The sequence below is a fragment of the Thermobia domestica genome, chromosome 8 (genome assembly GCF_964235325.1).
Source record: "Thermobia domestica chromosome 8, izTheDome1.hap1.1, whole genome shotgun sequence".
In the NCBI taxonomy this organism is placed as follows: domain Eukaryota; kingdom Metazoa; phylum Arthropoda; class Insecta; order Zygentoma; family Lepismatidae; genus Thermobia; species Thermobia domestica.
The window spans coordinates 191,883,789-192,172,146 of NC_137461.1; the positions used below are offsets into that span (position 1 = coordinate 191,883,789).

Here is a 288,358-nt window from a genome sequence, read left to right on the forward strand (position 1 = left end):
CCACCGTGTCCCCTTTGGTGGCAATTATTCACAAACAAATGAAGGATATATTTCCAAATTCATACAGGTCACTACTTTTGGATCAAGAGAGGTTAAATTAATTATTATAATAATGTCTTTTACGAGAGATTAGCACAGAGCTCCTTAAGGTTATATGGCTAACGCACGCACATTTGGTACGGGAGACTCAGGTTCGTTCCTTGGTGGGAGATCATGTGATCTGGATCCCACGGTAGCTCATATAGCCTCGCTACTGAAAGGGACGCTAAACTCAAATCCAACCAATGAGAGAACAATACAAACAATAAAATTTGTTTCAATGTCTTTTTTTTTTAATTTTTTATTTATTTATTTTCAAAATGTTCTCTAATTATAAACTACTTAATAACTGAGAGGGACAATTGTTCCAATCTCGGGTCGCAACCTACGGCAACGTCCCTTTTCATAGCCTGTATATCTGGACTTCCGGCAACGCACGTGCGGAACTCGCTCTTTTTCTTTTCCTCTTCTATGGCTATTGACTAGGTAATCCCTGGCCTTGGGACTCGCTGAAAGGTGGAAGCCCTCTTGAACAGGTGTTGAAGGCGTACCGTTATCTCATGAATTCTCCAACCCCGTGAAGGTCGTCCGCATTTTCATTCGATTTAATGGATTCTCCTCTCTTCGTACATTGCCTTCACTTTATCTTCAAGTAGCAAAGCATGAAAACACAAGCTTAATACCATTGCCCTATTGCAGATAACTTTTAAATGTTAATTTAACTTTCCGACCATATATGTATATCTGTTTCGAGTATATCATTTTCCCATTAAAAAGTTTCAAACGGCACAATTTTAAAACATCACTAGCAAGTAACATAAAAATTCCTTCCTTAGTCATATCCGTAAATTTGAGTTGCTTGCTGCAATAAGTTACGGCAGTTGCTTTGATTACATTCTTTGTGACCATTGGTGCATGAGGGCGTACAGATGCGCACGTGCCTATTTAGATTAGGCTTAATACATTACAGCACAAGTTTTCTGTATTGATAAACATTGGGTTTGTACAATTAGGCCTAACACCGTTGACAATTGACGACAAACTTATGTCCATCTATCTGTATATCCATTGTTTGTTGTCAAGGAAAATTGTTAAGATAGGGGATGAGGATGGGCGTTCTTTGACACTGTGGTAGGGGAAGAGGGGTAATGTATCCACTAGCCAATAGCAGTCGTTCTTCGTAGGGACTCGCCTGGTACCTGCCCAAGAAACTAGGTTAATGTTCCGGTTCGCTCACCGCTTTCTTTTTCCACTGGTCCAGTGGCCAACTGATCGCGGTAGCTTCCATGTAGTGCACCACCAGTCAGTTCTCTTGGGAATTCTGTTTTAGAAAGAGGGGTGGAATTATACCCTTAGTGTGTGAATAACCCCTTCAACCTCATCCTCTGTGGAAGGGGAGAAAGTCAATAAGACTGAATCAACACAACAACAACGACATTAAGTTGAATTTATTTCATTACAAATATTATCAAATTTGAAATTATACCCTAAACTGTGATGTGCCTCTTGCCAATACTTCAGTGCAGTGTAAAAAGTTTGAATAGTGCACGTATATGTTGGTGACCTGTTGTGTCTCTGCTTTTGGTTATGTCTTCCTTTGATTCTGCTGGATCGCTTAATGAACTGGTAATTAAAAGGAAATATAGTTTTCAGTGGCCATCATTTTTAGTTTTAGCGACTTGACAGTGTATTATTATTGTTGTTGGTTCATATATAACATTGTTTACAAGTGATGCAGAAAGTTAACAGTGTGAAGTTGCGATATAACAATTGAAAAGCATATCAGCTTGATTCAGTTTGGAATTTTAACGTGGTTCTTCTTGGAATTGTTTTGGTGAAGTGAAATAGTGAGGAACTGAAGGAAGTTGAACAGAACTTGAATTAAACTTGTTCTCCAGTGCAGTGCAAGTGTATATGTGTGGTGTTTATGTGTTCTCATAGTCTAGGATTCTTATTACAGTTTCAACAGCTATCTTGGATGCATTTGTCTTCAACAATAAGGATATTTTAAAAGAAGCAGGAGCCATAAAGCCAAACTGTGAGTTTTTAAAATTATTTCATTTCTTTGTCGCCCTCTCTTCCCCAATAAGACACGACTAAGTAAATAATTAAACCAAGAAGTTCAACAATGGGTGGGAAAGTGGGATGGGTTCACAGAATGTCATCTCTAAATTCGGACATCGGCAGTGGCATCCAGGTAAACAAGTTAGCGCTGTTTTCTGACAACTTAAAAAAAAAAAAGTCATATTTTGACTTCTTACAACAAAAATCGAGCTTCTCTACTCTATCCATTTCGAAAACACAAGACACCTTGTATTTATATATACAATCATATCTGAATTAACCATTTCGACTTTATGAAACTCTCTGCATGACTATATATTATGATCTATAATCCAGAAGAAAGATTCTAATACTTGATTTCTATTCTTCTTGTAGCCTTGCACCTGGCAAATCTGTAATTATTTGTCGTGATTTCAAGTCTTGGTGTTGTGTTAGAATCGATTCAAATATTGTTATGACACTTATACTGCATACGGATACAAGATTCCAGAGTGTAAATAAATCTAACCATTATCTCACTTATATTCAGATGTAGTTTTGCTACTTGGCTTCTTATCAGAAATGACGAAGAAAATGTTTGTTGAATTGTTCCGGAATATCTCTCTGTTCATACTCTACGATCTTATGATTTTCATAGAATATGAACGAAAGCGTCACAAGTGTAATTATTTGGGGCAAGTAGAGTATATTGAAATTATGCTTCTAATGCTTTGTGTTGATTTGTCTCGAGAGTCGCTCATAAGGCCTTAACAGGTGGAAATTTTATTTCAATGCTGTAGGATTGAGAAAACGACTGTCTTCCATGAGATAAGATTCATGGAAGATTTCTTCCATGGATAGTAATCGGTGAAAAAGAAAATAATAATAACGTGTATGGAAATATCCATGCCCAAATAAGTATCACCAGATACATTTATTTGTGAAGGGGGAGATTTCGAAAATGAAATGAAATCTTTGAGTTTTACGTTCCACGGGTATGCAGGTTAGACTAAAGGAGACGGTGATGGTGAAATAATGAATGAAATGGTGGAATGAAAAAGTGGGAGGAAACGGGAGAACCCCGAGGAAAACCACGCACACGGTGTTTGTCCAACATAAGGTTCACTTGGCGGGAGCTGGGATTGAATCCGAGACCCCAAGCACCAGAGGTGAACGCTCTACCATTGAGCCACCGCGAAGGATTTCGAATTTCTTAATGTAACCCTTATCCGGGCAAGCGGGGCCTGTCAGGCCCAGTAGCTTCATATTTTTTTTTTCGAATTTCGCAATAACCATAAATATTTCGATGACATAAAATTCCGAATTATTCTGTCTTTAGTCGAAGTTAAAGTCATGAACATATCGAGTTGGTAAGGCCCCACTTGCCGTCTACGTTACAAAAATAGCTTGTCCGGACAAGGGTTAAAATATACATGAGACTTTGTTCTACCTAGGCTAGGCAACACTTCTGTACGACGCTATCCTAACTATGTATAAATCTGTAATAAAATCAAATTATAAGATGACATTTTGCGCGTAAACGTCTCAGTACGTTGTCAATGTTGGGTAGGTTAATGGTAGGAAGATCACTTTTTGGAGCGACAGTTCATGTATTCGAAAAATGGGTGGCCCTCCACGATGGTTTAGTGGCCAGCGCTTTTTCGTGCACGGGCTCTCAGGTTCGATTCCCTGTGAGAGAGCCTTGAGAAATTTGAACGCATTACGGTGGCTCGGGTTCCACCTTAAACTATATCGGCGTTGAAAGCGACCCAAAACTTGAATCCAACCAATCAACCAATGGAAAATTGAGTGTGCAGGGTGAGCATTTTTGTGGGTGAACTTTGTGTTCTTATTGGAGCCGCGGTGGCTCAGTGGTAGAGCGTTCACCTCTGGTGCATGGGGTCTCAGGTTCAAACCCTGCTCCCACCAAGTGAACTTTGTGGTGGACAAACACCGTGTGCGTGGGTTTCCTCGGGGTTCTCCCGTTTCCTCCCACTTTCTTCATTTCACTCATCACCGTCTCCTTTAGCCTAGCCGGCATAGCCGTGCGACGTAAAACTCAAAGATTTCATTTCATTTTCTGTGTTCTTATTATCTTAGTGTTTTTTTTCTTCCTTTTCTATATCGGTTCATAGTCTCCTTCAGTCTATAAGGCAGCAATTTTATACTTGTTAGTTGAGTTTAGATGCTATGAGGCTATTCGGCTTTGGTCAGGCACGTACACAGGGATTTATTTGGCGGCAGTGGCGTATTTAGGATTTTGTTTCGGGGGGGGGGGCTATGCACAACACGTGAATAAGTACTTATATTTTTCCTTTTGGGTCCCGACAAATTTTAATGAAGTTGGGCATAACAAATTTATTTGAATCCGATAGCCACCCCCTAAATACGCCACTGTTTAGGAGTGTCCAAATTCAATGTGACGATGTATTATATAAAATTTTGTAAAATCATCTCTAAAATTATACTAAGTTTACAGAAGTTCACTAAGTCGTGATTTCGGGGAGGAAGGGTCCGGGCCCACATGACTCGCCCCCTGGGTACGTCCCTGGCTCTGGTAATATTCACAATAGAAACTGGAAAGAATGCTTTTTAAAGGGGTAAAGTAATTCGAATATATAGTCTTGTATTTAGCGGTATATACCATCATTCGTCTTGAAATGATGTATTCTATTCTTTTCCTAAATAGAAAAAAAAAAAAAAAAAAGTTTTCCGGGTGCGGAATTGTTACGTAGGGGCTACCGACTTATTCATATACACCATCATGTAGATGCAGCGCAATCTTAAGATTTCATTTAATACATACCCCTCTTACAATAGTTGAACAAGATGCTTGAATTTCAACACGGGAAGAATAAGTGTATATCCGAATATTGAGTGATAACCATGGGAATACAACAACGAAGTTTATGAGTTTAGAAGTTATAATCAAGCATTTTCATGATTCTATTGGAGGTATAAATTAGAATACTGTCAATTTGTCTTTCCTAACTGCAATCATGGGTCCAAAAAGAAATTTTGAGAGAGGGGAACGCATTCATAGATACAAATATTTACGGCTCTCTAGTTTGTAATTTTATATTCCTCGATATTTGACAGATAAGGTGTATCTGACTCAATTGTCTGTTGAAGCTTAGCTCCTTTTTTCAGTACTGAGACTATATGAGACGTGAATCTACAGTTCAAGGCAGAATCCAATTCACTGTAATGCATTCGCTCTCCTGCCCGAGAATCTAATCCGGGATTCCGTGCAACTAAAGCACTCGCGTAAGCCACTAGACCAGGCCGGAGAACTGCTATCATGATTTGTTTAGGTTCTTAGTTTTTGTTTGGCTCGAAGCTTTCTTGCTCTACATACGAAGAGATAAATTAAAGTTTATCTGAAGGAAAAGCAGGAAATACGGTTTTGTCATACGAAGTAAAGTGCTTCTAAAGGGCAATATATATATATATATATATATATATATATATATATATATATATATATATTCCCCTTTAGAAGCACTGTCCCCGTAGCAAGTTATGATCCCCATAGTCCTTGCTGGGTCGGCTTTAAATGCAAACTAATAAATATTGTATCTTGGATTTTCATAAATGTATCTTTCGATTGAACCAATTTTCTTCATTCGGATTTCTCTCCATACTACTGACACTTGTAGTTGAGCCATTCAAATCACTTATTCTGTTTTTTGAAGTGAGTATGCCTTCAGCTGCGATAACGGTTTTTTTTTTTTTTTTAAGTAATGCTTGCTATCAGCGTGTCCGTTGGGAAGCTAGCTGTGTCTCTGTGTCTTTTCGTTCAATAACCTGTAAGCAATTTATGACTAAATTTTTCACTGAAATCAGGTTCATGAGCATTAAATTTTCGGATTTATCCAAGTCCAATCACAACTGTGATTACCTTTTTTTTTTTTTTTTTTTTTTGTAGTAGGTAAATCTAGATATTTTATTGATTATATCCCCTTATGTTCTCTTTCACAAGACTATATAGGACGTGTATATAGAAGGATTTGAGCCACTGTAAAGCGTTCGATGCTTTCTCACCTAGGTCGAATTCGGGATCTTGTGCACCAAACACACGTGTTTTAGAGATGACGAGGAATTACGATATACTGATGACTAAATTTTCCGCTGAATACTTACCTGACTTACGAAACACGAAAGAAAAAGGAAAACTGCCATCTAAAACAAATTTTTGTTAGGAGCTACGTCTGATTCTCACGCAACTTCCGTAATATAGTCTACTTTCGTTCTTGCTTTAACTAGTAGGCACTATAACTTTTAATTCTTTGCACTTATATTCAGCTTACCAAACAATTTGACTTAAGAATAAAGTATAGGGTCCACAGAAAATCAACAAATCCTAATTCAATATTTGATAGTTGCGGAAACTGTAAGATGCAACTCGAATATTGTTGTTGTTTGTTGAATATTAGTATTCCTTTTTAGCACTGACGCTGTCTGAGATTTAGATCTAAATATAACGTGAAATCCAAACCGTTAGCCGTTCAATTCTCTCCCACTGGGAATCGAACCCGACAGCAACGTACACCAAAACGCACTAGGCCAATGTTAAGGGCTATAGCAGGAAAATAAGTTAAAAGGAAATTAGCATCTAGTGGAACTCAACCTGGATGTTTGTCCAGAACAAAGATTTTGCTTCATTGATTTCTCAAGATAATGGTTTTCTAGTGCTTTGATCGGGCTGAGGTAAATTGTAAATTGAATGGAAATACCAGCGCTGAGGCTTCAACTTTTTTTTTTTTTTTTTTTTTGTCTATCAATTTCTTGTTTTATTTCCTCTTGCGAATGACTGAGACTTCTTGCAATCTTGATTCGCATGAAACGAACTTAATTTAGACACAAGGACATCGGCCTTTCATGAATCTCGCAACATCAACGGAGGTCATTGCACTTTTCTCTTCTGGAAGATGCTATTGTTTCTTAGACAAGCTTCAAAATATCTTATCAAAATCTACGATCTCTAACACCTACTTTACATTCCAAGCATTGGAATTTTAGTGTCCTATTCAATTTGAGGAAAACCCTTGCCCCATACATTTTCCACATTGAATTTAGTGCAATGCAAATATGTTCGTCTGCTTCAGTTCTGATGTTACCGAAACTGACATGGATTTTTGTTAAGTTTATTATTAATGTTTATCAAGTTTCTAACTCTCCAACGATCTAGATATTAGTGAAGGAAACTGTGATTTCTAGAATTAGAAGAATATATAGTGGAATGTAAGTCGAAATGTGGTTAATTCAGATATGACTATAAACAAAATTTTCTTCCAAAGCTACAATACCACTGCCTTTCATGGTCATTTCACTTCCTTGGAACTGTGTCCATATAATGAAATCATGGTTGATACAGTAGTTTGGATATTAAATCTTTTCTACTGTTGTATTTACTTATATGACGGTATGATAAGGGGTGGGGTGAATGCCTATGTAGCACAATTACAGAAATATGTATCAAGATACGTAACATTGCAAAGAAGGTTTTGTATTGCATATTTTTAAGGTGTGAAATATATCATTTTGCGTGTAAAAGTGGAAGTTATGGGTAACAAATATCTTGACACTCTGTCTGTGTATTAATGATAAGATATTTTCATGGTTCTCTCTTCCAGTACGAAGTATTCACTCGTATTAGCTATTTATAGAGAAATGAGACCAAACTACAAATCCTAATCCACATTACCTTCGATGATAAAAGGAATTGATTTAGCGGATACCTTATCTAGTAATAGAACTTGTAAAATAATTATGTACCATAAGTATGTCACGCATAAAATATTTAATACGAAATGAATATCCAATATTAATAAATTTAACATGTGTGAAAAAGAAAAGGATGCATAAGATCATTTGAGATTATTGCCTTGCACGTGATTAAAGTTTATCGCTATATTGTTTATATCGATGTTCATTTAAAAACAAAATCGTGCATTCGTTTCAATATTACTGTTTTCAGGTGGAATATTTCCAGAAGATATGACTTTAGGAATATGCTTAGAACATACATATAATGAAACCAATGACTGGAACAGTGAATCATGGAAATCCTTTTGGCTTTATAAAGCATTAAAATAATTTTATAAGGCATGTCCTATTAACCTTATACTTCCATGGAATATATCTAAAATGCTTCATCTTCATTGCACTGGCATTTCTGAAAGAACTACTTTACTATTTCTATCTTCTTCTTAATTCTATCTAGTGAAATTAACTTGTAAATAGAATGAACGCACTTTTTGTACATACACAAAACAGCAAGACCGAGGGAGCATGTTATATGCTTAAAAATGTTTCTAAATTCTAAAAGGTAGCATATACCCTGTGATTAATACAAGCATTTAAGAAATATATATATAATCTTTCATTTAAGAGAATGCATGTGAATAGGTATCTAGTCTTAAAACTGATGTGTATATATATATATATATATATATATATATATATATATATATATATATATATATATAATCTTATATTTAGTATGTTTTCTGCTTGTTAGGCAATTCCAATATTGCTTCTTGCCTTCTTTAAATATCGTTAATTTACGTGTATTAAATTTTATTACAGCATTGCTTTTATTTTATTTTGTTATTATTTTTTAACGTAAGTTCGGTTTCAGTGCATCATATCTAATCTGCCAGTTGGTGTAACTAGAATATTTTTTAATGATCGAATCTCGTTCTTCTGAACTGTACTGCCCTAATTACAAAATAAGATGCATAATTACATCCACAACTAGCTTGATTTGAAGCAAAAACCTGCGAAAAAGGCCTTCAAAGAGCCTAGGTTTACTACAAGCTATTCTACATATAAGGAGATGTAGCTTTTAATTGTTTTTTCAACTTTTCATATGAAGGCTCCAATTACATGTTAGTACAGTGAGAACCAGAAACTATTTTCGTATTGTGCTTTTTTTTTTTTTTCTTTAATTACTATTAACTAAAATGTGGAAGAGTAAAACTTGATACTTGTGCAATGTAAATTGTGGTAACTAAGCTCCAAAATGTTACAAACATAAACCACCTGAGCGGACTTGTTTAGGTTAGGGTCCTTTAGCAGTCCTTTTTCCAGTCTCCAACTGCCAAGTTAGGAAGTTTAAAGTTGTTAAGCTACCCGCAAGAGCAAGAATATTATTTGCGTGCTCCACACCCAATATAAAATCAAATATTCTAGAAATTGTACTGATATTTTACAGGAAACTAGCTGAACTTGCGCTCTTTACAAAGCACATCATTCACATATGAGCATGAATCTCCTTGTTATTCCTCACATCTGTACATGTCCCTTTGCAGACACAAGTGAAACAAGTCTTGGTAAAAATCGGCAAGAGATACCGTAAAGGGGAAATCTTTTTCGATTACTTTTTCAATATCTCGTACCGTTTGCAAGATTTGAGCCTACTTCCGGTTGCAGTTTTTAATTCATGTATGATCTATGTTTCCTTTCTTGTTGCATGTAGTATGTAATAAGCAAATACATAAACTAAGTAACTCTATGGCCTATGGAACCCGGAGGTTCAATGCCGCGTTCACAAAAGCTCTCCACTGATTTCTATCCTTAGCCAATTGGATCCAGTTTCTACTTTGTTTTTCTATTTCTGCGAAATTTATCTTAATATTGTTTACTCCCATCTGCACCTAGGTCTTCCTAATGGTCGTTTTACAACTGGTCTTCCAGTTAAGATTTTGAAAGCGTTCGTTCTTTCTTCCATCCTGGCTACATGACCTGCCCACCTAAGCCTGCTAGATTTGATGACCCTAACAATGTTGGATAAACCGTATAAATTATGTAGTTCCTCGTTATGAAGATTCCGCCATTCCCTATTCCCGTTTCTCTTGCGTCCGAATATTCGTCAGGATCTTGTTCTCAAATACTTTCAATCTATGTTTTTCGTTCCGAGTAAGAGACCATATTTCGGAACCATACCGAACAACAGGCATGATTATCGTTTTATACATTTTAAAATAAGCTAATACCTTACACATACAATCAATTGTAAGGTCAGTGATATATGGTGTTCATTGGGCAAAACACTCCAAACAATAAAGATTCAAGTTAGGTGGGCCCTGTTCCCGCCAAGTGAACTTTGTGGTAGACAAACACCGTGTGTGTGGGTTTTCTCAGGGTTTTCCTGTTTCCTCCCACTTTCTTCATTCCACCATTTTATTCATCTCTCATCATCACCGTCTCCTTTAGCCTAACCGGCATACCCATGGGACGTAAAACTCAAAAATTTCATTTCATTTCAACTTAGGTGGAGAAATGGTTATCCTTCGTTTTTCATTATAATTTGGCTATGAAACAAACACCTGAGTGATATGCAGCTCCTATATACAATTATATGGTGTTGGAATGTATAATAGGTAGGATATGATGCTTAAAAAAAAAAAAAAAATCAACACTTCCAGTGTACCCATAAAAATGTAATAAAGAAATAATTGCCATGTTTTTTTTAAATATTGAGTTAGAACTGGACAATCTACGCAAAATTTGCAATCGATCAGTGAATACTTCATCTTTCTAGAGCCTGTAGTTTCCGAGATCTCACAGTTGAAATGATTTGCGACAAACATATAAACGTCCACAAACGTATAGTTTAAAAAACTCCAGAGAGGGCAGCACAATTCATTTGAATTTATTTCGGAGAAGGCTTATTAAAATGCAAAGGTTTTGAACAATAATTTAAAAGGATAAACTTTGTGAAAAAGATCTCTTTAAGTAATTTATTTAATGCACACCGTTTTAAAAATATTTGTCTTTGTTATAAACGTGAAATCACAAATAACCGTAAATCAAAGTTTTGAAACCTAAAGTTATAGGTTGGAGCTTGGTCGCTCTTAATTGATATTGTAGCATTTTAATAGATAGATATTTCATATAAAAGTTTGAGCCCGAACTGATGAATAGAGAAATGAAATGCTGTATTTTGTAACGATATATACATACATACAAATAATTTCTTCTAAGATGTAGGAGGATGTTGATCGAATAGGATACACGAGTGTTATATTGGCAAGTGTATGTGTAGGCCGAGATAAAGGCGTAAGGATTATGTATGAAAGTGGGTAACAAGATCCTAATTGGATTGTTTTGGTATAGGATAGACTGCTGCTTATGTTTCTGTGCGGATTAACGTTCTATTTTATTTTTTTTTTCTGGGCTGTCCGTCCATGCAAATTATACAGCTACAAGGGAGCTAACCAGAGCAATAATGTTTCTAACAAAAACAATGCTTCATATTTTATGAAAATGAGTGGAGTATTTAATAAAATGGCATAGCTATATTTTTGGTGCTCAACCATATATATACTTATGTGTGATCTATATATTTTCGCATAGGTTCTAATTTCGATGCTATAACAAATTGTAAATGAATGTGAATTTAGTGTGGTGCATCCGTATTCTAAATTCCTACAATTAGTTTTCTCTGATATCGCAGAGAGATGCATTCGCACATCTTGGATCATAGTAAAGTGTCACTTTGATCCACGATGTGCGGATACATTACCTCAACTTGCCATAGTTCAAGAAAAAGTCGTTTAAAACTAAATGTTTTTAAATTAACGAACATAACAGTATTTTCGAATGAGTAATTGTAAAATAATTGAAGATTATTTATTAACGCAGTTTATATATATATATATGACAAAGCGTGCTTAGGTCAATATTAGCGTTCTCTTTGCGTAATCGAGAGGTCCCTAATTTTGAATCCCACGTTGATTTATGACTTTTTTATCATATATATATATATATATATATATATATATATATATATATATATATATATGATAAAAAAGTCATAAATCAACGTGGGATTCAAAATTAGGGACCTCTCGATTACGCAAAGAGAACGCTAATATTGACCTAAGCACGCTTTGTATTCAAGCTCGATTTCAACAATATTGACCCCAATGATGATGGGAAATCGCCGCCCTTGTAATACCTACACAGCACTACATTAATAGCATATACAAAGGAGATCAATAGAATGTTTGTGTCTCGGTAATATTGATGGCCCATCTATTGAACTACAAGGAACCCTTGAGTACTTGTGCATGGATTATTCGTTTTCTGATGTATCGATTTCTTTAAATAAAATTAAAAAAAAAAATCTGAAGATACTTAAAATTGAATATGTGAAGTACAATTTGCAGTAGTACGTCTAATGTCCCGTTTTAATTGCATTAACAATAATACATATCATTAACTATGTATAATGCATTGTTTTATCAATGATAAAATCAAATGTATTTTACATTGATACCCTATAATTCCAATTAAAGTTTATTTTTGGATTTTTTCCTGTTTTCTCATTATGAGCGCTATTCTCACCGGTCATTAGCCACAAGCTTGGAATATACTTATATCGAAATCTGAGTAATTAATTTCTGAGTGAATTGAACGTATGGATAAAGCAGTAACCTGTCTTTCACATCTTATAACAATTTAATTTATTATTACATGTTTATCACGAAGTTTGATTTCTTCAGTTCCTCTTGAACTGTCTATCTGCAGCTGACTTTCCTGTTCATTGCTCCCTTCTCACAGTACGTGATCGTTCATGATAGACTCGCTAGGATCTGGATCTTTGTAGAATGTAGATACTTACCTACCACAACAGGTGAGGAAGAGCGTGTCGACACTTGGCGCCCTTGAAAAACGTCACAAAACAGGCAGTGACGTAGTACGGGACTACCAAGGTTGTATACTATTGGTCTGGGCAGTATTTAGGATTTTCTGCTTTTGACATGATGTGAAGCAAGATCATGAAGTAATCAACTTCTGGACTGCTCGGAAGTAAAGTAAATCTCTACGTACTCTATTCAAGTTGCTCCATTAACAATTTCCAAATGTTTTTGGACTGAAATAGATTACTAGTGTTACGTCTTGGGGAACGGTGGATCAGTGGTAGAACATTCAACTCTGGTGCGAGGAGTCTCTGGTTCGATCCCAGACCAAGGATTGTTTGTAGGTTTTCTCGAGGTTCTCCTGTTTCCTCCCACTTTTTATTCCACCAGTTCTTTGATAATCATTCACTTCCATTAATTATCCGTAAAAGCATAACAGTGGGATGTGAAAGTATGGATTTGTTTTATTTTATTACTATGTCCGTGAATGGTTCAGTTGTAGAAGAATGCTTAGCTCTTGATGTATGGATGTTCAGCGATTCTACTTCTCGTTATTTGATATTCGTGATGCACAAACCCAGTAGATAGCTGCCAGCTAAAATAAGTGTACCGAGTACTATAACCTCGAAACGAATCGACCAATAGAGATTTTCTTTAATGCACCTAGAACATAATTGTCTCTATAGCACTGAAGTCGTATATACAGTAGTATGCCAGTTAGTAATTTTGTTCGAAGTTACTGACAAAAGAACAGGTAGGGTGTATGTACCTGTTTCACCTGATGACTGTAAAGGCTTTATCTCATAGTAATCTTAATTCTATAGACAGAACATCTATTTGATTTCATTCTGGACACTTAGCTCTCTCGTGGGTAAGCGGTTAGCGTAAGCGCCTTTGGCGTGGGAGACCCGGGTTTGATTCCCGGCGGGAGCTCATGTGGTTCGGATTCCACGCTAATCAGTAGGTCCACGTCTCATATAGCTTTGCTGGTGAACGGGACGCTAAACTAAAACTCAAATCAAATCAATCATTCTGGAGTCTTCTGAATTACCTTACATGTGAACAAAATTACTGCAACTGAATATTTCGTAAGCTGGCATTGTTTTTACTGTTCGGCAAACAACTTGCTTGACGTAAAACAAATTAGTATGTTTTTTACGGTCGATAATAAACCGTTAACGTCGAACGATTATGCCCGTTAGGCTAAGGGAGACAATGATTTAAGCAAGTGAATCAATGAAAGATTGGTGGAATGAGATAATGGAAGGATACAAGAGTACCCCGAGAAAACTCACGAATACAATGTTGTCCATCATAAGTTTACTTAACCTGAGATCAAACCGGGGATCCCACGCACCAGACGTAAGCACTTTACCATTGAGCCACCGTGCTTCCCTAGATGTTAAAGAAAATAGCAACAAATAAAAGAAAGTGAACGATATTAGAAGAAATGTTAGAATTAAAAAATAGGAAGAAACTGCACTAATGGGGGGGGGGAGGAGAGGAGACGATCCAGGTCAGTCTCCTGTCCACACCATTGATAGCTATGAACACCAACAAAGTTCAACTATTGAAGGACGTTCAACGTTAAGTCTCGATCAAGTGATGGATGAACTAAGTTTAACGTTGAACGACTGAATAATATTAAACACAAGAGCTTCCTTGTGACTATATTGTTAGTATACGCGTCTTTGGCCCGAAGGACCCGAGTTCGATTCCCGGTGGCAGTTTATGTGGTTCGGATCCTCCGTTAAGTTGTAAGTCCATGTCTCATATGGCCTTGGTAATGAAAGGGACGCTAAATCTCCAATTCAACTAACCAAAATCGCTATCGAACACTAGGGCTTTTGTTTCGACTCCAGGCTATATGAGCTTATGGTATATCATCTGTCAATCAGTTTTCTGGAAATTTTCCCACTGTCTCCATTCTATCAATTCCAACTTATCGTTCGTTTGTTGTCTCTCGTGGGACGCTAAATTAAAGACTTTTGCGTCATTCCATTTTCATGGTCTTTGTGGTGTACAAACACCGTGTGCGTGGGTTTTCTCGGGGTTCTCCCGTTTCCTCCCACTTTTTTCATTCCACCATTTCATTCATCACTCATCATTACCGTCTCCTTTAGCCTAACCGGCATAACCGTGGGACGTAAAACTCAAAGATTTCATTTCATTTTTTCCATTTTCATGGTGGTTAACTGAGGGCAAAGCAAGTAGCAAGCATGATTTACTTTTAACAGACTCTATTCTTAACATAAAAATAGTTATGTTAAAAATGCAAGAATTCGTTTCTAGAAGCGATATTGTGCAGCGTTTATATGTAAATATTCATTATCCAATGTGAGATGCACATTTGTGATGTTATAAATAAAATGTGTAAAGCATGACCTATTTAATAATTGTGGTACAATCGATCCACATTTCACATCTAATTCTGCCCGAAGGAAGGATCTAACCAGCTTAAGAAATGAAGCTAAGAGAAGGCTCTATTCCAACAGACATGAGATGGGTAGACAGTTATTTTACCCTGTGATTCCGTAGTTCATAGAGAATCCCAAATTAATGAAGACTGAGAACTACGACTAGGGATACCACAATGTGAAAACTAATTAATTATACGTTAATTCCATTACAGTTAACAGACGACAGACAATATTCCCTGACTCATACTAAAAAAGGATATATATATATGATGTTCTGTCTATAGCCTACAAATGCTCAATATTTAGTGCTATAGTAAACAGAAGAATACGTAATCATGATCATGCAATTTATTAAGCCACAAAACGTATTGAGGCTTCGGGCACAAAGAGTAATGTTATGTATTCAACAATTGTCAGTTGTGTTTCCCTTACGTAAAACAACGTAAAGTTCGGAAACAAGTTCTCAATGCAAGATCAATTGGATGTATAAAAGTTCATGCAACCTCCTTTGCCATTACATAAGCTTGGTACGCCAAGGTAACGTGGTTGGTTACTTAATAATTGAACATTTGTTGTACCTTTAAGTTGTAGCAAGCAGCTTATGAGATCATGCGAAACGAAAGAACATTGACATGATACAAGCGAATTAAGCTTATTTCCTTATCCATGATAAAATTAGTACAGTGTGTCTTCCTTTTTTACTTAGAACCACAATTACTCTTCAATTCCATGAGATGATGTACCGGTACTAGATTGGCTCCCAAAAGTTTAAATTCGGTTCCAGGAAACAAAAATGATTGGGGACACTATGTTCATTTAATTGCAATTTATCTTAGCTCCTGGGGAAGGAGACAGTTGGCCAACTCCGGGGGCCTGGGACAAATACTGCATTCTACTAAGTGTACCGAAGTTTATAATCTCTCGACCATTTTTAGCTTGCTTCTACACTTTTTTAGGTTAAAGACATTAAAATCTAATAATTCCTCGTAGACATATATAAAGCATGTTGATTAGGACTTTCCTCTTTCGATTATTTTAATGGTGAGTTTTCCTTCCTTATCGTCGAGTAGAAATTTCTACCACTTGTATGGTGAAGTATAAGATAGGTTTGTTGTTTTGTTTGCCAACATTCATACAAAATTCATTGTTATCCATACTAGATTCAGATGCTGTACCACATTGGTAAGGATGACCCGGACTGTTATCTGAAACTCTGAGTGGCCATATGATTTCGTCAAACAGAATCAACCAATCTCTTCCATTTTCATTAGCAGGAAAGGAATATGCAATGTTAATCAATAAGCATAATGGGCGGTACTAAAGTAACACACTATACCTAATCAGCGAAATATACTGGGAATAAAATAACTAATCATAAAGTGTGAGGACGGTGATTGCAATTGATTTGTTTACTATAATCTCAGTCCTGATAGGTACAGTCAAACAGTCAGCGCAAGTTCTTTCCGTTTGATGAAATTAGTTTCGTAAATAACTTCAGAATGGAAGGACAGTGTGAATCGAGTTTTCAATAAATTAAGAAATATGTAATGGCTGTACGTTATTCCGAAACCCACCGTTATTCCCAAAACAAATTTTACCAAATGGAAAGAACTGTTGTCGCTGACTGTACAAGAAGAGCAGAGACAATCTAAAAGTAAGGATCACAAAAGCCATTCCTCAAACCACTCCTGCTTTCAGAGAAACCTACGTACAGTATACCTAGAGCAACTGAGATATTGAATAGAGGCTTGCATTTGAGCAAGTACCGGTAGTGACCATGAGTATGTCATGTAAATATCACTCCTCGAGCGATACTATTTTCCAGCCTGACTTTCGCTTCACTTATCACTGTATACAGTTAATTTTGCACTTGATTCATATATCGATCTGTCCTGTTACGATAATATTTCATTGTGAGCTTCTCTCTGCCCTATTTTTGTATTTGTTTATTTCTGTGAATGTGCTATTGCAAATACTGCTCAAATCACTTTAAAAAAAGAAAAAAAAAAAATACGATGTTGCACCTTTATTTTATTTTCTATACCTATAGTATATTATGCTATATACAAGGTGTAATTTGATTGATGTAAAAACGTGAGGTGATTTCTGACACCGAGATAAGCAAAACAGATCCTATTTACATGTAGCATATTGGACACATTTTCAAAGTTAGCAAGGGCCAAAAGCGTGGAAACAGTAAGTTTGAAGGGGTAGATATCGAAAACCAATGAACTTAGAAATGGCAGTCTAGAAAGTGTGGAGGTGGCGCTGGTGTTATGTAGTTGCTCGGTTCACACACACAGGTAGCGCTTGTGTTCAAGACGCTACACTACAGAAATGCTGTAATTGTGCTACGTATATTGAATAGGACAAGTGGCAGTGCTCGACTGAAACATGGTGCGTTATTTAAACTAGGCCTGTTCCGATAATCGAGTAATCGATAACAATTCGATAAAATTTCAAAACCGTTTCGTCAATAATGAATTTTAATTTTAACGAATTATCGAACTTTCGAGACTCGAAATGTTTGAGATACTCGAAGTATTCGAAGCTCTCGAAATGTTCGAGACTCTTAATGTTCGAGACACTCGAAATGTTCGAGACTCTCGAAATGTTTGAAAGCAGCAAATACTGAAAGATCTCAGCATGATCGCAATTTATCGAGTTGTTTGAGTATTTTGAAAAGTTCAAAAAGTTCAGAAGAAACAATGCAATCGAGGTTATCAAAGGTGTACATGTACTACATACATGCAGGGTGTTCATTTTAAAAGTTGCCTCTCTTGAAATGAAGTGACAAAAGTTTCTTCCCATAAGTCTTAGATACTCGGAACTTCGATAATATTCGAACTTGCGATAATACCCGAAACTTCGATAGTACTTGAACTTTCGATAATACCGGAAACTTCGATAGTACTCGAAATTACGATAATACCCGAAACTTCGATAATTTCAAATACTTGAACGCTTTCGACTAACCGATGACAATTCGATAAATTTTCACTCCCGAAGTTCGATAGGTCCTCAGCCTTATCGAACACCCCTAATTTAAAGCGCGAACAGATTGACATGTTATTCATATACACGTGCAGATGGCAGTGGGCGTGAAACAGCACAATTCTATCAGGAGCGTTTTTCTAACAGATGCCAAGTATCATACAGTTTGCAGCAATTTATCACCGTGTGTGTGAAATGTGGACCGTACTACCTGCCCATGTGGATGCTGGTCGACCCCGTCGTGTACGAACACCTATTACGGACAAACACGTGTTAGAAGCTATGGACAATGAACCATGTACGAGTACGAGGAAACTTAGCCGTGATATGCATATTAGTCACTAAATGGAACAAGAATGCAGGATACACTGCCCGAATTACTAGAAAATGTTTCCCTAGTGATTCATCGCAACATGCGGTACACGGATGATGGCACTTCCACGCACTTAAGTATGAACGTCCACCGGTGATTGAACAAGTTCCCACTATATTGGATCGGGCGTGGCAGTCCAGTTCATTGGACTGCCCGGTCTCCTGACCTGAGTCCTGGATTTTTTTTTCTGTGGGAACACATGAAAAGTGTGGTGTATGCTACTTCTGTCAACGACTTGGAACAGGTTATACAGAACGCCTTGCAACTGTTAATCATGACCCAGGTATCTTAGAACGGGTTCGCTAGTCCATGATCCGGTGTTGTCATATATGCATTGTTGTTCATGGCAGACACTTTGAACTCTCTTGTGATGCGCCCGACAACGTACGTTTTTCTCTCTCTCTCTCTGCACGTCGTTATCTACTGCTTGGAACTTTGTGTTTCCACGTAGGAATGCGCACGAGACAAAATTTGTGACTGTCTCGTCTCGAAAATGTGCTGTATAAGTGATGTCTCGACTCGAAAAATGTATATTTCTCTATTGGAAAAGCCGTGTCTCGACTCGAATTTTGTCAGGAAAATGCTGTCTCGACTCGTCTCGTGCGCATCCCTATTTCCACGTTTTCCACCCTCGCTAACTCTGAAAATATACCTAATATGCTATATGTTCATAGGATCTCTTTTGTGTATCTCGGTGTCAGGAATTACCTCTCGACTTTCGTTATGTTGATTAAGTTGCACCCTATGTAGCAATCCTCAGAATTGTAAGTTATCTTTCAGTGGCTAATAGTACACACACACACACAAATCAAAGCTTATATTACGTATTAAAGGTTCAACCAAGTCCAGTTTTTCTTTCTTTTTGTTTAATTCATGAAACAGTTGCAATATGAATAGTATTGTGTTTATACAGGGTGTCTCAAAAGTCCCCATACATAGGGTAACTATTATCAGAGTTACAGCAAAATGAAGAGGAAAGATAGTCTCCAAATATGATGTTTTCAATCTAAAGTAAAGGATGATTTAAAAAAAAAAAATCGGACGAGCCGTTTGGGCTGTACACTCTTTATGCGCCCAATGTTAAATGAAGATGCAACGTTGCCATTCACTTGGACCCGCAACATAGGTGAATGAAGTTATTGTTTGAAATGGGGGCTTGCCATTGACACGTTAGCGTAAAAGACAGTAACTTCATTCACATAGTTGTGGGTTTAGAATGGCAACGTTGCATTTTCATTTAACATCGGGCTCATAAAGAGTGTACAGCCCAAACGGCTCGTCCGATTAAAAAAAAAATCCTTCACTTTAGATTGAAAAAATCATATTTGGAGACTGTTTCCCCTCACATTTTGTTATAACTCTGATAATATCATAATTACTTTATGTCAGGGGACTTTTGAGACACACTAATAGTAGTAGAGAAAACCAACGTTCTTATGGATTAACGGGTGCAAAGTATTGAAACAAATGCTGTAAGGTTATCAATCTGAACCAGGATTACATTAATCAAAAGCATGAAAATCAATGAGAGAGCGTAGGTTGGCCAATTTACAAAACGGATAGGAATGCCTTGTGTTAAGAAAATATGATTACGATAAAGAAGCTAACATTCTAGAATAGCTTAAAAGTTAACAAAAAAAGTATTGATTCGTTGATTGATTTTAAGTTTAGCGTCCTTTTCAGCAGCTAGATTATATGAGACGTGGACCTATTGATTAACGGGGAATCCGAACCACATGAGCTTCCGCCGGGAATCGAACCCGGGTCTCCCACGCTAGAAGCGCATACGAGATAGGATATATTCTTAGGACCCGTAATTGATTATAGAAGACCTTTCTCTATATATATTACTGTTTATACTTTATAGCGATAACGTTAAAACCGAAAGTGGTTGATTTCTGATACTACCGGTTTGAATAGAGGGTACCTATTCTTAGAACGCTAAATATATTTAAAATCCGCTTCTCACTCTTATCGTTTATGCCAAGGATGTTACGCTCTATTTTATAACACTCTTGGTTTTTGCGCTATGTAGATCAATATTTAAATCGGAAGTTTTAAAGGATTTCTCTCACTTCCGGTGTTAGTGAAGATTTAAGATTAGAGATAAAATGTATTCTTGAGACGTTTAATCGATTACATGAAATTACTTCTCGCTATCTATTTTCACGTTTACTCGATACTGATCAACATAAAAACAAGAGATCGTTGATTTCTACCACTTCCACTGATTCTCCTCCTCCAACGATTTTAATTCCTCACTTTTGAGCCTCCACATCCTGCCCAAAATTCATCCTAATGATTCATCGAGTAGTTACTGAGATTTTTGTCTTCCGAGCGGACGAACAGAGTAAATATATGAAGTTTTGTTAATCAAACTCTTTAACTATTAGATCAATAACAAATACTGGAATGTGTGATCATAATTACACTCATAATCGTATATGATATTGTTTTATACATATCTACTACACACACAGTTTTTCTTTTGAACATTTTCTCTTACATATTTGTAACTTTATAAAGTCGTTGCATTGGTACAATCACCAGTATAAGCTGCTCCTCCTCCTGCATGTTCTTTTATCAATATCTTCGAAGGAATGGGTGGAGCTGAGTACAGCTTCTTTCAGCGTAGATAACGCAACTTACAGGAAACTTTATGCTTGTTTATTGAAGTTTAGCTTCCCTTTTCAGCGCTGAGGCTATATGACATGTGGATTTAAGGTAAATCCAAACTACCGTTCAAATTGGAGTGCCCTTCCACCGTGATTGCGCCCAGGATCACGTATACCAAAAGCGCATGCGTGGTCGGTGATGCTCTCGCCTTTAGTGCAAATGGTCAAGGGTTCTATTTCCAGTGGGGACATTTGGTCAGAAGAATGTAAAACCCTTTCCAGGTCAGTAGTTCTGAGTCAGGTTTTCCGAATTTTCACTAGGTCTCTTTCCCACCAGGCAAAGCCGGGATGGTACCTAAAGTAAAGGTGGCAGGCCGCTTTCTTCCTTCCTCATTTCCCCGGATAGTGTTTTGACAGGGAAACGAGCTTACAGAGAAATTTCCAAAAATCCTTCCTTAGAGAGATCATACATCTTAAACCTTTTGCTCTGTCGAAATTTCAAGTTTATAGTTTAAGTGGTTTGGCCACTCATGACTTATTCTTTTACATATAAAGATTTACAAAAACTTAATAAGTAATAATTAAGTACTGGAAACGGTAGTTTACAACTTGTAAAGATTTGTAGAGGCTTTCAACTAAGGAAAAGCGTAATTTTGGTGGCAGATCTAATGAAAAGAGAATCTATGATCTAACATAAATTAGTTACAACCTTCAACTTGTGTTTCTGAACACTTCACTGGTGTCGAAGAAAGAAATGGAATGAAATGAAATCTTTGTTTCACGTCCCACTATTATGCCAGCTAGGCTAAAGGAGACAGTGATGATGAGAAATGAGATGAAATGGTGGAATGAAGAAAGTGCGAGGAAACGGGAGAACCCCAAGAACCCACGCATACGGTGTTTGTCCACCACAAAGCTCACTTGGAGCGAACTGGAATCGAACCAAGAACCCCATGTACCAGAGGTGAACGCTCTATCACTGAGCGACCGCGGCCTCTCATCTCGAAGAAAGTTATTCAGTAAATAGAATGTTGATGTCAATAGTTCACAACGTTACAGTTTTATATACAGGAGTAAAATATTTACCTTATTTATATCAATAACAGAAATTAGCAAACCTTCTAAAATGAATTTATTTACGTGAAATCAGAGACGAAGTTGCAGCCGTCGACTAGACTGTTACAGAGCTAATTATCTTGGGATTTCAGATACATAGAACTAATTCAATATGCATATCGCTTATCATTAAAAAACACAAACTCCTTCTAAAACAATATATAGATACGATAGATACTAATATATGAATGGACTTTATATGTGTATTCATCCTAATTTGTTGTTAAAAAAAAAAAAAAGGATTTGTTAGAAAAAAGTGATAAACTTAATGTGATAAATATTGAATTAGCTCTGTGGATCTGAGATCCCAAGGTAATTAGCTCGTGTCAGAGTCGTGTCGATGGCTGCAGCTTTGATACTTTACGTAAGTAAATTAATTTTACTAGAGTTTGTAATTTCTATGCTATTGACATAAAGAAAATATTTTATTGTACCGTCATTGTACAATACAGCAATACAATACTTGTGACTATACGTTCAAATACAGCCGTCCTTGTGCATACATTTACTCCACACAAGCATTCGGCTAAGTGGGCTTACTTTCGAATTACTGTATTATTTAAGCAAGGCGAATTACTGTATTACTTTCAAGTCGGTAGAATTTTGTAATGTCGCAACGAAAGTGTTTTAAACTTTTTTTTTTTCAGTTGAAGAGACAGCAGATAAGAAAATGTCACATTATCACTTTTTTTATTTTTTACGAGGTCGATAAGCATGAGTTATTTATTGAAATGAATTATATATGTATTATCAGAACATTTTTAGACTTGGTTTGTTAATGTGGTCACTTGGACATTTGTTGTTTCGCATCGCGCTTTTAGGGGTCGCAACGGAAGGGGCTTTGGGAAGTAGGAAGCACAGGGGAAGAGGGGGAACGCGGAGAGCACGTGACGTGTGATTTCGATGTGCTGACCGCAATCTCAGTCTGTGAAGCTTCGATGTAGGCCAACGTAGTTCCGCCTTCGAGGGGCTCTCCTGGCCATCTGCCAAGTGGTTGGACTACTTTGCTTCCTTCCCCCGCCAGCGCCATCACAAAACACGGAATATCAATACTTGCTTATGTCCGGTTTACAGCGCGGGTGATATCACGTTCTGAAAATGCTCTTGTTTGTTATCTGCTCTGTTCTATGTAAAGGAAGTATTGCTGGTTCCCATGACTTGATAAATAGCTGTCCTCAAATTTCTTGCTCTCTTGTTATTGAAGCTACTGCGTCTTTTGATCATCGCAAGAGAGAAGGAGGGCATTGATATTTTAAGGAGTCTATTGAGTAGTGCATTAAAAAAACGTTACTTGTTTAATTTCTAAAATTGGAATGTCAGAATGTGTTTAGTCTTATTAATATATTCACAGTTTCAGGTTTCTTTTCATTTCCACACAGAAGAGTTAAAAGTGAAATCTGTAATCTTATTTTATTTTATTTTTTTAAAGAAAAAAGAAACCTAGGAAAAAAGTTTTAGTATATTCAGTATGAGCTCAAGTATTATAAAGGTCCAAGGAGTCCGCTATCTTGCACCAATTAATGTTATAAGGGGAGTAGCAGCTTCCTCACCAAACAATCAATAACAGGCTGGTCGCACACTGAGGAGGTAATTAGTGCGACAACTAGGAAAAGAACCAGGATCTGTAAAAACAAATGAACAATTAGATCAAATTATCTTGGTTTATTCAAAGTAGAAATCCCTTCTATCCATACACAGCTTTGATCAATTCAATAAATCATTGAATGGCTTCTGCTGGAAGTCCTGAGTTTTAATGGTGATCAAGGCTATCATTTCTTTCTGGATGGGAGAAACATCGTCAAAAAAGGCTACCTTTCAGTGTTGCAATTAATTTGGGAAAATAAAATATGTGGCGAGTATGTGAGGTGTGTCAAAACAACACAGTTTTGGGGTTACTGTTACGCTGTAACACTATTACTTCGTTATGTGCTAGAGCATTGCCATGCAATAGCGTCTAGTGAAGGCTACTCCGATTTTTCGCCGCACAGTGTTCGCAGCAAACGTTTCAGATCTTCCACTGAAAAACTCAGTGACAGTTTAGCCTCTGGGTGCAAATTCCTGCCCAACAACTTCTTTACTGTTAAAAAAATCAGAAGTATCTTATTTTTAAAAATTTTGATTGGCGAATCTTTTTTGGTTTCGGTGTATCTGGACCCTTCCATTCAGCACTTTGCCGTTTGAATTTCGGATCGGTACCAGAAAACCCATGTTTCGTCCTAGATGTTCTGAAGAAAATATGGCTCCCTATCAGTAGCGATCATTAGTTCCAGTTTCAGCTTCTCTGTCAAAAAATGGAGCATGGAACGTGCACACAGTTTCTATTTTTTAAAAATTCTTCATTATTATTTTATTATTTGCCGAACAGTCTATTATAAGAAGACTGGTATTACACTGTCTTCAGAGGTAAAAGTGGATTTGAAAAGGTAGGGGGACGGTGCCTATCTTTGCCCATTGTTATTTCCTTAGGAAGTAGGTGGACACCATAGATTATTTTGGAAGTGAGGTAACGGCGTCCTCCCGCATTCCCCCTGACTGTCTTGCATTTCGAAAATTCAAAATTATATTCAGAACTTTATTAATCATTTTAGATGTTCTGAAAGACCTGCTTGGACCTGAACGCTCATGTTTCACAAACACCTACCAATACTAAACTTAATAAGTAATTCAAAAATACCGCAATGAGAAAAGATAATTTTAGGGGCGAAGTCTCTAGATAGCCGAAAGCTAGTAATGGTATAAACATTTATATAAACAAAGTAAGTATATAAAACATTTTTCAACATCTCAGATGTTTCCGTTGGAGTTTCCCTAGGTGCACACAAAGCTTGATATTTACTCTTTGCTTCATTCTTGAAACGGTAATTAGGTATCACAACACTAGTTAATACTCAGTAGCGTCACGCGCCACGTAGGCAGTCGGCTAAGCTATAAGTTTCTGTATATGTTCCCATGGTCATACACAAGATTCACCATTATGAAATATCTCAATTTCAAAACTAACTTCGCAGAAGAAAGTCTTGTTTCCTAACTGCCGCACTACACGTATATGCAGGGTGGACCATTTGTCTTGATTCGACCTTGTGTCTTTTGAACTAATAGACGAAATTACCATGCAAATATTGACATGGGAACATTGTTTAATGTATAGGTCTACTGCGACACCACCAGATTACAAATTTTGTAACCCAACATAAACATTTGAAATGGCAAGTCTACAATTAAACAAAACTTACAAGAGCGCAGTTTTTATGCAGTGTTGCAAACTAAGTGCGCTACGGTATCACAAACATGAAAACAAACAACCAAATTTTTAAAACTTATATACACAAGTAATAACACATATGAGACGGACGGAGATAGGGTAGGGCATATCAAAAGTATTTAGTGACGAATACTACGGTCATCATATGGTGTATTTCGAACAGTAGAAACGAAGTTACAAGCAATTGAAACTTTGACTTTTTTCAAAGGACTTTATTTCGGAAAAGGACTTTATATTTCGGATTTATTTCTTGTTTTACGGGTGAGAAGACCGGTATCATATTCAAATGTAAAAGTCGAGATCCCGGATAGCACAATTATTGTGCCACTTAGGTATAAAATGTACAATAGTGCAAATAAAGCATAACCTTAGGGATCTCCTTGCGATTGAAAAAAAAAAAAAAAAAAAAAAACGGAGTAAAGTAGGCTGCATTAATAGGGATATAAGAAATTCTATCGTGGAGAAAGTAGTATATGAAGAAAATATAGGCTGTTGGTAATTGAAGAAAAGTAAGTTTACAGATTAATGCCGTGCACTATCGAATGCTATCTCAAGGTCAAATAGTATAAGAAAAAATGGGAATATTTTATTTAATTGATTACTGATTAAGGTATGTTAAGGTCCAAGGAGAGTATGTTAAGGTCCAAATCCTGTTTGGTGTAATGGAAGGAGATCGTGGTCATTGAGGTTAGACCAATCGGATGACGAACTATAACTCTTTCAAACACTGGAGATTTTACTAAATGGGGTGATAAGACTGTGATTTTGTCTAATCGTTATTAGGTTTTGGAAATTTCAGAATAGAGATGAGCGAGAGTTTGCTACATAGAAACAGGAATAGGAGAAAAATGCCGAGGCATTTTTTTTGAGCAACATATAAATATCACTGCCTTCTGTACTACCTTTAGCATTTTTGCTTGGTCCACTGTAATTGTAAAGCCACGTTTATTATTTTTCTTGTTTGAGTTGAAGCATACTATTTCTTAGATTTTAAATACATACAATATTGTGAAGTGGTATAATAAAAATAAAAGAAAATTTCTAATGTTAACGTCCCACGATTATGCCCTTTAGGCTAAAGGAGACGGGTTATTAATAAAAGCGAATAATTTTGAAATAAATGGTGAAATGAGAATGTGGGAAGGAATGAAAGAAACCCGAGAAAACCCACGGACAATATTGTTCACCACAAACTCACGTGGCCGAGGATCGACCCTGCATCAGAGGTAAACATTGTAATATTAACCCACCATGCTTCCAAGCGGCTTAATGATTTATAAATGACTGGCAAATTCTAGAAGTGCGAAATAATAGTGATTGTTCTTGACTCATACCGTAGTGTGTACTTCCAACCAGGCCAAATAATTAGGCAATGATTGAAGTAATTATGATATATATATATATATATATATATATATATATATATATATATATATATATATATATATATATATATATATACTACGAAAAGTACTTGTGTATCTGTGAACAGAAGTTTGTTCTCGGTCCCATAAAATCGTAGGAATTGACGATGAGAGTTCATTAACGTCCACAAGCAAATATTATCAGTGTTTATAGAAATAAAACTGGTTTAAATTTCGATTGTATGCTCAAAATTTACATAACAAAAGTGTTTCATGGAAAAAGGAAAAGCTTTTGTCTATGGATATATAGTCAGAAACAATATTAAGTATAGGTTGGAGATATCATTTCTTATACTTTCAACGTACGCTTACTATCGTTTCTGAATGTACAATGTTACTTTTAAAATACTGGTCACCTACATCACTTTGAAAACCTGAGTGACATGCAAATTATCCATAGTGGGTTCTTAATGAAATGTAGTAATGGCTTTCAAGTATCTGTATGATTAGAACGTTCACTTTGCTATACGTACACTCAAGTTCGATTCACAGTAAGACCAAATTTCTCTTAGCTTCTAGACATAATCATCAATATAAGATTTTTGGTTACTTTTTTCAAGTTCGCACAGCAAAGAAGCATCGTTCTAGAATTTCCTGCAGAATACATTAATAAATTGCTCTTTTCCTCAAAATTTTGTTTATTTGTTAGTTGTTCCTTGACTTTTTAAAAGGCACTAAGACATTTCTCCATTTTAAAAATTAGCAACATATTAAGTGGACAATTGGTCACCTTAATTTCCACCATATAATAACGAAACAAGGTATTACTTCCTTGAGGTTACTGTACCAGGCTGTATCATACTCTGCACTTTCACGAAGATACCACAATTGGACGCAACATATAAGTAGTAAAAACAAAGTAAAGTTGATGTTTTAAGGTGGATGGCAACTGTGTGGAAAGTGAACCAGCCTCAGTTGCTAACAGTTTGTTTATACAGTAAAACATCAACTTGGCTACCTCCCTAAGTTGGCAACTTGCCTAACTTGGTCTCATTTTTGTAAAATCTTGCTTTTTCTTAGAAGATATACGGTACTTATTACTCTGTAAAGTGGCTGCTTGTCTATCTTTAAACTTGGCCACGTTGAAGCGACATTATTTCTGTGTTGTCAATATTGAGTTCACTTTTGTACGTCAGGCACATAACTGAATATTTCACAATACAAATGATCTTCTGCATTTCTTAGAAATCCTTTGAGAACATCTTTTGTGTTCCTATGTTCCGGAAGTCAGTAAATCTAAGTGATGTCGAGTCAAACCTGAAAATCTTGTACCCTCTCGGGAATGGAACCCAAAATTACATGCACGGAAATTCTAATAATTCGTACAATTCAAGTACTACGTAACGTTTTCCTAAAACTGACACGGTCGACTATTGAATCCAAAGACTCGAAAAAAAAATCCTGTGTATCTTGTTCTGTGCTAAGGCAATCCAGCTAGGATTGTTATAGTTTTAAAAAAGAAGAATGTGTAAGTATTATAAATAAATTTCTTATTTTAGAATTCATAAATCGTTACATATAAACATTTTCTCTGTGTTCAAATTTTCGTCGCGTCAGAACATAATGAATGATAATGAGGAGTTTACTTAATTACATAAACTTTCTGAAATTATTAGTGGAGAAAAGCTATATTCAAAATAGAAATTGGCAGGATTGTAGTAAAATATTATTACAAACACGCAGAGAAATGAAGTCCAAAATATAGAAACGGAATTCTGAAAAGATATAAACTGCAAAATTCTTATTAAATTTTAAAGATATTTCATATTTTTAATTTTCCATTCAGAAGCTTTTGATCTGGTTCTATTACATTTGAGGAATTGTTAATATCCTGCATAAAAGAGTTAAACTAAGTTTTTGTTGTCTCTCATGCAGTCTACCTTGGTTATTTTATTTCTGCTAATAGTTAAAAATATTTGAACCTAACAAACAGTTCAGTGATTCCTGCTTCCCAAAGATTCGTTCAATGATTCAGTCACTGTATGATCGTAAACTGAACTATTTTATCATATATCCTAACGAAAGAAAGAAACAATCGATTTTCTTCCAAACCAGATCTTCTATAGGTGCGAATTCTAGAACGCACAAAGAGTGAAAAATTGACTGACTGTACCGAGACTCGAACCCGGAACCTCCGGCATACCGTACAGATGCGTTAACCACTACGCGTTGTGGTAGAATTCGCACCTATAGAGGATCTGGCGTGTAAGAAAATCGGTTGTTTCCTCCTTTCATTAGGATATATGAAATCACAACCGTTATAAGGTGCTCGGTATATGGACACAGGATTGTCCAATCACAGCAGGGGGTTGTAGTACAACCCACATTGTCCAAGATAAGAGCATCGGCCTCGAGAGTGAGTGGGTGTTCTGGGAAGCGGACTGGGTTGCATAGTGGTGAAGGCATCGACACGTTTTGCCGGAGGTCCCGGGTTTGAGTCTCGGTCAAGTCAATCACTTTTTCACTTTTTGTATGTTCTATTTTATCATAGCTAACAAATCTTACCTACGTTGTTAACAGAGGTGATCGCTAAACGGACGAAAATTGAGTTAATCGCAAACTGAAGTATAGCGATTGGTCCTTCCCGCTGGTCTACTTGCAAGCGCGTGCAACTTTGATGCACATTGTCTTGGATTCAATTCCCGGTGGGACAGCATTAAAATCTGAACGCATTACGATGTTTTGAATTCTACCTTAAGGGTCCAAGTCTCTTTCGCTTCGGTGCTGAAAAGAGACAAACAAACGAGGCGTTGATCACTGCTCTCTTTTTAATTTCATCTTCACAAAATGTATAAATTGTAATAAACTAAATAATTAGTTAATTTGATATAATTCCGGTTAATAAATTGTCTAACTTCTGCTTTTCTTTAAAAATTATCTGCAGCTATTACATCAGACGTCTCAGGCAGCAATATAATCGGAATAATGTTGCTTTCTTTGTTCGAGTTGATTGCCTTTCATTGCCGCAGAAGCCAACTGTTTAAGGTTAAGTAGTAGATGGTTTCACAGACTCCTATGATATGCAAATTCAAGATATGCACAAAAGACTGGGGTGCCTCCAAAATTAACAACATATATATATATTTTACGTAACATGGGTACAACTACAACTCACGTTGTCAGCACTAGAAACTGTCCAGGTTTCTCAGGTACTATCGATAGTTTGCTTCTCATGTTTACTGCGAAGGCGCAGGGCTAGCTTCTAAAATGGTTTCGTTGCAAGAGAAGGTTTTTCCGATTTGAGCTGTCCAGATCTGTGAGATGGAACACCAGCGTGATCCTCTAAAAGATCAAAATCTTGTATACGGTGTTCGTGAGAAAATTGAGGACGGTTTTTCCTCACTGAAACATCTGTGACTGATGACTAATTTCTGGTACTCCAACTGAATACCAATTATGACGATTGCATTTTACAACTGGACGAACTTATCCTTTCTCATCTCCATTTTCACAATCATGTTCATTCATAGCGCTGGATCGATATGCTGAGAATGGAGACAACCGTCTCTCTTGCCCATCTCCTTATCCGGATCTTTAAACAATACAATTTCTTTCCTTCAGAGTTCGTTAAAAACAGCGTTTACGTACTATCTTCGCCCATATCCATCCTGGAATCGTGTTTAAGTAACTCATACATTGCAGCTCCATTACTGTGGCCATACTACACCAAGTCAGAAATGAAGTTCCTTACTGTGTGGATATGTGTTGTGTGAACTAGGTTCATATATTGAAGGATTGTAATTAACTCATGAAAATCTTGGACAGTTACCTTTCTGGCGTAAAAACATGTTTGTTGAAACTGCCATTTTTTGTGAAAGCTCCGTATAAGTTTTAAAAAATGACGACTTATGCCTTGAAGTACAGACAGTCAATATCTATAATGAAAGTTTTGTCCATAGTGTCTCACCAGGGAGTGCTTCCCCACTTACTTATCTGTATGTCTTCAGGTTTTATCTTTGTAATCCTACTATGATCTCAGTCCTCGCCGTTTAGTATCCTTTTATACTTCGATCTCCATACGGTTCATTTGGATACGCCAATAGACCTTCTTCTATTGTAGTATGATTTTCTACAGTGTCATTGACAGAAACAACTGAAGGATATTTTTCCAAGTGCTCCAAAGAAAGAATTGATTCTATACGGTATGATGTTTGATGCGTGATATGTAAGATTTTCTAGCAAAGTTACAATGGATCAATGGCATAATTTTTAATAACAATGAAAAAAGTATGTCAAGAGTAAGGTTTGATACTAAAAAAATAAATAAATAAATAAATAAAAATAACGAGCAGTCATTGGTTATCAGTTGTATTTCTCGTACTGTATTCATTGTTATTCAATTACGATGAAATTATAGCAGTTCGTCAATAATTTGTACTATTTTACTAAAATTCTACGGTTTACTTGATGATGTCAAAACTAGCTAGAAACTGCAGCGTTTCAGTAAGAAACCAGGAGCACAAAATAGTAATTCATTCTACAATATTCGTAATAGTAAAATAAATAGAAACATTAACATCAGTAAGAACCCAAGACATGTACATAGAGTTTTGAGCATATTGCAAAATTCAAGGCAGAAACTGAAATTCTATTAGAAAGCAAGTACTATGAGAATCAAGCGAGAAAAGTTGCGACTCAGTGTACTACTTCCTAAAAAAAGAAGAAGAAAAGTATTTGTTCATTTCTTTAGTATTTGTTGTTCATTTCCTTTTGCTGGGTTCCAAAGTGATGGGCTACATATGGAACCTACAATATACTGTATTTTGCATTGTATTAATATTATAATGAACAACAGAATTGCGATTTTTGTTTAAGTTTCTTAAAGAAGGAATTTTAAAGAATAAATAAATCAAAGATGAATAAGGGAGGGAAAGTTATTTTATTTACATGAAAATAAAATGAAATCACACCAACCAAAAATGTGTTTTAGATACGTGCTCATAGGTTGAGAGCGGAAGTGAGAAAATAACTCATCCATTGAGGTGAAATTTGTTTAAATCGCTCGGATCAAGTTTTAGAACACGGACTATTGTTCAAAAGATTGGTGTATTAATATGGTAACTTGATTTTTTTTTTACTATGATATAGATCTTGAAAATTTGTAAGTACTGCCATTACCACAGACTACGTGCTGTGTAGAATACATGTTATCTTCTTTCCTTCGCTGTTTGAGACGACGAAAGGGGAGAGGAAGGAGAATCGTAGCCTCAATTACAGAATGAGCCTCATTAACCTATTTGAGGTAGCAAGTTTCACACAAGAATATTTTTATTACACTTCTCATACGAATCCTCACGTGTACAATATCTGTATACTCGTAGTAGATAATACTACATTTTCATTTCTTCACATACTCAGTAAAAAATAAAAGAAGTTTCTTTTCATCTTACATTCCTAACACAATCTTCTAGGCTCGTTGAAATGTTATTTCTCTCGTAACCAGTTCATATTTTTCTTCCAAGGAAGCTATATTTGAATCCAAAATACTCAGACAACGCACTCTGCAAATTTTAAAAGCAATGTGTAATATGCAGAATGTGATATTGTAGTAATTAAGCAACAGATATTTATTAAATGACTTGTACTCTCATATAGTCGAGTTGGTTAATATATGCCGTCTTCGGTTGTCGGTTGAGGGGGCGCGGTGGCTCAGTTGTAGAGCGTTTATCTCCGGTGCTCGGGCTCCCTGGTTCGATCTCAGCTCGCGCCGTGTAGACTTTGTGGTGGACAAACACCATGTTCGTGGGTTTTCTCGGGGTTCTCCCGTTTCCTCCCACTTTCTTCATTTCATTCATTTCTCATTATTACAGTCTCCTTTAGCCTAACCGGCATAACCTTGGGACGTAAAACTTCATTTCAGATTTCATTTCATTTTCTCTTCTCGGTTGAGGGCATAGAATTTTTGATTTTGACCTAACATCGTAAGACAATTTGAAAGCTACTTGAATTAAGAGCCGATACAATCAGGTCTAGAAAACTAGCGCTTGGAGGCAATTCATACAAAGGTAAAGCAGAACACCCATTATCACCCAATCGGACATTGGTCATTTGCCTGGGTTTTCCCTCTGTGGATCTAGTGTCAATGTATTGTACTTTCATTATCCAGAAGAGGCTAATGTTTACAATATACATACTCTTTTAGAGATTATCCTCGGCATTTTACGTGTGAGTTAATAATAATAATAATCAATTAGTATCTGACAGTTATTTTAACATGGTCAGTCTATATCTTCAGTTTTCATTTGTAAGGTATACAATTGCTAATTGTGAGTGTTGAGAGTGTACAATCAGTATGCAACATACATTTTTTTAAAATTTCATATATTAAATGTTTAATACAATTCTGCTGAACATAACAATGTCGTATCTTGTGAATGTAAAATAAATGTTTTTGACCGCAATAAACCTCTCACATGTTTATAGGACACCCCTTCCACCCTAGTTTATATAGGAAAATCAGTATTCGACTATGTTTAGAATATAAGACAATACAAGTATCAGTCTTAATGTATAGATTTATAAACTGTTTGGTTTCACTATCTTTTATTTATTTATTTATTTATTTATTTTTCACTCCTATATTTTGAAACATAATATCCAGTTCATTATTTTAAAATCATATCAATTTTATTAAAGGATGATTCTACGGCTTTTCAAAATTTATGCCATATGTAGAGTATCTTTTGTATTTTTATCATTACACTTCATTGGAATACGAATCTTAAGAGGAAAGTGGAATGCAGTTGTTTTCCATAAACTTATTCTCCCCGTGCGAAGAACGGGCATTTCAGCTGGTAGTATAAACAAATAAATAGTCGAAAAATGCTGAACAAATAAGATTAAGCTGATCTCCATAATATATTGTACTTTTATGAATAAGTGAAGTTCAAATTATCTTTCATTTCAAATGTTATGTTTTGCCACACTGTACAACAAAATAAGGCACACTTTACAACAACACGAATATATTGACATCAGAAACCATACAGGTTCGAAGGAATATATACATGGTATACAGGTACTTTACATATGCCACTATTATTTCCTTGCAGGCAAAACCTGTCGAATGCCCTTGGTGTCAGTAGCAGGGAGTACCTTCCAGGCATGGCATATTATGGTATTACCATGCTCGGCAGCAGTTTGCTGATGTTGGAACACACGCGCTTGAAGCCACGAACAGTTTGTGGGTGCTTGGGTCATATACACGTATAACATACTCTTCTTTGCATAGAGCCCAAAATTCTTAATCCCTCTGGTTTCTGGCACATTTGGGGCATTGTCCACGAAATCAATGCCTTGACTACTGAGATAATTTGTGACAACACGAGCGTAATGTGCCGTTGCCATATCTGGCCAGAATAAAACGTCACTTGGATCATGATGTTGGCTAATAAAGGCTATCAGGCGACCCATCACACATTAACGTAAATAGGTTTGAGCATTGATGGTACCTTCCGAAATGAAAGGTTCGGAGAGATTCCCATATGCGTCTATGGCTTGCCATACGAGGTATCGCTCTGGAAACTTTATTCCATTTATTCGTTGTCAAATGACACAAAGGCAGTGTCTGCATAGTGATAACACGTCCATCCTGGGTTACCTGAAGAGCCCCTTGGAACATAGGTCTCAAGCACTTTCCGGATACACTTTCTGTAAATTGTAGCAGTAGTAGTTTTTCGAGGGGGCACGGTAGCTTAGTGGTAGAGCGTTCACCTCTGCTGCATGGGAACTCTGGTTCGATCCCAGCTCGCTCCATGCAGACCTTGTGGTGGACGAGCACCGTGTGCGTGGGCTTTCTCAGGGCTCTCATGTTTCCTACCACTTTATTCATTCCACCATTGCATTCATTTCTCATCATCACCGCATCCTTTAGCCTAGGCGACATATCTGTGGGACTTGAAACTAAAGTATTTCATTTCGAGATTGGTGGTAGTTTGCCTTCCTGTGACAGTGTTTATTTGATTGCTACCACTATCATTCGTGTAATATTGCACTACCTTCTTCGCAAAGTTCTCTTTTGATTGACGATTCATGTCCTTGTTTGCACTGCACTGTCACGTTTTCCTCCCTCTCGCTCCCTCACTCCACACTGGTTAATCTTTATTGTAATTGATGAATGTAATCAAAGATCTGTTTCAAAGCGCGCTCTATTTCTCAGACATGCTTTATTCGGACTATACTGAACGTTCTTTATTGATAGAGCGTCTAAAACCATATCTTAACAACGTACCAAAACAGCTATGAATGAAGTAACGTTGTCTTAACGATACGTATTGTAGATTTATTTATTTTCATTTTCTCATTTTCTCATTTTTACATTTTCTCAAATTCTTAGATTTATTTATTTATACATATTTCTGGGCATTACTGGCATCTATGGTCCGTCACACACGAGGGATGACGTCCCGTGGTGAGCATACTTTCCGGGGAAGGAGGAAGGAAAGAAACGACCAGAAACCTGTATATCAGATACCACTCCAGCATTTGTCTGGTGTGAATGAAGGAAATCTCACTCAGGATGACTGGCTTGAAAAAGCTGTTACACTTTTTCGACTGAATGTCCCCACCAATGAAATCCATAGATGCATGGTTTGTTACAAAGATATAAAAATAATATAGCATAAAATACTAGTTATTTCTCCTGCCAACTAGTATCTGTAAAGGACTATTCAATATCTGTGTGCTTCGTGTAATCAGAGATTCAAACCCTACTGAGACCACAGCTCCTCGAATATAAATCCGAGTCGTAGTTCGGTTTATATATTTGATGAATTTTAGCATCCGGTTTGAACACAGAGCCTATATGAGAAGTGGACCTGCTTGTTAAGGTGGAATCCAAAGCACTGCAATGCGTTTAATGTTCTCTCACAGAAGACCAAACACGAGACGACGTGCAGGAAAGGCGTACGCACTATCCACTAGACCAGCGAGCAGTAGGGTTACACACGAGACGGAACAAGATAGAATTTTTGTGACGAAATTCGAGACGAGACTGAGCTCTTTCAATAGAAACAGACACTATTTTCGAGACAAGACATTATTTGCACGACATATTTTCTAGACGAGGCATCCTCAACTTTTGTACACGTTTCTAATGAGTGGGGGCCCAAATCATGTTTCGGTTTTGGAATTCTATTTTAAAATTTAATCCTGTGAGTCGTAACCAATAAGATTACACAAATAAAAGAAAAGAAAGAGAAATATTGAAATAATGTTTTTTTTTTTTTTTTTTTTTTTTTTTAAAGAATGTATACAGGCAAAATATCCGATTACAAAAAAAATGGTTATCTTAGGTTAAAATAACGTTCAACATACGTTTGTACTTTGAAAAATAGTATTCATAGCTTAATGGTAATGGAGCCCTCACTTCCATGTAGGGAGCTGCAGATTCAATTCAATTCCATGTATATGAGCCTATGCATTATTTAATCTGATATTTTCGTTATTACTGGTTGTGTGAGTAGACTTTAAGACAAATCCAGATATAAGAGAGGAAAAACCCAAATTAAGATAGAATTTGAGTTGTTTCCTTTCGAACAGTGAGGTTATATGAGACATGGGTCTATAACTTAACGTTAGGATCCGAAACACATGAGATCCCGCTGGGAATCGAATCCGGATCTTCCACATCAAAGGCACATACGCGAACTGCTTAAACACGAGAGAGCTCAGATTTAAATAGAAAATGCTTATCGGGTGTAATCACGACATAAACTCAAAGTTGTGAAAATTTTATTCCTTTCGTTTAGAAACTTTTGATAGTTCGTAGTAGCATGAGAACAATAATGGCATGTTGAAAATAGAACTGAAGGTTGAAAACCGTTTTGCGAAAGAAAGCCCACAAGGGTAGGTGAAGTGAGTTGATACAAGTGATTTCCATTAGCTTAGAACCGTAACATTGAAACATAAAAAACAAAGTTATATTTCTGCATTAAAATTATTAGTATTTACGTATTTCAATATAGTTTCATGGATAATATTTTTTTTCATTGAATGTTTCAACTGGCAAGAAATGTTAGAAAAATGAATTTTATTTTTACATTTGTCATCATTTATCCGATTATTATTTGTTAGAAATTCTCTATAATTGATCACAAAAAGGAAAATATTTCAAATATGTAAAGAAACCAAAGGATAGTCTTGGCTCAATAAATCTGCTCGTACTGGACTACTCACTCAAGTAATGTCTTGAAATTGTATAATGTGAATAGAAAAAAACTTAATATCGCCATTGCGTTAATACGTTTGGTGACAATAGTCATAAAAAGGATTATATATTGGAGAATATACCTTCAATAACCATGTTTTTCCCTTTCTACATTATATTCATTAACGTTCCGAAACTTAACGAAAGTAAAAGATGCTCTGAAAGAAGTTCTGAAAAGATCACATACAGTCAAATGTTTAATTTAGCACTTTGGGTGTCAGGGGTAACGATGGCTCAGTGGTAGATTGCCTTCCTGTGGTGCGCGGGGTTCCTGGTTCGACCCCGAGCAAATAAGTTTGTGATGGACAGCATCGTGTCTGTGGATTTTCTCGGCTACTCCCGTTTCCTTCCACATTTTCATTCCACCGACTCTTCCATCATAATTCACTTTCCTTAATCATATCGGATGTTAAACTGGGAGATTGTATTTCATTTTTTCCACTTTGGGTGTCCAATATACAGAGGTGAGTTTAACAGCAGCATGCGCCCAAATTCTAAGGTAGGCGTTAACTTGTAGTACTTACGAAATTAAGTCTTGTGGGGAAAATGCTGATCCACAAAAATGAGGCCAAGTTAACAAGCTTGACTGTATTTTAGCTCTGCTCTAAGCTACTTTTTTTTTTTTTTTTTATTAGAAGAACATTCTTTGTATACTGTATATTGTACTTTTTTCAGTTATCTCAAAATGTTGTTGCGTACTTCATTCAATTATTGTACTGTCATTGTCAGGTTCTTCCTGTTGCATATAGCTGTTACACTTTTTGTTTATGGTTTCCTTCAGTTAGCAATTTTCATCATGGTCTTGAAAATTATATTTCTTTCCGATTCACTTCATCGGCATTCCTTAACGCTTGGTTAATTAGTAATGCAGTTTCTGCTTATTTATGTTCCGGATTGTAAATGAATTAGCATTGAGGTATGAGTCAGCGCGTGTATAGTTTTTATATACCTTATGATCTAGTATTTTTCTTTTGTTTCTAGATCGGTACTGTTCTTTTGTTTGCTACTTCTAGAAAAGAAAGTGTTCGTCCTTTCCGATTTCCTTTATATACTATATCCTTGAGTTTACACTGTTCAAATGTTTGAGAAATATCTGTAGTTTCATGTGAGATCATAATGTATCATTCACGAATCTGCACCAATACTATGGATTTTTGTCTTAGAATCTAATGCTAACTATTGAAATTTCAACAGTGAGCTATTTTTAGTCAAACTATTTGTTCATAAATTTGATCATTATAAAAAATAATGTACATGTAAATGTTAACGCATGTTCAGAATGGTAAAAACCTCTTTAAGAAATCATTTTATTTATGTGCTCTAGTAGCACGTACCTCGGGTTAGATTCATCGCGGGGGCACAAAATTTTCTGTGGGACCAGTATTGTGAGGCTCCGGTCTAAAAATAATGGCGACGTGGCTCATGTGCTCACCACACATCATCCAAGTAAAAGATGTCTCACCGACCATAATCCTTCATGGGTTATAATGCCAAGGAACTTAATTCATATAAAATATCCTTGACAGGAACCTGCATAAATAGTAAGAAAATATCACAGTTTATAATCATCAATTTTGTACTGATCCACTCTTGAGTTCTGACGAATTTAAATTATTTTTTCGTAACTTCGTTTTTCTTAATTACACTTCAATAAATTCACATACTTCGCACGTCACATGATAAAGTGTTAATGACATTCGAGATACACTAAAGTGAGTGTTTAAAAATCCTTTTGGAATGTTCCGCAAATCCAAATGTCGTCTTGATTATTTCTTGAGAGTGATGAAAAACTCAAAATCTTGTATTCGAAGATGGTCAGAACAAATGTGGTTGGTTCATGCACATTATAAATACCTTTTTAAAAAGGAAAACAACAAACATTGAATGCATTCAGAGCTGCCACTAAGAGGGACATACGGGACACGCTCTAGGCCCGCGCATAAGGGCATCAAAATATGACATATTATGTATTATAAGCAGGAGAATTACAAAAATGTTAAAAGTAACATATTTATCCATTCATTTCTTTGAACTGCACTATGCATTATTATTATTAACTCTAACTAACTAACTCTATGGCCTATGGAACTCGAAGGTTCAATGCCGCGTTCACAAAAGCTCTCCACTGACTTCTATCCTTAGCCAATTGGATCCAGTTTCTACTTTGTATTCCTATCTCTGCGAGATCCATTTTAATATTGTCCTCCCATCTGCGCCTAGGTCTTCCTAATACATTAGTACTTTTCTGATTGGTCTTCCAGTTAAGACTTTGAAAGTGTTCCTTTTCCGCCATTCCCCATTCCCGTTCCTCTTGGTTCCGAATATTCGTCTCAGGATCTTGTTCTCAAATACTTTCAGTCTATGTTCTTCCCTCAGAGTAAGCGACCATGTTTCGCAACCATACAGAACAACAGGCATAATTATCGTTTTATATATTTTAAGCTTGAAATTCCTCAACAGAATTCACAAAGACAAGAGATTTTGAACTGAATAATAACACGAGTTCCCTGCTTTTAGTCGACATTTAATTTCTTAACGTATCCATAATTTACTGTATTACGGTCCCGACGCACTTCCATGTATTTAGTTTTCTCTGCATTTACTTCTAAACCCTTGTCCCTGCAAGCGTTTAATAAGATCTCTGCATTTCTTTTTATCGTTCTCCTATCATCCCCTATTAAATTTACATAATCAGCATATGCCATAACCTGGTGAATACCGTTCAACTCTAGGCCCTGGTTGCTATTTTTGATTTTCCTTATAGCGTATTCCAGAACAAAGTTAAATAACAATGGCGACAACGCATCTCCTTGTTTCAGGCCATTTTCGACGTGAAAGCTCGTGGACAAAAATTTCCTATCCGGGCTTTACTTTGAGATTCATTTAAACATTTCTTAATAATCTAATTAACTTTCTCTGTATTCCAAGTTCTGTAGGAACGTTGTATAATGTTTCTTTCCTAGCCAAGTCGTACGCCTTCCTAAAATCAATAAATAGTTTATTTACCGGGGTATTGTATTCCCACTTCTTTTCGAGTATTTGTCGAATGGTAAATATTTGGTCGATAGTTGATCGATTTCGTCTAAATCCGCACTGATAATCTCCAATAATTTCATCTGCGTATGGGGTCAATGTTGCTAGTAGAATATTTGAAATAATTTTATAGGATGTTGACAGAAGAGAAATGCCTCGATAATTATTACAGTCAGTTTTGTCGCCTTTCTTGTGAATTGGAACAATGATTGATTCTTTCCACTCTTGTAATTCTTCCTTGTTCCAGATGAGAAGAATGAGTTTGTGTATCTTGTTCCACAATTTTTCGCCTCCAGCTAGAATTAACTCAGCCGGAATTTTATCTACACCCAGAGATTTGTGTTTCTTTAATTTCTTTACAGCGGTTTCTACTTCTATTCGGTTGGGTTCTGGAATATACGGTTCTGCGGTGTGTATCTCCTTTTCTCCACGCACATTAGTTTTTGTCTGCGTGTTAAGCAAATCATCAAAGAAATCTTTCCATCTATTTAAAATGCTATCTGTATCAATGAGAACTGTTCCGTCAGCTTTCTTTAATATATAAGCACGAGGTTGATAACTTTTCCTAAATTCATTGATCCCCTTATACATGTCCCGAATGTTTTTATTTTTACTATTATCTTCAAGTTCCTTAATTTTAGCTTTCAAAATATCGCGTTTCTTTGTTCTAAAAGTATTGGAAGTTTCCCGCCTGATGTCTGCGAAATTTTGTGTAGTTATTTCATTCGGATTTTGTAGTCACCGCAATTTTGCCTGTTTTCTCTTCTCTGCTAGTTTAATGCATTCCTGGTCGAACCATGATTTGTTCCTACGTATTTCTGCGTGTCCCAGTTTTTCTTTTGCTGAAATTTTAATGCTATCTCTAATTTCAATCCAAGTATCCTCAACACTAGTGCACTCCGAATCTTCTAAAACCGAGAATCTATTCAAAACTTCAATCTGGTATTCCTCACTTATCTGGCTCTCTTCTAATTTCTTTAAATTAAATCTCTCCATTTTCGGATATTGAATATTTCCTTTATTCAGCGCTAATCTCTCTCGTATTATCGCTGCTACCAGGTAGTGGCCAGTGTCACAATCAGCCCCTCTAAATGAGCGGACACCAATTATGCTAGATTGCCTTCTTCTATCTACTAAAACGTGATCAATTTGATTATGTGCTTTTCCGTCTGGTGAGGTCCAAGTGTATTTATGAACGATGTGGGAATTTTGTACTCTTCACGATTAGGTTTTTGGATGTTGCAAAGTTCACGAGTCTAACACGGTTGTCATTAGTTTCCTTATGCAGACTTTCGTTCCCTAAAACTGGTTTGAAGATATCCTCTCGTCCTACCTTCGCATTGAAATTCCCTAATAGAATTTTCATATGGTATCGCGGGAGTTGGTCAAATATCCGTTCCACTTCTTCGTAAAGACTGTATTTTATATCGTCATCCTTATCTTCTGTTGGGGCATGTTTATTTAAAACAATAATATCACACCACCGACCCTTCAGAGTAATAAAAGAAAGTCTGTCAGTAACAAATTCAACCGGCTTAATTGCTGGTAATATTCGTTTGTGAACGAAAAATTCTGTTCCTAGCTGGTGGTTTTTATTTCCTTCCCCGTAAAAGAACGTAAAATTTCCCGAATTAACAGATCCATTTCCTTCCCACCTAACTTCCTGAACTACTAGGTCCATCCTGTAGGGTCTATTTCTCTAACTGACTCGTTACAGATTTTAACGCGCCTGCCTTATAAAGACTTCTAATATTCCATGTTCCGAATCTCATTATTATTATTATTATTATTATTATTATTATTATTATTATTATTATTATTATTATTATTATTATTATTATTATTATTATTATTATTATTATTATTATTATTAAAATATTTCTGTGTATTTTTTCAAAATTAAATGTTTCAATTTTATTGAGTGAAAACTAAAATTAAGATAATTTGAAGAAAACTTATTTTGTTCAAATAAAGGACGCGTTTGAAGCAAAATTAACTTCTTTTTTTCAAGGTGAAATTGAGGAATAAAGACAATTTTACATAAAAACTTTTTAAATTCTAAATTAATAGAATTCGTAACGGAAGAAAAATTTCTGTTTGTCATGGTTCAATATTTTAGTTGCGGCCCTGGGTGCTTTGGAAAGAAATCGAGCCAACATGTTATTGTGACTAGAGATCGTTTAAATAAACAAAACTTAAAATTTTAGAAGTTTGTTTTGTTCCAGAAATTTATTTTGACAATCATCTTAGGAAAATATATTCATTGTAAGTCGTTTTATATCTTTACAAAAGACGTCCCTGAATTTAACACTGCCACTTTTGGTATAGGCATTTGACTGTTACTTGATTCAACTTAGTGTTGAGGAACTATACTTCTATATTAATTTGGTAAAGCGTAAGTCTCTCTCTTCACTCTTAAGAATATAAAGTTATACTAAAACTCCTGCGTAGAAAACAAGCTAATCTTCAATCAAGTTAGGGACCGCGGTGGCTCAGTGGTAGGGCGTTCACCTTTGGTGCATGTGGTCCCTGGGTCGATCCCAGTCCGTGCCAAGTGAAATTTGTAGTGGACAAACACCGTGTGCGTGGGTTTTCTCAGGGTTCTCCCGTTTCCTCTTACTTTATTCATTTAACCTTTCATTCATTTCTCATCATCAGTCTCATTTAGCCTAGCCGGCATAATCGTGGGACGTATAATTCAAAGATTTCATTTCATTTCATTTTTCTTCAATCAAGCTAATAGCGATTTAGTCTACATTCAATTAGCACTCACTTTACTGAAGGAAGAAAATTAAAAAAAAAAGTTTTACGTCTGAATGATGAAATGAGAATATGGGAGAAAACGGGAGAATCCCGAGAAAACGATGAACATGATGTTATCCACAGAAACTCTCACGGCTTGGGATTGAATTAGGGACCCTAGCGCAAGAGGTGATCGCTCTACCACTGGTCCACGTAGGAAAAAATGAAATAAAATATAAGATCAACTTCCGAAGAATTATATGTTTATCTCAAAACGGATTATTTATGTGTATACTAGTGATGGAACGGATCACCCTGGGTCACGACTTTTATCCGTGTGATCCGGATCAGGGTCTTCCTTTTCAAACCCGGACTGAGTTGGAAGAGATTCATTTCATGTATATTCAAATCAAAATATTTTATTCGTTTTTCTTTTAATGTTTTGTGTTGTGAAAGACAGCATACCTTCGCTTTAGATTGATTTATCTACACAGATGTGCTGTGAATGCAAAAATGAAGAAGCCTAGAAAACGTCCTCGCTGAATGCTAAATTCAGAATTAAGCAAGAAATAATTTCATAACTACAAGTATTTTTAGGAATTCCCTATGTTTATGAATGTACGTTGTAATGTTAAATATAGTGCAATGAATTGTAAAGAATATGACCTGAAGTAACCTCTGCGGGACTGACTTCACGAATGAGTGAGCATTCTGAAGGGTTGTTGGGTTAGTTCGGACTGACAATGATTCAGGATCTGTCAATTTCTAGCGAAAACGCAACTTAATATCTTGTGAAAAGTTAGAAATGTTATTTATTTTAAATATTTACGATGATTATTATTGAAGCGTTTCAATATCAAACAAATAAATCAGTAAGTTTTAGGTTTCAATGTCGTGTTTTCCTCTTTATCTCAACGATCGTTTCGCTGGCTTAAGCGAAACTACTACAACATAAACTCCTAACATACAGTACAAAATTGTTCATTTCTTAAAATAAACTGTTTATTTTAAATTAAAATATTGTACTGTATTTTAAAGAATGTAAATTACAAAATGATAAACTTAATTGGCTACAGTTTGCTCATTTATATATATTAAATAATATAGGACCGGATTTAGAGGGGTGCAAGAAAACGGAAGGCAGGGGAGAAGGATATTTTTGTCCTACATTCCACTTGACCCTCTTTAAAATACTTTCCTCCGTTTTATGGATCAGCGTTGTCAGGGGTAAAGATATCTATATCTATCTATCTATCTATCTATCTATCTATCTATCTATCTATCTATCTATATATATATATATATATATATATATATATATATATATATATATATATATATATATATATATATATATATATATATATATATATATATATATATATATATCAGACCTTTCATTTGAAACTGCACATAAAATGTGTCACTCACATTTGATCTTTTGTGTTTTTAACAGTATGACGTTTAGCTTCCACCATATTAAATGTTACGTAGATAACGGCATGCTTTATACCCAATGTTACTTTTCATATTATAATGAATATATCGGCACGTTATCGATCACATAGTGTAAAGGTGTTAGGCTCTACTTAGGCACGAAAAGGTCATATGAAAAACATTGCCCTCCTATATAGCAATCAAGTGTAGCATCATATTGCCGTTCAAATGCGTGATTTCAATATTTATTTAAAAAAAAAAAAAAAAAAAAGACGACTTCACATTACATGCATTTTTCTTTTTCTTTGGCTGTAAATCAGGAAAAAATGAAATAAAATGTTTCAGCTGAACGTCCAACGATTATGCCCTTTAGGCTAAGGAAGACAATGATTAAAGCAAGCGAATGATGATGGAAAGTTTGGTGGAATGAGAAAGTGGGTGGGTGGAAATGGGAGCACCCCGAGAAAACACACGGATAGGATATTGTCCACCACAAACTTACTTGGCCGGTGTCGAACCAGGAACCCCACGCACCAGAGGGAAGCGTTCTACCACTGAGGCTGCGTGTTTAAGCCAGGAATTCATGCCTCATTCAACATATATATATTCTTTTGGAAGTTTTACAATCTCATCGTATTTTGTGTTAAATCCTGTCCATATCTACCTTCTGAATTTGGACATTCTGGAAGAACACCAGAAAGACTGGAGAGCCATATGATGGTATAGGTATACAAATGCCGTACAACAGCAGTAGAGAATTTTTATCATGGGAGCTCATGTACTGTAGTACGATTGGACAATATAAAAGTGATACATTAGAAGCTAAATACTAAGAAAAAAAAATATTGAAGTGAAAGTGTCAATAATCCCAATAGGAAAGACGTGTGCCTAGTGAGACTTGATTGATTTAAGTTTGCCGTTTCTTTTCCGCACCGAGCCATGCGAAACGGGACCTATTGCTTAAAGTGGGATATGATGTACTACTCAGGTTTGTATCAAAATTGAATATTCCACTGGGAGTCGAATCCAGGGCCACGAGCAAAGATAGCACCGCGTAAGCCGCCTTTCTTTATTTAGAGACGAGAAAGAAGTATAAATACGTACAAAAGACTGAACCATCTTAAAATTTTAAACTCAATTTAAATAATGGACAACAGGTCTATAATCCGTTAGTTTAATATTGAAACAGAGGTAATTATTGCAAGTAAATAATATTGTTGATTTTAGCACTCAAGCCAACAAGACCAGTGGAACAATTGTACAGCTAGAAATACTTATAGAGACAACGCGAACACCAAATATTAATTTTGAAATGAGTAAATTCAGAATTTTGATTGCTACTTTTCCTTCTAGATTCAGATCGGTATGAATTAATATCCTAGGTATGTATAGTGATTAGTAGAGCGTGCTCCTCTTGTAATGACCAAAAATGGTAATCATGGTATATGAAAGCATTAGTGTAGATGTCTTTCAGTATTAATATTCTTTTTATTATTATTAAACAGGCTATAACAACCATTCTTTGCTAATTTAGATGAAAATAATTGGCATTACATAGAATAGTTGTCATATAGGATAGAGAGTAATTGTTAAAACTTCAAGATGAAAACAAATTTCTGTTCATTAAAAAAATCTATGATCTAGAAAAGAAATTATCATAACTCAAAGTTTTTTAATGAATTGTTATTCATTCAGTTCATTACTCGTCTCAACTATTTTTCAGCCCTTTATCTATAGCAACTAATTTCCACGCTAGTAATTGATAAGTTACGACGTTCAAATCCCAAAGCTGTCAATTGATTCAAGTTTTCGTTCGAATAACCAATAATACTCAAATATCGTCAAATATCGGAATGTCGTTTCAAAGGAAGGCAGTACTATAGTTGATTTATTCATTTATTATTATTCTCGAAGAATACTGTAACGCAAGTGAAGAGAAATAAATTATACAAATTAAATACTGTGGGAATTCGAAACTTTTTCTGTAGTTCAGTTTGTAGTAATTGATGTAAAATGATGCACTTGAATCTATATCGCATGTAAGGAGAATATTCATACGTTGTTCAACATAAAATTTGCTTTTGAAAAATTTTTCTCAACTTGGAAAACAAATCATTTAAGATTTTCGTAGTTTTATTTCCAACATAAAATTCCACATTTACTGCTTCCTCTAGCTCCTCCCAATAAAAGATATAAACTTGTTTTTATTTACATCGTTAAAAATATGAGATGAAATTTTGAAAGTAGTAAATAATATTTTGTATAAAAAGTATAATTTTGAATATAAAATAGGAATAAATTTCATGATATGCAGGAGTTACAAGTATTCAGGAGTTGATGACATAGATGTTACGATGGTGGTCTTTAGAAGAATGGCTTACATCGTGTTTGTAGATTTACGTGAACGAAAGTTTTTGTAGTGAATCTTTGTTACGAGTGAAGAAGTCAAGGTCTATGATTTTTGGGATATACTTAACAGGTTGGCTGATTTCAGGTAGTGTTGCTTCCGCTATGCTGTTGTTCCAGTTGGTGCTACCTGCATCGTTAATAACTCCCCTCTGAAGCTGCTTGTTATGCTCTACTTGGCCATCAAGCATTACCAATTTCTCCGATCCCATTTTCAACATTCCACTTCCGCTTTATATAGAAAATATGTTATCTTTATTTTATCAAAGTAATCACGCAAGAAAGTTCTTCACTACCTTTGTTTGTAATATATAAGACATAATAAAATTTATTACATTTGAGCATTACATATATGTACAATATTGTAATGCAGTCTTCTTTTCTAAATAAAAGTGTACATATACGTAGAGTACATTAAAGAAGCTACCTGCAAGAACATCGTTGAAAGTGAAGTGATGTGAATGCCGTTAAGAGCTACCAACAATTAGCAAATACTTTATTGGGACAGAAATTGATTATATGCCGTTCCTCCTCTTCCTGTTTATATTGGTTGCTTTATTGACATTCACTTCCATTCAATGATCTTAAAATATAAAAGGATGTGGCAGTTCAGTTAAATTAACAGTGAGTTCCCATTTATTAATACAGGTTACAGAATTGGTATGAATACTTGCAAGATTATTATGAGCAAATCTGTTATGTGTAACTTTATATCTTTCACTTCGTTCTTTCAGCCTGCTGAAGAGGATCAAATGAGTAAGATAGTTACTTGATTGTAGTTTGACTTTCCTTTTGAGTACCGAGGTTATACGAGACAAAATTTAATGTTCAAAATGGAGTACGAACCACTACTTGGGCTTGTATCCGAGGCTAGTATCCTCGCCGAGAACTGAACCAGAGAACCAGAAACCCACCGTAGACCGTATTAACTACTCCATGACGAAAGAGTATGAGATGAGAAAAGAAATCTGATTATGATCAAATATTACATGAAATGAAGAAGAAAACGGAATACAGTATATCCAAAAGACACTTATAGGACTTCCAACTACAGGGTGAGCATAAAGTCACTTTAACTAAAACAAATCAGGAAGGAAAGAAAAATAAGCGACCTTTCAGCGATTTTTTTTTGGGGGGAGTACTAGAACTGGCAGTACTGTGCCTTATTGTGGCTGGGACTGGCAGCCACGTAACGTGTTGTTTGCAGAGTGATGTTGTGTTGAATTGTACAGGCGTTGAGATGAATCATATATTAACAATGTAACAACGTGTTTTCGTGCTACAGGCTTGATGAAAACACAACAAAAACACACAAATGTGGTGACAGCAGACTTTAAGAAAAGATTTCCAGGTATGGAACCACTATTACATTAAGCCATGAGAAATCTGAACCAACGATAAAAGCTACATCATCTGTGTGTGATCTCCCGTGAAGCAGATGACCACAAAGTGTGCAAAATGAAGAAAACACTGAACCTGGTCTGAGTTGTGTATCTAGCCCGAAGAAGTTTACCAGAAGGCTCGCACATGACCTGGGAATGACACATACCTCTTTAAGGAACATGTTAAAGGATTTGAAGTTTAAACTTCACCAATAAAAGCACGAATGTGATCCGGACTGGCGCATAGTTCTGTGAATGGTTTCTTGTTCGGAGCGAAGATGACAGAGATTTTTGAAAACGAATTTTGTGAACAGATTAGAGGAAGGGTGGCGTAAACAGGTGCAATTATGTTTATTCAAGTGATAACAATCCACAGGAAATTGTGACAGAAGATTAAATGTCCTTGGTGTCACTGTTTGGGTATTTGGAGTGGTGGTAAAGAGTTCTGAAGTCTGCTGTCACCACATTTGTGATTTTGTTGTGTTTCCACCAAGCTTGTAGCACGAGGAGCATTCTTTTTTGAAGGAACTGTTACCAGTGACACATACCTTCAGATGTTGTCATTCCAGAACTTGAAAATATCCTTCGTTACGAAAACATTCCGTTCACGTTGCAACATGATGGATCACCGCCTCACTTTGGTATTGTTGTGAGGGATTTCTTGGATCATCTGGTACGACAGATTGGCCACCCTGTTCATGTGACCTCATACCATGCGACTTCTTCATGTAGGGTATTCTCAAAGACGAGGTGTTTTCAGGACAATTGCTGGATTTGGATCACTTCAAACAGTTAATCGAACGATCATTCGAGAGATTAGATGCCAATCCTCGGTTGTATCATGACATTTGCAAATTGGTGCTGATGAGACATATCTTACGCATTGAACATGGTGGGAGGTATTTGAACAGTTCAGTAAAGATTGTGAAGTCATCTAGCTTCTTTCATTTTATTTCTTCACATATTGGCGAAAACGACTTTATGTCCATCCTGTGTATCCTCGTACCTTCTTTATTACAGAGTTTCTGTGCTTGTCTGAGGAAGATCTTTTATTTTTGCAGAAGTTTTTCTGCTAATACTGTTAAAATTAGCAGCTCTCTATTTACATTCTTAGAGTTCAACTAAAAGTTGCTTTTTGATTGATTGGTGGTTAATTGGAGTTTATCGTCCTTTTCAACAGCGAGGCTATATGAGACCTGAACCTACAGCTTAAGGTAAGATACTAACCAAATGAGCTCCCACCGAAAATCGAACCAGAATTTCCCGGTCCAAAGACGCGTACATTAGCCATATAGCCACGAGGGAGCTCTAAAAGTTGCTTTTGAAACCTCAAAAATTAAAACCGATGAAAAGCAAAAATTAATCTTACATCTACTATAAATATCTTCATGGAAAAATTATGTTGCTTGTATATAGTTTAAGTTGACTCTTTTATAACAACTTAAATATACCAACATCTGAAACGCTTTTAAAATTCATGTCGAGATAATGGTATTAAAATTACATTTAAACAGTGAGTTGCGTTAACAGATGCACTGAGTAACTAGAATTACTTCCAATCTCCGAAATTAATGCTGTTAACATTATTCGACTCTTTGTTATTCTAGTAATTGCACCAATAATTTTTCTACCATTATTTTAATATTCTTTGTTTGAATTATTATCCAAACATTTAATATGTAAATAATAGTTTTGTTCCAATATTCGAATATGAAATTATTAGAATTTGCAGAGGATAAGGAGAAACAAATCAGCTTAAATCATTCTCGGTGACAGTTTTCGAAAATTTCCAAGTGTTCTTTTCTCGATAAATGAAACTTAACTTATCAAGAGTTGTTTTAATCGAAGTAAACTAATAATAAATAAGTTATTAAAATCATTTTGTCCCTTATATTCTCTCAAAAATAAAATTGTATACCACATTGAACTCATTTTTACTGCTTCATTATGCTATATCGAATTATTATTATTATTATTATTATTATTATTATTATTATTATTATTATTATTATTATTATTATTATTATTATTATTATTATTATTATTATTACGTGGAACACTGGGATATGACCCTCCAACGGAAATGTTAGCTTTATGGTTACTCTGTGTTTGTGTTTCCAGCCAAAGTTATTGGGATCGAACACAGTTGTTGGAAACCTTTATATATCTTAAATTCGATCTGTATCATAAATTAACATAATTCTATTTTGTCTCCTCTGATAACACTAAGCTTCTGGTTTGAAATGATAATATAACTAGCTGAACCTGCACTGTCTACTCAGCGCATCGTTCTATTATGAGCATGAATCTCCTTCCATCTATGCATGTCTCCTTTCTCACACAAGTACAGGCAGACTCACAAAGGGAGTGAATTGCTATGTATAGATGTTTGAGTGTGTTTGTAGCAAATTTGTAGAACACGATATCAAGTGGAATTTTTTTTCTAATAAATCCATATCCGTCCGAGTACGCCTCATTGCGTCTGTTCAGGCCTTTGAAGTTGCCAGCATACGATAGGTTTTGTCATTCAAATTTAACCAAAGTGCCTGCAATGTCCGTCAACCCGCCATACGTAACTTCTCTACTGGTTGCCTAACACCGTAGTTTGGGCTTGCAACAATGTTAATCTTATGGGCTCAAAACGGCCCTTAAAATGTTGAATAGAACAACGACGACACAATTTTTGACAGTTTGAATGAGAACTGGACAATCTACACAAAATTTGGAATCGACGAGTGAAAACGGCACGTTTCTAGGGATTGTGGTTTTCGAGATCTCATAGTCGAAAGGATTGGGGACACATATAAACCTAGCACTTCAATAGATCTACTAGCTGAACCTGCGCTCTCTATACTGCGCATTACTCACATATGAGGATGAATGTCCTTGTATTCCTCACATCTGTATATGTCCCTTTACAGATACAAGTGAAAGACATGTTGATAAAAATTGGCAAGAGATACCATAAAGGGGAGATTTTCTCGATTCTTGTTCAATATCTTGCACCGTTTGCAAGATTTGAGCCTACTTCCGGTTGTCGTTTTTAATTCATGTATGATCAGTATTTTCTTTCTTCTTGCATGCAGTCTTTGTAATAAGCAAATACATTACACACACAATTAATTATAATGTCAATGATATATGGTGTTCATTGGGCAAAACATACCAAACAATAAAGATTAAACTTAGAGTGGAGAAATGGCTATTCACCGATTTTCATTATAATTTGGCCATGAAACACGCCTGAGTGGTATACTACCCCCGGATACAATTATGTGGTTGGAATGTATAATGCGTAGGATATGATGCTTTAGTTTTTTCTTTTTTAATTTCAACACTTCCAGTGTAGCCGTAAAAATGTAATAAAGAAATAATGGCAATGTTTTTTAAATATTCAGCTAGAACTGGACAATCTACACAAAATTTACAATCGATCAGTGAAAACGTCATCTTTCTAGAGCCTGTAGTTTCCGAGATCTCATGTCGAAAGAATTGGCCACAAACATATAAACTTCCACAAACGTAAAGTTTAAAAGAACTCCAAAGATGGCAGCACAATTCATTTGCATTGATTTTGGAAAATGCTTATTAAAATACAAAAGCCTTTTCCAATAATTTAATAAAAATAAGCTTTATGCGAAAATGGTCTACTTAAATAATTCATTTAAAATACACATAGTTTAAAATATTTGTTTTTGTTAAACGTGAAGTTTCAAATAACCGTAAATCAAAGGTTATAGGTTGGAGCTCAGGCGCTTTTGTTGCTATTGTAGCATTTTAATAGATTAATAATAACACTGTGTGTTTAGCATGGTACGGCGCAGAGATAAGATACTTAGGAATTCAGGGCTAGCAAAATCTTTGTAGGAGATCTTTGTAGCAAGAATGAAAATTATACACAGAGAACCAAAATATCTAAATGAAAAAATGTAACGTAATTATAGAGTAATATCTGTAAGGACAATGCGGTTAGTAAATACATTATTCAATTCGTAAAAGGAGAGATAGACCCTACTTTATAAACCAAATCCCTGGCTTGAATTTCGGTGAGGCCAAGTGGGTAATTAAAGGATAAATCGGTGTCCTTTAAAGAGGAGTTTTTCTTTTTCACAATACTTTCAATGCTGCAAGGATCGTACAATCGTTGCATTAGAATACAATTGCTAGAATATTTACTAGAATACTTCAAGTAAATAACATTATAAAGGAGGTAACTAAAATATATTTAAAGATGTTTCTATACTATTTCTGACATCATTATCTTCAGCTTCATCTTCGTCTGTCTCTCCCAACAATTTATTTGCGTCATAAATATGTGTGATGTTCAGTGATAATTTTGCGGAAACAAATAAAACTGAACTCCTACTCCAATATGTCATTTTCTCCAGGAGCCTACTCGTAACTAGTAGACTTGTAATACTAGTGTAAAACTTTTCAAAACAAAACATTTTACTTACAGTCGTATATATCACAAAGTCATAACAAATTAGAGGCATCAGCAGTATTTAGAAATTACTTACTATTACTCTAGTATTTGTGCTGCATGATATTTTATGATCTGTAAAAAACATATTAAAGACTAATAATTTTGAGAAATTTGCCCCAGCTCCCCAACACATCTTCCTACGCGCAATGCAAATTTCTGTGTGTTTTGTTTGTGTATTGAATTTACGTGTGTTCGTAATAATTCTTATCTTCATTGGATTTTTTTTTTTATACCATTATGCCTATTGTCTAGTGGGAATTGATCTCTTGCTGACAGTTGACACAAAAACATAAACAAATGATGTTTGAGAATTTACTAGTTATTTTAATCTATGCAGTACCTCTGTGTTCTTATAGTAATACCATAAATCACTGGCTCCTAACCAATATTTCACAACATACTGACGTGTCAAGCAGTCCCATAGAGTATGTCGCAAAATTTTAGAATTTAAAAATCAAAAAGCATTTAATAATTAGTTAAAAATCAATTTTGAGACAAACTGTACCAGTCAGCATCTCCAGTTGGCGACATAGAGTTGCTACTTCCTAGAAATTTACTGTCTTACATTACTATTATTTATATTATTATTAGGTGGGTTCTAATTTTCTCTTCATGTATAAGCGTTCGCAGAACTAGTTATTCGGAACACGAGAGACCGTGGTACTGGCGCTCTCGAACACCTCCCGTTTCCCAATGAAGCATTCCGTATCCACTGCTTTCAAGGCTTATGTTTTGCCTATTTTGGACCCACCTTGAAATCAGAGTAGGCCTATATCTGAGAATTCTGTTGGGAGCATGTCTGAGAATTTTGCTCTCTAGGGAATCCCTTGGACACCCACTGCACATTGCTGAAGTATGACTTTTTGGATGGAGCATGTGTGACTTTCTTTACGCTATGGAACGCCACTCCACGGTTTCTCGAACTGGAAATAACGGGTGTTGAAATGTAACTTTTCCACGATTTTGAACGGCTTTAGCTCTGAAATTATGCACTTTTTCTTGCAGTTTATATGAAATTTTTCTCTTATTTTCATGTTAAGAATCACATCTTACACTTTGTCGGTATAGTTCATTAATACACTGCATAATTCTCAGTGTGCTCAACCCTAACTCATTAAATATGTTACACAGAAAAATATATTCAAGTTTCTTTGACAGTTACGAGTGTCTATACAATATTACTGATGTATGATTTACTAGGACTTAATCGAAGATCGTATACTGAAATACTTTTCATTTATAAACTTTTGATTAATTAAATAATTAATTAATAAATCATTCATGAAATAAATACCTAGGTAGGTACACACCTAGCAGCAAAACTAGTAATAAAAATAAAAATTATGTTATTTTGTTTGTGCATTATCTCGAGCAGCAAGGTACAGAAGCGATTAGTATTAAATTAGAGTTTCAATCATTAGATTAGTTGGATTTGTATGAAACCACACACAAACCCAACACGATTATCATTTTATTGAAAAATACAAATGCAATTGTATTGAATGAGTCATCTGTTTGCAAAAATGCGCAACATATAACTTATTAAACAGAAAAAAGATTTATTTGAATGAAGTCATTGTTATTCTGCGATAGGAAAAAATTATTTTAGAGTTTAATTACAGTATAATGCAGATAGAGAAATGTTTGTAAAATGCTCATATGAAACACTTATTTGTACGTTTTAGTTCACAAATAAATAAAATTATTTATTTATACAGCATAGCAAGTGGACCATTTTCAGGTCATGGATAAGAAATACTTTCGTTATGTGAAAGAGAATATATATGTTTATTATACTTCTATGAAACCAATCAAATACTCAAGATCCATACAACATAGTAAAGTTAAAAATATGTGCAAAATCGCATTCCAACTGGTAAGGAGACAGCACGCAGAGTGATTTTTTTTTTTTTTTTTTTTTGCACATCTATCCAGGTTTAACTTGATTTTCGTGATAAATGTAGGTACTCTTCTAATAGTTCATTAGGCACCTGTTTCTGATATATTTAAAGTTTCTCTTCATTGTGATATAATAAGTCATGTAGAGATTTCTTAAGTTTGAATTTTGGTGTTCTGCGTCATTATGCGTCTCCAAAATTATGAATAATGGAACATTAATATTAATGTGAGCTGCGATCTGCACTTGAGACCTACGCAGTTGGTAGGTGCACATACCATCATACAAGACCATTCCCCACCACACTATCTCGCTTTCTAGAGAACTGGATTACAGGAGGACACAAGTGGCCACATCCGAATTCTTATATAATTACTTCCATGATAAGAAAACAGCACACCAGATTCTTGACTCCAGGAGGAATCTTATTCAGAGCCCATAATTTTGTTCCATATCATGTGGTATATGGACAACGCTTTCCGTACTTGTAAAATTTTCTCGGGAAGGAGGGGCGGAGGTAAGATTGTTTCCACAATATCATTCCAGCAATTCTTTATCATTCCTTTTGCGTTTAGAATCCGAATTCGCCAACTTAAATGATACAATTGCGGGCATTGAACTAAGATATCGTTTCGTTTTTGGATAAATATATCGTGGATTCCCCGTGAGATTGAAAAATAAAACCTATTGCTCCTTTTGGACACATTATCTATTTAAATTTTTAAATTAAATTTTTAATTTGTATTTGGTTTGACTTTTGAGTTTAGCTTCTCTTCCAGAAGAGAGGCTATATGAGACTTGGACCTACAGCTTAACGTGGGATCCGAGCCATATGAGCTCCCACCAGAAATCGAGCCCAAGTCTCCCACGCCAAAGGAATGTACGCTAAATGCTTAACCACGAGAGAGCTCAAAATTTGTATTTATAAGGTGTTCTTGTCTACAAAATTATGTTATGAAAATATCTTAAAGAAATAGATGTATTAGGTACCCTCCCAAAAAGTTCTATCGGATTCCACGTGGTGGCATTGTACAATCTCTACCCCTTTCTTTCAAAGGAAAAAAAAAATAGGGCAATGTGTAAGTGAGTGTTAACTTTCGTCTGCTGATTCCAGGTGCTATATTCAAACTGGGATGTCAGTGAGAGAAAATCAAACATGAGAGTTCCAAACAACGTTATATTTGTCTGCATATTTTACGAGTTTAAACTGGGAACAAATGATAACTCTACGGGAATAAAATATATCAGGTATTTGGTAGGGATGTGGTAATTTGGCAGACAATACAATGGAAGTTTAACAAATTCACGAACGGTAATGTATCTCTCCAAAACGTACCACACATAGGACATCAAATAATTATGGAGACACTGAAGGAAGCTATTGAAGCCTAAACATCGAATACCAGTATCGATTTAATTCGCCAAGACTTTCATCTGTTTTGGAAAGAATATACAGTGAAACAACGAGTCTCATATGAATTGAGTGCGGTACAGAAGCGATGAAACGAATTGCATATGTTTCTTTGTTGTCTCATCAGGATATGGATCCTTTTGTAGACATAATTCTGAAGTGCAATGAGAAGTGGAATATTTACGATACTCTACGGCGCTACTATTATTGGTGATACCGCAACCAAAACTACCACTGTATTAATAGAAGGTTATGCTCTGTGTTTGGTAAACTGCTCAGGGTATCGTGCGTTGTAAACTGCTATCACTGGCCAAACGATCAATGTAAATGTGTTTTCGTGGAAATTGGAATGTGTGCTCAACGAAACGAAAACCAAATAGCCAATATTTGTGAACCACAGAGAACAGCTCGAGGACATCGCTAGGCCACATGTTGCTAAAGTCACCTACTGTACGCTATGTGATTGGGAAACAATTATGCATTCGTATATGCCCCGAACACTACACTGTCGAATTACTATTTGTTAGATAGTAGTCTGTGAAGGCAAAGGTTCTAAACCCTTAAAAATATGACTCAAAATTTGACTACCCATAACATGGAAACTTAAAGCAGCATAACAATGCTTTACACTTTTCTTTATGGTAGGTCAAGGTCTTAAACATGCCAAGTTTGATCGCGATCGGATGAGATCGGTTGAACTCGTATGATATACAGTGTCCTTGATTTTTAGGGAAGAATCAAATGAAAGACGAAGGCAGATATATTATAAACGAAAGTGATTAGGGTTATAATAAAGAAAAGTAGGTCTCGGCCGACTTTCTATAGTTCCTTTACCATAGTTGTTATTGTTGAGTATTAATTATTCCAGCGTTAATTTGCCTTACAGACGTTATCTGGAAGTTTTAAATAAATAAAATAAATAGTAAGTAGTGTATTACGGAACAAAATTTAAAACTTGCTTCCATGATTGAGTAAGCAGAATTAAATCTCCGTTGTATCAGGATTTTCTTAGTCTTAGACTTTGAAGGACTATAATAACTAATAATAATGTTGATAAATCGATTTCTACACTTCGTGTATTAAGTATATTATTTAGGCTAAGTCCAATATCTAAAAGACACATTTGACAAATTTAATTGTATATATAACAGTTGAGAATTATGAGCTTGTGATGTTAATCAAAGAAACATAGGAAAATAATATATTATGCTTTACCAATTTCTCATATATGGAAATATACTTGGCGATGAACCTTGTTGAACGTACAACAAAAAGAAAACGTACAATGTTCCTTATTTTAATGTATCCATTTCCCAATTAGTATTTGTTTGGGAGGAGGTTGTTGATTTGTTTATATGATTTATTCAGAAGCAGTTAAGTATAAACGTAACTCATGTTAATGAAGGGGGACACCATAGTCTGTCCGCGTGGTGCCGCATTCGATTCCCGGCCGGTGCTTCCCCAATTTTCGGCATCCACCCGGCGTAGTGAAGCAAACTGGGAAGTCACATGAATAAAAGACGTGACTGCCACTTGGTCTAGAAAGCTTCCGATACACCGGTTAGCAATAGCGCAACTCGGCGCTCTGATCTTGTATTCGTCGCTAGGCTGAACGTGATTCAGCAGATCGCTGATAGATGGCGTTGGAGCGGTTCGGGCCTTCAAAGGGCTGTTGTTGGGGTGGTTTGTAACTTATGTTAAGAGTCTTCATCCCGACGAAATTAAAATACCGCTAATTTTACAGTAAGTATGTGATATCTTCAAATAGATAAAATATAATTGAAATATGGAACAAGAGCGCCCTAGACAATATTATTTTGCGTGAGGTACCGTTATCATGAGTCACCTAGCGGCTTTTCGTTTTCAGTTGTTTAGAAACGCGAAAATAAATGCCGATTTTCAAAATGGCTCGAAATCGAAAGCAGATAAGTGAGTCCTGATAACGGTTTCTCATGTGAAATAATATTGTCTAGGGCGCTCTTGTTCCATATTTCAATTATCTTTTATCTATTTGAAGATATCACATAATTACTGTAAAATTAGCGGTATTTTAATTTCGCCGGGATGAAGACTCTTAATGAAATGCGGACGAATGGAAGAGGTGGAAAGTTCATTTAAGAGGTTCGATTCTGAGACGCATAACTTTGGCTTAGCGCTGAGTCCTCATTGTGTGTAGAGTTAAACAAAACATTTTTCTTTCTGTCGCCTTACTTTCCCAATCACTCCATCATTATTTGATCATATATACATTGTATCTTTTATCTTGATACGCCCTTGTGACTATTAAGCTAATAGACAAAAAGCATTGAAATTTCTAACATACAAATATTAGTATGATTCATTGCTTCACATATTCTGCAATACTATTAAGTTAGCCGTGTTGTCAACTTATCATAAAATTGTTTCTTAAAGATGACATTACGATAAGTTATGTAAAACGAAAATTTATAGTATCACAGTTGTTATTCTGTGTTGTAAACTAAGGATGCTCCACTATCACGAACATCCAGTTTAATAGGAACTAACTTGCAGAGGATTCAAAATTTTGCTTTTTCAAAAACATTTATTTCGAAAAACTGATTATGCAGGTACTTCATCCAATCACAAAAAATAGTTTCAATAGATGTAAAGATCATAATATCGTTTACAGTAATTTGATATCTCAAACCATTCTGGAGATATCATAAACATTCGCAAAGTTTTCAACACATAATTCTGAGAACTTGTTTTAATTACACCTGCAAAAAAAAAAAAAAAAAAAAAAAAAAAAAAAAAAAAAACTGTTGATGTGATATTATGGAAGCAAAGGGAAACAACAACTGCTTTTAAAAAGTTCCCACAAATGCGACATTTTAAGCAATATAGTCTCCAGAACAGTTTGAGACATCAAATTGCTGTAAACAATCTCATAATCTTTATTCTTATATAAAACGATCTACGTAATTAGATGTGATATTTGTCTAAGCACTTTTCCGAAATAAAGTCCTTTGAAAAAAATCAAAGTTTCAGTCCCTTGTAACTTTGTTTCTACTTGTTTCAAATGCGTCATATGATGCAAACTAAGGATGTTATAGTATTTGACACAAAATTACTTTGGATATGCATTGTCCCGTCCGTCTCACTTGCAATATTACTGATGCAAAGGTCTCCAAAATTTGGTTCTTTTTCGATGTTTGTGATACTATAGCACCCTTAGTTTGCAACACTATATTACAAGTGTGCTATTGTAAGTTTTTATTTAATATATGGATTTGAAATATATAAATTATTGTCATTAAAAAGTACAACTCTATGTTGGGTTGGCAACTCTGTTAATCTGGCTGTTATTGGAGTGTATGTCAAACAATGTCTTCCTGTCGAGATTTATATGATACGAAATCCCAGCGTTTTGTATCTGTTAGTTCAAAAGTTACTAGGGCATATCAAGACAAATTATCCGCAATATATATATCTATATACGAGGTGTAGTTTTTAAGTAACATTTTAAAATAAAAATAACAATTTTATTGCTGCATAAAAGCCTGTACTTTAGTCGTCTTTTCTACATAGTTTTCACCAATATTAAGGCACTTATCGCATCGTACAACAACCTTTTGAATATGATCCTCATAAACGTCTGCCCCCTGATTTAACAATCACTGCAACATGGTCGTGTTGACCTAATCATCGTCGTCGTGGCACTGACCCCTCAGATACTTTTTCAAATGCAAGAGTGTGATAGTAATCTTGTCAGATAACGACGAAATCGTAAGGCGTCTGTTCTCTTTCACTTTTCGTCAACTTTCCGTACCAAATCTTCGGTGATGACAGAAGGTCACCCATTTCGTTCCACATCATGAACATTCATGTGGAAATCTTTAAACCCATTTCCGTACCATTCCATTGCTCATAATGTTTTCTTCATACACTTAACCCCTTCATGCATGATTTTTTTCTTTTTGGGGAAAAAAATATATGTGGTAGGTTTTGAGGCTACTAGATCATATTGACAAGCAATTTTGAAAAAAGAAGCTTTTTATTCGAAAAAAAGAAGAAAAAATTATGTGGTCTATTTTTGGACATTCATGCAATGATGGTAAAATATAACAACTTATACTAGTAGTATCAAACGCCACACGCAGTACAATTAAACTCTTGCCTTTCATTGGCACACGATCTACATCTTCACATCTTTACTAATGATATATGAAAACGAAAAAAAATTATGTGACTTTATTGATAGACAAATTAACTTCTAACTTCTCACACTTCACAGTTTTGGTCCATATTCGGACATTCATGCGCTGAAAGTATAATATAGTTATTTTTACTACAACTATCAAACTTTACACGAAATACAAATAACGTGTGATCTTTGAATAAAACACGATCTACATCTTCATACCGGCTTTATGTGACAGATTTATACATCCTTTGGCCTTTACATAAATGATTTTCGCACACACAACTGATGTAGGCTTCCCAGTTTTACTTAGGCCTTATGAAAACGATTGAAGCAGTCTCTGGCTTTATTGTTACACAAATGAACTTCGCACTTCTCACATATCACTGCTGATCTCCCCTTGCAGCCAGGAAGTTTGCATCTTTGTCGATCTGCATATGTAGGCAAGTGTCCAACATTGTCTAAACGAATGTCGGCCCCAGGGATAAATCCACAGGGCCCACTTCGTTGCTTCTTGACTACTCCATGCTCGACTTCACTACTGGGGCGTCCTCTACTACGTCTGGGTGGCTTGTTGAGCTTGCAGAGGGCAGATGCAACTTCTATTTTGAAGTGCACTAATGGCGTGGACAAACCTGTCTTACGCCTCCACAATAGCCAAGCATTTACAATGGCCATATCAAGAAGATGTTGAAAGATTCTCATGTACCACTTTTTAGACCGAATCGTTATACGGTAGTAGCCTAACATGGAATCCAGGAGATCGACTCCTCCCATATATTCGTTGTAGACTTTCACAAGATTGGGGCATGGAATCATTTGATACTCCCTCCGGGATCTGACAAAACGTTCTGCTTCCCCAACTGGCTTACTTCCTGCAAACGATGATAGCAAACATACAACTTTGTTGTCGTACCAAGCGACAGCACATAGTTTCACACCTTCAATAACTGTAACTTTCTCAACAAAAGTTCCCCTCCCTTTTTTCTTCATAGCCGCTTCAGTTGGCATATCAACGGCTCCAAGTCTATTTAACCTGACAGTTCCCAGTGCATTTATACCTTCCTTTTTGAGATACACCTGAAGCTGGATGTTGTTGAACCAATTGTCGAACAAAAGTGTGTGGTTTAGGTTTCTTGGAATTGTGCGTGAAAGGCGAATAACAACATTCCCACTAACACCAACATCTGGTTCATTTGCATGTATAATATTATCGGAAGCACCGGTAAATATTTCAAAGTCATAGCTGAAGCCAGATTTGCCACTAAGAACAAACACTTTATAACCCCACTTATGAGGTTTTGAGGGGTTATATTGTTTGAGAGAGCTTCGGCCTTTGAACGGGATGATTTGCTCATCGATGCATAGTTTTTCTTCTTTAGGCACAGTTCCCAAAGTTGAGCGGAGAAATTCTATAATTGGTCTGACCTTATGCAGCTTGTCATGACCATCCTGTCCAGCTGGAATGAACGTGGTGTTGTCATTGAAGTGAAGAAAACGGCGTATTTCTTCCCACCGATTCACTGACATAACTTCATATATTCGCGGATGTCCAAGTAGAGCACTCCAATAATCTCTGCAAGTAGGTAACTGGATCACGGACATATTCACTAATATGCCAAGATATTGTTCAATGACGCTTTTAGTAATATTTCCTGGCTTATTTGGTCTTATTTGTGTCGCATACAGGTTCGTTTGCTGAACTATGTGATTGATTAGCTCATCCGAGAACAGGTATTTGAAAAAGTCGAACGGGCTGTTTAGGTCTTGAATCGATGCAGGCAAAGTTACGTCACCAGTGAATTCAATTTCACGTCTACTAACCGAGAAAACGCCGTTTTTCCACACCACTTTATCTTTCTTGCAACTAGCCTTCTTATTTCTTGGACGAACCACTGACGGCTGGCTGGTTGACGGGGTCGGTTCTTGTTCTTCGTCAGAACTTACAGACGGCGTTTCCGGGATGACGGTGTTATTACGATCCGATGACATAGCTCTCAGGTTGGACAGGAACTCATCCTCGGAATCAGGAGCTAAGATCCTGCACCACTCGTCGTCGTCCGAAAGATCTGAGTCTTCACTTACTGAACCATTCTGTGGGACTGCTGTCACATATGAAGTATGTCCGTAAAATTTCGAAGGGTCCATTTTCCAGACTGAAAAGATAAAAAAAAGTACGAAAAATTACTTAGCAAAGCGAAACCAACTAGGATTATAAACATGTAATAAAGACAGCTTTACATTTGATGGGGCCTTACCAGGGGCGGATCCAGGGGGTGGTCGAGGCGATTGCTCCCCAGAAGAGAAAACTTTCTTATTTTTATATATAAATAAAACCCATCCCAGAGTTACAAGCTCTTAAAAGTAACTCTAAGTAGGAGTATTACAACCTACCGCCCCCCAGAAATCTGTCCTGGATCCGCCCCTGGGCCTTACAGTACATAAGAGTACAACATTGGCGACAATTCAAGCCTCAGTAACCATTTACGAAAGTGTTTATTTGGCACTTGCCCTTTGGCCCAATTAGCTCGAACTATCGAAACTCTACTGTATACCAATAAAGGCCTAAACTGGCAAGAACTGACCCGTGTTACCAAGTTTCTCATCTGATAGTTGAAAAGGAAATAATTTATACGAAATTCTTTCTTTTTTATACGTTCTACACGTAAAGTAACAAATACAAGAGCAGCAGGATAGAAGAACAATGGAGAACAGTGTTGTAGAATTCCTGCATAGATGCCTATATTTAGACCATACGTTTTTTTCTTCCATACAAAAAAATAAAACCATTATTATGAACAGTAATACATTATTCACGTTTTAAACATATCCAATTTTCATGACAAATTTTATTTTTGACTAATTCAAAGTATTTCTTGGGGAAAAAAAGAAAAATATCTTACCTTTGTTCCATAAACCACGTTTTCAGTCGGTTGCTCCCGCCAAACTACACTTCCTTTCTCCAAAGCGCCAGAAGGTGGCAGCATATGTGTAGCGTGAATCACTAGCGGTCTATTTATCAACCAGCATGCATGAAAGGAAAATATAATTTCAAGCTTCTAAGGAAACAGCACCTTGGCGGAATGGTCTAAAAATAGACCGCTATGCATGAAGGGGTTAATTAATCTGGCGATAAATTTCAACCGCTTTCACGCCTTTAGCACGAAGAAAACGAATCACAGCGCGTGTTTCAAGTCAGTAGGATTCTCGATCGGTGAAGACATTTTAACCACACACAAATAAACGTAAACACGGTCGAACGTTTTCGTAATGACGTCTGTGGCTTCCAACAAATGCAGGCATACAGTGCGCATGCGCAGGATCCCGACTGCAGCGGTGCAGCGGCTGAATTTCAAAACGGCACTTACTTAAAAACACGCCTCATATATACTAATTTATAAACTCATATATATGAGAATCAAATTCCTTAAAGTTGGGAATAGATAAATGATACAAATGTTCATAATATGATAAAATATAACCGATATATTGAACATAGGAAGTCCGGGAGAAGAGACTTATGGGACAGTGTAAATAGGAAATATTCCATAGGGTACTGGAGAACTGAAGATTGTCCTGAGATTGTCGAGCAAGAACTCTTACGTTAGAAGAAATTGAATCTGGAACTACACAAACACTGATACGTGTTAGCCAAGTTATCCATGAAAAGACAATACTGGGGTTCAAATTGATGAACTCCATATTATATATACTTAGGTAGCGAATTTCCATTAAAATGACATGTTATATACATAGGTAGCGAATTTCCATTAAAATGATTTTTTAAATTATTATTTTGCGTCCCTAATCAACTTACTAGTATAATTTCTACATTATGTTTAAATTAATAACAAAAATATGACCTATTACTAGAATTACAGAATACAACATAAGGTTATACATTTCATAAGCATATTTAGTTTTGAGATTTTATAAAGAACAACGACCATATTGAATTTCATAGGAAATACTGCATGAAATAAGTATGAAGTCATGTCTTTCCTTAAAATATCATAATTTTTTAAATATATTGAATTGTAATAACTACCTTCTCTTGAATTGACTCATTTGCTTTCAGCATAAACTTTATCACTTTATGCTATTCATTTTATTACCAAGTCTTACAATCTAAATTATGATAAAAATATTTTATGTAAATTTATTATCTCATCTTCTTCACTAAAGTTTTAAATATGTATTGTTATGCTTGGATGGAATAGAAGTGTCAAAAAGAGTAAAACCACTCAATCTTTTTTTCTTCCGGAAAATATACTAGTACTCACTGTGCTCTGTTTTACAGTAACTTCCACACTTTTAACATGTTCTCCGACGTACCCTTATTTCTCATTTCTACAATATTATTAATGCACATAGTGCTAATACAGACATTTGTAGAATATAGAATATACATAATATTAAAAGCTAGCTAGAGAAATCACAGTTTCTTCAAAAATCTTCCAGAAAAGGTATTGATACTGCATACCGCCAGAAAAAAGTCTGTTGATCGTTCCTATGCCACTGCTCTTCTTTTCCATAATGTTAAAGGCTGGTATTGCCTACTCCAAGGTCAAAGGTTTTAAACATTGAAATAATAATAAAAAGTATTTAGTGTTGTTTCGTTTCCCGCAATGTTAAAAAAAATAACAGTAATTTTTATTATCTCCTCCTTCTATTTTTTATTTCCCTTTGTACAATGTGGAAACGCATTTAAAAGCAGTTAGTTTGGCCCAAAAATGGAACACAAGAAGAAGATGATGGTCGTGGAGGGCACTACGTGGAAAATCTCGGCCTCCATCATGTATACTAACTCAATGAATCATTGACACTCTACGACCCTCCGAGCAGCAATTCTGCGAGCGATCAGCTGACTTCTCGCAACCCCAAAGTATGGACACTTGAATTGAATACTTAAAGACACTTAATTGCAAAATAGGAGTTCTGGTATCGCAGCCACAGATTGTGATCAATACAATGCATTTACACACAGAACTCGACTTGTGTTAACTATCAGATTTCACGCTCGTTCTAGTTATTTCAAACATGTTACTAAACGTTTCTTTCACCGACTGACAAGTGAAATATTACATTTTTACTCATTAAACTAAATTTGACTTAAAGAACACAAGCTATGCATCATTGATAGTTCAGAAACTCCAATAATGCATTTTGGTTCTGATATGAATGTGAGCCAAGCATTGATTACATTAACTTACTTGAAAATTAGAATGCGGTTCCATTTTGAACGTTATTGAGTTTCTATAGATTTATAGTTATCAACATTAACTACAACTAAGGTTGATATTTAGATTAATATGTTGATATTTGTCGTTGAGATTTAGCAATTTATAAATGTCAAAATTATCATTTGAACATCAACTAGATATATTGCTTTGATTTGGAATATTTTGAAATTTTTTTCTATGCTTATTACGTCTATTTCAGTACCGGTAATGTGAAAAAAGAAAAGAAAAAGATCGTGTATCAAAACACTCGTTTATTTGCGTTGATAAAAATAAGCAAGAACATGCTTCCTTTTTGTCTTCATTAAAAAATAATAGAACTATTGCAAAGTAGGTGAAAAGTCCATACCTTTTTTCTTTTAATACGTCGTAACTCGTGAAACTGAGGAAAAATGTTTGTTTTACTTCTTTTTTAAAAAGACATAATCTATACTTTTGTTTGTTCATACTTCAGTTTATGAGCATTTCACCCTTTATTCATGTTTGTGATCTTCGTAAAAAATAGTTCATATTTGAACTGACGCATTAAAACTTTCAGATGCCTTTGTTTTAGAATACCTCCATGTCTAAAGGTTTTGATGTTGACCTTCTTTAGCTCATTTGATTACAAATGTACGTAATATTTGGTTAGTATTTGCATCTTGCGTCTCCGTTAATAACTATGTTGTTTGAGATAGTTGACTTCCAGATTTTGTCTAATACCAATTTTCGCTTTCTGCCTGATATAAACTATATAATTCGTTCTTACAACCATTCTAAAATCATAGTTATTAACTCTGAAACAGGAGACAATAAGCTAAGAATTCAAAATAATTAACGCGTTCTTCTAGCATAATTTCTTTGGTATTAAAATTTGGAAATAGGTACAAAATTTTCATTTAACCTATATGTTTTATATTGTATTTACATCTCAACGCAAGATATGCTTAGTTTGGCCATATAAGTCTCTCGTTATTTCACAGTTCACGTTACTTTTTCATACATTCGTTAAACTTACCTTGACAAGAAACAATAATAATATGAAAAAGGTTCCATTATAAATTAATTTTCTTTCTTTTGATTTTCATATACTTAATTTTAATACTACTAAACAAGTATCTAGTGCATCTTTAAGCTCTATGCAACAACGCTTCTCTACTGAAGTATATGTAACAAACAGTTGTTAAAACATTTGCTGCCGATCAAAATTTTATTCTTAGTTCAATAATTCTATAACACAAAGATGGAGCGTAATACCCCTTTATTTTTCAGCAAATTAATATGGGAGCGGAAGTTTGTGAAACTGACTGTGTTTGCTGATAATAATGCAGCTGTCGAGCCATTTTTTTCATTAACATGTTATGGTCACCAGATAGACCAAAATGTTTCAATATTCAGTGAAATCAAGCTTCATAGTACTTTACAAATTCTTGGAATTTTCAGAAAAGTTGCGAAATAGTGGCTTGACACACTTTACAGAATTCATGGTGCGGAGAAGTAGGACCAACAGAACATTAACCGAGTTAATAAATTTACTGTAATAAATGAATAGTGATTTGAATGTATTATTATTGTCTTGGTGTGTGTGCTAATTGGTCCCACTTCTAGAAAGGGCACAAATCCTCTTGGTCTAGCATAAACTTGGAATTTCTGTTCGTTTCTTGAAATATGTACTAATTTCAAAGTAGCTTCAAAGAAAATTGACAGATCCAATAATCTGTTAATTGTATAGAGCAATGTGATATTTACAAACGGACAATCAAGAAAATTTAAATAACTAAATGAGATACAGAGTCATTAATAGTCTGTAGTTGACTTCAATTGCATTTACAACTCTGCTCATTATTATTTTATTTCTAATGTAATATTTTGATTTATTTTTATTCAAATGAAATCAACCTGCAACTACAGTTCACCTTTTAAGTTTCAGAAGGGAGACTCAAAAGCTTTTCACAAAGAACAACAGAAAAATTGAATATGATATTATCAACCATGATTTGACAATGGGAGAACTGCACTCAGCTCTCTATATGGGCGTCCATTGTTTGTAGATGTTTCAAGATAAGATATTCTTCCTAACTGACTTTAAAATTGAAATCCCAAGAGAGTACTATATATATATATAAGCTGCTTAAAGAAACACTCCTTCAGAAATTCAGAGATCCATATATATATGATGATCGGCTAATATGAATTTCTATGTCTGAGGGATCAGGACAACTTCCTTGTTACGGTGCACGAAAATTGATTTCTGGACGCGTGAATTATACAGTTACAAAATGTAAGAGAATGTTACTGAGAGAATAATAGCGAACAAAAGACAAATTCGAAAAAGAATATTGTGATTATATAAAGGTTGGTCTTCTAGTAAGATAAATTTCAATTTTTGCGACACTGTTTCATCAATTACATAATTCACCAAAAATATTCTAAGCAATTTATTTCACAAAGAATATAGACTTCTCCCAATGAAGACTCTAAGAAAACATTTTTGAAGTTTATTCGTCTATTATTTCTTATAGGCCTATCTTTTGATATCAACAGAACGGTCAGATTCAATTTAAGATAAAATTCTAAACTGCGAATGGAAATTTTGCCTATTGCATTTTTTTTACCTAATAAATAACTGAAGATACACTGCGTATGTGTTTATTGTAAATGACCGAAGTAAACTCATTTGTTCTTCCGAATGAAAAGCGTTATGACATGTGAACATTTTGCTCCTTACCAATTGTTACTCAATTTTACCATATTTTTTTAATCTTCAGGTACTATTGAGGAATTATTGGAATAATCGATGCTATATAACATTTCTTTCTAGCTTGCTTACTGGATTTTTGATCTCGTCTTCTTCCATTCATTTTTTTTTTTAAAAAAAGAAACCTTGAAGCCTTGCTTCGTACTCTTCAATTTATCGTTAAAAGTGAATTTGCACAACTATGAGAAGGAAATGGAGCTAAAGAAGTATGGATTTAGAAAACATTAGTTCTCATGTATGAAATAATGTATATGGACAATCTCATTGGTACTGTTCGTATATATTACTTGGCCAAAGTATCGGCTACTGAAATCAAAAGAAATCGAAACAACAAATATTTATAGCATATTCTTTTTTTAGCCATCAGCGAATGGTCAGCCATCGTTCTCATCTCTGAATGTCGTACCAAAGCATGTTCAAGACTTGTTTCTTGGTCTAGCTGCTTGACTAGTGGAGAAGTACCTCCTCTGAGATCTTGCTTCTCCGCCAACGGCACCAGTTGTGTATTTTAGAACAGCGTGGGCTCGCGACATACATTTTCTTGTTCTAAGTGGAACAGTAAGCACGTTGAGATCCGTCGAAAGTGACAGCACAACGTCGCGGAAAACACGAAGATCATGATGACGTCAAACAACTTGTTGAGAAGGAGGTATGGGGGGGGGGAGGCAGTATAAAGCAAATTACGTATTGCATTAGAAGTAAACTTTGTCACTAAAAAATATTTTTCTGACAAAAACATTATAATACGTACAGTCGCTAGCAAAAACTAAATGAATACTTAAATAAATAAAAACTATCCATGCAAAAGCTTCGGTCAATAATTTGACTAAAGCAATTGAATGAGTACATACTTGTTCATTAAAAAAAAAAAAAAAAATCCTGTTTATATACTCTATTCCGATTTTTTAAAAAGAAATTAATTTGTAGTATTCGAAAATTTCATATATCCTAGTCTTTATTGCTAATTCTTCTCAAAGCTTAAGTTTTAAATTGGATACTTACTGTGAAATTATCTGAAAATTCGTCCAATACAATTTACGAGTACAATTAGGCCTATATTGTAGAAAAACGATTAGACAGTGGAAGTACACTAATACCAACGCATTTATTGAGTGTTGCGCTTGTCTCGACACAGAATTTACGTAATTTGAAAATAATAATTAAGGCAAATTGTTTTCATCTGTTTTATTTTTGTAATTTCAAACATATTTTATCATATTTGAGAATATCTTTCGTGTATCTGTGCGCATGTACCTTTTGAGCGTGTCGTTCTGGACTCGATTTTAGTGGAGAGAGAATTTGCAATTCAGACCTATTCTAGTAAATAGATTGAGAACGCATAGTCCAGTTCAGTGCATGTAATATGTTCTTTATGTTAAAAGAAAGGGCACATAAAGGTTCGGTTTGGTTTGATTGGTACCCATATGCGACACATGAATCTACAGTTTAGCATGAAATCTGAACCACATCAGTTCCCATCGGGAATCGGACCCAGCACAAAGGCAAAATCGTTAGCCGTTTACCCAGAGTTCAATTTGATATTTATTAGAACTATTAACTTATGTAAGCAATAGAGCCCACGGTGGTACAGCCTACCAGGTCTCTTTAAGTGCAGATGATATTTAGTGTAGCGATGAATGGTCAGCACATCGTCGTCCATTGCCATTAACTGTGGCTTTGAAAATTTAACTTTCAAACCACCTTACCATCCAACTCGGAGATGATTTCTTGCGTCAATCAGAAATTGTAGTATAAGGGTCAATTAAAATAGTATTTTATTTTTGCAGCGTAAACACGGCACGAAAGTCAATTTCAAGGTCTTATATAAATCAACGATTCACATAGTTCATTAATAGTTTTAGAAAGCGTTCATTATTCGTCTGTATATGTAAATTTTATTAGGTACTTGACTATTTCTAAAGTAGAACTTCCTGCTTGTAAATTTTGTTCTCTATTGTCCTTCAGTTGAACTATCAACTGTAGTGTCAGGAAATGTATCACTGGTTTCTTTGCTGACCAACATTATACAGGCTCTATCTAGATAAGGAGAATATTCCTCTTGCCTTTCTTATAATACACTGCACATTTCACCGCTTTTATTACTAAACGCTAGAAATACAGATCAGTTACGTTAGGAATAGCATTTATTATTTCAAGTAGAATCTTTCCGAACTAAACAATGACATGAAGAACTCCTTTCGTAACGTTTCCTTCTCTTACAGGCATTTTCTGTCAAATATTGGGAAGGAAGAACTATTTCTCATAGGATACTAAAAATTATTTTTGAACATTAAATATTTTCTTTCAGAGTATACAGTACTTTTGGTCCGTTGTAGTAGTTCCGAAGCAAACCGGAACTCTCGGTGGCACGCAGCTGAGCGAATGCGGCCAGGTTCAAGGAGACATTCCTCCAACTGTTTGTTGCTCATTTACATTGTAAGTGACAAAGTAAAGGCCCAGCTGAAAAGATTGTTTTCCAACGTACAACAGAAGGATTGAAACGACAATCTAACTGTTTCTGTACTCGTCGGTGGAAAACGGCTGAGAAGATGGTGGCTGTTGGTTGTGGAGGGAGATGACAAGCAGAGTACAGAGGAAGAATGTGGGTTGTTCCACTTAAACTGAGGCATGAAAGATAAAAAAAGAAGTCTGACTGTGGGGAACAGTAAAAGTGAATTAGGCAGAAGATAGCTCTGGCCCTCAGGCAAGGAGGACAGGCGTGGGCAACCAGATCCCACGTGGTTTCTGTTGCTCACGGAAGTAGGTAACTGGGTTTCCCCCACAAATAACGGTGCATTTAGCCAACTACAAAGACATTTCGTCGTCAGTGTTGCTACTATAGAGTTTTTTCACCTAGAAAACATTCGTTTTCATTGTTTTGATTAAATCAATTATACAACTTCTGTTGAAATTATAGGGATAAACGTAGGTTTAATATTACAATAAAAATGCACAACAGTAACAAACTTCTTCCTACAAAATAGGATGTTTCTAATATCTTCTTTATGGATTAAAGATCTGAAATATATTTATACACTGTTTCAACTAGTTAATAATAAACTTGCATGAACAACAGTTGAAAATTTTTATTATTATAATTTATAATAAAAAGAAAAATCTACTAGAGGCAAAAAAGTACAAAAACGTCTGAATAGTGACTAGGTACAGAATAGAGAGGAGCATGATGTTATTATTTAGTTTCCTTAACCGATTCAAATAGAATCACTTTCTTGAACCGAGTTTATTTAAATTCTATGGTATTTGTTATCTGCTTTAAAGAACAGATCTATGAAATATCTATAGATTTTTTATCGACTCTTCCATATAATCGTAAAATAAACGGGAATTGCTGTAATATTTATTATTCACTTGACAGTTGTGTATAAATGACTTAAATTTAAAAAAATATAAGCTTTAACTTTAAGTATTCCTCTTTCCTCGTACATTCAATGACTATATTCTTTTCTCTGAAATGTTTATAAACACCAATTCAGTTATTTCGCTTTCACTTTTTTTTTAAAGTACCAACTCAGTGACCATAACGAGGAAATGCATTGCTTCTTTTAGTTATACTGTATACTTTAAAAGTGTGAGTATTCAGCTTAAAACTTAATAAGGCTATAGTAAATAAACTGAGAAAATACACAAAAGCAAATATAGTTATAAATTTTAAAATGTATCATCTTTATGAAGATTAAAGGAACTCTAGCTTAATGGTAGCGGATCGACCTCTGGTGCGAAGCGTCCCTGCCTCGATCCCAAACTACGTAAGCTTGTTAAAAAAAAAAAAAAAACTGTATCAAAGTTCTTCCACTCTTCATTTGATTTGTAATTATCATTTGTGCCCTGTAGCCAACAGACATGTTAATAATAATAATAATAATAATAATAATAATAATAAGAGGAGGAGGCGAATAAATATAAATACTTAAGGGTAACGTATGCCCCAATTCGAATAGGCCGATGTGTTGTAATCAATGTTGTCCACAAGACGATACATTTTGAAAACTAATTTGAAAAGGAGACGAGAAGTACATTTTTAAATTCGAGATAAGACGAGACGAGACGAAATTTCTTGAGTCTCGTGGGCAACATTAGTTCACCCAAGTTTTAGATCTCAAACACCATTTTAGTATTACATGAGTCGTAATTTAAGAACTATAAATTGATAAAGTGGTCGTATGAACTTAATCAAGAGCATTTATCAACGTTTACAGATACCACGTCATTGCACAATATACGTCATCATCAGATTTATATGTTACTGTATCATCCCCTACGTGAACTTCTGTAACATGGAAGGATTCTTATAAATTTGCACGAGACGAGATGAGAAACTTTAATTGTCGCCTTGCCTAGTCTCTAGTTGTGAGCGTCAGGCTCAACGCTTTCATGACAGCAAATCGTGGTCAGCAACTTTTTTTTTTTTTTTTTTTTTGAGAGATGAAACCTAAGTCGCATTTAGATGAGAGTAAAGTGCGATAATAAACCCTTCTGCACAGGCTATCGAACCCGGGCCATCTATTTGGTAGATAGAAGTCTTACTGACTACCTCACCACATCTCTAAAAGAGGTAGTTCTAACAAGTAATAATGAGTTCAACGAGAAAATACAAATAAATTAGTGACGAGAAATAGATATTATAAGTAGGGTTTTCTTAATTTTAAAAATCTCATCGTCGAGACTAATATATAAATTTAGGAAGTTACACAATGTACAACTTCACAATAGTTGCAAGCAGTGGTCGAAGTGAGACGATATGCGGTGGTATGCCATACCGCCTCTGGTTATTCAGTAATCAGGACATACCGTCTCTGGTTTTTCAGTGATCAAGACAGTATTTAAATAGCCGGTATGTTGAGTCAAAATCATAATAAAATATACCGCCTCTGCTTTTTTTCCACTTCGAACACTGGTTGCAAGTCAATGAACAATATATTGATAATAAAGTCGAGACTTCCAAGATTAGAAAGATACACTACTCGTATCGTATGCATATGCGAGATACGAGGGGAGAAATGACCACTCTTGCTTGTGAACTCTGGAGATGTAGAGACCTTTGAATAGACCAAGAATATATAAATTGAAGGGATGCATATGTATAAAACTGAGTTGTATTTAGAGGGTTGAGTACCTGGGAGTCTCTCTGTGTGTGCTTATATATATATATATATATATATATATATATATATATATATATATATATATATATATATATATATATATTGATTTTACTGATACCTTCTTATCTAGTTAAATCTCACCTGCTTTATCAAAATGCATTTGTGTTATAAAATTAAGATAAATTACATTTGGTGTATATTTAAACTATATACAACATAATTAAATCTTTACAAAGATGGAATACTTAACGTAAATTTGAGGAAATCAGTAATATCACTAATAACAATAAATCCAGTTAATTTTACAGAAAAGAAAATAATACACTTGAATAATAAATGTACTTCTCCGCGTAAATCAATGGGCTAAAAAAAAAATGGTCCAGGTACTCAACCTTCTTAACGGGATGGGTAATAAGAATTCAGATATAGGCGAGGGTAGTTCGATCCAGAATCTAATGACCAAGTTTTGTTTTTCTGGCGATAAACTTTCTAGTTTCCTAAAACACAGATTTAACTTAACTACTGTAAACTTTGAAAGATACATTAAAATTTCCAACTGAAACGAAAAAATGAAATGAAATTTTTGAGTTTTAATTCCCACGGTTATGCCGGTTAGGCTAAAGGAGACGGTGATGATGAGAGATGAATGAAATGGTGGAATGAAGAAAGTGGGAGGAAACGGGAGAACCCCGAGAAAACCCACGCACACGGTGTTTGTCCACCACAAAGTTCACTTGGCGGGAGCAGGGTTTGAACCCGAGAGCCCGAGCACCAGAGGTGAACGCTCTACCACTGAGCCACCGCGGCCCCCTCCAACTGAAACGAGTAGAGGTAATAAACTCGAAAATATGTACTGAAGAGGGATATGAAACATAGATGTTACCGGATTATGTTCGGTTAGGTCTCAATGTCATTTTATTTTCTACTGAAAATACGAAAATATCATTCTTATTTTATAAACACTTGTAAGAATTCAAAATAAAGCAATACAGGACAAACGTAGACGCAAGACTGAAACCAGAAAACCTTGACAAAACAAGAATTTTTGGAATGACTTTAAAAAAAATGGATGGAAAGATTGCCATCTTGCCCAATAATTAGTTTTTGGATTAGGCGCCACAAAATTTTTGAACAACCCCTAAATCGATTTTTCGTATTTTTTACGGAGTATGCACATCATACTAAGTTAAGTGATAGTTTGGGTTTGGGTACACTATATGTAGTTCTCCAGATATAAAGCGTACAATAAAACTTTTGATTGAAATATGTTGGATCTTTGGATCCAACAATAGATTATCGTTTTAATGAAGCTCCATTTAAAAGCGAATCAAAAACGGCTGATATAATTGTCCAATTCATAGTTTTCGGGATTGTTGAGATGAATAGTAGCCAGCCAATGCCGTTAAGTGGAATTTCAGTCCCCATCGACATGGGAGTTGAGAAAGGGTGAGGGGTGGGGTAGAAAAGGGGTGACATTACGTGTTTTGTCATTACACTTTCAATCAAATGCGTATCATAAGGAGTTTTGAAGGGTTTAAATACTTCTCATAAACCTATATTCGCCATATGAAGAAGGGTATTTCTGCTAGTGTAATATAAACTAAACTTACTGCTGTAGACGAATTGTGAAAAAAAAAAAAATCATCGACTCTTTTGGGGAACAAACGAGTATACTAATTGAAATTCTCATATTACAATTCTACTTTTTATTCCTTTGCCTGTAGTTTCACGCTGCGTAACGAAAACGATTTCATCGTGGTAAACAATTAACTTCCACTTCATACTTAAATAGAAAGAAAATAAGCGTCAAAGCATTAAAGGTTCATAACATGGTGAAGATAATTTAACGCAAGCAAGTATTTATTTGTGCTTGCTTATAAGTGTTTAGCATGCGTACGTTTGCTATGCCAGTTTCCGTGTTTGATTCCTGAAATGGATCATAGAATTTTCCATAACGTTTGAACTTGGGAAGTCGGTTAAGTTAAAAGGAATATTAGCAACTCAGGGTAATGAAATCGGAAGTAGCTAAGGGATAGGATTGGATATACTGAACTAACCGCCTGACTAAAAGCTATTTGGCTGGCCATAATCATAGAATTGAGAGTTTAGTTTAGTAAATAATTATTTACGGTATAAGAAAGTACGCTAATGTGTTAAGAAAATGATAGTTAATCTATACTGTCAATTATCAATTATTGGCACTAAAGTCTATACAATAACTGTAATAGATTCTACGGATTGCAAGAATTCAAGTAGTCTTACAGAATACTCTTCTCGTGCTCAAGTGATTGGTAGGGTGATAGTATTTCGTACGTTATGGGTGAGGTCGCGGTAATTCAATGGTGGAGGGCTCACCTCTGGGGCCTGGAGGTCCATAGTTCTATCTCAACTCCCGCCAAGTGACTTTGGTGGTCAAACACCATAGGCATGTTTTTTCTTTGGGGGTTCTCCCGCTTCCTTCTACTTTCGTCATTCTACCATTACCATCCACTTCATCACACCGTCCCCCTCATCTTTGATGCATAATCGTGAAACGTTAAACTAGAAAGAAAGTTACGGATATTTTTCCATGTCTTTTTCTACGTGAATTGTCTGAAATATTGCATGAGCTTCCGACAGTAATCCCTGCAAATTAAATAATTTAATTTCATTGACGAATAGTAGTAGTTTCATACAAAAAAGCTTACATCGATATTGAAAATTGGAGAACATCATTTCCACTTCGGTACGTAACACTGATCCTGAGTGTTTTAGTACTTTTCTGATAGGTAAGGTACCATGTTTTTTTCTTTTTCCTGATAGTACGCAACGTAGGATATTCCAGCAGTTTTTGAGCGTGATTTGTACTTAGAATATTCTTATTTTATCTTCCTCAAGTCAAGAAAAGATCGAGATCTTAATTCCATGATACTTGAAAGTAATTTATTACAGGAGCCGACAAGTATTGTAAATCTGGACCTTAAAACAGTTTCTTCTTTATCAAATTTTCAGCATATAGTACTGGTACCTGTATTCCATAAACTGCACTAGATATTTTGTATATAGTTCTTATTTTATTACATTTCAGTTTAAAGACTGATCTTCGCTAGGATAATAATTTAAATCTCTATTTGTAAGCTGTTTTAAACTTTATTTCTCCTTTAGATTAATATGGTATAATGCTTAGTCTGCACTCTAATAGAGCCCGATTGTTAGTACATATAATTGATATCACACTTTTGACTAGAATAGATTTAGTGTCAACCGGACTAGATTTATGAATTTTGTCAATTAACGAAATATGTCTTTGAATCTTATAAAGGAGCACCATGTAAATGTATATTGAGGCAAAATTTCAGCTATGAAACTATATTGAGCCAAAATTCCAGCCATGAATCTTGCAATAGGGAAAAGCTGTGATAAGTCAAAGCTTGGTTACAAGAAAAAGAAAAGCTGTTTCGACAAAACAAGCAAAAAGAAAATATCATTCATGAACATAACATATACAGTATGTTATATGTTGATATCTATATATAAAAGAAGCCACTCTGAGTAAGTGATTATCTGACTGATCAACGCCCAGACTATAACTTAAGTAGAAACTTGAAATTTGAATATTGCATAGGATTTGTGACGTAAGGTAATTTCGATAGGAGATAGAATGATTAGATGCATAAGATTTGCAGACGATATGACGCTTGTTGCAGAACCTGAAAAGAAAATCAATAAAATGTTAGAAAAAATGAGGAAGGGCTTTGAAGAATATGGGATGAAAATAAATGTTAGAAAAACAAAAGCCATGGTGATTGGAACGAAGAGGTTTGTGTCAGATATAAAAGTAGGAGGGGGGAAAATAGAACAAGTGAATAGTTTTCGATATCTGGGTACTATTTTTAGTAATGACATAAAGTGCAAACGTGAAATAAAAGCAAGAATAGGAATGGCGAAAGAAGCCTTTAGGAGGAAGAAAAGTCTGTTTTGTGGAACCTTGAATAAAGAGTTGAGAAAAAGACTCATAAAATGCTTCGTGTGGAGTGTTGTACTGTATGGGGCGGAAACGTGGACACTACGTAAAAGTGATGAAAAACGACTGGAAGCCTTCGAAATGTGGGTGTGGAGAAGAATGGAAAGAATTATTTGGGTTGAGCGGAATACCAATGAGAGAGTGTTAGAAATGGTGAGGGAGAAAAGAACACTTTTAGATATTGTTAAGAAGAGGAAGAGAAACTGATTGGGACATTGCCTAAGAAGAAATTGTATTATGAAGAATGTCCTAGAGGGTATGGTGGCGGGCATATAATACAGTAATCTAAAGTGAAACTCTATTTATACATTAACGAAAATACAATTTCAAACAAGCAAAATATGACATACGTATTTCTCCTAATTTTTTTAAAAGTAATAAATACAGGTATTTACTTCATGTAACTGAAAATTGACACCCATCAACAATTGTAAGTAAAAAGGGGGGTCGGAGTTGAAACTAACCAAAACCATAAAATTCATCTCAGTGATATTGGTATACCCGTTCATTAATGGTAAGAATATTGTACTTACCCAACTATAAAAGTCGGGGAGATCTTTAAATAAATAAATGATAATACACTGTAGTTCTATGACTGGTTACAGAACTTTACAAGAAAGCGCTGTGTTGGGGAAAATTGCCTACTAGACGCGATTAGAAGTGCCTTATGGGGTGAGAACTGATGATAAAAAATATCTTCCACCAAGTGAGGGACATTTAAATAGATCTGAAAAAGGAACCCGTAAAATGAAACCATCAAAATCTCAGATCATTTCAAAGAAAACATAAAAATAGCTTTCCACGTAAATCAATGAACTAAAAAGCAAAAATGGCACTGTTAACTGTAGAAATATCAATTAAGAAATAATGCTTGAGAAAGGAAAATTAAAAGGCAAATGGATTAAAAATGTTTACTAAGAGAGATCATTGGATATTACAAAAGATGAAGGGCAATAGTTTTCTTTCTTTTTTATTTTTTAATGCCTGTAAACAGGTTACCAAAGTCTTACATTTTGGCAAGTTTGTTAATACAGAAATTACATACGTGCAACATTTCAAATGAAGAATGCTTTCACATGCTGTTCACATCTGAACAGCAGAAAAAAATCGTATGTCCTAAGAACAATGCAAAACTATTCTGTTCGAAAGATAATGAGTGAATGATCTTCGATGTATGGTCAAATGGACTTAAGTCAAAAAATTACTTTTTCAAGACACCCACAGTTCAAAATATATCTACATAGTTCTTACTTCCAACCAAATGCTATTGCATCCAGACATAAGTCCATAATAATAAACAAAAGATTAAGTTTTCCATGCCATGATGTGTCAAATTGAAAACGACCAAAAAGTAGCTTACAGCCTTTTAACCATGTACCAAAGAAATAATATCTGTAAAAAGACTTGCTTATAAAAACAATTCTTTTATAAAGTGCAAAATTTGTGTGTGTGTGTAATAAACTACAAGATGTTTTCACATTCAATTATATCATTTATTAATCTATTGTAGTTTCGCAATTGGAAGAGTAATTCAGGAACATTTTTTTTTTTTTTTAATTTCGGACAAAATGGAATTCCACTTATTTGCATCCAATAGTAAAGTAGAAGTATGCAGAAAGTTAAAATTGGAAATGGAGGAAAAGAATTTGTCATTCTGTGAAATACGACAGATGATCAACCACAGACGCAGAGTTCTAAATTTTTCATACATATAACTTTATTTGCCGCAGACGTAAAGCAGAATGTCTACGTCAATATTGACAGTTAATTTGAGTTTTGGTGGTGGATGTGAAAAAAAAAAAAGATTTAATATTTTCAGGAGAATGGCCTTAAGTACAGTACACCCATTCCACTGTACAGTACACCCAAACTCATACATGTACGCCACTGGTATTTGAATAATTGTCCAACAGTAATCGAAACTCTGGTACAATGGCTTTATTTATATATAAATGTTATTAAAAATTTGTGATTCAGATTTGGAGGGAGAAATCCGTTCATAATGAAGAGGAGCTGAAACAGGCATTAACTCAATAATGCCCAAAAATTTCTTCATTTTTACTATGCGAAGTTTTCTAGAAGGTCCTAGTAAGAATATATTCGTTGTATTGTCTTGAAGTAATTTTTCATATGTGAGTTTCAATTTTAGCCTCTGTATGCTCATGGTTTTATGCTGCTCTTGCGTTGGAGGTCCTGTCGAAGTTTGAATCCTGAACTGAAGCATCAAAGAGCATCTGTTTCAAGAGGATTTTGTGTACTGAGAACAGCAAGTTACGAACAATATTGATGAAAGAATATCATTTCAATCTAGTAACATTACTCATTATTTATCTCAAATGAAAATGCATTGGTTACCTGGTTTGTATAGGTTACTGCACCCACAATTAACGAGGATCATTTCATAAATACTGCACAAGTGGCGTGATATAGTGGATAATGCAATGGCAATAAACCTTGAGTAATTTGAACTTCAGTTCATGAAGCAGCTCAGTCAAAAGTCAAACAAATAATGATTTTTGCTTATGATTCGTGAGTAATCGTCTACTATCGTCTATCGTGCAAAAACTGTTGCTCAAGGTTGGGTTACTCTTTCTCCACGACATCGCTCCCTCGCATCGGGAATGGCGTAAATGGAAAGCTACGCGAATATTATTGGGAGGTGTTACCTCATCCTCCCTACAGTCCGAACATGAGTCCACCAGACTTCGACCTATTCCCAAAGTTGAAATAACTTGTGTGGACGTATTTCTCATGTTTAAAAGAGTTTTTTTTTTTTTTTTTTTTTGCCTTTACCCGAGCCATTCGATACCTGAACAAAAATGAAATCGTGGATGAGAAGTTGCCTGGACGTTGTGGCTCGGTTATTGAGAAGCAGAGAGACTACATTGAAGGTTTATAGAGAGATACTATTGAAAAATTGAACATAGTAAACAAAAATTAGTGTGTATTATTTATGGAATAACCCTCGTATTGCAATACGTACCCTTCTAATAAGCCAGGAAAAAAAAATCGTGTTCCCGTAGTGAGTACCCAAGACAAAATTTCAGTCTGTTTGGAAGAGATTAATTAGATCATATTCTAACGTGTAGAACTGACCAACAAATAATGTGCGTACTCATTGAAATTCTTTTGCTAATAAGAATGAACTAATTTATAGAATGGTCCTTGTGTTAAAGAATGTAAGTTTTGCGTTGTAGATAAAAAATAGGTTTACTTCCCGAAATTTGTAAATTCGTTTTCTCTAACGGATTTGTTACAAATGGCCGCATCTTGATTGACTGGTTGATTGATGAGGAGGAATTCTTTCGTGACCAAGGGGTATAAATAAGCATGCTGTTTTATGATTTCTTGTTAGTAGTTAATATTCTGTTTATTTTAAAGTAGATTTGTTATTTATATGTTTAATATGAGTAAAAAACACTTTATTAAATTTAGGTACAAACAGTCATTGCTAGAAAGCGAGAGCTTTTAAAGCAGCCATGGAGAAGAAATAAGTAAATTCGGAAATGCAAAATTCTCTTCTGTTACAACGGAAAAAGGCTACTACTGCCAATGATCTAAAAACAAATTTGGTTTTAGTAATGTACAACCTTAAAGGAGACTACAAACCATTTACCCTGATTTTTAGTTTTCGAAAATAATTAAAATGGAACTATAGGTAAACCATAAAATAAACTTATCTCATTGTAGCAGTTTCTCTGACATATATGGTTCCTCAAGAGTATGGTGAATGATTCTGCTAACAACTTCCAAGTGCGTTGGAACAAACTTTTAAATCAGAGATGCAAAAGCTCAACTTACAACTTCCTGTTCGACTACTCTTGATTGTTAATACATACAATAAAACCTGTGAAATTTGTCATTTTTGTAACTTGGCTGGTTACCTGATAATTTTGCCCACAGAATCATTATACCAACATAATTATTAATTCGTAAATAGACCTCTTGTATAGCTTTCGTGGAATCAAGCGCGCCAATTTGGTTCCAGAACTCAGTCCGTGTATTTTGTCCCTGTAGAAATTTCACCCAGAATCTTCTTAAAGATTACTGCGCGTTCTCCAATGTGCTTTTGTGACTTACGAATTTCGTCAGCTTTACTTCGCTCTGTACTTGACTTTTTGTTTGTGGTTTTATTTTAACTCTCAATGAAACTTACCTAAATGCAGTTAGGTTCGTAAACTTAGATGGTTCCAAAAATAGAGATTAGATTACGTCAGGTAATTAAGAAGAAAATCTATCTATTTATTGTGGATGGCGTAAGAAATACTCAATTTCAATTCCGAAGCTATGTTCTTGTTCATACTGGATGTTATTCTCGGTTAATTGCCATGAAAAAGCATGCTATCTTGTACGTACCCTGGAAATTTATACCGGTATAGTATTAGAATTCATTAAATGGTTTACATAAACATCCTGCGATACTAAACTCTAATTACTACTGCTTGACCCGAAAATTAGCCAACAAATCCAGCACAATATAAGCAAAAATATTAAAATTTCAATGTAGTGTATTTGTTTTCAATGCCTATGTCTACACGAGTCTAATTACTTCTGTAAATTTTATTAACTAAGAAAATGAATGGAATCTGCTTCACGTTGTGCATAAGACTATTCGGAGCGGTTGCGGTTGACTAAATATAGTGGAGCTCAAAATAAAGTGACCATTCTCTGGGGTGCTTCCAAAAACACGATTTTCTGATGATTTGCATAACAAATAGAATATTGCCATGTATTGGGTTGTTGAAAAATTGAAGCAATATTTAGGGTATTTTCACTTTAACACTTTACTTTGGCCATAAAACATAATTCTGTATAATATTACATATCTTGCGAAAGCTTATGTTGTGTAGTGTCGGGATATATAAGGCCATAGAAAATATCTTTGTGGTTTTGTCTATTTTCAGGGTGAGAAAATTCGATGCCAATGCACTGTTTTTGCAAAACAACCGCCTATATAGCTCGACACATTAATGAATTGTGAACAATGTGAGCGAAAACACAATGCAAAATTAGTTTTGAAAATTCTTTGTAATGACGTATGTTTAGAAGATAACAAGGTGACTGATGTTGTTCTGCTGTTAGTGACTACGAAGACTATCACCGAAGCAAATCTGCGGAAACAACACGAGAGGTTGCATAGGAACTCAGCGTTGTTTATTCGACCGTAGAACTGCATTTGAAGAAACTATCAATAAGTGGAGAAATATGGATAAATGGGTGCCACGAATTGACAGAGTCAAAAATATAGCAGATATAAATTTTATGTACATTACCCCAGGGCCGCCCACAGGGGGGATGTATGGCGCAAGCTGCGCCATTGAGAAAAATTTTGGGGGGGATTTTACTCTACTTTTGAACTAGCAATTTTACTTTCAGAATAGCATTAAAACACGATTTTGAGAAGCTAATTTTCAAAAATTTTCCGGGGAAAACCCCGTACACCCTGCTTCGATACTCGATGAATGAAGTACCGCGCAAGTAGCCGTATGAAAGGAAAGGTTGGTTCGTTTTAAGAGAGAAGGGCCGCCCACACGACGGATGAATGGCGCAAGTTGTGCCATCGAGAAAAAAAATTGGGGGGGGGGGGAATAAAAAAATTGGGGAAGAATTTTACTCTAATGTCGAATAAGTAATTTTGCTGTCGTCAGAATAACATTGGAACACGATGCGATTTTTTTTAAATCTCGAGAATGAATCCCCCTACCCCCTGCTTAGAAACTCTATGAATGAAGTACCGCGCAAGTTGCTATATGAAAGGATGGCGCCAAGTTCTGGTGAACAACAGTTACAAACACTCAAGGAATGACTTTCAAATTTAGATTTGAAACTTGCCTATGTTGTCTGTTGAAAATTATAAAGTAGTTTGACATAATTGTGAGCTAGTGGTAACCATACAGACAACAGCCAAGTTTCAAATCTAAATTTGAAGTGAGCCAGTGAGTGTTTGTAACTGTTGTCCACCAGAACTTGGCGTCTATTTTTGTGATTTCAATTTTTTTAAGGCCACTCGTACTCGGCTCTTTTACAGGAATGTTTTTTGTTGGATATCACTTCGTTTTGTAGGCTAATTTCGAGGATAACATTTTCTTTTGGTATCAAACTCAATAACTTGTAACTTGCGTCTTACTTTTCGTGTACAAGGCAATTATATCAATATTTTGTAAAGAAAAAATAATACTACTAATTGTAAAAAAAAGAATACCTGTGCCATACACGGTGTGTAGAAGTTTTTATACCCTTCAATATCCTTATAGAACATATTTAGTATTGTACACTACTAAGACTACTAATAAAAGTAATGCCATTTTTATAATTACTACTGCCCCTACTACTAGTACAAGCATTCTATAATACTACTACAGGAAATAAAAACAACAACAAAAATAACAATTACTAGTACTATAAAAACTACTGCTACACTGGACAATTGTTTTTAGAAGACTTGAGTTTTGAGGAGGGAAGAGATTATTAGTTTTGGGGGGGAGTGCGCCATCAGCTTTGGGGGGGATGGGCACCCCTGCATTACCCTGCTGCTGCTTTTGCACTACGAAAACTAATTTTTCACATATTCAAGGGAAAATTAATCTTGTACGGACGACAACCACCGACGTTGCAATCAGAGAAGTTTTTGTGACCGTGAGATGCTTCGTAGCTGCACTCATCAATTACGACTTAGTCAATCTAGGTTAATCCATCACGTCCTAGAATTCAGAATATTGACAAAATGCACCAAAAACTGAAAGGTTTATTTTTGCCAGAAGTCAACAGGAATAGTCGAATCATATTACACCACAACAATGTGAATAAATGACGCTATAGAGGTTACATGCATTGTATGCCCTATCCATAATGCCCGTCTACTGACTTCCACCTTTCGGATATGTTCTTGAATGGACACATCTTCAACAACCAAGAGAGTGCCAAGGATGCCTTCGAAGATTTGAGTCGCTTCAGAATCGCAAATTTTTATATGGCTGGGATTCTTGTAGACTGAAATGAATCGACAATAAGTGCTTTCATTTCGATTAATTCCGTTCACCTTTAGGCAAGTTATGGCAATTTTGGTTTGCGATTGAAGCAAAATCTTGCATTAATTTCATAATAGCCCAATATCTGTCACGATTCCCCAACATTTTTCAGTCTATGCTCACCTCGAACTTCACAGAACCCAGAAGTACAAGGAAAATACTGTTTCGAATATAGACACACACAAAACCAGCAGATATTTTTATACTCACAGAATAAATGACTTATGGGTTTTATAGGGTCTTAATGCAAAAAATGAGTAAAAAAAAAAAAAAAAAAAAAGAGTCTCACTTTCAGTTGAATCCAAGAACTTCTTCAATCTCACCTAATTGCATAACGAAGAGTGACATAAGCTACTCAAAGCTTCATTCGAAATTTAAAAATAATAATAATAATAATAAAAAAAACATTCTTTACACAAACAGAAATTGTTAAACTTAGTTTAGTCTGATAAAATATTTCGTGATCCACTATAATTTCCCTCAGGACTCCAATGGGCCGCGACCCATAGGCTGAGGTTCGCTGCAATATTAGCGATATATACATCATAATTTTATTTTTTTCTATAATACAAGTATTAGAAGAGCAAAGTAATGCAAAGTAATATGCAATGCAAAGTAATATGTCTGTCAACGAACCCGTCAAGCGATTTATTTCACAAAATAATAATAATAAAAAAATGCTAGAATGGATAAATTTATATTTAATGATAATTTTACCAGCAACTGTCTTCTCCTAGTACCTAGAATTAAACTGGTAACACTGTGTTTTCAGCTGAAGTGCGGAAGCAACGCTATCCGAACGCAGAATCGCAAAAGCGGAGCTTCAACTTGATGGTAACCATGGTAACGGCGCTTGTACTTTCCATTCCCAAACTTCGAACAACGTCTGAAAGAAATTAGTGAGCTAAGGAAGGAAGACATCGACTTACCATTGGCAGTCACGCTGTAGGAGAATCAGTGGTGCCACTGGTCAAGATTTTGATATGGAAATGGTTGACTTTAAGTAACAAGTATCTGATGAAAAAAGAATAGCTAAATAGGAAAATATTTCAATTTGTTCATCGGCAGAGTCAATTGCGTGGAGGTAACTGATTTGGAGCCTCAATACTTAAAAGCAAATGCTCCTCTCCTGAGGAATCCTATGTGTTCTCTCAAAAGTCATATTTTATCTTTTACTTGGGGTAGAAATACTGTGCAGTAATTTTCCCTCCTCTTCCAACAATATAGAGAAATATGTTTTATTTTGTGTATGAGAATTCTGCAATATATAGTTTGGAAATACAGGGGTGGACAAAATATCTAAAACGTTTGCAAAAGTGTGAAAATCCTACCTAGTATGGTGTGGGGCCTCCTTTTGCGTCCAAAACAGCTTGGGTCCGACGTGGAATGGACGTATACAGCTCCTGAATCGTGGTGTATGGAATTTTGTACCATTTCCCCCCCAAAATATGCTCCGGTTCCTTAAGGGATGCTGGTGGAGGGTAATGATACCGAACACGCCTTTCTAACTCAGACCACAATGGCTTAATGATGTTCAGATCTGGTGATTGTGGTACCCATGGGAGGTGTGATAGCTCCTGGTCATGCTCCTCAAATCATGATTTCACCGTTTTTGGTGCGTGACAGGGTGCCAAATCATCTTGGTAGATGCCATCACCATCAGGGAACAATATTTGGGCCATGGGTAGAACTTGATCTCCCACAATGGCCTCATACGCCTTAGCATTCATCATTCCATGCAGGTTTATGATGGGACCTGCAGAAAACCACGATATCACTGCCCATACTGTAACAGAACCACTCCCATGCTTTACAGTTGGGAGCAGACAGTCTGTATCATAGGCCTGCAACTGTGTTCTCCATACGTAAACACGACTGGTTGTTGGAAACAAGGTGAAGGTCGATTCATCGGACCACATTACGTGTTCCCACTGCTCATGAGTCCACGCCTTGTGGTCCTTGCACCTCTGGATACGTCTGTTCGCATTTACTGCTGTGACCAGGGGTTTAGTGATAGCGGTCCTGCCATGAATTTTCAGTTTATGAAGTTCCCGTCGCACTGTTTTCGATGAAACCGGGTTCTGTAGGCCGAAATTGAGTTCAGACATAATTTTCATTGCAGTGGTCTTCTTTTCAGCTGCTACAATCCGTTTTAATGCCCTCCGGTCTCTATCTGACAGGATTGTCTTACGACCACTGTCGTGCTTTGCAGACGTCATTTGCTCATGAATTGTGTATGCCCTCGTGACATTGAACACAGTGCCTTTCGATACCCCCCCCCCCCACAATGTTTGCCACTGTTGCCACTGAAGCTCCAACCAGACGGGCACCAACGATCATGCCTCTTTGGAAGTTTGTCAGGTCGCCCATTTTACCGCACCACTTTCACACCACGACACTCACAGGTGAACTGGTTACTGCTGACGGAAGAGGAAGGTCCACATGACACATTGGAAACAAAAAACGATCGGCAACCGCAACACGTGTTGTACAGTGGAGGGCCAAACTTACGTGTCCTGTATGAAGTGTTTTTAGATTTTTTTTGTCTATCCCCTGTATATTTTAATTTGTATATGGCCCATAATAATTAAGACAAACTCCAATTACAAAGCAGATAAAAACACTTATTCTTTAACCATAAAACATTTATTTTAGTCTCAACGATCATATTTTGCTAAGATCATCTATATACAGATTGCAGCAGAGTTTCTTCCAGACGTAACTTTTTTTTTGGGGGGGGGGGGGGCACCGCCCCCTAAAGCTCTAAGGGTGCTCCCGGAGGAGACCAAAATAATACGTCTATAATATAATAATAAATTGAATAGTACCAGCAGTGCCCCCTCGGAATACTGTGTGCCCCCCTGTAACATTGTTTCTGAAAGAAACACTGGATTCCTGTAGTCTGGAAATTACGTTATATTTGGCCTATTCAATGTATACAGTCAAATATAAAACTATAAAAAATATTTTACCTTTATTAGTTAATCAGCACAAATATAAAAGCAATGAACTTTTCTTCTGTGTTTTAAGAGTTTTCTTTCTTTACCTGAAGGTTAACAAGGTTATAAAACAGTTATCGTAAACTTTGACAAAGAGAGAGAGAGAGAGAGAGAGAGAGAGAGAGAGAGAGAGAGAGAGAGAGAGAAAAGATCCAAACTTTCATTGGAAAATTTTTGCATAGGGGTGCAGTAGAGGTCTCAAAATTAAACTAAGAATTTGAGTGTACGTATATAGGTATAATTTAACGGAGCTATGAAATCAATAGTGATATATAAAATATCATATAATGAAAGTTTTTGTTTGATAACTTTTGAAATTAGAAAATTTTGTTGCACATTGATTATATTATGCCTCGGATTACTTTTCGGATTACTCGGAGAACTCACTAAGATTTCCTTTAAATTAAATTAACACATCAATGCTGCTTCTTAACTAAAGAGTGTTCATAGAAAGCGTTTAGGCGTTGTGGTTTCAGCGTGTTCCTTTTCTCCAGCGGGTAAACGTGTTCGTTTGGAACTTACGATCGGTGTAACATATCGTGTTCCATTTGACATCGGTTCACATCAATGACGTACTAAAGATTCCAATCACCACCGACTGTTATCATCTTGAGTTTGCAATGTTTGTATTCGTGAGAAGTTCCAGTGTATCACATTCTGGCATGTATGACCAGAGTACATAACTTTCAGGGGCTATGGGAGAACGATCATTCTACTTCCGGTTCGACGACGTTGCGAATCGTAAGAGTAAGCATATTTCCATCTTTTAATATGTTCTTCCACTTTTGCAAGTTTCAATGCGATACTCGTCGAGGAGTTGGATAGCTTTCCTTGTTAGATCTTTCTCCAATCCGTTTTTCCGTGATTAAGAGATGATTAAGCGGGGAACGAATATAAGACCTGAGAATCGGGTAATATGGCAACCCTATGTTAGTATAGTATGTTCAAGTGGTTCGGATGTCACGTTAACCGATTCACGTCTTACATAACCGCAATACAAAAAAAAAAAAAAAAAAAAAAAATCCAAACAAACAAGAAATGTAGCACGTAGACGGTATGCACAGTTGCCAGTAACTACATACCCATTCCTTCACGTGTTCGTTTATTTGAAATTGCTGCTTTGATTTAAATAGGTTATATTCAGTATTTTTGAAAGTTGAAAAAAAAAAAAAAAAAAGAGTTGAATTTTCTCTAAGTTAGGGAGCCCATTAGTGCATCATAGTTATTAATATATTTAATATTAGTAAAAGTAAGCACATTTACTGACTGTAAGTTTCTGATGATTGGTGCGCGATTATAAATAAAGGTCGTAAGCAGGGCATAGAATAAATACAATAATAGTATTACGAATAATAAAGAAAAAAAATCAGAATTATAATAATCGTTACCCACACGTATGATTTTTATCTTAAGAATCATCTACTCTGAGACTTTTGTAGTAAGGAATTAATTTAGTTAAAAAGAAGCACCTGAAAGGTTGAGGAAGTTAGTTCCGCTCCGCGGGCAATTGTCTGGGCTTCCCTTAGTAACTTTTTGGTCCGCTGTGTGGAAACCCTGCGAATGCGTCATCATCAAGAGTACCACTCCACTCCAATACGTTTTGATTCTCTGTTGTGCCGAATAGAAGTTGTCATGCCTGTTGGTAAATGGGGTAATTGTTTTCTCACAATTGTTGATCCGGGTTATTGCGGTCGCCGTTACGGGGTCACTGAAGTAGATTCATGGATTCTCCTCTACATTAAAAATGTTTTCAAGAGATCTCCATGAGTTATTAACAAAACATACAATATTCTCTGCAGAAGGACTGTGATTCAAGAGGTGATTTTGTTTGCCTTTCATCATCGAGAATATAAAACGGCAATGTACTTGCAGTTGATGTGGGATACAAAATACAGTACGTCTTACTAGTACATGTAGAATACAAAATGCAATTACCCAGCAGAATCGAATTGAGGACTACGCACATAGAGTTAATTTATAGAGTTAAAAACATATACAGTACGTAATACATGAAAGGTACACTAAGATATTGTATGTTAGACGAATATATTCCTGGAGTGTATGGCACTAAGCACGTTTCGTTTAATTATTGACTGGTGAACAATTAGCATTGGGCTTTAAATTGAGAACTGGCCTTCCTAATTTTCCCTCAGTGAAACGAAAGGTTGTTTGAATTGAACCTGTCAACATATACCCTTTCAAAATTAATACATTTCGTTGTACGGTAAATTTTGTCTCTAGTACAAAATGGTTTTACAGCTGTATCTAGATTTTGTCAGTAAATAAAAGAAAAATCTATGCGCGCCTTCGCACGCTGTGACCGAGAGACGTGACTTAATCCCTCATTCGGGGCAAGCTAATATGACCCGCGGGCAATGAAACAATAAAATACCATAACTCAACGACTTCGACATAAGTATTCCGTCCGCCTTTGTCACACACCAGATTTCCCTTAGTACTCACTTGACACAGGCTAGCTGAAGTCCTGAGCTATATTTGGACGAGGCTAGAACGAAATAATATGTTCCGGTCTTTATGGGAATCGAATCTGGGTCGTACGATTAGTAGACAGACGCCTTACTGACTACACCACTCAAGGCCATGGCGCAATGAGCGCGGTTTCGACATATTGTTTAAATCTGGTGAGCTTTTCTCAATCTAAACCCATGTTCCTTATAGATGGCATGGCGGCTCAATGTGATACAGTACTCACTTTTGGTGCGAGGGATCCCTGGTTCGATCCCGAGCTATGCGAATTTGTGGTGGACAACATCGTGATCATGGGTTTTCTTGGGATTCTCCCATTTCCTTCCACACCATCATTCGATATTATTTTCATAATCTTTGATTTTTATTAATCATCCGTCTTCTTCTAGCCTGAAAGATATGCTGATGGGATATTAAATATTTCATGTCGTATTTTTCATCTTTCTTGTGAAAACTTTCCAATCTAATTCAGATATTTCTCCACTTCTAACGTATTTCAACTTGTCATAGATTTAATTTGGATTCTGAGAAATAAGAAAACGTCGTGTAACTACGTGCTCCATCCATTGTAAGGAGGCCTAGGGTTTTGATTTTGTTGTATGTAGCTCGAGTATTCTGTTCAATATACTTATTTTAAGTGTGGCAAAATGTAATGTAAAAGCACAATCTGCAAATGTGTTTCTTTATATAAGAAGCGTATGACTGTAGTTATAGGTGTACACAAATTACAGCTACATATCAAGTGTTATGTCCGCAAACGGTAGGTTCTTGTCACCACGGTATGGCGCGTCCTCAGGTTGCGGATCGAGGAGAAGACTTTTAGATGTAGAGGTTAGCTGCGAATATATAATATTGCAGTCGCGGATAGAGGAGTGGTCCTCCGGCTTGTTGGTTTGACATGAGGCTAACAACCTCACACTATAAAGAAAGACAGTTGTTCAGAAACATTCACAGAAGCCTCCGACCAAAACTTAATAACTTGGCACTACCTCAGCAAACTAAAATGGACATGAGATTTGGAACATGAAATATAAGAAGTCTTTATAGGACTGACGCGTTACAATTAGTAACAGTGGATTAGAGAAATATAGGATGGACCTAGTAGGAGTTCAGGAAGTTTAGGGAGCAGTAAAGTTCGGAAATTTTACCTTCTTTTACGGGGAAGGAAATAAAAATCACCAACCAAGAACAGAGGGTTTTTCGTTTACAAACGAATAATATCAACAATTAAATTTCACTTTCCGGATTCCAAAAAATCCGGAATTCGGAAAAACCGGATTTTTTCCGAATTCCGGAATTTTTCCAACATCGGAATTTTTCCGAAATTTTCCGAATCGGGAATTTTTCCGATTTTACTTTCCGGATTATGGAAAGTAAAAGTTCCGGAATTGGCCATCGCTAATGTATAAGTTGCCTTGACACTCCGTCCTGCACAACAGTTGTCTTGCGTCACTTCTATAAATGACAATTTGTTTGTGAGGAATTGGCACAATTGTATGGGCTATATATGCACACACCGTAGTCCATATTGTTGTAATATAAGTCAACCATAATTAATTGAATTGAAATCGTATCAGTCAAATTATGCATATACGTACATGCAATAGACTTGTATTCATCAGCTTCTTTTGTCTTTTCCCATATTCCAAACAAAAATCACATTCATTTTGAAATAGATGTTGAAAATCCTTCATTTTTTTCATAAGTATTTTTTTTAAAGGAAATGTATAACGTTAGTTCTTATGCAGAAGCTTTGTTTATCAAGACCATATCCTTTTTTAAAAAAATCTTAAGAGGAGGGGAGGGAAGTATTTAAAAACACTTAAAATATAGTTTAATCTAGTACAAAATTTACTTTCCGTGTTTTTGTTCTTCCCTATTCACCTATGTCCTAGATTTGGTATGTATGGAACATTGCAGGAAACAGAAAATATCGGATTTGATAGTTTGGCAGGAAATCCAATTTCAGTCTTTTGTTTACGGATGGAGGTTCTACCACTGAACTAGCACGACATATTTACTTTTCTGTTTTATTTATTATTTGCTTCTTTTATTACAAGCTAGGTGTGATATTATTCCTTTACTTTAGTTGGTTATTTGATTGATATTTAATTTTTCCTTTTCAGAATTGTGGTTATGTGAGATGTTGACCTACAGTTTAACGTAGAATCCGAACCACTATAATGCGTCTAAATGCCAAGGCTCTCCCACCAGAAACCGAACACGGGGCCCCGTGCACCAAGGGTGTGCGCTAGCAACTACATCAACGGGAATAATTAAATGTCATATGCGTTGCACTGTTGGTGTCATTTTCATCCTTCCCTTCATCATTGTACTATTTAATTTACCACTTGTTTCCATTTGTCATAAGGCGTTTAAGTTAAAAACTACATTTTACTTCAAGAGAAATTGTAAGTATAGCTTACAAATATCCTAAATAACATGTTTTAACTATCAAACGTATTATTTATAAATAAACTAAAGGGAAAGTTTGTCCTGAAGCCCGCAAATATCCAGATGGCTCTATCTGGCCAGTACATTTACTTCATCGCGATGTTATTCTTGGCTTATGAGACCAAATCTCATTACATCGCAATTTCTTAATTCAAATAGTCCCTTCGTTGCTCAACAAGGCTGAGTTACAACTTCGAATCGAACACGGAGACACAGTTTTGCACACGGGAATATGTGCATTCGTATACAATAGACTTTGTACTTATTCTCTCCCGGAATGTTTGATGAGGTCAAGAAAATGTAGTCAAAATGTCAGTAACAAGGAATTCCTTGTAGTCTCTTCAGGACTTTGCACACTGTGTTGCAATGATGTTTTATTTATAACTTTTTTAAAAAAGAAAATATAATATGAAAGAAAATCTGGACCTGACTCGGCTAAATCAGGAAGAAGTATTATAAATGTGAGATAATCCTAGCATTTGTATGTTGAATGAATTCTGAAATGTTTGTGGAATAAATAGCTGGCAATACTTGCAGGCCAGCGAAGTAGAAATTTCCTAAGTGTCTCGCAAGATGGCAGCATTATTCAATTTGCCAAGGGTAGGATCTCATTGTCAGTAAAATGAATATTACAAGTTCAGTTTCGGTGTTTGTATTGCTTCAATAATTCAGGTAAACTTGGACAAAAGTTTGCATATTTTTTCTCCCCTTAGAGATCTCCATACATGGAAGTGAAACTGAATATGTGCTGTTTGATGAAAAAAAGAAAAAAAAAAACACCAACCTCTATTTCATTATGGTAAAACTAATCAAATAACTGTATTTTTTTTTTTTTTTTTTTTTTTTTTACTAATTAAGATCTAATTTTCAAGCCAGAGTATTAAAATTTGCAATTGACTGCCAGAATATTACTTTTTGAAGAGAGGTAGGTGGCCTGTTTCCTAAAAGCACAATTCTATATAGGTTGGCTGGAGTTTAGTGTTTTTTTCAGTATCAAGGCTATTCAAGGCGTGGACTGATGTTTAGGGTAGAATCCGAACCACAGCAGTGCGTCCAAATTCAAGATTCTCCTACCTTCATTGAACCCAGAACAGTACATCAAAAATACGTTAATAGATCAGCGGAACACGTCTGTGCAGTTTTGTTCACAAAATATTCTTCTTTTGAATGTCCTGTTCCAGCAACCTACGTGAGAAATATTTAATAGTTTAGGTTTTAAAAAGTGGCTTAAGAAGATTCATATTTGCTGGCAGTTCCGTGGGTGAATGAGAATACAGGACTTTTCGAGGAAAGATGTCTGACCATGTTCTTATGAACATGTCTGTACTACGTACCAGCACGAGTAAGTGTAAAATGCTCCTTTGTCACACCAATAACTTCCAAATGCCTTCATAGTTAATCTAGTGGCTAGAACGCGTCTTTGGTGCACGAGGTCCCAGAGTCGATTTCTCGGTGGCATCGAATGCATTACAGGAATTCATATCCCACTTTAATCTGAAGGTATTGTATTCTGTAGTCTCTGTGCTGACAGAACGAAATTACAAATCAATCAATAACTTTGAAAAGAATTAACCAATTTGAATACAAATTTCAGTACTTAGCAGCATTTAGTTTTCTCTATGCTAAAGAACATCTACATTAACATTTATAAAGTCATTCGAAAGTTACTGGCAAAAGATTATGGAGATCATTTTGTTGTGACTGTATGTGTGTTCCTGTTTACTTAGTTTGTATTATTAGAAAAAGATCAGACTTAGGGAAAATAAAACACTATTAAGCTGGACTGCATTTGGGTTTAGTTTCTGGTAATACCTCCAGTGTCTTTTCTCCTTTCCTTTCCTCTCAAAATTAGCCTTCGGATAGAAAATCGGCTTGTTTCCTCTTATCGTCTAGTTGATTCAAATCAATCAACTTCTATTATACCAATGATAACTAACAATAGGTTACATAGCCATATACAGAGAACAGTATGCACTAATGATTTCTTCTGGATTAATAGTTATATCACAATGCTTGTAATAAAAAAAAAGAAATTCCTGCCAGCTGACATAATCACAGATTTAAGATGTGCAAGGCCTGTTTGTCATATGTTCGAAACCCGTTTACGGTATGGATGCTGTTTCCTTTCGTGATCATCCATTTCTTATCCATTTTTTTTTTAGCCTGAAGGAGTAAATCGTGAAACGTAAAACTCAAAAATAAATAAGAAGCCCGAATGATTTCAGCGTTACAGACAAGTCATTGTATCACTTCCCCAAAATGTTGGATTTCTCTGTATTGACACTGTACCAGATCCTTGCAACTTTCATTTATAGCTGTAAAAAGAAGAAATGTAACATTTGAGTGAGTGTTTCTTCTTATAGCCTGCTGGCTGTAGTCGCTACAGTTAAATGGAGACGTCAATGGAAGCAGATCAAGCATTGAATCCCAAACAGCATTATGCTTTACAACATTAAACTGGGAACAGATCCTAGTGAAACGAGAAGGAAAATGTGTTAGGCGTTCAGCAGGAATGTGGTAGTTAGCGGGTATATTATGGCGATCTAACAAATTTAAAAACGGCGATGAGCCCTTCCAGAACGTACTAAATACAAGGCATCTACACACCATAGATAACGAGGTACTTACTCAACGTGGCTGTCGAAGCCTATAGTAGTCATAACTAGAAACAGTCAACCACAGGGAGTAAATTAAATGTATCATACAACATTTTGTCAAATGCACAACTCTACTACACTACAAATACCTTTTAAAATGTTGAATGTTAATTACTTTTAAAAAGCAAATTATCATACTTGATTTTTTTTTAGTAGAGGATAATAAGACTCATTGTCACTTTTTTTTCTAGATACAAGCATACTATCTCTAAAAAAGTTTGAAACCTGTTAGTCCAACCCCCCCTTTTTTTTTTTTTTTTTTGGTTATGAGTAGAACTCGAAAGTTGAGGAAGAATCCCCTTTTTTACGAGTGCCCGAAGACAAGGCTTAACATATGTTCATTTTGGATCATTGTAGGCCAGAAAATGGTGGATTTTATTTGTCCAATTTTGCCTTTTTTGGAGGTTTTTTTTTTTGTTTGTTTATTGGTCTTTTTTAAGCTTTTCATAAGTCTTAACGTCTTTTTTGCACTTCATCTTTCGACAATAAATTTCCTGGCCGTTAACTCGAATTACCACCACCTCTTAAACATCTTTTCTTTAGTAAAGAAAATTCCAATGATAAAACATTCTTCAACGACTGGACTGATAACACAAGATCTTTTTACGTTCTTTTTTTTTTCCAGTTTTTAGGTCTTTTTCAAGATATTTTTAGGTCTTTTTATAGGTCCTTTTTAGGCAATTTTTAGGTCTTCAACTTCCGAGTCCTAGTTATGAGTCTTCAAACATTGCGATTTTTCAAAAATTAGCTATGGTTGACCAGAAATATTTTGGAAGGTTATATTTTTCACAAAACATTTGTTATTGGGTACCAACAAGTGTTTAAAATTTAACCAGTAAGATTTGATTAGTTTCTGAGTTGCGGTTTAGTTTCATATGGCGAAATTCGGTTTGTTAGGTACTAAAGTACAACTAAACTGATAGTTCATTCTACACTAATATATATATATGTTAGATATTAAAAATACAGTTCAGTTGTCTCCGTTGTTTTATTGTAATAATATTTTACTGGGACAAATATTTTGTAGGAAGGAAGTAATTGTAAATAAAATTTGTTTATAATTATAAGTAATTATAAATCATGTTTTGAAGGAAGTAATCTATATATTAAAATGCTAGGTTAAAATGCTACAGGACCAATTAAGAGCGATTTTTTTTTATTTTTTTTTTTATTTTTTTTAACAAGAGTTTCATTCCCATCCAATGGATGGGCGGGCCGTAGAAGGCAACACCTTCTCTGTGGCCAGAGATATTTTGAACTTTTTGAAGTAGATGACATGGAGAATGATTTCAGGCTATAGAATAATGTGGATTGAAGTAAGGAACTAATAGCAAATCAAGTTGACGAGGATCTGTAAGAGGTGGCTATTGTGTAAAAACGTTTCTTGGGTACATGTGCAGAGTTTATGAGCAATATATATGTGGATTTCGTTGGTAGATACGGCGGTCAGGATTATACTGATCTATGGCTTCGGTGTATTCGTATATTGCTAACAGATGATCCAGTGGTGGGTAGGCATAGCGTGGTACAGCAGGAACTTGGTCTAACAGCTCATGGACAATGGGATGTGCCAATTGGATTCGTGTCGCTATGTAGCGTTGGCGTAGATGGTAGAGGTGTGGCAAAATAGTTGGAAATTGCGCACGACGATATATTTCAGCAGTGGGAGTATCGAAAGCGAGAGAGTAGGCCAGACGTAAGGCATGTCTTTCGAGAACTTTCAGACGTTCATAGTAAGTTGGCGCTGCTGATAACCAGGCAAGATGTCCATACGTGAGAGCTGGGCGTACGAAGACTTTATATGTTAGAAGTAGAAGTTTTGTATTAAGACCCCACGTGGTGCCTTTAAGGTTTCGTAAAAGGTTCAAACGGCGCCGGATATTAGCTTCCAATTGTTTTAGATGAGGCTTGCAAGTAAGATGTTTGTCAAATATTACTCCCAGATATTTGAGACTGTTTTGAAGTGGGATTGGAGAGTCAAAAAGGGTTAAATGTAGACGTTCCGGATTGCGACTGTTACAGTATTTATTGCGTTTGAGCCCAAAGAGAGTCATTTGAGTCTTAGTGGAATTCAGCTTTAGCTTCCATTTCAGGCACCATGTAACTAGTTTGTCCAAAGCTGGTTGTAGGAGTTGATTAATGCGATCCACTGAAGATCCCAATGCGACATAAGCGGTATCATCAGCAAATTGCAAGGCATATAGTGGGGGCTGAGGTTGAGGCATGTCGGCTACATAAAGAATATATAATAGAGGAGATAAAACAGATCCTTGGGGCACACCGGCGCGGAGTTGAAAGATGAGTGACTTTGCACTGTTGATCTGAACGAAAGCCTGGCGCTGATGTAGAAAATTGGCTATTAATCGGACATAGCTGTGAGGAAGCAGACGTTTGAGTTTGTAAATTAACCCCTCATGCCAAACAGTATCAAACGCTCTTTCAATATCAAAGGAGATCAAAACAGATGGTAAACGCTTATTAAAATGGTTGACAAGTAGTGTAGAAAGTTTGAGTAATTGATCAGCAGTGCTATAGAGTGGACGGAAACCAGCTTGAATAGTTGGTAGTTTGTTCGTGATTTGTAGATAGTGATGTAGCCGTTTTACCAGAAGACGTTCTAGGGTCTTGCTAAACACGTTAGTAAGGCTAATGGGTCTGTAAGATGACACAGCAGTTGGATCTTTGCGAGGTTTTAGAAAGACCACAATTTTAGCAAGTTTCCATGTAGTTGGAAAATAGCCTGTAGATAAAATTGTTGTATACAAAGAAGCAAGTAAGACTAGAAACGCCACAGGTGCCTTAAGCAGTTGACGATACGTAATTGAGTCTGCCCCCGGAGCTGTGTTGCGACGGCATTTAAGAACTGCTGTAATATCATCTGATGTTATTGGAGCAGTGAGCTGATTTGTGGGATCAAGGTGGTAGTTGAAATCAGGGTGAAATGATGGCTGCACTAGAGAACCAGCGTGTGAGATATGGGTATCTGTAGGACAAGTGAACAACGGTGTAGTGTGTGGAGTGAAGACTCCCTCAAGATATGTAGCGAAAGCAGTTGCCTTTTCTTCATCCGTCGTTGGTACTTGGTCAGCACATATGATGGGGTATTGTGGGCCCTGTTTCTGAAATGTTAGACGTTTAAAGGTATTCCAGAATTTAGTAGGATTTGTTTCTTGGCGCAAAGCATTACAGGAGGCACGCCAGTCTAGTCGTTTGCGGGCTACTATGTAGCTCTGGACCGTTCGTTGGAATTGACGATGGAGAAGAAGAAATCGGCGGTCATGTGTGCGACGAAACTCTGTTAAATACTCGTGTGAGCGCCGGAGCAGATCGAGGGCGCGTGCTGGTAAACGAGGTCTAGATGATTTGGTGGTACATTTAGGAACTGCGTAATCCGTAGCGTGAGAGACTATGTCAGTCAGAGTATGTGAGAGTGTTTCAATAGATGCAACTGTTGTGAGAGTAGGTGCAGTAGCCGGCAGATTTTCGGTAATATAAGTGCTGTACTGATCCCACCGAGCTTTGCTAAAGTTATATCTGGGTGTGCGTGGTGATGCAGATGCAGTGGATGTCAGACGTGGAGTTATAGAGAGAAGTATTGGGAGATGATCACTACCTATGGAACCAAGGACATCTATAGTAGTAAGTGGTAACAGATTATTGGAAATGATTGCCACGTCGGGACTAGTGTCGCTTTCCGGACGAGTAGGATGCGGCAGCTGCAGTAAAGAACTATGGGTAGTTTGGAGGAAATCATGAAAGCGTTGTTTCTGAGCTGCTGTACGAGAATGGTAGTTGATGTCTGCTAAGAAGATGTATGTTTTAAAGTTGAGATCTAAGTATGTCAGAAAACGATACGGAAGTGGCTGTGTAGATCGAACATAGGTGGTGGCGATGGTAATAGTAGTAGCTGGAAAATAGAGCGTCTGTATGACGTGTTCGGGATATTGCCCGGGAGAAGGTGGTATGATATGGCGCCGTGGAATAGAATGCTTAACGGCTATTGCTGCACCACCACGTGCGATGTTTTGTGGCAGATCAGAGCGTATGAGATGATAACGTGGAAGATAGAAGCGGTCAGATCGTTTTAGAAAGGTTTCATTAAGAAGGATGCTATCTGCATTGTGCTGAGTTGCTAAAGTTTCTAGGAGAACTCGGTTGGTAGGTAGCGAACGAATATTGCAGAATAGTAATGTAATAGTCGTCCTTCTCTGACCTGTACTATTCATGATGGGTGTCTGTATGAAAATGGAAGTAGGTTGAGAGGCCGGAATATGTAGCTGCCATGTGGAGCTGAAATATATCGAAGGCGGCTTTGGTTGCATGATTTAGTATAGCCTCACGCTGGAAGGGAAAGGCATTTTGAAGAACGATAGTGATGAACTTCAAAATACTTTCCACAGTAGGTGGTGGTAAGTAAGATGTTTGTGTGGTCGCTGTGGTACTAGTCGGACGTGATGAGACATGAACGCGTAAAGGTACAACAGTCTCGGGCTTATCTGGAAGTGGTTTAGGTTTGCCCTTACACTTGTAGGAGTAAGTTGGATGTTCCCCGTCACAAGTGTTGCATCTGGAGGGTTCGTTGAGCTTAGGACACTCCTTTATTTTATGATCTCCTTTGCAGTGGGAGCAGACGGAAGGATTTGTGCACTTGTTCGTTGGATGCGCATTATAAGTTAGGCAATTTTCACACCGTAGTGAGAGAGGCGGGGGTGTGCGTGAAGGCTCGACCCGATGGTGGCAACGGTAGATGTAGACACCGTTATTTAGAAGATCGTCTACCAGTGCTGGATCATCTGTTAGTAGTCTGACCATATATGTAGGGCCATTAGCATTTTTAATACGGAGAGCTCTAGTAGGTTGAATCCCATCTTGCTTTAGTTCCTCTAGTATGTCTTGTTCGGTATAGGTAGGATCAACTCCACGGATAACTACAGAGAGTAATGGAGTACGCCGAGGCGGAGGTGGTGTTTTGATATGAGGAGTTTTAAGGAGTTGAATTTTCGTGTTAACGCCAAACATTGCTGGTCCCACTTTATAGATGAGATGCTTATAAAGATCGGGGTTCTTTGTTTTTAGGATGATTCCGTTAGAGGTCTTGTTTAATTGATGGAGGTCCAGTCTAGAACAGTATCGTATTAGTTTTTGGTAAAATTTTTTGATGTCCATGAGCTCAGCAGGAAGATTAGTAAATAGAATTGCAAAAATGAGAGTAGGAACAATGTCCATAGTAGCTTCGGAAGTAGATGGCGTAGATTCAAGTTGGATGCTGGCTGTACTGGTTCTAGGAGGACTGCGCAAAGCATCAGTGTATCTAAGCTTTTTAGGTGAGCGTGAACGGTCTCTGTTTGGTTCGCGAGTTGGTGAGAGGCTAGAGGTAGAAGAGCGAGATGCTGTACGTGCACGCGCCCGTGGGCGGTCTATTGGTGGACCCATAACAGTTGGCGGTAGTTTATGCCTTTCCACTCGACGTTCCGGCGGATCAGAACCCGGCATTAGTGAAACTCCTTAACTACTGCCTTGTCAAAATTTAAGTTAGAAGTTGTAGATAAAGCGATAAACAGCACACAGTTGATTTCCAGTATCTCCGCCTCCGAAGAGGAGAGAATAAATCGAAAAGCCAAAAAAAAAAAAAAAAAAAAAAAAAAAAAAAAAAAATAGCCAAGGTCGTCAACTTAGAATCAATTTCGTTTGTTTACCTCCGTGGAGGCTTATACTCAATTCGACGGTTGTTTCCTTACCCTAAAAAGGCAAGTAATCCAACCGTATATGAGAAGATCGCGACTAAAATAAACCAATAGGGATGGAATACCTAAGGGACTTGATTATTTTTCTCCGCCAGCAACGGATACCCTATTTTTTTACCTGGTTAGAGATTCCAGGTGGCCAGTTCTTAAGAGCGACCGAGCTCTAACCTATAACCTTAGCTTTCAAACCTTTGATTTACGGTTATTTGTGATTTTACGTTTATACTAACGACAAATATTTTTAAAAGAGTGTACTTTAAATAAATTACTTAAAGAAATATTTTTCACAAAATTTATCCTTTTAAATTATTGTTCAAAGGCTTTTGTCTTTAATAAGCCTTCTCCGAAATAAATGCAAATGAATTGTGCTGCCATCTCTGGAGCTCTTTTAAACTACGTTTATATGTTTGTGTCCAATCCTTTCGACAATGAGATCTCGGAAACTACAGGCTCTAGAAAGATGACGTTTTCACTGATCGATTGCAAATTTCATGTAGATTGTCCAGTTCTAATTGAATATTTAAAAAACATGTCCACTATTGCTTTATTACATTTTTACGGGTACATTGGAAGTGTTGAAATTATAAGAAAAAACTAAAGCATCACATCCTAAGCATTATACATTCCAACACCACACCGTTGTATATAGGGGTTGTATATGTCTCAGGCGTTTGTTTCATGGCCAAATAATAATGGAAAAGAAAGGATAACCATTTCTCCAGTCTAAGATGAACCTTTTTTTTTTGGGGGGGGGGAGTGTTTTGCCCAATGAACACCACATATAACTGACATTATAATTAATTGTGTATGTAATGTATTTGCTTATTACATACTGCGTGCAAGAAGAAAGAAAACACTGGTCATACATGAAATAGAAACTTCAACCGGAAGCAGGCTCAAATCTTGCAAACGGTGCGAGATATTGAGAAAAATAATCGAAAAAAGTCTCCCCTTTATGATACCCCTTGGCTTTTTTTAAAAAAATCAATACGTCTTTCACTTGTGTCTGTAAAGGGACATGTACAGATGTAAGTAATGATAAGGAGATTTATGCTCATATGCGAATGATGCGCTGTGTAGAGAGCGCAGGTTCAGCTAGTTATAAATGATAAATGTTGTTTTGTGTTATGTAGTTTTTCAGCTTATGCAATTCTAAAAATAGTCGCTATCACATTATTAATAGTAGATCCTATTTAGCTTACTGTTTAAATAAAATACAAAAGAATAAAAAAAAATCTTTAGGGTTGGCGCTGCTAGTGCTCCCAGTCGGCTGCTTTATATTGACGCCATGACTAGGGTTGCCACTTTTCCAAAGCAAAACGTAGGATGATGCTCTTCAATAATTTTCTATAAATCTATATTCCAATGTTCGCGATACTGCGACGTCAGGAAATACCAAGTAATAAACAGGCCATAATTAAGGACGAGACCAGTGGCGAAGTCTCGTAATCCAGTTCTCTTGGCGATAGTGTGCTGGAAAATGACTTATACTATGAGTTGATTTTTGCGTGACGATCTCTGCGTCCACCATTGCACCAGATTAAAGGCGCTGTCGTGGTTTGGAGCCCACGTTAATAGTTGATCCTATCCTTCATAACCTCTTTGCTAAATAAGAACATAAATCAGAAAAGAAACTAAAGAAAATTAACTGAGGGATGAGACACTAGTAAATGAATTAGATGTTTTTAAAAGTAGGGTGCAGTATGTTTATTGCATTATACATTTATTTCTTCTCTTTTAAAATATACTTTTGAGCACATGACAGACATACCATTAAAAATATAATAGAAACGAATTCCGCTTGGGAAGGTGTGACGGTAGTTTGTTTTTGCGTAAAGTGTAAATTGTTTAACTAAATAAGCTGTATGTACTAATGTATTATTTATTGTTAACACAGCGCGCCACTTGGTATGATTTCACCCTACTAAAACCAAACCTCAAGTCAAAAAACTAGTCAATTCATCTTTAGTGCGTGGGGTCTGTGATTCGACACCAGTTCGTGCCAAGTAGGTTTTGTGGTGGACAAGTACCGTGTGTATGGGATTTCTCAGGGTTCTCCCATTTCCTTTCACTTTCTTCATTCCACCATTTCATTCATTCTCATTATCACCATCCCATTTAGCCTCCATGGTATAACCGTGGGACGTAACAGTTAAATATTTCATTCAATTTTCAAAAACTAACAAAGTTTCAGTGATCAAATTTTAGCCACTTGTTACTACGCAAATATTTTTTTTTGTTAAGATTTGAGGTTTTTCAAATGTCAGACATTTCAGGTTGAACATAACGATTTTGGAAAAATCGGAATGTTTGAAGACTCATAACGGATGAGACTCCCAGGTACCAAACGTTTTTTAAGGAAATAGTATACTGCAAAGCTTGTAAAAAAAAAAAAAAAGATATCTTTTCTCTTAAAATGGTTAATTACAAACATGACAATGTATGTTTTTTTCAAACTGCTACTTTCAATAATTTTTTAAAGGTATTTATAGTGTAGTAGGGTTAAATGTACATTGGACATAGAGTATTGTAGATTCAATTTTCTTTCAAATGGTTTCTGTTTGTAATCAATATCTTTATAAATAACGCAGCTACAGTGTTTACTGCAAAGTGCACAATTTGTTTGTATAGTGCTCAATGGGTTTATGCGCCTATACGAAATAACCCTTCAAAAGGAAACAAGCTGCAAGTACTTGCATTTGTTTCCAAGGCTAGTACTCCTACCGGGAATCGAAGTCGAGACCAAGAATTCAGAAAGCACGCGTATTAATAACTTGATCAGGCAAAAGCATGGAATTTAACATGCTTTTTAAGAGCAGATGCTTTAGGAAAAATCTTTAAATTTTACGTCCCACGATTATGCTGGCTAGTCTAAAGGAGACGATGATAATGAGAAATGAATGAAATGGTGGAATGAAGAAAGTAGGAGGAAACGGGTAAACCCCGAGAAAACCCACGCACACGATGTTTGTCCACCAAAAAGTTCACTTGGCGCTAGCCGAACCAGGGACCCCATGCACCAGAGGTGAATGCTCTACCACTGAGCCAGCGCGACCCCCAGATGCTTTGGGAGATGAGGTGAACTGTTTAAAGAGGAATCTGAACCAGCTCTCAAGCAAATACTAAAATCGGGAATAGAATCCAGGACCATGCGCACTCGGCACAGGACATATTTTGCTCTTCTCCTTAACATCAGCAGGAAGCCGCGGTGGCTCAGTGATAGAGCGTTCACCTCTGCTGCATGGGGTCCTTGATTCGATCTCAGTTCGTGCCAAGTGAGCTTTGTAGTGGACAAACACCGTGTGTGTGGATTTTCTAGGGTATCTCCCGTTTTCTCCCACATTGTCAATTCATTTCTTATTATCACTGTCTCCTTTAGCCTAGCCAGCATAACTGTGAGACGTAAAACTTAAAGATTTAATTTCATTTAATTTTTAACATTAGCAGTAAGTAATCTTTTCACCGTCCAGGATCATATTTGAGGACATATGTAATTTCAAGTATAAATAACTATGACCTGACTTTCCAGATCCAGTTATTCTGGAGATAACAATTTGTATAAGCATTTTTTTTGTTTGTTTTTTCAAGGGTAGGTTTAGGAATCTACGCGAAAGACAAGTAATAAAACTAAAGAGTGATAATCTTCATCATAATGAATTAATCAGATTTCATAATTTTAATTTGTGTTACATGTACGGTTGATATTTCTTGTCATGCAAATTATGTCAGTCAAATGTATATTATAAACCTTACTTTGGCCCAGACATTCTCAATATTTTCCTCTTGTTGCTGAGCTTGTACATGTTTGTCTTTTCAACTAGAATCATATTCAATATGTCTACAGCAAATAATGGAGCACTGCATAATTAATTGAAACTGCTGTTTTGTTTCTGAGCTTTTACTTCTAGTACATATAAAAAGTTAATTTCCATTTGCTCCCAGTGCCATTGAACTGCAGTCTTGAACTTAGCATACAATATGTAGTGATTACAATGATAATATATTCGTTTCTTTTCTTCACAAAATTAAAAGTAGCCTATATGTTTTGTGCAATTTTAATATTATGCTCAATGACCTTCAGAAATTTATTCGAAAAAGCCAACTTTTATATATTTCTTGAAACAACCATCTATGGCTGTTTAAATTGTCGTCTTTGTTAGGATTAAAATTATGCGGAAACTTTCACAGATTTTCTTAAATTTGAAGTTAGTTTTTAGAACTTCAAAGCACTTCATTTTTTTTTGTTTATATTTGAGGTTAGATACTAAAATTTCGCCAATTTCCATATTTCATTATAAAGATTTAATTTATCTAATTTCGTTGTAACTAGAAAAGAAAAGGTGGCATCAGAAAGGGACAAGATAAACTGATTACTTTTGTAAATTCTGATTTGTGTAAACGCTGTTCCATCCCTCTAAATTTGATAGGGATTGTTTGTTAGGTTGTTTCTGTATACGCTAAACAATTAATCTCATATACAATTAATAACTACGTTTCTATACACTTATTCCTATTCTTAACAAATATCTGTTTCTTAATTTAACCTATTGTTAGAATGAACGAGGTTTCCATATTTTTTTTCTAAATTGGAAAATACTTATAAAGATGGTTCTGTATGTATAAGTTTAGATGGAATTTGATATTTGATATTTGACAATACGATATATTTTATATTTGACAGCACCATTAAAGATTAGAGGTACATGCTATTGCACTAAACTGCTTTTAATTTTTAAAATTGCGTTATATAAAGTTACTGTTTATTTTAATGTAATAACTAGCTAAAATGCTCGTTCTTCACACGTAAATAACAAGTTCGTGGAGATTATTTGAACTTCTTTTCCATTAGGATTCGCTATTTGAACTCCTTCCTCCCTTGGGACACGCATTTTAATGAGTGTAATAATAAAAATACGTAATATCAAACCTTCTCACCTCTACTTTTGGTATGTGTCATAACATTGAATTGCATGGAAATCTTGAACTTTCTTTTCTAGTTTATTTGAAGTTAAAAAAAAAAAAAAAAAGGTGACTTATCGTTATCTTCCTCCTCGGACCTCATACTTATAGATACTAGATGAAATGCCTGTTTTTTGCACGGGGAGAATAAGTGTATGGAAAATATTTGAATCCCTTCTCCCTTACAATATGCATTTCAATCAAACTCTAATGGTAAAAATCCATAAGATACTCTACTTTTGGCATAAATTTTGAAATACTCTACCGACATAGAATATAAACTTTAATCGAAGTGACATGATAAAAATGCACCTTGAAGTGAATACTACTTATACTTCAAAAGTTATTTCAAACGGATCAGCCGCTTTACTAATCTCGAAAACTATAGATTCGACACCATTTCTGGGTCAATTTGGATATTTTATTTTTCACCCCTTCTCACCTTCAATGCTGATGGGGCTGAACGTGGACTAAATGACATAGGGAGAGTCAATATTCATGTCAGTAATTCCGAAAGCTATGAAATCGACGCTCATGTAGGTCGTTTTCGATTATTTTTACATGTCACCCGTTTCTACTCCCATCCCTACTAGAGCGAGGGGTCTTACTCCACAGTATTTTTTCTCAGATTGTAATTTATACTTAACAAAGTTTGGTTGAAATTGCTCTAGGTATTTCAGAGTTATGGTGGAACATGCATACATTCACACACATCCATCCATCTTTATGTGCGTGAGTGTACGAGCGTTGGCACTGTCAAAGAATAACGAACTGAATAGAATAACTACAAGCAACACCTTCGGCGTTGTCCATATCAGAAGCAAACAATTGAGTAAAATAAATAACCACGAGCGTTTTCGACATTGCTCTTGTAAATTCCCGAGCTGCTGACATGCCTGTTCTTGCCCAAATTTGGGTTTTAATGTAATCGGGATTTCCACTTAACCACTTAGCAACCTTCAAAACTATGGATCTGACAGTAACTCAGTCATCTTAAACATTTTGGGCATTGTACAGAGTTGTTTCGACGTATGATTAGCGTCATACTAAAGGTCTGACTACTGCAGGAAACGTATATTAGTCGAAGTCTTTAGTATGGCATTAATCACGCGTCAGAATGACTCTGCATAAGGCCCTTTTATTTTAAAAAATTCTTTCTCACCCCTATCCCGATGGGGGCTGAATGTGGACCGTAAGGAAATCGGGCGTGTGACTGTTCATCTCAGCAACTAAGGAATCTATTGATTGGACATTTATATAGGACGTTTTCGATTATTTCTACATGTCGCACCTCCCAGGTGTGCTAATGAGAGTTGAACGTAGAATTAAATGGCATCAGGTTTGTCACTAATCACGTCAGCAACCTGGAAACAGAGGATTCGCCACTTGAATTATGCCATGTTGTTGAAATGTTAATGAATTATCTAATATAAATAAAATAAAGAGTTTGTTAGTGTGTCTGTCTGTGTGCGGTATGGGCACCAGACGAGTGGACCGAGAGTTACCAAGTGTTGGTCCATACTTTTCGCAGTCGCTGAGATAAATGGTGAGACTCCGATCACATTGACTTCTAAATTCACCCTATTCGACTGCGGGCCGGGGGTCACCGTGGGGAGAGGGGGAACCGAAACATGTAAAAATAATCCAAAATGACCGATATTAGTGTCAAATCGATAGTTTTCTTGGTCGCTGAGATCAATGATGACACTTTCATTAGCGATGACTTTCAATTCAGCTATCATTGTATGCGGGACGGGGATCACCTCCGGGGGGGGGGGGTACCGAGACACCGAAAAATAATCCAAAATTACCGATATTAGTATCAAATCCATAGTATTAGAGGTCGCTGAGATTAATGGTGATACTCCCACAGACGTTGACTTCCATTTTAAAAGAATTCGAACCAGGAGGTGTCAGGGGGCATTCACCGGGATATGTAAAAGTAGTAGAAAATGACCGATTTTTTCCTTTCGTTGTTCAGTTTGTTTACATAGATATTTTATCTGATCCATGCGAAGAATGGATATTTCAGCTAGTTTATATATAAAAATGTTAATTAAATCTCTAGATCTATGTGTGAAAAAATCAAAACCAATCACCATCAGTAAACTATCTCATTTGGATTGTCTAAGTAAATTTTAATAAATTTCACTGCTGAATCGTTTCTCAAAAATTGTCCAGGAAGACCCACTGTACGTTTGGACCTTGTTGAAGAAAAGTTACTCAATATTGAAGGGTTATTAACGATATTCTTTTCTATAAAAGGTAAAGAAAATTGACAGAACGGTTTTCGAGAAAAGCTCATTTTTCAGTTTGTACCCTCGAGTAAACGTCTTTATTTTGGGTGGTAACAAAAAAATTACCACTCGAGAAATCTCCTTAAAAAATAATATTTAAAATTTGGTCTCTATATGTTCAATGATATGGCCTCTAGGCCTCTTTATTTACTATTGTAAGATTTTCTTCTCCCCTAAAACATCTTGAACGCTAAAAAGAAATAGATTTAATTCAAACTATGAATCTGGCTCCAGCTAAATGAGATTGAAGTAGGGCAAGATATAGTTGAAACAAAATCCTTGGCCATGATCATGCGGATCCCTATTCAAACTTTCTATACTGAATCTAAATGAAAATAATTTTATTATGCATTGCCTCGGATATACCCACGCCTCTTGGTCCAGTCTTGTTGCATTTAGAGTAATATATATATATATTGTTATTAGAAAAAGAAAGAACGAATATTATCAGAAGAAATTAAATGAAAATTTGTAAATTTCTCGCATATATATATGTACTTGTATTAAGGACAAAATCGAAACTAGACAAAAATCTGTTTCTCCTTTTGAGCGAGAATTTCTGCCTGCACCCTTTTTCGGAATTTGTCAGTCTTCATTATTCATTAGAAATGTATTTTGTTTCTTAACATGAAGCATATTATTTCAATCAAATACAGTGACAATGCTATATTCTTCTGCTTCTTCTTTTTAGTAATTGTCTTCCACACACTGCAATTTACCCCAGGACTTATCTTATCTTCGTGTTTCCGCAGATTGGCGAAGGTATGGATTCGCAAATTCATCAACTGCAGAAGGAGGTGTTTCAAAGATTTTCTCCTCTTGGATGAAAACCCAAGTAGTTGTTTGCACTTAAAATACACGTCTTATATAGCCTGAGTGCTTTAATGGGATGTCTTAGTTACCAATATAAATTTCGATATTTTCATTTGGGGGTGGAAAAGGAGAAATGAGGAATAAAATAAAATTTTGCTTGGCCAGTACTTATATATCGTTATCGCCACTATGGATTGATCATTGAAATCTGCCATGTAATGACTGGTGATTCATCAGATGTTGTTACGGCTTCTAAGTTAAAACTGGCAACGTCGGAAGACGTACGCTTCATTTGTTTTTAGCTTTCTTTCTTTTTTCTTTCTTTCTTTCGAAATATACAGCCATTAGTTACAGATTTCTCCCAAATAAGCATGTATCATGATTATGTAAAACCACCTCTTCATTCGTATCTTTTAGCAATAGATTTCTTCTTTTTTTCTTTATTTTAAATACAGTTTGACTCGGTTATAACGACATCAAAAGAACCTGTCGCTATAAACAAGAATCGTTGTAACCGAGACGTGTAATATCAGTCAGTGTCAGGCATCGAAACTGGATCAAACCTATGCTACAGATGCGAGTTTGAGATCCGTTTTATAAGAGATCAATGCATTCGTGAATGTATAAAATACCATATAAAATCATTTGTCTTCATGAGGAATTTTTGACATAATAGAGAGGTGTCGCAGAAATCGATGTATTTATACCCGAGCCCAAGTATATTTCTAATCCCACAAATCTAGGAATTTTCCCTAATCAACATCACGTCAATATACACTCTCAATCAGCAACCAGAAATGATATAAAAGCCAGAGGTTGAAGTACATAGTCAAAGATTTCTGCAGAAGTAGATGTCGATTCAGATCATAGCCGAGTACTAATAAAATCTTAATTATATCTGACGAAGAAAGCAAGATTTTTAAGACAATACAGAATATATTAGGTTGGTGTCAATGAAATATCTGCTCTATCGTTTGGCGGGAACTCATCTTAGCAACACAACACATGGATGGACTAAGGTCACGCTCTTAACGTCAAAAATTCTGTACATGTCCAGCAAACAGTCTAAGGTACCCACACAGCACACAGTCAAGAAGCAGTGTATTGTTATGCAGTGCAGCATGAACAACACACAAACTGAGACATTCTACACAGCAAGTGAAAAAAAAAAATAGCAGTACATCTAGGCCAGGAATGCCGATTGAATGCACCATTTGCCGCTGGTTTGTCATATTTCGTCTCTGCGTCACAGCATTACAAAATAAGGCCAACCAGCCGACATCATATTTGGGTGAGTTTCCCAGAAAAACCTGGAAACAGATCCTCGGAAAAGTGTTCGTATCGTTGCAGACGAGTTAGGCATACACTGCACCTCGAACGTTCGGCGGCTGCGTGCAATCGGTAAGGCGAAAAAAATGGACTTATGGTGTCATGAGTTGGCATAGGTCAACAAGAATCGCCGTCTAGAGGTGTGAAGTTCTCTTAGTGCAAGGAAGGACAACCGAAAAAGTTTCCTATCAAATTGTCACTTCAAATGAAAAACGGATCTGTTACAACAAACATAAACGACCAAGACAGTGGTCGAATTTTGACCAAAGACCAGGGGACGGTTTCCAAAATTCTCCAGAAGTTGTTTGTGCTTAGAGTTGGATCTATGGTGGAGTTAATCCATCATTTCTTTCTTCATGGAAGCAAAACCTTCACTACGGATAGTTATAGTCCTCAACTCCATGAAACTCACCGCGACATTGCCCACAATCATCCAGAAATGTTCAAAAAACATGGTTTACTCATGTCGTATTAAAATGTACCCGTAAATATCACTCAAAGGACGTTGCAGACTTTCCATGAATTGCAGTATGAAACCTTTTCTCATCCACCATATTTATCTGACGTCTGTCCCACCGACTACCATCTCTTCTTGTATCTCGAGCATTTCTTGAGATGGGAGACCTTCCCTGATGGTTGGAGTTTACTTCAAGCAACGTTAGGTTGAGGATTTCTTCGCGTCGCAGAGTCCAGACTTCCTTCGCTACGGAATCCAGTCATTAAATGAGCGATGGCAATAGTGTTTGGTTGTAAATGGCAACTATTTTGATTGACCAGGTATTGTAGTTTTCATTTTCTTGGGCTTAGGAAATTATGCACTTGGGAGCGGACATTTCATTTACACCAGCCTAATAGAGAAACGAAGGAAATATTAAAAAATCCGGAATGAATATCGGCAACGACGGACGAAGAGATAAGACATAACAAAACATCATTAAATAACTTCAAACAACAATGGGAAAAAATTCTGAAAGATACAGAATCAGCAAATCAGTATATTCACATAGCTAAATAAGGAAAAAAAAAGTTATAAGCTCTGAACAACCGAGGAAAAATTGAAATAAAAGAAGAAGATAACATATATAAAATATTGAAAGAACATGAATTTCAAGTATTAGTAAACAGAGAGGGAATCAGGCCCAACAAACATGGATTGACAATAAATGCAAAGAAGTGAATGAAAATATGAACAAATAAACACAAGTCAGACCTTCATAGAGGTAAGAAAGTTCTTACTAAAAGATAGTAACTGGATGTTACAGAAGAGATAGACTGGTATTTGTGAAAGAACAAAGAACGAAGTATGTATAGAGAGGAATTAGAAAATTTAAGAAAACAACCTAGAGGTGGAATTATCTTCTCTCCAGTTTTAAAGGATGAATATTTAAGAAAGCATTACGATGAATGAAGCAAATGAAAGCTCCGGGAAAAGATCGAATACCAATCAGAACAATAAATTCATTAGGAAGAAATGTAGTGAAAGAAAATTATTAAATAAAATATTTAAGGGAAAAATGCCAACGAACTTTAAGAAGAGCATCATATTGTCAATTCCTAAGAAGATAAAGAGTGCGAAAATGTAAACATTAAAGAATGATGTCTGCAGTCTATCACATGAGTATCAAAAATTCTGTGCAGGGTATCATAGAATATATAATTAGATTTATGGGATTTCAGCATATTTGGCCATGTGAGTCCATCACGTATAAGGAATCACATCTCTCGGCGATCACACTACCTGAAAATTGGGGAGAAAGAAGGGAAGCGGCCTGGGACCATGTTGGCATTTGCTTGGTGAATAAGGAAAACCTCATTCAGGATGGAGGGCCTGAAAAAGCTTCTACACTTTTTCGACCGAGCGTCCTTACGGGCCTCATACAATATATTAAAACTATCATAGAAGAAAATTAGAACAAAATGTATCAGAAAATCGAATTGGGTTCAGAAGAAGTACACTAGAAGCAAAATCAAGTCTGTGATTAAAAGTGAACAACTTATCCGATTTAACAATATTGACAAAGTCAGCGACAATATACACTGAAAGTCGCTGAGAGCACTGAAAAAGTTAAGGATAGATAAGAAAGCTAGAAGAATTATATAAGTGAACTCTACATATAAACTAAATAACAGTTTCCGAAAAATAGAAACAAAAGAAAATGAAAATAGAAAAAAGATACATGTGGACTCCAGCAACGTTTATTTAGTTTGAATGTAAGAAGGAGAATGTGATAAATTTCTTCAAAGTTGTTCAGCGCAATAAGATTTGCAGGTATCACTACATTTCTGAGAGGAAAGGGAAAATATTTGCAACTATTAGTTAGTTCAGTGACGAACTAAAGAAAAAAATGTATGAAAATGAACAAGAAAGAAAAATTCTTAAATGTGCGAATAAGACCGCGAACTGTGTATGAATTTTTCTTGAGAGAAAATTGAAGAAGTTGAAATCATTAAATATCTGAATAGCATCACATTCTCGGATGGAAGAAATAATAATAATAATCCTAACACTGAAGCGGGAACCAAAATAACAGGCAAGGCAATCATTGTGGAATAAATAAATAAATATAAAAAATGATGAAAAATGAAAAATGCATTGGAAGCAGCGAGGAAATAATTCTTTGAGCGTTTTTTGGATGCATTTTATGTAGTATTATCGACTAGTTTAGTTTTACTACTAATTATTTCATTTTCAAAGTTTCTTTGAAGCCATTTTTGTGTTTGTGTTCTCATTAATTCATGATTACTTACATTTGTTAAAATTGGTTTCGCATTTCATTAAAACAACAGACAAGGAGATTGAAATTCATAACCCTTGATTTCGTCTTTTCTTGTAGTATGTGCATATACAGAAAGGTTTGTAATATTCGTACTCGCATTACAACTTCTACATTATCCAAGCTCTGAAGAAAATTGGAAACTTGAAGTTGTAGAGCTTCGAAATTTAGTGGTGGAACTTAAAGGAATAGCAGGAGTGTTTATGAGACAGACAAATCTACTGTACTATCTGATTACAGGATCATAAGAATAACAAAACTACGCAAACAAATTATTCGGATAAATAGCTCAACTGTTCTCTGTTGTTAACAGGAAGTCATGGCATCCAATCCTCAGTCGGATTTTCCAGAATTTTTCTCAGCTTCACAAGATTTTCAAATCTATAAGTGACTGAATGATTTCCTTCCGAGAATTCTTTTACGTTTCCAACTCTCAATATTCTATTCTTTAACACATTGTTCATTATATGAATTTCTCTACTTTATGTAGTGAAAAGTTAATTCATTTCCATATTGAGCTATTTCATATATCGGAACAAAATTGTTAATATTTTCTTTTAAAAAATAATAAAAAATAGGGAAATATAAAAAATTGCCTTATAAGTGTATGAAATGATAATAACAACTAGACTTTACCCCTGTAAAATTTCCAGTGGAATTAAGTAAATCAGGCTACTAAAATTTATATATGGCTTTATTTGAAATCTACTGGACTGTTATTATTATTATTTACTGTCTGTAGAAGTTAATGAGTTGACGAGAATTATTTAAATATGCATGGCCTATTTAAAGTGACTGTTGTAAACAATCAAGTTCTCCACAAACTACTAGATGAATACTTATAAAATACATACTGTTTGAAGACGAAAGCTATTTAATGAATCATACACAGAAGCTGAAGTTGTCAAAGGTAATGACCAGAGAAAGTGGAGAAATTTGATGACCGAGAAATAATGCTAAGTACTTGGGATCTCCCTGCATGCGGATGAAGCCACCGTATATGATAAAGAAAAAAACTTTATAGCGTGTTTTATGATGAAACACGTGACCGCAATGCAGCGATTGAGAAGTTTCGCTCTGATTACGAGCAGGAGTTTCCCACGTTATTATTTTTTTCTACTGAAAATCTTTTAGAAACATATATATTTATAAATTCATATAAAAGATGGTAGTACTGATGCTTCAAATATTATATTATTGTAATGTCGTTCGCATATCTCAGAAATCATATTCGTACTCAGAAACAATTTATTTCAACTGATAATTCTATATTTCTTTCCTCCACTTCATACACACGGAGAACTAGAGCATTAAAAAGATTTGATATACCTATATACATCATAGATTTTTTTCTATGAAAAATAAATGTAATTTTGCTCTTTTGATTCTATTGATACGGTTAAACTAGCTAAAAACCAAAAATTAGCCCAGGAAAACTTATCTAACATAAGTGAAACTACCTATACATAAACCTCTAATCATAAAGATGCAACTTTTCTATTAAAATATTTTACCCTAACAAAAGTATAACAGTTATTAGATTTACAATTGTTACAGATATTTTAATGCATCTTCACATGTCTTATAAAATATTTTTACTTATTATTTTCTTGATTTTACTTTGTTTGACTTGTTACTCCAGTCAATGTTTACTCTGTGTACAAGTTAAACTCAGAATGTATATTGTAATAATAACACTAAATTGGTAAGAAAAACAAAAATTAGATATACAGTAAACCCTCGTTAACACGAATTCCAAGGGACTGAAAAATGAGGAGTTCGTGTTAACCGGGGACCCAAATTTTATTATTCGAATACATTTTCTCCATACATACACACTACAGTATACAGACTATACATACCACTACAGTATATTATGTATGTCATAGAAAACACTAGAGATGGTATCGAGACGAAACTGAGTAGTCTCGGTCTCGCCTCGGTTCCAAATTCGAGACGAGACCAAGACTATTCTCCGTCTTGATACCATCCACAGAATTGTATCGAGACGAGACTGAGAGTTTCGGTCTCGTCTCGATTTCGAAAAGCACTCCTCGGTCTCAAATGCGAGTTAAGATCGAGATCGAGACTAGTTTCGGTCTCGGTACCATCCTCTGAAAAGTGAAAATACTACAGTAAGTTTATTATCCTATCTTAGAAGATTAAAAAAAAAGGTTTCCACGCAGAAAATCCAGGTCAAGTTATAAAATTGATAACTCCGCTAGCAGGGTGAGTACCGCTAGTAACGGAAAGGTATTTATGATTGCTGTCACCAGTTTGGAGTTACAGGGGAGAGAATATGTTTTGTCTCGAGCTGTCGCCAGCTCGTCTGCCAAGCACCTGCATGTTCAGCGCTTGACGGAGGACAGAATCAACACCTCATAAGAGAGGATAAGTACATGTTTCTGGTTTTTCTCTTATTTACAAGGCAATTTTCGTCTGTATAAATACTGTATGACAAAACTGATCTGGAGTGAAATCTGAATTACGAAAAATGATCTGAAAAAAAAAGGAAACAAAAGATTGAAAGTTCGTGTTAAATCAAAACCTTTACTGACTCAAGGGACTAAAAATTAGTTCGTAATTCGTGCTAACCGAAATTCGTGTTAACCGATAAAACTTCGTATAAGATAACGTACAGCGATGCCGGGACCGAAATTTTGTTCGTCCTAAGCGAGTGTTCGGCTTAAACGAGTTCGTGTTAACGAGGTTATACTGTATTAAAAACAGGTAAAGTCATACATTCTGCAGATAGTGTTTCGTTATAAGCAGATATTTGAGAATTAAATATTAAGAATGTAGAAAAAACGGGAAAACTAATGATTGTGCAATTTACAATATGAAACTACGCAACATGAAGTGAGCACGAGGGGACAAGGAAGAAAAAATACTTTCCCTGTGTTATAAAGTTCTGTTGAACAAGCTTAAAGTGGTTCACCATTAGCTTTACTTAGAAGGATTTAGATAAGAGGTAATGTTTTGTCTTCTTCCTAACATAGAAGTCTGAACAGATCTATATTCGACAGTACTGGTAACCAAAAAGATATTGATTAATTGATGGTTAGTGAGCAATTATTTTGCTGTTTGACAACACTGAAGAATAAGACCACTTCTTATAGTGGAATCCAAAGATTATCAGAATTGTTTGATTTGAAGTTTTGCGTCCTGTTCACCAAAAGGATTATATAAGACGTGGACCTACAGCTTAACGTGGGATTCAAAACCACACGAGCTCCCACAGAAAATCGAACCTGCGTCTGCCACGCCGATGGCACATACGCGAACCATGTAGCCACAAGAGAATTCTAGAAATTATTTTATACAAAGCATTATGCTTCCAGCAGAGTTTAAATCTAAGAACATTTGTACTGAAAACAAGTACAGTATCCATAAATTGGATGATATGAGCCAAACTAGGTTTACTTGCGACTCGCTGCAACTCAAAATATTCCTATTGTACATAATTATGAGTTGTCCAGTTCGAAAACGGCTCTTGTACATTTAAATCAAATCCAAGAAAACCGAGAACTGTAGGATCGATGCGTTTTGTAGAACTGGAAATATTTGAGGATGTTGAAGTTTTTCACATGAACACACTGAAGTATTCCCAGTTCTACAAAACATGCAGATCTTATATTTTTAAAAAAGTTTCCTAGGATTTGCTCTAAATGGACAAGAGCCGTTTTGGAACTGTACGACTCATATCAATAATATAAGTTTTTTCTGGAAATACGCAACGCTACGCTGCATTGCAATCTTTCTGAGACATAACTTTTTCAAAATAAATAAGTAAATACAAATTGATGGTTTTAATCAGGAAATAAGTTCACATCTTGTTTCAGTATTGCATGTACCAAACCCATTTACCATATATTGCTTAATGCCCACATATAACCACCTTTGTCAAGACGAGAATGTTTCAAAAATATCTCTCAAATGTTTCAAAACAATGCCGTCATTTACAGCATAAATAGAAAAATGTAGCAGTTTCAAAGTTACAAGGGACCGACAAAGAGGAAAATATATTTTAGAACTCAACTGTGTATAAGGTATCAGAGATGTTACAGTTTTAGAGTTGTAACTTATTCTGTCAAATTATGTAGCCCTACATTTCAGTGACACAAGAGGCTTTATGTCCTGTCAACTAATCCACAACCAATAGTGTTATTAACAAGTTACATGCGTTAATATGAAATTCAAAGTGTGTAAATGCTATTATTACGATAGTTAGTTACTACAAAACAAATTATTTTTAATTGCTGAAAACTACTTCAATTTTGTACTACTTTCAAAATAACAGTCCTTAGCCAAAAGAATCAGTAAAGTTCTAACGTGCGACTAATATGTTACATGTTTTGTCGTATAAAAGCTGTTTCTAAACTTACATTACATATGGAAGATCACGATGCTGTTTTTACAGCATACCAATCGTTATTACGAGTTTTCTATCTTTCTTAAAATTATAAATCGTAGGCAGGAGCCATTACAACCCTGATTACCTAAAATTGGCGCATAGTAGGATTCATTGGATCGCTTTAGTTTGTGTGAACCATTTTAGCTAGTTATTTCTAATATGTCGTCATAGTTTGGTATTCTCATTCTCACAGTAAAGACGACCGAAAAACGGAAAATTCTAGTGTAGGTAAAATCCTGGCTTGATAAAAGCAGTGATGACAGACACATAACATTGTCTCATTTCAAGAGTCGATGGTTTAGGAGATACAGCATTTGTGGATTCATGACGACTCGTTTACTGTCAATGATTTTCTAGCTCTTCACTTCACCCCTGTTGTCTCCACCTGTTGAGAGTAAATGCATCATACCTTCGGCAGTTGGAAAATATTGCGTCAGATTTTTAACGCTAATGTAACTTAAATGCTGTATTGTTTCTTGACCTTAATGTGAAAAAAAGAAAAAATAGTTTTCGCCTCTTCTCTTCATTATTTTCAATGAAATGCTTTTCCATGTAGCATTATATTTAGTGCCACGTGATCACGGTTCGATTGCTGGTAAGATACAACATTTTAAGGCAATTCGAAAATTGAATAAAATAAGAGTTAGTTAACAATGATATAGGAAACTAAAAATTATTTTCTTCATATCTTGTATGGTTTGCACTTACGAATGCTGAAAGTTTGAAAATCATCTACAAATGGTACGCTATGGTATATATTCTATGTGGTAGGCATCCCGTACAATACACGTCCATAATCACTGTATCTGTTCCGACTTCCACAGAAGAGAATGTCCGGGAATTATGGTCGCACACGTACTGTATGGGGGTCCTGTAGGTGCCTTATATCGTGGCATTTCGCAGCATACACCATCTGCCTCGAATGGCCACTGTACGAGACTATGGCGACCAATTCACTTCGTTGGGTGTTATACATTGAGTCATTGACACACACCAACACCATAGTGAGGAAGAGCCCCATCGTGTTGAAAATAAGAAGGAAAGTTATCTGTGTTCAGAAGGGAAGAAAATGTGTTCTTGCACGAATATCATGTACTATTGTCACCGTTAAGGTAGTGCCGATTAAAGTTGGACCAATGATGAAAGTGTCTCATATGTCATTCTCCATCAATACTTTTGCCAGTGTATATTCATTTCTCGGATTACTGTCACACCCGGAGTATACATAGGATTACTGTCACACTACTACCGATATTTTCCACACAAGTATTGACCTTTCAAACAGAAATAGGCCTTGTTGCTGAGCAGAAGGGGGATCCCGTTCGTGTAGTTTGTAGTCTACGTGCCGAACTCTCATTGATCTAGGTCATCCTAATTTAGTTCATGATGCATATGCAGCTTGTAAGAATGTCTGCAATTTGTACGTAATATTTGAACAATGAAGAACTGGGTAATGCATCTTTCTAGAGAGAATCGACGAGTAGTGCTTTTCGGGCCCTTCACAAACGACCGTAGAACCGTCATTACCGTTCCTTTATTTGGTTGCTCACTACGTACGTAGTCTTCCACAGTATTCTTGGAATTTGCCTATCGCGTAAGCGCTCGTTCTGCGCGATACGGGATGTTTGCCTTGATGCCGTTTTGTTCCGTACTATGGAATGTCTTTCGAACAGTATTTCCTGGATATTACAATGATTTCTATCTTCTATCCCTTCGACGTAGGATCTTAGATCACCACCAACAATAAGAGATTCTGTAGGTAACAATGAGTCTTTCAAACCATCAGTTTTTATAAGCATCTTTGAATTCCTGAGTTCGTTTGTGTTGACATCAATTGAAAATCCAACGAACTGGAATCTTTCCACAAAAGAAAGTTTCCTGCCTTTGTCATTTGTGATCGTTTCGCAGTCAATTTTGGCTCAAATTCTGTATCCAAAAGTGTACGAATATACTCGCCCGTAATTGTATGACCTTTTGGAAAAAAGTGGACTGGGAATCTTAGAAGTATCTTCTCATTGATGCTACCTGACAAATTTTTTGGGGGGAGGGAGGTTGTGTGTTTCCATTGCATCGACTGCCTTTTTGTTTCTGGGTTAAATAATGGAATCTGTGAGTCACTCACTGTCACAAAACTTTCCAAGAAATTTCATCCCTCTCTTCTGAAGCGTGTCAAATTTGCAACACTTGATCGAATCTTTGCCCCTTTTTGATCGTCATTATTACAAGCGTGGAACCCAGCAAAACAAACTTTTCTTAACCGCAGTTCGTTTGTAATTATTCGTTCTACTGCTTCCAGTGTTAGCACCACTGTATCACAAATCTCCTGAATGGTGACACGCCCCATCTTCCATGATGAAAGTTTTAACACGGGCAATGTTAGCGTCAGTTGATGCTGTTTTTGAACGTCCTCTGCTCACCTTTCACACTTGTTCGCCCTCCTTTGAACTCACGCATCCACTTCCTAACAGTGTTTTCTGCAAGAGCACTATCACCACACACACCTTTAAATGGCGATGAATATCGGCTGCACAACATCAGCTGTGGCGAGGAATTTCACAATTACCCGTTGCTCTTCAACTGAAAATTCCCATGTCCCTGGGCAGTATTAGAAACACATCTTACTCGTTCAGGCACTGTGACTCAACTGGTACCTCCTAGCAAACAAAACCTGCACTGCTTAAAGACGAAGGAAAGGTATCCAACACCGCAGTTCCTTTCCTGAAATGACAAAAAATGTGGACATTAGAAAAAAAAAAAAAACTACATAAACTTTGCACTTCGTACATGGCTACTACACATGATTTAATTTCTTAAACTACTGCAATAACAGTAAAATAAAATAAAAATGTTATATTCGCCTATAGAACTTTAGATTGCCCACAAGAATCGTGGAGATTGAATGAAGCACTGATTAAAAACGCATTTCAATAACGGAACCTGAATTAAATATCTATGTTATAGGCCTGTACAAAGAACGGTGCCATAAACTGGGCTAGATGAAAAAAAAAAGAAAAAAAGAAAAAGGATAAAATTTGATATCTTAAAGAATAAATTCTACAAGTAGAGAGTTATATTCATAAAAGTTTGGAGTTGTAAATAACACCGATGCGGGATTGCTAGTGTTGGCTTAATTAGCAGTGCATTACTCAAGTAAACTATTAAAGGGATTTTAAAGCCTGAAACAACTTATTTAATTAATCTTCATATTAGCTTTATTTTAATGAATTAGGAGTATGATTTATGAGATCATTAACAATTAAAAGTAGTAAGAAAACTGATGCTTCAAATTTCTAACCTTGAAGTACTTTTGGAAAATAAACACATTTCAAAATGTTAACAATACCTAGGCAAAGTTGCAGAAATTATAGAAGTGCAATAATTTACTAGTATTATATTATTGTACTATTACAGGAGATGGAATGCTTTCCTTTCTGAAATGTAGTTTTGTTTTCACTTTTATTCTACTATCGTGGTCTAAATGAGGGTCGGAGGATCATAACGCTGCGTCAGCGGTCTTAGAGGTTCTTGTATTTTAAACTTTCTCTTAAGTAATATGCATCTTTTAAGAAATGGTCGCAACGTATTGAAATATTCATTGTCGAAAATTTGCGACGAATTCAATGGAAATTTCGGTGGTCAGTAATCGCTGCTTGTCACAATTATACATTCGAAGTAAAATAATTAAAATCTTTCCAGTCGTAGACCTTAAGTTCCCATAAAAATAGTCAAAATATATTCAGTACTTTTGATCAGATAAGGGAACAGGTTTAGTAATTTCATTTTAATATTACTATTTATGTATATTTGATCCAAACTGTTTTTGATCATTGATTAACTAGAAATATATAATTTACAAGTTGCTTGGAAGGATTTGTGACTTCTTTAATCATGTTCAGTGGCAAATCTATTTTATTGCTATTTATCTAGGTATATTACACTTTTAGTTATAATGAGCAGGGATTTCAAGTTATTTCTCTAAAAATTAATAGAACTTTTTCTGTTATTAATTTTAGTAGAATTGGTTAAGAGAGCAATTCTAAAGAATATATTTGCAAACATACTGTATAAATAAAGTAAATCAAAAGAAATAAAAAAAAAACCTCTGTGGTTCAGTGGTACAACACTTACCTTTGGTACGTGGGGTCCCTGGTTTGATCTCCGGCCCAGTAGTTTGTAATGGACAACATCGTATCTCCCATTTCCTCCCATATCCTTATTCCACATATTCTCCCTTCATTCACTTGCCTGAATCATCCGTCTCCCTTAATCTAAAGGACAAAATCGTGGGACATTAAATTGAAAAATTTTGTTTCATTTTTCTAAAATATCAAAGAATCTGCCTAAGAAAGCCTCATTTGGAAGTTATAGGTGTAATATGTTATAGTTCGAGTGCTCATTTCTGACTATATGAATAGAAAATTGACCTTAGGTACGAGAAGCTTGGATTCGAATCTAGTGGGAGCTTATCTGGTTCGGATCCCGCGTTAAGTTGAATAAGCTCCAAATACACCAACATTGTACCGGGTGCATCAAAAGTCCGGGGCCATAGCTCAACTCTGTCATAAGTAAAGATTTAAAGAAAAAAAAAAGAAAGGAAAGTTGTTGGAAATACGGGGTTTTCAATCTAAAATAGTGGAAGTTTTCAAAATGAATAGGAATAAGAAAAATAAAACCATTTTATTTTCAAAGAATATAAACGAATAATTGTTCTAATATTTATTGGAAAGATGAATATTCGAATTATGGGAACAAAATTACTTGACTACTTAGTAGCGCTATTTAATACTTTCTCTGATAATTTTTGGCAAAGTTCATTTCAGAACAAAAATAAATTTTAAATAAATATCATAATACATGGTACACTAGATTGAAGTGAACAAGTCTACTCTTTGTTATTTTACTCTTAGTAGTGCACATGTTACTACAGCAAAACTTATAAGGTGACAAACTTGATCCTCTGCTTAATGAAGCCACATATGTATGAAACATTAATGGCTCTTCAGGGGAAGTCACATTGATGAAAAAAATAAAATAAAATAAAAAAATAAACTTTTACCGCTTCTAGCTAAAGAAATAAAGCTTACCTAAAGTGCAAATTCTTGTATGTAAAAGTTATATATATATATATATATATATATATATATATATATATATATATATATATATATATATATATATATATATATATATATATATATATATATATATATATTCATTCTCAGTAGTACAGCGAAATCTTTCTTGCTTCTACAGAGAAATGTTTCAACTGATTAGTTTAGGGTAGGAAATAATAACAGCAAAATCCCACAGATTTTTGGTCAAGTTGCTTAGATGCTAGCTTAACAGGCTTTATTGCAATTAAAGACACACATTTGATAAGTTCATCTCCTATATGTAGACATATAAGGAGAGGTCTGTATATAATATATGATCAGCTACTTCTATTACAACTCTATGTAAATATATTCTTTTCTTTGACAATATATGTATAATAGCTTATTTTATATTACAAATACAACGCTGTATATATTGTTTAACGTACAGTTCTTCAATCTTCACTGTTAACTTTCTTTTTCTGTTTTCTTCCACCCTGCGATGTGTAAAAAGCAAATCAGACTAATGAATATGAAACTTTTCAGGTGGTCGAGGGACGATCATCCCGTGCTGAATCCACGATGACTACGAGGGAAAGTCCTGGTTCCTGATGCTGTGCAGAAGGATTTCTTCATGTGGTACACGGCTAAGTGGTCCAACTTGAAAAGTAGCTGAGTGAATGGACGGAGACGAGCGGGACACACGCACGCTTCCGGAGCATGTGTGTATAGGCGTGTGTGTTAGTGTGTGCGTGCAACCGTTAAATACAAAATCAAGTTTTAAGTGACATCAAGGCTAGTGCATCAGTTTAAGTGACTACGGGGTGCAAAGAAGAAGTGTTGAGTTGGAGCTGTCGTGGGACACCAGTCCGTGCCCCTCCCCGGGCACTTCTCTTCCACCGGATCGAACCATTTCGCCCACTGATATGAAGTTCAACCAGTCGGATTGCGGACCAGTGGATGCGTTGCTGACTTGGGGAGGAGACCACTTTCTGGACAACAAGCTGGACCCTGTGGATTCTGTGGACACAGCAACAAAAGCTACCATGGATGCTTTAGACAGCCTGCTCCTGACTGGATCTCCACCGAGTTCAAACTTCGCTGAACTAAAACCCTTACCTCCGTTCTCAACATACACGGGGAACATCACTGTGAACGGTTTGGGGAGTGGAAGTGGAGTAAATCACTATCAGCCAGCACCGTCTCCACAGAGCACAATGGGTGTTCCCAGTAGTACATCAGGTCGACAACCATCGATTGAAGGGAACAACAACAACAATCCAAATCTTTTCAAAGCGTGTATCCCAACTCAGAGCAATGGCACAATATATTATTCAAGTCCGGCTGAACAAGTATCCTCGAGCGCGGATGGGGTAGTTAGTAGCAATGTGCTAATGAAAGCGGAACCTGTGGACTATATTTTGGGAGCTCCCGATATTGAAGATATCGCTGCAATAATCGGAAATGCTATTGCTGATACAACAGTGCCCAATGTAAATGTGGAAGGTCTCGACCCTGCGGATACTAGAGACAGTTGGATGGATCTTGATGCGTGGATCGACACCGCATGTTCAACGGATACCAAGCAAGAAACCTTAGATATAAATACACAGTTCGTTAGCCCCTCTCCACCCATTAATGTTAATGTGGCATCGTCTACGCTACAAACACTTCTGACTCAGGGTCCCAGCCATACGTACAATAATCAACAGCAACAGCCCCAACCTTCGCAACAACCACAAATTATAAAGAGAGACTATCATATGCCACTACTACAGAGTCGGCTGCAAAATGGTGGAAATTTAAATGGTTTGAAGACGTCCGAAGTTTATGGTTTGAAGACAGATCCCAGTTATGGCATTAAAATTGAACCTCCCTATAGTCCCCCATGTGTCATAAATAAGGACATTCTTCCTCACACAACACATGCAAGTCCTCCAGGACATGTGAGCACGACGGAAAATCCTGGAGCACTAAACGGTCGTTTTCAAAGGAAGCAACCTTCTTACATAAGGGCATCTGGGGGGATGAAGGACATAAACGGTTCACTGGATGGATTTCCGAAGATAAAACCGAAAAGTCGAACAGGGAAGAGCAATAAGCTTGGTGGCGCGTACTCGGACGGAACCAAAGAGAAGCCTGTCCACCGCTGTACCATCTGCAACCGGGGCTTTCTAAACAAGTCAAATATTAAAGTTCACCTGCGAACACACACGGGAGAGAAACCATTCCGGTGCGAGACGTGCGGAAAGGCGTTCCGGCAGAAAGCGCATTTGATTAAACATCAGCAGATACATAAAAGGGTGGGACGCGACTGATTATCTGTAAGCCATGATGGTTTTTCAATGGTAAATATTGGCCACTTGGCACTCCAGACATCGAAGTTCTGATCTTTCAGGCAAGTGTTAAGTATGGAACCACATCGACTGTTGCCATTCCATTCTTATTAACGTGACATGAACCAGACTCGATCTCTTTCGGAGGTAATGGTGAAATCAATTATATATTTTTATAAATGGTAGGGCTAGACTGACATATAAAAATTGTTCTGTATGATATATGAACATGTTTAAGTTACGTTTTATAAGTCGGTGCCCTCAACTCAGGTGAGCCAAAGAAATGAAATTATTGTTATGGGTCCACTTTAATGTTATATTCTTTGAGAAGTATCATTCACTAATAAGTGTCTTCATCTGCAAATGCGAACAAAAATAAATATATACAAAAAAGAATGAATATTTTTGTAAATTGTTTTTAGCTATATGTTTATAAATTGTTAATTTATATCTTAGAATAATGAATGAATGTGTTTTATGACTTTTCTATGTTAAGAATCACACACAATGCTCAAAAATATTTTTAAAGCAAAATTACAGTACGATAAAAAAAAAAAAACTATGTTATTTATGTCTTCTGACGCAGTAGAGCAAATAATGATGGTAGATTTTTCACGTATCTTCTTAACATCTGAGCAAAATAGACATCGTATCAGAGAAATATCGTTCTGATCACGTAAAAACAGTTGTTGTGTGTGCGTGTGTTTATATGTTGCTGCATCCTAAGTTCAAATCTTATTACAATGTAAATATCATAGATGATTTTTAGCTGTGTCATTTTACAAAATCCTTTCTTTTTGCCTTTTCTTTTAATGTACGATTTAATTGTGGTTTCTCCCTTTTACTGTTTTCATGATAAAGTTTCAGTCGAAAGAAAGGTGTGCTGTAAATAGTAGTCAGTGTGTGACAAGTACAAGTTTGGTTGTGCGATATACAGTATATAAATATGTATGTATTTTTCATTATGATTCAGATTAAAAAGTGTGCATGTCAATTACAGAAAAAAGGAGAAAAAAAGTTTAAATGGGAGCCAATGATGAAAGACGTGGGATGGGGCTTGCTTTATCTATTTGCTAACATTTTAAAAATTCTTGATATTATGAAGCTGTGCCGATCATTGTGTGAAGTATTGCCGATTATTATTTTACCTAGGTATTTATTGATATAAATCTCGGCGCCTCATTATTTTATCGATCTTCTATTACAAGACAATAGAATAATATAATTTCGTTTTTGTTAAATTTGTCAAGAGTGTTGAATAGATAACCTTAGAGTATCGTTTTTGAAATGAAATTTATACTTAAGCCTGACCATTCTTAAGCAGGTTTAAAATAAAAGTACTGATTTTTCCTTTTCGTCGTAAAGAATAATGCCGACTTGAAGTGATCTAAGTTCGTGCGAAAGATTTCTTTTGTATGATACAGTTCAAAATATCAATATAACAATAGTGTAAACAAAAATATAAGACATTGGTTTTAATTTTTTTTGTGTGAGAACAATAACTCGGAAAAATACTGAGCTCTCTTTTCTTCTTCTTCTTATACAAAGAGTTATTAGAAAATGACGGATCTCAAAACTTGCAATATTTATGTAAATATAACTTCTTCACGTACATTCTTATAATTATGTTCCTCCTGTAATAGTGATTGGAGTACCACCAAGACATTAAATCTCTTGTTTAAAGCATGTCGAAAAAATTATGCTAGGTGTAGGAAGAGGTTCCCATTTGTTATATTGATGGTATATTGAGCGTATAGTAATTGTGTAATACTGTATTTAATTTTGTTGTGTTTTGTTTACAACACATTGTGTTTTTACGAGTATTTCCACGTCAAAGTTAGTACACTAGCAAAAAGAGTTTTAATATGGAGACAATATTTAAAAAAAAATCTCTTAACAGTATTCTTTCCTTTTTCTCATTGTTATTATTATGTAAAATTGTTGTTCTACTGTTTGCAAAAAAAGATTTGAAATGAAATGGAAAATGTAAATAATCTGTATTTTTATTTATTTTTTGTTTTAATTAATAAGTTTTACCTCTTTCCAACATGGTATCTTTACACAGTAATTCTCCCCGTTTATGCCAGATCCAGTAATGCTTGATTAAAACATCAACGTTCGAGACACAGTTGGAAAGACCAAAATATAATCCCTTAAGCAATTTTGCAACCTAATTAAGATTCACAACCTAACAATCTAATTTAAACCTTAGTCTAATTTAAGAATCTAATTTAAACAATTATCATTCACAACTGTTCATTCCATGTGTTACAATTCTCTCTACTCATTTTATTGCTGTTGTTAGAAACAAATACTTGCAAAACGATCATTGAAAAATAATTACTTACTAGCGGAAATGTTACTTTTTCTCATCAAACTTTGATAGTTTTGGTTTGCGAAGTTGCTTGTAAGATTTCCTTGGAAATGTTCAGAAAAGCGTAATAAGCTACATCAATATAATTTCACTTTCGTCAAATTTACTATGGATTATATGTTACATTAGTTATTTGGAAGTAAAAAGGTATTTCATGAAAAAACATCGTCTTGAACTTACATTGCAGGCTAGAATACCCAGATTGAAAGTGACTTTGATGGGTAGTGTTAGTAGTCGTAGGGACATTCATCCTCGACGATGAAATGAAATTCCAGCTTCAGTTACTTTATCTTTTGTACGTAAGATTATTTGTTCTGTATGTTTGGAACATACTTTATGACGGTTCGTTTCTTTGTGTGTGTGTGTGTTTTTTTTTTTTTATTGTATGAATATACTATACTTTGCCTCCATATTAACTTATTTTTTTCAATTTTCTCATTTGTTGTTGCCATCAGACCAGATCATCTTTTCGTTTCTGTTGTTATTTCATTCCACCTTGCCACACTGTAGAGTTCTATCCCACTCAGGATTCAGTTCATTATAAACAAATGGTGTGAAGTTAATACAGTTTACAGAAGTGAATTGGGCCATTGTGAAAAACGTTATTAAGAGGAAATGATCAAATTTATTTGGGTGTAACAAATTTGAATATATACTAGATATGAAAACATTTATTTATTTGTGACTTTAAGTCACCAAACAACAACCAGTGTTACACAAAATAAGAAAAATAGTGTTGCATCAAAAAAGTTACAGTTCAGTAATGACATCTTATAGATTACCGCCATTCCTCTGTATACACTCAGTCTCTTGCTAAGGTCATCCATTACTTTTTGCAGTATATGGGGAATTCTTGGAACTTCCTCCTGAATCCGATGTTTCAATTCTGGAATTGACACACAGGCACAAAGGAACTGCCTTTTTTTTTCTTTTTTTTAAGTGCTATAATTTACTTTTTTGGTGTAACACTATATTATTTATGTTGTGCAAAACTCTTTTCAATTTGGTGACTAAAATTCAAAAATAAGTAAATGCTTTCATGTATAGTTTGTATTCTAACTTCTAAGCTTTTTCCAGTCAATTGTCCTCCACCTGTTTCTATCATGTGTCATATCCACTGTGACACCACACTGCACTATATCGTTCTTCACAAATCTGCTTCTTCTTTGGACAGCCTCGCGCTCGTTTTCCATTCAGTTCTATAGCATCCACTTAGTGAGCTACGTATTTCCAAGGTCTTCTTACATGTCCAAACCAAACTTTCTTGTATTTCTTTCTACAACAGATACCACCTTTACTGTTCACCGGATCACTTCATTCTTAATTTTGTCCTTCCGCGCCACTCCACAATCCACCACAGCAAATAATCTCCGCAACATGCAACTTCTGTTCCTTTCTCTTCTTCGTCGTCCAACGTTCTGCTCCGTATAATATGGCAAGTCTCACTACTGTTTTGTATACTTCTGCTTTAAGGCGTATTGGTACCCTTACGATCACATAGTACTTCTACCGCTTTTCTACTGTTTAAATAATCTATTCCTGCATTTTCCTGCAGAATTGATCAGAAGTACTTGAATTTCCTCTCTTCTTCGTTAAGTCGTAATCTTGTATTGTCGATTACATTTTTCCTGAAAGAACAAACAATGTAAATATTTTGTCTTAGGTTTGCTAATTATAAGCCCTTTGTTTTCCAGTGCTCCTCTCCAGGTATCTAATTTCTCTTATAGTTCTGCCTTCGTCTCACTTGCCAGTACATTGTCGTCCGCAAGTAACATATTCTGAAGTGCTAACTCTTGGATATCCTTTGTAAGCTCGGGACCGCGGTGGCTCAATGGTAGAGCGTTCACCTCTGGTGCATGGGGTCCTTGATTTGATCCCAGCTCGCGCCAAGTGAATTTTGTGCTCAACAAACACCGTGTGCATTTGTTTCCTCGGGATTCTCCCGTTTCTTCCCCCTTCATTCCACCATTTCATTCATTTCTCATCATCATCGTCTTCTTTAGCCTACCTGGCATAATCGTGGGACGTAAAACTCAAAGATTTTCCTTTGTAGGCTCGTCCATCTCAACTGCAAAAAAGTTATAGGCTAACACTAAATCCCTGATGAAGTTCCACTTTAACTGTGAACTCTTCTGTTATTTCACACACGCTCTTCACTCCTGTCCTATTTCCATTGAATTATACAGACGTATGTGTTCGAAAGACAACTCTTCTTCAGTGCCCACCAAATAAGATCCCGTGGCATTCTATCATACGCTTTCTCTAAGTCGATGAAACCGTATGAAGGTCCTTCTGGTATTCTTTGTACTTTTCCATTAGCATCTTAAGTGCAAATATTGCATCCAGTGTCAACCGCCCTGGTATGAAATCAAATTAGCTCTCTGTTATCTCGGCCTCTTAACTCAATCTTGCTTTTATCACTCTTTCCCAGAGCTTCATTGCAGTTCATAAGTTTTATTTCCTGTAGTTGCCACATTATTGCATATCTCTTTTATTTTTAAAAACCGATACAAAGCAGCTGCTTCTCCATCCATAGACTAAACCCGTCTTTGATTTGTGGATAGACTTTCGCAAGTTTCCCTTGGGCTTTCTTTATTGAGAAGTTTCTGGAAATACTCCTTTCACCTCTTCATTTAGAACATTGTTATTTTCCTTCTTGATGCAGCGTACATGCGAAATATATATTTTTTGCTTCTCTCTTACCTTTGAAAGCTTCTAAGTAATTTTTTCTACCTCTTTTGTTTCCAGGTTTTGTGCAACTTATCATAAGCTTTGCCTTTTGCTACACTAACAGCCTTCTTGGTGTCTTCTTCACTTCCTTGTAATCCTCCAAGTCTTGTTGATTGCCAGAGTTCTGCCATTTTTTGTATCGTTCCTTTTTCTCCTTCGCAGCTGGTTGAACTTCTTTATTCCATCACCACGTTTCCTTATCAATGAGGCATCTTCCTTTTGTTCCTCCTATAAATTTTTTACTATTTTCCTGAGTGCTACTGATACTCTGGTCCACTCCTCTTCCACGTGCATCTCTTCTTTCTTCATTTTACAGTGCTTGCGACGTATTAATTTCCTTTCAAATCTTTTTAGCAATTGTTCCATCCAATTTCCACTACTTCGTTCAAATAGGAATATTTTATCTTCTTCCTACTTTTTCATTGATGCAGATATCGACTACTAGTAGGTGGTATTGTTCCGTTAGACTCTCGCCTGATATTACTTTACAGTCCTTTGCACCACGTAGGTTTTATCTCTTCGATAAGAAAAATCTGAGACCTTGAGCTGCTACTTTTATATGTAATAAGGTGTTTTTTCTTCTTATAGGAGGTATTTAGTATAGCAAGATCGTATGTTTCACGAGTTATAGAATGTTCTAGTCTTCCTTATTCCTGCCTTCCAATCCATATCCTGATCTTGAGCGTCCTACATGCCCATTTAGATCTCCTGCTAGGACAAATTTTTCATGTAACGAACCATTCTGCACAGTACTATCTAGCTCCAAAATTCTCGTATTGTCTCTTCGTCAAACTCAACTTGGGGGCGTAGGTACTTACTCCTAAGCTGACTATAATAATTCTGTCGCTTACTCTCTTCAGATTTATCAATTTCTCATTATTCTTGCTGGTGTTTTTCGTAGTGTATATAAGCTTAAATCCATTTCCTTTTTACTTTCATTTTGAGCTCTAGCATTTAGTTTCCTGGATGCATGCTATGCCTAACTTGTTACACTTAAATAAATTTTATCATTCCTCTGTTTCTTCTTAATGTATTAATAATTTAAGCTTTGAAAAGTAGATGTTTTCTTTCAGTGAGAGTTAAGTAATATATATCGAAACTGTTTTCTTGAGCTTTAACAAAATGAAGTTTCTTTAGTATTTTGATTCCAGTTTTAATTGAAGTAAGTTATAAAAGAGATCCTTTTTTCTAACCATCAAATTCTATTGACCCCATTTTCTTTCAGCTTCGGCCTTTTGTCTTATGTTATTCATTGAAGCTATTGTTGATCCACAATCAGATTCGACTAATTGATGTTTCGTAAATATATTTTTATCTTTAAAATTTTAAACTAAAGTTGGGATTAATATGGGTCGCTTTTTTAGAATTACTTTTTGATATTTAAATGTCTTTCTACCATTAAGATGTTTGTTAACGTAAGGTTAAAACTAATTCTTAGATATGTGTTGGTACTTTCTCAAATTGATTGCCTATTTGTATTAATTGGTTTGTGCATTTATGCTGTATAATAGATTTACAAGAAACAGTGCTATTGTGGATCATTGTGGAACCCCTTTGTCGATAATTACGTTTTCTGATTTCGGTTTGCTTGCTCCTTGCTTTTCTATTAATCACGCTACGACTCTTTCTTATAATGCTTCTATAAATATTGAAGTGTAAGTTTAGTACGGAAGTCATCATACCATACATAATCGAAGGCAAGATTTAAATCTAGGTAAGCTCCATCTATCCCATGATGACATGTTTCTGATTTTTCCGTACCATTGTATATTCTGAGAATTTGTTGATCTATGCGATTTGGTGTAAACTAATCTTGAGTGGGGTTCATTTCGTTTATTATCTGAAAAAAAAATCGCAGTTTAATTACTAAAACAAAAAGTTCTCCACTATTTTTAAAGGGACTTTGAGTAATCAGTCTATCGTTACATTGTGAAGGATCTTTGTCCGTTTTTGGAATAAAGATTTAGTTATTGATATGCTAAAGAAAGCCAGTGCCTGAATTACATATGAACAGTTTATGCAGAAAGTGAACAGGATGAATGTATTTAATGTTCATATTGTGACTGAATAATATGTCTCCTTGTTGATTGATTCCATATTTAAGTCTGGTTGAATGTCTTGGATGAGTTGCTTTAGTTACTTTGTGTCTTTTAGCGTTGCTGGATTCCGATATTTTTAAGATCTTCTGTCTTCATATCAGTGTGATAATTAATGTTACTTTTGTATAAACTTGAAGAAACTAATATAAGTAATTGCTTCGATACTATTGAGGCTTTGAGAATGAAAAGATATGATTTTAAAAGAAGCTTGTCAAAAGATGAAATGTTCCATTTGTCATAATCTCTGAAATTACGTAGTGGATGTGGATTTCTTTTTTTTTTTTTTTTTTTGGAAAATGTTAATATGAGGGTAATTCGGAAAGTAACTACCGTTGTGGCTTGGTGCTAGAAGTAGTGGGTGAAGTGTCACCGTTCTTACTGCACGTAACCTGCGATTCATAAGCTTCCAGCTGTGCTAGTGAGAGCATCGTATTGCCGCGCAGTAATGGCTATAACATTACAAAATGTGACCTGTCGTAGAAAATCCCGCCAAATGCGAGATATGCGGAGTAATAAGATTTCTTTGAGCATAAAATCTGTCAGTCACTTTACCATCAGACATTCATCGTAAATAGTATGCTACGTATGGTCCAAACATTATGAGTGATGCTGTTGTGTATCAGTATATCAGACAGTAATTTACTGAAGTTTATTGATGAACTTGTAAGGTTCTTTACAAAAAAATCTTAAGCAACAGTTATATTATATTTAAAGGTAGAATAGGCCGATCTCAGTAACGGGTGGGAAATATGACCCAAAGAAATCTTTAATATAAATGTACCGCGTGTCCAAGAAGTCCTTATATCCTTACGTTGAGTACCACAGAAAGTAGTATCAGTGTAATTTTATTTAATTTTAGTACATACTATACGTAAGTACTTACATATAGGAACTTTGTATTCAATGGATCTATCATCTATTCAGTGGATGTGCTCCATCGTACTATACACACAGATGTATACGTCTCATGTTCTGCTTGACATGTTGAGGAGCATCAGAGGAGTTATCATTCGAATACTCCACACTTTCGCGCAATCCTTCATTTGTCCTGTGCTGATGATAAGAGACATATGACTTGTTTGTTTCCCATAATGAGTTGTCTGATGTTGCACAGCCATTGCAGACCATTGTAGTTAGGATGGAGATGGAGAACCACTTCCAATCTAGTGCCTGGAAAGTGTTAATTGAGAAAACCACCCATCCTTAAAAATTCAAAAATCTATTAAGAGAACCACCTATGCAAAAGAGCAGCTGCTACTGCTTAAAATCCCTATATTTACTGGTATTTCACCGAAGTGCATCAACTTTAATTTGACTTAGTAAGAAAACTAATTCCTAGCGTCGATAATTTACATTAGAAAGTATCAGAAAGTTGTTGTCGCCACATACGATTCTTCGAGTGGTAAGCAGTTACATTCAACAAAGTTGAGGTGACATTATATACAGTGATATACAGTCAGCTACTTTATAACCAGCTGAGAAAATTTGACTTCTATTTTTGAATAATAGGCAGTTGAGGTTATTGACAAATTTGTAGCCAGTAATGTGAATTTTTGAGCTAAAAACGTAACTAAATAGAGCTTCCTCAATTCTACAGAGATCGTTTCTGTATCGGGGAAACATAATAAAAATTCTTTATACTAAGGAGCTGCAGATGTGGATTTCTTATAACGTTTTTTCCTTGTCTTAAGAAGTTAAAGGTACAGTTGTTTCACAAAATCATAGTAAGAATCTGTTGTTCAAAGAAAAAATAACTTCAGTCCAGTTGTAACGATTGGAAATATTAGACATTGATTTTCTTAGAGCTAATAAAGAATGCATTTTCTAGAAAAAATATACAGGACTGTAGTTTTACATCTACATTTTACATTCTGAGCATATGGGGCTTCGTGTAATGTTAAGAGTAAGTTTGCCAGAAATTTGGTGGTCTGACGTCTTGGATGAAATTTGACAGCTGGTATATAAATACGTTTTTTTTTTTTTTTTTTTTTTTTTTTTAATCTGATAGCGAACAACCCTCCAAGGATAAGTTTACTCTTTGAGAGTAGCAGACTATTCGATCGCGGGAGAAAATTAGTGTAGATCAGCCAGATAAGGGTTACTTACTCTATTCACACTGGATTAAGATATAGAGAGTTAATAGTCTTAACAAAACCTTTCTACCGGGGTTTTGCAGAATAATAGATCCACTACGTAGGTACCAGAGGCAGCTCGTGGCTAAATAAATAGATGAGGCACAGAAAACCAGGTCGTAGTATTCAGTGGCGATGAAACTAGCTCTTCTCCTCTCCCCCCTTGTTGCAGGATTTTCTCTGGCTTTCGGGCTGCTAGTAAGCTAATGAGCATAGTATGAAACTAATCACTTGAGGAGGGCATACAGTCGAAGTTTCCCACGTTGTAGAGGCGTTATTGACGCCACTGTCAGTTATATCTGCAGAAGACAAAGTAGCATTCGTTAATTTATATCTCCTTATATTTTGTTACAAAAATAACATTGCTTTTAAGATAACGATCGTCAGGTTAGAATCTTTTTTTTCTTCTTCTTCTTTAACGTTGAGTCACTGTCATAGGTGCAAATCTGTCTTCAACATTAGGGGGATGGGTAAGACCGTTCCGCCCATATTTTTTAAAGCAATGTTCAAAATATTTATGAAGTTGAAAAACAATACTGTGAAGAATCAGGGGAGCAGAGTTGTTTTCAACATTGAGAGGTGGGCAGATTTGAGGCTTATTCAGGGAGGAAGGCATCAATTTCATTTCACTTTCCTTTGTGGCAGTTGGAAACAAATCATCGCATTTCCCCCCAAAAAACACATTTCAAATTGGATTACTGGGGGACAATCCCTCCAGTTCCAAGATTGGGGGAACATGTTCCCTTCATCCCCTCGGGATTTGCGCCAGTGATCACTGCTGCTTCCTCCCTTACCTACAAAAAAATCTATATCCTATACGGAAAATAGAGAAAACATATATACTAAACACACAAAAATAAACAAATTATGCGTTGAATTTCTAACAAATATTAAAACACGAACTTAATCTTACTTGTTCAAAAGATCGATGCGACGATCCTTTTGTGTTGCATATCGTGCGATCACACGTACCAATGTTCTCTATTATGTACACGTTAATTCAGCACAAGTCCAATGTTTTACCAGAAAAAATACCCTACACTTTAATATCTTACAAACGCACAATATTGCTTAGAAACAAGATAAAACATGCAGAAAATCACGATATTACACTCGATCTATCCGTCGATTTTCGCGCTCTACTACAAAAATGTTTCACAGTATTGCCATAATTGTTATAGTTTTTTTTGGGGGGGGGGTCAACGTTTTTAGCATGTTTAGAAATTAAGTATAGACCACTATATATTTTGAAAACCAGATAATTCCCTTCAAATGAAATATTATACTTCCTCAGTAAAACGTTCTGGAAGTTTAAAATGTTAATGTGAAGGAAGTAGCATATGTAATTGGTTTATTCTATATAATCAACGCTTACGTTTAAATTTATTCAATTTGCTACACTGCATGCCCTTGTCTGGGGAACAGCGAAGAGTATGACAAGTATCACTCTCTGGTTCAAGCATGCGCAGTGCGCGTAGGCAGGCCCATTTTCAACTGGCCTCCCTTGAAACACAGAACATTGGAGTAATTCCTAACCCAAAACTATTGCTCTCTGGTTATTCCCTTGCCCCTTTTATAGTGCAAGAGGGATGTTTGCGTTGCCAACAGTGCTTCGCTGCTGAGGAGGCCAAATCTGTTTCAGGCCTCAATACAGGATTGGAATTTTTAAAACTGAAATTATTATGCCAAAGAATATAAATTTTCGCTTTTGCCTTTAATTTCTATTACATTCTGTAATATTTTACAAACTTTTTCTACACTAGAGTAACTTAATTTTAAGAAGTCTGTTTCGTGTTATACAATAAATAATTTGAAATAAGTTTTATTTCAAAAATTACACAGCAATGTCGACTTAATTTGAAATTTATTGCAAAAAGTTAATTTAGTTTTGCTCAAAAATATAGGTGAGGCCAGACTTCACATGCCTCACCTGACGAACCGCTAATGGGAGGTACTTGAAGTGGTACGCAGGGATCTGCATGTGTTATATATCGTTGGAAAGGTCACGCCGAGTACACCTCACATGTGAAATATTTCGCTTGAAATGGGGCTTGTAGGGGGCGTGGCGACCATTTGAATATAAGAACAAGGCACACTCCGAAACAGAAAGTGTCGACAAAATGGGAAGCTATGATATAATTGTTTTGAAAGGTGATATATATATATATATATATATATATATATATATATATATATATATATATATATATATATATATGTTCAAAAGGTTGTTGAATTCGAATCTGACATCAAATGTGTACAAATCAAAATGGCGGATCCAACACAGTGGACACAAATTACAAAAAAAAAAAGTTATAGGTTTGAAAAAGGGCATATAGAGATACTCGACGTCGCTATGTATGAATTGGATACCAACAGTGTAAAATTCAAGATGGCGGACAAAACGCAAAACACTCTATGGAACTGAAAGTGGGTAGGTAGAGGATTCAAGATGGCGGACAAAATGCAAAACACTACTATGGAACTGAAAGTGGGTAGGTAGAGATTTTCGTAGTCTGAATACGAATTCAATATTAAAAGTGCAAAATGCAATATGGCGGATCCAATGTGGCGGATGAAAAGTGAAAAAATATGTACAGAACGGACAAGTGTGATTCTTACACATGTAGTAGAAAAATACCTATAGTACATAACGGGGCAAGTAGGGGCAGGTGATGTTTTACAATAAACAGGAAACATGTTTTGCTATACAATCTTGCCAAAATTGAGACATGGAATGCAGGACAGGTTTTGTAGCGCATATGAAAGTTTTATTATACAAACAGATTGCAATAATGAACAATAATTATTTTACTACCAACTCCCTCTCCTGCCCCCGAAGAGATACGCGGGGATCAGCATGTGTTATATATAATTGAAAAGCTTGCACCGAGCACATTTTACATATGTAACACCTCGTTTGAATGGCGCCTGTTGAGTACTTTGCGATTATTTGCAGATACCATCTGAAGATCCGAACAATGATAGTGAAAAGTGCGCGTTGGAGTTAAAACATAGTTATGCTTCCGTAACTGTCTTTCCGGTTTCACATTATGCTGTATACACTTGTGAGCCATATGTATGAGAAATGCCCACTGTCATGAGTAGGGATGGTACCGCCACCGAGACTAGTCTCGATCTCGTCTCGGTCTCGTTTCTAATTCGAAACCGAGATCGAGACAGGGCACAGGCTCGTCTCGATACACATATGTCCATTCTGTACTTTTGCACTTTTTGTCTTGGATCCGTCATATTGGATCCGTCATATTGTGTTTTGCATTTTTAACACTGGTTTCGTACTCTGCGACTACGATAACCTCTTTCTACCCGCTTTCAGTTCCATAGCATATTTTGCATTTTGTATGCCATCTTGGATCCGCCATTTTGAATTTTACACTACTGGCATCCGATTCACACATAAAGCGACGTCGAGTGTCTCTATATAACCAATTTCAGATTCATAGCTTTTTTTGTAAATTGTGTCCGCCATGTTGGATCCACCATTTTGACTTGTAAACATTTGATGTCAAATTCGTATTCAGCTACCTTTTAAACCTATATATACCACGTCTCAAAGCAATTATATCATAGCTTCCTAATTTGTTCACCTTTTCTGGTGTTGCGGAGCGTGCTTGTTCTGATCTTCAAATGGTCGCCACTTCCCTTTAGGCCCCATTCAAGCGAGATATTTCACATGTGAAGTGTACTCGGTGTGACGACATACACTATGTGATCAAAAGTATCTGGACACCTGGCTGAAAATGACTTACAAATTCGTGGCGCCCTCCATCGGTACTGCTGGAATTCAATATGGTGTTGGCCCAACCTTAGCCTTGATGACAGCTTCCACTCTCGCAGGCATACTTTCAATCAAGTGTTGGAAGGTTTCTTGGGGAATGGCAGCTCATTCTTCACGGAGTGCTGAACTGAGGAGAGGTATTGATGTACAGGGTTGGACAAAAAAAAAAGTCTAAAACGTTTGCAAAAGTGTGAAAATCATACCTAGTATGGTGTGGGGCCTCCTTTTGCGTCCAAAACAGCTTGGTTCCGACGTGAAATGGACATATACAGCTCCTGAATCGTGCTGTGTGGAATTTTGTACCATTGTTCCTCCAAAACATGCTCCAGTTCCTTAAGGGATGCTGGTGGAGGGTAATGAGACCGAACACGCCTTTTTAACTCAGACCACAATGGCTCAATGATGTTCAGATCTGGTGATTGTGGGACCTAGGTGAGGTGTAATACCTCCTGGTCATGCTCCTCAAACCATGATAGATGTCTGGATAGATGTCTGCCTATTACACTTTACGACCCTCTTCAACTATCGGCGGTCTCTGTCAATCAACAGACGAGGTCGGCCTGTACGCTTTTGTGTTGTACGTGTCCCTTCACGTTTCCACTTCACTATTACACCAGACACAGTGGACCTAGGGATGTTTGGGAGTGTGGAAATCTCGCGAACAGACTTCTGACACAAGTGACACCCAATCAGCTGATCACGTTCGAAGTCCGTGCGTTCCGCGGAGCGCCCCATTCTGCTTTTTCACGATGTCTAATGACTACTGAGGTCCCTGATAATGAGTACCTGGCAGTAGGTGACAGCACAATACGAAAATATGAAAAACGTGTGTTTTGGGGGTGTCCGGTGTCCGCATGCAGATCCTCGGTACCACTTCCTCGGATTACACCTCAGAAGTTTTTTTTATTATTATTATTAATGAAAGAATTATTGAAAAGCAAGAGAACTCTTTCTTCATAAGTTAATTCATCACATAATTCGGCAGAGAGGAAAAGAAGTGCGTATGGGCGACAAGAGTAGCCCACATGATTAATTTGTTTTACAAGAAATGCTTATAAATATGGAAGTTAAAAGTAAGGTCTCAACTCAACTCTGTAATAAATAAGTATCCGTGGTACATGAGGTTTCGGAAACAGAACATTCTCTCGCCTGTAAAACTTCATTAAATTTACAGGTGGTTTACACCTAAAAAACAATTAAAGAATAACTCTCACATGGCAACTTCGTTAGCACATGATCATCAGCCGCGGAGACTTAAGTCTGATTCCGAGTGAAAGATTTTAAGCATCTTATATAACTTTGATACTGAAAGGGACGTTCAACTTCAACCACCAGTGTGGGGAATAAAACGAAGCTACTTCTGAGACACTATCAAGTAAAATTGGCATAAGAAGTCGTAGTTACATTGTCATGAACCAGGAGTTAATAATTTTCAAGTAGTTTGTTCCATGTTAATGATATCATAACCTAATATCCCATCCATTGGGAGGCCGAATACAATACTAGGCGGCTAGTTGTGCAATAAAGATTTCTTGATAGAAAATGACTAATGAATATTTGTGATTGCTATAGAGTAACTCGCTTTTCTTAAGTTCTTGTCAAGGTAGATGCAAAAGGAAAGAAACGCGTATATAAAATATCAGAATAATAAGTATGTAGAATATTTAAGGCAGGGTTTTTCAACCTGGGGGTAGCGACCCTAGAGGGATCGCGAAGATATGCAGAAGAGATAAATATAATTAGAATCTAATACTGGAAAATATTTTTAAATACAGTGTGTCCATAAAAATACTGTCATACTTTGTCGCTTTGGATAATCGTATTTACCGTATATGAAATAGGTCACATTTGAAACAAAAAATCAAATATTTTTGTGTATGTCAACAATGGACAACAATGTCAATAATGGACTGTACAAACATAGAAAAAGTAAATTCACTCATGTTTACTTTGTAATTAGCAATATGGGTTCATTTTTGGATATTTAGCAGGCAGTTGCTGTTTCTGCTTGAGGTAACTTAGGATGGTTTTATGTTTGTATACTGTTATACCGTAATGTGCTAACGTAAATGTCCTTTCGTTGTGTTGTGTTGTTATTAAAGAATAAATTTTAAGGAGTTATGGTGACCCCACAAGAACGAAGTTGGTGTGTTTTGGAATATCACAGAACGCAGAGTCTGGTGCAGGTTTAGCGTGCTTTTAGGCTAAGGTTTCAACATCAGGCTCCTACAGACACGTCAATTTTGAAGTGGTACCGTGATTTTGTGGATCGTGGCTGCATGTCATCAAATGAAAGGCTATTCAAGGATACCATCTGTCAATGTGGGAATTGTGGAACAAGTGCGGGAGGTATTTGTACGTAGCCCTAAGAAATCCGTCCGTAGAGCTAGTCAGCAGTTAACATCCCTAAAGCCATCGTATCTATGATCCTGCGTAGGCGACTGAAGTTTCACCCCTACAAATTGCAATTAGTGCATAAGTTGAAACCTAATGACACTGTAAAACGATTAGATTTCTGTGAACATTTTATGGTGCTAATGGAGAATAATAAAGAACCGTCAAGGAAAATAATTTTCAGTGATGAGGCAACATTGTTTGTTAGTGAAAAAGTGAACAGGTATAATGATAGGATTTGGGGGAGCGAGAATCCACGTGCCATTTTGGAAGTTGAAAGGACTCGCTTAAAGTGAATGTCTTTTGTGCTGTATCGAAACGTCAAGTCTATGGCCCATTTTTCTTTCGAGATGGCACTGTCACAGGTTCAACTTATCTTGACGTGCTCCCTAATTGGATATTTCCACAATTGGAAGTAAAAGAAGGCAATGATTTTATTTTCCAACAAGATGCAGCATCTCATTGGCATTTTCATATTCGGGAACATTTGAATGAGCGGTTTCCAGGAAGATGGATTGGACGTGCAGGAAATTATGATAATGCCTTCTATAAGTGGCCGCCGAGGTCGACTGATTGCCGGCCTGTGACTTATTTTTATGAGGTTATGTAAAGGATTGTGTTTGTGTTATCGCCAGTGCCTTAAAACCTGGAAGAAGTGCTAGTTCGTATTAGTCTTGCCATCCAGTCCATTTCATCAAATATTTTGGACTGTGTGTGGCGTGAATGATAATATCGTCTTGATGTCCGTTCGCCACTCGTGGGGCCCACGTTCAATGTCTAGGTTGTATAATGAAAAAAATATTTGAGTTCTTCTTTCAAATGTGACCAATTTCATTTAAATAATATTATCCAAAGCGACGTAATACCACTTCAAAGTATGATAGTACTTTTATGGACACGCTGTATTTGAATTTTGTTCTGATAGGCATTTTTATACATACTGTTAAGAACAAGAAAAAGTAGGTTTACTAAACATTTTAAACAGGTGCAGAGTTGTTTAAAAATAAATTTAAATGAAAGAGTTAGGATATGAAACTAATGAGAACTGCATATTGAAATACCAGAAAAATACAAATGCAACAAATCCTGCATATTGAAGTACAATTAAAATTGAAAGCTAGTGAGATATTTGAGCATGGTGTAATTTCACTAGTGCGACAATGTTCGGTTCAATCTACGTGACGCACATTATCAAGTCATTTAAAATATTCAATAACTTTTTAACAACTGTTCCAAGTTTTTTTAAACCAAAATTAGAAATCACTTTTTTATCATATGACGCAAAAGTGAGGGACGTATGAAGATTTAAAATTTACAAACGGCCTCCATTTTGAAACAGTTTGACGGATCGGATTCGATATTTGTAATATGATGGAACTGACTAAATTTGGTTTTACTGTAATTCATTCGCTTTCAGAGAAGTTACTATATCCACTATATACAAGAAATGGATTCTACTATTATAGAAATAGATGGATATCATGAGATCTCCGCAATAGGTATATTAAAAGTCCCACACAAGTTTATTCAAACTAGAAACTATAAAGGGGTTGCTGGCAAGAGAATGTTATAAAGTGGGGATCGTGATAGAAATTAGGTTGAGAACCACTGATCTAAGGAGCTAGTAGTAGTGTTTTAAGTAAAATTTACAGCAGAAAGGAAATGTGTGAACTCGTTGGATGCGTATTGAAAGTGTTAGGCATTAAAAATATTCTTTCGGAATGAATGAATTAAGAATTAAGAATTTATGGAAGCTTCAGACCTGATCTTTTTGTTATAAAAAGACCAATAACCGGCGCATGTACCTAGTACCTAGTATCCTCAGAAACGTTAACCATTTCAATCCCCGAATAAAAGCGATGATTTGGTCACTAGGGACAGCTTAATCGCTCTAAAAGAAACTAACAATATTAGTCCTAGACGTTCCGTGATATCTGGAACATATTCTGGACATTATACAAGAATGTGACTAATACTCAACGGAACGATATAGTCTTTATAATGTGAATGATTGATACACACTAAGCAGAAATATGTGTGACGAGTATATTCTACGCACATTCACGACAGTTTCATTTCTACTTGTCGACTTCTACGCGACGACCTCTGTCAAATTGCCCAGAATAGATTCTACGGAATGAAGATCATTTTCGTTGGCCGACTTCCAATCCATGAGGAGCAGGCAATAAATAATGAGGCAGAGGATATTACACAAAAACTATGATATTTAGTAACATGAAGATGAGCCGGAAATGAAGGCTTATGATGGCTTAAGCGGGACAATTTTCATATTTTGAAGCATTCAATTCTGATGATGGAGACGTTAATATTTATTTCGATCGATTCGATCAATTTTTTATTACCAACGTAGTAAAAGATTCAAAGAAAGTGAAAATCTTAATCTCAGTTATGGGCAATACTATACCAACGTTAAAGGAACTGACAGTGTCCAAAAAGACACTAAATCTTCAATATGAAACTAAGATGTTATTTCGCACTCAAGCCACAAGCAAACCTCTAACTTAATGTAGAGCAATCACGATTTCACTCTTAAAGCAGAATATGTGTTACTGATGTCAGTTACTACATTGCGTTTCTTCAAGAAAAGCATATTAATGAGGCTACTTTAAAATTGGCGCAATTTGTATCACATTGCTTGTGTCATCACTAGCAAGGTAGCCTGAAAGAAACCTATATCCACATCAGAGCTACAAAGCAATAAACATTCTAACCCAAGTTGTTAAAAGAATATAATTCGATCTTTTATCAACAATATACTAATATAAATCAGCTACTAATCTAATCCAGATTAAATGATTCATTTGATTCAGTTACAAAAAAATTAACAATCACTTAACCTGGAAGAACTTGTGAAAAATCCCGTTGCAAAGATCAATCCCCTGCGAAAAGTGTTGAATGTAGATTTTAAAAAGGCTCAACCATTTTGCACATTGTTGTAAACTGCAGCCAACATCGCAACAAGCACTCCAAACATAGTAAACGGATGTCCTCCTGGAATATCTAACCGGACTCCAAACAGAAAACCAATCAATTGCCTAAACGAATATTAACAGGCACTTGGTAACTTGACTTCGCGTGAGTTTAATAGCGATTTTGATTCCTATTCAGTTAAAAATTCATTTAAGCAATGTCATGACATGAGAATTGAATGAGGAAGAACAAGATGTTATGATGGATTTCAATTTGTTGAGGAAGATGTCGATGAAAGAGAATTAGAATTTGAGCTCGGGTTGGCCATACGTACACAATGGAATGAAGTTGGGTTTTCTAACAAACAGTGGAGCTACTTATTCGGCGATATGCACATTAACATACCCTAAATATTTCAATAAATTTGCTTTAGTATCCATCAGAAGAACAAACGTGCAAATCAATAATCATCCGTTTATATTATTAATAAAGGTTGCTGTGAGAGTACTGCCTAATGGAAAAACTAATACTTGGCTGATTTTAGAGTTTATCAAGGAAATATAGAACCGAGTATACTAGGTTGCGATTGGTAAGAGATCTTCGAAGGACAAAAGATACCTTCTACTTACCACGAACAATCGAAGCAATATATGATCATAATGACAATCTACCCTGTACAGAAGGGACACAGTGACGACAGTAGTCCGATTGGCAACAGAAACCTAATAAACAACATAACCGAAATAAAATTATGGTAAAGAATTATGGAAGAAACGGAGAGAAACCATGTGACACTCTCAACATGAATGAACGTATACTAGGACTAAAGCGATTACTGAATTTAGCGCCATACATTCTTTCTGATATCATAACTGTAAAAATCACAAAAAGTAAAGAAAGGAAAATATAACAAATTCATGAGAAAATAAAAACGTAGTATCGACGTAGCCAAACCTAACCTATATTTAGAAAATAGTAATAATCAGAAAGAAGGAGAATCACAAGATGGAACGTGACATGAGTCCATTAGTTACGGGAAATAATATATGAAGAAAGATTAAGGTGAATTAGGCTGATTAAGGTGAATTTGTAATAAAAATGTGGAGTTGGATTATATCAACTATAAGTAGACAAAATAATACTAGGTCCAATTTCCTTGATTTACAAAGTATAATTTGACTATAACAGCCATTAACTTATTTTGAAATACTGTACCATAAATGAGAAAAAAGATATTGATGGCCTTACATAGAAGTCCGAAACAGCGATTTCAAATCTGCTTATCAGATCTATAGCGTGTATATTCTGATAAAAGAGAAGACTATGTAGGCTGGAAATGAGTTTTTGTAAGCAACCAGTTACTGGTGAGTGGCTACAGACCAGTTATTTCATTGATTAGCCAAAGTGATCATTGTATCCGCTAATGTTTCATAGAAGAAACGTCATATTTTGAAAGGCAAAATATTAAGGAGAACATCGCCTCGTGTATCAATTACCGTACACTTACTATCCATCACATTGTCCTCCACAATATTAGATTTCAGTAAAATAGAAGGTGATTTGTGTAACAGATGGAGATTTTGATTTCTTCTGAAGTCGCTAAGACGAGATATGAGCTGACTTAATTTCATGTCAGGAATATACGGCGAATGGTGATAGCTTCAGACCACCGGTAAGAACAGCATTAGGAGTTCTGAGAGGTTGAAGTAGTGACTGGGATTTTCGGTCTACGACTTTTAGATACAGGGAGCTCAGATTGTGTCAAATGTCAGATATCTGGGTTGCTACAAATTTCCGAGAAGCAGCGGATAAAGAGGCAAATGGGACAAAGTGTGTTGTGAATGCTTTCTTTTAGCCGGCTTTCAGAATCGGCATTGGCAATCTTCTTGACAACCATGATCTTTTGGATACGTGTTCCCCCTGATGACGCAGACTGATCGGCCTTGCAGTTAACACAATACGACTTGGTAGCTTTGGTAAGTGTTATGTCATGACTCCTCTGACCGCAATTAGCACAAACAGAGATGGCGCATTACACGACACAACAACGCTATTATTTGCAACTTTACCTGAGATATGTACACTAGATGCATTACTGCGTGATAATTTTTAATTGAGCTTTTTATATTAATTTAAGGAAACTGAATCCAATTGAACTATTTTTAAAACATACGCATTCATGGTATTTGTAGAAAAGTGATCTGAAATGAGGTTACATTTTCCCAAATTTGAAGTAAATTTTTAGTGCCCCCATTTACAAATATGTTTGAAAATAGTTCAATTAGATTCACCATCTTGAAATTAGAAATGTATCTAAGAGCGAGCACTTCTACCATTAGCGTAAGCGGTACCTCATAAAACCGAAATTTCAGTTCAGTTTTGTCGTGACCTCGTAGCTGGATATGTTTAAAAATGTTTTCATTTAATTCAACGTCTTTAAATTAAAATAAATAAGCAAAATCTGAAATTTATCCAAACGTGGGCACTTTTTACTTCTGGCATGATTGATAATTCTTTACTTACACAATATTTTGTTAGAAGATCCAAGGACGTACAATTGAAACTAAGGTAAGACGTAAAGGGAAACATGTCTTATAGATTGCGATGACCATAATGCATATGACCGCGATATTAAATATGCTCAAGGCGGATATCTGGGAGTTTTTGGGTACGATTCTACTTGTTGATTGGAAGTGCTCTACAAGTTTCAATAAATTACTAATTTTACATGGAAATAGGATAAAAAGTTCCTCTATATAATAGATTATACTCAAGCACAGTAGGAGGTTTAACTCACTTGCATTTTACATGTTTGTACATACTTACATTAGTTAATATTGGAACATTAAATAATGCAGAAATCTGCTATCTTAAGCAAAATGAAATGATTGCACGAAGTGTGTTAAATGTATCGAGATTAATAGAGACATGCGATTCAAACACATCTTTTAACGGATATTTGAAGGGTCTGGTTTACTTCTCTGCTGTATCTTGCCCAAAAACTGACTTGTCAGATCATTTATAAAGCCGCTAAATGAGAATTTGTGTTCATCTTTGGAGTGACAACAACTCTTATTATTAACGGTAAGCTAAACGAGTTATTTTTTAAAATAAATTAAATGAAGAGTTTAGACAAAGGGTAGAACAAAGTATATCTTTTTATTTGAAAATTTTCCTCCTTGCTTTGCGTTTCAATTAAACAATCAAAGTATAGTTTCGTAATCTTTTCTTACTTCGCTATTGAGGAATCGAGAGACTTTGTGTATACTCCTCAACCATTAATACCCTCGTTCTGAGGGTTTAGTAAGCTAGTAGATGCTATAATTGCTGTTATCTGATGAAGATGGTTCAAATACAATCCTACGAGACAGTCTTGATGAAGAAGTTTGCAGTAATAGAGCAAGTGGATAGATTTGTCACCCGCTGTTAGAAGTTTCAGATTGTTTCTATATACAAACACTGCAACAACAACAACTCTCTGAATGCTTTTCAGGTGTTCCTCATGATTCACATTACGCCTATTCAGTTGAGCTCTACTTAGGTACATGCATTCCTCATGTCCAACATTTGATCTCAATCCCTCTAATCGTTCCAAAATTAACATGGCATTTCTAGACATTTTCTGCACTCTACGCACTTTGCTCTTACTTATCTCCTACCCTGTACACGGTCTGCTACTAAACATCCTCAATTACTCTGTTTCTTTTGTTTCTGAATCCAGTGCTAGCAATCATTTTCAGCAAATGAATTCACCAAATTGGAATGGTCCCTTGTTAGATTATTTCATATAGCCTATAATTTAATTGACAACCAAATTGCAGAACAGATGATAACTACGTTATTAATTTGTCAAAGAAACTTTTAACATGAGATTTACGTATTATGTCACAAAAGAAAATGCATGTTTTTCACCGGATAGCATCTTTTGCCCCTCGAAGCAATGGATGGTATGAGAAAATCAGTTTGCCTAATAATATAATTAACCCTATTAAAACTTTTAAAACTAAGGATCCTGGTAAAATAGCAAAATAAAACACGTTTGCAAATGAAGCTTACACAATTCATAACACAAATAGTGCAACAAGTAGGAAAAACAGAAAAACTGTTATGACAAATTTCACATAACAGAAACAAAAATCGTTTGCATGTTTAAAGTTTATAATAGAAATGGCGTAGTATAATAGTATATGGCGTAGTGAATAACGTCCTTACCTACCAATCAGCTGACTCATGATCGAATCTTCATCAAATACACCTTTTCTTTTCTATCGAAGAAATAGTTTTTTAATGTAGTATATTAAAGCTTTAGATAATTTATTCTATTTCAAATCAATTAATGATGAAAAATTCATGTCTAAGATTTTGATAATTTTTTGTACATTGAAAGACATTTTGCGAATAGTTATTTCCCAAAATAAAATTTTTCTCCAGCCCTTATAATTAATTAGTAATTAATTACGCAATCAGCTTCAAAGTCACAACTCAAAAACAGCTGATTTTGCGTTTAATTGTTTATTTCAATAACCATAAGAGCTATGAAGCTAAAACTTTGCATTCGCATGTAATTTTGCTTGTAGATTTCAATCTGCAATCAAAACTAATGGATATTGTATAGGTGTAGAGTTACAGCAGCATTTATGGTCGCAAGTTCAGGCCCCGGAATGAGCATGTGGTGAAAGTTGTACATATGTGAAATTTGAGCACAATGTTAAGAAATACCTATATTTCATGTGAACCAAATTTTGTTTTGGATATTCATATATGGTATTTCTTAACGAGAAGAGAAGTAATAAGGGTTGTTCTCATCCTCTGTTACTACCTTCACCTATCTTTTTCTCGTTTGAATACTTTTTTTCAAAATGTACGAAAACATTTCTCACATTACCTCACGCCATCTCAGTTTTTACTTTTCAGTATTCAACTTCTTGTTGACTACTTTTCTTTTGGCTACATTTTCAGCTGAACATTCACTTTGGCCAGCACAAGGTTATGATAATAGAAAATGTTGGTCCCGAAAGGGTCTTCGCGTTCTTCAAGCTATTTTGATACCTCCTTAATCCAACATGATATCGATATCTTCTGGCATCTATTGAAGACTTCCATGTACGAGAGTTGGCGACTAAGCATGGTTACCCACTAATATTTCGAAAATCGAAGGGTGTATTTAAATATATACAACTGAAAAAGTGTCCTTGTTGGTAGGAATCATGAAAGAAAACCCTAGTAACCCTTTGGCATATACATATATTAACGCGCATGTTGCAAAAACTCGTCTGATTATGACAAGCACTTGAAAATAATCTTCTGCACTGTCCATAGCATGCTGCCATCGATGTGGAAGAAGTTGAATTTTATTGGCACACCATCCTCTGCATTATGCCCAAAACATTTGATCTGTTGCCGCACAGCATTTTTAATGTTCAGGCGAGTTGCGTATCATCTACCACGCAGGGGCGTCATTTAGGGAGGGCAGGAGGGGGCAATTGCCCCCCCCCCAAGAGTTTGAGAAATGTATATACTTTAGTCGATTGTCTACTAATATACTAGTACAAAACGAAAAACTCTTACGTCAATGGTGCTCTTGCCCCACCCAAGCAAAGTCTGAAATGACGCCCCTGCTACCACGTACTGGTTTCTTCACTTGAGGATGAGATCAAAATCACACGGTAGCAAATCCTGTGAATATGCTGAGTGCTCCAACACTTCTGCTTCATTGGCACAGTAGGTTCCGTACACAAGCCGCTTATGTTGCTTTGCATTATCGTGCAGTATGATTATATTATGCAGTAGATCTAGGCGCTCCTTCCTAACAGCACATTGTACTGTAGATGTCGCTGCAGGAGGTGTTTATAATACGCTTTTGTGACTCTGGCCGTGAGGAACTAAGTGACAAATAAGTACTTCCCTTGTGTCATATGCCACAATCACCATCAATTGTGAGGGTGAGGATAATGTCGAACTTTCTGAATAAGTGGTGATCCTGGATGTCTCCACCCTGAAGACAGATTTCAACTCAGGTTCATATGCCCTGACCAGAATTCATCCATGGCGATGGTGTTTGAAAGAAATTGGTTGCCTTCATTCTCATACGTGATCGGAAGAAACTGCATATCGTGTCCACTTTTAAACCTCCGTGAGGTCATGTGGAACCTGTTTTGATGCAACTTCATGTAGGTTCAGATTTTGAGTCAAAATTTTATGAATAGTGTGCATGCCATCTCAGTTTTCATCTCTAATTCAAGTAGCGTCCATCGTTTCTCCTTCTTTAACAGATCTTCCAACACGGCACGTTATAATTGGTCGGCATACTCACAGGCCGACCTGACTGTTCCATGTCGCTGGTTGTTTGACGTCCTCGCTGAGAAGCTGCTACCCACCGTGCAACAGTCCGATTTCTCTCCTGAAGAACGGCCACTTTGATGTACGATCGCTGTTCCACTCTGGTACTTCCATTTTAAACCACGACCGATTCACAACTGTTTTCCCAGCACAACATGCTCATCCAGTACAACACACAGAGCCATCTATTGACCAAAGGGTAAAGTTTTAGTGTCAGGCCTCCTTCCGCAGTTATATTTTGCGTCCAAATTTGCATATCGTTCAAAATTATTGGCCTCATATTTTGAGAGTTTGTCATAATGAGACGAGTTTTTGTAACATATGCCTGTCACAAGGTTGATTAGGTTTTCTTTCATGATTTCTATCAACAAAATATCCATTATGGATACTCTGTCAATTGTGTTAAACACATTTTTAATACAGCTTTCGATTGTTGAAATATTACTGGATTGCAATGACTTACTCCCAGCACTCGTATATTTTCCCCACTTGTGTTGATTGAACCAAATGTCCTTAATTACCAGTGAATTTTCTCTAGAAAAATTGAGCAGTCCCTCCTCTCTTTCATTTCTTTTTCTTAAAGAATGTATATTTACGATACTATCTTCCTGTTCTTCTTCCACAACTGCATTGAAATCTCTCATTACAATTACTCATGCACCCCTCTTCTCTTTGTTCATAATTTCTTCTATTTTCTCACACATTTTATCTCCTCTTTATTTGAATGCGAAGGGTCGGTGCGTATGTTTGTATCACTATTATATCCTACTTTTTACTTTAAGTCTTATCATCAAAACTCTGTCAACCACAAACTTTCCTTTCATTACCTTCTCTTTTAAGCCCCCACCCAGAATTATTCCAAAACCATTAAAACCACCCTTTTCATTCCTTGGGTAAAAATATTGTAGAGTATATCCTTTGTTTTTCAATTCCCCATTACCTTCCTATCTCACTTCACACACTCCTACCAAGTCTAGATTATTTTGTTTCATATTGATTTTAAAATTTTTAACCCCCCCTGTAACATGGTACGTAACATGTCCGTGTCCTAAACCTTTTGTTTTTGCTTGTCTTCCTTCCTCTAGCGATCTTTCTCACCTGCTACTCTCTAATCCAATAGTTCTTCTCAAGATAGACTACTACTCTTCCAGATATCCGAATGGAAGGAATTTTACCTCCGTAACTATATTTTGACCTGCGAGAGACCATTGTACATGTTCTGTTTTTACTGTCAAGTAACTAGGGAAAAATAGAACGGTGGTTTCCCGTTGCCCTCAGTATTCCAGCCGTTAAACTCACTCTGACCATACTTGGGACTAATGTTCAAGTTGCCGTACCAATCACTACGATTTCCGCCAACTTGACTACTCGAGAACTGCTGCCTTTTCCCAAGATACTCCTCATATAGCTACTTAATTTAGACCAATTCAGTAAGGGTGGCCATTCTGGTAGTGAACTACTGCCGTCATAGCTCTAAATTTCACTGTAGCATGCACTCCCTACCCGCCACATAAACGTTTTCGTAAAGGTGGTGATTATCGGGGGATAAAAATACTACCATAGTAACAAGTAAAGCAATACAACACAGTACATAGTTATTTCCTGTATTATGATGATTGCTTGACGGAACTGGCTCTGCATCACTCGAAAGTCTTGCTGCGGAACTAAGTTTGGAGTACATATCTATATTCTGTTAGGACACTGAAATATATTTCCCTCAGTAACAATTCGCGGAGGTGTCTCAAATGATCATAGCATACAGATATATATTTTAATGTCACTTCCTTCAATAAACTGAATTACGTGGTTTTAATGTTCTTTCACATCGCTCAGCTTTATTTTTGGCACATTGCAGACCTCTTCTTCTCCTTACCTTTCTTAGTTGTTAGAGCTCTCAGCTACCACCGACAATGTCCTCCTCTGTTAAAAGTTATAGAGCCACCTTCATTAGCTTCGAGCCATGCCTCAACATCCTCCAAAATAGTAAAATGAAATGAAATCTTTGAGTTTTACGTCCCACGGTTATGCCGGTTAGGCTAAAGGAGACGGTGATGATTAGAGATGAGTGAAATGGTGGAATGAAGAAAGTGGGAGGAAACGGGAGAACCCCGAGAAAACCCACGAGCACGGTGTTTGTCCACCACAAAGTTCACTTGGTGGGGGCTGGGATCGAACTTTTCCAAAATAGTCTTTCCTTCCAAAATAGCTCCGCGAAGCACAGCTTAATGCTTACAGCTCTTTCGTCTGTAAAGCATTTTGGTCTGGTTTCACATCATCACTCAATAAAAATTTCTCCCATTCACTCGCCGAAGTTGAAGGTTTTGCATCTTTTATAACGTCAGCAAAATTGTAGATCAGGGACTGCCAGTTATAGTTCTTTAAATTCTGCAGAATTAGTCCTTTTTAATCTAATCATCTGTAGTTTCTTCAACTTCAGAGCTTCATTGAGAAACTTTTTCTATATTGTTTTTTGGCCCTGCATGTGATGCCATAGTTCATCGGTAGTGTCAAGGGTGTCGTATTGAACGAAAAATACATACATTTGATCCTCTCATCTTCATTAGAAAGATTTTCTGCATTCTGGATGAGTTGGAGTATTTTCCAATAGAATTATTTGCATTTATCTTTAAGTCTTCATTTGATATCTTCTGGTTTAAGGCACTGCTTTGTTGTAAACCAATCCAGTATTATTTCTTTATAGGCTAAGCATTTCTTGAACATTGGTAATGCACAATATTATGTCTTGAATCGCTCGTAGTTGTTTACTTTTCCATACAATAGCGGATTCCTAGTATTTCACTTCCATCAGCATTTGCACACAATAAAGTGGATTATCATTCTTCACTCATTTTTGTTCCAAAAGTGTATTTATTAGCCTTAAATACTTGACAATTCTCAGGCGCAGCTTGCCAATAAAGGTCCGTTTCGTCCGCACTGTATTTTGTACAGTTAATGTAGTTGTATACCCTGGTGCTTGATAAGCTCATTCAATTTTTCTGAAGGACTTAACCGTTTCAACATTGGCACGAGACTCTCACCACATTTCTTTGTAATTCACTATGTTATAGCGTTCTCGAAATCTGACAAGCCAGCATGAATTCGCTGAAAATCTTATTCCTAACTGCTTTGCCAGTCTTTCCACGACACCTTGAATTTCAATTCTTCCATCTACAGTATCAATATACTTGAACATAGTTATGGAACCTAGTATACAATCATCTAGGGTTTGTTCTGTTGGCATTCACATTCGCTTTACTTTACATTTTCCTGCTTACTCAATTACATTTTGTAATGATAACATGTGAAAACGCTCTACAGAATACTTTTTATATATGTATTGTATAGTGAAAACCATACATTCCTGACATCCTCGTGATCATAGGTCAATGCATTGAAGGCAAACTTGTTACTTATGTAGTATATATATGCAACCAATATGACGCTAGTTAGAGCAGGATAAAAAGGGATTTTGTAATATATTTATAAAGAACATAGAACCTTCTTTTTCCAAAATTTGCTTCGTTAAAAAAAATCATAGGGAGTGTATTTCTTGTTGCATATTATGTAGGCGTTAACATAATGAAGAATCACATTAATCACACTGAGATAAAGAAAAATGAATATAGGAGCTTCTAATTATCGTATCGGGGTGGAAGAATCATTGGACAACCCAGTTGGACTTCGTTCAATATTATATTCTATCATGTAACCAACTTGATTGCTATTAAAGGTGCCATTCTCTGTAAGTCGCAGGTATTATCATTGAAATGAGAAGCTAGATACATGTTAAGATTTTAAAACAAATCTGATGTAAAAAAAAAAAAAAAAAAGTTCCCTCTCTTGGAAAGTAAATGAAACAGGACTTGGTTCACCACTCAGATGGTACGCGGATTCGAATCTTCGAGATACGTATCAATTTCAGCAGTTAAATATAAGAGTAATTGGTCGAGGTTGTAATTGCTTTCCAATACCCTCACTAGGTGAATATCGCGATTTAGTGGGATCTTCCCCGATTGAAGGATGTATAGTAAAGAACTTAATTCCTCAGTGTTGAGAATAGTTTGATTTGTCATCGGCCAAACAAACAACCCAAAACATCTGATTTAATCCAATTGTCTAGTGTGGCAACCTAGTCGCTTCTCCCATTCAAAAATATAATACTCGTAATAATGGATATTTGTTTAGTCGAACAAATATAAAGCGGTTATAAAGCTCTTTATTATCCGTTCTTTTTCGAAGAAAAGTGTCCTGAAATATGAAAAAGGAAGTTCTATCAAAGAAAAATACATATGTTAACTAACTCCATCTTTGTATTTAATTGATTTGGATTGACAAAATTAATTGTCGTATTTGCGCATAAAAGTAAGTTCTTTAATAAGCACAAGTTCGCATTAGCACAAGTTTGTAGTGGGTTCAGAAATTATATATCCTTTCCTCAAAAGTGAATTGGAATTTAATTGACATTTCTGGGCTGCATTAATAAATTCAAACTTAACACGCCATAAGTCTGAAGGATAACATTCCTTAGAAACATGGCGATGTAAACGTCATACATACAATGACGACACAGTTAAAATGTAAAAAAAATGTAGGTTTTTCAATAACTTTCTGTTTTTAAGAAGGTGTTTATGCATAAAAACTTTGCCGAATATTTGGAACTCAGTACAATTAAATTTATCACTTTTTTCTTGAGGCGTTTATCCAATACGTCAACAGGAGTGAAATGATAACTTAATTTTGCATTCTAAAAAATCAATGTTGCGATCTGAAAAGCATAAGGCAATAGAATAACTGTAATATTGGGGGCGACTCCACCACTAGCTCTGATAGCTAGAGTACAAAAACAACATAACACTAATTGTAATAAAGGAATTTCTAATGTAAATTAAATTAATGAAATTTCACTAATTTTGATAAATAATTTGGCAGTAACAAATAAACGTAAGGAAAAGTAGATGCAACTAAATATGGTTAGATCTCATCCAAAAATAACTAAGTCCTTGACGGACGGAGAAACACACTACGAAACCATGTACACCAAAACATTCATTTCCACGAAGTACTTAGATAATTCTGTGTTCAATAGTTTTATTCTCGACTCGTATGTGACATTAGATAAAAGCAACGAAAGATAATTCCACGTGTGGCCGAATTCACCATGGAATATTCCAATACACCAAATCAGCTAGACCTGAAAAGACCTCAGGAAATCCAGTACACATATCCTCGTGTCCACTAGGACATGACCAAGCACTCTCCTGTCTGAGACAGGAAACTTACCCAAAACACCAGCTTGAAAGGAATTCCAAACTCAACAGTTCTGGGCATAGTCTCAGAACATCCTGTAGAATTAGTATAGGTGGCAATATCAAGAGGCATTACGAAGCATGAATAGACCATTGGCATTGACCACATACGTAAACTAAATTAAAGCAATAAAGCTGAATTGCGCGGAACTGAAAAACTAAAGATACAATTAAGTAAGCAAAGATGAAGGTGAGGGAAATTGCTGGCCAAGGTTTATTACCATAATCTTACAAATCACTAATTTCTTCCAATATTCGTAATACAGCAAATATTTGTAAGTCTTGGCTAACAATAATTTCCTGTAGAGACGACAGATATAGATGAATTTTCACGCAGGCGATGAACTCAATTTGTAGTAGAAATGCAGCATAATTGAATTTCCATGTGCATCTGGACTCCAAAATAAAGATGACTAAATCCTTGTCCCACGGTCCTGGGATGGTGATGTGTAACATTAAGGTTTACTTTCTACAATTACATCTTGTAAAGATATGGACAACCACATGAAACTTTCTCCTACCATTTTTTTAAAGCTAAATTATGTCATTTTGTAGATATTATTAAACATTTATTTATGAAACACGAGCAAAATTATGCTTTCGAAAAATTTCGTTTGGAGAAAATTCAACTCCAAAAGTAAACTACCGTTTATGGACTCATTCATGAGAAGTGACTTATTCCATATATTAGGGCATAAGTCATTATTGACATACTTGTTTATGATATATCAACAAGATCGCATTAGCAGTTTTTGAGGAAATTGGTAAGAAAAAAAAAGTAAGCTACTCTTGTCGATATTTTTGAGACAAGTGATTTGTCAAGATTAGTTATTAAAACAATATGAACATAATCTCCTGAGTCGTTTTTTAGAAAGACGCCCAAAATAAAATCATCTCCAGCATAAACTACCCCTTGTGAATTTATTGATGAGAAATGGCTTAACCTGTATTGTAAGGTTATTAGTGAAGCATTTATTTATGAAGTATGAAGAAAATAGCTTGAGTCGTTTTATTCTTTTGAGATAATAGTCCGGAGAAACCCACCCCAAAAGTAAACTACACTTCGTGGATGTTTAAAGGACAGTTATGTTATGCCATATTGTTAGTACTCAATTGCCATATTGTAATTAAAAAAAAAAAAAAAAACTCAACCCTATACTAAACTGTACAAAATCATTTGAGTTGTTTCACAGAAAATGTTGTCGGAAAAAAACACACAGCCAGAGAGTAAACTTTTTTTTTGTGGAGTTTTAATGAAAAATGTGTTATGCCATATTGCCAGATTATTAATAGAACACTTATTTATAAAATATGAACAAGATCCTTCAATTTTTTGTTATTAATGGAACATTTATTATGAAACACGAACAAAATCGTCTGAGTAGTTTTAAGAAAGTCATCCGAGAGAAAGTCACCCCTGGTGGAGTTTTTCAAGACAAATTAGTTATACCATATTATCAATTTATTTATGATATATGGATTGATATGATTTCTTTTTTGCATGTACAATCTGTATAGTCTGTCCTATATTTTAACTCAATTTAAGCCATCCTTCTCTTTTGGTTCTTGAGATAAGCGGAGGAATTATTTGTTTTTCATTGATTTTCGATTGGCATTAATGTTAAGGTTTCGTGCGTTTTTTTGATTATGTTCCATCCATTTTACTACTATTTCCTTTGGGAATATAGAATCTACATAGTCTCTTATACATTTGAACTGAATTTCAGCCATCTCCCTCTTTTGTTTTTTGAGGTAAGTGGAGGAATTATTTTTCATTGATTTTCCATTGACATTAATATTAATGTTTTGTGCGTTTTTGACTATGTTCCATCCATTCTAGGACAATTTACTTTTGGAATATAGAATCTACATTGTCTCTTACAGTTGAGTTGAATTTCAGCTATCTCCGTCTTTTGGCTTTCGGAATAAGTGGAGGAATTATTTTTCATTGATTTTCTATTGACATTAATGTTAATGTTTTGGGCGTTTTTGACCACGTTCCATCCATTTTTAGGAGAATTTGCTTTTGGAATATACACGGTGTTTTAAAACAACACCGACAATGCTTGGGAGGTGATTTCTGACACCAAGGTAAGACGAAACGTATAGACCTACCTGGGTGCACAAATGCTTCCTTTCGGAGTTATAGGCTGCCATGAAAAAAAAAATGAAATTTAAAGGTCCATAGCTCCAATACTATGGGACCTACTGTAGTCGAGTCAAGACCTTACTTAGGAACTAGTATGTACTTTATCCAAATATCCATGTTTCAGAATCCTGCGGTGCTTCCGCAACAATTTTTATAAAGGTAGTTGGAGAATACTTCAAATTATATGCCCGTAGCCAAACTGTCTCTATAAAAATTGTTGCATGAGTACCTTAGGATTCTTAAACATGTATTTTTGGATAGCACACATAAGTTCCTAAGTGAAGTCTTGACTCGATTACGGTAAGTTTCATAGTTTTGGAGCTATGGACATTTAAAGTTCATTTTTTCATGTTTTCGGCAGCCTATAACTCCGAAACGAAGCATTTATACACCTAGATTGGTCTATACTTTTCGTCTTATCTTGGTGTCAGGAATCACCTCCCAAACGTTGTCGGTGTTGTTTGAAACACCCTGTAGAATCTACATAGCCTCTTCTACATTTGAGTTGAATTTCAGTCATCTCCCTCTATTGTTTTTTTTTTTTTTTTTTTTTTTTTTTTTGATAAGTGGAGGAATTATTTTTCATTGATTTTCCATTGACATTAATGTTTCGTGCCTTTTTTGACTATGTTCCATCCATTTTAGGACAATTTGGTTTTCTAATATAGAGTTTACATAATTCCTTCTACATTTTTTTCGTTAAAGGGTAAAAATACTCCAGAATTTACTTTACATTTAATAAGAAGAACAGATAATATATTTCCTCACATAAGATTAGTGTTTTAGGAAGCTCCTATGTGTGTATCCCTTCCCGATAAACACCATCTTTACAAAGACATTTATGTTAGGTTTGAGTCCTACAGGGAAATTTAGAGCTACGTCGGCGGTAGTTTACAACCAGGAGGTTCGGTTCACCCGTACCGAATTGGTCTAAATGAAGTTGCCAGATGAAGAGTGTCTTGGGAGATGGCAGCAGTCCTCTAGTAGCCAAGTTGGCGTAAATCATAGTGATTGGCACTGCAACTTGGACATTAGTTTCAAGCGTGGTCAGAGTGACCTAACGTCTATGATACTGTGGGGTGGAAGGTAACGGGAAACCACCACTATTTATTCCTACTACTACTACTACTACTACTACTACTACTACTACTACTACTACTACTACTACTACTACTACTACTACAACAACTACTACTACTACTACTACTAATAATAATAATAGAAAGCCATTTTTGCGTTGTGGTTTCAGCGTGTCCCTTTTCTCTACCGGGTAAACGCCTTCGTTTGGAACTTACGATCGTGTATCGTGTTCCATTTGACATCGATTCGCAACAATGACGTATTAGAGATCCCATTCACCACCGACTGTTATCATCTTGAGTTTGCAATATTTGTATTCGTGAGAAAACAGGTTCCAATGTATCACATTCTGGCGTGTATGACCTGAGTACATAACTTTCAGGGGCTATGGTGGAACGATCATTCTACTTCCGGTTCGACGACGTTGCGAAACGTAAGAGTAAGTATATTTCCATCTTTCAATATGTTCTTCCACTTGTGCAACTCTCAATGCGATACTCGCCGAGGAGTTGGATAACTTTCCTTGTTAGTAAGTACTTAAAAGAGAAGGTAGTGAAAGAAGAATTTGTTGATGATAAATTTATGATATGAAGTATTAAAGAAGAAAAGAAGGATCTATTGGTGATACAGACATAAGTACCGACGACTTCGCATGCAATTGAAGAAGTAGAGGAAAATTATGAAAAAATAGAAGAAAATATAGGCAGAAAGAAGAGGGGTGCATGTGTAATTGTAAGGGGAGATTTAAACACAGTTGTGGGGGAAAAGCAGGAAGGTAGTGCGGAAGGCAAATATTGTTTAGGCGAAAGAAATTAAACGCGGAAGGGACTGGACAGAATTCACTAGTAACTGGGAAAACGTGGTTCAATAAGCGCAAGATAAGAAGATATACATGGAAATCCCAATAGACGGCGAAAGATATCAGATAGGCTGTTATGATTTCAGGACAGGTATCGGAATAGCTTGAAGAACGCGAAGATCTTTCCCAGGGCTGACATTTTCTCTGGTCATACCCTTGTGCTGGCCGAAGTGGATATTCAATTTTAAAAATGTAGCCAGAAGAAAAGTAGGCAACAAGATGCTGAATACTGAAAAGTTGAAAAAGTGGAAATAAGAAATCTTTTCGGTGAGAAATTCGAAGAGAAATACTCAAACGAGAGAAGGATAAATGAAGGTAGTAACAGACGGTGGGAGCATATTAAACATTGCATACAGCAGGCTACAGAAGTAATAGGTTACTGCGAACACTAAACGGCTAAGAAACCATGGGTTACAGAACGTATGTTGCAGGAAATGAGGAAAAGGAAGACGTGGAAACAGGTTCAGGTGAAAACGGAAGAGAGAAGAAAGATGTACAGGAGATTAAACAATGAATCGCGAAGAAAAACAGACAAAGCAAGAGAAGAGTTGTACAAAAGAAAATGCGAGAAAATAGAAGAATTAGAAAGAGTTGGGAAATGTACAGCGGGGGACACTTCTAAATGGTACACCTTAGCCGTAAATCTCCATATGGCTGTACCATTTAGAAGTGTCCCCCGCTGTACAAGGAGGTGAAATCTATGTTCTTCGAAGGAAACAAGGTGTTTTCACGGTGATAGTAGATAAAAAGAGTGATTAGGTAGTCAGCGAGAGAACTGAAGTCTTAGGAAAATGGAACGAATATATTGAGGACTTACATGAAACTAGAGATAGACCATATGACCTAGACGTTGAAGCAAAAAATGAAGTAGGCGAAGATGGCAAAGAATTTAGTATTCTTTGGGATGAGTTTGAAAAAGCTATATCCGAGATTAGCAATGGAAAGGTAACAGGAATAGATAATATACAATCGAATTCGTTAATATAGGAGACAAGGACAAGAAAGAATTGTTCCGACTGTACAATGAAATATATGAAACAGAGATAAAAATGAAATTAAATCTTTGAGTTTTACGTCCCACGGCTATGCCGGTTAGGCTAAAGGAGACAGTGATGATAAGTAATGAATGAAATGGTGGAATGAAGAAAGTGGGAGGAAACGGGAGAACCCCGACAAAACCCACGCACACGGTGTTTGTCCACCACAAAGTTCACTTGGCGGGGGCAGATATGAAACAGAGAGTGACCAAAATACTTCCTGACGACGATCATGAGTCCGATGGTTTAGAAATTGACCCCAACGAAATGTGAAGAATATAGCACTATCTGTCTTATCACATGCGGCAGAAATTTTGCTTCGAATTCTGCACAGAAGGATGTATGGAAGAACAAATGAAAAACTTGAGGAGGAACAGTTCGGGTTCAGAAGAGGCAAAGGCACGGGAGATGCAATTGAATCATTAAGAGTAATCGATGAAAGATTTATGCAAAAATGGAAAGAGGTGTATTTATTGATCTAGAAAAGGCTTTTGACCACGTGAATTGGGAATTGTTGGAAGTTCTAAAGAAGATTGGGTTGCAATGGAAGATTCATAAGAAATACATGAACCAACAAATAAATGTTAGAATAAGAGAGGGACTGACAGAGGAGGTTGACAGGGAGGGACAAGGATGCTGCTTCTCGCCAACATATTTAATAACTATCTAGAAGAAATAGTGAAAAAGAGCCTACATAATGAAGACGGCATTTCAGTAGGAGGTAGAATGATTAGGTGTATACTACGGTTTACAGATGACATAGCACTTGTTGCGAATCTGAAGAGAATATTAATAAGATGTTAGAAAACTCAAGGAAAGGCTGTGAAGAATATGGAATGAAAGTAAATATTAGAAAGACAAAAGCCATGGTGATTGGAACGAAGCGGCCGCTATCAAATATAGAAGTAGGAGGAAAGAAAACCGCAAGTGACTAGTTTTCGATACCTGGGTTATATTATTAATGAAGACATGAAGTGTGGACGTGAAATAAAGGCAAGGATAAGAATGATGAAAGAAGACTTTCAAACCTTGTATAAAAAGCTGAGAATAAGACTCATAAAATGTTTCGTGTGGAATATTTTTCTGTATGGGTCAGAAAAATGGACATTACGCAAAAACGATGAGAAATGACTGGAAGCTTTAGAAATGAGAGTGGAAATGTGAATGGAAGCTTTCGAAATGTGAGAGGTCTTACAAATGGTGGGGGAGAAAAGAATTATTTTTGACATTTTTAAGAAGGGGAAGAGAAACAGGTTGGGACATTGGTTAAGAAGGAATTTTATCGTGAGGGACGTGCTAAAGAATATTGTGGCAGGAAAGAGAGGGAGGGGACGAAGGAGACTACAATTAATGGATGATATCAAAACAGAAAAAAGTACGTGAAAACTATTATTAGTGATTGGTATAGAGAGCAAAGATATTTTCTAAAATAGCGGTCAGGTTAGCTACGTGACAATGTAATGATGAAAGAAATCAAACTGAGCCGACTGGCGTTTGTTCCGTCTTGATACGTTAATTAGAAGCGTCTATATCTCATTTTTATTTTAGGTTGATTAATGTGATTCTCATCAAACTAGCGCCTAGACGATATGTAATACGAGAGACATGCGCTGTTTCCTTTTTTAACGTATATTTTTGGAGTAAGAACTGTATATTTGGTTCAAAATTGTGTTGCCCAATCATTATCTTGTCCAGCAAGACTCAAAGCTAGGGGTAGCCAAGGGGATTCAGCCCCTTGAAACTTTTTCTTTAATAGCAGGAATATATGAATGTACGGTAACCTCAAGTTATAACCTTAAGAAGTGATCTCATCCCTCTGTGTTAGTGTTCTGGCTACAGACCTATTGTCCAGCCCTGGCTAAACTAATGTTGGTTGCATAAGTTCTGCATAAATAACAGTCTTACTATCAATGTATTGATCTTTAACCACAGGGGGATCAGAAATATGCTTTTCACAATACAAAGAGCTACGCATTTGATACAACAGCTCAGATTTAACTTGTGCGACTTAAAAGGTTTGAACTTTAACAAAAACTATTGGATAATGTCCCAGAGACAATATCTGGGGGACTTCACACGAGAAAAATCTTGGAAAACTGGAAGAAGGACAAAGTATGACCAGTGTGGCCCAGAAGTTTGGTATTGCCCACAGCATTGTTTCACGTATAAGGAGAACGTTCCGAATCCCAAGCAATGCTATACGAGGGAAATGTAGTGATTGACCACAGTGCACTACAGCATCGGACGACCGCTATATTGTACAACAGACAAGATAGGACCAACATCAAACAACAGGTGCAAAAACACATTTAATAGGACTGTAAGGCATCCAATCTCATTCTCCACAGTGATACATTGACTGCATGGAATGGTTCCTTTGCCTGACGGCTATTATTGTGTTTTGTTGACCTGCAAATTGGCGCCATCGTTTGGGATGATGCCGAGAACATCAAGAGTAGAATGAGAAGTGGGTTGCGTTCTCTTTTGAAAGCTGATTCAGTCTAGATATTGATTCTGGACGTACACTCATCTGGAGAGACGTGAGAACACGCAACGAACCCAGAAGCATTGTAGAATTTGATCATTTTGGTGCTCCATTTGTTCTTGTGTGAGAAGCATAATAATGCATGGGCATCCGACCTCCAAATTTTTGAACGCAGAACACTTACCAATCAACTTTATTATGACACTGTAGTTCTTCTTCATATGAGTATTTTCAGAAGTGCAGTCAGTCGCAACTTTATCTTTATGGATGATAGTGCTCGAGCTCATCGAACAGCGCAGCTATTAGAGCTCTTGGAATGACAGGATATTTAGCGAATGGATTGACCTGTCTGTTCTCCCGACTTAAATCCCAGCAAGCACGTGTGGGATGTAATTGGAATACGTCTTCCAGCACGTCCCGATGCATTCCGAGACATCATACAGCAGTTATCGATAGCGCTTGTGGAGGAATGGAACTCCATACCACAACAATTAATTAAAAATCTTGTGAGCAGAATGAGAGCACCTTGCAGAGCATACACCGCTGTCCATGGTGAGCACACACCTTCTGAAGTACCACTTCAGTTCTTTTGTAATGTCAGAGGGACCGTTATGAGCCACAGTGCCTTTGGTGTAAGTTGTTGCCTCTGTATAAAAGTATTATTTTTGTTATTCTAATCAAATCTCTTGTTTCCTGTATAATACTATAGCTTTAATTTCTAAGTATGCTTCACGTTTCACCCCGTAGGTGTGAAATAACACACGAAACTTAACTTTAGTCCTTAAGTTTTGTACACTACTGTAGTTCTATGTATCAGAGATTTTCAAATATTCAATTGCGACCGTATGAAGAGTATGTACCCATAAGCAGACCTGTATACCTCGCAGCATCAATATAAGTTTTTTGTCTTTCGTCATAACATTTTGATTCCACGTCAATATGTGTAATCACATCTCATAGAGTTTCGTACGGAATATTAGCCTAACATTGTTAGGATTTGTGCAATTTTCCATTGTGCAACAGTTTCTAGCATAGTTGAGTATCAAGAGTCCATATTATAGCGCCCAAGCATGTAGATATTAAACAAATACAACAAAACAGCAGGACTGGTATCTGTAGAGTATTGTCTATCACTACAAGAACATGTTCTTTCTAATACGAGAAGCTAAACAAACAATAAGTTTATTATGTATACCTAGGTTCAATGAAACTGCAATTTACTCATTAAGTTACGCGATTACTGTTTAATGTGCTTAACGTTTCATTAGTTCGCTACTGTCATTGGAATTTGTTCTTCATATTTGCCGAAAACTTGTCTGTGAAATGCTACGTAGAATATTTAAAATAAACATAGAAAATATTCTTCAGAGTCAACCCTAACAAAATCCGTGCCATGTTTCATGAAAATCTAGTAATTTCTAGGAAATATATACGATTTATGTTTATATAATAAATCCACTCTGTAGCCCCTGCTTGATCTCAACTCTAAACAATATGGATAATTGGGAAGTCTTAAAGGAAATATAGACCAAACGGTATACTGCTTCAAAAGCTATTTTTTGCCGCTAAAGTTGTTGAAAAATTGTTTAGTTACCACATTATGTATTTATGGAAAGGAATCACAAGTTGGGGTAGAATTTATCCCCACTCCCTTATCTATGACCGATTTCCACCTCTAATGAATAGGTTTATTTCCTAAACCTAGAAAAAAAGTTCATGTTAGGTTTCATTAAAATTTTGAATTGTACATTGTAAGCTATTGTAAAATAGACTGACAGCTACATAGGTTAGTGTATGCTCGATTGATTGGTAGATCACTTATGGCTTTTCAATAATTTTATTATGCTTTTTAAAATGGTTTATTCTGTCGGGTAGTCGAATGATTAGCGCACGTGACTTTAATGCATATAGCCGGTACTATGTTCGATTCACAATAGAACAGAAAATATTCGGGGTTAAAAAACAAAATTATTTTGATTTGATCTAAAGACACACGAAAATTATATTATACTTAAAAAATCGTCAGGGAAAATCTCTCCCCTCCATATTGAATATACAGGGAGTAAGTGATTAAATACATATAGTCAAAAAAATATAGTCGCTTTTTTTTTTTTTTAAATTGCCAAGGACCATGTGAGTAAGTACATTTGTTATCCTATGAACCATGTTTTAAAATATTGTGCTGTCTTTTCGTAATTTACGTTGCTGTCTGAAATAGGCTATAAAACGCAAATATTTCAACAGGGACGTACGCAAGGGCTGGGATTTGGGAGTCCGGAACCCCGAAATCCCGATTTTTGTGCAAATTTAGTCTTATTCTAGGGGCAAGTTTACAAATTTTAATATAAGTTATCCTCAAATTGAATTTGAACTCCCCCAAATACCTTTGACCCTTGAAATAAATTCCTGCGTACCTGCTTATATTTCAATTATCTTTTATGAAAATGCTGTTCTACTCAAAAGTATAGGGTTTCAAGTCTGAACAATGGAAGGTAATTGTGCTCATTATTATTATTATTATTATTATTATTATTATTATTATTATTATTATTATTATTATTATTATTATTAAAGTAAAGCGACTAATTAGTGAGCTAGAATAATTATTGAGCCTAAAAACAGAGAATCGTTTTCAGTACATCAGAACATGCATTAATAATACACAATATATTGTAGAATTGTATGTAATTAAAAAGCTAAAACAAGACACATTGAGTTTACAAACTACAGAAAATATCACAAACACGAACAGCAAAATCTTTTCTTCTTACAAGTTGAACAAATACATATCATCAAAAGTTTCATGCACAGTAAAGTCCAAGCTTGATACCTCAAATAGTCTTTTAGCTACTGCATTTCTTTCTGGTATGTATGTTTAAAAAGAAACCTTCAGTGTACATGAAATTTAATAGGTAACCATGTAAGATAACCATAATATATAAACCTCAGCATAAATGTGGATGTTCAGGGGAAGGATATTCTTAAGTGATTCAGGATCAATCTCTTTAGATAAGCCTATACGTCATGACTGATTTCTTTCCAAATTCCTTCCCATGTGTTGTTGTGAATTCTTTCGAATGCCACATTGCTCGCAATGGCATTTGGAAATTTGCTATAAAAATAAATAAACAGAGAACCAACAAAATGACTTAAAGATCTAATCTTCCTTTATCTGTAAAAATCGTACCCAATCTTCCTGACTATTTACTAATGCATTTCCTCTTAAACCACTGATCAAACGTTTTTAACTACTTCCACATATATTACTTTACTTTTCATTTCTTCAGTTCCTTAGGCTTCACGCATTCTGATGGTGAAAGCAGCTGCAATCACTGCCTGAAAACAGATAAGAGATTAGGATTATAGGAAAATAAAATACATACAGAGAAAATAACACAAATAAATAAATACCACTTGTGTCTACAGCACTCATATAAAGCATACGTAAAATCATATGCATTAGTGATTCTTTTTAAATCGAGTTCTTGAAGTGAATGATTTATTTTTATTTTTTTCTTCCAATAAGTCAACGCCAAATAACAAATAAAAATGTAGTCATCATTAACAGTGAGAACGTATGAATGAACTATGGAGTGTGAAGCAGTTTGTCATGAAAATAAAATTACTTCTCAAATTGAGAAAAGAATGTCTCAATATCATTTGTTTGAACAAAATTACAAAAATAATTGTTGATTAGTATTAGAATAAGATAGAAAGATTAACAAATTTTCCCAAATCTGTTACTGCAGATAATATTATGCGCCCACTCCTCTACCTGGGTATCTTTCCTCTACAAAAGAAGTTATATTTTTTAATCTTCGAATAAAAATTTAAGAACAAATCTCACAAAAATTTTATATGTAGAGTAACATGAGACAGAAACAAGAATACTACACAAAAGCGACGACAAAAGACTCAGTTCCTTCGAAATAGGGACGTGAAGAAGAATGGGAAAAGTTAGCTGGGCCGAACGGAAGATGAGTGAGATAGCGTTATGAATAGTAGGGAGATAATAACTATTTTAGATATGATTAAAAAGAGGAAAAGAAAGGAACTTCCAATAACAGGGAACGTAGTAGAAGATACGGTGGAAGAAAAAGACTGATGAGGTGAAAGAGACTACAATTGAGGACTGTATTAAAACAAAACATTATTGCATCAAAACTAAGAACTAGCTAATGGCCGTTGCGCATAGAAGCTTCCCAGTTTGCGGAAAGTAACTTGTCAGAAACGGCAGAATATTTATGACGATGAAGATAAACTTTTGTTTTTACAAAATTATATAATATTATTTAAAACAATTGCAAAGAAAATACGACAAGCTGAATATTGTTTTACGTTTCTTCACTGAATGCAAGAGTGTTTTCTGTAAAAGTAAAGGGACAGGTGAATGAGTTCCACGGGAGATGTAAAATTAAGGACTTCCATGTCTTTGTCACATAGATGAAGTTATGTTTTGCTCAGCATTCATTCTCCAGATACTCACTTGACAGAAGCTAGGTGAATTTCTGGGCCGCATTTGGACAAGGAGCGATGGAAGTCCCGTCCCACCTGGAATCGAAACCGGCATGTCCAGTTGACAGTAGGTGTTTCACTGAATACATAACCGCGACTTTAATGTTTTTTGTAATTTATTTAAACTATGATTATCGTCTGTGATTGTGGATAAAAATTCCCCCCCCCCCGTCAGAAAAATGTAATGTGATTATGATCCACAAACATTTTTGGCTAATTTCATACATATATTGATATTTTCTGTACTCTCTCGGATAAAATATTCCAGGAGCATATGTCAATATTTCCTAGTTCGTGGGATTTTGAATGAAGGGATGTTGCAGGTAGGTGGAATATCTTTATTAGGAGGTACCTAATCATGTGGTATCAGGTGGCAAGCCGAAAACCGTGGCAGGGGACCGGGAGAGGGGGAAACAAAATGGCCGCCAGTGACAGTGGTCTCTCTGGCTTTAAAGTGCTATAATTTCTAGAACTTTTATATTAAAACCTTGAAAGTTGTGCAAATATGTAAATAACACATCAAACATTCCATTTTAGAACAATTTGATGCAATAGCGACGCCATATTTTAAATATAGCGCCCTTAAATCCCAAAATTCGGTATTATTTATTTCTTTTCTTTATATTCAAACGAAAATAACTCGTAAACTGCCACAGATAGGCGAAATCACCTTGAAACAAATGTTGTGGGTCTGTATAAGGGCTTTCAATGAGGTATATGCCATTTCTGTATCTTTAAAACTAACGGAGCTAGACTAGTTTATGTTACAGTATGTGTATACCTTATAGCTTTTAATATAGGGCTAGTAAAATTAGGCGAAACCTGCATTTGTAAGTTCGTGAGTTTTGTGTGAAGGATCTTTACGGGTTGAGGGAATGCCTTTACTAGAAGGTACCTAATCATGTGGTATCAGGTGGCAAGCTGAAAACCGAGGCAGGGAACCGGGAGGGGGAAACAATATGGCCGCCGGTGAAATTCGTCTCTCTGGTTTTAGAGTGCTATAACTTCTACAAATTATATATTAAAATTTTCGTGATTGTGTAAAAATGTAAATAATACATTATAAATTTTATTTTAGAACAATGTGGTGCCACAGCGACTCCATATTTTAAATAAGGCGTGCTTCAGTATCAAAATTAGATTATTATTATTTATCCATTTCTTTATATTCAAAGGTAAACAACTTGTAAACCGTCACAAGGTAGCCGGAATCGGCATGAAATAAACTTGTAGGCCAGATCAGTGGCTTTGAAATGAGAGATTAATGTCGTATCTTTAAAACTAACACAAAATAACTAGTTATGTAATGATAGGTGTCAGAATTTTTGGGTTTTAATAGCGAAAGCACAACACAAACATAAACTGTAAAGAAAAGCAACATAATTAACCTTGGCTTTACGTACTTATATCTAATATCTTTAATATGATGCTCTGTGATACAATTAGTTTAGAAATATATCCTTGAATTACACAGTTTTGGATGTAAAAGAGTTACACCTACAGAAAATATTTATTCTTGTGAGAATTTTTTGTAACTAATAAGTATATACTATTGTTTATAATATAGTTTGATTTGCTTCATTTAAATTAACCTTGGGGTTTGATTTACTTCATTTATCTATTATTTAGAGAACCCACTTTCTATCTGACCCAATCCGTACTATAAAAAAACACTCAGTTCGTTAGTGGGTTTTTACTACTTGGTTTCTCACCTTAGCATTCCTTACACTGTATTTCTAAGGTTTCTCCCCTAAGATGTCACACCTATAATTTCTCACCTGAGCATTCCTAACACAATATTTTAAAGATTTCTACCCTATGATGTAACACTGATGTTTTTACACCTGAGCATTCCTTACATCATATTTTTAAGGTTTCTCCCCTACGATGTCACACTTATGGTTTCTCACCTGAGCATTCCTTACACTATACTTTTAAGGTTTCTCTCTTATGATGTCACACCGATAGTTTTTCACCTGAGCATTCCTTATATACTATTTCTAAGGTTTCTCCCTTACGATGTAACACGTATGGTTTCTCACTAGTCATCGAGAGTCTCATCACTATCATCTTCTGAATCTTCCCATCGTAAGTCATGGTTTACACACTGATCTTCATCTCCTCCACAAAGACACAGTTCCGTACATCGCATGGTCCGAGATCGACATTTGGATGCCAAAGAACATTTACTTACTGTGCAACCGCAGCGAATCAACTGCAATACAGTCTCTGGAGCGCAAGGTAGTGTGCACATCACAGGAACAATATTATTTTCGTCACTGGTTTCTTCTTCCCATCCACAATCTAGTGGGCTTGGCAGATTTGGATGTGATTTTCCGGCACTTTTCCACAATAGTACTGGGAAGTCCACCCTTTTAATGAAAGGTGTAAGAGCCGCTCTGGTTGAAGGAAGACCTGAGCCTTGAATGTTCCTTTTCGTGAATAGCCACCATCGTAGTTTCCCAATATCTTGAATTTTAGTGTTCGGCACATAAAATTGCAAATGAACTTCTCAATTAGCCTTTCATCATCGTCATTGAACTTACTAGAACCGAGGTTTCCAAGAGATGCAAGCATGTCAACTCCAGCGTTGTAAAATGCTTTCCAAAACATCTTCTTTGACTTCCTTGAAAATGCTCCAGTAATATCACACCTTGAAATAGCATGGAATCCAAGTAAGGCTTCTACTCTAGAAGATCCAAGAGAGGTACGGATTGTATGAATATTTATCATTCTCTTATTAACTCCAACTCCAGTGACAAACTTCGTATTGGTAGGTAAGTGTCTAGACCACCACACACAAAGAACAAGTATATCAGTATCTTGGGACATTATGTGGATGGTCTGTGCCCCTTGAGACGCTGCATAAAGACTGTGAAGTATTATTTTTGAATCTGCTTCTTCATGAATACTTTTTAACTCATTGATGTCCTCCAATTCTGAAGATTTTGCTTCTGTCCTCCAGCTGGCAACTAAGCGTTTTCCCAACTTACTCGCATGAAGGAGAATTTTTTCTGAAAGATAAGCAGTAAATGCATCTTTGGTTTTTGGATGCGATGAAAGATTTTTCATAGTGACATTTTTTATATTGGCAGAGTCAGATATCTTGTATTCGATTGTTGGGCTGTCTCTTGCTCTTTTCTTCCACATTGACATCTTTAATGACTTATTTCCATACGTATCAAAAACAAGGTGAGTTTCATCGTATTTCAACATTGTTGACTCTATTCTTTTGCAGAATTCCGTAGACAAATCGAGACGTGTTTTAACATGAGCTGACTTTTTCAACGCTTGGAGTTCCGCCATGCCATCTAGAACAGCAACAGAGTAAGAAGTACTTGATTTGTATGTGATTGAAGCTTCAGTGCAAGTAATTACGGGTGTTGTTGTATCTCTTTCTTCCAGTTCTACTCTTTCGTCATCTTCCACTGCTGCCTTTTTCTCTCTCCAACTTTCTGAACTAATATTCCCATCTTCCTGAAGCAGCAAATCTTCTACAGGTTTCCCATTCCCTTCTGTAGCTTTACCTACATTCTTTAGAATTTTCATAAGAACACTCTTATTTTGGGGCAGAATCATGGATCCATCCAGGTGAAATAGTGAAAGTGGAACTGGTGAAAATTCGTACGTACTAAGAGCAGCCTCTAGATCAATGTCTGTTCGGGATCTTGAAGCAATAACCATTCTTGTAAACAAGGAATGATCAGCTTTAAGCTGTAAGATAGTATCACACAACCTTGTCTTCACTGTTTTCCGTGCAGACTTACAAAGCTTTAAATTCGCTTTTCTTACGCTTTCCCAAAGATGTGTTCGTTAATGCTCGATGCGATCCTCTTTGAAATTATTGAATAATTCAAGTCCTTTTTCAGTCATTGCACAACAATCATTCTCAATAGTTTTATTGAAAACTGCCTTTGTATGAACATTTATGAGTTCATTGCCATCGTACGTCACTGGATTAGTGGAATTACACACTGCTGTATAGACTTGTCTCAGATCATTCTGTTGTCTTTTCGATCTGGAAACTGAAAGCTGATGATGGTTTTTTTATGTCACTTTTCATCCCCAACATAGTTTTAGCTTCATCAGATACTCTAGCAAGTTCAGGGGCAATCAAGAAAAATCTTGTTAGTGCGTTTTTCTTCTGAGTTATATTTTTGATGCCTCCCAAAACTTTCATACTCCTGTTTTCATGTTCAAGTGCTTCGTCGGATCCCAAAGCACAAAATGGTATGGCTGATTTATTAACTACCCAATTTCCTTTTAGGAACTCAGCCCATACATCTGGAAGCATCAGTTTTACCTGCTTCGTTTCAGTCAAGTACCAAGATATCATGCTTGAATAGTTGGTCAGGTCAAGAGCGAAGAAATACTTCACAAATTTTTCTAGTACCTTAAGATGAAGCAGCCAATGACCAGTTCTTACAGATCGTATAAAGAGGATCATAAGATTCACCATTTCCATGTACTGCCACATAACCTAGAATGTTGGACTTTCATGCGACTTAGCAGCGGCAAACTCTCTCGTCTTGGAAAGAATATGAAGACGAGCCAATGCTTGTGCCGTATTTTCGTGACTTTTCTTCACTAATTCGTTATTCGAAAGCTGCAAACCTATTATGATGTTATTAATTTCCTGTTCAATCTCTGCTTTACTTTCCACATGCATTTCGAAAAACATATCAGAAAAAAAATTTGAAAAGAACCGTTCTCAATGTTATGTGAGCATCCACAGCCCTCCTCACATATTTGCCAGTAATAATTTTAGAAAGTACGTTCTCATCGCAAAGTTCATTCAAAAATGTCTCAAGTCCAGTTCCATCCACAAAAGAACCGATACTTCGTAGCATAGCCATTAGTATATGAAGCTCGCCGGGTCGTAAGATCCATTTCTTCGATTCTTCTTTCTTCGCCATCGATAGTTTCAAAGTAGGTCTGTACAAACCAATATCAAGTGTAACAATTGTCTTTGAATTTGGACCCATAACTGACGTTGAAACATCTTCAAGTCTTTTCATAAACGTAAGCTGAGTTGAAGCATTGGTAGGACTGCTATCAATCAAAGGTAGTCGACAAACTCTCGTTTTGGGCATGGTCTTGTTAAGAATCGAATTGTAAGCCGACCATGTCGGCACTACAGGAGATTCAGAGTTTGTTGTAGTTCTTCCAGAAGATTTCTTATACTGTTCCTCTGAATCTTCAAAATCATCATCAGCATGTGATCGGAGAAATAGTAAACTTGCCATCATCCAGACTATGTCATCTCGTTCGTATCTTTGAATTAACTCAGAACTTTTTTCTGGAGACTTTGCTGAACTTACCAGAGAGGCATTTGACGGTCTTAATGATCCTGAAATGACGCAAGGTAGTATTTTAGACATTGATTCGGGTATCTTCTCGAGTGATCTAGTCGTAGGTTTTCCTGACAAACTAATTTGAGAAGATACATCTTCCTCCTGTTTCTCTTGATAAATAACCATAACAGTACCATGTAGAGTCCCTTTACCATATGGCAAGTATTCTTGGAAGTCAGTATTATCTGCCGCGCAATACACAAACCTTCCTGGAACAAGTTCTGATGGTATATAATGTCCACCTGAGGAATCCATACTCTTGATAATTTCATTTGCTATTTGAGTCTCGATACGAAGAATTTTGTTATATTCGATAGACATACCTGCGTGATGTAAAAACTGTACAATAAATTTACTTCGTGTTGCTGAGTGCATAGTGAAGCCCAACTGCCACTTGTAATGGTAGATCATGAGTGTGACGTACAGTGCCTTTAGAGCTTTCTTTTGTATATGCTGCTTGACGAGGAGACAATATTTCGTACATAAACGTCTGTGATAGTCTTTGACTTCTTTCATTGATTACAAAATCTGCGTTTTCACATCCGATTTTATTCTCTTCTTTGCAACACCATTTGAAAAAATGAGAGATCTTCTCTGGAATAGACTTCTTTACATCACTTCCACCCACAGTCCCAGTAAACGACCACTTTTCACTTTGGAAAGCATATTTTCTCAAAACGTCTGCTGCTTTAAAAAGAATCTTCATATTTCTTCCAACATCATCAGAATCCTGCTCAGCGTTAGCTAGAGCAATGTCGTTTGTAATCTTTAAAGAAATTCTTTGAGGCTCATTCTTCCTCTTCGGATGAGAAAAAACAACATCAACATTTTCCAATTCTTCCTCTATCAAGGCTTTCAACCGTTTTCTAGTCAGAAGTTTATTGTCACTCAAATTATTGCTTTTAGCAATGGAATTATGAAGTTTCTCTGCCTCACCCATTGACGTAACACGACCTTCATGAAGGAATTTGCTTAGCGAATAAATAAATTCTGTTTTGGTAGCCTCTTCACTCACAGAGCTAAGACCAGAATTCCTCTTGCCTTCGCTTTTCCGCAACACGTTAACAACGTGAGTATTCCAGCATCACTTGTGATACGATATATCCTGTGCATGAGCATCTCCAGGATCAATGCAGTTACTTAATCGTATTTTGAACACTTCATTCTTTGACAAACTTACTGCTTCTTTCAAACGACTACCGGATCGATCGTAGGCGATGACATACAGCGGGTTTCTTCGTTTTCCTTCTTCGTCACAGAAGAAACATTTTGTTTTCTCATAAGTTGGTGTTTGTGATCTTGTAATATATGAGTTTGAAGCCTCCGAGTCTTCATAATGTGTAGTGGGGATTTCCTGTTGCTCTTTTTCAAACAATCTTCTAGTTCTTTCCATTATCTTCTTGTGTGTGCAGTTCTTATAGCAATCAGCATGCCATGATGCATTTTCATTTCGTAGATCTTCACTTGTTACTTCACCCAAACATCTATTCAGTTCAATGTATTCTTTGTCCATCCATTCTGCTCTCAATTTTATACATTGTAGCGCTTTTTCATAATTGGAGGGTTTCACAAGTGGTTTCTTTGTTTCCTCTTGACAAAAAATACACATGGAATAGTTTGTACTTAATTTTATTTTCTTCGCCGAAGGAGGTAGCTGCACTTGCAGATGACTTTTGATATTTTTCTCATGCTCTTCCATTTTCCTATTTCATTCTACTATACTGTTCATGCCTGCAACAAAGAAAAAATCTTTCAATGCCAAAGAAGTAAACTATTATAAAATAAAAACTATTATAAAACTTCACACACAGAGAGAGAGAGAGCAGCGGCCATATTGTTTCCCCCTCCCGGTCCCCTGCCACGGTTTTCGGCTTGCCACCTGGTACCACATGATAGGTACCTTCTAGTGAAGGCATTCCCTCAACCCGTAAAGATCCTTCACACAAAACTCACGAACTTACAAATGCAGGTTTCGCCTAATTTTACTAGCCCTATATTAAAAGCTGTAAGGTATACACATACTGCAACATAAACGCGTCTAGTTCTGTTAGTTTTAAAGATACAGAAATGGCATATACCTCGTTGGAAAGCCCTTACACGGACCCACAACATTTGTTTCAAGGTGATTTCGCCTATCTGTGGCAGTTTACGAGTTATTTTCGTTTGAATATAAAGAAAAGAAATAAATAATACCGAATTTTGGGATTTAAGGGCGCTATATTTAAAATATGGCGTCGCCATTGCACCAGATTGTTCTAAAATGGAATGTTTGATGTGTTATTTACATATTTGCACAACTTTCAAGGTTTTAATATAAAAGTTCTAGAAATTATAGCACTTTAAAGCCAGAGAGACCACTGTCACTGGCGGCCATTTTGTTTCCCCCCTCCCGGTCCCCTGCCACGGTTTTCGGCTTGCCACCTGGTACCACATGATTAGGTACCTCCTAATAAAGATATTCCACCTACCTGCAACATCCCTTCATTCAAAATCCCACGGACTTACAAATGCGCCTGGACTAAAAGGGGAAAATGCAGGAGAATTTATTTTCATATTAATATAGCTATTACGATACCAGATATCTTTGTCTCCAAAAAAAGTCCATCCTAATATTTTACTGCGTATTTATTGCATACGTATTTAAAGAAATAGCGAGATGCTTTTCAGAATTCCAAACTACCCTATGCATAAGTACCGGAAGTTTTACAGAACGGTTTAAGGTATCAGAGCAGGAACGGAAAGAGATATCAAGAACCGTTCGATTCAGCGTCATAAGAATAGGTTCCTTCTGATCCGTTAACCCTCTATTCAAACCGGAAGTAATAGAAATTAATATTTTTTGGTTTCAGCGTTGATCGCCATAGAACAAAAACTGTAACATGCAGTCATAAGCTTTAAAAAAAAAAAAATAAAATAGATTTACCGTCTTAATAAAAGCTGCCATCTTTACTCACATTTCCTTACTAATATTCTAGTATCACATTGCCTCGATGAATGTAATTTGTGGTCCGTTTTTAGATGATGCACTGAAAAAACTCCTCATTTCCTGTTCCTATAGAGGACAATCTTTCAGTAGCCTGCTCCTTCTTGTTGGTCTTTTATATTCCTCTGAAGGAAAGTCATTATTGGAACTACTGTGCTGTGGTCTCTGTGCTAAAATGGAATATTCTCCAAATAAATAAACAAAATGTTAAACTTGATCAACAATTTAGTTAAAATAACGAAACTGTTTCATTACTTACAAATAAACGTTTGCTAATGACATTTTGAAAATTTTTCTTGTTTAATTTATTCACCTATTTTTTTTCTGTAGGACCTCCTAATTACGCCAAGTAAGTAAATTTATTACGGAACTTAATTAAAAGAACCTCGATTGACCACTAAGATACAACGGGATGTAATAATAACAAAGTTTGATATATACTAATTACGTCCTTGTAATCATTACATATATTTGATTTAATATTATAAAGAAAGGAAAGGAAGGCAGATATTATTATAAGGATGAAAGTAAGTTAAAGGTAGGTTTCCGGAAACTACAGTTTAATCTTAACAACAGTCGTCCTAACAACAAGGAAAGTATATTATTTATGCTTATGTATGTATACAAGGTTATTTGCTTCGGAAACAATTATCGAAGCTCAGCCAACTAAAACGAATTTCTCATTAGTGTTCGATTTATTTAGGTTCGCCTCCAAGTGTCCATTTTAATTCATTATTTCATTGCAACCTTGTTATTCTAGATTTGGGTCTGCGGAGGGGGACAGGAAAACTAACCTATGCTATTTAACTCACCGCTCAATTTTTCTTAAAAAATAAGCAGTACTAATTAATTTAAAGATAAGAGAAAAATCTTTACAATGCTTGATTTAATAGAATATTAAAGAATATTCAAATAATTTCGAATTTACACGTGTTTGAAGGAAGGAAAAAGAAATATGATTTTCTTCTATTTTTATGTTCTTACGTGTGAGAAGCACAAAATCTCTATGTGACACTTTCTAGGAGTAAACCCTGTACTGCTAAACAACCTTGCTACCCAACACTAAACAAAGAAATAATTAACCAAAGATTATTGACTCTTCTTTGAGTCACTATAGTTAATAACAATTCTTGTTATTCGGTTTCATACTGCTCACTCACAGTAAAGTTGTAACATATACAGTAAAATTATTAGTTTTTTATTCTTATTTTCTCAATTTACTTTCCTGTACGTAAAACTGTAATAGTAGTAAGTAGTAGAAAAAAACTGTCAAGAGAGTGGACAGATGGTTTGAGTATGTAGGAAAATGGAAAAACACCTTGGGAATACGTAGCTCACTGAATGGATACTATAGAATTGAATGGAAAACGAGTCGAGGCCGGCCGAACGATATGGTACAGCGTAGTGCCACAGTGGTCCGAACAGGTGGACCATAGTGATCCGAAAAGCCAACCCTAGCTAATTAAAAAAAAAAAAAAAGAAGAAGAAGAAGACTTAGAAGAAAAAGATTTTCCACACGCATTAGCCTTTGATATGATGGGCGTGGGTTCCGTTAATACGAAACGCACATTCAGTGTGATAGTTTGAATTCACCTTAAATATATATTCCCGGAGCTCTGAGAGTGCTCCCCTCCCACCCCGGAGGAGATAAGGTTAATGTGTACTAGAATAATAAAGTCTACCAGCAATGGGAGATGAACAGTTTTGAGAATACATTAAATAAATATTTTAATATTAATACTTTAGAAGTGTTCTAAAACTCGTGCTGAAACTATTGTTCTTTTTTCTTTTTCTTTTTTTTTTTACATTTTGTAATTAAGTGGTACCCCGGAGAGGATTAAGGGCGGAGCCAATGAAGCCCAGACTCCGGGGCCCCAGGCTCAGAAGGTCCTCAAAAGGCTTCAGATCAATGCTAATTTTTTCCGCTTGCTACGCTCGCGGTGTCACTACAGTTCAGTCTTCTTCCACCAGCGTCTTCACGATACTTATTTTATGAGGAAGTGAGCTATTTTGGGCCTCTATTACAAACCAAATTATTAGCTTGTGGTGAGAATTCCTTTGAAATATCTCTGTCATTTCAATGTCGTTTAATGGCATAATAGAATCCTTTGCAGAGCAAAAATGTAGGAAGAAAACTTTTCTAACAAAGTAGCCTTGTGCAGATTTATTTATTTGTATATGATTTTCCTCCTTTTACTCTACTAAAATATGTTGTAACCTTTTATATAACCTTTTTTACACATTGATCAGACAGGTTTAAAATATGAGATATTAATATTTGATTTTTATTTTTATGACATTTTAACATAGATTCATTTTCAAGTATTTACATATCTAAAATACTTATAATAGATGGATAATATCTTGGTATCATTTTAATTTCATTATATTCATATTTACCTTTAATCACGGTGTTTATGATAGTTTGTTCGTTTTAACCTACATTATAAAAACTCAATGGAGTATTAATTTGTGCTAATGAAACATTCCATTCACTACCCCTTAAGTGGTAATAGGTTCACTACCCCGTAAGTTTTACTCTAAATGATGCCGTTGTATTATCAAAAAGTTCAGTACTTGCATTTGAACCTAGAGCCTAGAGTAACATTAAAGCCAGATATAATGATGAATTAATTTAGAAGACTAAACAGATTTCCTTCTAATTCATGAACTCTTACTTGACGGATACGCTAACCATTTTACATAAATTAAATCCTTTTTACGTTTAAGTGCTTAGTGTAGTTCTTGCGCACAAAATATTCATTTAATTTCAACATCATTTCATTCTTATAATTTATAACTTACAGGATCTGATTTAATGACCAACAAACATTTCGTGATCATTTTGGTAAATATCTTTTTTCAAATTGTTGTTTGTATTTTCTAACACGAACACAATCTGCTGGATTAAATTTACATGTTAGTTTCTTTCTTTTACATGTAAATTTTCTGAACAAGACAACGCTCGGACACACACGGCACATGTGTCTAATGGACTGTCTTAATATTGTTGAGGTTCTTCCCTGGCCAGCAAGATCACCTGATCTTTCAACAATTTCATACGTTTGGAATCAGTTCGGAAACCAAACCCGTGCTTTGTCGATCTGCAAGATTTTGAGGCGAAGTTACAGTAGCCATGGACTGACTTGTCTCTAGTAACGATACAGCGAGTCTACGAGTTACTTCCAAGTTGTATCAACGCATGTTTTCGAGCCCAAGGAGTGCAACAACTTACTGATATGGAACACGCATTACGCTCGCACAACTAAACTCGTTTTCGGATTGATCTGACGTTGTAATTATTGCAATAAAGTTGTATGGTCTTGAAACCCGTGAAGTTTCATTTCATTCCCTTTATTCCTTCTAGACACTTCATTTTATTGATATTTTATATCTGTACATAATTTCTTAATTTAATGTAGGTAGTGTAGGATCCTTTGTTGATCCTGGTTCAGCTGCGCCATTTGCAGTATTACATCATATGGCCCATGATGTTCATCATATGGGGTAATGATAAATTCGGCATGGAAAATTCCTCTGATGCCCTAAGCACATGCCTATTTTCTTCAATGATTAATGCATCCTGGAGTAGATCCAATTATTTTTAAAGCCCTCAAATCTCTGGTTCAGTTTATGAGAAAGTATTATCCGGCGCTCAAATTTTTGCATAAGATGAACGTCTTTGAAAAGTATTAATTTATTTGATTTCATTTTATAATACTGTAACATTTTCTTATGGGAAATCGTTATTTAGAAAACGTGGTAAAGATAGCAGTGAAGAGATTGAAGTGCAACTGGAATGATACACTATATTGTATGGTGTTACAAAGCGCCCTATCGATGGAGGAAGAACGAAGTCGGCTTATCTGAATATACAAGTTCTTCTGACTAACTACACTGGATCCACTGACTAACCAATGTTGATGATATTCTATATAAAAAGTGAAACTTAAAGGGAGGACAAATAATCTATTTTCGATAAAATAAAGTGTCAAAATGAAATAAAATTTTTCCTTTGATTGGTCCTGTAATACAATATTTCAGAAATACAATGTTCTCTATTTGAAACTCCGGAACGAACGTATTTCGACAGTATACCGAAATTATGAAGTGAGTATGGAAACAAAGTGGAATGCGGAAAATAAGATTCTCTGAATCAAAAGAGCTTCTGGCTGAATTTGTAAATAATAAATCACATTCAAACTTAAATTGTGATTACATAATATTGTTATCGAAAAGCATACATGCCAACGACTGAAGTAGAAGACTTCGACAAAAATAACTTTTACATTATATTGAAACGTGTTTTCGGCCATTTGTTAAGATAGGGCATGAGAATACGTGTAGCTTTATACAATAAAGAGATGAAATGTTTCGACCAACAGTTTATACACTAAAAGTAATAACATGTAGTGACTGTATGTGCACATATTAATGTGTATTATGTTAGTGTAAAAATTCACAATGTGTTTCATAAATATGTTACGTTTATGGTTGAATGTACCGTGGCGGACATAAATCATTGGTCAGGTAATGGCGACTGCTTTGAAACAAATGCAGAGTATGAGAATTAATTCTGTCATATCTGTAGTTTCGTGTGGAGAAGAAACAAACTTGTGAACCAAAGGTTTAAGTACAACTCAGCTTATTAATATAAACTTTACCGAAGATTATACAGTTAAAAGAAACACAAAAGATGTTCTGAAACGAAGAAATATAACATACAACTTTGCAGGCGGAGGCAAAGAAACCTAACGTAACAAGACTAAAGACGAGTCATTTACCGCGTAGTGATCGTGGTTCAGTGGTCAAGGCGCTCGACCAGTAATCTGGAGGTTCGTGGTTTGAATCTGCATCGGGCAATTATTTTTTTCTTTAGGATTTTTGATGGCGATTGATCGACGATGCCACACGTTTTATTACAGTCAGATATTTGAATACTCGGATGTTTCAATACTTGAACTAACAACTCTTCAGGAATAATAATAGTAATAATAATAAACTAATAATAATTATTATTATCTCGTAGAAGATTAAAAATTAGAAACTTATTATCGCTGAGGTCATGCCATTACAAGCAGAAACGTGACATTTGGAAAAAAATATTTCGGTTTTGCTTAACGTTGCCCACGAGAAGAGGAATTTCTCATCTCATTTCTAAAACAAACAATATAACATGAGAATTAACATTTTACATTCGAGACGGGACAAGGCTAACTCAAATTATCGTCTCGATTTGGAGATGAGAATCGAGACAAGACGAAAAGTATCGTAAATATTTCTCGTCTTATCTCGATTCTCGACATAGTGTATGTCCATTCTTTAAGTAACAATTGCTCTGAAAACTGAATCTTATAGGCTATTTGTTACTTTATATTTCAGAGCTTATTGAATTATGCTCTGTGTAGGTATTTTTGTCGCAAAGCTTTTATAATTACCTCTGCATATCCTGAAAATTAGTTTATTATATGCCTTACTGTTCAGTGATATTCAGTTATTTTTATTACAGTTATTTTCCTTAAAACATACAGTAGAATACTTCCTACATGAGACTTTAGTGGAAACCTTTCGTTTAAAATGTGGGTACTTGCAGAGGTATGTATTGAAGGTACAGAACACCTCCGAAATCCCTACGTTTAAGTAAGTTTTGCCAAATTTTAGGGCAACTTTAAAATTTTTAATACCATTATTATTATTATTATTATTATTATTATTATTATTATTATTATTATTATTATTATTATTATTGAAGTATTGTTAATTTAATGGTTCACCCTGTTACACCCAGCTGCCGCCTAGTGTGCATTGTGCTGAACAAACACCGTGTGTGTAAGTTTTTACCGGGTTCCGCTTTCTCTCACTTTCTTTATTCCAATATTTCTTTCATTCACATCATCGACGTCTTCTGTAGCTTAGCCGGTACAACCATTACTTAAAAACAAATTTTCTTGTGGCTCTGTAAGTTCAGTATCCCTACTTTCTACATGAAGTTTGCCTGGAAACTTTCCGTTTAACATTTAGCTAGTTGTAGGGACGTATGCAGAGGGTATGTCCTGATGGTCCTGACACTTCTCTCCAATCCCGACAATTTTGTATCTTTTGCCTAATGCTAGGGGCGATTTTACAGATTTTAATACAATCTGTCCTCATACGAAATTTGTCTTCTATATTATTATTATTATTATTATTATTATTATTATTATTATTATTATTATTATTATTATTATTATTACTATTACTATTATTATTAATACTGAATATTTGGGATCTCAATATTACGTCCTATTCCAATGCACATAAGCATACTGAAGTTAAAAAATGAAAAGAAATTTATTGGATCCTCTATAGGGATGAAATGCCTTGTAAGAGATACTTTGGAAGGAAAAGAGGGGGGAAAAGAAGGTGTCAGGTACTGGACAATATGAAAATCGAACCTTCGGATGCCTTAACAGAAACTAAGTAAGATTTATCTTCATCACGATACATAGTAATGCCCTTTCTTTGGGTAAAAGACATTTGATTATATATGCGTTATATTTATACTTTAACAAAATATACATACAAATATAAAAAAACAATAGTCCCTATTTTCTAATTTTGGTTGAACGAATATATGGAACGTCTTGAAAATGGCGAACGAAAGTACTATTATTATTTTTAGTTACAGTGGAAGAACTTAGAAACAATTCTACAATGACGTTCCAGACAAATTTATGACTCTTACTAGGCCTTAAGGATGACCCGTTTGTATTCATGAATTGTTTGCGAAACACTAGGAATATAGATTGTAGTCTGTGACGTCATGTTTTTAGTTTTTCCCCTGTGAAGAAAGTCGTTTCAACTCTACCTTGTAAGAACGAGAGAAATGGACTATTTGGCATGTTATTATACATCAGAAATATCAACATTATAAACTATAATTTTTTTCTGAATTTCCTCGGAGGGATTCAAACCGCGGACCGCTAACTCATGAAACGAATGCCCAAGCCACTACCCTGAGACTGCTCTTTTATGTAAGAGTCAAGAAACACTTGTATTTGCAAACGTTTACGATTCCAATATTTTATATACTGATAAAACACTGATTTCGGTCATGATAAAGTACTATAGTCCAGAGAATTCAAGTTTAAGTTTCTTTTTTAAAAAAGACCGAAAGTATCTTCGTAACTTATCTCTATTATATTCGGTTATTCTCGTTTACAGTTATTTTCAGTAACCTTGAACGACAGGGACACGAACACAAATACATCGAAGACATTTAATATTTCAAAGGCTCTCTCACCGGGAATCGAAACTGAGACTCCGCCTACTGAACTATCTGATGGGTGGGGTACTTGGTTCGTTCCCAAGGCAAGTAAGGTTGAGACGGACAACATCGTGCTCGTGGATTTTCTCGGGACGCTCCCATTTTCTCATTCCACCAATTCGTCCATCATAATTCACTTGCTTTAATCATAGTCTTCCTCAACCTAACAGGCATAATGCGACATTAGACGTAAAGATTTTATTTTCAAACTGTTAATCCAAATCGATCCGACTCGAAAAACCGTTGTATTTTCTATTGCTCATTAGCTTGTTTGCATACACACACACACACACACACACACACACACACATATATATATATATATATATATATATATATATATATATATATATATATATATATATATATATATATATATATATATGTAGAAGAAAACATGCGGAATCGTAATTCCATTCAAAAGTGAAATAACCGACTCATAATACCTTAAACTAAAACGAAACCATTACATATTGTTTGGGACTTTTCCAAAATATATACGGATATTCTGAAAAGTGCCAATCAGAGTTGGAGTGGGTCAGTGAGTCGGTGGGTCAGTGGATGAAATGGGCCGTTTTTTGAGTGTTAGTGCGTCGTGCGTCAACATGTAACCCACTGCGACCCACCGTGACCCAATGCGACCCACCACTCGCATGACCCGCTGCGACCCACCACCCACCGACCCACTCTGCTCAATGCATTGTAGACAGCATCTTCTGAACAGCATATTGCTTTTAGCACTCGAACGTAGCCATAGAAACTAAAAAACGTTTCTGATTGGTTGCAGTTTGCGATTGTCCAAACCAGGCCCGTAACCAGAGGCGGCTAGGGGCTTACCCCCGTAAACTTTTCGTGGCCCTTCCAGACCTCAACAGAGAAAACAATTTAGATAAGTGTAAGAGAATTTTTAATCACTTGTCCCCCCTTACATATTCATGGCCACTCCAACCCTCTGTGGCTGGTTGGGGGCCTGGTCAAAACCTTCTGGTGTATGTATTGTGTATTATAGTTGTGATAGAAGAAAATTGTCACTTTGTTGGAAATGAAGAAGAAAATTGAAGAAGCAGTTGAGATTAAATTTATATCATGGCAATCAAGGTGGAACAAAACGAGCCCTGGCGGTTTCTAACCCGTTCCTACTACTACTACTACTACTATTACTCGGAAATTGATTGGTGTAGTGGCTTTTACTGTAGCTTGTTCCATTTGCGAGATATTACATGTTAAATCCGTCTAGACACTTCGCGAATAGACATTGCAGAGTAATATGAGTTACGCTTACGTTTTTGATGTTGAAAAATCAGAACAATTTCTAACTGGGAAAGTACTGTAGGTATAAACAAACTCTCTAGAACATTGGTGTCATAATCTTACAACATTTCTGTGAGTAATTGTTATTACTTCCATGTTATACTACGAAAAAGGAAGTATTGTATTACGAACAAAATGCCTAATGTAAATCTAGATACGACCAGATTTTGGTGAAGATCTACCATATCCTATTTACGTCTGTGTGTATTTACGTTCAGAAAACATTTCGTCAACAATAAATCACGTAAAAGATCACATATACATACGAGGCCCTGCACAACTTTTTAATGATTGAATTTGTGAAGTGCCTCACATTTAACACGCAATATCTTGCAAACGGTATAAGCTACCGTAAAACTCACTACACGAATGAATTTCCGAGAAAATTTTGTATGAATTTGATGTGTCACACAGTTGAATCCAATATGGCAGATCCAAGATGGCGGCTGGTGTGGATAATACGTGTCAGAGAAGCAGTACTTGATCCATTTTGTTTTGCGTATGCCCACGTTCATATTCAGTTACATCTAAAGAAACTAAAAGCAATTTTGTGATCAAGCGTTATACAGACTGTTCCATAATTCGTGTAATTTTCTACAGCACTGGGAGAAGATGAAGTTTTCACACTATTAATATAAAATTTGGCACTCTTATTGAGAAATATCTGAATTTTTCGAATTTCTAAAGGAAATAGGATAAAATTGCTGTTAGGCCCCCTTTTGGGGGTGTAAACACAAAAATTAATTTTCCTTATGGGAGATTCAATGTTAAATTTTGGAAGCAGTTTTTTCTAATAATTATTCGTAAAGATTTTGGGGTAAATGAATTGTATTTGTTACAAAATGCAAAAACACTCATTTACAAAGCTAGTAAAGCCGTCTCAAATATTATTTTGGGAAGGCTCCCCTTTTGGGGGACAAGGGGCGTAAAAAGATGGTGGGTGATGTGTTACCAAAATCCCAAAATTTATTTTCCGAGTGCCAGTAAGCGTCAGATTAATCGCGAATGTCACAGAATTAATGCTCCAATGCTCCTTGAGTTGAGTTGATTTTGAGTTTAACGTCCCGTTCAGCAGCGAGGCTATATGAGACGTGGACCTACTGATTAACGTGGAATCCGAACCACATGAGCTCCCGCCGGGAATCGAACCCGGGTCTCCCACGCCAAAGGCGCGTACGCTAACCGCTTAGCCACGGAGGAGCTCCTCCAATGCTCCTTAATGTAAGAGTGACTAATAATGGGGCTACAGCCCCCTTTCAAAAATAAGAAAATCACCATAAATATCCTTAGTAGGGACATACGAGAAGAAGGTATTTTTTATTAATTAATGTGAAATTTAGCGTCATTGTAGCAAAAGAATATGCGTTTTTGAAATCTGGAATGCTACTTTGGTAATGCACCGCCTTAGGGGGGCACAGGAGGCGAAGCATTAGATTAATAGTGTATGTTTTCAAACAAAACTGAACCATCTGTTTCAAGTTTAAACCGAAAGTCAGTTTACCGAGAGATTGCGTGGGTCAATGAAAACTTGACCCATGACCCGCTGACTCAGCACCCAGCGTGACCTGCTCTGACCTAGGACACACTGTGACCCATCGCGCGCCATGGCCCACTCTGAACCACTCCGACCCACCACCCACCATGAACCACTGACCCACCAAAACACATCGTCATCAACTCTGACACATGATCCACGGTCTCTTCTCTACCGACTAAAGTTTACACTTGTAATACAATGAGATTGTGAAATTCTAACTAATCGAAGTTTGAATTTCTACGGTCAATCGCTCAAGCACCGCTCTGTTACAATAACGATGGATCTGACCTTAGGATATAAAATGGTGGGGTAAAATTACGATGAATTTCATTTAAATTATTATGGTCTAATTATTTCCTTGTTGAATTATCGATACTTTTCAGTGCAAAAACGGATGAAATTTTTAAAGTCCCAAATCAAGGTCACTAGACCAACGTACAGAAGCTTACATTACAAATTTAATGTGTATTTTTCTCACAACTTTATGGGTTGATTGCCCTGTGCTCTAAGCGCTCCACATAATAAACAAGCTTCAGCAATTATTATAGTAGAAAGCGCATGGCAAGCAGGGGAGGATCCAGGGGCCTGTCGCCCCAGAAGAGGAAACTTTCATATTTTATATATAAATAAAACCCAGAGTTCGGAGCTCTTAAAAGTAGCTCTAAGTAGCCGTATTACAACCCACTGTCCCCCAGATGTACGTCCTGGATTGGCTCCTGACGGTAAGCATATATGGATATATGATGCGAAGCATTCTATTGTTTGTTTTTCGACTAATATCGATCGTTTTCGATTATTTTTACAAACTAACCCAATATCAATTTACCATATATTGAAAGTTCCGCCCCTCCCCATAAAGGAGAAGTTTAAATAATGCTAGGAGACGTTCTGTTCATTTTCAATAAAGAGTTAATATACTGAATTTCAGCTCCGTAAGTTGAACGGCTTGTAAGATACTCAATTTTTTTTCGCGAAGTTCCCCACTATCCCTTAGGATATTATTATAATGAAAGCAATATGATAACATCTAAGTTTCGATTAAGGCCTAACTATATACCAAAATTCATTTCATTTGACTGCAATTTGGCCGTAATGATTAGACAAACATAGTTACATTCATTTTTTATATAATAATTTATATATTACAGTGATTCAAAAATGTATTTCTCCTGTAGTTAGCTCCTCTAAAACCCCACAGGCTGCGTGTCTCGAAAGCCAAGTAGTAGTATAAGTCCTATTGCTGTTACTACAACTACAAATATCAATATCCAAAAATGCCTTAAGTTCCTTTTTCACTTAGAGATACTCATCTCAGGTAAGTAAATAGAAACAAATGAAAAAGGGAAATGGAGGAATTGAAAGTAAAATGTAGGCAAATTCACCAGTGTTCAGAAGCATATTTCTAAATCACGCTCGACCCTACTTATAGGAGCTAAATACGCGGTTCCGGTTAGTTGGAATTATAAGTTTCTCGCAACGCAGCACATATAAATACAGCGGAAATCAAATGACCGTTACTGGCGGTCTTCGTGGCCGAGTGCCAGTGCAATGCGCTAGTAATTATAATTACTTTTGGCGTGGGTTCAAACCCGGGCCAAGGAAAGTTTTTTCTATTTTTATAAAAAAATAATAGTCAAAAAATGATTTAGTTTCGTTACGTGTCGAGGTTTGCTATACGATTCCACTGTATAAGTAGTAGTAGTAGTTGCAGCAGCAGCAGCAGCAGCAGCAGTAGTAGTAGTAGTAGTAGTAGTAGTAGTAGTAGTAGTAGTAGTAGTAGTGGTGGTGGTGGTAAGAGTAATAGTAGTAGTAGTAGTAGTAGGAACGGGTTAGAAACCGCCAGGGCTCGTTTTGTTCCACCTTGACTGCCATGATATAAATTTAATCTCAACTGCTTCTTCAATTTTCTTCTTCATTTCCAACAAAGTGACAATTTTCTTCTATCACAACTATAATACAAAATACATACACCAGAAGGTTTTGACCAGGCCCCCAACCTGCCACAGAGGGTTGGAGGGGCCATGAATATGTAAGGGGGGACAAGTGATTAAAAATTCTCTTACACTTATCTAAATTGTTTTCTCTGTCGAGGTCTGGAAGGGCCACGAAAAGTTTACGGGGGTAAGCCCCTAGCCGCCTCTGGTTACGGGCCTGGTTTGGACAATCGCAAACTGCAACCAATCAGAAACGTTTTTTAGTTTCTATGGCTACGTTCGAGTGTTAAAAGCAATATGCTGTTCAGAAGATGCTGTCTACAATGCATTGAGCAGAGTGGGTCGATGCGTGGTGGGTCGCAGTGGGTTACATGTTGACGGACTACCCACTGTCACTCAAAAAACGGCCCATTTCATCCACTGACCCACTCCAACTCTGATTGGCACTTTTCAGAATATCCGTATATATTTTGGTAAAGTCCCAAACGATATGTAATGGTTTCGTTTTAGTTTAAGGTATTATGAGTCGGCTATTTCACTTTTGAATGGAATTACGATTCCGCATGTTTTCTTCTACATATATATATATATATATATATATATATATATATATATATATATATATATATATATATATATATATATATATATATATATATGTGTGTGTGTGTGTGTGTGTGTGTGTGTGTGCAAACAAGTTAATGAGCAATAGAAAATACAACGGTTTTTCGATTCGGATCGATTTGGGTTAACAACAGTTTGAAAATAAAATCTTTACGTCTAATATCGCACGATTATGCCTGTTAGGTTGAGGAAGACTATGACTAAGTTCTAAGAATTGAAACACGGGTGACTAAAAAGAAATGATCTAGAGAAGAAAAAAATGTCGATAATTCAGAAGTTAAAATAAAGTTAAATAGCTTCTAAAATTGTCCTCAAATACTACGTACTTTATGTTTACTTTAATTCATAAACCTTGTGCTCCATCCATCATGATGGTAAATTCCAGAGCGAAATATGGCATTTAGGTCATGGAATTGTATTTAACTTTAGAGTATACTATAAGAAAGCTATTTAAACAGAAAAATCATGAAAATGAAAAAAAAGCCAAAATTTCCAAAATTCTCGTTTTCTTCCCAAAAAAGCCGGCTTTTTATGTGCAAAAAAACATCGATTCAAAGAAGCCGGCTCTTTCGCATCTCTAATCACAAGTGTTGTGCTCGATGGGTACCGCGTATGTTGACAGTAGAGCACAAGGAGAAACGCCTTTTCTGTGCTCGCCAGTTTCTTCAAAAGTGTCAAGAAGATAAGGAAGGATTGTTGGACTCCATTGTTATGAGAGACGAAACGTGGGAGTTTCATTTCACTCCCGAAACGAAACAAAAGTCCAAGCAATGGCGTCACTCAGGGTCACCAGTCGCAAAGAAGTTTAAACAAACTGCTGCTGGCAAAGTCATGGCCAGTGTGTTTGAGGATCGTAAGGGGATACTGCTGCTTGATTTCATGGAACCGGGGACAACAATCAACTCAAATAGTTATTGTGCAAAACTACGAAAACTCAGGCGAGCTATCCAGAACCGCCGGCGAGGACGACTGACAGCTGGTGTAACGCTGCTTCACGACAACGCTCGGCCTCACGTCTCCCGTCACACCCAGGACCTTTGACAAACTTTGGGTGGACTGTCATGCCCTACCGACCGTGCACTCCGAACCTCGCGCCTAGCGATTATCACTTGTTCCCGAAGTTAAAGGAACACTTGAGTGGCCAACGGTTCCGGAGCGACGATGAAGTCAAAGATGAGGTGAAACGCTTCCTCAACGGGTTGGCGGCGGAGTTCTACGACATTGGAATACAGAAATTGGAGCACCGTCTACAAAAATGCGTAGAAAAAGATGGCGATTATGTAGAAAAATAATGCAGAGTGTCTTCTTTCCAACTATGTGCATTGCTATGGGAATAAACAATGTTGTCTATTTATAAAATTGATGGGAACCTTATTTCTGGATTAACCCTCTTAGTTACTTGTGTTCGGGTATGCACAGACGGAGGTGGTCCGAGAGTCTAGATCCCTGAGAACTTTTAAGAAAATTAGCATAATTTCAGGGAACAAATTATTTGCATTTTTGTAGGCTACTCCGAAAGATCTTCGGACTCAAAAGAGAAATCTTGGATGCGCCACTGCTTATGTTTACATTGTGTTACTCATTGCTTGTTTTCACATGTCTATGTTGGAAAGAGACGTGAAAGGACTTAATTGTTTTATAGGCCTAAGGGGACCTGAAAAGAATTTTTGCCGGGGGAACCTGAGTTTGAAGTTACGCCACTGGATCAAAGATAAATTATATATCGATTAAGGCACACAATTTTGACTTTTGTTGTGTATTAAAGAAGTTCAGCTAACATTAATAAAGAGTTATTTTTGATCAACTATACATCAAGAACTATTAAATGGACTAGCTTTGATGGTGATTGAAACTGACACTCAATGAAGTAGATAGGATGTAATAATAAGGGATTTTGCTAAATTGAAAGCCAGAAAATTGTCTTTATAACATGAACTTTTCAGTAACAAAGAAAATAAGAAATTTAGCTAATCGCCATAATCGAATCCCTAGAAAATATTATGTAAATATGCTTTTTATGAAGCATAAGAGCATACCTCTTTGTCAAAATCAAATCTGTGTTAGAATTGAAGCCCATGAGTTTTGTCCTGTTTCGATTTTTATGTTTTAATTGTACTTGTCAAAATACATCTTACACGGGATGTACACGGTTCTGAACATGGAATCTGGAGTCAACCTGTATATGTTCAGAAAGTACGCGTCATGTGATGGAAGAATCCGCTTGCAAAAGTTTCGTCAATCCATTGTCCCCGATATACGCGTGGATCTTCTTCGATATGTACTTAACTTGAAGGATGAAGAAAAAGTCGAAGGACTGAAGTTTTGTTGTTATCTCTTCGGTGACAGTTTCACACCCACCCCCGTCATAAATTTTATAGAGCTGTGGATCCGACATGAGTCGTGCACTATCTTTCATGAGGAGCACATTCAGTCCAGCCTCTGCCACCAAAGCTTCCAACCAGTCTTTGAAATATGACTTGGTCATCATGCCAGAGGTGTTTCCACGTAGAATGACACCTGGAACCTTCGGAAGTTTAGATGTGACGCGGACGCCGAATCCTTTTGGATCAGTAACAGGCTGAACAGAACGAGAACAGGCTTGACTTTGGCATCCTCGTTGAATACAAGCATTAAGGTCATGATCTTCCGTTGGCATCGAACAAGTTGTGTCTTTTAGAAAACGAACCCGGATTCCTTGATTACAAGGCAGCGCGCGATATTATTCATCAGTTGTGATCAATGTGAGTGCACCCATAAACAAGTTTTACAATTTACTTGCAATTTGTTCTCGCTGTTCCTGTTATGATCTCATCGTTCATACATCAAAGGGGGAACGGGAGGTAAAGGGGGGAATTACTTTCAGTGTAGATTGTACTATTGTTGCCAAAAAAGTCCGTGTACTCTTCCATGACACTCTGTAAGTGATGATTTTGATCGTCTCTGATCCGTTCAATAACACTCTCACCATTTTCACTGTCTGCTAATACCATGACTCTCTTTTCTATTACTACCTACCACGTAACCCATATGACCAAGAAACTTTTCATGTTGGTCACCGAAATGAGCAGTTGTCTCTCCAGAAGTGTCCATGGTTTTCTTTGACGTTCTCCCATATCATTCCCTCAACTCTTTTCATATTTCTTGAAACATCTTCCTCCTTTAGCCTAAGAAGCAACACCGTGAGATGTAGATTTGTTTAAATCAAATATGGGTGATAAGTTACCAAATCTTTTCGAGATATCTACCTTCTTAACACGACTTTTCCCTCTTTTGGTTACATAACAAGTATTGTTGTTTTTATATGTCATCATCGTCCACACGTTGTCAACAATCTGTAGTCAACGTGGAGGGGGAAAGGGGTACATGGTATCTCAGTGGTAGTGTGCACCTATATGACAAAAGTTCCACTTTAGATCCACGAGCAAGTGCATTTCTGATGAACGTTTTATTAATTGTTCCTTTTTTCATTTTCTTTCTCTGTTTTTGCGGAGAATATTTACTCCCATTTTCGAGGAAATCCTCATTGCACCAACTGTCTCCTTTAGCATGCAAGTCATGATTGTGGGTCATGAATTTGCAAACGTAATAATTTTATTTAATTTCACTTTACCCACTACATCCAGTCTGTTGTAGTTATGCAACCCTACACAACACACCAAAAATCCTTCATCATCTTGATTCTGTTTAAAATATTGATGGTCTGTCAATGACCTTTTGTTACTTGCTGGGTCGTGGTTTCATCTGTCATGAATCGGACCCATCTTTCCTAATGGCATATCCGGAGCCCCTTATGTTCTGAGGGGATTCCCTTGCGCCACCACTGAACGATTCAGAATCATACACTTTTGGATAAAGAAGATTACAAGTCTAAAGCAATAACATGTCGCCTCCGCTCAATTACTAATAGCTTTGGAGCTGTTCGCCCCCAAAATTAATTTTCTCGTGGTTTTGGACAGTCCTAGCTCTGAAACTATGCACTTCTGGCCACAGGTCCGTATGAACTTGTTTGATTATTTTGATGTAAGGAATCACCTGTTTCAGTTTATCAGTCTAGTTCATTAACACTCTATATACAGGGAAGAAGGGAACAAGACCGAGAAACTTCGGGAGGTGATTCGACAACTAAAAGCAAGTAAAAAAAAGTTCAAATAAACATAGGTCCAACGCGCTGGTGTTTTCAAGCAGCAGCTGTGCGACGTTTCGAAGGTCTCCTTCTTCTAAGTGCAATATCTACGAAACAACTAGAGACATTGACGTCGGGTCAAAATAATATAAAGAAAATCATGCCCCACCAAAATGATGGCGCAAACAGAAAGGAGGAGAGCGAACTGCACAAGGGGACTCCCAAAGGTCGAAGGGGATTCGCCAAATGAGATGCAATAGGAAACATGAAAATAATTAATACGTGCAAACGTAAAATGACCTGGTGATGTTTAGTGTACGTACAGAGTGATCGATTGGAACGTGCAAATGGGGATTCCCCACTGCAGCGTCGGGAAGGAATGTATACGACAGAATACATCACGAACGAGGTGGTTTCTTGGATTGACGGTATCACTCTCAACTATTGGCGAATCTGCATACATTCTTTTGACCTGACTCAATATCTATTTGTTCAACAGATATTGCACTTAGGAGAAGACAGGTGAAACGTCGCACGGTTGCTGCTTGAAAACGCCGCCGCGTTGGACCTATGTTTATTTGAACTTTTCCCTAGTTTTTCGGTCTTGTTTCCTCCCACCCTGTATATATAAGGATTCATAATTTTAAAGATTCTTATCAACGTGTTTGTTTGTTTATTTTGAATACTAATTAGAGAGTTACTTGCTGATGGACTTCACAGAAAATAGATTACAAAGGAGTTTAAGAAAAAATAAAGAACAGTAAGTCACCTTATGCATAGCAAAATTTATTCAGGTTTTGCTTTATTTTCTGCTAGTGAATTTCTGATGAACGTTGTATTAATTGTTCATTTTTTAAATTTTCTTTCTCTCTTTTTTGCGTGGAATACTTACTCCCATTCTTTCGAAAATCCTCATTGCACACTGTTACGTAATAGTAACACTGCAAGTAAATAAAATTTTATTTTGTTTCTTGAAATCTCCAATATTTTTAGAATCAAAGATCAGTTTCCTGTCAACCTCCCATGCAAAAGACAGGTGGGATGAATCACATGTTATACCAGGAAACAGCAGAACATTTTCAAATGTTTTTGCTTTTATCCTGCTGATTTCGATGGGTTTTCATAAATTACTCTTTAATTTTCGCTCCAAGGAAGTTAACCGGACAAAGGTATGTTTTGGGGACACTTGAATTAGCAGTGAAACAATTAGCAAATCGTGAGATTAATCATTGTGGTCTATTTGTGGTTATGATATTTCCCCTACTTCCATCGCTGTTTAGTCGTCCTAAAAAATGTGAATAATGTGTCATATTTGGGACTTAAAAATTACTGTAATTTCCTGGTAATTACCGTAGTTTCTATTTAGTTTATGTACAATGATGTTTCTATATGTATACTCCAATATTATCGGCCAATTTCCAGCCCTGATTATGGTAAAATACAGGGAAAATGAGCCAGACCTAAAAGCAATTCGTGAAGAATCTATGGTCATTTTTTCGGAGTTAGTCTCTGGAAAAAAGTCTAGGATTTTCTGACCAGAAATGTAACATGTGCAGTTTTATGTTCGTATTTAATTGTTCATTATATTCAAGTTTTATCTATGTTGGGTTCAAATCGAAGTACTGTGTTAATAATGATATACTAATTAAAGTAGATATGTGTAGCGTAGAATTACGCTCCTCATCGAGCAATCGGTGAATAGTCTTAAATGTGTTTAGATCAAGATGGTAATTTGTTTACTTGTTAATTTTATTATTTTTTCTAGTTTGTATGATGGTAGTATTATTGGCTGGCATTCATTTTCAGAAAATGTAGTAATCGTTAATTGCTTGTAAATCTTAAAAGCAGTAGAATTGCTAAATTTATTAGTTCTCTATAAATAGTTGTTAGGAATAACGTTACATTGCAGTTGCTTTAAAGTTATTGAATGATGTAGAGACGAGATCGAAGTAAGCCCCTAAGGCATTGGAGAGAAAGAACATGTCATCCGTACAGAACGCATGAGACGGAGACGGACTTTTTATCCTGACAAAAGCGTAAATAATGGAATTATTTTTCTTCCTTATTAAAGAGGAAAGAGAATCGAGGAGCTGTGGTGGCAGGAGGCCTTCGTACGGACAGCGAGTTTCACTTTTATGACTGAAACAGAGCATGACGCCAGAAGACGAAACACGCAGCTGGAAAATATGCAAGTCTTCCTTTTGTGTGTCTGTGCCACGTGACTGAACATTCCTTCTAATCAGCACCGAGGAAAGCAATCGGTAGTTGTTATCGAGACTAAGCAACCGTGACTTACAGCGCAATCCGTATTAATAGTAATTTAAATTGCGCCAGGTTAATTCAGTATTTGTGTTTGTGTTTGTAATTTGGTCGAGCAGTGGACAACTGCCTTGTCGCACTGTTTGTAGCAGAACTGTTTGATCAAGAATTATTTGTCTATCCTTTCTTTTACTACTCCTCTCCTTACACAGAGAGAAAGAATAAATAATTTCTTCAATTACTATGTTCTTGCATCATGTTTCTTCTACATTACGCCAGAGGATAATTCCAAAATATGAATTATAGTATACGTGAAGCCTGACACGAAAACACTTATAGAAACATACCGTGAAGCTTGCTGGCTCATACTGTATGTTTTCCGAAAAATGCTGTAAAATATGGCATCGGATTAACATAGCAAATGCTACAAGATAACATTTTGATTAAACACTTTACTTTCAAGGTAGCAGTCGTTTGCAGTTAAATCGATGATTTGTAAACCAGCACGAAACATATTTTTATTAACTTGAGGAATAAGCAAAAGAGATTTTTAGAAGTGTACAGAAAACCACTCTCGATCAAATGATTGAGTGAATGTTTAATGTGATTAACCACATACTACTATATACATTTGTTCTAAGAATTATTTGAAAACCTTTGTTGCTATGACTTATGAAACGCCATGACGGTTTCAGGGCGTATATCCATAAGAAGAAAAATAAAATTGGTATCAGTACTGCTCATTATATCATTTACCTATTTACTCGTAATTGATTCCGTTTCTCTTGCCCAGTACCAGAGTTGGCGTGGGTCAATGAAAACTTGACCCGCGACCCTCTGACCCACCACCCACCGTGACCCACGACCCACTGACCCACCACCCACCATGACCCACTCTCACCCACCACCCACCATGACCCACTCTGACCCACCACCCACCATGACCCACTGTGATCCACCATGACCCACTGTGATCCACCCTGACCCATCACCCACGGTGGCCCACTCTGACTCACCACCCACCGTGACCCACCACCCACGGTGACCCACTCTGACCCAACACTCACCATGAACCACTCTCATCCACTTTGACCTACTCTGACTCACCAAAATCCATCGACATCAACTCTGAATACGATCCACGGCCTCTTCTGAACTGACTAAAGAGTTTACACTTGTAATAAAACAAGACTGTGAAATCATCACTAATCGGAGTTTGAATTTCTAGTCAATCGCTCAAGCACCACTCTGTTACAATAACAGTGGATCTGACCTTTACGATATAAAATGGTAAAGTGTTTGTCAGTGAGGAAATTGAAACAGCTCGAGGTGGGGGGAAATTAGTGTGTGCCTAAAATATACTTGTACTAAGAGAGTATTCTTTCAAGTGTTAATTTCTGAACGCATTCCACAAGAAACTTCTATTCGCAGGAAAATACCCCTGTACAATATAGAAAAGGTTATGGTTTCTCAGTTCACAGTATTTTTCTCACAAAAGACTTGAAAAATCAGTTGTTCATAGGGTAAAAAGGTGCTCGGGTACCCTCTGTGAGAACATCTCCATAAGTATGCTCATAATTGTAATTTGTGTAATCACTAAAACACCACGTTAAATTTAAGTTACAAATATGCATAATTGCAATTATTATGGACTAGCAGCGTTCACCCCGCTTCGCTGCGGTCACCCCGGAACGCAATAAACTTTGTTACTTAGATAATTTTTACTTTTTCGCTTTCAAATTGCAGTAAATGTTAACATTATAGCGCCTGTCATTTATGTTAACCCGCCGAGTGACACGGTCATGCGGGTTGCATATAAATACGTTTATTTTTACCTATGATGAACTAACAAATGATTTGTACGTTATGGACACTTGAATGGTCAATTATCTCAAGACACTGGTAATTAAAAATTAAAGTGATATGATAAAAACCATCTAGGGTCCAAATCCTAATAACCCCCCAAAAATAAAAGAAATTGGTTCAGCCGTATTAGCGTGATGAGGGAACAAAGGATTTGTACGTTCTCTTTTATAATATAGATATTTATTCAAAGTAGTTTACCTAAAGCAAAGAAGAGACTTACTAAAAATTAGGTACAAAGTTGAATAACACAAATAAGCCATTAGTAATACAAGTATACATTTTCCGTAACTCGTAATTTTCCACCTTAAAACAAATCTGAAATCGGATTTACTTCCTGTTGGTAACTTTTTGGCGGTAAATCATCCGCAGTGGAATGATGTCCATCCTTCAGCCAAGAAAAAACTAGCTCGTCTACTTTGAGCTTATCTAGCGGTGGGCCATTAACATTGATGAGCAACAAGTTAGACAATGTTTGAGCACTTAGTGTATTTCTAATATTAGTCATCTGTAAATTCATAAGGGGACATCCCCGTTTGCACTCTGTCGTGGAAATTGATAATATTTCTACCCGATTTCTGCAACTTCTCATCGACAATCTACTTGTTAGACTTAAGTCTGATAACGATTTTTCTTGGTCAGGTTTGAAATACTCAGCAAGAAGTATCATCTCTCTATCACCATACAACATCTTTTCCATATCGACCATGTCAGTTGGCAATGTCGACCCATGTGGAACAGAAACTTCATCTACCACGCCTTTGATGGGGAATCTTGTGAATAAATTATCAATTAAAACCTGATAAACTGATGATTTCTTATTTATTTATAAATTTAATTTTTGTAATTACACATGAAGGTTTGATACCATTACCAAGTTCCCTCCCCCGTCTAGAAAGCGAAAGGGAACGAGGTTCCTGGAAAGTGTTCAGAGTTGAATGGGAATTTCCTTCCTTCTTTAACTTCAATTACCACACTGCTGTTTGCCATGTGCCAAATTAAGATGAATTTCAATTAAATTATCATAGTATAATTATTTCCTTGTTGAATTATCAATACTTTTCAGTGGAAAAAAGGGTGAAATTTCAAAGTTCCAAATCAAAGTAAGTAGACCAACGTAAAGGGAGAAAAAGTGTAAAATTGTCCATACTTCCATTGTCCATGCGTACAATCCAAACTTCAAATTTTTGTGTAATTAAGCTTACAGTACAAATTTTATACCTATTTTTCTCACAACTTTATGGCTTGATTGCCCTGTGCTGTAAGCGCTCCATATAATAAACATAAGCTTCAGGAATTATTATAGCAGAAAGCAATGGATATATGAAGCCAAGCACTGTATTTTTTGTTTCTAATTTTTTTTCTTAAATAACATCGATCGTTTTCGATCATTTTTACAAAACAACTCACTACCAATTTTCCATATATAGAAAGTGCCCCCCCCCCTCACATAAAGGAGAATTTTAAAAAAATGCTAGGGGACACACTGTATATTTTCAATAAAGAGTTAATACACTGAATTTCATCTCCGTAAGTTTAACGGCTTGCTAGATACTCATTTTTTTTCCCCGCAAAAATTCGGATCCTCACTACCTCCTTAGGATATTATGCATTATAATAAAAGCAATATAACATCCCAATTTGGATTAAGGCCTAACTATATACCAAAAGTAATTTCATTTGACTTTGCAATTTGACCGTGATGATCAGGCACACATAGTTACATTCAATTTTTTTTATGGACGTAAAACTCAAAATTTCATTTCATTTCATTTTCATTTTCATTTTTTTTATATAATAATTTATATATTACAGTGATTCAAAAATGTATTTTTTCCAGTAGTTAGCTCTAAAAACTCATAGGTCTCGAAAGCCAAGTAGTAGTGTAAGTCCTATTGCTATTATTACTATTAAAAATATCAATATCCAAAAGTGCCTGAAGTTCTTTTTTCACTTGGTTAGATATACTCACCTCAGGTAAGTAGACAGAAACAAGTGGAAAAGAAAGGGAAATGAAGGTCTTGAAAGTAAAACGGAGAGAAATTTACCAGTCCTCAGAAGATACTGTCTACAATGCAGTGAGCAGAGAGGGTCGGTAGATCATACTGAGTCGGTGGGTCGCAGTGGGTCATGGTGGGTGGTGGGTCGCAGTGGGTCACGGTGGGTAGTGGGTCACAGTGGGTCATGGTGGGTGGTGGGTCGTAGTGGGTCACCGTGGGTGGTGGGTCACATGTTGTTGACCCACGACCCACTGACCCACCCAGTAAACTTGACCTACTTGACCCACTGACCCACCGACCCACTGACCCACTCCATCTCTGCCCAGTACCGCACTGCTTTGAACAGAAACAAAGTAGATGGTACAAAAAATTCTAGAAAATCAAAATACATTATTAATCCCATTGGATCTGAGATCTTCTTCCATTTCCTATGGACACGGTTGCATACTGATCACAAAAACACGTATAATTACTGTATGTTACGTGGAATGAATATGTTCGTAGGTGTTTACACACCCGACCTCCAAATATATATATATATATATATATATATATATATATATATATATATATATATATATATATATATATATATATATATATATATATCGTATATTTGACTTATCGTAAGTCCGAAACGACACACCAACTTCAGTTATGAGTACATATATGAAAAATTGGAAAGAAGGAAACATAGGAAATGGAGGTTTTCAATCTAAAATACCGGGTTTTTTCCAGTATTCCCTAACAGCACGGGATGTGCTAAGCATGTGCCATTTAGGTGTCCCAACTACTTTTTAGGTACCCGACATTTGGTAATATGATATTCATGTGCTAAGTATGTACTTCAGCTACCTACAGTTTTAGGTATTTGTTACACCTAATTTATATTTGCAACTATGTACCACAAATATCATTTATATACCTGGTTCAGTATCGCACTCTAACAGTCATTTGTTTTTATGTCGTCACTTGGGACATACGTATATCTGTCATGTTCTAGGTACGTCCTTTAGGTACATAGCTATGTACCTAATGTTTAAGATATTCTAACAGCACAAGATGTGTTCTAAATTCATCTCTCGCATTTGATGCATTTGTTGCTTCTTTTTCTAAGCGATTGTTTACTAGAAGCAACAAACGCATCAACTTTATTAGATGGCAATCGTCGCCGATCATTTGAAAGTGAATATGGAAGAACCATGAAATAAAGTGAATAGACACTTGTCATTTTGTTATAAAATTACATGGTGAGTAGATTTTATCTGATTTCAAACGGTTATCGTCGAATATACGCGATTAAAGGAGCACTCTGATTAGCCAAATTCAAAAGACGTCAACAATTTATCCCTCTACAAGCGACATTGTCTTCATCGCCTCCGTGGCAAAGTCGGTTGAGCACGCGGGATAGTAATCCAAAGGTTGGTGGTTCGTGCTCATCCTAAAGTACATTTTCTTTCACTTGTTTAAAGTGTTTTCTAAACTCACCTTAATGTAAACACATTACGTATAGAGGCGATTTAACATATTTTGGGGGAGTAATTTTGTGGTTCATTGACGCTTACGGCATGGAGAACATAACTAGAACATACTAGGCACGTTCCCCAGGTACATGTCAGTCATGTGCCTAGGGGCGGACATAGACTGTGACTATGACTTGCCATCCATGTGATTTCTCTCTCAGAGGTACATAAGGCACATACTGGACACATTTCCATGTGCCTGAGGGAACATGATAGGCATATGCCTGCTATGTGATTGTGCTGTTAGGGTTACCAGCCGTTTGAGCTCCGTACTCGTAAGCGCACACTATGATAAATGAAAAAGCAGCGTTTCCAGATCAGCAGATTGATCGAACGGAATATAAGGGCACAAAAAAATGGCACGGGGAACATGCACATTGTTATGTGGGAAAATCAATTATCTCAAATCTTTTTCCTATCAATGCTGTCTTGTTAGTATCATAAGGACCCAAGGGAACAGTCTCCTCGGCTGATGACATTGCTTTTTAATTTAACATAGTGCACTTACCAGTGTAAAGCACAAACAGCTGGTTGTAAGATTGAAAAAATTCTACCATTTTAGAATGAAAACCAAATATTTCTACCAACTTTCCATTTTTTCATATCTGTATCTATAACGGAGTTCGTTTATGACTCCGGACTTTATGACACACCCGGTATTTTCGATACTACTGCCTGAGAACACATCCATATGTGTGTCGGAACAGAAAAGTAGCGAATACACACAGTTCTTATATATGTTTTAAAATTTAATGTGCAAAAGTTTTGTATTTGTAACGGTAGTATCAGGATATGTTGAATGTTTAATGAGCAGCATTAGACATTCAGCAGCGGCAGTGTTGAATGTTTAACGAAGGAAGTATTAATGGGAATTGGACATTTCAAGATTAGACGGTATATCATTAACGTTATTGGGTATGCAGATGATACGGTTATTATGGCTAGAATCGAAGAAGGACTACAGGAAATGATTGACAAAATAATTGAAACTGGAAAACTATATGGGATGGAAATCAACATCGAAAAATCGAAGGTCATGAAAATATCCCGTGGAAACGTGCCCCTTACGGGTCAGAGTAGAGCAAAGAGAATTTTAAGAAGTCGATAATTTCAAGTATCTGGGAAGTATTTTGACAAAAAAACGCTTACTGCAGAAAGGAGATTAGGTCCAGAACTACCATAACCAAAGAAGTATTCAATAAGAAAAGATCACTCTTAACTAGCAGCTTAATATTGTACTAAGTAAGAAGTTAGTCAAGTGCTATATATGGAGTATTGGACTGTATGTTCAGAGACTTGGACGTTACGGAAGTTACAGAAGAAATATTCAAAGAGCTTCGAAATGTGATGTTGGAGAAAGATGAAGATGATAAAATGGACAGTGAAATAGTAACAAACGAAGATGTTTTAAAAATGATAGGAGAGAAGAAGACGCTTTTAGCCAGCATCCTTCGTAGGAAGCTCAATTAGATTGGATACGTCTTGTGAAGAAATTGTCTTCTTCTCACCCCCATAGAAGGAAAGATGGAAGAAAAGCGAGGAATAGCAAGAAGAACACAATTGATCGATGATTTGAAGAATAGAAAAAAACATTAGGAATTAAAAAGGAAGGTGAAGATCGAGAAACGTGGAAGAAACATTTCCAGACCCGAACATAATAATAATAATAATAATAATAATAATAATAATAATAATAATAATAATAAGTCCTAGAACCTGCCAAAAGGCAGACTACTTAATAATAATAATAATAATAAGTATCAGTGTACTCAGAAGTTAGTCGCCGAAATTGTTCTTGGTATTCATGGTATTATAACTTCCAACGTACGAATTGCTATCAGTGATTATGTGTATGGGTGACAGGTGCATCCCTAACAACGATGCAGTCTTTCCAGATGACCATGTGCCAAAACATAAAAATCAGTCCTGTTCAGGCGTAATTTGAAGAATTACAGTTAGTGACAACGCACGACTTGGAACGGCGGGTGACTTAGAACGGACCTATTGCTTTTAATTTGTTTTCATTTTACAGTATTTGAGCTAAAAAGGAGTGTTTGTACGCAAAGGCGGATGGTAATTTTATCTCGTGTTTATTCTCTTTTAGAGATTATTAAGAAGAGGAAGAGAAACTTTTTGGGACATTGGTTAAGAAGGGTCCTAGAACCTGCCAAAAGGCAGACTACTTAATAATAATAATAACGGACGTATCATGATGGACGTACTAGAGGGTATGGTGGCAGGAAAGAGATGAAGGGGGAGGAGGAGACTGCAAATAATGGACGATATCAAAACAGAAAAATCGCAGTGAAAACGAAGAGGTTAGCGGAAGACCGTGGAGCATAAAAGCTTCTCAGTTGCGGAAAGTAACCTGCCAATGATGGCAGAATACCTATAATGATGATATTTTGTTTTAACTATTGAATCTATGTGAGAAATACAGTAAAAGAATACGAAAAGTAAAGTCAATACGAGGAGCTTAAAAATTGATCTGATGTAATACTTTTAGTTTCATATTTAAGGTTTGCATCTCACACAAATTCCGCGAAACCCATCAACTTTTTTCAACATATACCGGGAAGTATTATGTTATTTGCCTAAGAATAAATAATCTGCAGCTTCCAGCTATTGGCAGAGAAAGGAAGTTGTACAGAATTTGAGCTATAGAGGTGACTTAGAAAAAATTGTTAACTTGGAACGTGTTTATTAAGGTCAAAAAATTAAAATCTGTTAAAATGTTTGTATTTATGACTTTCAAATACGAGAAGGTAACAAATGGTAGGACAATACAAATTAATGGAGTCAGGAAACTTCAAAACAAACTTTATTGGAAATAACAGTGAACGTTTATCCCTCTCAAGAGCATTTATACATGTCTTTTTCCTAAAGGAACTTTACATATTTTAGATATTGAAAATCAAAATAAGTCCAAGGCTTAACAGAAGAAGACAATAGACAGAACGAATGAAGAATTTGCATTTTATTCCACACTTTTTTCAGTTTTACTGTTTAAATTGTTATGTTCTAAGTTACCCCGTAGGTGAGGTAACTTGGAGCACTCCGCAAACACATATACAGTATACAGGGTGGCCCAAAAGTAGGTATACAGTACCTTACTGCATTTTTATATAATTTCTTATTCTTATCCATCAGGTAGACTTAGTTTCTTTATTATTTATTCTTAATGTGTTTTTACTTACATCTTAAGCTCGGAAGAGCCGAAGCAAAGACACCCATCAACTAGTATGTTATACTTGACCAATGCACAGGAGTATACCTACTTTTGGGCCACGCTGTGTGATGCGATAAGATCCTTACCATGTTCGGTGAAGGTATAATATCAACTTCACTTCTTCGATAATAGCGCGTAGAATATTATCAAGTAAATGGCAATTCCTTAATACATAAATTATATGTTTCGTCAAGTATTTCAAGTCACCCTACCCTACTCTTTCAGGATAAACTTCAATCCTCCAACTTGAATATTATATGTATTAAACATGTACAGTGAGCTTTAGATTAGCGAGTCAGGTAACAGATTTCCTCCAAAGTCATCAATGAAGCAACAGAACGTTGGATGATCGATCCACTATTACTCTGTAAAAGACGAAGAGTTATTCTCCAATTCCGCGACAAATACAACCTGTACTACAAGCTAAAGGAATAGAGAAATGTCGTATTTAGTATGATAAATTGTGTTGGGGGGCTTCCATTAGTTTGATAATTTTAGGGAAGCTAACTTGAGTTCACCTTACACTTTAGACTAGCTACTTTTTGAACATAGGCTTATAAGTATATATATTCATTTATACAAACAACAGAAAGTTTCATGGGGATTGCCTTATAGTACGAATGTGACCGATGGTATCAGAAATAACAGATTACATAATTCATTTCGTTACTATGACCAGTAGATTTTTTAATGAGCTGACAACTTTTACTCAATGGTGTATTAGCTCTTGCATTCTGTTTGCACGTAGCTGGACAATGTTGATAATTACAGCGGTTGTCTTCTTAATCTCACATTTTTATAATTGCATGTAAAGGTGTAAATTTCTTATCAGCAGATTGGCTGGAAATCTGGAGATTTCAGAAGTGTACTTGTGATATATTCTTCATTAGATTCCGTCATTGTGTGTTGTTTAATATTTGCTTTGTTTGCCGATTTTTCGCTAGTAGTAGTATGCCTGTCCCCCTTCCGTTGCTTAATCAGTAAAAAAAAAAAAAAAAAAAAAAAAAAAAAAAAAAAAAAAAGGTGGCAGGACCCGGATTAATGAACCAGGAATACATAGGAGTACCTTCTCTAAATTTTGTAATGAGTACGTTGGATCACATCCTTAACTTTTGGGAGGAGTGCATAGGACACTTCTTACATTTTGCAAATTCCTAAAACTAAAATTTTTCATATGATTGAATAGGAATATGGTATGCACTTCTGTAAACTTGGATGGTTCACTTCGTTCCCTTTTATGGGTAAAAATATGACGAAATTTCAAATTTGAAACCTTTTTGTTCTATTTTATCCTGTATGCTTATATGGTTGAGTATAGTTGTCCATTCTTTTTCGCAAGACATGGGTACATTGACACACCCCTCTTAAATTTCGCAAGGGATACATTAAATTTGGGAATCATTTAAAAATAGAATTCGGTAAATGTTCTCCGGGATTCGAATAATACCTCTGTAAATTTGAGTGGTCCATCTTGTTCCCCGTTGTGGGTAAAGCATTGCAAAAATTTCAAGTTTGGGACGTTTTTGACCTATTTTATCTTCTATGATGAGGCTGTATTACCTTATATGGTTATATTTGATGATTACAAGGGTTTATATCTTTCATAAGACCTTGGTACATTGACGCATTCTTCTTAAATTTTGGGAGGTACAACTTTCTATGGGTAAAAAATTGCCAATGTTCTCACTCCGTAGTTGATTAATTTACCTTCTTTAATGTGGCTTTATTTCATTATGTGGTCTTATGGATGGATGTATGGGTTAATTCTCTATCACGGAATATGGAAACTGCGATGTACTCCTCTTAAATTTTGGAAAGGATATGCTGATTCTCCCTTTAAATTTGGAAATTTTCAAAAGTAAAATTGAAAAATGTTTCCTAGGACGCAAATACATTCATATTAAATTTGGTATACATATCTCGTATCCCTCTATGGGTAAAAAATTGTCAAAAATATACGTAAGCAACACTTAATATTTGACAGGAATTTTAAATATTGGTGGAAAATTTGAATTAATATGAGGCAGAATTTTGCATATTGGTGAATACACTGATTTCTTCTCTTGAATAGCCCTGACATACCCCTTAAAAATTTTAGAGAGTTCCACTCTTAAATTTTGGAAATTGTTAAGAACAAAAATTGATAAATTGTCTCTAATACTAATGTACTCGTATATACACTTACGTAAAGTTAGGAGATTTGTGACCTAATTTATCACCTAAGAAGTAGCTTTATTGTAACATCATATGGACAAATACAAGGTATCTCTTGTTTCATGGAACATAGTATCTTGAGACAATGTTCTTAACTTTTTGAAGTGGTACATTAGCCCACACTTTAAATATAGGAATTGTCAAAAACAAAATGTCATAAATGTTTTCTAGAACTTGAGTAGACTGTATACATTTGAAATTTTGGATAGTTTACGTTAATCTTTTGGATGCCTAAAAAATTGCCAAAAATTCAAATTTGAGAGATTTCGATCTCATCTAAGACGAGACTATCTATATATATAAAAGAGAACGTACAAATCCTTTGTCCGCTCATCACGCTAATACGGCTGAACCAATTTCTTTTATTTTTTGGGGGTTATTAGGATTTGGACCCTAGATGGTTTTTATCATATCACTTTAATTTTCAATTACCAGTGTCTTGAGATAATTGACCATTCAGGTGTCCATTACGTACAAATCCTTTGTTAGTTCATCATAGGTATAAAAATAAACGTATTTATATGCAACCCGCATGACCGTGTCACTCGGCGGGTTAACATAAATGACAGGCGTTATAATGGTTTTTATCATATCACTTGAAAGCGAAAAAGTAAAAATTATCTAAGTAACAAAGTTTATTGCGTTCGGGGGTGACCGCAGCGAAGCGGGGCGGGTTAACATAAATGACAGGCGATATAATGTTAACATTTAGTGCAATCTTCTATGGTTTTTATCATATCACTTGAAAGCGAAAAAGTAAAAATTATCTAAGTAACAAAGTTTATTGCGTTCCGGGGTGACCGCAGCGAAGCGGGGTGAACGCTGCTAGTTATATAATATGATGATATGAATGGATACAAAACCTTATTTGCTTCCATAAGACATTGGAGCTCCCTCGTGGCTAAGCGGTTAGCGTACGCGCCTTTGGCGTGGGAGACCCGGCTTCGATTCCCGGCAGGAGCTCATGTAGTTCGGATTCCACGTTAATCAGTAGTCCACATCTCATAGCCTCGCTGCTGAAAGGGTCGATAAACTAAAATCAACTTAACTCCATAAGACAGTGGTCCCTTGATGCACTCATCTTAAAATTTGATGTTTGAAATTGTTTATAGGGGCATGAGGGGATAGAGGAATATGGGATAAACGAACCAAATTTGGAATAGCATATATGAGCGTCCAGGGAAGCATTTTTCAATTTTTACTTTAAATTCAGAAGTTGTCAAAAATAAATAAAAATTTATAAATATCTCCAGGATTCATATATAACTTCGTAACTTTCGTTGATTCATCTTGTGAACAAGGTGTTGATACATGTTTGTAATTTGATTCATGTGTTCTGATGTCACATCATATATTTTATGTCTTCAAAGTAATTCTTATACATTTAGTACTGAAAATCTGGTAAGTAATCATTCAACAAATTTACATTTTGAAGCTACGGCTTTTAGATGTAATCATAGTCTAAGGTCAAAGGTGGAAAGATATATTTTGTGAAATCTGATTGGTTGATTTCATTTACACTTTGAATCCTTAGGATTTGAATTCACAACTAGTAGTCTAAGATCATACATGCAGCGAATATTTGAAAACGGCTTATTCTGATAATTGAATAGTCGAACACCGAATAATTCGACAGTTAACCTGAAACTTATTCTTATAACAATATTTCTGCTTGACAATGTTTACTTAGCTCAAGAATGTAATTGAGCTCATAAACTAAAAAGTTTTCATAGCAGCAGAAAAACTGTTTGATAATTTTGTTGAAAATTTCTACTTCAAACTTTTGTTTTAAGATTTGCTTTGAAATTTTTGTTCTAAAATTCCGTTTGAAAATTTAAGCTTGAAAATTTTGTTTCAGAATTTTTAATTGGTAAAATTTTGTTTGAAAATTTTAGTTTGGTAAATGATTGGAAATTTTCAGTTTACATTTTGTTGGAAAAATTGCAGTCGCTAAAAATTCGAAACTTTAGTTCTAAATAGTTTGTTTGAAAAATGTTTTTTTAAATTTTAGTTTCAATAACTTTTGCATCAGTAAAAAGTTAGTTTTAGAAATTTAGTTCAAAATTTTTAGTTTGAAAATTGTTGCTCATACAGAATTTTTAGTTTGAAAATTTTCCTACTAACTCAATTTTTAGTTTTAAAAAACGTTTATAAATTATTATTTTCAACATTTTTGCACTCCCTGAAAATTTAGTTCTAAAATTATTTGAAAATATTTAGTTTAAAAATTTTGTATTTTGAATAAATTTAATACTATTAGTTGGAAGTGTTTGTTCTAAACATTTAATTTGTAATTCTTGTGCATTCACGGGAAAGATATTTGAAAACTTTTGTGCTTACTGAAAACTATCTTTAGAAATGCTGGTTGAAATTCTCTGATTTGAAAATTTTGGTACTTATTAATTTTTCTGCAATCATTTAATTATTTGTTTGAAAATATTTACTCTCGCTGAATTTTTAGATATTTTTTTTATTTAAATTGAGTTTTTTGGATACTGAAAACATTTTAATTATTTGTACTCACTGATAAATTTCGTTTTCAAACTTTTAGTTTGAAAGTTCTTATACTTACTGAAAAATTTAGCTTCAAATTATTTATTTAAAAAAATTACAAATCTAACAAAAACGTTTCTTAAGAATCAGAGGAGTCTAGATACAAAAATTTGACAACTCTGTACCCTCATGCGCAAAAAAAAAAAAAAAAAAAAAAAATGCGCGTATACTGTAACCTACGATTTTTTGCAATTATTTAATTTTCCTTACGTTTATGGGTAAAATTTAGTTATTAGTAAGTGGAGATAGTAGAAAGCAATCCACCTAAGAAGATATTTCCGGAAAAGATAATAAAATAATAAAAAAATAAGCAAAAAACAAAATTATGCTCAGTTTTGTGTATACTGGCAATAATGCTTTCGAGGGATTTTGCAGTAGCAGAGTACGATTGCAGAATGAATAACACGATTGGTAGGGGGAGAGCTGAATCAAGGAACTGGAAAGTGGAGTAAAATATTACATTTATTGATTTAAATCTAATGTTTAAATTGTCTGCCAAATATAAATTAGCTTCTATAACCAAAATGTTGTACGGAAATATAGAAACGAAAAGGAAAACTGTTTTTTTAAAGTTTGGAAGTGACAAGCTCTATAGCCATGAGCATTTATTTGTTAAGAAAAAGACAGGGGACAAAACGTAGTCTCTGTGGTCAAGTGGGTAGAGTGGCTAACTGGCTAACTGGTATACTGTTTTGACACCAGATCGAATCCCATCCCATCCCATCCCATCTATTTTACTTTTCTTGTTACAAAACACTACAGAAAATGTATAGTTTTTATGTTAATAAGAACTGAAACAATATAATAAAGAAATAAATGTTTGTTTCCTCCGATGACGTATTTATTCAGAATTAGTGTACTATTAGTAATAGCGATTGTTTTCAGTTTTTGCTATTGTATAGCTTCTTCTCTAATCCTCTTTCCTTGGAAAAAGAACAATTTTGTCTTTAATAAAGTGTGAAAAATATATATAGACAGAAACTGACATATTAGTACCAAACGTGATTTATCGTGATGAAATGAACAAGTTTCCCATTATTAGGAAAGAAAGCTATAGAAAAATATTGAAGTTGGTCTTCTTCAGGTTTTCAGCATGCATGATGTTATATATATATATATATATATATATATATATATATATATATTCTTTATAAGATTATATAAGGCAAGAAGGGCGATCATACCCCCAAATTTACTTAGTGAGTGAAAGATGTTTTCTGCACAAATATTTTACAGGTTTAGGTGCATGAAACACCAATACGCCATGGTCTCGCTTATCTGACCTTCGTTTATTGCAATGCCGTATTATCTGACATATCATTGCAGGTAAAAAATAGGATCAATCGGCAAGAAGAATTGCAAATTGTGATTTTAGTCTGTTTTTGATGCTCTGGACTCTATGGTATAGTACGCCCGTCTACACCATGACTCATACGTTTATCATTCAGTGCAGGCAGGTATCCAGGTTTTCTTTTCGGAGGGCCCAACACGAATCCTCGTAAGCACGTAATACTAATGTTTCAAAAATATCAATAATAATAATAATAATAATAATAATAATAATAATAATAATAATAATAATAATAATAATAATAATAATAATAATAATAATAATAATGCAACAGTTCTGTATTTCTCTTAAACTTTTTCTTACTTTTCATTTATGAACCGGTTTACTTTAAACAAACTGCATTGTAGAACAAACGAAATCAAAAAATATTTTCGAGACACATGTAAGTAAAACTGTCTGCTACATATATCACATAACAAAAATAGCAAATGGCAATGAGTGTATCGTTCTAATACATTAACGTTATAAACAGAACGGAATCGAAATTGCAATCCATTTAAAAGTGTTCTTTAATTCCACCTGGTATCAATGGCATTACGATATGTTCTTAGAATTATAACAACAACGTATTGCCCACAGTTTGGACACTGCCTCAAAGTAATCTGACCTCAAAAATATAAAAGGACCTCAAAAGGGTAAAAGATTTATTAAAAAGTGCTTGAGTTTTGGAAGAGGACAGCTTCCAGGACCTCACGCTCGATACGTCCCTGATTCAATGCATTATATTTATTTCTTACAAAACATGATTATTAGATGCGTAATATGTAAAATTATATCATAGTTTGACTTTTAATAGGTTTTTTTTAACACATCCATAAATTCCAGCGTTCTGCCTGCCTGTTTTATGTCGGATAAACGAAACTCTACTGCATTTCCAAAGATAGAATATACACAGGGGCTAGAGGTCTGCACGGGCAGGAATTTTTAACCCGGACACGGCCCGGCCCCTTGAATCTATAAGCATTAGCGGATTAAGGTCGGAGCCAATGGAGCCCAGGCTCCGGGACACCAAGCTCAGGGGGGGGGCTTAAAAACCCTATGTTTAATACTAAAATATAGCAATCAACTAATACTATAGGCTTCAGACCTATGATAAATTTCTTTCGGCTCGTTACGCTCGCGGTATCAGTAGATTTAAGTCTTTCCATCAGCAGTATTTAACTGTTAATAATGAATGTAGCTAAACTAATTATTGTAAACTTGGAGCACATTAAAATATTACAGCATAGTTCTCGGTGGTTCAATAAGCCTATGAGGCAGTGGAAGGCAGCAAAGAAAATTTATGCGCTGGAACTATTCGTAACATAGGGCCCCCTTAAAGTAGTCGGCTCCAGGTCCCCAAAAGCCTTAATCCGCTTCTGTCTATAAGCAATATTTCACGAAAAGATGGCATTTTTTAACAAGTGTGTTCATCATCAAGTTTTCATGAAGTAGTCCCTTTCTCCTTTAAATAATTTCAGACGCGGCTATGTTTCAGTGGTAGAGCGTTCACCTCTGATTCATGGAGTCCTTGGTTTGATCCCTGCTCGCGCCAAGTGAACCTTGTGCTGGACAAACATCGTGTGCGTGGGTTTTCTCGAGGTTCTCCCATTTTCTCTCACTTTCTTCATTCGACCATTTCATTCATTTCTCATCATCACTGTCTCCTTTAGCCTAGCCGGCATAAACGTGGACGTAAAACTTAAAAATTTCATTTCAAATAATTTCAATCAAAAAACAGTTGCAGGAAGTATGTAATTTCGAATAAAACAAACTACTATATAAAATTCTGAGTATATTATTTTTTAAATGAAATTCTCGCGAACCTTATTTCTAAATCGAAGGGTAAGAAGACTAAATTCATTCTCTTATTATTATATATCCGTTTCAATTGAAGCAGTTGAAATAGTTGGGAATAATTAAAAAAAACATACCCTATATTCCAGTGGGCCACAATCGGTATAACGCGGCACACTGGTGTGTCCAGCAAAGTGATCAGAGTGACGCAAACTTTTTCCTATTATTTGCAGGAATATTTGTCGAGTTTCTGTTATTTATTATTATTATTATTATTATTATTATTATTATTATTATTATTATTATTATTATTATTATTATTATTATTATTATTATTATCAACGATTCTTCCATGGATCAGCTGTCTGTATACAGTTATGCAACCACAAGTATCACTTTGAGGGAATGAGTATAATTATTCATTTTAATAGTAATAGAAAAGTCTATTTGCTAGTCTATTCTACCGGGAATAACTGCGTCTGTCTAGAAAGTTAGGACTAACAACAAAGGGATCCGATGTTCTGACCACACACCGCCCCAAAGTCATGAGTGCCACAAGTTCTCTTCTACGCCTTGGCACAATAAGGGCTGTTGCGTTCAGGGAGAGAAAGAAACAACTGTTATTTATTATTATTATTATTATTATTATTATTATTATTATTATTATTATTATTATTATTATTAATTCTTATTATTATACATTTCTTAACACGTTGACTGCGATGTGTATGGAATTCCACACACACACGACTCTCCCATGCAGCGCCGCGTGATGATTTTCCACACACAAACAATATAGATATTCCAAGTTTGTTATGTTCGTTCTCTAGGTGTGCATAATTAGATGCATATGGCCTAGAAATCAAAATTTAATGTCCACGCCACGTATATGCAAAACCACACACAAATAAATTTATGAACAAAGACACTGAGTTTGAGTTTAATATCTAGTTCAGCAACGAAGCTATATGAGACGTCGACCTACTGATTAACATGGACTCTGAACCATGTGAGCTCTCGCCGAGTCTCCCACGCCAAAGGCGCGTAGCTAACCGCTTAGCTACGAAGGAGCTCATGAACAAAGACACATGGGCTAAAACAAAGGCGAAAACAAAGATGTGTGATGTAATTTTGAGTTTATCGTCCCTTTCAGCAGCGAGGCTATATGAGACGTGGACCTACTGATTAACATGGAATCCGAACTACATGAGCTCCCGCCGGGCGGAAACAAAGAATTACTGGCTGATTGCTGTCCGTGATGCACAGGTGATAACGGTCAACAGTTTTAAATTTAAACAAATATAGTTTTAATTAAGCACGAATTTAACTTAATTAAATTTTTTTGCGCATGAGAGTACATTAAACAGTTAAATTTTCCTTCGTCTAAGATTATTGGACTAAAGTAATATTTGAGACAATTGAACGCTATGCCTTCTAAAATCACCCAAAACTTTCAAAATATTTTTAAATCCTTGCTGATAACGACTTATTGTTGTTCAGTTAATTGAATGTGGATAAAATTTGGCCAGGATCATGGTACATAGTTAAACCTCTACATATTGGCTTGTGTACATTTGACTACCTCTTATTTCATTTAATGGGTATGAAATTGCCAAAAATAGAAAGTTGGTAGTTTTTATCCCCTAAGATAAGGAAGTAGGCTTCATAGTACTATAAAAATTGATAGCGTGTATCAATTTGTCAAATTTGAAAGTTTAAAGGTCAATATCAGTAGGATTATCTTCTTAAACTAATTTGGTACTTTTATCACGACTCACTTATCTGTTTTCGATTTCGAGCCATTTTGAATATCGGCACTTATTTTCGCGTTTTTGAACGGCTGAAAGCGGAAAACCACTAGGTGATTTGCGATAACGGTACCTCACGCAAAATAATATTGTGTAGGGCGCTGTTGTTCCACATTTCGATTATCTTTTATCTATTTGAAGATATCATATAATTACTGTAAAATTGGCAGTATTTCAATTTCACCGGGATGAGTCCTCTTAAATTTGAATTGTTGGCAATTTTTTGCCACCCAAAGGATCAACGTAAACCATGCAAAATTACAAATGTATATACCCAAATCCTAGGGAGCATTCATGCAATTTGTTTATGACAATTCCTAAATTAAAGACGTGGACCAATGTACTCTTCCGAAAACTTGAGCAGTATGTCTCAAGGTGCTCATGGTCAATGAAACATGAGACCTTGTATTCGTCCGCATGACCATATGTTACAGTAAAACCACATCTTAGATGATAAATTACGTCACAAAAATTTCCAAAATTTAAGAGTAGGTCCGCTCTAAAATTTTAAAGGTGTGTATCATGGTACATATAACCTATTCTAAAGAAAAATTCACTGCATTCAACCATATAATCATATGTTGCAATAAAACCTGACCTTAATTGACTTTTAGGTACTGCATTCAAAATTTCGCCTCATACTGATTCAAATTTCCCGCCAAAATTTAAATTTTTTTCCAAATATTAAGTGTTACTTGCGTATATTTTGACAACTTTTTATCCACAGAAAGATACGAGATAAACCAACTAAATTTACAATACTATGTGTTTGCGTACTAAAGAACATTTACTAATATTTACGTTTTTGAAAACTCCCAAATTTAAAGGGCGAGTCAACACATCTTTCCCAAGATTTAAGAGGGATGCATCAAGGTACTCATATTCTATGATAGAGAATTAACTCATGCATCCACCAATAAAAACAAGGCCGCAATCGGTTCCATTGAAAAGTGGCCAACTTAGACACATGGCCAACTAAGAGAAAATAAGTTTGATTGGTGTATTTTTAGAATAAGATTTCTATTATTACTTCATTGTAAAATTTTAATAAGCAATGGCACGACAGCTACTTTTAAATAAAATACAGAGTGGCCCAAAAAAAGGTATACAGTTCCGTCCCGTATTTTATGTCATTTCTTATTGTTATCAAACAGGTAGACCTAGTTCTTTTATTATTTGTTCTTAACGTCTTCTTACTTATAACTTAAGCCCGGAATAATCAAAGCAAATAAATCCATAAACTAGAATGTCATACTTGATCAACGCAGAGTTGTATACCTACTTTTGGGCCACCCTGTATATAGAGTAATCATAACAATATACGTAGTTAACTACCTCTTGTTAATGAGCTAAAAGTGTTTCCCTCGGAGTAAAGGGTGTTTTGAGAAAATCTTAAGGAAATTCATATCTCAAAACCTCCGCTACCTTTCCAAAAGCCTTTAGGTGCCAATAGTTGACAATTGTGATGGATAGCTTTAACATTTGAGAATTTTCCGGAATTACTAAAGCTCCCCACTGATGAAAGGAGACGATTAATGGTTTTACCAAAACAGACAGGGTAAACAAATACGTACACTCATGTCCAAAATTATTGTCGCATGTCTATAAATATGTTGTTGTAGGAATGTAATTTGATAACGACTTTGCACGGTATTTCTTATAATGTTAGTATGTGTATAATCGACAAAGACATCCTGTATGTGGCAAATTTCATGTCAAAAGAGAAGTAAATAAGAACAATAAAACGAAAATAAAACTTTTTTGTCCATTTAGCAACATTTTGTTTTAGTCATTCTAATTTTCGTATTTATAATTCTTTTCTTATGAAATTTATTACAAATATACATTTCCTGATTATACACAGAGTATCAATATTAAAAGTACCCTGCAAAATCATTATCAAATTATATTCTTACAAGAAGATAGTTATAGATATGCGACAACCATTTTGGACATGAGTGTAAATCCATTTCTTGAATTCCTGTACGTGTTTTTTCTTATCGCCATCGTCTTTCACCACCCCTTTATGATGGTAGTGTTCTGGCCATTAACTTCCAAGAACAAATCGTGGAAATCCATGCTTCTTTGTTTCCAGTCACAAATGCAGGACATCTGTCTCTCTTATGGGAATACAAAAGAATTATGGAAAATAACAAAACAGTATTTTGCATGGCGAAGATACACAGGTAAATTTATCATTATCATCATAGGGTAAACATTGCCTCAATGCGACCAACTTCCAAGATAGACAGGTAGTCAAGTTACAGAGTAATAACGAATATTTTATGAGAAAATGTAGGTTCAAGACGAACCAGACCAAAGATGAGCAGGTGGACAACTTAGAGAGGTGGCCAAGTTGACAGGTTTTACTGTAATGGAGTAAAACCTCATCAAAGAAGATAAATTCGGACGAAATTCCACCATCTGGTGAGCACATGATAAATACATATATTTTTGGCAATTTTTTACCCATAGAAGTGTCCAACTAGGATGAACCAAATATACAGCAGTACATATTTGCAAGGGTGAATTAAGGTTTCTGGTGTCCATAGGCACTCTGACATAAGGCGCCTCTCCAACACACACCTAGCACTTCGCATAAAGTACAATGACACATCCAAAACCATATTTAAAATATATACATACCGCATAATAAGAACGCAAACATGCTACTGGATAACACTTTGTTATTTTTTTGTTGTGCGGTTGCAATTTGAACAGACTTGTACCATGTAATGTTACCATCTGCCATTCTTTAAATAATCTAAGTCAACAGCGTCCCTGTTTAGTTTTTTAAATCTGATAGAGAATAGAGAGGAACAATGGCGGATCTAGAAGCTAAAATCTGGGAGGAAGAGGCTGCTAGAACCCAGACTATGATAGGTATGTCATGAGTTTACTATAAACTTTCAAAAATACAAATAATAGCATAAATTATTTTTGTCACTCAAAAAACTGGGGGTCTAGGCCTGCCCGGCCCCAGGCTAGATCCGTCACTGGAGAGGAAGCAAATACGATATGTGTACACAGGTAGCCTTTCGCGCTTCAGCAAATGAAATCGGGGCGCTTATTGCCATCAAAACTGCACGAATTTTTAAAGGATAAAATGCAAGTGCAATATTAAATTAGTTTCCTTTTAAAATTTTAAAATAAGCATATCAAGTTATTCTTGTAAACAAAGATCGATGTTTTCGAAAACTGATTTTTTGTTAAATATATTTGAACTTGGGCCCACTTACGCACGTGCCTACTGTGTCTGTGCGTTAATCCACCACTGCATATTCGAGCCCTAGAGAACATTTACCAATATTTATTTTTCACAATTTCCAAATTTAAGGGGTGGTCCTATGTAACATTCCCAAAATTTAAGAAGGATGCGTCAATGTACCCAGATCTTATCCAAAGGAATGAACCATTATACTCATACACAGGGGTGGACTGGCCATAATCAAGTACCGGCCCGATGGCCGCTGCGCCCTCCTCACATCAGTGCCTTTGCGCCCTCCTCGGGAGGGGCTAAGACCCGTCTTAGCCTCGGGAAGGCTCACAGTTTCCTCTCTGAACATAATTTAAAAAAAAAACAAAGCTACATAATTATTTTATAAATTCGCTAGCCTTTGGCCAGCTAGGGCTCCACCCCAGACCCCGGTATTTGCTCGGCCTGCGACCTCGCTCTTTCTGTTTTCGGTGTGGGAATGCTATTAATGATATTAGATTTACCCCTAAATATATAGATTTGACTCTAATATCGGTCATTTTGGACGATTTTTACATATCAACCTTACCAACCCCACGCTCGACCCCAAATCCCAGTATTTGCTCGGCCTGCGGCCTCGCTCTTTCTGTTTTTGGCTTTGGGAATGTCATTATAATGATCTTAGGGACCCTGAAATTTATATATTTCACTCTAATATCGGTCATTTTGGATTACTTTTATATATCAACCCTCCCACCTCCACTGCTCCGTTCCCAGATCCCGTCTTTACTCGGCCTACAGCCTTGCCCTTTCTGTTTTAGGCTTTGGTGGTACCATTAATGATCTCAGCGACTTCGAAATATATTGATTTGACTCTAATCTCGGTCATTTTAGATCATTTTTACATGTCTTTCTCTCCCACTCCCGCCGTTAGGGGCGCTAGTGGCGTTACATAAAAACAAGACTCCGTTCAAGATTTACAGATGAACATCTGGAATCAGGAATCATTGTTCTTGATGAACTCAGAAAGAGACATTCTGACCAAAATAGACAACAATCTTATTATTGACAAAATGTGTGAGAAAAGCAATGAGATGCAAAGGCTTCTTTAAGCATAAAGCAGTGACTTTACTTTCATTTTCCAGTTTTGTTTTTGAATTTCTTTTTTCGCTAGGTAGGTATATCATTCTAAATTTACTTTTGTTAATCTGTAGTAAATGTTTCATGTATACTTTTTATTAACTGTTTTAAAAATAGATGAAAAATAAGTTAATGTTATGATGAACATAGTTTTAAAAGGACAAAAGTATGAAAAATAGCATAAGCCACAAACTTAACTCAAATCTTCAGTTATAATTAGGCTGTTAACAAATGTAGCCGAAGAATTTAAACAACTGGTGTGATTTTTGTAGTCTCAGTTAAAGTGTGCAGATTTATATAGGCCTAATATATTTAGTACTCAAAATCACTTTGTTTGTTTATGAAAATATTAAATTTGTATAATTCTATCGTGATTAACTGCAATAGCTACTTAATCTTTTGTTGTTTTTTGTGTACTAATTTCCCGGGGGAAGCCCCCCGGCACTTTCTTTCATTAGGAAGGGGTATTCCATACAATCGAAAGCCTCGGATGGACGGCGCCCTCCCCGAGTATGTGACCGCGCCCTTTTTACATAGCCAGTCCACCCCTGCTCATACATATGGTCATATAAGGTAATAGGCCTCATTTCAGAGGATAAAATAGTTCAAAAGCCCCGAAATTTGAAGTTTAAGCAATTTTTTATCCACAAAGAGGAAGAAAGATGGGTCACCAAACATATGGAGCTATTATTTGAGTCTCGAAAAACATTTACCAAATTTTATTTTTTAACAACTTCCAAACTTAAAGGAATGTATGTCTCCCGAAATTTAAGAGGAGTGATTCAATGTTTCCATGTTTCGTGAAAGAAAATGACCGACTCAACTCATCTACAGTATATAACTATCTAACGTGATAAAGCTTTATCAAAGAGGATAAAATAGGTTTTAAAAACTTCAATTTTAAATATTTATCAATTTTCTACCCTTAAAAGGGAACGAAATGAAGCAATCTTTTACTCATGTCCAAAATGATTGTCGCATATCTATAACTGTCTCCTTGTAAGAACATAATTTGATAATGATTTTGCAGGATACTTTTAATACTGTTACTACGTGTATAATCGGGAAATGTATATTTGTGGTAAATTTCATAGGAAAAGAATTATAAATACGAAAATTAGAATGAGTAAAAACAAAATATTGCTAAATGGACAAGGAAGTTTTATTTTTGTTTTATTGTACTTATTTACTACTCTTTTGACATGAAAGGACCCTGTGTAAGTTCTCGTCAAAAATAAAAGTTCTATTTGCCTCGCTTTTTTGCTGTATACCTATAGATATAAAGGCAACTCCTCAGGAAAAAAATATTTCGACGACACTGATAACGATTTCAAGAAAGTAGGGCCAAAATACCGCAAATATTTATAATGGAGTATATGGGAAACTGCATGTTATATTCGGAGTTTTGTAGGTACCGTCCACACCTCTGAGATCAATGATTTGTATATATGATGTGCATCAGAGTACGGGACAAATAATAGGTAGAAACGAAAGTGGTGTAATGTTTTCTTTGGCTGATACAGGGTGTTGAAATTGGGCACCATCTGGTAGTTTAAAAGACTGTATGGGAGAGTACTTGGTGGCTGGGAATTGTATTACTTACCATCAGCGCCTCCGAAATGCAGATCAAGATGATGTGGTGTTCCTCACGAAGGCAGGGCTGTGACCCGAAGGTCCCTGGGCAAGGTGAACTCACGATGGTTTGCCATTGCCTGCCATGAGATGATGACGTCCGAAGAATGGAACCTACAGTTGAACAAGGGATCCGGACTTCTTCTGTTGGGTTTTAACTGCATTTATGGTAAGTTTCCAACGAGTACACCAAGTGGTTTATGGCAGTCTGTAGGACAGAGTTTATTTGTTGACTTGTGTTACATAAAGGAAGAAAGACTGTATCGTCGGCATATTGAAATAAATGGATCCTATCGGGAAGCTTAGGCATGTCAGCGACATAAAGTAAGTAAAGTAACGGGGACAAGGCCGAACCTTGTGGTACGCCTGAGAGTAGAAAAATAGGGTATGACAAGCTGACGTTAACAGAGATGTATGCGAGGCGGTTGGAAATGAAACTGTAAATGAAACGAATATATACTATTAGCAGTTGTAGATCGATGAGTTTGTATATAAGCCCTTTGTGCCAAACTTTATCGAAGGCTTTTTCTAGATCGAATAGTACCAGGCAGGATGGTTGAACTGAGTTATATTGCTGAGTGATGAGTGACGTAAGTCGAAGAAGCTGATCATTTACAGAAAATGACGGTCGGAAGCCGGCTAGTATGAGAGGAAGAAGATTACGATTGGTCAAATACAGATGTAAACGTTTAACTAATATGCGTTCCAGGATTTTGCTAAATGTAAAAGTTAGATGTATGGGACGGTAGGAAGATACACGCTGTGGAGGTTTATTAGGTTTAAGAAACATTAACGTTTTAAAGGTCTTCCAAGATATTGGGAAATAACCAGTACGGAATATGAAAGTATAAATATGTGCAAGTAAGACAAAGTGCCAGAGCATTCTTTAATATGTCGATACGCTATATTATATAAGCCGGTTGCTGTATTACGTTTGTTTTGAACGACTTGACTGATTTCTTGTACGGTGATCGGTGCTGTTACGGGTGTATTGGCGACTAGTGTATGGCGATTATTCGGTTGGAGTTGCGGTGATGATGTGTTAAGTCTGTCGACCACATGGGGGCGTTACTTGTCGTGGTAGGTGTAAAAATCGTCTGTAAATGGTTGGCGAAAGCGTTCGCTTTGTCAGTATCGGTAGAAGCGGGAGTGTCACCTAGTAAAAGAGGATATTTTGGTGAAGATGATTTGCCACAAAGTATATTGAATCGTTTCCAGTATTTGCTGGGGTGAGTAGTGTCAGAGAGATTATTGCAAGCCTTTATCCAGCACCGAAGTTTGTAGGCCTTAATATAATTATAGACCATACGGTAAAGTTGCCTATGATGACGTAATGCCTCTGGATTGCGAGTTTGGAGAAATTCCCTATAAGACTATCGTGACCGCTTGATAAGAGTGGGATATTGCGGAGGAAGATGAGGTGTGAATGAAGTAGTTGTGGAAGTTGGAATGTAGGAGTTACTTGCGTCTTGAATGACAGTGGTGATTCTGTCGACTGTAGTAGCTAACTCTTCTTTAGTAGTAGGTTTCGTGAGATGTATGGTGTGGCGCGGGAAATGTGAGAACGATATTGGTCCCAATTAGCTTTATCAAATCGTAAACTAGTACGTGGTGCTAGTGGTGAACGAGCGACATTCAGTGCACGTGATTGGTATGTTAATTTAATGGGTGCGTGGTCACTTCCAAGGAGGTCCAGAACTTCAACGGTACAGTGAGGTATGAGATTACTTGAGCCTATAACGATGTCAGGCGTAATATCTGAAATTGGGTGAGTAGCTTGAGGGAGATGAACAATAATGCCGGTGGTGTTAGCCGTGATGAAGTTCTGGAAAGTTGTTCTTTCCTGATTGGTGCGGCTGTGCATATTGAAATGTGCCATGATGAGATACGAATGGTAGTTATTCGAAATGTATTGAACAAATTGATATGGAAGAGGGTAGCCAGGTCTAATATATATAGTAGCCAGTGTAAGGACGATAGTTTTAAAGTAAACTGTGGTAAGGAGGTATTCTGGCAAAGGCGTTGTATTGTAGTGGTGCTGCCGAATTGGTAAAGAAGGCGAGAAACCAATGGCTACTCCTCCATTGACTCGTAGTGTCGGAACAGTGTTTTCTGCATGGATCATTGTATAGTGCTATAATAGGCAAGAATGAGACGAAGTAAGAAAGGTTTCGTTTAGTAAGAATGCCGTGACGTGCTGTTCAAGAAGAAGATGCTCAAATAGAAGTTTGTTTTTTTGAAAGGAAGCGTATATTGAGAAACAGAAAGACTAGAGCCATAACACGAAGGAATTTAATCGATGGATGAAGCATAGGATTTATGAAAGTGCACAGTGTTTCCAGAATAAGTAGCAGTGAAAGAAACATGAAAGGTAGTTTTGGCTGAAAGTATAAGTTGTTGAAGTATATGAGGTCTGAGAAATGGGTGGATATTTTGTAACGCCAGTGTTAAGGAAGTAAGAAGTTGATTGAGATTAACGGGAGAGTTGAGCGGATGCGGAGTGTTATGTGGTTGGGCCGGAGGCCTCAGTGGGACAATCAACTCAGTACGTTCTGACTTTGCTTTACACCTGTAGCTGTATGTTGGATGTTGCTCATTACAGGTAGCACATTTGGGAGGTTGATGATTATTGCAAACTCGCGTATTGTGAGGTCCGGCACAGTACCCCACATTTACTTGTATTTTTGCAGTCTATCGTGTGGTGTGAATTATACAACTGACAGAGTTCGCACCGTACTGGCACAGGAGGAGTAGTCCGTGAAGGTTCTACTCGGTGCGTGTGGTTATAGATTGATGCTCCGGATGCTAACAGTTCATCAATCGTCTCTTGATGTGAAGTGAGCATACGAACCATATAAGTTGGGCCTCGGTCATTGCGTATCCTAAGTACTTTGGTGATCGTGTGTCCGTCGAGGGTAAGTTCTTCTTGGATCTCCTCATCTATATATGATGGATCTACCCCGCGTATGATAACTGAAAGAAGGACTGGGCGCTGTGGAGGCGGAGGTTGCTTCCGTCGAGGTGTGTTGAGAGCTTCCAACTACGCATTTTTGCCAAAAGTGTCGATCGGTACCTTGTTCGTGATCGTGCTGTACAGTGATGGATCTGTTGTCTTCAAGATAAAACCATTTCTGGTGTGGATGATGTGTGCAATGGATGCCCGTGGCAGGTAATTCCGAAGTTGGACCGCAACCATCTTTGGAGTGTTGAATTTTGGATCGAAGTTGCTAAGGAGCATCGAGTTGAAGCTGGCTGCTGATTGTCGGTGTGGGATGCAGTGGCTCCTATATCCATTGGTTCTGAGTCTGATTATGTTGATGAATCCAGGTGGTGCTTCTTTGCAGCTGGAGAATGCTGAAGACGGGTGGCGTAGCTATCATTCTTGTCTGATGTTTGCGGTGACCTTGATCGGATGGATGAATGAGAGACTACAGATGCTGCCGATAAAATCGATTGTACTGAGTCTGTCCGTTGGAGATGATGCTTGGTTGTGTTCTTAGTACGAGCTGAAGATTGGTCCTTCCGTGGGTTCATCTTGGTAGTGCTCTCGGAGGGTCCGCTAACAACTTGTGGTAGACCATGATGTTTTCCCTTGTTCTTATGACCTCCGACTGAGCCTCAGTCTGCCATGAGAAAATCCGTCCAGAGGGTGCTGCCCAGTGGTGTTTATACGGCAGTGTAGGTGAATATAATGTAAAGTGATGTGATGAGATGATATATGAAAAGGTTTGACTACCCGTTCAGATAGTAGTCAAGGTACAACAGTTCACTTGCCAAACCTATTGTACCGGTCGCCCTTGGCTAGATCAGTCTGACGAAACGGTACGCACGGGATGACAAAGCAAGAAGCCGAGGATGTGGAAAAGGAAGGAAGAACAAAACTCGTCACCTCTTATCAGGCAACGCTTCAGAGCCTTGCAGAGACAAAGCTCTGGAAAGTATGAATGAAAGAGTTTTTTTTAACTGTCTTTCATTCCCATCTTGCGATGGGTGGGCCGTAGAAGGTTACGCCTTCACTGTGGCCAGTGGAGTACAATAATGATGGATGGTTACTGTAGAGATAATAGACAGGGTTCAATTACATGTGTAGAGCCAATATTAAAAATGTCAATTTGGAGGCACCATAGAAAGGTATGATAATCTTAGGCTAAATTTGTGGTCTATGTGATCAGGTCATTATCGATAGAGATGAGGATTGGTTTGGTATATATTGTGCTCCGGGCTGTAGTCAGATGAATTTGTTGCTCTTTCGTAAATTGAGAGGTGATGGTCCAGAGGAGGATATTCAGAATGGGGGAGACCAGGAGTCTGGTCCAAGAGATCTGTGATTGTAATATGAGATGTAACTATGTGATGTGTGATATATCGCGTTCGGAGGTTATATAGATGGTCCAACATAAAAGCGTCTGAGCCCCAACCTCTAAGTTTTGATTTCACTCCTTTGACTTACGGTTATTTGTGATTTCACGTTTACAATAAAGACAAATATTTTAAAGTATGTGTACTTTAATTAAATTATTTAAAGAGGTATTTTTCATAAAGTTTATTCTAGTAAATTTTAATAAACCTTCTCCGAAATAAATGCAGATGAATTGTGCTGCCATCTTTGGAGTCTTTTTAAACTATACGTCTGTGGGCGTTTATATGTTTGTGGTCAATCCTTTCGGCAGCGAGATCTCGAAAACTACAGTCTCTACAAAGGTGACGTTTTCACTGATGGATTGTAAATTTTGCGTAGATTGTCCAGTTCTAATTGAATATTTTAAAAACATGGTCAACATGGCCATTATTTCTTTACTACCTTTTTACGAATACATTGGAAGTGTTGAAATTAAAAAAAAAAAATAAAGCATCATATCCTACCCATTATACATTCCAACACCACATAATTCCATATAGGGGTTGCATATCTCTCAGGTGTTTGTTTCATGGCCAAATTATAATGAAAAACGAAGGATAACCATTTCTCCAGTCTAAGTTGAATCTTTATTGTTTGGAGTGTTTTGCCCAATGAACACCATATATTACTGGCATTATAATTGATTGCGTGTGCAATGTATTAGCTTATTTTAAAATATATACAACGATAATCATGCCTGTTGTTCTGTATGGTTGCGGAACATGGTCGCTTACTCGAAAGGAAGAATATAGATTGAAAGTATTTGAGAACAAGATCCTGAGACGAATATTCGGACCCAAGAGAAACGGGAATAGAGAATGTAAGAAACTTCATAACAAGGAACTTCATAATTTATACAGTTTATCCAACATCGTTAGGGTCATCAAATCTAGTAGGCTCAGGTGGGCAGGTCATGTAGTCAGGGTGGAAGAAAGAAGGAACGCTTTCAAAATCTTAATTGGAAGTACAGCCGGAAAATGACCATTAGTAAGACCTTGGCGCAGATGGGAGGATAATATTAAGATAGATCTCGTAGAAAGACGAATAAAAGTAGAAACTGGATCCAATTGGCTAAGGATAGAAGTCACTGGAGAGTTTTTGTGAACACGGCATTGAACCTCCCGGTTCCATAGGCCATAGAGTTAGTTAGTTAGTTGTAGAGTTATTTGCTTATTACATACTGCATGCAAGAAGAAAGAAAACACTGATCATACATGAATTAAGAACTCCAACCGGAAGTAGGCTCAAACCTTGCAAACGGTGCGAGATATTGAGAAAGTAATCGAAAAAATCTTCCCTTTACGGTATCTCTTGCCGATTTTTGTCTAGACATCTTTCAGTTGTGTCTGCAAAGGGACATGTACAGATGTGAGGAATAAGAAGGGAATTTATACCCATATTTGAATGATGCGCTGTGTAGAGAGCGCAGGCTCAGCTAGTTTAAATATTAAAATGCTAGGTTTATATGTTTTTGCCCAATTATTTTGACAATGATATCTCGGAAACCACAAGCTCTAGAATGATGCCATTTTCATTGATCGATTGCAAATTTTGTGTAGATTGTTCAGTTCTGATTGAATATTTTTAAAAAAATGACCGTTATTTCTTTATTTCATTTTTTAGGGGTATACTGGAAGTATTGAAATTTTAAAAACCATCATATCCTACGAGTTATATATCCCAACACTACATATTTGTATATCGGGATAGTTTATCTCTTCGGTGTTTGTTTCATGGCCAAATGATAATGAGAAACGAAGAATAACCATTTCTCCAGTCTAAGATTAATCTTTATTGTTTGGAGTATTTTGCCCAATGAACACCATGTATCATTGACATTATAATTAATTGTGTGTATAATGTATTTTCTTATTACATACAGCATGCAAGAAGAAAGAAAACACTGATCATATATGAATTAGAATCTCCAACCGGAAGTAGACTCAAATTCTGCAAACATTACGAGGTATTGAAAAATAATCGAAGAAGTCTCTCCTTTATGATACCCTTGCAGATTTTTATTACAACGTCTTTCATTTGTGTCTGTAAAGGGACATGTACAGATGTTGTGAGGAATGACAAGGAGATTCATGCTCATATGTGAATGATGCGCTGTGTAGGGAGCGCAGGTTCAGCTAGTCTATATATTAAAATGCTTGGTTTTGTTTCTGGTCAAGAAAAGTTTATGTCTGTTGCCAACTCCTTCGACAATGAGATATCGAAAACCACAAGCTTTAGAAACGTGCCGTTTTCGCTGGTCGATTCCAAATTTTATGTAGAGTTTCCATTTCTAACTGAATGAAAAAAGTCTTTAATTTTCTATTCCACATTTTAGGCGTCGTTTTGACCCTATTAGTTTAATATTGCCACTAGGTTAAGGTTGATATCCTTGTGAAAGGCAATCAGTACAGGAGCTACGTATAGCGGGTTGATGGACATTTCAGACGCTTTGCTTTAATCTGAATGACAAAAGTATTGCAAACTGGCAACTTCGAAGGCTTGTGGACCCACAATGAGGTGTACTCGGATATGAAATTATGATTTTAAAAAAAAATATATTTGCATTTGGTATTGCAATCACTCCTTTGAGAGTATTCTGTCTTTTATTTGTGTCTGTAAATGGACTTCTACAGATATAGTGAGAAGCGGGAAGGAGATTCAAACTCACTTTAGAACGATGGGCTGTGTAAACAGCGCAGGTTCAACTAGTTCAGTGTTAAATTCCCCGAAATTCTGATGTTTTCATTGCCCAAATATCATTTTAAGACATTTTTAAGTACGTTTAATACGAATAAATGTGCTTGTTTTTTTGAACAAATCCTTCTGTTTTTCGCGTACGGCCTTGATTATTAATCAAATTATTTCTCGTACTTCGTCCATAACTTTCCCTTAATGTCTATGCTTCAATTCTTATACAAGGTGATTCAAAATAACACAGACAACGTTTGGGGGGTGACTCTTGACACCAAAATAAGAGGAAAAGTATAGACCAACCTCGGTGCACAAATGCTTTCTTTCCGAGTTATAGGCTGCGAAAACATGAAAAAATGAACTTTAAAGGTCCATAGCTCTAAAACTATGGGATCTACCGTAGTCGAGTCAAGACTTTACTTAGGAATTAATATATGCTCTATCCAAAAATACAAGTCCCAGAATCCTAAGGTACTCACGCAACAATTTTTGTGCAGGCAGTTTGGTTACGGGCATATAATCTGAAGTACTCAGTAAGTACCTCTATAAAACTTGTTGCGGAAGTACTGCAGGACTCTGAATCATGTATTTTTGGATAGAACGCATATTAGTTGCTCAGTAAAGTCTTGACCCGGCTACGGTAGGCCCCATTGTTTTGGAGCTATGGACCTTTAAAGTTCATTTTTTTTTTAAGTTTTCGGCAGTCTATAACTCCGAAAGAAAGCATTTGTGCACCCAGGTTGGTCTATACTTTTTGTCTCATCTTGGTATCAGGAATCACCTCCCAAACGTTGTCGGTGTTGTTCTGAAACATCTTGTATATATCTTATAACGATGTCACCTTTTATCAGGGACGTACACAGGGGGTGGGTCCTGGGGGTCCGGACCCCCCTAAATTCCAACTTTTGTTTAAATTTAGCCTAATTTTAGGGGCAATTTTAGGAATTTAATATAAAATACCCTGATATTGAGTTTGGACCCCTCCTGAAATAAATTCCTGTGTACGCTACTGCCTTTTATATAATCAATTTTTGTATATTTCGTTTAAGCATAAAGCATAAGCTAATTTAATAAAGATTCTTTTCTTTTATAAGTAAAGCCAAGTAAAATTTGGCCCAGTTTTCCCTATAGAAATTTCAGTCTACGCTACAAATACAGCATATAATCAATTTCCACTTTGCATACATAATATACGTCAATATGCAACGGTACGAAACAGGATATGATTTCTATAGTTTCTTATAGACTTTAAAGAAATATGAATTGTATAACTGAACATATCATAATGGTTCCGTACGGAAGTTAATTTTCACACGCGATACACATTGATATAAGAAGCACACGTAGTTGCACAACAGGAATTTTGCTTGAAATTTCAATGCGTATCGGAGGTGATGCACAGATAGCTACAAACTTGATGTTTATTAATAATTACGTCGCTTCTTGTTGTTCTGGTATATTGCTCAATATAAATCGTGGCCAATAAAAGAATACAGCTGCAGGCATGTATCAGCGACGTAGCCAAGGGGCTTCGGGTATATTAATCTAAGGTATATGTATGGTAGAGTTTATACTTTAAGTAAACTCCGTTTCAGTGTTCAAATGGTTATTAAAATAATTAAATCACTTGTATTTTGTAATGCACTATTTGCAGCTCACAAATACTTCAAAATAACAAACCACAGACACCGAACTTAACCTAATCTAATAGGTGAGATTGTAAAATATACCCTGTTGCAAATTTAATGTAAATGTTAGTAGGAAAAGACTAATTTCAATAAGAAGTTTTATAAATGATTCTCAATGTTCTAATTAACTTTCTTTTTACTATTAACAGAACACCTTATAGAATATTTTTTTTGATATCGTTGTTCATTTTATTATTATTATTTTAAATTTTTGCATAGACAGTTCTGAAACAAATAAATCAGTGTGTATTTCGCACACAAATAGTTAAACGAATTAGTAGCCTTCAATTATTCAGTTTCTATTACAAAACTATTTAAGAAAGTAACGTTATATTATTTCATGTTTATTTTAGAACCGTTACAAATGCAAGTTGTAGCAAAATACTTACTGATATTGGCTATTTGCAAAACTATGCGTTACAACTTTTTTCTTTTTTTGTAAGCTTTCGAATGCGAAACTTGTCTATTGTCTCTCAACCTTGCTTCATGTTAGTTGAAAGATCGCTCTACATCAAAAGCAATAAGTTAGTAACATCTTGAAACGTTAACTCTACATCTAGTTCCTTTATTTGATCCACCTTTTCAGATTGCACTGCATTGAAGCCTCGACTCCCGGTTCGCGGTGTGTTGAACTTCTCTCTCACTATTTCTGACACTTCTACAACATTTAAGTTGAGATGTTCGCCAACTTTTCCCACGATATAGAGGCTCACGTTTAGGCGAATGTCTTGTATCTTGAGAGCTGCTAATGCAAATGTGATACACGACAAATTACCTTCAATGTATTCTCTTTCAGTTCTCACTGTAGCGTCACCAACAGCAGATATAGCAGCAGGCATATAGATTGAATTGAAGCAGCACTTTCAGTACTTAATATATTTAGGATGGATTCGATGTGATTAGGACAAAAACCTACTGCCTCTAACCACGTTCTCCATCGTGTTACAATAGATTTGGATCATAACGGTATGTCAAGGTAGGGCCTACATATTTTTCTTACATATCTTTCAATAACTTAATCCTACTGGAAGCCTTCAGAAATTTTTTTCTCTGTTGAAGAGATTACCAAGTGCACTTTCGGGGTAGTTAGCACGAATAACCTCGGCATATATATATAAAGGGCATGGGCTGCCTAGCTGAAGTGTATTTCAAAATTTTGTCCAAACATGAAGAAACGGAAAACAGCATTTTTGGAGTTACGTTCCTCTGGATCTCATGCGACGATATGTCCAGTGGTGTGGCGTGGAAAATCAGCGCCCAGGGTGTAAGTATACGACGGCACCCCCATACATTGAGTGAGGTCGACAGACCAGCTATAAAGCGCCATCATGTTTGGCGCGAAGCGTAAGAAAATTTTCGAAAATAAACCCTGCTTTTCCTGATTTTGAACACTTTCTCTTACTTTTTCCTTCCATATTATATATATGCACATGCATTTTCCTCACGAATTACTTCGGCGCCGGGGCCGTTGCCCCGCTCGGCCTCCTCAGGGCACGGCACTGCACTGAATATGTCGTTGATCTTGATATTCTTTTTTCTTTGAAATGGAAAGGATTTTAATATTTTGATTTCATGATTTAATTTTCAAATTTAGCTTTTACACCTTTTCATACTCAACTTACAGAACTGAACTAGAACGTAACTTCTTTCCCTGTGAAAATATATATATATATATTATTTGCTAATTTTGAAAATTTCCAAAATTGAACCCTTAATTCTGTATTTTAAATTTTTCTTCGTTAAATTACTTGATAACTATTCAGCTTTTTTCAGCAGCCTGTGTTCCTACAAGAAAACCCACCTCTAGCTACACAAACCAGTTTAACTTTGAGCAGAATGAACAAACAGAATTTGTTTATTTTTGTGACGTGGAAAATTATTACATGTACAATTAAAGAATATATATTTTTTCTCGATTTGTGACTTTTTAAATTTAGCTATAATGTCATTCCATTTATGATCTAAATTGCATTTTTCGAGATTTTAGTAGAGATCTTTCGTTCGAATGAAAAGACAACCACAATTCTATCTGTATTGGAGAAACAAGAATGAAGTGCTTTAAGTCCATCTGATGTTCTGAGTCGCAACATATGTGTCTGAGACTACTTACTGCCGACAAACATGATTTTGCCTCTGCGAGTATATACATGTTTTATAAACCATGATTCGAAATATGGAAGAAATGTCCTAGAAAGCCATTATTTTCTAGCCACGTTTCTTGCTTTGCCAAAATGTTTTTGCATTTTTATAGAAGTTTAACATTCTTAAGTCAAATTTAATTGAAGTATTATAATATTAAATGTATGTAATGTAAATAAATTTTTGACAAAGAAATATTGAACTAAACTTAAAGGAAGAAATCACTAAAATGAAAATATTAAAAAAAAAAGAAGAAGAAGAAAGAAAGAAAAAAAAACGTATAAATCAGTGAATTGAAATACCTAGGTTTCACAGCCGTAACTATAATTCTATTTTTATATAGTGCAACTAAGTAAGTTTGTGATAAGTAATAGACAATTGGTACTGGTACCAGCATCAATGCTAGTAATATGAGTATATGGCGGCATTTACTTGCTACATTATCTACATTGAAAATATTATTATTATTACATTGTGCATATCAGTTCACCCTCCATACGATATAACAACAACAACAAAAAAAAGTCTGTAAGTGTGCTGCACTGTTTTTTTCCACTTCCCCTTCCCCGCATCTAATCCGTTAAAAGAAAAACAACCATCTGCTTGAAATTTGGTTTATTGCTGGGGAATATAGCGGTGGTCATTGCCCGCAGAGTGGAATAGGAAGCACGGGGGGAGAGAGGGAGATGTTGACCTTGTTTCTTGACCTACATTAGCCAAGGCCGTTACTCCGTTCGTTTCTGGGTCAAACACCTCCGAGCATCAGAGCTAGTGCCTGCGTATGCATACAACAAACGAAAAGATAGGAAGAGCATGGAGCTTGTCTCGAATCACGCAGTGTATCAAACTCTCCACTTCTGTCACTTCTCGTGCGCGGGGTGATCACTAATAAACGCTAGAACAGTACTTGAAGCCATATAATGCGTTCATTGAAACACTTTTGTGTGCGAAACGGGGACTTTTGCCATTAACAACTTTAATAATACAGTAATTTTGTGTTGGATTACCGGTAGAAGCATACGTAATTCGGTTTGGTACAAATATGAGCAAGATGATTTCCTGTAGGAAAATTCATGACGTAAACTGCGTCGTTAAAATGTGGAGTCGAAATAAATTAGTTGAAATATTGGAACCAGTTATTAATTAAAAAGTTGGATTAAAAGTATATAGCCTATTTTATACAAGAATAACACTTTTAATTAATAAGAATAAAATAAATCCATGCTCCATCCTGGTATATTTTCTAGAGAAGATTACAAAGAAATTAGAATCTGATGTATAAAATCTACGTGTGACCTTCGATTGTCGACCCATGGAAGGATATCGAATATCGAAACATGGAGTTTACTACGGAGCCATCTGCTTGAAAAATATGAAATTATTTTTTAAAGTTTCGAAATATTTCCAAACGAAGATTCAAATATGGGTTTGAATAAATTTTACGCATACATTTTACTACAAGCCAAAAACGGGACGCTTTTTATAAACGGTCATTTTCCATTTCGTTTTGTTTTTTTCTCGGGATACCGAACGACTTTCTGAAAAAAAAATTCAATCTCGTTAAAAAGGGGACGTTTTGTCACCCTAGCATACATATGTAAACAATAGTGAAGTAAAAATCGTTATTTTACACACTGCTGTTTTTTGAAAATTGCACCTCCAAGGAAGACATATGTGAGTGGAATGAAACTTATACCACAGATTCGTTGCATGGCTACAAAGAAATTACAGTACTGCAATTTCAGAACTCCACAACACATCTAATTTTGATAAGTCAGCACAGTTTGAAGTTTCTATGTGCTGTAGTTAGAGCCACTATACGTCATGGTATCGATGCAAACGGGTGTTGGACGTATTCATGAGGAATTTGATGTCATGCTGCTTCGATGCGAACCCCAACAGTTCGACAAGAGTTCGACATGCTTTGCACGAGGACCGTGATGAACATGGTATCAACTATCGACTAACAGAGGCGCACCTACGCGGGGGTCCACCGGGTCTGAATCGCACAAAACTTTCAAATTTACATACATTTATATACTTTCTTAATAAAACTAAGACTTGTTTAGCAGTGAAATATCTGATGTACAATAGCATAAATATTTGATCTTATACTTAATCTTTACTCTTTGTTTCCTTATAAAAACAATATAGTTTTATCATTTTTTCTGAGAATATACGTAACAGTACAAAACAATTGCTTATTATCTTTTTGGGTGTACAATGACACTGGTCCAGTATCACATAAATGTAACGTCTTGTAGTATTGGATCTTCCCAGCAGAAATTTCTGGCTGCACACCTGCGACTAACTACATCCCACATATGTTCAATGAACGACATGTCAGGAAAGTGTGCAGCCACGGAAGACTTGAGCAATAAAACTAAATGAACTGTGTTGAATTTATGAAACTGATTTCTAATGAACTAATATGTTACTTAACTAGAAGAAAGAAAAGTATTTCGTGAATATGCTTTATTCCTTAAAATAGCTTTATTTATCCCCAAAATAAGCCCACCTTTAAAATTAAAAAAAAAGAGAAAGACAATACCCGAATATAAGCCCTTCCTCAAAATTCGAGGCAGAATAAGAAAAATGTCAACACTTGCGGGGGGGGGGGGGAGAAATAGCAATTTACTTTTACCACATTCTGCATATTTAACCCTTTTAGGATTTTTGGTAACTTTTGTTACCATGGCGTACTATCGTCTTTGACCGCAGGTATTAGGGCCTCTTTTTTTCATTGGTCAAGTCAAGAATGAACCAAAGAACACCCCAGACGCGTTTTGGAGCCGGATGGTCAACTTAGCGGCGACAAGTGGGGGCGGAAGGACATGACTTTTTATTTTTTTAAGGCAAATTTGAAGAAAAAAAACTGTCACGCCTTTAGTTTTCAAGATATCAGATTGAAACTTCGTATACGGATTGTGTGCGCCTTTGGGTATTTCCCAAAAAATTTTTTTTGAGATTCCTACGCGAAACAGGGGCCTTACCCGTGGGGCACAAGTGTTCCGAGGAGGTCATTTTTTCAGAAAAATTTCCGTTTTTCCCGATTTTTCCACTTCAGGTGTACAATACAGACATATGAGTGGTACCGTTGGAAAGGGCTTATGACTCTATACCAAATAGTATTGACGCAGTAATTTCTTATTATATATATATATAATAAGAAATTACTGCGTCAATATATATATATATATATATATATATATATATATATATATATATATATATATATATGTGTGTGTGTGTGTGTGTGTGTGTGTGTGTAGGGCCTAAATTCAGACTTTCAACATTTTTTTCCGCCCTTTGTTTATAAGATACAAGATTGGAATTTTGCACACGTATTTTGTATCTAACAACGTACTTTTAAAAAAGAAATTCAGATCCCTATGTGGACTCAGGCCCGGGCTAGAGGGGCAAAGTATTTTGGCGGTATTTTGAAAAAATTCAGGTTTTTTCCGACTTTTCTGGTTTAGGTATACGATACGGACATGTGAGTGGTACCATTGGAAAGAGCTCGTTATGCTGAAGAAAATGGCGTTTGAACCATGACTCTAGGTCAAATAGTAATGTCGCAGTACATTTTTTAAGTATATATATATCTAAAAAAAATGGTATATTTAGACTTTCAAAAATTTCTCCCGACCTTAGTTTTCAAGATACAAGATTGAAATTTTAAGATTGAAATTATGTGCATAACAACGTATTCTTTATCAGATCCCTACGTGTACCCAGGCCAAAAATTTCGATTTTTTTTTCGAAAAATCTCGCGATTTCACCCGATTTCCCCGTTTCTGGTGTATAATACGGACAAGCTATGAACCATGATCCTACGATAAATAGTAAGGAAGCAGTAGGTGCTTGAGTGAAAGTCTAAAATTTACCTCAAAAAGTGTAAATCCTAGTTCAAACTTTCAACTATGATTATGTTGCTTATTTTCATAATTATGATAGACAATGTCTTGGATTTCAAAAATAGGGATGGGAAAGTAAAAGCAAGTCTGATAACTCGTCATCCAAGTGCAAGTGTGGAACAAAATTGCCAAATCTCCTATTTGAATTCTACAGTCTTTTTGTTGAACAATAATTTCGTACTCTAGTACTGTGGGTCGCGGTGGCTCAGTGGTAGAGCGTTCACCTCTGGTGCATGGGGTCCCGGGTTCAAACCCTGCTCTCGCCAAGTGAACTTTGTGGTGGACAAACACCGTGCGCGTGGGTTTTCTCGGGGTTCTTCCGTTTCCTCCCACTTTCTTCATTCCACTGTTTCATTCATTTCTCATAATCACCGTCTCCTTTAGCCTAACCGGCATAACCGTGGGACGTAAAACTCAAAGATTTCATTTCATTTCATTTTACTCTAGTACTGTAGATATGCATAATTTGAGACTTCTAATCTTTAGCTGAGAATCTTCACTCTGAACCGTTCTAGGTTATAGTTCTGTATGTATTTCATTCTGATCAATTCTAGTTTTCATCACTATCTGTAGTGTTGGTGAAGTGTAGAGCAAGAGAGAAGAAATATTTTGTATATTCACATTCCATATTGTATATGAAACATTTTCCACATTTGCCTGGATATCTTACTCAAATCTATCATAAGCTAATATCAAGCTCTCATGGAAACGGATGAAGAAAAAAGCAGCAAAATACATTTGATAAGTATGATCAATGGAAACAACATCTGAATGACTAAGTTGAACAAATTTGAATCTATTTGATGTTTCATGGCCTTACAAACAACTACTAGCATTTTGACCAAGTACGAAGTACTTACTATGGTCAATTTGGAGTTTAGCGTCCCGTTCAGCACCTAGGCTGCATGAAATGTGAACTTAGAGCTTATCATGGGATCCGAAGCACATGAGCACCCACCGGGAATCTAACCCAGGTCAACTGCACCGAAAGCGATTGCGCTAACAATGAGGGTATAGAAAGAAAAAGGAATATCTCAAGTTCAATGAAGAAGGAAATGAGGAAGTAAGGATACAAGAAGAACGATTGAATGAAGTGAAAACTTTTATATATTTAGGCTCATCTTTGCCAAGGATGGTGATGTGGACGTGAAGACAACACTGAATTCAAGAGGGGAAGAAACATATGACATTCTGTGTGACCACAGGATCACGGTAAACAATAAAGAGCTAATGAGGTAAGAAATTAAAGCGAAGTGTCGACTAAAAGCAGGGAATTCGTGTTACTATTCAGTTCAAAATCTCTTGTCCTCGCGAATTCTGTCGAGGAATTTGAAGTTTAAAATATATAAAACGATAATCATGCCTGTTGTTCTGTATGGTTGCGAAACATGGTCGCTTATTCTGAGGGAAGAACATAGACTGAAAGTATTTGAGAACAAGATCCTGAGACGAATATTCGGACCCAAGAGGAACGGGAATGGGGAATGGTGGAAACTTTATAGCGAGGAACTACATAATTTATACGGCTTACCAAACATTGTTAGGGTCATCAAGTCTAGGAGGCTCAGGTGGACGGGTATGTAGCCAGGATAGAAGAAAGTAGGAACACTTTCAAAGTCTTAACTGGAAAACCAATCAGAAACCGACTATTAGGAAAACCTAGGCGCAGATGGGAGGACAATATAAAGATGGATCTCGGAGAAATAGGAATACAAAATAGAAACTTATTCACTTGGCTAAGGATAGAAGTCAGTGGAGAGCTTTAGTGAACGCGGCATTGAACCTCCGGGTTCCATAGGCCATAGACATAGTTAGTTAGAGGTCAAGAGTTATATACAAAGCAGAAACATAGGCAATAAAGAAAACACAGGAAAAAAGATTGAATGTTACCGAAATGAGAATAGTGCACTGGATATGTGGAATACCCAAAAAAGACAAAGTGAGGAATTATAGTGTAAGGAAAACAACCAAGATTGTAGAAGTATCTAAGAAGATCCAAGAAAGAAGTCTGCGGTGGTATGACCATCTAATGAGAAAAGCAAATGAGAGAAGAGTGATAGCAATGGAAGTGGATGGGAAGAGATATAGAGGAAGATCAAAAAAAAAAAAAGGAAAGTATGGTTTAGAGTGATTTTGGGGAGAAAGGTCGAACAGGGAAATAATCTCGAGATTGGTTTTTATGGTGATGAGTGATACATTATCCCCTATTAGAGGCAAAATACGGAGAGAAGAGAAAACTACTTTGTCTTATATTACTACTACTACTACTACTAGTAGTACTACTACTACAACTACTGCTACTACTACTACTACTACTACCAATAATAATAATAATAATAATAATAATAATAATAATAATAATAATAACTGTGTGTGGTCCTTCGCTTCTATGACCTGTAACATCCTAAAGATACCACACATTTGTGTTTGAATAAAGCATATATTTGTTTTCAGCACCCAACGTATTTCATGTGAACCAATTTATGTAGTTTAGTATTAGAATCGAACCGCATGTGCCACTTCCGGGGACCGCATCCGTCCTTATGCGTGCCAGCCATTCGGCTGCTTGCATGGTTAGGGAATTACGTTGTTCTGAAGGAAGTAGATTAAACAAAAATAAAGGGACAAAAGTATTCTTATCTTTAATGATATACTTTAATCGGCTTCACCTACCATTTCTGAGTAACTCTAGAATATACTAATGCTTCTACACTACTGGTAATTTCATCATTTTCGATTCAAGACCGTTATGGGCCGTGGTGACTCAGTGGTAGAGCGGTCACTTCTGCTGGGTGGGGTCCCTAATTCCATTCCAGCTCCATTCCATGCCAAGTGTGCTATGTGGTGGAAAAACACCGTGTGCGTGGGTTTCTCACGGTTCTAACGCTTCCTTTCACTATTTTCATTCAAGATTTCATTCATTATCATCACCCAAATTTACTATTTATTGTATCTCCCCAAATTTACCATTCTGTACTCCAAATTGACCTTTTCTCCCTACAGTTACCATTCTCCAGTTTGATTGCAGCATTTTCAATGAAAAAAAGTTGTCCCCCAAATAATCTCATCTTAGCAACCTATGCCCTAAAATTCACCTGTGGCCACACCTGTTCTTATTAAAGGGGCCCAACTTATGTACTTCACATTTTCTCTGAATATTGGATCAGTGGTTTTCAACCTCTTTGAGCTTTATGCCCGCTTGGGTGAATGCGATTGTCCTGAGCATCCCCATCATGGTATTCCAATCCAGCCACGTACAAGGTTGAACGTAAGACTTGGACGAAGAAATCTAAGAACCATAAAAAGGCTTCAGTTCTTGAAAATCAGCCTTGAAACATCTATATTATTGTTTGTGAAAAGTCTAAACTTTTAATAAGTTATAAAATATATAACGACTTAAGTCCAATAATAAGATTAATAGGTCATGAAATCTCAAACAACCCGTAAATAGTATGCTACCCCAATCGCCCCTTTCTATTCCAGTGTCCCCTTTGGAAACAAGAACGACCCCTGGGTGGTGTTAACGCCCAGGTTGAGAACCAATGTATTACATGACCGAAATTCCTTGAGCCGTAAAATGGCGCCTCAACGGTTTCTGGAGATAGCAACACTTGACATGGGAAGTAGAGTATTAGCGTGTATGTGTGTTTGTGTATTTGTGTGTGTAGATTGTCTTCCAAATCGTGCGCAGCTTTCCCTTGGTAAAACTGCTTTGAGAAATCCATTGTTGTTACAGTATCTGGCTGACATGGAATGTAGGTTCACATCTGTTGACACAGCGTCGTCGCAATCAAGAACAACACTGCCAAGTCATTCATTGTTGTTGGCATGGAAAGTTCTCTGCAATTGTAATATTGTTTTGTTCCTTATGCTAGAATTCATTTCGTTTTCCATCAGACTACTTTCGATGCAGGAAGTACCATGCTACTACATCCTCAAGGAACAGGGGAGTTATGCTTGAAGTCTAACAAATAATAATAAAAATATCACATTTCCTAATTTTAATTCTGTGGAATCAATGCACATGACCTACAACCATTTGATTCTACGTATATAAGTTCGGTCTATATATTAGTAAGTCGTAGGTTGAATAGAATAATTGAGAATGGAGAATATGACCCAAAATATAATGAATACAATTTGAGCATTCAATTCTAGTCAAGGTATAAATTTAATCAAAATTACGAGTATAGGCCTATATCATAGAAACTTGCTTCGAGTCAAAAATGAATCTTGCATTCACGTACGCAGCTGCCCAATCAAATTAGGGGAGGAAATTCTTGAATTCTTGTTGTGCTCATACACATGCTATTCTTGTGACAATCTTCTTTACTGAGAATAGTTTGGTTTAGTCCCTTCCTTCTTCCTTTATCTGCTTATGCAGTAACTCAGTTGCTCACATTTTATTTATAGCTAAACATTAAACACGTTTTCATAGTTCTACATCAAAATACAGCGTTTTCCTATTTCCTTTTGTAATAATGCTGTAATCTAACGTGGGTTCCTGTCACCACGGCATGGCGCGTCCTCAGGTTGCGGATCGAGGAGAAGGCCTCTAGATATAGAGGTTAGCTGCGAATATACTGAATAAGCAGTCGCGGACAGACGACCAGGAGTGGTCCTCCAGCTTGGGGGTTTGGGTAAGGCTAACACCCTCATCCTGTAAAAAAAGGTACTTGTTCAGAAACATTCACAAAAGCCTCGGACAAGGACTGATAACTTGGCACGACATCAGCAAAAGAAAATGGACATGAGATTTGGAACATGGAATATTAGAAGTCTTTATAGGGCAGGCGCGTTAAAATCTGTAACGAGTGAGTTAGAGAAATACAGGATGGACTTAGTAGGAGTTCAGGAAGTTAGGTGGGAAGGAAATGGATCTGAGAATTCCGGAAATTTCACGTTCTTTTACGGGGAAGGAAATAAAAATCACCAGTTAGGAACAGGGTTTTTCGTTCACAAACGAATATTACCAGCAATTAAACGGGTTGAATTTGTTACTGACAGACTTTCTTTTATTACTCTTAAGGGACGGTGGTGTGATATTATTGTTTTAAATGTACATGCTCCAACTGAAGATAAGGGTGACGATATAAAAGATAGTTTTTACGAAGAAGTGGAACGGATATTTGACCAACTCCCGCGATACCATATGAAGATTCTATTAGGGGATTTCAATGCGAAGGTAGGACGAGAGGATATTTTCAAACCGATTATAGGGAACGAAAGTTTGCATAAGGAAAGTAATGACAACGGTGTTAGACTCGTGAACTTTGCAACATCCCAAAACCTAATCGTGAAGAGTACAAAATTCCCACATCGCGACGTTCATAAATACACTTGGACATCACCAGACGGAAAAACGCATAATCAAATTGATCACGTTTTAGTAGATAGAAGAAGACAATCTAGCATAATTGACGTCTGGTCGTTTAGAGGGGCTGATTGTGACACTGATCACTACCTGGTAGCAGCGATAATACGGGAGAGATTATCGTTGAATAAAGGTAACACTCAAGGTCCGAAAACGGAGAGATTTAATTTAAAGAAATTAGAAGAGAGCCAGGTAAGAGAGGAATACCAGATTGAAGTTTCGAATAGATTCTCGGTTTTAGAAGACTCGGAGTGCACTAGTGTTGAGGATACTTGGATTGAAATTAGAGATAGCATTAAAAGTTCAGCAGTAGAAAAATTGGGACACGCGGAAATACGTAGGAACAAACCATGGTACGACCAAGAATGCATTAAACTAGTAGAGAAGAGAAAACAGGCAAAATTACGGTGGCTACAAAATCCGAATGAAATAACTACACAAAATTTCGCAGATATCAGGCGGGAAACTTCCAAAACTTTTAGAACAAAGAAACGGGATTTTTTGAAAGCTAAAATTAAGGAACTTGAAGATAATAGTAAAAATAAAAATATTCGGGACATGTATAAGGGGATCAGCGAATTTAAGAAAGGCTATCAACCTCGTGCTTATATATTAAAGAAATCTGACGGAACAGTTCTCACTGATACGGATAGCCTCTTAAATAGATGGAAAGATTTCTTTGACGATTTGCTGAACACGCAGCCAAAAACTAATGTGCGTGGAGAAAAGGAGATACACACCGCAGAACCGTATATTCCAGAACCCAATCGAATAGAAGTGGAAGCCGCTATAAAGAAATTAAAGAAACACAAATCTCCGGGTGTAGATGAAATTCCGGCTGAGTTAATTTTAGCTGGAGGCGAAAAATTGTGGAACAAGATACACAAACTCATTCTCCTTATCTGGAACAAGGAAGAATTGCCACAAGAGTGGAAAGAGTCAATCATTGTTCCAATTCACAAGAAAGGCGACAAAACTGACTGTAATAATTATCGAGGCATTTCTCTTCTGTCAACATCCTATAAAATCCTTTCAAATATTCTGTTAGCAAGATTGACCCCATACGCAGATGAAATTATTGGAGATTATCAGTGCGGATTTAGACGAAATCGATCAACTATCGACCAAATATTTACCATTCGCCAAATACTCGAAAAGAAGTGGGAATACAATACCCCGGTACATCAACTATTTATTGATTTTAGAAAGGCTTACGACTCGGTTAGGAGAGAAACATTATACAACGTTCTTACAGAGCTTGGAATACCGAGAAAGCTAATTAGATTAATTAAGATATGTTTAAGTGAATCCCAAAGTAAAGTCCGGGTAGGAAAATTTTTGTCCACGAGCTTCCACGTCGAAAATGGCCTGAAACAAGGAGATGCGTTGTCGCCATTATTATTTAACTTTGTGCTGGAATACGCCATAAGGAAAATCAAAGATAGCAACCAGGGCCTAGAGTTGAACGGCATTCACCAGGTTATGGCATATGCTGATGATGTAAATTTAATAGGGGATGATAGGAGAACAGTAGAAATAAATGCAGAGATATTATTAAACGCTTGCAGGGACATGGGTTTAGAAGTAAATGCAGAGAAAACTAAATACATGGAAGTGCGTCGGGACCGTAATACGGCAAATTGTGGAGGCGTTAAAATATTAAATAATACTTTTGATAAAGTGGATACTTTCAAATATTTAGGATCAATATTAACAGACGAAAATTATATTCACGAAGAAATTAAATGTCGACTAAAAGCAGGGAATTCGTGTTACTATTCGGTTCAAAATCTCTTGTCGTCGCGAATTCTGTCGAGGAATTTGAAGCTTAAAATATATAAAACGATAATCATGCCTGTTGTTCTGTATGGTTGTGAAACATGGTCGCTTACTCTGAGGGAAGAACATAGACTGAAAGTATTTGAGAACAGGATCCTGAGAAGAATATTCGGACCCAAGAGGAACGAGAATGGGGAATGGCGGAAGCTTCATAACGAGGAACTACATAGTTTATACGGTTTACCCAACATTGTTAGGGTCGTCAAGTCTAGGAGGCTTAGGTGGGCAGGTCATGTAGCTAGAATGGAAGAAAGTAGAAACGCTGTCAAAGTCTTGACTGGTAGACCCATAGGAAAACGACCATTAGGAAGACCTAGGCGCAGATGGGAGGATAATATTAAGATGGATCTCGCAGAGATAGGAATACAAAGTAGAAACTGGATCCAATTAGCTAAGGATAGAAGTCAGTGGAGAGCTTTTGTGAACGCGGCACTGAACCTCCGGGTTCCATAGGCCATAGAGTTAGTTAGTTAGTTAGTTAATAATGCTGTAATCATGATATTTATGTACTATACTTTTGTACTGTTATAAAGGCATATACTTACAGAACTCCTATCCACCCACTTGTGTTTTAACAACCTACTACTCGTAACCGTATGTTTTAATTCTTACGTTAGGCTTATAGTACAGATCTGAAAAAGGATAAGAATATGGGCGTGTGACTGATGAATAGGAGTACAATGGTTTATAAAGAGATATGTGTGGCCACGGAACCTTACTAGTATATTGTAGTTCATGGCAGGTTACTTCAGTTACTGTACGATGAAACAAGCGCTTTGGTGTTTGTCAACAATATGACAGTAGCAATGAATTTAGATCTCGACATCAAACGATAGAATAGGATTTTGGATTTCTGGGCTTTCGGCATCTAAGGCTATTTAGCCCTTCACGATTTGAGGGATGACGTCCCTCGGCGAGCACACAATCCGGGGAAAGAGAAGGAAGAAATGATTGGGGAAGGAAGGAAGCGGCCCGGGACCTATAAGTTAGGTACCACCTCGGCATTGGCCTGGTGTGAATGAGGAAAACCTCATTCAGGGTGGCTGGCCTGAAAAAGCTGTTACACTTTTTCGACCGAGTACCCCATCAGGAATCGAACCCGGGACCGCTCGCACCTCGACTTCAAAAGAATATGCGAGGGAAGAGTACACAGATAGATTTCTAGAACCGCTTAGCTCACTTCAAACAAAAGTTGATACAATTTGTAGTACAAGAATTGACGGCAAGGGACTAGTCATGGGAATAGTTGTATCTGCAATTTGGTGAATTAGAAAGTAAACTTTTTTGGAGAAGATAATTTTAGGACGAGGCAAGAAGCTTTTTCAAAAGTAGCACCGAGGAAGATGGTGGGTCTAGTAGCTACAAGAGTTGCTTTAATTAATTGTGATTTTAACAGTAGCAGTCAGAAGAGTGGCGGGATATTTATGTGCTCGGAAACAATTATAGAGCTAATTAATAGGACAAGGTGTGTTTCAAGTTAGGAGAACGTATGAACATATGTTGTTGTAGAGTTCCACTGTTTATACCTAGTAAAATGGTGTTAGGTTCCTGTGTGGAATAATATAGAGTAGTGATTTCCTATGACTTCACAACTGCGAACTCTCTTTCCAATTTTAAGGCAAGGTACGGATAGCACAGCTTTAAATTTTGGTATCTGCGAAGAAGTAGTAGGTTGAGAGGTAGGTCTAGGTAGCAATATTAACAATTATATTACAAGCCTTTAATTATTTCATAAACATAACATACAGTACAGTAGAATCCCTATAGCTCGGCATTCGATAATCCGGCAGTTCGAATAACTCGGCCGCATCCTGGCAGGGCGAAAAAACCCTGCACATACCCGTTCAAGGTCATTGACGGGTATTTTTCTGAGGTTTGCCTTATCAGGTAAATTACTGTACCCTGTGTATTCATTCATTTTCATTTTCATGTATAGTAAAGGCTCTATGCCTTCATAAAGTACGTACTTTTCCTTTGTTTAAGGGTAATTGGGCAGTTTATTTTCTATTGTTTTCTCAAGCAACCAGTACATACAAGTACAGTACTGTCTTTTCCGAGGAAACACTAATACTTATTTTTTTTTTAACCCCATCTCCGATAAACAGGCATTTTCACAAACCCTGCCATCCTTCGGTCCACATTAAGCAGAGTTTTCGTGACTCTACTGTACATATATGCAGAGTATTCATACCGTTATTTACAATCTTTTATAAATTAAGAAATGTAAATAATCTCACGGACACCCAAGGGTTCGCAGAAGTAGTTGTGTATGTCGGTGGAAAGTACATGAGGTACTGAAATTGAGTAATGCTCCATCGAATTGTCTGGAATAACAATCTTGTGCTGATAGTTTTGAATATTTTATATACTCGCCGCCAGGGCTGGAAATTAGGAAGGACGCGAGGGGACGGCGTCCACTTAGTAAAAGTTCAAGAAAAGAAGGAAGGAAAAATGACTGCTACCAAATACCAAAATTAATCTCGTGGTCCGGACAGAAAAAGGCGGGGGATCACATTTGATCTACGATGTAGTTTGCCAATTCCTGCTCTAGATCTTCGTGTTCCTGTTTCATGAATAGAACTAATTTACTAATTTTCACGATTTTTTTCTCCCTTACTCTGTGAGATAGGTAAGATTTAATAACGACTGCAAAAATAATTCAGTGCAAGAGTGAGTAAACATGTAGCATTTTCACTTCGTATCGGATGTATTTTCCTATGTTCTTTAATCTTCTTTAAGCTTACTTCGTATGAATGATGGGCTGGTGCCATACTGTCAGTTTTATTACTACCGGAGCATATTAACTAAATATCTGTTAGAAGTAGGCCTGTAAAGAGCATTGTAACTTGAAATCGGATCGAAGAAAATAATTGTGATTACATATTTTGTTCGGATAATTTATTGCTGACTTTGATCTCGAGAAAATATCACGGTATCACAAAACTACAATTTAACTTTATAATTATTTATTAGTTTGGTCGTTCGTAAAATTACAAATTTTGTGTCTTCTCATTTTATGAGGGGAGGATGGAAATTTCTTCATTGTCGCTAATATACAAATAAACATTTTAGTAACTGTAATTAGTTTTCTATTTGGTCAAGAACAATCATAGGGTAACCTGGACGTTATGTTTAATATTGCCTTTCAATGTAAAATGTGGATATTTGTTTATTTCGATCATCTCAAAGTGGATGCTCTGTGACGTCACAGTTTGCTGCTCGGATTCTCAGTAAGCCTCTCACAAAGAGCAAGAATAGGCAACATACCTAGCCTTGATAGAGAAGGCAGTACAAACAGGCAAACAAGGCTTAGTCGCTGGTTTTGCTGATAGGCTGTATTCATGAATAACCGCACACTGCCAACAATTGTTGGATTAGTTCCACCCACTTCGTTCCCTCTTCTTTATTTGCTAAAACTGCTCTCTTCTCTTGGCTCTGATCTGAAAACCCCGTCCTATTCATGTATTCATCGTCAACATCATCATAGGTATTCTGCCACTATTGGCAGGTCACTCCCCACAGCTGAGAAGCTTCCATGCTCCACGGTCTTCCGCTAACCTCTTCGTCTTTACCTACCATTTTTCTGTTTTGATATCGCCCATTAAAATTGCAGTCTCTCGCTACCTTCCTTTTCCTGTTACCATACCTTCTAACACATCCCTCATAATACAGTTCCTTCTCAGCCAATGACCCAACCAGTTTATCTTTCTCTTCTAATATCTAAAATGGTTCTTTTGTCCCCCCCCCACCATTTTTAACAACCTCTCATTCGTTTCCCGCTCGATCCAGCCCAATTCTCTACATTCTTCTCCATCTCACGTATTGGTGAATTGGAAATGACTGACTTATTCCTTTTCCTGCTGGATATTTTAGGGTCGAATAAGATTATCATAATAATAACTACAAGGTATACTTATACAATTGTTGTACTGTAGTCAAGGGCGCCGATTTCTCTATAAATTTGGGGGGGGGGCATTCAGATGCAGAAGGTATATATATGAAGATTTTAAGATAAATTGCACTCAAATTATGCCAAATATTGAATACTCATAAATACAATAGGGGGCCCACATGAGCTTCGGGGGAGGGGAGCCTCGGGCCCCCAGGATCGGCGCCCTTGACTGTAGTTAACACTTGACAAAATATGATTCTGTATAATCAATGGCGTTCGTAATTCGTTGCTATGAAACTATGTGAGTGGTGTGTGGCGTAAAAGTACTGTATGTTTATAGAATTAATTAAGCAATGCAGTAGGTATAATAATACAATTTTATGATTGGTGTCAGTCTGCCATATATATATATATATATATATATATATATATATATATATATATATATATATATATATATATAATGGAATCAAGCTTCACAGTGAGAGCTGGTTTGCTTATAACGACTAAAATGATAATAATAATAAAAAATAATATGTACGTGTTTCCAGAGCCACAGCACGTGACAACAGCTATGTGCGCACAAGACCTAGAGAAAGTTGGATCAAGAAATAGGATTCGTGATGGCTGACCATTGTTCATCGCGTAAGTGTAGCCGTCGTTAGACTTAAATGTCGAATGACCTCTTTGCGGCCAAGAGTTCGTAGGTTGAGAAGGTTAACCGCTAGTTAAATCCATAGAGATACCATCAAGTATTCTGAGTCTGCCATCAATGGGCACTAGCTTATATCGAATTTAGAAGTTTCTATACACGATGGTCCCCCTCTGAACTTTATATTTGGACATAAGAATCGTCTTTTTTAATATCGTCAATAAATGCAATCACTTTCTCTGTCTATGTTTTACCGTCTAGTTTATTTTTATTTCAACCCTTAATAACACAACTTTTTCACAAATACCAGTAGGTAAAATTGTTTCTTTAAAATATCTAACAGGCAAACAAAGTCTTGGGGTAAAGCTCCAGATATCCTCATTTCGAATAACCAATATGTTAAATCTCTTCGCTAAGCACCCCTCCCACTTTTTCTAATTTTAATTAATAGTTTAAAAAGAATGAAGAATACCAAAAATACAGATAGTGAGCCTGATAGTATCTACAAAATATTATGAAATTAGCCACGTCATTCTCAAACCTTTTCTGATAGGCTAGAAATTTAGGTGCGCAGTTTATGACGTCATTATTGTTGGACACCCAAATTTATACTGTATATTTACAAATGTACTGGAAACAATTGTTAGTTCATACAACAGCGTAATTTGTATTATTATTAGTATTAGTAGGGCAGATCATTAAGAAGATCAGGTATGCAGATGATACGGTCATTATAACTGGATCTGAAGAAGGACTATAGGAAATGATTGACAAAATAGTTGATACTGCTAAACTATATGGAATGGAAATCAACATCGAAAAGTCGAAAGTCTTGAGAATATCCCATGAAAACGCGCTCTTACGGGTCATAGTAGAACAAAGAGAACTTGTCGAGGTCGATTAATTTAAGTATCTGGGAAGTAACTTTTTGACGAGAGACGCTTACTGCACCAAAGAGATCAGGTCAACAATTGCCATAGTCAAAGAGGCATTCAACAAGAAAAGATCACTCTTAGCTAGCAGGCTCAATATTGTACTGGAGTGCTATATATGGAGCATTGGGCTGTATGGTTCAGAAACTTGGACATTACAGAAGTTAGAGAAGAAATATTTAGAGAGCTTCAAAATGTGGTGTTGGAGGGAAATGGAAAATGGACAGAGAGACAAACGAAGATGTTTTAAAACGGATAGGAGAGAAGACATTTCTAGCCAGCATCCTTCAAAGGAAGGCCAGTTGGATTGGAAACATCTTGCGAAGAAATTGTTTTCTTCATACCGCTATAGAAGGAAAGATGGAAGGAAAGCGAGGAATAGGAAGAAGAAGAACACAAATGATCAATGATTTGAAAAACAGAAGGAAATATTGGGAGTTAAAAGGGAAGCTGAAGATCAAAAAACGTGAGAGAAACATTTCAAGGCTTAAATCTAAAATTAAAAAAAAAAAAGCATTAGTCCCAGGATTTGCCAAAAGGCAGAATATTTAATAATAATAATAATAATAATAATAATAATAATAATAATAATAATAATAATAATAATAAGTACTACTAGTAGTAGTATTAAGGAGTGTGTTCAGTGAGAATGGATATTGCAATTTGAATTGCCATCGGAGGTAAGTGTACATGCAATTAAAAGAAAATTAATGAAATTTGTTAATGTAATGTTCAATTTAATGTTCCACAATTTAGGTCAAAGGAGAGGGATGCTTAAAGAAAGTGAATTATCATGAGAAAAAAAACTTGTAGAATGAGAATGTCGGACGCAATGGGAGAAACCTAGGGAAAACCTACAGGTATGACATTGTCCACCACAATTTCACATAGCTTGGAATCGAGACAAAGACTCCTCTTATCAGAGGAGAGCATTACACCATTGAGCCAACGAACCTCTCACTTCAAATAAATAAATAAATAAATAAATAAATAAAATAAAATAAAATAAAATAAATATATATATATATATATATATATATATATATATATATATATATATATATATATATATATATAGATAGATAGATAGATAGATAGATAGATAGATAAAGATGAGTAAAATTTTATTTAAAAATCTCACCCAAATATAATCGTATTGACTCGAGTCATTAAGTGACTATTTTTTCACAGTCACATGTACCGGTTTAAATGTAACTCACCATTGCTGCAAAACAACTCAGTAAACAACATCCAACCAATCATTTTGCGTTTATTTCGCGGCTTACTCCAGATCAACCTTACACTCAGACTTTATTGTGGAAGAATGCGAGGGGCGGCCAAAAAAGCTCTTACCTTTACCATGATAGAGGTGAGTTAGAAATCCGTAATTTGGTTCATTAACACGTCCTTATCTACATATTTACCTCGTATTGCATTACATTCTCACATCTGTGGATCAGCCATTAGTACCATCTCCGTAAAAGTTTGCAAAGTTGGAGACAAACCAGGTTTCCACCATATTATGACCTCATCACCTGCAGCACGCCTACCTCGCAAATATTCTTCATATGTGGCAAGAGGAAGTAAGTACATAATCGGACGGAACCAAATTAAATGAATATGGGGCTGAGGGAAAGATTTGTAGCCGCGTTGGGGCACAGAAACAAGTATTTCTGGTGCTCAATGTGCTAGCTGCGTTGTCCGCTAGCATCACACTTTTCGAGAGCAAACATCGCGTCTCTGCTTTGATAGCATCCCATTACTTTTGCAACAAGTTCCTGTAATAGCCTCTTTTCAATCAAGATCACACCTTAATGGTCCCAAAACATGAATATGATCTTGCTGGATGAATGGTGCAGTTTAGGATTCTAGGGGTAGGGAACGAGATAAGTTTCCATGTTTTACTCATTGCTTTGGTTCCAGTGTCAAATAACTACGTCCAGGATTTACTTTATTTGCTTACAAAAGCACCCTTGTTCTTGTGGCATAGATCCAAAATGCTTTGTGGATATTGCAGACGTTGTTTTCCAGAGGGTGTCAACAATCAGCGAACCCACCTTTCTTTACTGACACTTTGTTTATATGTAGAATATCATGTTCTGGTGTAAACAGACCCCTATTAGTATTCATTTTCCTAGATAAACGTAATACGTAAGTCTTCAAACACTTGCTGCTCAACTTCTGCCACTTCTGCAGCAATTGGTCATTCTGTAAACTTGTACAACCATACTTGAATGATTTCTTCTAGCGATTCACTATGTCATAATATGGACATTTCTTACCATACACAGCTGCCATCTCTTCATGTATCGTTTGTGCCCATTTTCCTTGGAGGAACCTAATAACAGCTCGGTACTCGATTTTGTCCATCATACTGCCACTGCCTAGTTTTCTGGCTCCAGCGTTAACTCAACAGAATCTGTAAAAACACAAGTAATACACATATTAGTGAGATACCAACCTATCATTGCACATTTTTTAAATAGTATTACTAATATATCTCTATCATGGAGAGAGTAAAAAATTCCTGGCATCCTTTAATATGTTCGTATGACGATCTGGTAATAGACCGTTCAATGTGTCACCCAACGGGAAATCAGGCACTTTGACCGTATGGTCATAATGGATCGTACAGCATCGTCGATAATGTTAGGTCGACGCTGGAGCACGGTAACAGTATGCACTTGCGAGCTCGACAGCGTCTACTAAACACTGGAGTGATACCACTCATGCCTTTACAATGGGCACATGAACACTGCCAGTGAAGTGCTAGTGGCCAACAACGTGCTTTCGGACAAATATCGCTTCAACCTCTCCTACAGTTGTGGCTGCACAAGCATTAGACACTATCGTGGTGAGTACAATCTGCAGCGTACGATGTCGAACATCATAGGGGTCACACGACTGGTCTGATGCTATGGAGCGCTAATTGGTCCAACTCGCAATCTAGGTTGCTACATATTGAGGGAAATTTCACCAGTAACAGCTGCATTATGACAATTCTAGAAGTCGAGATCATACAATTCCTTCAGACACCGCTAGACCCCGTAGTTCACTAGAATAATGCCACAGGTATGTCGGAATGTACAACCCTTGTTTAGTTAACAATGGATACCTTTGCTTCCCTGTCCTATACGGTCACCGGACATATTGTCTTTCGTTCAATGGTTGGTCGACACCTTGTGGGTCGTAGTGCTCCAGGAAACAGTACCAATATTTTTTGGGCTCACGCACAAGCACCATAGCTGGCGAATTTTCGGGGCTGAGACATATTTAATGCTTCTTTGATTCTATGCAATGACTTATAGTGGCATTGATTATGACACATGAAGACTTCCCCCAAATATTGATTTATCAAGGTTGGATATGTTGTACAGCTCTGAACTTGTAATCATTACCGAATAGTTATGTAACGAATCTGCAGTATAAATTTCAAATTTCATTGTGGACAAACATGTTTTTCTAAGTGTCGCAATTTTCACAAACAGCAGTGTGTGTATATATAAATATAATAGGGTATTTGAAGGCGTCCGAAAGATGTGAAAAATGAAAAAAAAAAAAATAACTGTATAAGGTTAAATATTCTGATACTGTGCAACCAATTTTATATATAAAAAAGTTGTTGTGAGGAAATGTATCTGAGAAAGTTATTTTGCATAAGTTACAGAAGAGACACGAAAACTGTTTTCCAGTTCTAAAAATCACTCTTTTGAAAGTAAGAGCATCATTTTAACATTTCAATTTCGAAGTCTATAACATAATAATTTCATGATCGTACATAGCTTTATATAATTCCGAATGAAAATTTGTTGAACTTAATTTTAATGTGAATATAGTTGTAAAATAACTAGATCCAACGCTGTATTGAAATCATTCTCTCCATATAAACTTGTGTTGTTTGAACAACAGAATAGGCTATACGGGACACATTTGTCATGATTGGTACGTTGGAATGTTGGCTACGAAGCTCTGAGTTGGAGGAAAGCCCAGAATGCCGCTGATCTCTCATTATGTTGACCACCATGTCATTTGCTTGTAGGGATGAGGCACCGTTAGTTGTCAGCGAAAGTTTTTCCAAGTAAACCAACAACCTGAGGACCTAGTTGTAACTCACCAGGTAGAAAGCAAAAGTTACATTGCCAGAGGTAAACAACTTAAGTGTTGTGTATCATTACAGTATATTAATATTAAAATAACATTCTAAATATTTCAATCTATGTAAAATTATATATATATAAAAAAAACATCTTCACCTTTTAAGCTCAAAATAACCGTAAGATGCATGCCTCACATAAAAAAAGCGAAGTATAGACATAAATTAAGTATATTTACTCTATAATACAGATACCTGGAATGTTTGTAGACGTAACACATTTTCAGAGAAGGGATGAATCATGAAAGGTGATGTAAATCTTTAAACAATTTTACAACCATAAAGCGTATTTCCAAAGCTATGTACCATACCAACAAGAAATTATATAGAAATAGAATTTCAATAGGATTTTCCTCTCGTTTTCAGTATATGGATATATTCCATGCATTATGAAGAAAAGGTGTCCTGTAGGAGAGAAAATTCTTAGAAAAAAGAAATGGTAGATATATCTGTTATATAGTAGCTGAGCTTATCGTAAAGGCCAAGGAACCACACATAATAACTTGAAGAAATTCTTGGGAACATTCTTGTGATGGTGAACAAATTCTTGGGTTAGTTTAAATTAAGTTCCTCTGCAGAATCAATCGCCGGTACTAAGCAAGCATGTATGTGACTACAAATGACAGCTTTACTTTAAGAGAAACAGAAAAATGTATTGTGTACAGTAAAATAACTTATGGAGCTTAAATCCACTGCATTAATCTACCTCAATAAATTTTAACTCATCTTCATAAATTAATAATAATAATAATAATAATAATAATAATAATAATAATAATAATAATAATAATAATAATAATAATAATAATAATAATAATAACTTTTTGGTGTGCCATGTTAAATCTTAATAATTTATGCTGTGCCGCGAGTAGAAAATACGTTATGGAACACTGCTCTAAAGGATAAGTTGACCATCCTTTCCCAAGAAAAGTAATAACTATTAAGGCTTTTCCCCATATACTTGAGTTTTAGTGGATAACTTAAAGACAATGAAGGATATAAAACATTGTAGAAAGATGAGTAGGTAATATCTGGAAAACTGTTTGAATGCATTCAGGCAATAGCATTTGCGTATGCTATCTGGACAGGGGCGGACTCACGCGGAGCCATCGGGTCGAACCCCCCCCCCCAAAAAAAAAAAAAACTTCCTAACTAACATACATTTGAGTAGAGTTTCTCAGTAAAACTCTACTTGTTTAACAGGGAAATGATTGATGTAGCATGAAAATTTGATCTTATACTTTATCTGTACTCTTTCTCTCATAAAAATAATCTAGTTCTATCATTTTTTTTCTGAAAATATAAGTGGAAGTATTTCATAATTACATATTCTCTTATCGGGTGCAAAATAATCCGTTCAATATCACATAGAGGTAGTGGCTTGTAGTATTGGACCCCTCCCAACAAATATTTCTGTGTTTGCACCTGTATCTGACTTACTTTCTACATTTCTTTCAGTGTCAAAGTTATTCATTTTTTAAAAAAAAATAAGGATGAGATTAGCGAAGAGCCTAATAATAAATACACATTAGGGCATTAGGGTATTAAGGTTTTGAATTTGGACTTTTACTCGTAGTTGCTTATTTAGAACCAACTGCTTTGCACAAAATGAGAGTTATCAACACGTCATGTGTACTAAGTAAGTCTAGGTCTACCTCTATGCCAAGTTTGGTTAAGATCTAATGAAGTAGATCGCGTTCTATGTATACTGTCCTTGAGACCGATTCTCCCTTCCCCCCAAGAAATCAATTGAAAGACGAAAATTTGAATTCACAAATAATTACTTGAAGGATTATTAATATATTAATCCTTCAGAAACTTTTACATTAAGAAGCTATGCTTACACTTTGAAAATCAAAGTTAAGAAAAAATAAACATTGAAATTTGTAATAAAATAGATTGTGATATTTGATAGTGTTACAACTTTTCTGTGAGTTCTAATTTTTCAATTACATTTTAAACTCATTCATATCATACGTAAAGCACAAAGCATTCTTTTAACACAAAAAGGTCCATAAAATGTGTATCTCTGTCAACAGGCACAGTTTTCGAGAAATTATTACGCTATAGTAGCAGGCACGAGGTTTAGGACATGCAGGGTGTTTCAAAACAACACCGACAACGTTTGGGAGGTGATTCCTAACACCAAGATGAGACGAAAAGTATAGACCATCATAGGTGCATAAATGCTTCCTATCGGAGTTATAGGCTGCCGAAAATATGAAAAAATGAACCTTAAAGGTCCATAGCTCCAAAACTACGAGAACTACCGTAGTCGGGTCAAGACTTCATTTAGAAACTAGTATATGCTCTATCCAAATATCCAAGTTTCAGAACACTTCGGTACTTCCACAACAATTTTTATAGAGATAGTTGGAGAGTACTTCAAATTATATGCCCGTAGCCAAACTCCCTACGAAAAATTGCTTCATGCGTACCTTAGGACTTTGAAACATGGATTTTTGAATAGGGCACATATTACTTCCTAAGTGAAGTCTTGACCCGACTACAGTAGGTCCCATAGTTCTGTAACTATGATCATTTAAAATTCATTTTTTCCATGTTTTCGGCAGCCTATAACTCCGGAAGGAAACATTCGTGCACGCATGTTGGTCTATACTTTTTGTCTTGTCTTGATGTCAGGAATCACTTCCCAAACGTTGTTGGTGTTGTTTCGAAACACCCTGTATTGCCTGAATACATGTTACAATCTTGGACAGAAGAGTTACTCATTTAAAAGTAATACGGTGAAATTCCGCGTCCTTTTCAAACCATAAGTTGTAACGGACATACACGGTGTATGACACTTCAGAGCGGACGAAGGAAAGACTCGAGAGAAAACAGTAAGTGAAGTCATATCGGAAGGATTTAGTGATGAGCAAATACAAGACCATGGTCTTGGTCTTGCACATCCAGTCTTGGTCTTGGTCTTGCACTGGAATCCTTGGTCTTGGTCTTAGTCTTGGTCTTGCTTGCAAGAATCTTGCAAGTCTTGCATTTAAAAAATCTTACGCTTTTCATAGACAAATTTTACTCTGGATATAAGGGATAATGAACTCTACAATGCGCCAATAGTAACGGAAATACAATGTAAGTTTTTAACTGTAATATAGTTTTACTTTCGTGTAAGTATGATGATAGCGTACAACATAGGTGATGATGACCTTTATTTTTTTAATGGGTATCCAAGATTCACTACTTATAAGATAAATCACAACGTTTCATAATCTGTTTATACTTTTTAACAGATCCAACACTCCACTGGTTCCCAAACTGGGGAGGCTACCCCTGAGACGCATGAAAGAAAATCAAGACGGTACAGATTATTGAAATGCCATGAATTACATTTTTTTTTTTTTACACTCTAAAGGCGTCAGATTTTTCTTTTCAACCACGATTAGCTAATTAATCAAACTTCCTTGTATTAAACAAACTTCCAATTAAATATTGAGATTTTGTTTTACTGATTCCAATATGTACTCTATGGGGCAGAAACATTTACATTACGCAAAAGCGATTAAAAAACTGTAGGCTTTCGAACGTGGGTATGGAAGAAAAAGGAGAGAATTAGCTGTGTTGAACGGAAAACGAATGAGAAGGTCTTAGAAATGTTAGCAGTAGGTTAAAAAAAAAAAAAAAAAGATATTGTTAAGAGGAGGAAGAGGAACTGGTTAAGATATTGGCTGAGGAGGAACTGTATTATGTGGAACGTGTTGGAGGGTATTGTGGAAGGAAAGAGATGGAGGGAGCGAAGGAGACTGTAGTTAAAGACAGTCGTTCTTTCAAAAAAAAAATGTTCTGGGAGGGCACATTTAGTATTCCGGGGGGCAATTCTGGTACTTTTCTATTTATTATTATATTATAGACGTATTATTTTTGTCCTCTCCGCGGGGGGGAAGGGGCACTCTCAGAGCTCCGGGTGCAGTGTCTCTCAAAAACATGTCTGAAAGAAACACTGGTTGAAGGAAGGCATTAAAACAGAAAATGGCTACGTCAAGACGAAGAGACTAACTGAGGACCACCGTGCGTCGAAGCTTCTCAGTTGCAGCAAGTAACCTGCCAACAATGGCAGAATAGCTGTGATGATGATATGTTCAGCAATATTGACCAAAAAAGAGAGAGAAAAAATTAAAATAATAATTATTATTATCAAACCTCTTAATATTTTAGAATAATTTGAGTAAAACTGAAAACGACTCAACTATGTCTTTGTGTAAACCCAATTTATATAAATACTTTTAACCTGAATTAGAAATACAAAATAACGGCATCAAATTTCAAGTTATTTGAAGTCTCACTTATGAACATGGATTCTAGCATCAATTACCCACTTCATTAGGTTAAACTAATAATAATAATAATAATAATAATAATAATAATAATAATAATAATAATAATAATAATAATAATAATAATAATAATAATAATAATAATAATAATAATAATATATTTCGTTAGTCAGTCACTTTTACCATTACTAGAGCGCTCTCTGATATCGGTCATTTTCGATGATTTTTAAATCTCTCTTCTATTCCCATCTCCTAAGCAGCATCGTCAAAGTGATATGACAGAAACTATCTCAGCTTCAAACCTCATCTATGTTGAAAATGTGATCAATATCGGTCAAGTGTTTCAAGAGTTATATATATATATATACACCCCTCCCCTCCTCTTCCTCTAGGTTCTACCATCAAAGTGAAACTATAAAAAAAATTCCAGTCCTGAACCTCATACACGTTAAAAATTTGATTGAGATCGGTTGGGTGGTTCAAGAGTTAGTAAGTCACAAACTTAATCACTTTTATGTTTATTTATATTGATTTTTATACATCTCCTCCTCTCCTTCTCCACCCCTACGTTGCTCTGTCAAAGTGAACTGACAAATAACATTCCAGGCTTGAACCTCATCTATGTTAAAAACTTGATCTAGATTGGTCGTTTGGTTCAAGAGTTATTAAGTTTTATTTATTATTTTATAACTCCCCATTCTCCCCTCCTCTAAGTTTAACCGTCAAAGTAAAATGATGAAAACACCCCCAGGCCCAAACCTCATCTATGCTGAAAATTTGATCGACATCGGTCTTGTGGTTCAAGAGATTAGAAGTCACAAGCATTAGTCACTTTCAATTTTATAATATAGATGTATTGTTGTAGTGTAATGTTATATCGCTCAATCCTCGATGTGCCGTATACCTAAGGAGGCTAAAAGTTATATTAATAAACAATTATTCAACGTATAAGCAAGCATCTGCCCATGAAATCAAACTTGCGGTTACATGCACTAGGTTTTCGTCAATGTCGTGAAAATGTTATTTCGATATTAATTTTATGAGCATACATTAAAAATTTCCAATGGATGCTTGAGTCTCGGAGCCAAGACCATATCCATGTAGTCTACACCTATGGTGTGTGGAATTACCAATGTTTAATACTACATTTCTCTTTAATTTTGGAAGAAGAACCACTAATAGGTTTTGAAATGAAATGAAATATCTAGATTAACGTCTCACTACTATGCACCAAGGCAAAGGGAGACGATGATAATAAGAAATTACTGAAATGGTGGAATGAAGAAAGTAGGAAGAAACTGGAAACCCCCGAGAAAACCCACACACACTGTGTTTGTCCACCAAAAAAAGCTCACATGGCGCAAGATGACACCTGTGTTTCTTGAAAACGAGAAAACGACATACTGTAGCTATATGCTATAGGGCCAGATCGACTCACACGGATTGCATAAACTACTGAGAACACATTGAATCCAGCAACATTTTTACTGAAGAAAAGAAATCCATCCCCTTCTTTTTTACATTCTATAAAAAAAATTCAAGTAGCGCCGGTACATGTGCAAGACTCTTGCGTAAGAGTCTTGGTCTTGGTCTTGGTCTTGCAGGTATGGTCTTGGTCTTAGTTTTGGTCTTGCATCCCTTGGTCTTGCATGGGGATTCCTGGTCTTGGTCTTGGTGTTGCATGCAAGACTCTTCCAAATACTGCAAGACCAAGACTCTTGTGCTCATCACTAGAAGGATTCAATAGTGTCATACAGGGCCAGAGTTCCCAAGCACTTAACAGATTTCGACCCCAGATATGTGTAATTCAACATATAAATAATAAGAAACCATAACATAAAATTTTATTTTTCGAAATTAAACAAAACTCACACTAAGATGGAAAACAATATTTATATTTGTATACTTCCATTTTATTTTTATTTGATAAGCTTCTCTCTTTTTATTTGATCAGATCCGCAATCACAACTACTATCAATGACTATCTCTACTACTACTGTTATTATTATCATTATTATTATTATTATTTTTACTTCCACCAAGGAGGTTATGCTTTTGATAATGTGTGTGTGTGTTTATTTTCCATTGATGTTACGCAGAAAGTATACAAATTTCACAGACAGCATACAAAGTTTTCCCTTTTTTTATTTAGGCTATATTGGGAGATTTTACCCCCTTCAATTTCATAACTCTCGGCAGAGGTCTGCTCTTGTTATATCTCTTTATGGAAGAAGTTCTGCGTGAGCAACTGACTGATCAACGCCTAGCCCAATGGACATGGCATAGGATTTCTGACCTAATGTGTCAGAAAGGAAGGAGTTTTGGAAATTTGATGGGGAAGGGGGAAATAGGGTTTACAATTATTGTATTAAAATGTCTTTATCTCGAATTCCTAAAGGTTAGAGACATGCAATTTGGTATATGGATTTATTTAAAATAATAGGACATATATTTAGCCGTTTTTTGATATTGCATCTAGAAGGGAAGAAACTGGGTCGAAGAAAAAAGAGGTGAAGATTACAATTATTAGACTTCCAAACTATGCACAAGTGTTGAAAGTCTTCCAAACTATGCATAAGACGGCTTGTCCGTCCGCCCGTCCATATACCGTGTCTGCCCCTCCGTCTGTCAACAGGTATCAGAGAAAAATGGTGACATATAACAATATGTGGTTTCCTGCAATCGATTTAGCGTTACAAGGTTACAAGAATAGGTTCTATCTCCTCCATTAAGTCTCTATTCAAACTAGTAGTGGTTCAAATTACTTCTGGCTTTAACGTTTATCAACAGGCGGTTTTTGCAAACAATTCAGCATCTCAAAGAACGTGTACTCTACCAAAACAAGAAGTGGTTCAAATTTAATATTACTTCAGGTTTCAATACGATTTCCGCAGAGCAAGAACGGTATGAGATATCAGTATGCGTTTACTACAATTGATTCATTACTATTCAAATCATAAGTGGTTCAAATAATTTATCGCTATACAATAAAAGTGGTAATAGAAAGCGGCAAGTGGTTTTCTGCAGTCAGTGTTTGAAAAGCATATCGTCACATCTCACAATACTGGAAGTGTTTGAAAATTACTAGTACTTTTGATTGCAATACTGATTTTCATAGAACAAAAACGGTAAGAGATATCGAGAGGCTGTTTTTTCTGGAATTGATTCAGCGACCCAAGAGTCCATCTTTCCGTTAACCCTGTATTCAAACCACAAGTGGTTCAAATTAATTTCCGGTTTCAACATATACCGTTAGAGAAAAGAAATTATATCTTTGAGAATCTCTTTGGGTTAAAGACATGAAATTCGTTTTGTATGCTATACATTAAAAGAGAATTGTTTCGCCGTCTTTTGATTTGACCTATAAGTGAACAAAAGGGGTGAGAAGAAAAAAGAGCGGTAATTACAATTATTAAACTTTCAAACTGTGTTCTGCATAAGTGTCGAAACTTTTATATCACAGGTTTGTTCGTCTGTTCACACGTATAAGAGAAAAAGCGGTAAGACATGTCGAGAAGTGGATTTTCGTAATCGATTCAGCGTCCCAAGAATTGGTTCCATCCCCTCCGCTAACCATCTATTCAAACCGGAAGTGTTTTAATTAGTCATTTCCAGTTTCAATGTTTATCGCTAAACAACAAAAACGGTCATAGATAGCGAGAAACGATATTTTGCAAATGATTCATCGTCTCAAGGTTACGTACCTTGATTATCTCGAGCAGTATACCAAAACCGGAAGTGGTTCATATTTAATATTACTATCGTTTTCAATACTGATTTCTACGGTAAGAAGTATCGACACGAAGTTTTTTTTTTTTTTTTTTTTTTTAATCGAGGCACTACCTCAAGAATAAATCCCATTCTCTCCGTTAACCCTCTATTCAAGCCAAGAGTGGTTCAAATTACCGATTTCTTGTGTCAATAGTTACCGCCATAGAACAAAATGGTAGTAGATAGCCACAAGCAGGGGCCGATTAAGGCTTTTGATCTCATGGAGCCGACTATTTCAAGGGGGCCCTATGTTACGAATAATTCCAGCACATACATTTTCTTTGCTGCCTTCCACAGCGTCATAGGCTTATCGAAACCCCGAGAACTATGCTGTAATATTTTAATGTGCTCCAAGTTTACAATAATTAGTTTAAATACATTCATTATTAACAGTTAAATATTCATATACTGCATTCTAACACACAAACGCCAAATTCAAGCCAAACGGTCAACAGTTCCTGCAAAAACATTAATATAGTAAAAGGGGAAAAATCATATACAAATAGGTAAAGATGTGCAAGGCTATATTGTTAGAAAAGTTTTCTTACTACATTTTTGCTCAGCAAAGATTTTATTATGTCATTAAACGACATTGAAATGACAGATAGAAATATTTAAAAGGAATTTTAAACAAAAGCTAATAATTTGGTTTGTAACTATTTGTGAGACCCAAAGTAGCTCACTCCGTCACAAAATAAAAATCGTGAAAACGCTGGTGGAAAAAGACTTAACTCTAGCGATATCGCGAGCCTGGCGAGCACGAAAAAATTAGCGTGGGTATGAAGCCTATAAGTTGATTGCTATATTTTAGTATTAAAGAGAGAGGGATTTTGGGGGCCCCCTGATCCTGGAGCCCCGAAACCTGGGTTCCATTGGCTCCGCCCTTAAGCCGTTCCTGGCCACAAGTGATTTCAATCGATTCAGGGTTTTAAGAGAGTATTTAATCACAGCCTGCAATTCTCTACTAAAACCCAAGTGGTTGAAATGTACTAGTACTTCTGGCTTTAATACTTATTCCCACACACCATAAACGGTAAGAGATACCGAGATACGATTAACTCTCTTAAGGATAGATTCCATCTTTGTTATTGAAGTTCTATTCAAACTGGACGTTGTTAAAATTAATCATTTCCGGTTTCAACTCTTATCGCCACAGACCGAAAACGGTAACAGATAGTGAGAAGAGATTTTTTGCAAACGATTCATCGTCTCAGGACATCATGACTGTCAATAACTGATCCCAGCTCGTGCTAAGTGAGCTTTGTGGTGGACAAACAGCGTGTGCGTGGATTTTCTCAGGGTTCTCCCATTTCCTCCCATTTTCTTCATTCCACCATTTCACTCATTTCTCATCACCGTCTCCCTTAGTCTCGGTGCATATACGTGGGACGTTAAACTAAATATTTCATTTCATTTTTAACCCCCTATTCAAAGCGGAAGTGGTTCAAAGAAACGATGTTTGGTTTTAACCTTTATTGCCATAGAATAAAAGCAGCAAGGAATAGCGAGTAATGGGTTTTCATTTGGATTCAACGTCCGAAGAACAGGTTCTATTTTTGATCTTATTACTTTATTACAACCATTAGTCATAAATGTACTACTTCAAGTTTGAGTATTGAGTTCATATAGTTTGGAAGTCATAGTTTCACACTGTGAAACGAAACTCACTTGTTACAATAAGACTTCATATCACAGAATCTCTTAAGGTTAGAAACACCAAATTTCGTACATGGACTTTTCATTTAAAATAAAAAATGTGTTTGACATTTTTTGATATTTGACCTAGAAGAAAGAAAATAGAAGAGAGGCAGGAAAAAGTGATGGGATTACAAATATTTAAATTATACTAGCTAAACCTGCGCTCTCCACACAGCGTATCATTTACATATGAGCATGAATCTCCTCGTCATTTCTCACAACATCTGTACATGTCCCTTTACAGACACAAGTGAAGGACGTCTTGAAGAAATTGGCAAGGAGTATCATAAAGGGGAGCTGTTTTAGATTATTTTTTCAATATCTCGCACCGTTTGCAAGATTTGAGCCTATTTCCGGTTGGTGTTTCTAATTCGTGTATGATCAGTGTTTTCTTTATTCTTGCATGCAGTATGTAATAAGAAAATACATTAATACACAATTAATTAATGTCAGTGATATATGGTGTTCATTGGGCAAAACGTTCCAAACAATGAAGATTCATCTTAGACTAAAAAAGTTATTCTTCGTTTTTCATTATCATTTGGCCACTAAACAAACGCCTGAAAGATATACAGTCCTTGTATACAACTATGTTGTGATGGAATGTGTAACTCGTAGGACATGATGTTTTTTTTAAAATTTCAACATTTCCAGTGTACCCTAAAAAATGTAATAAAGTAATAACGGCCATTTTTTTAAATATTCAATTAAAACTGTTCACTCTACACAAAATTTGGAATCGACCAGTGAAAACGGCACGTTTCTAGCACTTGTGATTTTCAATATCTCATTGTCGAAAGGACTGGAGACAACATATAAACTTTTCTTTGGAGACAAACATATAAACTTAGCATTTTAATATACAGACTAGCTGAGCCTGCGCTGTCTACTCAGCGCATCGTTCTGCTTTGACAATGAATCTCCTTCCCACCGTGCATGTCTTCTTACTCACACAAGTAAAATATAAAAATGAAATGAAATCTTTGAGTTTTACGTCCCACGGTTATGCCGGTTAGGCTAAAGGAGACGGTGATAATGAGAGATGAGTGAAAATGGTGGAATGAAGAAAGTGGGAGGAAACGGGAGTACCCCGAGAAAACCCACGAGCACGGTGTTTGTCCACCACAAAGTTCACTTGGCGGGGGCTGGGATCGAACCCGGGACCCCAAGCACCAGAGGTGAACGCTCTACCACTGAGCCACCGTGCCCCCCAAGTAAAATATAGGAGACTCACAAAGGAAGTGAATCTATGTATAGATGTTGGAGTGAATTTGTAGCAAATTTGTAGAAGTTACACGATATCAAGTGGATTTTTTTAATAGTAAATCTATATCCGTCCGATACGCCTCATTGCGTCTCTCGAAGCCTTTGAAGTTGCCAGCATGCAATAGGTTTTGCCATTCAGATTTAAGCAAAGCGCCTGCAATGTCCGTCAACCTGCCATACGTAACTTCTCTACTGGGTGACTGACACCGTAATTTCAGCCTGCAACAATGTTAATTTTATGGGCTCAAAACGGCTCCTAAAATGTTGAATAGAACAATAACTGCAAAGCTTTGGAAAATTTGAATGAAAACTGGACAATCTACACAAAATTTGGAATTGACCAGCGAAAACAGCACGTTTCTAGCACTTGTGGTTTTCGAGATCTCATTGTCGAAAGGATTGGCGACAAATACATAAACCTACCATTTTAATATATAACTAGCTGAACCTGCGCTCTCTACACAGCGCATCACTCGCATATGAACATAAATCTCCTTCTCATTCCTCACAACATATGTACATGTCCCTTTACAGACACAAGTGAGAGACGTCTTGATAAAAAGAAATCGGCAAGGGGTACCATAAAGGGGAGATTTTTTCGATTATATTTCTCAATATCTCGCACCGTTTGCAAGATTTGAGACTAATTCCGGTTGGAGTTTCTAATTCATGTATGACCAGTGTTTTCTTTCTTCTTGCATACAGCATGTAATAAGCAAATACATTACATACACAATTAATTATGATGTCAGTTATATATGGTGTTCATTGGGCAAAACACTCCAAAAATAAAGGTTCATCTTAGGCTCGAGAAATGGTCATCCTTCGTTTTTCATTATTTGGCAATGAAACAAACGCCTGATACATATACAACCCCTATATACAACAGTGTGTTGTTGGAATGTATAATGCATAGGATGTGATGCTTTAATTGTTTTTTTAAAATTTCAACACTTCCAGTGTACCGTGAAAATGTAATAAAGAAATAATTGCCATGTTTTTTTAAATATTAAATTAGAACTGGACAATCTACGCAAAATTTCCAATCGATCAGTGAAAACGTCATCTTTCTAGAGCCTGTACTTTCCGAGATCTCATTGTCGAAAGAATTGGCCACAAACATATAAACGTCTACAAACATTAATTAATTAATCTATCTATTAAAATGCTACAATAGCAATTGAAAGCGCCTGAGCTCTAACTTTAACTTTAGCTTTCAAAACTTTCATTTACGGTTATGTGTGATTTCACGTTTAACAGAGACAGTCATTTTGAGTATTTGTACTTTAAATAGTCTAAATTAGTTAACTATATCTTTTTCATAAAGTTTATGATATAAAATTATTGTTCAAAGCCTTTGTATTTTAATAAGCCTTCTCTAAAATCAATGCATGTGAGTTTTCCTTCCATCTTCCGAGTCCTTTTAAACTATGTGTATATGTTTGTGGCCAATCTTTTCGACAATGAGATCTCGGAAACTACAGGCTCTAGAAAGATGACGTTTTCACTGATCGATTGGAAATTTTGCGTAGATTGTCCAGTTCTAATTTAATATTTAAAAAAAAAACATGGCAATTATTTCTTTATTACATTTTTTAGGGTACGCTGGAAGCGTTGAAATTTTTTAAAAAGTGACATCATATCGTATGCGTTATACATTCCAACACCACAATGTTGTATATTGGGGTTGTATTTATATATGTATCAGGCTTTTGTTCCATGGCCAAATAATGTGGAAAAAGGAAGGATAACCATTTCTCGAGTCTAAGATAAATCTTTATTTTTTGAGTGTTTTGCCCAATGAACACCATATATAACTGACATCATAATTTAATTGTGTATAATGCATTTGCTTATTACATACTGCATGCAAGAAGAAAAAAACATGGTCATACATGAATTAGAAACTCCAACCGGAAGTAGGCTCAAATCTTGCAAACGGTGCGAGATATTGAGAAAAAATAATCGAAACAATCTCCCCTTTATGATACCTCTTGCCGATTTTTTAAAATCAAGACGTCTCTCACTTGTGTCTGTAAAGGGACATGTACATATGTTGTGAGGAATGAGAAGGAGATTTATGCTCATATGTGAATGATGCGCTGTGTAGAGAGCACAGGTTCAGCTAGTATAGTTTAAAAAGACTCCAAAAATGACAGCACAATTCATTTGCATTGATTTTGGAGAAGGATTATTAAAATAGAAAGACTCTGAACAATAGCTTTAAAACATAAACTTTATATAAAAAAAGATGTATTTAAATAATAATTTATTTAAAATACACATACTTTAAAATATTGTCTTTGTTAAACGTGAAATCAAAAATAACCGTAAGTCAAAGGTTTAAAATCCAAAGTTAGAGGTTGGAGTTCAGGGTTTTTATACCAAGATACTTTTCCAGAGCTTGCTCTCAAGCGTTATCAAGTACATGATAATGACTTTTGAACCATCCTTCCTGTTCCACATCCTGAGCTTCTTGTCTGTTTCTTTCTTGAGATCCTCTTGTCACACTAATCCAGTCAAGGGCGGTAGGATCTACGGATCGAGCCAGAGGGGCTGCTCCACCTGGACAGCTATCCAAACGGGTTATCTTACCTTCATCATCTCTTTCATCAGAATCTCATCGGTCAGAGTAGCGGCTTATTACTCTCCCGGCCTGCAAGATAGCGGACACCAATCCTTCGGGTGTACCCATAGTGGATGGCCGACACGCTAATCTACCACCTGTTTTCCTTCCTTCTCCCTCCTCTTCGGCCACGAAGGTGGTCAAGCAAAAGGATACGGGTAACAGACAACGCACCCAGATCACCACGAAGCAAGCAGCTGTATTCTGATACTGTAACGCAATCTCGACATCAGGCGAAAAAGCAGCATCGAGATAAACCATCAGACTCTTCGAATATGGATGCAGCCGATGACCACACTGCTAATGAAACCAATCATATTCAGTCATCTCTCATGAACAATCACGTCTCTCTGAATAAACCCTCTCTTCACTCATTTCTTCTTCAGCAATACGATACAAAGTTCAGCAACGAAAAGTTCATAACAATTCAACTCCGGAAATATCTACCCAGCATACCTTTAACAGAAGTCATTAAAACCAGAAACGGGTACATCTTCAAATCGCCAGACCCACAGTTCGCCACTGCAATCCGGTATAAGGCTTCATTTGAATTCTTCGGCAAACAGGCTACCATCACATCACTCAGCTCTAGTCAACGCAAACAAGCACCCTCATCGAAACGACCTCCACTACTTTCCGTAGTAATTCGAGGAGTCGACCCAACTTACAGTGATGAGATTCATGAAGAACTTCAATACGAAGAACATACCATCAGCAATAATGCTGGTTCCACTTAGATGGTACGTGTCCTCACCTCATCTCAAGTCACCATCGATAACCTCCTCACTGCAGGGGCAATTATCTATAAACGTAACCATCGTGTCGAACCATCGCGTTCTTCTCCACCTTTGCCTCTCCGGTGTGAGAAGTGCCAGGTATACAACTCTCATCATACTTCTCAGTGCACAAACTCTACTGTGTGCTGCTACTGTTCTGGGTCTCATCAAACTCGTATCTCCCAAACGCAACAACCTCCAAAATGCCCCACATGCAATGATCAACACCACGCGTATAGTCATAAATGTAAAGGCAAACTTACAGCCCAAGAATCTCATCCGGAGCTTGTTGTTCCTTTGCGGGCTGCAGAACCGACAGTTTCTACCAACCGCACAGTTGACGATCCTGTCACCGTTCGCAAACTACTCGAATTTATTGCTCTGACATTACAAAATATACATTCATTCCAACGTCAACATGTTCTTCAACATATTATTGCTTCCGCCAAAATCCACTTTTCATGTGTCATTATACGCTACATACTCCAACAACTATGTCCACTTCCATACCACCAAACTCGAAACTGCAGCATAAATTTATCAACTATGGATATCATTTTCTTATTTCTCAATACCCGCTCTCTTCTTAAAAACAAAGTACTGTTTCAGACTCTCTTACTGGAAGAAAACGTTACCGCATTTCTGTTAAACGAAACCTTTCTAAAGCACACTACCTCTTGCACTATCCTCGATACACCTTACTCCGTCATGATAGTCACACCCCAGCACTTAGAGCCAACAGAGGAGCTGCGATAGGATTTCGTCATTCACTTCCATTCCGATCACACCAATGTCCTCTCTTACATATCCCCGAATACGTCATCACTACCTTGTATTTAAAAAATATTGCTCTTACTCTCGCAACAATCTACATCGGCCCTGGCCTTCCCATTCCTCACGACTTTTTTTCACACATCTCTCAATCATATAAACACTTTATTGTTCTCGCCGACATCTACTTTCATAGTCGTTCTCAAACAGAGCGAGATAACTTTACGTACTTCATTACTGTTCATACCACCGGCACTTTGCTTATGCTACCGTCCCCAACTCGTCCTATCAGTAATACAACACCCGATATATTATTGGTCTCCAACACTATCATCAGTCGTTGTACGGTAACTGTTCTGGACTTAATTGGGACCGCCCATGCGCCCATTAAGCTCACTTATCATTCCGGTCTTACTTCTCCTACATCATCACCTTCGCCACTAATATAACCACGTTACGATAAAGCAGATTGACCCTCATATAGCTCCTATATATCAAACGCACTGGCAGCTTACGAATCTCCAAATACGAAAGACGAACTAACGCATCAGGTCGATACTATCACTACTACCATTCAACAGGCTTATTCTCGATACATTCCACCGTCTGAATCCATCCCGTACCGGCCAAAACTCCCACCACAATATCTAGCTCTTGTCCGTCGCTCACGCCAGTCATATCGGAAATTCCTGCGCACCCGGAATCCTGAAGCACTCCGCCTTCATCGTCAACTCCAAAGAACAGTTCATAACTACATTTCGGCTTATAAATTACGCCAGTGGATGAAAACCTGCAATCATCTTTCCCACAAAGCACATCCTACCCTGTACTGGAAGCGCTTCAATGCACTCTGTGGCAAACACACCAGGACCCCATACCCCCTTCTACTATATGATGCCCCACTTCATTCAGACACAGATAAAGCAAACGCTTTTCCTGACTATCTGCAGGGCATACTCACCCCATCCCAGTGGGACAACACGGACATACCTCATCCAGTCGATCAAGTGAATCTCCACTCTAGATCTTTGCAACCAAACATCACTCATGTACTTCCCGATCATGTTCTTACGAATCCTATCACAGTTCCCGAAATTACATCTGTCATCCAGCGTAAACGAAACACTGCACCTGGCTTCGGTTCTATTACTTACAGACACATTAAAGAAAGTCCTATAGCACTACTTATCCTTTTGGCATTTATATATACGTTTATAGCCCGAACGGGATTTTTTCCTACTGACTGGAAAGTGTCTAAAACTCTTATGTTTCCAAAACCTAATAAACCTCCATCGAATATCTCATCCTATCGCCCCATACAGTTAACCTCTACATTCAGCAAAATATTCGAACGAATACTTGTTAAACGCCTACATCCTTATTTACTCGACCGCCAACTACTACCTACACACCAAGCCGGTTTTCGACCATCCTTTTCAATCAACGATTAAATATTCCGTCTCGCAACTCTGATCACCAATTATTACAACTCCATTCAACACTCCTGTATTCTCCTCTTCGATCGTGAGAAGGCATTTGACAAGGTTTGACACCTAGCACTCATATACAAGCCCATTAAATTTAAGTTTCCGATAACCTATATTCGCCTTGTTTGCCACTTCCCAGCATGTCGCATTTCATACATTGCAATTAATGAGCAGCTTTCACATCCTATTTTTCTTATGTGGGGGGTACTTCAAGGTTCTGCTCTTTCCCCTCTCTTATACATCCTGTTTGTTGCAGATCTTCCGCAGCTGCCGCCTGACGTTCACCTCTTCCAGTATGCTGACGACACTGCTTTCCTTGCTCTTGGCAAAACCATCCAAGCCAAAAATATTTCATTACAAGCAGCTATAGATTGTTTCACCCACTGGTGTTCTAAATGGAAGCTCAAAATTAATGCCTCCAAAACTCAAGCCATCGTTTTCGTTCCTTCCCGTAAACGTACCAAAGTTCATCGCAATCCATCCCTTCTAAAGCTCACTGTCCACGATACACTCATCACTCCAATACGCACTGTCACATACTTAGGAATTATCTTCGATAACCATCTCATCTGGAAATCACACCTCCAAGATATCAGAACTAAAGCCAACAACCGTCTAAACTTGCTAAAACGGCTAAGCGGTACTACCTGGGGCCTTACAGCTAACGTCATACTGAACACCTACAGTCTTCCTCAGGCCAGTTCTTACGTATGGCTTTCCGGCTTGGATTTCCGCTTCATCCTCCTATTATGACAAACTAGCCATTTTTGAAAGACATGCTTTAAGCATTTCCTTCCGAATCTCTCTGCCAAGTCCGACTCGTGATCTCTATTCCTTGATCACATTTCCTACCCTCCGCTATCACCTTGAAGCACTCCGTTTAAAGTTTATCACTCAGTTACACACACCATCAACCTCTCCTCTTTGAAACCATGCATCATCTTGCACTTCACTCCTCTCCCGCATGATACCATTATACTCCACTTCACCTTCTGTTTACATTATACTGCTACACTGTACCACCAGACCACATCGATCGTCAACTCCTCGAAGAATATCGCCTGCATGTTCATCTCCCACATATTTTTCCATCATCTTGTGCATAGTGATTCCATCATTACTAACTAGAGATGCAAGGGCTCGGAAAAAAACCGGCTTTTTTGGAAAAAAACTCGTTTTTTTCTGCTTTGCTTTTTTGCTTCGGAAATTTTGGGCTTTTTTCAGAATACTGCTTTAAATTGATAAAACAGACTTTGTATCGCTTCTCTATAACACAAAAATCATTTAATTAGTGGTTGATGCTGATAATAATATAAAACATCGAAAATAAACTATGAATTTCGAAAAAATATTTCAAACAATTTTTCTTCAACATATTTACATTATGAATTCCACAGGATTAACCAATGTATATAATAAGAATTTTTTAACCTCCTATATACAAAAGTAAGCAGAGTTGGCAAGAACCGTGGTTGTTTTTGAATATGCCAAAAACCCGTTTTTTGGGGATGTTTAAACCAGGCTTTTTTGGTTTAAACCAGGCTTTTTTGACTTAGATTTTTTGCTTTATGTATTTATATTACATATTCACAGAAATAGCCTAAGTTTGTTTCGCCTTGATGTTATTATGCAACAGCGGGGTTATGCCGGAAGAACTCCCATAAGCTTAAAGAAGTGCGGTCAGTAAATTTCTTAAGTTGAGAATCTCCCGCCCTAACCATTGGGAAAATCCCGTCATTACTTGAAATGTAAGACAATAACGGGAAAATCCTGTTATTGCTTTGCATGTAAAATTTAAAGGTCAACATACCATAATCAGTACGCTAAAACTGAGGTATTAAATTACAAATTTAGTACCGGTACGTAGATATCATTGAAAGTCCAATCCAAGCTAATGTTGGAAGCTACGTAGGCAATCGATAAATTTTGCCAATTTCTATCAATATATTTAAGCAATATTGGCTTCTTTATAAAACAACACGCATTTAGGCATGTAGAAATATACAATTTGGTTTGTTTCGTATATTTAGGCTTAACATCCTTACGAAATACCGAGGTTATCAAGGAGAAGACTTTCGCTTAAACTGACATCCGAACCGCTACTTGGGTTACGCATGAAAAAAGGATTGTGGTTCGACCGAGAATTGAACATGGGACACCTTGATTAAAAGGTGAAAGGGAAATAAAACTATTGCAGGTGGTTTGATATCTGGAAACGTTACCATGAAGTTCACACGATTCGCATTTTTCATTCTTTTTATTTTTGTGGTTTAAACCAGTTATTAAAAAAAAAAAAAAAGTTGGTGTAAATCAGCCAACCCTAAAAGTAAACACTTCTTTTTAAAGAATACACAAATAACTAGCAAAATAGTACGTAGTATTTTTACTTCAAAATATTCCATACCCTCTTTTTGAAACAAAATAAAATTAAAATAAAACATAAGAGAAATACTTAGATTTATATGATACACTTAAAGGCTGCACATCTAGAGCTTTTGGTTCTGTATATTCTTGAAATTCTACAGTTAAGTTTTATAGAACCACCATCACAGTTTACCCAATCCTCAAGTTTTCTGAATTTTTAACAAGAGGGATTCAACATATCATTACGGAACTCTCCCCCCCCCAAAAAAAAGACTACGGAATATATTTAAGTCAAGCTAAATACAACTGCACAACAAACATGACTGAGTGATTAGCTTTTGCGTTTCTATCGGGAAGTCCGGGATTCAACCAGCATTCGACCATTCTGACAAAGCTTTTCTTCATTCCATCTGTGAATGTAGAAATAGTGCGTGTACTGTGAGTTGGGCGACTTCCTTTTTTATTGTTTTTAAATCGTTATTATTACTAATTACCAGCAGTGACGGTTTTGCGAAGGTTAGGGGAGCGGTCTTTCGGACTGAAGCCCGTTCCCCAAAGTTACGGAATGTCTGCAACAAACGAAATATCTATTATTTATGCCTTTACTCATAAACTTTAAGCTCCCGTCAAATAAAAATTACGAATGTTTAAAAAAACTAAACATTAGTAAGAAAAACCCTTCCCAAAATACTTTTCTAAATCCGCCACTGATTCTCAGTATAAAATGATTTTTAAAGTTGTATCCGGAAGATTATTGCTAAACATATAAACGAAACGAAATATTAGTTATGCCTGTACTCGTAAACTTCAAGCACTTCCCAAATAAAATTAGGACTTTTTAGGAAACGAAACAATCAGAAAAAACCCTCCTAAAGTACTTTTCTAAATCCGCTACTGATTATTTGTATAAATTGGTATTCAAGGTTGTGTCCGAAAAAGTATTGCTAAATCACTTCACAGCTACAGTATAACAGAAATGTGGAAGTACGGTTTGACGGATATATTGAAAAACGTACGCTTTGACGGATAAATAGAAAAACGGGCAAGTTTAACTTTTGCGCTAGAAGCTAGAGTACTAAAAGCTCTTAGAAATGAAACACGGATGACAAACTAGAGAAGAAGAAAGATGTCGATAACTCAAAAGTTAAAATAAAGTTAAATAGCCTCTAAAATTATCCTCAAATACTACATTCTTCATGTTAGCTTTAATTCGTAAAACATGTGCTCCATCCATCTTGATGGTGAATTTCAGAGCGAAATATCACATTCAGGTCATGGAATTTTTATCTAATTATAGAATATACTATAAGAAAGCTATTTAGATAGAAAAATCATGAAGTTGAAAAAAGCCAAAATTTCCAAAATTCTCGTTTTTTTCCCAAAAAAGCCGGCTTTTTATGTGAAAAAAACCATCGATTCAAAAAAGCCGGCTTTTTTGCATCTCTATTACTAACAGAGCTCACCACGTCCTCATTAGCCTAGAGCAGCCCCTATGCAGAAGATAACCGCATTTGTCTTTTTAACAGTCTTCATGATGTGTTGTGCCGTGAAGTGCACCTCACTTCATCTCTCATCTCCATCAGTGCTTATGATTTCAAATTGTACGTTAGTTTATATTCCAATTTCGTTAGTTTTTCCTTTATTGTTTCTTGTTATGAGTTCATTTATTCACTATATTTTTTCCGTTGTTATATACTCTTAAATTCGATAGCTTGTTATTTCTTTTTTGTTTTGTTTTGTTTTGTATTCTTACATTTACTATATTATTTTTCGTTCTGTTGACATATATATAAAATGTGTAGTTCCTTCTACCTCGTTGTACGTTTATGATTGAAAATATCATACATAAAGACCTCAAAATAAAAGATGATTAAATAAAATACCAATACAACAGCCCATAGCCCATCCATCAATTCCTCACTCCTCCTATACCTTTAACTTCCCTTCCCTAAAAGAGGGCGTAGCCCTCTGAAAGGTTGCTAGCCGATGGCTAGCCTTAAAAAAAGTTTTAATACAGATCTTAACAGCTGTGACGTACCACACGTCAAAACAGCTGTTTTTTGTAATCCTTTTCCCGATCCTGGGACTTGCTCGTCAGATATTCGCTGAGCAACAGCTATCAGACATCTCAGCCAAGGGTAGCTCGTTGCGACACGTTTAGACTGGGACATTTCCTCATCTAAGCCACTATCCGAACGGGTGACTTCTACCTGCTTACCGTACCTTATTAGCTGTTTTGTGTTTTGTGCTCATCATCACGGCTACTGGACCTCATACTTCTAACCTTTCCTTGGGCCTCTCCGCTCCATCTGCATCTGCCGACAAGCAAAGGGAGAGCTCTAAACGCACCACACGTAGTGAAGTTCATCAGAATCAGCCTCAGTCACCTCAACCAAAGCGCCATCACACTCTCAGCGAATCATCCACTGCATCTGATTCATCTCTTCGCATGGACGCTGGAACTTCTTTCACTTCTGTTAAACCAGTTATTTATTCGTTTCTTCTTACCAACTACGATCCTCAGTATCTTGATCTCAAGAAGCTGTATCATCGCATCACCAAATACATCCCACGGACAAATTCAGCACAAATCATCTACACCCATAAAGGCATCATCATTAAAGCATCCGATGATAAATTCGCATCCACTATTCGGAATACTTATTCATACGAAATCTCTGGTAAAAATGCTTCTATCTCTCAACTGAATGCTCAATCAGCCAGGCAACCACCGCCACCACGCAAGCAACCGGCATTATCTGTTGTCATCCGAGGTGTTGATCCATACTTCACAGATGACGAAATCAGTCAGGAACTCCAACTGGACGGACATTCTATCATCAAATGTATCCGTATTAAGAATGCTCAAGGAGACACCTACATGGTTCGAGTTTTAACTAATTCACACCATACCATCGATGCCCTTCTATCGAATGGAGCCTTCATCTACCGTAAACGTCACCGTGTCGAGCCTTCTCGTTCTCCTGCTCCACTTCCTGTGCGCTGTGAAAAATGCCAAGTTTATAACTTATAACAATCATCCAACCGGCTTCTGTCCAAACCAACTTAAATGTGGATTCTGCACTGGCCCTCATAGCACCCGCAATTGCACTAACCTTAACCAAACTTCTAAATATTTCACTTGTAACGAAATTGGACACGCTACCTATAGTTACAAACGCAAGGTTAAACCTACTGCGGATCCATTCAAACCAAAATTAACAGTTCCTATAAAAATCACATGTTACCCAAGCTGCATCTGCTCCTCAGGATATCTGTCAGCCAATCACAATTACCCAATTCTTATCGTTTCTCATATTTACACTACAAAATATTTATCCGCTACTGCGCGATCATATCCTCTGCCAAGTTCAACAAACTGTCAAAGCCATCCTAAACACCAACTTCACAACTACTTACTATGGCCAAACTGTTTACTTTAATCTAGATCCGTTGCAAACAGAAGTTTAAGACTCATTACCCCACCATTTACTACCTTATCATAATTATGGATATTACTTTTCTATTTCTGAATATTCGTTCTCTACCTCAACATAAAATCTTATTTGAGCAGCTCCTTTTCGAGAAACGTGGCGTGTTTCGTTTTGAACGAGACACATCTTACAGCCCGCACTCACGTGCATCTGCCGCACAATACCATGCTTCGATACGATAACCAGACACCAGCAAGGAGGACAAATGGTGGGGTCGCTATAGGATTTTCTCCAACTCTTCCTTTTCGCCGCACTACTCTTCCAATTATTCCCTTACCTGAACATCTAGTTACTACTTTATATTTCAAACAACTTAACATCACCGTTGCAACCATCTACATTCGTCCAAGACATCCTCTTTCATGTCAGTTTATTCAATACATCTCAGATAACTATCACACTTACATAATTCTAGCTGATTTGAATTTTCATAGTCACACACACCGTCAGCAACAAGATTTCCGCAACTACGTTATCACGCATACTACCGGCCATTTTTATCCACTACCCAAGCCTACTCAACTTTGTAGTAATACAACGCCGGATGTAGTTATTTCTTCTCTTAATCTCCAGTCTCGCTGCAGGCTAGATGTCCTAGATCCTCTTGGCAGTGATCATATGCCAATACTTCTGACTATCACAACTCCACGTTCTGCTTCTCGCACTCCTCCTCCACTCCCTCGCTCTTATCCCATGTTCGACAAAGCCAACTAGAACGGTTACCGCACCTTACTTCAACATCAGTTAGAAACTATCCCGGAACCTGAAACAGAAGATAACCTTTATGACGCATTAGATACTATTACCGCTGCCATCCACACTGTTTCTGACCAACATATTTGCTTTGCACCGCTCATGCTTACAAACCAGCTCTACCTCCTCAATATCTTGCACCTATCAAATGTTCCCGGGCACATTATCGAGACTTCACTCGCACTGGTAACCTTGAGTCACTCCGTCTCCACCGTCAGTATCAACGCACTGTCCACAACTACCTGGTTGCTTATAAACGCCGTCGCTGGATCGCTTCTGGCAGTGATCTCTCCACCACCACTCATCCCACAAAGTACTGGAAGAGGTTCCACCAACTCGCTGGCCGCTCATCTCGAACACCTTATCCTCACTTAGCTGGAGACGAACCACTTCCTGACGATACAGATAAAGCAAACGCCTTTGCTCATTATCTTCAAGGAATTTTAACTCCGCTTTCGCCTGATCCGTCTCTTCGTCGTCATCCCGCAGATAATTTAAATCTTTCATCACCAAATCTTGAACCTAAGCTCAATCATCATTTACCAGGTAACAATCTTCTCACAGCTCCTATTACGGTGGAAGATATCCGTAGCACAGTCGCCAGCAAACGCAACTGCGCCCCAGGTTCTGACCGTATTTCCTACCGCCATGCTAAAGAAGCTCCGTATGTTCTTCTTCATTTACTTGCTGCTATTTATACGTTTATTTTACGCACAGCCTTCATACCGACTCCTTGGAAATCATCAATCACTCTCATGTTTCCCAAACCAAATAAGCCACCCCATGTTGTCTCTTCGTACCGGGCTATTCAGCTCACCCTTGTGTTTAGCAAAATTCTGGAACGAATCCTTGTCACACGTCTACACCATCATCTTTTAGCTCATAAACTTCTTCCTCTTCCTCAAGCAGGATTTCGGCCTTCATATAGTATCAATGATCAACCTATGCGCCTAACAACCAATATCACAATACAGTTTAACACATCTAAACCTTCCTTCCTTGTCTTATTCGATCTGGAAAAAGCTTTTGATAAGGTGTGGCATCTTGGTCTTATATACAAACTCTTTTCTTTCCGCCTTCCTCTGTGTTATATCCGTTTCATCTTCCACTTTCTCTCTTGCCGCTTATATATCTATCAACAATCACCTCTCACATTCTGTTTTTCTCCATTCCGATGTTTCTCAAGGTTCTTCTTTATCTCCGTTATTATACCTGTTATATGTGGCCGATTTTCTACCATTACCAGGCAATATCAGCTTATATCAACTTGCCAATGCCACCACCTTTCTTGCAACAGCTAATACTATTCAAGAGATAAACCGTAAACTGCGGCTTGCTATTGATACATTTCTCTTAACAACCTACAAAGTTTTTCTCCGCTCAGTTCTCACCTTCGGTTTTACCGCCTGGATTGCCGCTGCTCCCTCATTTTATACCAGACTTCAAATTCTTGAACGGCACGCCCTCCGCTTAGCTTTCCGTATCCGCTTTCCTAGCCCAACACATTAACTCTACGATCGCACTTCATTCCCCCACGTTCTTTATCACCTTGAAACTTTACGCATTCGATACATTTATTCTTGGTTTCAAACTCATCATCCCATGCTTCTAGACACAATGCATCATTTTGCTTTACATTCTTCAAATGTCCTTCTCCGACATACTCCTCTTTCACTCCTCTTTACCCTCTACCACTTCTCCTTACCCCCTGACAGTCCCGACCATCTATTCATCACAGATCACGTCACCGCTACGGCATCACCTTGCATCATTCCATCTTATGCACAGTACTCCTCTTGTTTAACTGGGCTTCCCCTGTCTCCATCAGATCCGGAGTTGCCTCCGGATCATAAGATAACCCACATTTGTTTTGCAAACAGAACCCGTTGTCGTGACGTCTAGTGTTCCTCACTTCCATTTATCCCATCCACCTTAATCTATGATTATGGTTAACGGCCATAATGTCCTCTTCCTTTACTATATGATGTACTGCTCTCTTAATCAGTGAATGTCCTCCCAATATATTTATGATTATGAATAATATAATGTTGAAATAAAGTTTAATATCCTCCCCATATATTTATGATTATGTACAATATAATGTTGAAATAAAGTTTAATAAATCTAACAGTGTCTATCCATACTTTCCCAATAACCATCATTCCTTCACTCCAAATCCCGATATAAAGGGCGGTACCCTTTGGGCAGGAGCTAGTCGTCCGTGAGTAGCAAAAAAAAAAAAAAAAGTTTTTATAGCGTTTTAATAGATAGATATATAAGTAGATGTTTAAGCGGTTTTAGATGCTAGACCTATAAGGAAAAAAAGTGATGAAGGTTCTTCCTAAGATGTTATACTTTTTTTTTTTTTTTTTTTTTTTTTTTTGCGTGCGAGAACTCGAGTTCTGTCGAACTCTTAACTATATGAAAGATTCAGAGGAAAGAACGCAAGCTATTGCCCTCAGTAACACGTGGGAGCATTTAATAATATATTATTTATTTTTCTTATTTAAGGTGAGGGGAGGATCCTTTTTCCGGATCCTGGTTTAGCTGCACCATTTTCAGAAGTTGATGGGCCATGGTAAATTCGGTTATGGAAATTATGTGGTGCTCCCTTCACTTGACGTCCTAAGCAATGCCTATTTTGCGTAATGGTTAATCCAGCCCTGATGTCATTGACAGGGAGGTAAGAACACGGCGCAAAGAATTCATCATCAAAGGAATGACAGAAATACCAGAATCTCTGAACAGGGAGGGTGGACATACTGTCACATTACGGGGAAGCAGAAGCCGATAAATGGATAACAACTTATGTGTATCATAGGCTATGATCAGTGGCGGAATCACAGGTGGGCAAGAGAAAATTTCCCCCAGATCACAGTGGACCAAAATAAGGATCTAGCCGGAAAAAAATCTGATGTACATAATAAATGGGTCAATATTAAACCAATTATATATTTTGTATCCAATTGAATATGTAATCTTATCTACGTGTCTATAGTGCCCTATAGTACTACCAAACCATACCCACATGCACTACTGGTGAATTTTGCATTGTGTTGAAAACTATATGCGAAGTTTTTCTGTGACAATAAAGTGACAAATGTTATACACTTCTTTTATTATCATACTGCATGTAATTAGAAACACAGTCTGACAAAGATGAATGTAGATACAAATATAATACAGACACAGTAATCCAAACAAGAATATTACAAATGAATATGAATATACATTTAAATAAGAATATATACTTGCAACTAAAGAACAACAAGAACATAGCTAACTGAAGATTCTAGAAAAAAAAATAAAAAATAAAACACCGAGTTGTGTTACAGTCATTCGTGGACCTGTAACCTCTCGGTTTCGGTTTATCGACGAGCAAACCCATTATTTGACATAAGTATTGGGTAACAACATGTTTTTATGTTTTATAGGCGTAATTGTCAGGTAAACTTCTCATTTGCCACTTTCTCACCTCAAATCTGTGTGAAATGTGGATAATACATTCGATAAATTGTATCCAGGCATATAACATAGATAGGCCAAAATGATATTTCTCCGGGTCATGTTCCGTTTGCTTGATTGCCAAGTCCATTGTTCATTTTAAACGGCTTAGTTCCACACATATAGCAATATTGTGAAAGAGTGTCAAAGTATAGCATATCTTTCCATCCACCATTGTCATAATCATGTATGTTACCACAGATACCACAGACGCATGCCCTCAATATTTTGATGTACAAAATATTTAATATTTTATTCTAATTTAATTTATTTACACTGAGAAAAATCCATTCTCCAGACAGCGGTATATTGTACAAATGTACGGAATCCTCTTGCTTACTACAGAAATCAGTACAGAGCATACATTATCCGTATGCTACATAGGCACTGTCCTTAGGTGTTACATCATGCTGTTGTAGGATATCTGATATCTAACAGTTTTCCTTATATTACATACATATACTGTGTGTATGTTACATTCGTCAGCTATATGTTATATTGGTCCATTTGTATGTGAGACCCTGACAGCCTATATTGTTTCATACGGAAAGTACGTACAGATGGAACACTTATACAGAAAGTATTATAAAACATGCGTTTTCAGTTGTACGTTTGCTGTGTTAAGTCCAAAAACTACAGGATTTACAAATGTAACATACGATTTTACGTACACCACATACAATTTTTTTCCTCAGTGTACTAAGGACAGAATGACATATAAATAATAATAATTATATGTATTTGGAATATAATATTCAGGCTGTGAAACGATTATAATCGAGTTCTTGATATACCTTTGGGAGTCCGTGAAGGCAAGGAGAAAGGCAACAAATGGAATCAAAGATAATAAACAGGTTGGGCTAGGTAGTACCATTTAAATCACTTTGTTTGATGCCCCCAGTGTTGGGTAAGTTACTTGTAAAAATGTAACGCGTTACAAGTTACTTTACTTTCTCTTAAAATGTAACGCGTTACTAACGCGTTACTTGTCCCAAAAAAGTAACTGTTACTTTACTTCGAAAGTAACGCGTTACTAACGCGTTACTTTTAGGTTCGAAACTTTGAATATGTGAAAAAATCTTATTACTTCAATTTTCCGTACTACTATTACAGCTATTATTATTATTATTATTATTATTATTATTATTATTATTATTATTATTATTATTATTATTATTAATATTATTATTATTGCACGTTCTGAATCGCTTTATGTAAAGGCAAGGACAAATTTTTACTTGACAGCTATATGAATATTTTCATATAATGTAACATTGACTAAAATTCCATACTGCGTTACTCGTAGGCATGGGCTAGGGTCACCAGACGTACTGATTTTCGCAGTACGGTACTGTTTTTCAAAGAACTGTTCTGCGTGTTGCGAAGACGCCTAGAAAATCGAGAAATATCCTTCTTCTTTAAAATGTCCTGCGAAATGTCCAGAGTTAATTTATTTCTAATATCTTAATGTTTCATTCTTTATTCACAATACTCGTATTTTGAATCAAAGACACTATTTTCCTGAATGATGAACTGCTTTTTTTTTTAAACACTCCTCAAAAGACTAGGGATGGAGAACAATCAATAAACCATTTTTTACAATACATTGCTGAGAAGGGCTTGTTGAGATATCGGTAAAGTAGGAAAAGTTTATTTTTCAACTTATGATAGTGATGATCAAGTTAAGTACCTGTAGAAGTTCCCTTGTGCCGGTCTAAATTTTCTCTCATTTTTTAAAATAACACCACGCTTCGATTTTTTTTTTTTTTTTTTTTTTAGCCCAACACGAAGTTTTACTGCACGTTCATAAAAATAAACCATTTTGTCATTCATCAAAGCATTTGGAGTTGTGTTGAATTCCTTTAATACTTTTGTTCAGTGTTTCTTCTTTTTAACAAAAACGAACGATTAAATTAAGATTAACATTAAATGAAATAAGGATATGCGTATTGCCGACGCAGTAAACGATCATATATTATTATACTTGTGTCCTACTTTTCGTTTGTTAGAATCTGGTCACCCTAGAATGGGCACGAGCGAGTACGAGCGAGTTTTCTTTGAAACTCGCTTAGACTAGAAACAGACTTCTTTGAGCTCGACCCGAAAACTCGGCTCGAAAAATTTCCTCCAATTTGACTCTAATTCGGGTCGAGTTTCGAGTGGAGTCGAGCCAAATCTGGTGTGTAGTTTCGAGTACTCTCTTCAAGTACCTTGTATAGACAATATAGGTTATCAATGATACTACTACTACTACCATTACTACTACTACTACTACTACTACTACTTTTTTTATTATTATTATTACCGTGCTCGTGGGTTTTCTCGGGGTTCTCCCGTTTCCTCCCACTTTCTTCATTCCACTGTTTCACTCATCTCTAATCACCACCGTCTCCTTTAGCCTAACCGGCATAAACGTTGGACGTAGAACTTAAAGATTTCATTTCCTTTTATTATTATTATTATTATTATCATTATTATTATAACAACACTGTGTTGAAACATGAAAGATAGGTGGTTTGTATTTGAATACTAAAAAACTAGATGATTGCCAACCTCGGTAGTCGTGAAGTCAAGGAGTCAAGGACATTGTTCACGAGCTTCTGAATTTGGGTTGAGGGTCTAGGTTGAGTATTCGGGCTCGAGCCAACCATTGTTAAAAGTTATAGGGTACTGACCAAATATCTTCAAATGCTCGGCCCGGGTTTAGAATTGTCAACGACTTGAGCAGCTCGGCTCACAGCTCATTCACTATCGACCCGAACCGAGAAGTAAGCCGAGACAACAGCTTACCCAACCGAGTCGGCTAGAGCCTTCGGCTCAGATGAGCCGAACCGAGCAGATGGCTCATCCCAACTAAGCCAGCTCGAGCCGATGGTTCACCCCAAAGGAGCCTGCTCGAACCATCCGCTCAGTTGAGCCAAGCAGAGCTGAGCTTGTTATAAAAAAATCTCTTGTGGTCTCGATATCGAGGCGAGAAGAGATGCGAGCAGTGTTCCCTCTCGTGAGAAACACTAAAAGTATTTCATATTACTGCTTAGATTACATTTCTCATGGGTTTCGCTTTCCAGTGTAATCAGGCCATGATTTCAAAACGAGCGAACCATTTATCAAACTCAACTCGACGCCAAACACAGTGAATCGTCTCGGAACTCAACTCTAGAATACTACCTTTGACTCGACTCAAAACTCGAATTGAATCTGAGTCGAGTTTTAGCTCGACTCTTGCCCATCAATATGCATTAGAAAAAATGATTGCTAATTACTCTTCTGCTAAACTAATTATATAATAATAACCAGGGGCGGATCCAGGGGGCGATCGGGGCGGATCCGGGAGGAGGGCGATTGTCCCCCCCTAGAAGAGGAAACTTTCTTATTTTATATATATAAATAAAACCCATTCCAAAGTTTAGAGCCCTTAAAAGTAGCAGTATGACAACCCACCGCCCCCTCAGAAGTCGGTCCTGGATCCGCCCATGATAATAACAATGTTGTTATGTAAAATTTAAAATACAGAATATAGAGAAAAATTACACTTCAACTATTAAAATGAGAACACATTAACTGAAGGTGAATCAAAACTTGCCAGTAATTTTATAATCGATACATGCTTTTTAAAGCTAGTTGTTCTAAACTCTATAATCAACGGGACTCAAGGATACGCAAACTGATCTGAAAAAACTTCAATATTACATACCATCAACAAAGTATTTTCTAGTAATAAAGTAGGCCTGCTTATCAGAACACAGTTTATTCATATTAACCCCTTACTGTATATCGTTAATTATGACACCCTAGTTGTTGATAAATATTTCCTGCCGGGGCACCGCTTTACTTTTAAATTCTGTCCACCATCATCTTCAGCTTTTAAGAAAAAGTATCTTTCAAATGTTCGAACGGTAAAATATTTTCGTTCTCCATCTTTATAAAAACAACACCAATCAAAATAAAATAGACCAGCAGTACAATTGCACTCGTAGTTCACTCACTGAATGTAGCTGTCAAAATCTATGACAAAACCTTCCAGGTGCTTGCAATCAGTACACGTGATTTCCCTGAGGCTGTCCTCATCTTCCAAAAACAGCAAGTGGTACTATGATCTTATCTGTTTCTTTGAGTGTCGGTGACTGACTGTTGGTCACTGACATCGTTCATGCTCCCTTGCTCCATTCCGAGAAATTCACTTACAGGAAAGAAACATTTGTTTCCGAAAAATACTTAATATACATATATTGTAGTTACTCATCCGAAATGTAACGCAAAAAAAAGTAACGCAAACTAGGTACGTTACTTAAAAATTTGTAACGCGTTACCGTTACAGTTACTTTGGAAAAAATGTAACGCGTTACTAGGAAACGTTACTTAAAAAGTAACGCGTTATAAGTAACGCGTTACTTGCGTTACGTTACTTCCCAACACTGGATGCCCCCTCCCCAATTTTACGTGCCAGAGACGCCAGTGGATATTCTAATCTTTCATGTTGATAGACCAGGTGTACTAGTTGAACATTCGAACAAAACACTCACTTTTGGGGCAAATTTTAATGGTTTATCAAGCCAGTCACTATGTACACCTTGAGAAATCGGTCTTTCTTTCTGAAACATTCCTGCCATCGCTTGCTAAATCATTGAAGAATGTCCACACAACTATCTGTGCGCAACTCAGTATGTTCTCTGGAGCATCGTCTGTTCCCAGTTTCTTGGAAATACAAGTTGTAAGCGTACCCTTAGTCTCTATGTTGTTCTGTAGCAAGTTGAACAGCTCGCGTCGTGTCACAGGAACCATCATCACAGCTGCGTATTACTGCATATGTAATGAAATATAAGGAAAAGGGGCAGTTACGGGCAAATATTTATTTCGACACCTTAATAGTGAACACTTCAGCAAAACATCTGTGTAACATTCACAGTGCCATTACATGCCATTCGAATTATAAGTCTACATGAAGACAGAGAAACTTCGTTTTCGAGGTTTATTTCACGGGATATTAAGTTGATGTATGTTGTAGACACTAAAGCTAAATGTGATGACCGTATATGAGATATATGTAAATATATGTATGAGAAATAATAACGCTAGAAAATGTATTCTTTCACGTAGTTTCGTCCGCCACATACAGTCGAAAAGAAACATTGACACGCAGGTGGTAAAAGTATACAAAACATTTAAACAGAAAAATCAATATTGGAGGGTCCTAATCGTGCCTTTGTTTATTTCTCGTGACCAAGGGTATTGAAAACATAAAGACCATTATATATGACATCATCACAAAGTGTATGACGTTCGGATCATGAAGACAGTTTTCGGACTTTTTTCCGGCTAGATTGCCATTTTTATCCACTGTGAGATGCAGCGACAGTGTACTTCTTTTACGGGTTGGGCATGGGGGCTCAAAAGCCTAATCGGAAATTGTGTTCTATAAGCTTTCCAACGAGGTATCGTTCATGTCCCTGTGACAATTCGGAGGGCTACTAGAACCACCAACGTGAAAATCTACGATTTTCTGCGCCCCACCCCTTCTCCCTCCCCCCAAGTTGTCGACCACGCTGTGGAACGACGACATCAATTTTCATGATCACTATAGTGTCTATGACAATAATGAGAAATAGATTTGCGTTAGGCTTTCCATGCATGCTCAAACACCCTCAGATTCCGGTCTAAAGGGAAACGGATGATTTAGTTAAGTGAATGATAATGAAAGAAATTATGTAATGAGAATGTGGGAGGAAAGTGGAATATCTCGAGAAAGCTGTCCATCATAAACTTACTTGGCTGGAAATTGACCCCCAGGGCCCCACGCACCAGAGGTAAGCTATCTACCACTGAGTGACAATGTCCCCCACACTTGTTTGTCACATTCACTGAACAATTTCGTAGTGAAATCAATTATACTCCTTAGAAACGATTTTTTGAAATTCTAGAGATCATAAGAATCACTATATTGTATATTTTGTATTAGCAGAAATTAGGATAAACACTGTCCAGTGTTTTCTTTCTTTCTTTTTTTAAATCCACTAAACATTCGTGTCCACGTAGTTCCTCAACTCTTCACCAGATGTCAGCATTTACCTGTTGAAAGCAGGGTAAGTGGAAGCAAGGATATAGCAGACATTTTGGAGGAATCTTCGAATTGTCCCGGTCATGATAATTGGCTAATTGTTTCTTTCATCTTCCTTCATTGATGATTCCATTCTTGATTGAAAAATGTGTGGCACTACTCGTACAAATTCCATTTTCTCTGATTAAAAGCATCGTAAATGGAAAAACGGTAGGCTATTGACAGGCACGTAGCCAGGATTTCGTAATAGGGTGGGAGGGTTCGTAACGAAATACTGTTTTTATTACACTTGCTTCTCGATCATTCCAAACTATTTTACTGGCAACATATATTGGTTCATGTAACCAGGATTTCGTAATGGGAGGGCGTGACATTAAATACTGTGGTTACACACCAGAGGCTCGATCAATCGAAACTATTTTATTGGCACCATATCCATATTGGTTTGTTAGGACAATCAAATGAGGATACGTTACTAAGTAGTTTAATAGCAAACTATGAAAATATCTCGAGTAAAAGATGCCGCGAAATTGAAAAACTTTAACAAGTGTAACTGGAATCTATCAGGGGCGGATCGAGGACCGACTTCTGGGGGAGCGGTGGGTTGTCATAATGCAACTTTTAAGGGCTCCAAACTCTGGGATGGGTTTTATTTATATATATAAAGTAAGAAAGTTTCCTCTTCTGGGGAAGGGGCAATTGCCCCGATCTCCCTTTCCCCTGGATCCGCCCCTGGAATCTATGTTGCCAGGCTCATATTATTGGTGATTGTGGGCATTTCTTAAATTCTATATGAGAGTTTATCTTATTGAACCGGTTTATCGATCGTCATTTATAGGTCATAGGAGTAGTATGGAGTTAAATGGAATTCAGAATGCTCCAATTACAATAATATCTATTTTTAACTTTATTCCCCACCTTTTTTCTCCACACAAAGATCCTCATAAGAAAGAGTAACAAAACGCTTTTTATTTTTAACGCTGATTCTTCTTTTTCTCGTTTCTTGTTATTTCATCCTTCCTTAATTTGTTCATTTGTGGTCTCCAAGGGGATGGGATCCGGACCCCCCGGATCCACCCCTTGGCTACCTGCCTGGCTACTGAAACATTGCGAAAACTCTATGTATACAGTAATGACGGAGAAGTTCTGCTGAGGTCTTTACAGGCGCGCACCCAGAAATTTTTATTGGGAGGGTCCAAGCTTTAGGAGGGAGGTCCAATGAAGTGTAAAATAAAATGTTCATGCTACGCCAATCATTTCCATTTTAAACAAGAATAGTTTTATTGAGAAAGAGAACAAATATGTTGAATTAGGAAATTTAGGGGGTCCGGTCCCGGTACACTTGCCGTGGGTGCGCCCTTGGGTTTTTGTATATCTACACATGCACTGTACCAATTTTTAAAATTCTTTTCTTGAGGTGTCTGGAAGCTAAGGATGTTTCAGGTGTTATAGTTGACACATGCACGGTCTATTTCATGTTCTTTCGTGTGGCCAGTTTAACTCATTTTGAGAAAGCTGGCTTAAAATGATTCTAACACCCTCCTCTTGGATGTATCTAACCCGCCTTATTTTGTTGAATTTCTGTATAAACTTCTCTTGGGAATTGCTTATTCGATTTATGAAAATCGCATCGAAATATAACCAACGTTTCTTGATAATCGCGTTCAAACTGAGACCCTTCTTTTTTTTAAGTCGGTTAAAAAAGTAGTCAAGAACATCTTGAATCGCAACCTTCAAATTGTTCCTACAAAAATAGGGGAAGTGTAACTTTGAGGCCACCTAGCTCGAAAAATATGACATATTAAAGGCGGTTAAAAAAATACCAAAGAAACTAGTACACTCTCTACCTAAATATAGAGGAAGGTTACCAAAGAGCACGCACTTAATATTCATTTTCAAATAACTCCGAAAGTAATGAAGCAAAAATTATATAAATTGTACAAAATTTTAATTGAAGTTTAGGCTACATTGTAAGAAATAGAAAAGTTTACTATTAGATGCAGAAATGGAGATATACGTTAAAAAGTTAAAAAACTCAAATGCGTACTCTTAAGGACCAGTGTTCCAAAGAGTGCGTTTTGCGGTCCCTAAGAGGGCGCACTCAACACCTATCATACTTGAAACCTAAACCCCTTCGTAAACTTTAATTTACCCTAAGGTTTGCTTCCAATTGTTCGTGTACAGGCGATTCTAAACTATTTTGCTTTTGCTTCCAACAATTTCTTCATTACACGTCCATGTGGTTTTAAAGAATTTATTAGGAACGTACACGAAATTTAAAACATTAAAGAAAATCTTCGTTTAGTTTCACACACAAATTATGATTTTTAAGAGTAAAATTAATTATGATTTTTTAAATTCTTAGTTCGTGGTTTCATTACATTATTCCACCAACTGGAAAAAAATCCTGAACAACACCTTTAGTGTATGTCTTTTTTAATTCTTAGTTTGTGGTTTCATTACAATCGTAATTGAAGCCATATTTCACTCAGCATCTTCCTCCAGAACACTTCCAGAATCTTTATTTTGATCATTTCCTCACTACTTAGGACGACAACATCATACCATGAAAGGCAATGACAAACTACCATGGACCAAAGGCCTACCTTCGGGCAGAACACCACATCATCATTGTAATTTAAGAAATTTTATGAATTTAAAATACTTCTTATATATGATTTACAGTTGGTGCTTGAATCGAAGACAAACAATTACAAATAATTCTACAATCCATTCAAACATCATATTACACTCCGAGAGTAACTGATGAGAATAACCATAGTCTGTAATATGAATGCCGCTACCCACACACACTATCAAAGAAATTCTCCCAAAGAGTACGTGCGCGTTCTTTGGTAACTCATTAACGCGCATTCTTTGGGAAACAGCAGTCAACTCGAGTAAAATTCATCCATGTGGCTGCATATGCAAGACCCCCGAAACAAAGCCATGGTAAATAATTCTATCTGCATTCATGTTTCCTACTGTGCAACAAGAGTACTGTAGTTAGCTGTTATATCAGAATAATTTCTTAACTAAGAGTATTAAAATATTACATCAAGAATTCAAAAAAGTTATTTTTAGCTGTATTTTCTGTTTGCAGCGATCCGTTAACTTCCCTTTTCTTCGTATCAACTCTCACACAAAGACACATCAAACAGCGTAGCAATAACAATTGTGTGTGTTACCACTTCAGCGTAATTGGCACTGCGCACTCTTAGGGCGTGCGTACTGTTTGGTAACCCTCCTATAGTACTCGCGCCGAGTCGTGAAGCTTGACCTAGAGCTACCGATTTCACCACCCAATAGAACGCGAGGGTGTGTTCCAGTCGTCAACCCCCATCCATCAAATTTTGTCAGTGCCTTCTTTCGCGCTACACGGAAAACATCTCCCGAGAGTACAGTGTTGTCGGATTGACGTCAAGTTCCGTTTTGTTAATTCTTTTTTGTTGCGTTATATTTTCGTTGTTACTATTTGTGCTACTGTTATCACTTTAGAATAGTTGTTACAGTAGTTATTGTTGTGTAGTGTTATTATTGGCAATTTTTAAATGCCTCTTTTATATACTCGTTTACTATGTCTTCAAAGTTTGGCAACATTGTTGGTGTATTTCAGCTGTTCGAGGTTTCCTCAAGTGTGCGCTCGGGAAGCGGCTACACGAATTGTACCGAAGTTTTCCGATGTGTTGGAGCTCAAGCAAAATATTTCTATGATTGGTTTAGAGCCCAAGCTTCACGACTCGGCGCGAGTACTATAGTCATGTTTCAGAGTTAGGTCGTACCAGCGCAACGAGTTGTATAAAGGGATCTGGAGTACCTGATTCCTGATTTAAGATCAGATAAGAGAAAAAATGATAGAAAGTGTGTAATTATCGATTTATTAAGCTGTGATGTCGTGTACATGAGTATTATCATTTTTCAGTTTCTCAGTATCACCAATTTTAGTGTTTCTATCCACAATTATGCAACTACACAATACAGTTTAACAACACAGTAAAGTGGTTGATAACACTTGCAAATCAAGTTCTAACTTTAAATATAATCTGACGACAGTGATCTAAGTAAGGAAAACGTCATACAAACAAACAAACAAACAAAAAAAAAGCTAAACAAATGATTGCAGAGATACAGAAATCCGAAATGTTGTTGCGACGAATATCAGAAAAACGGATTTGAATAACTACGTACCGAAGAGTGGGCGTAGCATGGTAGCTCCACCGACATCCTACTTTTTCTATCCAAGGAAATGGGGGAATGAGAAGTTGGAGGAAACGGAAGATCTTGAGAAAACTCATGAACACGATGTCATCCACCGTGAATTTCCGTACTACAACATATTAATAGACTATAAATCTTTTATGTTTTGCATACAACACCGAACAAAAATTTACAGAACAATAATAAATTAGAACAGATTCTCGATGTGTCCTCCGTCACCCTTAATACAATACTCTGCACGATGTGACTAAAGCACGTACACGACTGAAATGCATAGGCATATTACGAATCATTGCAAATCAATCACAAATTCTTTGTTCAAATTCGTGTATGTCGTTTATTTGTGTTTTGTACAGTATACCTTTGAGGTGTCCCCGCAAATAAAAATCTAAAGGATTCAGGTCAGGGGAGCGAGGAGGCCACTGTACGGGTCCTCCACGATCTATCCATCTGTCTTGGAAGTGATGATCAAGAAATGGACGAACGTCTCGCAGAAAATGTGGCAGAGCACCATCGTCCATCAATCAAAGTTGAGACTGGAACATTTTTCAACCATTCCGGGAGATTTTGTTGAAGGAATTGCAGCTATGTTGCACCTGCGGGACGTTGTTGTAAAATATATAGCCCTAGTAGTTCGTCTCCCAATATGCTTATCCACACACTAATCGAGAATTGATCTTGGTGTCGGTTAGGATTTTCGTCTGCCCATTGATGATCATTATGGATGTTGACAACACCACCGCGTGTGAACCCAGTCTCATCAGTAAATGAGAATAATGAAGGAAATAGAGAACTTCCCCCACATAGATTAAGATACCACTCGCAAAAGTGTCTTAGCGCAGAATACAGTTGTTTTCGCGAAACTTTCCACCCACTCATGGCAAAAACCTTGCATTGCTAGCCTTCTTGTAGTGGTATTAAGATCTTTAACTATCTGAAGGATCTCTCTTCTCGATTATGAGTCAAGACTGTCCAAGGGTGCCCAACTAAATCATATATCAAGCAATGTACCTGTTTTCCGAAGCCTCCTATCGATAGCAGCAAAAGTACTACGGTTGGGAAGAACACAATTTGGAA

At 36.3% G+C, this 288,358-nt stretch overlaps 1 protein-coding gene across 2 annotated transcripts; it reads left to right on the forward strand.

The window, feature by feature from the left end:
* Window positions 1-1,245: 1,245 nt before the first annotated feature.
* On the forward strand, window positions 1,246-126,582 carry ich (zinc finger protein ichor). Of its 2 annotated transcripts, none has more exons than XM_081769352.1 (2): window positions 1,246-2,077; window positions 122,799-126,582. In XM_081769352.1, the coding sequence occupies exon 2, from the start codon at window positions 123,179-123,181 to the stop codon at window positions 124,568-124,570; it is 1,392 nt and encodes a 463-aa protein (XP_081625478.1). In that variant the 5' UTR covers window positions 1,246-2,077; window positions 122,799-123,178; the 3' UTR covers window positions 124,571-126,582. The 2 variants fall into 2 exon arrangements, with proteins under 2 accessions (XP_081625478.1, XP_081625479.1); XM_081769353.1 differs by lacking the exon at window positions 1,246-2,077 and adding an exon at window positions 2,093-2,236.
* The last annotated feature ends 161,776 nt before the right edge of the window (window positions 126,583-288,358 follow it).

Excerpts from the sequence above, each read along its gene's own strand:
- ich (XM_081769352.1), top strand. The coding sequence starts at position 123,179 with ATGAAGTTCAACCAGTCGGATTGCGGACCAGTGGATGCGTTGCTGACT.